The sequence below is a fragment of the Prosopis cineraria genome, unplaced genomic scaffold (genome assembly GCF_029017545.1).
Source record: "Prosopis cineraria cultivar Desert tree isolate PC_DT_omini unplaced genomic scaffold, ASM2901754v1 PC12, whole genome shotgun sequence".
NCBI lineage: Eukaryota > Viridiplantae > Streptophyta > Magnoliopsida > Fabales > Fabaceae > Prosopis > Prosopis cineraria.
Genome location: NW_026555343.1, coordinates 36,231,265 through 36,519,549, shown reverse-complemented (window position 1 = coordinate 36,519,549; position 288,285 = coordinate 36,231,265). Strand labels below are relative to the sequence as shown.

The window sequence follows — 288,285 nt, the reverse complement described above, 5'->3', positions numbered from 1 at the left end:
GGAAAGTTCCTTGTATTATGATTTATGAGTATGAACAAGTCAGACGAAGATACTCTGTACAAAGAAGAAATATGGGAGGTCAAGGTCAAACATCTTACAATTCTGCAAAAACATTGGACAGAAAATTAAAAAGGTGCGATAAATAAATAAAAGATAAATGAGTAAATGAGCAGTTAAATCATATATTCAAAAATTTTGATGTCTTAAACTCATTTTTTAAGTAATATGCTTTTTTAACTTTTAAAAACAATATAATTTAATTCATATCATTAAAAAAATTAATTTTAATTATTAATTGACTTAAAAACAGAAGAAAAGGATATTAAAAAATACAGAAAATAATTAAAAAAATTTTCTTAATCTTTTTTATATAATTTTTTAGTCATTATCGATATTTTTTAAATTTTTTATTATAATTTTTAGTATGTTTTAAAATTTTTTATGTCATTCTCTATCATTTTTAAATAAATTAATAATTAAAATTAATTTTTATTAATAACAGAAATTAAATTATGTTATTTTCAAAATTTAAAAAAAACATATTATATATAAAATGAATTTAAAATTTAAAAATTTTTAAATCTATAATTTAACAGTCAATTTATTCATTTACTTGTGGATAAATAATAAGGTGGGTCCGGGGGTATTATATCAGGCGGCTATGCGCATGCCTCAACCGAAACCCAGTCCAATTTACTTATAATTTAATCAAATGAAACTCCAGCGGCCCCATTTTATAATATGTTTTTTTGAAGTAAAATGTGAATATCAATAAAAAAATAATTAAATACAATTTAGAAACTTAATTCTTTTGTTATAAAAAAATAGAAACTTAATTATTTTTTTAAAATATAGATTTTTAAAATATCTTTCATTTGGTAGTGGGGGAGAAATGAGATTTTTAAAGAGTGAAATAAGAAGAAATAATTTTAAAATAAGTTTCTTTAATAAAAATTTTTTTAACAAAACATCTTATATTATCAAATATTAACTCACTAAAGAAAAACATCTTATAAATTTTTTAAAGAACATTAAAAGGTGAGAAATAAATAAATGATATAGGGGCATATTATATTAGATGACTTCACGCACCTTAACAGATAAAACGAGTTCTATTTACTATAATTAATGAAATTGGTACTAGTACCCAATAATTACTTCTTTTTGACAGAGCATTGACCACTCAATCCAATTTCTATTTCTATTTTTTAATGAAATCCAATTTCTGTTAAGTTTGGTATATTTATAAATCAAGCCCTTTCTTATTGACTATACTCCCTCTGATACTTTTTATAATGCATACAAAGGGGAAAAATTATCCTTTTTACAAAGGCATCACATGAAATATTTATTATATTTTTATACATTGACATTATTCAATAGTCATTCATTTTATTAAAATTACATCATCTAGGTTTAAATTATAACAAAAAAATTATACAAAGTTAATGAATTATGAATCTTTTCTTAATCATACGAGAAAGCCCATTGCGGTCAAATGTCACGTGAGGAGCAGAAAATAGTATGGTTTTTGTTTGATACTGCACTTGTATTATTTCGCCCGGGCGTCTAACATATGAATATCATGTTTCAGAGTGCTAATATCTTTTTTTTTTTTTGTTCTTCTTCTTCTTCTATAACTGTCCGATGCATTGAATTTTCAGAGTCTCCCTTTGAATTCCCGGACTGGTCATAAGACCCGTGCTAAATAGTTTATTATCCTTCTTTCTTTAAAAAAAAAAATTAATGAGTTCCCTTAATTAATCTGTTCTAGAGCATTTGAATGACTCATAAGAGAGATTGGTAATTTATGGTATTCTTGTTTCATATTATTCTTGTTTTAAGAAATGTGAGGTGTTGTTAACTGAAATTCACTCCAATAAAGTAATTAATTGTTGTCAAACTAATACCATTTTTTTATATTTATTCTTATTTAATAAAATATTTTATTCTAAAATAAATATAAAGTAATTTATTTACTATGAATATTTTAAAAAAACACATTAATTACCTCTTAAAATACTAAAAAATGTTTTTGTAAACATTCACCCCTTAAAAAAATGCTTCTCAAAACAGAAGAAGTATAACTTTATGACTATAACGATGAATATATATCTACCCAAACAAAAAGATGCATGCATTAAAAGGAAAATGAAGAGTTTGCTCCGCAAATGAAATAATGTTGTTGCGTGGCCATTCATTTTTTGTACAAACAACCATGTGGGTTAAAAGACAAAAATATTTATGAATTTTTTCTCCAAGTGCATTCAATATCAATAAGTGAAGAAGGACGCAAAAGTAACCTTAACATTAATTTAAGAGATACAACTATCCCAAAATTTTTAATGTTAATCATTTAATTGACATATAAGCAAATGGCTGACTAATTTTGTTGATGTGGAGTGAATAAGTTGACCAAGCTTATCCTTATTGGTGTTTATTTTGTTGAGTCACACTTTCTCTTCCTCCACCTACACTTTCACTCTCTCTAAACGACTAAATCCTAACTCTTAACACCCCTCCCTCTCCCACCTCCCTCCTTGCATCACAATCTCTACCATCTCAAGCGGTGGCAACAAACCAAGTATAACTCAAAGCATAAGAATCTTCATTTCTTGACAGCAAGCCCTTTTCAAACATCAAGAACTAATTGGCAAGCTCCTTGTAGTGATCACAAGTAGGGCTGCACAATGACCGAGCTAAAATGAGTTGAGTATCAACCTAGAGTCTGGTCTAAAAACATTTTTGACTATAATTTGTTGTCCAAGGTTTGGTCTAGCCTAAATCAAACCCAATGCCAGAACAAATCGGGCCTAGTCTCCCAGGTTAGGAGACTAGTCTACCAGACCAATAATTTTTTCCAAATAAATAAATAAACCTTGAACAAGCTTCCTAAACCAATAAAAAATTCTACAGAAAAGGGGAAACAAAGTAAAGCAAACTAGATCTATCACCAAAAAAATGAAAATTAGAACAAAATGAGTACAAACTAAAAAATGATTAGGACATACTCAAACAACAGGAATGAATAAGCTCAAATCTAACTCTCAAGCCTAAGTACAAACAAAGATCAATGAAAAACGTAAATTGATGACAATAATCATGCTTGAATTACAAACGAAGAGGAGCAATATAAGGAGACATTGAAGGTATAATTCTCACATTAACATTACCAAGACAACACTCTAACACGTTATTGTGATAATTTGGATTAATTAAAATTTCAAGAAAAAGTTATCACAACTAAGGGTTTAAAAGTAATGAGTTTAAAATAATGAGATCCCACGAAAATCTTTTTCAAAAGTTGTTTGAGCTCAAACTATAGTTTTGACTAAATCATACGCAATAACAGAAGCATGAAAACACAAATCAGTACTTAAAAACACAAAAAGGCAATCTGAAAAATTCTAATATTTTCACCATCCCCCACGCCGTAGGCCACAGCCGTCGCAGTGAATAGCACAGAGAGAAGAGTCCCTCAGTATGAATTGCACAATGGCACAACAACATGCAGCAAGCTCCTGCTGTCATGACAGCACTTTGAACTTCTAAAGCACCGTTTCACTACCTAACGTCCTATTTAAGCGATTCAAGTGTCCACACAAAACTCTTCGAGCCCTCTAACTAGTGGCACTGGTCTCACACCTAAATTCTTAACCATCAAAAACTTAGACATCTAAACCTGAAATGATCTATTTTCACCTTAAAATACATTCAAAGGTGTCTATTTCACACCACCTAGTGCTATTAGCTCTAAAATCACTCGGACTAATTCAAATGGACCACACATAACATATTAGGCTAATCATATCTTACAAATAACCATGCATACACTAAATGACCACCCAACCCCCAAATCTTAATAATGCAAAGGTGTGGATAAAATTCAACAAAAACATCATTTTGGTCATTTCAACACATAATTATCGTAATGAATCACTTGCACTAATATCTTGGCCATTCACATACATTTAATCATAAGCACCTTTAATCTAAGCCAAGATACACACTTATTTCATAAATTCTCACACAAGTGATTGCACAACAAAATGGAATGCTCCTAAGATGGCACAAAATATAAAATATTTGTTACAAAACTAAAATGATAAGGGCAAAGAGCTTATACAAACAAGCTCTTCACTCTTTAGCCATCCCTTTCTTCCCTTTGCCCCTACCGGAGCCCTCACCTGTAAAATATAATCACGGGTGAGATAAACATCTTAATAACAGAATAATTCACTACTATCAATTAACATGCACAACTATAAAGCAGCAATGCTAATATATGCAAAAAAACACACTTTTAACATAGTTTATGATAATCTTATATGTAATCAATATTCATTTTCCCCCTAGTATGATCATTCTACTATCTAAGCTTGCATATCACCTCGACTAAAATCATAGGCTCTTAGACCAAATGCACATCCACAATGGTTCGAGCTCACCTTCAATGTTAGGATCACCAGCCAAAGGTGTCCTATCCTACTTCTGGACTATGCTCTCCCCCTATTGCATATGAATCGAGGTGTTATTACTCCAACACTGTATCACTGATGCTAAGTAGCCTCAATCTCCAACGCTGTACCCTACTTGGATACTAAGAAGACAATCTCCAATACTATACCTTACTAGGCACTAAAGAAATATATGCCATATAAACATTCACTACTCCTTCCTACGGGTGAACCCCCCACCCTTTATCATGATCATGCTCACATATCTCATACATAACATATATTCTTATCTAATTTCTTATTAAATTCATATAAGACCTTCATAATCATCATCATCATTTGGAAATCGTTTCACATGTACAAAATCATAGTTCATAATATGTATTGCTTTCAAATTACAAGAAGAAAATTTATATATCTACTCATAAACAGTTAAGCAATATAATCAAATAGTGTAAATTATTCTGTTATCTCAATATTTTTGTCACAAAAAAGGTTACTGTGGCTTAACGTTAGCTCCACACATTTCTACTCACATAATAACACACAAACAACCCTTAATCTACACAATTAAGCAATAATTATTAATTATCACTCCGATTAAATCACTAGATTTCAAGTGTTCATGACACCTAAACTCCTCTTTCAACAACATTAACTCTTCCAATCCATTCCGTCAATCCTATTTAATATCCAAACACTCTAGCATAATCAATCATATATCCACATTGTCCTAAAATTACCAATTTTCATATAAGGTTCGTTCAAACCCTAATTAAAAATTACAAATCACCATAAAACCCATAAATTTAGGATTAGAGGCTTGATGATATAGAGAGGGAGAGATGAAGGAAGCTTACTTAATGATGATTCAAGCTTGCAATATCTTCAAAATGACCTTAGGATCATGCCCTAGCAATCCCAAGAGCCTCCTCCTTCACTCTCTCATTTTCTTTCTTTCTTCCTTTAGGTTTCCATTTGATCACATATCTAATATATGCAAATTTTTGCATGTCGCGGCGCATTAGCTCGTCCGTCATGGCACATGGCATAGAAAGCCTTACACGGCATAGAAAGCCTCACACTCAGATTGAACTTCTCTCCATACTATGGCCCACTCAATCTTTGATCTAGCCCTCCTTTAAAGCTGTTCAAGAATCCAAAAACTATATTAATCTTCTATAAACGTCATTAATCAAAAATTCATTTGAAATTATCATTCTACCCTTATAATCACTTAAAATTCCTAGATTGAAGACTTAAGATGTTACAGAAGGAAGGAGAGGCAATCTTATAACAAAGCAGAGGAGATATAGGACAGGGAATAGTTGCATTTGCATAGGAAATGATACTTGAAATTGGGAAAGGAGAGATGAAGGAGATGTAGGGGAAAGGGACAATTGACGGCAATGAATTGAAGGGAATGCATAATTAACTTAGGCTTAGGCTCGAAAGCACATATATATTTTTAAAATACAAAAAATATATACATAAATATATGTAAGTAGTAAGCCAAACTGGGTTTATTGGTCTTAAAGCTTAATCTGAGGTTTGATCTAACCTTACCTATCAACAGAGTCTGCTCTGTTCGAATTAGTCTTTAGGTAAATTTTTTCCTTACGATTAGACCGAGTCAAGTTTATTGAGTTTTAGGTTAGCTTATGCAGCCCTAATCACAAAACCCAATAAGTAAACCCTTAGACTAGTTCAAAAGTGCCACCAAGAGATTCCTATCTAAAACCTCCCGTGCTAAGTCCTTGCAAATTTAGATCTAGCGAAAGCTTTTTCTCTCCTATGTCAGAAATAGAGCCCTCATCAACCTTGGATACTGGATCGGTAGCTCTCTTATAACAGATCGAAGCGAGATCAAATTATCTCCTTTAACTTGCCGCTAACAGAAAATACAAAAGAAACTGTGAGAAGGAATCAATGAAATCAAGTACAAATCAATAGAAAATCTAGCAACTTGAAGACTAAATCAAAAGAAGAAATCCACCTTTGCTCCATGCTTCAGTTTTGTATTTCATAGATATGTAACCATCACCCCTGTGTTGAAATGTGATTAAGTAAGGAATAGGCACATACCTAGAAGCTTTAGCAAAAGGCACCATTGAGGTCGGGCACTATATCATCCCCTTATTTCGAAGCTATAGAAGTGCCTTGATCTCCTTCAAGGATGTAAGAGAAGTGATTAAGAAAATGAGCAGAAGGGAGCAGCTTTTCAAGTTCGTGCAGTCCACATCAAAGGCTTTAGTTTTTGTGAATGTAAACACATGGCGATTAATGTGAAGGAATATAATGGATGTTTAGTTTCTTGAACGGGATTTTAGGATGATTGCACCCATTAAATTAATATTATGGGTATTTTTACACTCTCATTCATTTAAGAATATTGGATGCTCCGGAAAAAAAAAATTGTAAGTATTTTTCTCCTTCAACCCTTTATAATATAAAGAAACTAAAATAACAGACAAATGTTAGGTTAATCCTGCGTTGTCCTTCATATAATTCATCAATATATAGCTATTTTAATTATAATATTAAAAAAGAAAGAAACGACAGGTTGGGTTAATCATTCTTCGTCATCATTCATAGTTGATCACCCGCTATTTTTTGAGATATATAATGCGGGGGGAAAAAAAACGTAAGTTGGGTCTGCTAAAAATATTTATAAATTTTTCTATATGGTTGATATTGTTAAGGATTGAAAGAGCCTCAAACACCGCTGGTCAAAGAAGAAGAAGAAAGAAAGAAAGAAAGAGCCTCAAACACTGGCAAATTTTGTTGGGTCTTTCTATTAAATTTTGAAATAAAAATATGCAGGCTTAACCCTGTCTCCTTATTTAAAAACACCAGGCTCATAACATTTTCCACGCTTGTGGTATATCATTCCAATTCTATCCGCTTATTATTGCTAAAAAAATTTATAGGAAAATTACTTTTGGCTCAAACTTAAGGTTGCGGTAATTAAAAGGTAATTTTTTTTAGCTCTTTGTAACTATTTATCAATTTATTTTAAATTTTTAAAAATTTATAAATAATGATTCCTAATAATATATAGACTCTTTTTATTTTTAAAATTTAATATCTTCTTTTTAATAATACATATAATAAATATATATACTAATAAAATTCATGTTATTTTTCATTACACATCCAAACATGCTTTTAAATTATATCATTAAAATAAGTTATAGTATGTTAAACTTACTTTTAAAAAAAATGTGCAGACATCAATCACATTACACAAATTACTTTTAGGGAAAATGATCAAAAAATTCATTTAAATTATATAAATAATAAATTAATCTCACAAAATAGCATAATTCTCCTGGAATCTCAAGAGATATTTCTATCATTAGGGAATTATAAAAAATGATACTTTTATCCTATATTCATATTAAAAAAATTCACAACTTTTTAATCACAATTTTTATTCATATATTAATAACTTTTATTTTTAAATTCACAACAATTTGATAACTATTCGCAAGTCCTAATCTACAACTCCTGATATACATCAAGTGTTGAAAGTTTACAATTTTTCAATCACAACTTTTATTCATATATTAATAACTTTTATTTTTAAATTCACAACAATTTAATAGCTATTCACAAGTACTAATTTATAGGTTCTGATATACATCAGGTGTTGAAATTTCATAATTTTTCATTCACAATTTTTTTCTATATTAACAACTTTTATTTATAAATTTATAACAATTTAATAATCATTCACAACTCTATATCTACAGGTCTTAATATACATTAGGTGTTAAAAATTCATAATTTTTTATTTACAATTTTTTTTCTAAATTCATAATAATTCAATAGTCATTTGCAACTCTACATATACAAGTCCTGATATACATCAGGTGTTGAAAATTCGTAACTTTTCATTTATAATTTTTGTTCTCATATTAATAATTTTTGTTTCTAAATTTGTAATAATTTAATAGTCATTTACAACTTCAGAAATTTTTATTTTATTTGAGAGCAATTTAATCATTTTTTTAATTCTCTAATGACAAAAAAAATTCATGGGACTTCAAGAAAATTATATCATTTTGTGAGACAGATTTATTATTTACATAATTTAAATAAATTTTTCCTTCATTTTCCCTTACTTTTATCCTAATTTTAATTTGTAAACTCTAATTAAAGACATTTTCATTTTTACAAATTTTAATTCAAACACGCACTCAATGACGATACAGCATGTATAAAAGCAACGTCAGTTACTTTATTTTATTTTTGGTTCAACGGCTGCGCCTTTTTTTTTTTTTATTTGGATAAAAGAAGGTATAAGCCATTTGTTTAATATTAAAAAAAATAATTTTTAAATAGTTTAGAAATTTTATAAAAAATTTTATATTTTGTAGAGATTTTATAAAAAACATATATTATTTTATGTTTAGTTACAATAATAAAAATATAATTATTAGTTAGTTATCTTTTAAATTTTGTGATATTTTTCTTGATTTTTGTTTTACAAAAATGATATTTTCATATACCTCATCTCTTTAAAATACTCTATCTCATTTATGGCATTAGAGTATTTTCAAAAATTAATCAAAGTAGCTTTCTAAAATAATCAGGAATTTATTTTTTATTCTGATTATTTTTAAAAATTTAATTAAATATTATAAAAAATTACAAAATAAATTTAAAAAAAAAATAAGCACTTTTTTTTAATGAAACAAGTTAAAACAAACGGCTATATTCATGAATGAAAACAGCAAGGCTCAATGTGTTTATCTCTGTCCAGCTGCCCATTTGAAACTCGTGACTTGATTGGTGAAATTAAGACGCTCTCAACAAGCATCATGCCAAAACTAAATAAAGCTGCATCTCTATTTTTTTTTCTTTTTTTATTTTTTGCTTTCGAAATCTTTTTTCTTTTTAGACACGCACACACGATAGGAATCTTTCTTTTTCCCTGAAAATTTGCACCTGAATCGGATAGAGTGGATAATGATACGACCATAAGACCCAAGTTGTCGTATCTTTAAGTGACATAATCAATGATATCATGAACTATTGAGTTTAATATGATTAGATTTAACATAAGCAATAGTAAAAAAATTAAGATTTTAAAAAAAATACTTACATTTAAACTTAGTTTGAATGGACAAAAATATAAAAAAATAAAAAAAAAAGATAAACTTAAGAGAAAAAAATATAAAAAAATAATAAATAAAAATTTACTATAGCTTGATTGTTTGCTCTCATATTATTATTTCCTTCTTACTTTTCTCTTCATCCAAATTAAGAGTTAGTATATAATTGTATTTTAAACATTATTATCTTTATAGTTATGTGGTGCACAATATAATCAAAAAAATAAACTACTGGATTTGAGTGGGACCTTTAGCATCGCCATTGAGTGTTTTAGCGAATGACATTTTCTTGCCAACCAAGCAACCATGCGAGTAATAGCTAATCTTTGAGGTTAGCAAGCAAAGAATAAATTAAATGAAAATTGTTATATTTGCTCATTAGAGGTATTCTTTAGCAACAACATACATATGCTCAATGCGTTTAAAAATATAAATTATTTTTAATTAAATCTCACATTTTAATAAAGTAATTATTTGTCTTCAAACTAACATCATTTTTTTTATATTTATCCCTATTTACTATAGTATTTTACTATAAAATAAATATAAAGTGATTTATTCATTACAGACACTTTTAAAAAAAGAATAATAATTATACCCTGAAAGATAAAAAATATCATATATTTTTTAATATTTAATTTCTTAAAAAATACCTTACATTTTTTGGATGAATAGAGTAAATATAATAAATTTTTTAAAGGTTTAATGTTGGGTAAAGTACAAATAAGTCCGGTAGAGTAAACTTATTCACAAATAAGTCTCATAAAATTTGAAAACTACAACCATGTCTCTTGAGATCTAAGTACAATTTAAAATTAGGATGCAAAGACCTCCTATTAAACATGCATTATATCACTTTACAACTGTTTTATCAACAATTTATAACTATAATTTTAACTTTTTATAACTATAACTTCACGTATTCAATAGTTAGACAATCATATGTTACTAATAAAGTTTAATATTAATTATTTACAACTACTTCACCAGTAATTTATAACTATAATTTTAACTTTTTTATAACTATAACTTTACATATTCAATAATTAAATTAATTAATTTAATTTAATTATTAAATATATGAAATTATAGTAGTAAAAAGTTGAAGTTTTAGTTGTAAATTCTTGATAAAGTAATTGTAAGTTAATTATTTGATTGATGTAATGTATGTTGAATAGGGGTATTATTATTTTTACAGTATAATTTTAAATTATACTCAAGCTCCAATAACCTAACTATAGCTTCTGAATTTTGCAAACTTATAAATAAATCAGCTTCATAGGACCTACATGTAATTTTTGCTTAATTTTTGTGGGTGTACCGCATATTCAGTTTTGTACTACAAGATATATTAAATTATATAATTTGTTACTTTAAATATATATTATTGTTAGTTATTTTTCAAAAAAGTGATGTAAATACATTATTGATAGTAGTAACAAAACATAATTTAATTGAGTTTGTGGCTGATTAAATTAGATAGGAGTTCAATTAAAATTTAAAAAATCTACAATTCTGTTAAAATATTTTTCAATCACGCAATTTGTGTAATTGAAAAAATAGAAATTATAGTTTTCATTACATATTTATTCATGCAAATTGCAAAGTTAAAAAGGAATTAAATTGTACGTAGTGATGACGTCTATGGAATTAGAAAAACATGAAAAATTTGAAGTAGTTAACATAGTTTGAATTAAATATTTTTTTGGCCCAGAAAAAAAAAACATAGGTTCCGTGGCGATTTTGTTTGTATTGATTAAATATAAATATGATATTAGGTGCTAGTAATCCATTTCCAAAAGTCAAAACAAAAGGAGATTGAAAATAAGTTAATAAAAGAGAAAATAATATTTTTCAAATATCCTCACTTAAGCAAGTTCATTAACAAATCCTAAACAATGGGGTAGTGAAAATTTCCACTCTTACCAGGTCACGTTATGTCGTATTCATGTCGTTGGCTTCCCATATCCCAGTTAAACAAATAAAGAAATTTTGACTTATCCGTGTTTGTTACGCATATTTTTTTATTTTTCCATTAAAAATCTATTAAAAAAATTGCCATGGCTGGACATATTATACAAATTTTGTAGAAAATCTTACGGTTTTTAAATCATAAATAGAACAATTCCTTTCAGACTAACATAATTTTTTTTTTTTGGTTGCTTACAAAGTCACAGTTATCATCTTATTAGAGGCAATGCAATTCCAGACTTATATGTATTGTTTTTCAAATTAAAAAATATTTAGTATGTTAATTGTTAGTATTTTGTCCCACAAAAACTATTGTTTTACCTATGGACAATTTGACATCTACTTTTATTGTAGCAACTATTATCTGAAAAATAGATTAAAAATTTTTAAAAATCAATTACAAAAAAAAACATAAAAAGTCTAAAAATCTTGTTCACATTTTTTAATATTTAAAATCTTCCAACAACGAAAGAAGGAAAGTTGAATAAAAATTTTAAAAATACATTACAATATGTACTCATAATTAAAAACTAAAAAATACTACTCCCTTTGTGAAATATCTTCTCTACTAAATACCATTGACAATTTAAATCCATAATAATTAAGAGATTAATCCTTTAAGAAGATTACCAAGTTTTAAATTCAAATCAAAGAATCTCAAGTTTTTATAAGTTGGAATGAGTTAAATCTAACAATAATCTCTTTAATCAGAGTAAAAACAAATTAGGAAAGTATAGGATACTTTAAAAGAATGAAAAGAAGTGAAAACAATTGAAAAATATCAAATATGCTAAAAAATAGAGCAGTGCGCTACACCTTGTGCACATCGTGCTACTGCTAAAGAGCTAATGCGCCGCAGCTTGTTGCATGAATTTGGCAATAGTTTGTATTGTTATTTGACAACAGAATCGAGTAATTTTCAATGTACCCTATTTTTTCATCTACCATTCGAATGACATGATCTAAGTGTTTACAAAAAGCTCTTTTCGTAAACTAGCTAATGGCATGGGTTTCACTTTTAAAACATATCACACAAAGAAGTTGAACACCCAAACCTATTTTTACCACTTTTTACAATTTTTCTCAATAAAAGGGTGTCCAAAATCCAAAACAAGTGTCAGAAGCCCTTCCTAACAACCAAACCCTACTCATTGGATCTAGAACTACTAGTACAATAAATCATATGCACTCAATTACCAATATAACTTAAAACCACTCATCAGCCCTTTTAATACCAAAAACAGAAATGGGAGGTAATTTCATTGCATTGCCTCATAAATCAATCATATTATATTCAAAACAATGTTTTTACACTTGCACTAGTATTTTGACCTTATCAACATATATAACTTATCATATACAATTACTCAAGGCATAAAATACAACCCATACATTGAAATAAATTATATAGTGCAAGTGTAACAAAAATGCAATCTAGAACTGACAATAATATTTTTTTTACACAAAATACATAAAACTAGAGGCATACAAAAAGGAATGTGCAAATTCCTAAGCCTTAGGAGCTTTGTCCCTCTCAGCACTAGAGCTATAGCCTATAAAATATTAAATGAAAGGGGTGAGTCTAGTCACTCAGTAACTAAGGTAAAACTTATCCTATGCAGTTATCTATTAGTTATAATAAACACAAGAGTATGGGAATAAACTTTATAAAACATATCACCACACTTAGTTCACATGCATCATAACACATACTTTCTCAATTAATTCATTTCCATTTTACCACTTGGTACATAGTCACAAGACACTCAAACATGTAACCATGACCCATTATATTAACTCAACTTGCCACAACTCGATCATGTAACACGTCATACAGTCACATAGGCAATGACCAATAACATTATATTCTCTTCATTTCTCCCAATTGAAATTGTGAGTTATAACATTGTATAGGGTTCCGTCCTTGTAACTAGATTATCCAAGCTCACCAATTGTGAGATATGACCCGACCAAAGATCACATGACTCGCTCTCGAACCATGATTTCACCCACTCTTAAATCTTTAGGGTATCATATATATAAGCTATTCTTCTTGATAAACTGATGGAGAAAACTAGGTTCTAGTCCTTCAACAAACTATGTGACAGTCTCTCGACAAACTGTGGGATAAGGTTATATCCCCTACACCGGAGGGTAATCGAAATACCATATAGATCTTCTCTACTCCTAATTCCTTAGCAAACTCTCGCTTATTGATCATGCCTTATACAATGCTCACTCTTTATTTTTAAATTTCATTTTCAAAATCAACACATTGAGCTCACAATTATGTGTTACTCAAGCGAGCATCAAATCTCATTTCACATTAACACATATATTCCCATTTTCAATTATAGCACATTCATCATTATTATCATCATCATCAATCAATACCAACTACTCAATTAACCTTCACCATGGAATTCAAAAACTCATTTTGCATTCACTATGCATTTTTATTCCAATCAAGACAAATATATAATCACACAAGCTCATAGCTTGTTACACACATTCATAAAACACAATTTACATTCCAAACATTTTTTTAAAACCATAATACAATTTATATATAACTACCTAAAGTAATGTTTTTCCCAGTTACCCTAAATTTTTGAGATGTTAAAAGTTTACTCCTCAATATTATAGCTTCCAAGCTTGAGTTCCTAAGCCAAATTGGTGTTTTAAGAACTCAATCTACAATTATCAATTTTTTAACTCGTCAACATTGCCAAACATACACATTCAACTCTCATTTCTCACTTTTAAATTTTTCAATGCCCACATTGTTTATGTTTGGGTCTACCTATTGGTGTTTATTAATTCTCTTTAGTCTTCAATAACATTAATGGATCATTAAACTCTCATTTATGGCACCACAACTCTCCCAACAACTATCATTAATGAAATTTTTGGATATTTATGAGGTTAACTAACCAAAATTCCCAAAACTCATTATTTCTAAATTTAGATACTTAAATCTACTCTCATTAACCCCATTTAAATTAATGAGTTCAGACCCATAATTTATATAGACTGAAAATCATCTCTCACTATTATACCTTAACTAAAAACTTCATAAATGTGGAAGAGAATGGGAGAAATAGAGTATAGGATACTTACCTTTAAGTGTTTATAATTTCCAAAATGTCCCAAATATCCTCCTAATATGGACACCGACACAACTTCTTGTTGGTTCTTCGTCTCCTCTTCCCTTTTCTCTATTTTTTTTGCTTCATTCCATAATTATTAATTTGTAGAAATTTTTATGCATCGCAGTGGACGCTGCAAATACCACAGCGCATGGCACAAAGATGTTTCCTCTCATTTCAATATTCATCGGTGCACCATAACGGACGTGATTCACACTGTGGCGTGTGGCACAGCAATATTCAATCTTTATTTTCTTCTTCTTTTGATGCTCAGTTGGCCCAACTCCATACCGAACTCATAATTAGGGCTAAAACACGACCCAAAGTTAGTCATAAAACCTCTTTAGTTACACATCACGTCAATTTACTTAATTATCATAATTAAGCTTAGATAATTCAGGGATTAAAATTTAAAATGTTACATTTCGGTTCAAAATATACGCATTGTGCCTTAGCTAATATTAGTTCAAACTATAAACAACCTAACAGAAGTAAAAACAATTTTTTCCATTGATAAATGCACATATTTATCTATTTTTGATGACTTTATTAATATACGAATTTCTTTTAAAAACTGTTTATATTTTTAATTGAAAAAATATTAATGTAGTGCTTTTTTTATATAAATTTTATGTATAAATGCACTCAATATTCATAAATGCATGATGTTGGACAGGCGTGATGCTTCCCTTTTTAATGCCTGATTTTATTGTTCAGGGCGTTAGTCTGGACAGGTGTGATGCTTCCTTCTCGACGTGCTAAGATATTACTCCTAGTGCCTCCTTTTATATATATATATATATATATATACAAATTCCAAGCCACATTAAATACTAGTAGCACTAGAATGTGTATTTTTTTTTAATGAAAGACTATGTATTAATTTAACTGTCAAATTAAAACCAATAACTATATATTATTTTAATTTATAAAATATTTTTAAATAAAATAACCCACATAAATAAAAATTATTAAATATATTTTATAATATTATTTTTTAAAATAAAAGTATAAATTTTAAAAATGATTTTTATGTGAAAGAATAGTAAAAAAAATAAAATGAAAAGATAATATTAAAAAATATTATAGAAAAACTTTTTCATTACATTTTAAATTATTAATGGGGACAGAGAGCGCGTTTAAAAGTGTCGCGATCAACTCAAGGCATCTAGAAGCCTTATTTTATAATTTATTCAAAGGAGTTTCGACTTTTGACAAAAGTGTTTTTTTTTTTTTTTTTCCGGTGGGGAATGCATCTTCTAGAAGACTGTGATAGGGGCGCGGGCGTGATTTGAGAGGAACGTAAAGTCCGGCCTCCGGAGGTGTGACGGAAACCAGATTCCAAAATATGAGGCACCACATTTGTGGGACCGTTGACTAACCACTGACCAAATGACCTCTTCCCGGCTTTCTCCTATTTTCCAGATGCACGCAACTTTGATTCCTTCCTTCTCAAGCTATGCTCATTGACCCCACTCAGGGCTTTTCCCCTAAATATCATCGCAACCCTCCATGACTTGGCAAAGACTGTTCTCTTCTGTTGCATTCAATTCCTAAATCACGGTGAAAAGGATTTCATTTATTTAATATTACAAAATATTTTTAATTAAATTTTGTTTTATAAATTTATTAATTATCTTTAAAATTATATACTTTTTCATGTTTATTTTTATTTTATATGATATCTCAATTATAAAATTTTATTGATTATTCTCTTCAAATTATAATGCAGAGTATTTTATACAAACCTGACTTGATGCAAAATATAAGGCATTATGTAGGTTTTATATATGTTTTAAATTATATTTTTACTTTATTATTTTTCATTCAAGTAATTAATGATGATATTTTGAATTAATAAGGTAAATTTTATATTTATTCTATTCAATGATGCAATTAAAAATATGAAAAAAAATTTGTAAAAATAAATGTTTTAATTAACTTTTCATGAAAAATATAAATTAGTTAACAATCATTTATATGATAATTTGAGGGTACTACACCCTTAATTAAGGGTTTTTTCTTTCAAGAAAAAAGTATTAATTACACTTTCAAACACCCAAAATAAAGAAATTTTGTTAACATGGTACTTCAAAGAATGTCTTATAATACTAAATAAAGAGAGTATGTATTAATCTAAAACCTTGGATATTTAATCTAAAATTTCAACCATAATTAGATATATTAGTCTTTTCACTTCCAGAAGATCAGTGACAGGGTATAAATCTAGAGGATCATTGGCTGAGGCCTTCTTATTTAGTGGAGTTAACCACATACATTAGCCCAAAACATTAAGGCATAGGTGTATGATTTTTTTCTTTTTTAACACACACATGTATATTTTCAACTCAGCCTCCGAAACAGGCCATGAAATCATCACATATAAGAAAGGGTGAAGATATGAGAAAATCTGATCTTTTTCAATTACTTGAACTTTGATGATGACCCTATGCTGTTGCTGGCCTCATTTTAGTCAGCATAATTTAATTTTGAAAAAAAAAAAGTATCTCCCTCTTCTTCTTTTTTTATGCAATTATTCATTATTCATACGATGTCAATACTCTTAGGATATATTTAATCATATAGCTTTTCCAATGAGTTTTTAATACAGCTGCATGCTTAAGACTCAAACTTGAAACAAATAAAAAAAAAACCTCACTAAATGATAATAATATATAGTTATCAAACATATTTTTATTGATTATTTTTTTAAATATATATATATATATATATAGACAATGATTTCATTAATCTTTTATAGGTTAAATAGCAAATTGATCCATAAACTATACGTCGAGAAGCATTTGGGACTTTAAATTTATTTTTTGTACAATATTCTCTTTAACTTTTGAAAATAGTGCAAACTAACCCATATTGTTAAAAAAAATAATTTTATCTATTAGTTGACTTGATTTCAAAAATGATAGAAAATAACTAGAAAATTTTAATAAAGGACCCAAAAGTTACAAATAAGGATCTTAAAAAATTACAAAATTGATCAAGAAAATTTTATTGGTCTTTTCATGTAAAAATTAACTTTTATTGATGGCATAGGTCAAATTGCACTATTTTTAAAAATTAAAAGATAGCATTACATTGAAAATGAGTGTAGAGTCTCAATCACTATTGAATTTATAGTTTAAAGGCTAATTTGCTCTTTTATTCATATTTGAGGTCTTTCTTTTAATATTATTTTCATTCAAGTTATTATCTAGAATGGTCCTCCGCATGGAATATATTGATCCTATATACTTTCTTTTGGTTCTCTTTATAAATTATTTATACCAATCTCACCAACACTAATGCAAAAAAAAAAAAAGAGAGAAATAAAAGTATGTAAAATTTTAAATATATCCTTATATAACAAATTTAAAAACTAACGTCATATTATTTTTTCTTAATAATTTTAAAAATACCTTTCAAATACTATATAAAAAGCACCACTATAATTTATAAATGAGACTAAATGAACCTTTTAAAACATGTATTATAAATGAAATTAGAGGGAGTATAGATTTGTGTTTAAAGCTTATATACGTATAGTATAGCATAGATATTTAAAACAATTGAAATTTTTAATTGAGGCTAATAATTTTTAATATATATTAATAATTATTAAATATTCATCAAAAAAGTGAACTTGTCCCAAGAAAAATTCATAACGCTTGCAAGTGTGAAGGTAGAGTTTATAAGTATGATATGAGGGCGGTGAATTTAATTAAAATGTATATGTAATACAAAATTTCTTAAATTTTAGAGGGTTGAAAATAAATTATACTTATATAACGCTGACCATTGTTAGTGTGAACAATTGAGATTTGGAGCATCTTGGTCAGTAGCATTTGACTATTTGTGTTCACATTTTCATGCATGCATGCATACACAAAATGAAATGTCAAAACCTCGCCAATAATATTTGACGCTTTAAATTAAATTAAAATATTTAAATTTCATGTATAATCAGCGTGAGCTCTAAACTAAATGCTCTTTGATATATAAATCGTTTTTCAACTTATTATTATTTTTTTGTTGGTATAGATGTGGTCAATGAGGGTATTGAATATACTTGCTGAACTGACACAGTGATTTATTAAGAATGATTCAATTTTTTTTTATAAAAAAAGTGAGATTCAATTAAAATAAAGGAAAATTGCACACAAGGATAGTTGAAATATATAATTTGTAGATAAAAATTAATAACAATTCACCATTCCAAAAAAAAACATGTCTCTATTCCCATGTTAACAATAAGCAATTTTTTTATTAATCTTTGTTTGTGAATAACATTTTTTAGTGGCACTTGTGTACGATGTTCCCTAAAAGAATACTCCATTCATTTTTATTTGTTCGAGAAAGTGTCAATTTTGATTTGTTTTTTATAAATAAAATTCAATATTTTAATAAGTATTTATTATAAATTTTTTAAATTACTCTTCACAATTTATATTAATGAAAAATAATTAACACATATTTATGTTGATTACAGCATTATACTTTAGTTCAATTTCTTTATTTTCAAACATAATTATTATAATTAATTAATTTTTTTAAATTTTGTGATATGACATTTTTTTTATATATAAAAATGGAAGAAGTAATTCTCTTGCAGTTAATTATTCCAGTTAATTTATTAAATGATTGTGCTAATAACATCCACGGTCGAAATTATTAATGATTTAATATTCGTTTTCTTTTTTGAATTGGATTACTAATATACCCATATTTTCCTCACGAACTATAGGAGTTTGACATTAAAGAAAATAAAGTTCCTCCTCATAACGTCTCTGTTTTTTTTTTTAAAAAAAAATGGAAAATGACATTTGTTAATATTTTTTTTTGGAGTGAAACAGTTATTAATATTTATAGGCAAGGATATGCGACTTCCATCATGGTTCTAAACTTTAATGCTATGCTTAGTAGGAAAGAAAAGTGGGGAGAAAATAATATTTTTTTCTGCCTGGCTATGAAGATAAATGTGAAAGGGAGAGAAAAGTGAAAGAAAAATAACATTAAACTCACGTGTTTTTACTTTTAACTTTTCTCCCCAAATATGTGAAGACTTTGAGTGAAAATTTTATTTTTAAATTTACTCACTAATTTTTTTATCACCACCTCTTGCTTTCTTCTATTTTATCATAATACTTGTAGCGCAGTTACATTTTGACTATGAACTTTTATTAAACAAGCAATATATTTAATTTTTAAACAAATTAGACAAATGCTAATTCTAAATTTTTAGGTTAATTTTCAATTAAATACCTTATATTTAATAATTTAATAAATAAAATTTTAAAATTGGATAAAATATTTTTTGTTAGTATTGGATAAAATAACTTTTAATTATGCTTTTGTTCAGTCAATAATATCTGATAAAAATTATTATATATAATATGTTAAAATATTAAATTTTATTATATAAATATTTTTATAAATAATAAAATTATTATTATCCATATAAATTTAACAACTTTTTTTTCTTTAGTTTTCTCTTACTCAACTAAGTACAATGATAGAAAATTACATCTCTCCACTTTTCTCTCTTCTCTCATTTTCTCCCTTTTTTATTTTTCTTTGTGAGTCAAGCACAATATAAAAGAGAATGAAAGTCAAGGACTCATATACAGTTATAACTCTGTAAAAGAGATAATTAAATATTTATGATGTACTCATACTCTTTAAAGCTATGACAAGTTATTTTAAAAAGGTAAAACATAATTTTTGACCCATATCATTTTATTGGATTTCGCTTTTAATTTCAGCAATTTTTTTCTAATATGTCAATCCCTATAGTTTTTGAAAAAAAGGTTATGTTTGTTTTTAGGTTTCTATAGTTTCAGTTTTTTTTTAGTAAGGACTGAAGATATTAAAAAAATTATAAGGATTAAAAGCAAAATTAGATGAAACTATAAAGATTAAAAATTATAATTTTTTATTTAAAAATTATGTTTGAAAATTGAAAAATTATATTTTTACCAAGTGAAAACTAAGTTATTTCAAACTTAATTTTTAAGTTATCATTATACCCTGTAAAGCTTTGACAACTGATTTTACTAATGTTTTTAGAGAAACTTCAATTTTTTTATATCCTTAATATCGTCATTAATATTAGTTATCTTTTTTAATTATTACTTTTCAAAGTTCAAATGGAACGGGTCTAACTTTGCATGTACGATTCCTTCCCAGTCCCACTTGCATACGTTTATTTTTATTTTTTTCATTTTATTTAATTTATAATTTTTGTTATAAAATTATAACATAAACAAGAATTTACATTTATTTAGTTATAAAATTTTTATGTGCTAAATTATATTTTTTTCCTTAAAATTATTCTCGAAAGAGTTATAAGCACCCTAAGCAAATTATAGAACAATGCAATACATAATATATACTCATTGTTTAAAACCATAGAAACGTTGTCATTGTTTTTGACGATAGGCAACGTTACTGTAGTTGAGGAAACTTTTTAAAACTAAAGATATTGACTTAATATCGACTGCTTAAAAAGAATAGAGTAAAATACTCTTATATACAAACTTTCTCTCTATTTAAAAACATACTTCTTCTGTTCAAAAATTTTTAATTAAATCTTATTTTTTAATAAAGTAATTATCTATTTTTAAATTAATTTTATTTTTTTATATTTACTCCTATTAAATATCCTACAATAAATATAAAATGATTATCAATAGGGACACTTTTGAAAAGAAAACAATAATTACACCTCAAAAAACTAAAAATACCTTATATTTTTTAACATCTAACTCCTTAAAAAATGTTTTACATTTTTGAATAGAGGGAGTACAATTTAGTTCAATTTCTTACCTCTTTTAAAAATATTTTAGAATATTTTAAAAATTTATATTAAAATAAATTTTATTTACTAATTTATCCCTCACCGTAATAAATCCCAAATTATAGTATTTTAACGGTTACATAATTTTATTATAAAAACATATTTATAAATTTTAAATTTAAATTATTTATATAATCTCTCAAATGCATGCCATGTGATGAATAAAAATATGTGTTTGAAATATGTTTTTAACAATTTTAAAAAAACATAAGTAAATAAGTTTCAATAAATTTGATATAAATTAAAATTTTATAGCATGGTAAAAATTAATGAATTTTATAATATAATAATAATTTCAAAATATATTCATTATATTTTTTTAGTACATACAAAAAAATATTTTTTTTGAAAATATAAATTTTTAGATAATTCTTGAGTTAAAGAAAGTATTTTGGTCAAATCAAAGTTTAAAAGTTAAACTTAAAGGTAAACTAATAATTGGATAGATGGAAATAGAATCTCAAATATATGAGGGAGATTTATGTAACATATATTTTAACTTTAAGAGAGATTTATATGAGTTTTTAAAATAAAAAAGGAATTTATATAATTAAAGTATAATACAAGGATGATCAGTATATTTTACTAAAAAAAATAATATTGCACTAGTTTTGAAGATTTGGAATTACATTACTTCATAACTTTCTCAAAGTTTCTTCTCCCTAAATACTTTGGAGATAAAAATATATTTTAGACCTTAAACAATAGTATCCGTTAGGATTTCTATGGTCAAGGCTCAAGCAAGAATTCCATATCAAAGTATCGTTAAAATCAGCCGATGGTTTATTTCCGTCTTATATATTAAAAAAAAAAATCAACCAATGGTTGCCAAATTTGAAGCTAATATAAAGTTATTTATTATTTTATTCTCTGAAAAGGAGTAATAAATATAATAATAATAGGCTGCTTCGTCTGACGAAATTTTTTTGAAAAATGTGGGGTGGCTGCTACTAATTCTTTGAACGTCGTTCGGTCTTTATGCTTAACTAACAGTCTTGTTATTATTCAATGTGTGACAGGTAAATGTAATGTGTCGTTATCTTGTCTATACTATGTAAGACAACTTATGTGGTTAGATAACAAATTTCAAGGTACTGAAAATCGAACCGATCATTGAACCGGTCAAACTCAAGAGTCAGGGGTCATGGGTTCAACCGAAGGTTAAACCGGAGTCAGACCGGTCATAATAAAATAATATAATTTAAATAAAAAATATATTAATTCTCAATACGTTCATAAATATTCAAGTCTTAATATTTCATATAACATATAACAATAATTCTAACAATAATAAAGTATAACAACATTTCTATATTTTTTTAAAATAAGGTTAATTAAATGATAAAAAAATTTCAATGAGTTAAAATAATAGAAATAAAAATTTATTTTAAAATAAAAGATAATAAATGAAAGTGATATTTTATTTTTAATTAAATAATTCAAATTAATAATATAATATATATTCAATGATTAAAAAATAGATTTATAATATAATATAAAGTGATATATTTTATTATTTAATTAAATAATTCAAATTTAATATGATTTCTTTTTGCTTCTTTCATCCCTTCATCTGACATAAGTATATTTTTTTTACCCTATGACTCCTATTGACCTATCATTAATCATTATCATGTCAAAAATAAATATACATCTTGGTTAATCATTATCAATTTTTTTTTAAATTTCAACCCGCCCAACCCGCTTGAACCGAGGGGTTGGGCGGGTTAATCCGGGTTAATCCCGGGTCACCCGGGTTAACTTAAAACACAATAAAAAGAAAACCGGACTGGACACATGGCCGGGTCATCGGTTCACCGGTTGAACCGTCCGATCCGATCCGGTTTTAAAAACAATGACAAATTTATATCAAAGTTATAATTGAATTCTAAATATCTTCCCTTCATTTTCTTAAAAAGAAAAAGAGATATGGTTGTGTAAAACTATCAAAATGGTTTTCCATGGTATAAATAATCTCATAATAGCCCATCTGTCCTCCTCTCCAACATGTTATCTTACTCAAAGAACTTGACGCAATTGTTTTAGGAGATATCAAATCAAAAAATATTTGCTGGCCCATAAGAAATTTCTTAAAAAGATTAATTGAGAAATATAGATCATTGAAAAATGTTTTGAATCAGATTTTAATTTCTCTTTTTAATTCACAGTTAGATTATTGTTTTTATATTAAGATCTACATTTTCAAAAATTAAAAAAAAATATACATGATGAAAATCCCTCAAACTAAATTGGTCAATAAAAATTCAGCTTACTTAATAAATCTCTTGCTCCAAAATAAAATTATGCTTTATTCTGGGGTCTTAAGATACAAGAATATAAATTATTCGTACAAAGTAATCTAGGGAAAATATTCGTTAAGGATCCCTATAGTTTTTTAATAGCGAAAAAAAGATCATATAACTATGAAATATCACAACACTTCTTAGGACTTCACTGAAAATAAGATTTAGAGGAAAAAGACCTGATTTCCTTTGTTACGTGAATAGAAAATATAACTGAATGGATATTCACTTGTTACTAATATATGATTACTTGCCAATACTTGAATGATTGCTTATTTATTCAAAACTAATGTTTATATAATTAAACATGTTCTATTAGCTTTTATAAATTATGTTGTTCAAGAAGAATGAGCAATGCTTGCTACTTTTGTATGATTATTTGTCAAAATATGAATGATTGCTTGTTTATTCATAACCAATATTTATACAATTAAATTTATTTTACCGTTATTAACAAGCAATCATTCCATTCAAGTATTGACAAATAACTACATGTAAGTAACAAGCAACTATTTGTTAATGAGCAATTTAAAAAAAATTATAGAATATGTTTAACTGTACAAATATACGTCTTGAATAGACAAGCAACCCTTCAAGTTTTGACTTTGAAAGTTGAAGACTTTTACAAAAAAGTCAAAGATGAATGCAAAAACACTACTAGAAAAATGGAATTTAGCGAGGGACGAATCTCTCGCTAAATGCCATTTTTCGTAGGGAAATTGTATTTTAATTAAGAATTTTATTCCTTGTTAAATTCATAGTTAAAAAAAAGCTCGTTAAATTTAGTGAGGAATTATATTTCCCTCGCTAATTAGTAAAGAATTTAGCGAGGGATTCAATACCTCGCTAAAATTAATTAAGGACTGAATTCTTCGCTAATCCCTCTCTAATACTATTCAAAATTTGATAATTTTAGTGAGGAATTAATCCCTCGCTAAATATGCTTATATTTAAAAATAATTATGCCACATTATCTGTCATGTGTGATGTCAACTTGTGACATGTCATCAATAATCTCATGCTTTGTCAATCACTATATCACCTACCATCTCGTATCCTATTACCCACCACATGTGTGACAACTAATGACATGTCATTGTCTACCTTGCGCCATGTCACTTGCTCCTTACCATATCATCTATTCATCATGTTTATGCCAAAGCTAAGGTTTAAACTCTTGACCTCATATGTTTCAAGCTTTATGCTCTCCTTTTTTGTTAGTTGAACTGAAAAGTACCTACAAGCATTATATGAGAAATTAATTAAGTATGTATATATATATTATTTAACTATATAAATATATCAAATAATATATTATAAAAATATACACATATACATATTAAATTTTATTTTCAATTATTAATATGTTAAAAATATTTATATTTTATTTAAATTATTCTTTATATTATATTTTTAATAAAATATTATTTTATTAATGAAAATCAACTTAAAATAAAGAAAATATTAAATAATTTTATTATTAATATTTTAGTTAATTTTTAAATTTAATTATTATTTTTAAATGAAAATAATTAAATGTATAATTAAAAGTTATTGTCAAAAGTTAATTTTTTTTTTGTAGTAATTAGCTAGAAATAAAATTTCTCGCTAAGTTCCTCGCTAATTATCTTATTTCAAAGAGGGATTGATAGTCCCTTGCTATTTTCCTCATTAATTCTCTTATTTTAGAGAGGGATTGACAGTCTCTCATTATTTTTTTCACTAATTCTTTTATTTTAAAAAGAGATTGATAGTTTCTCGCTATTTTTCTCGTTAATTCTCTTATTTTAGAGAGAGATTGATAGTCCCTCACTAATTTTCTCATTAATTTTAAGTCAAGCTACGAAATCAATATCTCTCACTAATTTCCTTGCTAACTTTGTATTTTGGAGAGGAATAGATGATCTCTTGCTAAATTTTCTCGCTAATTTGCATTTTTTTAGTAGTGAGAAGACAATGAGGGCAACAACAACAACAGCAATAACTCCAACAAAATCATCTCTAAATCCAAAATAACTTCAAAGAAACTCATTCACTGCTACACCTCCCTCAATGGTTGTCATCACATCTCCATATTGCGAAGCCAATAATCCATACAAAGTTCACGCTACTGGACATGCTCAATAGTACTATCTCCACCATACTGGAATCCCCTGTTTTATTTCATGCTCATTCATTAGCATTTGACAAATGAGTTGCATTGTTTATAATACGGCTTATTAGAGTGTTTATATAATATATATATATATATATATTTATATATTATACTTACTATTCTTGGGATGAGGAACCCTGAAAAGAGATTCCACACTGCATAAAATGCAACAACAACAATGGCAGCAACATGATAATTTGGAGTGACAACCACAGTTATCATGCCATAAAAGGTGAAGTATAGGAATGTAAAGTACATAAAGAAGAGATACCAAAAGAATTTTGCTACGGTCCAATCAAATCCCATCATGGCATATACTATCACACCATACGTTACAACTTGTGCCAGAATATAAGGTAGCTCTATTGTAACCTGACAACACAAAACACAAGATTTCATACCTTAACAATAATATACAGTCCGATCATACTACATGAAAATTGCATCTTTATTAGGATTGTTGTGTAATCATTGATCATTACTTGTGCAAATGCACAGGGGAATGCTGAGTGCATTCCTACAGCTTTTTCTCTATAAAGTACAGTTCGTTCAATGGCCACTACTGGTTGCATTGAAGATGCATTTTGTATCCCTAGGAAGAGCACAGCATTATACATTGAACCCATGGGATTATATAAATCTTGTTTCTTCTTTCTACAAGATTTAAAAAGGAAGGATAAGATTGAACATTGGCATGAAGAAGAAGGATGTAGTGCAGTTCAAAGAGGTTTGTGAAATGGAGCTTACATTTTGAATCCAAGATCCCAAAACATTATTCCAAAGATCAAAGCTATGAAAGTCGTGAACAAGTGCCTCATTACAGTATATGAAGGGTTTCTCCAGTAGGACCAGTGTTACTTCCACAAGCAAGCCATGCATTGCACCAGAAATGATTATACATATTGTGTAGCAAAATAGAGCTATTTTGAACTATTAATAGGCTTGCTCAATTCTGCTGAGTTCTTTGTTCCTCCTAAAGTAAGCCATATACATGATGCTTTTAAAATAGTCTCGTTTACTGAATAGTTAATTTATATTAAGCTAGGAAAATACTAATATGGTGCCTTTTTATATAAATTTTATGCATAAAAGCACTGATAATATTCATAAATGCATAATGTTTCCGTGTTTCATCAGTCAATGCCTGGTTTTATTGTTCTGGGCGTTAGTCTGGACAGGCGTGATGCTTCTCTACCGGTGCTAAGAAATTACTCTCAGTGCCTCCTTTTTATATTATATATAAAAAAATACACTGATAATACTCATAAATGCATAATGTTGGTGTATTTCCGTACAAATTCAAAGCGACAATATATATTAATAGTAATAGAATATGTATTTTTTATGAAAGACTATGTATTAATTTAACTGTCAATTTAAAATCAATAAGTATATATTATTGTTTTAATTTATTAGGAATTTTTAAATAAAATAATGCATATCAATAAAAATTATTAAATATATTTTATAATATTATTTTTAAAAAAATAAAAAATAAATTTTAAAAAATATCTTCATTTAAAAGAATATTAGAGGGAAAATACAATGAAAAGAAAATATTAAGAAAATATTAAGAAAACATTTTTAATATTTTATTAATGGGGACAGAGAGCGCATTTAAAAGTGTCGCTTTCGTGATCAACTCATGGCATCTAGAAGCCTTATTTTATTTAAAGGAGTTTTGACTTTTGACAAAAAGTGTTTTTTTCTTTTTTTTCTTTTTTCTTCTTTTTTTGGGTGGGGAATGCATCTTCTGGAAGACTGTGATACGGGCACGGGGCACGGGTGGGATTCTCTTTGTGGGATTTGTGGACAAACAAGTAACCAATTAACTCTTCCGGGCATTCTCCCATTTTCCAGATGCAGGCCGCTTTGCTCCCTTCCTTCTCAAGCCATATTCATTCACCACACTCATGGCTTTTCACCTAAATATCATCACAACCCTCCATAACTTGACAAAAATAAAAAAGTTGCTCTCCTCTGTCGCATTCAATTCCTAAATCACAGTGAAAAGTATTCCACTCATTTAGTATTATAAAATATTTTTAATTAAATTTTATTCTATTAATTAATTAATTACATTTAAAATTATATATATTTTTATATTTATTTGTATTTATGTGACGTTTTAATTATCATATTTTATTAATTATTCTCTTCAAATTATAATTACTCCCTCCATTCAGAAATATAAAATATTTTTTTAAAAGTTAGATGTTAAAAAATGTAAGGTATTTTTATTAATTTTTTGAGGTGTAATCATTATTTTTTTTAAAAAAAAAGTGTCCCTATTGATGAATGACTTTATATTTATTGTAGGGTGTTTAATAGAGATAAATATAGAAAGATAATGTTAGTTTAAAAGTAGGTAACTATTTTATTGAGGGTGAGATTCTATTAAAAATACCTTACATTTTTAAACGAAGAGAGTAGGATAATTTTTCCAAGTTTTGCTTGATGCAAATATAGGATATTAAATAGGGTTTATATATTTTTCAATTATATTTTTATTTTATTATATTTCACTCAAGTAATTAATAATGATATGTTGAATTAATAAGTTAAATTTTTTTTATTCCATTCAAGGATACAATTGAAAATATGAAAAAAAATTTAGAAAATAAATGATTTAATCAAATTTTCATAAAAAATATAATTTAATTAATAAAAATTTATATTATAGTTCAAGGGGACTACACTCCTAATTAAGGGCTTTTTAAAAAAAATTATTAATTACACTTTCAAAGACCCAAAATAAAGAATACTTTTTTAACTTGATTCTTCAAAAAAATGTCTTATAATACTAAACAGAGGGGGTATATATTAATCTAAAACCTTGAATATTTAATCTACAATTTTAACCATAATTAGATATATTAATCTTTTCACTTCCAGAAGATCAGTGATAGAGTATAAATCTAAGGGATCATTGCCCGAGGCCTTCTTATTTAGTGTAGTCAACCACATATATTAGCCCAAAACATTTTATGACTTTGTTTTTTTTTTTTCCTTTTTTAACACACAGATGTATATTTTAAACTCGGTCTCCAACGCAGATCATGAAATCATCGAATATAAGAAAGGGTGAAGATATGAGAAAATCTTATCTTCAATTATTTGAAAACGACCATATGCTGTTGCTCGTCTCATTTTAGTCAGCATAATTTAATTTTGAAAAAAAGTATCTCTCTAAATGATAACAATATATAGTTATCAAACAGATTTTTGTCACTAATTACACACACACACAATGATTTCATTAATCTTTGATAGGTTAAATGATAAATTAGCTCATAAACTATAAGTTTGGAAGCATTTAGGGTTCAATACTTATTTTTTACACAGTGTTCTCTTCAACTTTTAAAAATAGTGTAATCTAACTCATATCATTAAAAAAAGTTTACTTGTTTTGTTGACCAGAAAATGATCTTAAAAATTATAAAAATGATTAAAAAATTATAGTAAACGACTCAAAAATTATAGAAAAGGATCAAAAAAATTTTGGTGGTCTTTTTTTTTTTGTATGTGTAATTGTTGAGGTTATTTTCTAGTCAATTAACGGTTAAAATTAATTTTTGTTAATAGCATGGGTTAAATTGCACCATTTTTTAAAGTTCAAAGATAACATTATATTAAAAATGAGTTTAAAATCTCAAACATCAATCTATAATTTAGGGCTTAATTTGCTCTTTTATCCATCGTTGACCCAGGAGCAAAGTCAAGAATTTTTATTAAGGAAGGTTAGATGACAAAGTATATATAATAATTATAAAAAAATTAAATATATATATATATATATATAGACACACACATGTGTTAACTTTTGGTCATTGATTTTCATAATATAAAAATTATTAATTATTATGTCTACAACAAATGTTTTAGCAAATTTTTTCTCGATTAAATTATTATTAAATTGGTAAAAATTTTATCATGCCTATAAATATTAAATGATTTAAATACATCATTGAAATTTAAAGTTCTGTTTAATTTAATAAGCTCCATTACTTGTTTATTAAATTTATTATTTAATTCTTTTGATTGATAATAATAGTAAATAAACATATCAACACAGTAATAATGCTTAACTGTCATAAAATCTTTATGTTGATGAGATCAAATTATATCAGAATAAAAATTATTTATATCATAAATTTCTTTCAGTATATCAAGCACATCAATACTTTTGAATAATTGATTTTATGGCAGACATCAAGTATGTAGCATTCAATATATTTTAGGACTTTTGTTGTAATGCTTAACAAAATTTGTTAATAATAATTCTCATATTTTCTTTCATCAAGTATAAAATAAAAGTAAAATAAAATGACAATAATATTTTAAAAGCATGTATAACATTATCTTGTTGAAAATAAGTAGATCATATAAAATTTATATCTTTAAGTTACTGAAATAGTCACTATATGCATACATAAAAGACCACATATATAGTTGAAATGAGAATTACATCTAGTGTTTTATCACTTCTATAATGTACTAATTTAGAAGAGTAAAAAATATATAACTCCTACATTTTACTAAAAAAAATTAAAAAGTTAGGGGATCGTGGCCTTTGCCTTTTTTCCTTGTTTACACCCCTGCTTTGACCTATATCTTTTAATATTATTTTCATTCAATTTATTATTTAGAATGGTCCTCCTTATGGAATATATTGATCTTATATACAGATTTGTTTTGAAAACTTATACCCATATAGTATAGCATAGATATTTAAAACAGTCGGAACTTTAATTAAGCTAATAATTTTTAAAATATATTAATAATAAGAGTAAACATAACTTTTAATTTCTATACTTTACTCGCATTTTGCTTTTGATTCCTATATTTTTTTTTTAGTATTTTAGGTTTCTATACTTTTATTTTTCATTATTTTGGATCCTTCTAAGGTCCTTTTACTTTGCTCATAGAGAAATAAAAAATAATAAAAAATAAAAGTATAGGAAATTAAAATACTGAAAAAAAAGATAAAAACTAAAAGTAAAATATGATATGTTTACCCTAATAATAGTTAATCATTACTAACTATTCAGCAACAAAGTGAACTCTAATTTATCCCAAGAAAAATCCATAACGCTTACAACGCGTGAAGCCAGAGTCTATAAGTATGATATGAGGGCGGTGAATTTAATTAAAATAATGTGTATATAATACAAAATTTCTTAAATTTTAGAGGGTTGAAAATAAATAATACTTATATAGTATAACGCTTACCATTGATAGTGTGAATAATTGAGATTTAGAGCATCTTGATTAGCAGCATTTGACTATTTGCGTTCACATTTTCATGCATGCATTCACAAAATGAATGTGAAAACCTCGCCAATAATATTTGACGCTTTAAAATATTAAAATTTCATGTGCAATCAGTGTGATCTCTAAACTAAATGCTCTCTGATATATAAATCGTTTTTCAACTTTTTTTTTTTTGGGTTTGTATAGATGCGGTCAATAACGGTATTAAATATACTTGCTGAACTGAGACATTGATTTATTAAGAATGATTCAATTAAAAAAAGGCGAGATTCAATTAAAATAAAGAGAAAATTACACACAAGGACAGTTGAAATATATAATTTGTAGATAAAGATTAATAACACATTATCATTAAAAAAAAGTCTTTATTTTTATTTTAACAACAATTAATTTTTCATTGGTTTTTGTCTGCAGATAACTATAGAGGAGTGGAGGAGAAGTACATTAATTCCTATTTATAAAAATAAAGGAAACATTCAGAATTGTACTAACTATAGAGGGATTAAACTCATGAGTCACACAATGAAATTGTGGGAGAAAGTAATTGAGCACAGGTTGAGATTGGAGACAAGTATTTGTGAGAATCAGTTTGGTTTTATGCCAGGTAAATCAACTATCGAGGCGATTTATCTACTAAGGGGATTAATGAAAAAGTATCGTTATAAAGATAAAGATCTACACATGGTTTTTATTGATTTGGAAAAAGCTTATGACCGTATACCAAGAGAAGTGCTTTGGAAAGCGTTGGAAAAAAAGGGAATATGGATTGCTTATATTAAAGCCATATAAGATATGTATGAGGGGGTAAAAACTAGTATAAGAACGCCTAGTGGTCAAACAAAGAATTTTTCTATAAAGATTGGACTACATCAGGGATCATCTCTGAGTCCTTATTTGTTCAACTTGATCTCAAATATTTTGACGGAACATATTCAAGGGGAAATTCTGAAATGTATGCTCTTCGCGGATGATATAGTTCTTATAGCAGAGACAAGAGAAGAGGCTAATTGCAAACTTGAGTTATGGAGGAAGACACTGGAGTCGAAAGGTTTTCGTCTGAGTAGAAGTAAGACGGAATATTTATATTATAAATTTGGTAAAGGACTATTCAACAATAATTTAGAAGTAAAATTGGGAGATCAAATTATACCTCAAGTGAAAAAGTTTAGATATTTGGGAGCCATTATTCAAAATGATGGCAAAATCAGTGGAGATATTTTACATAGAATTCAAGCTGGGTGGTTTAATTGAAGAAAAGCTAAAGGAGTTATTTGCGACCGTAAGGTGCCTAATAAACTTAAAGGAAAGTTTTATCGCACTACTATTAGACCGGTAATGTTATATAGTAGTGAATGCTGGGCTCTAACGGGACAGCAAGAGCATAAAGTTAAAGTAGCAGAGATGAGAATGTTACGATGGATGTGCGGACATACACGTAAAGATAAAATTCGAAATGAGCACATACGCGAAAAAGTGAGGGTGACACCTATTGAGAAAAAAATGGTAGAAAATCGGTTGAGATGGTTTGGGCATGTACAAAGAAGATCAAGGGAGACACCGGTGAGAAGAATGAACATATAACTTTGAGTCCGATTAAGAGAGGTAGAGGAAAGCCGAAGAGAACACTCTTGAAAGTTATTGAACGCGATCTCTTAATTAATAATATTCCTAAAAGCTTGATAAATGATAGAGCATAATGACGTCTTGCAATCCATGTAACCGACCCCACCTAATGGGATAAAGGCTTGTTGTTGTTGTTGTTGTTGTCTGCAGATAACATTTTTCAACAGTTCGTGTACAATTTTTCCTAAAATAATACTTCCTTCATTTTTATTTGTTAGAGAAATTGTCACTTTTAATTTTCTTTATAAACAAAATCATATATCTCAAAAAACATTTATTAAGAATTTTTAAATTACCCTTCATGATTTATATTAATAAGAAAAAGTTAATACATACTTATATTGATTAACACAAGGTGTTTTAGTCTAATTTTTTTTATTTTCAAACATAATTATTATAATTAATTAATTTTTTTAAACTATGTGATATAGCTTTTTTTTATTTTATATGTATAGAAATGGATGGAGTAACTCTCTTGCAGATAATCATTCCAGTTAATTTATTAAAGGTCTGTGCTAACAACATCCACGGTCAAAATTATTAATGATTCAATATTCATTTTTTATTCGAATTACTAATATACCCATATTTTCCTTGCGAGCTATAGGAATTTGACATTAAAGAAAATAAAGTTCCATTTACCAAAAAAGAAAATAACGTTCTTCCTCATAACGTCTCTCTCTTTTTTTTAAATGGAAAATGACATTTATTAATATTTTTTTCAGTGAAACAGTTATTAATATTTACAGGCAAGGACATGCAACTTCCATCATGGTTCTAAACTTTAAAAGAAAATGAAAGTCAAGGACTTATATATGGTCATAAATATGTAAAAGAGATAATTAAATATTTATGATGTACTCATATTCTGTAAAGCTATGACAAGTTATTTTAAAAATTATGTTTGAAAATTGAAAAATTATGTTTTACCGAGTGAAAACTAAGTTATTTTAAACTTAATTTTAAAGTTATCACCATACCCTGTAAAGTAATGACAACTGATTTTAATAATGTTTTTAGACAAACTTTGATTTTTTTAATCCTTAATATTGCCATTAATATGAATTATCTTTTTTAATTATTACCTTTCAAAGTTCAAATAGAACGGGTCTCACTTTGCACGTACGATTCCTTCCCAGGCCCACTTGCATACGTTTTTTTTTTAATCATTTTATTTAATTTATAATTTTATAATCAAGAATTTACATGTATTTAGTTATAAAATTTTTATGTGCTAAATTATTTTTTTTCCTTGAAATTATTCTCGAAAGAGTTATAAGAACCCTAAACAAATTATAGAACAATGCAATACATAATATATTTTGTTTAAAACCATAGAAACGTTGTCATTGCTTTTAACAGTAGTCAACGTTACTGTCGTTCGGGAAACTTTAATATGGATTATCTAAAAAAGAATAGAGTAAAATACTATCAGTCTCATATACAAACTCTCTCTCTCTCTCTCTCTCTCTCTCTCTATTTGAAAACATATAATTTAGTCCAATTTATTAACCCTGTTAGAAATATTTTAAAAAAATTTAAAAATTTATTTTAAAATTAAAATTTATATTGAAATAAATTTTATTTATTAATTTACCCCTCACTCTAATGAATCCTAAATTATATTATTTTAAAGGTTATATAATTTTATTGTAAAAAACATGTTTATAAATTTAAAATTTAAAATTTAAATTTTTTATATAATCTCTCAAACTTTTGTTATGCTGTGAACTAACATATGTGTTTGAAATATGTTTTTAACAATTTTAAAAAACATATATAAATAAGTTTGATATAAATTAAAATTTTATAACAGGACAAAAATTAATAAATTTTATAATATAATAAAAATTTCAAAATGTATTCATTATATTTGTTTACTTTATACAAAAAATTTTTTTAGCAAATATATATTTTTAAATAATTCTTGTGTTAAAGGGAGTATTTTGGTCAAATTAAAAGTTTTAAAGTCAAATTTAAAGGTTAATTAATAGTTGGATGGATAGAAATAAAATATCAAATATATAAGGGAGGTTTATGTAACTTATATTTTAATTTTAAGGGAAGTTTATATGAGTTTTTAAAAGAGAAGAGGGGTTTATGTAATTATAGTATAATACAAGAGTGATTAGTATATTTACTAAAAAAATAATATTGCATTATTTTTGAAGATTTGGAATTATATTATTTCATACTCTTTCTTTTAAAAATGTAAGATATTTTTTGAAAAGTTAAGTGATAAAAAATATAAGGCATTTTTTATTTTTTAAGATATAAATGTTATCTTTTTTAAAATATTTTTATTGAATAAATTATTTTATAATCATTTTAGGGTGAAATACCCTATCAAAAAAGGATAAATATAAAAAGATAAGATTAATTTAAAGATAAGTAATTATTTTATTGAAAGATAAAATTCAATTAAAAATACTCTATATGTTTTCAATGGAGGGATTAACTTTCTTAAAGTTTCTTCTCCCTAAATACTTTGGAAATAAAAATATATTACAAACCTTAAATAAGACTCAAGCAAGAGTTCCATATCACAGCATCATTAAAATCAACCGATGGTTTATTTCCGTCTTATAGGGAATATATATATATATATATATATATATATTTATTATTTTATTGTCTGAACAGGAGTAATAAATATAATAATAATAGGCTGCTCCGTCTGACGAATTTTTTTTGAAAAATATGGGATGGCTGCTACTAATTCTTTGAACGTTGTTCTGTCTTTATGCTTAACTAACAGTCTTGTTATTATTCAATGTGTGACAGGTAAATGTAATGTGTAGTTATCTTGTCTATATTATGTAAGACAACTTATGTTGTTAGATAACAAATTCATGCCAAAGTTATAATAATTGAATTCCAAATATCTTCCTTTCATTTTCTTAAAAAGAAAAAGAGATATGATTGTGTAAAACTATCAAAATGCGTTCCCCTTTGTAGAATCTCATAATAGCCCATCAATCCTCCTCTCCAACATGTTATCTTACCCAAAGAACTAGACGCACAGTTGACTTATTGTTCTAGGAGATATCAAATCAAAAATTATTTGCTGGCCCATAAGAAATTTCTTAAAAAATATTAATTGAGAAATATAGATAATTGAAAAATGTTTTGAATCAGATTTTAATTTCTTTTTTTAATTCATAGTTAGAATATTGTTTTTATTTTAAGATCTACATTTTCAAAAATTAAAAAAAATATACATGATGAAAATCCCTCAAACTAAATTGGTCAATAAAAATTCAGTTCACTTAATAAATCTCGTGCTCCAAAATAAAATTATGCTTTATTCTGGGGTCTTAAGATACAAGAATATAAAGTATTCGTACAAAGTAATCTAGGGAAAATATTAGTTAAGGATCCCTATGGTTTTTTAATAGCAAAAAAAGATCATATAATTATGAAATATCACTACACTTCTTTGGACTTCACTGAAAATAAGATTTAGAGGAAAAAGACCTGATTTCCTTTGTTAAGTGAATAGAAAACGTAGCTGAATGAATATTCACTTGTTAGTGATATATGGTTACTTGTCAATACTTGAATGGTTGCTTGTTTATTCAAAACTAATGCTTATATAATTAAATATGTTCTATTAGCTTTTCTAAATCACGTTGTTCAAGAATGAATGAGTAGTGTTTGTTACTTTTGTATGGTTATTTGTCAAAATTTGAATGGTTGCTTGTTTATCTATAACCAACACTTATACAATTGAACTTGTTTTATCATTATTAATAAGCAATCATTCCATTCAAGTATTGACAAACAACTATATGCAAGTAACAAGCAACTATTTGTTAATGAGCAATTTAAAAAAAAATAATAAAATATGTTTAACTATACAAATATCCATCTTTAATATATAAGCAACCTTTCAAGTTTCAACAAATAACCATGTATTAATAACAAGCACCCACTGGTTTATGAACAACTTAGAAAAACTGACAAGACATGTAATAATCATATAAGTATTAGTCATGAATAAACAAGCAATCATTCAGTTATTGACAAATAACCATACATTAGTAACAAATGGACATTCGTTTAGAGTTATGTTTCTTGTTCACTTAGCAGGGGCAATCAAGTCTTTCCCCCCTAAATCTTATTTTCAGTAAGTCTCAGGGGGTGCAGTGATATTTTAGAGTTATAGGGTCCTTCTTTGCTATTAAAAAGCTACAGGGGTCTAGGCGATATTTTCCTAATAATCTAATTAATTATTGTAGAGCTTGTGAATGAATCTTGACCCCTTTCTTTGTATATAGGGCAATAAGATAAAATGATCTAAATTATAATCGTAGAGATGAGTTATATAATGCTGTGTGTTTGCGTGGGGTGTGATGTGATTAAATTTGAAAGTTGAAATTGAAATGCCTATCAAGCTATGCTATCTTCCAGAAGGCAAAGGAGATATTTCACTCAAGTTTTACATTATGGTAGGTAGGTAGGATGTTGAAGTCTCATGGCATTAACATCAAGTTTAAAATGTCAAAGATTTGAATCGTCTCAAATGATATATATAACTAAGCACATCATATCTATTAAATATAATATAAATTATTTATAGAATTGTAAGACCTATTTAACTAACCTTTATAAGTACCTTTAAATTATATTTGGAGTGTGTTTTTATTAAATTCAAAAAATAGTTAAATCTCTCAAATATATTTTTACAAGATATAAATTGAAATTTAAATGAGCACGGTCAATTCGAAGGAGGGAAAATGTCCAATCTTCACTTCTCAATCATAATTGGTTGATCTTTTTTTTTTTTAAAAAAAAATACTATACTTAATCATGGGCTGAGAAGCCCAATTGACTTGATAAATTGGGCTTCAAGAAAAGCCTTGCACAATAAATTAGCTCACTTTTTTAAACATATTTCAATTTCGAGTTTTTGAATATTAGAACTCGTGGAACGGGGACCTCTCAAAAAACTTGTGCCATGCATTGACGCTATATTTGCTATTCGGTACAAAGTACGAATGAGAATGAGAATAAAAACAGGAATAAACATGAGAGAGAAGCTTTCTTAAAAGCTTATTTTTCCAGTACCACCAATTTTTAACATGCTAGACAGATATATTTAATTTTCCCTCTTCCCTTTCTATTATAGAAAGGACTTCTTCTATATTTGCTAAATGTAACCTAAGAGTGTTGATAACGTACAGAATTTCCAGCAACAATACTTCAATTTGGAGGAACGAAACCATGGATGCATTTCTCAAAGTCTTCACTTGAAGAAGACGATGAAAAGCTTCTGAAATTGGCTGCAGTTGAACACTTTTCCTTCTTCCAATTGTTTGAATAAAAACCTCATCAATCATGTCACCTTAATTTATAGATTGATGTAAAATCCATTTCTCTAATATTGGATTGCAAAAAAGACTGAGATTGATCATTTTGTTCAGGTAAAAATTAAAAATCTATTGATAGAGAAATAAAATAAAAGTATACTTTTCCTAACTAAATTTGTTTATGGAATGGGCCGAAGCCTACAATGAAGCAAAGACTAACAAAAAAGGTAATACTGGGTGTTGAGTTTAATGAAATAAATTAAGCTCCCATAACATTGCAAATTAAAATTTAAATTCTCACCAGCTATAAATATTTGTGCCCAACCATATCTTGAATACTATTACTTTCAAGATAAATTTTTAGATAGACCCATTGTGTCATATTATTTATAGTTTATCCAATAAAATACATGACATTCATATGTTATTAAATATAAATTATTTTTCACATTAATAATAGTGAAGAGAGAAAATATAGAACATTAAATACAAATTTTATTATAAAAATAAATTCATTAAAACTAATGAAACATAATATTTTATTTGATTAATAGTGAATTTTTTTTGAATGAATCATGAATGACATTAGGTTCATTTAAAAATTTCTCTTGCCTTCAATATAAGGACACCAAAGAATGATTTTTCAGAGGTTCATATTTATATACATATTTGGTAAGACACCACTCTATATTACTTTGATATTTTTTCTTTGACAACTCTGACCAATCTCTTGAACAATTTTTGCCTTTTATAATCCAATATTAGAGAGATCAATTTCACTAACCTGGCAAAAACGACTGGAACTATATATATATATATATATATGAAGATTGAGAAGTGGAGGCTCGTTTCAAAAGCTTTTCATAATCTCGCGTACACGTGAAGTCCTTGAGAAAATGTGCATGAGTTTAATCCTCCAAATTCAAGAGCTGCTTCCTCTTTGGGGATTGAGAGAAATTGATGTAACAGATCAAATAAATAGCAAGGAAACTTGAACATATTAACTCTTTGGAAAGGTGTGAACCATGTGATGTAGCTAAACAAAGGGAAATATTAATAATATGACTCTTTTTTGTTTTTTAAAAAATATTAATGAATAATGAAAGAGTATTTTGTAATTTGCCCTATAAGTAAAATCAGTTGGATCATTTTATTTTATTCTTTGGACAGCTCGAAATGGGTTTGGCGTCCTCTTGGATTAGAAGTCCAAACACGTGAATGTAGAAAAAACTTTCATAAGCCCACTTCAAGAGCCCAAAAAAAGGTTCGGGATGTAGAACAAAATTGACAAAAGTAACAAATAAAAATAAATTTCAATAATAAATATGGAAGTCAATGAAGACGATTTAATTTTTTTTTTGTTTTGTTTCCTCTTGTATTTTCCTGATATTGAATTCAATCAATTTTTCTTTTAAAGTCCAACAACTGTCTATTGATTTTTAATTATTAAAAATTCAATATTATGTGTTGTGGTTATTTTTACTTTATGCAAAAAAAATTTTACATATATAAATTTAAAATGTAAATTTTAAAAAATTCATATTTAAAATTGATCCATCCAAACACTATTTTACTATCTTTAAAACTATATTAATTAATTATAAATTGGCTATTTGATAGGACAGAATTCATTTTCACATGTATCCTACCTTTATTAATTTTGATAGAATTTGATTTCATGTCTATACTCATATAAGTAAGATGAGTTCTTTGAAACTGAAAATTTCATGTCTATACTTCAAAGTTATAAATTTTATTGATAACATTATTTTTTGCTTTAAATCAAAACAAGCCTTACCTGCACGGTAAAATCCCACTCCTTTATTGCCTTTAAAACTGTATTAATTGACTATGAGGCTAAAAAAACTCAAAAATACAATTGGATGACACTGTGAATAATATTGATTAAAATTTAAAGTTTATCGCCTCTGAAAGTTGAAGACTTTTATAGAAAAGGCAAAGATGAATGCAAAGAAGACAGTGAAGGCAACAACAACAACAGCAACAACTCCAACAAAATCATCTTTAAATCCAAAATAACTTTGAAGAAACTCATTTACTGCTACACCTCCCTCAATGGTCGACGTCACATCTCCATATTGCGAAGCCAATAATCCATACAAAGTCCACGCTACTGGACATGCCCAATAGTACCATCTCCACCACACCGGAATCCCCTGTTTCATTTCATGCTCATTCATTAGCATTTGACAAATGAGTCGCATTGTTTATAATATGGCTTATTAGAGTGTTTATATAATATATATATATATATATTGTACTTACGATTCTTGGGATGAGGAATCCTGAAAAGAGATTCCACACTGCATAAAATGCAGCAGCAACAATGGCAGCAACATGATGATTTGGAGTGACAGCTACAGTCATCATGCCATAAAATGTGAAGTATAGGAATGTGAAGTACATAAAGAAGAGATACCAAAAGAATTTTGCTACAGTCCAATCAAATCCCATCATGGCATATACTATCACACCATATGTTACAGCTTGTGCCAGAATATAAGGTAGCTCTATTGTAACCTGACAACACAAAACACAAGATTTCATACCTTAATAATAATATACAGTTCGATCATGCTACATAAAAATTGCATCTTTATTAAGATTGTTGTGTAGTCATTGATCAATTACTTGTGCAAATGCATAGGGAAATGCTGAGTACATTCCTGCAGCTTTTTCTCTATAAAATACAGTTCGTTCAATAGCCACCACTGGTTGCACTGAAGATGCATTTTGTATCCCAAGGAAGAGCACAGCATTGTACATTGAACCCATGGCATTATATAAATCTTGTTTCTTCTTTCTACAAGATTTAAAAAGGAAGGATAAGATTGAACATTGGCATGAAGAAGAAGGATGTAGTGCAGTTCAAAGAGGTTTGTGAAATGGAGCTTACATTTTGGATCCAAGATCCCAGAACATTGTTCCAAAGATCAAAGCTATAAAAGTCGTGAACAAGTGCCTTACTGCAGTATATGGAGGGTTTCTCCAGTATGACCAGTGTTGTTTCCATAAGCAAGCCATGCATTGCACCAAAAATGGTTGTGCATATTGTGTAGCAAAATAGAGCTCTTTTGAACCAGGAATAGGCTTGCTCAATTCTGCTATGAGTTCTTTATTCCTCCTAAAGTAAGCCATATAAATGATGCTTTTAGAATAGTCTCGCTTATTGAATAGTTAATTTATATTAAGCTAGGAATATGATTTACCTGTATAGTTCAGATTTTTTGTATAGATCTGAAAAATCAACACCTAAAACCATTTCTTGTGCTTGAGTTGTAACTTCTAACATCCAAGTTGCTGGGTTGTACCCATCTTTAATTTTATTAATCCCTTCAATCCCCTGGATATACAACCAAAGGTATAAATATTGCAGTATTAGTAAACAAGAAATATAATTTTTAATTGAAAGATTAAACTTAAAGGATGAGTGTACTTTTGCAGGTTTTGATGTTTAATGATGGGCTTAGTTTTAAGTGACAATTCTTTTTGAGTCAAATTTTAAAGTGTACTTATAGTAAAGCTTAATTTTAATATCTTATCGAGAAACTAATATGCATGATTTCAATGCAAGCTAAACTTGTCATAGCCCAAGAATAAGAACAAACACATTTTACCTCAAAATACTTGATGAGATGACGAGAATAACGACCTAATGGCCCAACATAAATTTCTTGTCCTCCTCGCTTCAATAATAAAAGCTGAAATAACATTTTTAATTTGTTAACATGAACCAAACATTATCAGTATAATTGATGATGAAACAAATTATGCATGGTGCATAATCTTTTTCTATCTTAGTCATTTTCTCACCTCATCAAAAGCTTCAAATATGTCAATGCTTGGTTGGTGAATGGTACAAACTACTGTTCTTCCTGTATCTACTGTATTTCTAACTGTTCTCATAACAATTGCAGCAGCTCTTGCATCTAATCCTGAAGTAGGCTCATCCATAAAAATTATTGATGGATTAGCCACTAGCTCAACAGCTATGGTTAGTCTTTTGCGCTGTTCAGTAGAGAGACCACTTTCACCAGGTAAACCAACCAAAGATCTCCTTAATGGGTTCAATTCCACTAGTTCCATCACTTCCTCAATAAACATCTGTAAAGATTTATAAGAACCAAGAAAAAACATTATCAACCTTGAGCTCCAAACTAAACATACTGACACATTAAACTTTAAGTATTCAAATGCAAACCTTTCTACTTTTGGAATCAACTTCATGTGACAAACGAAGCCATGCTGAGTAAAGTAAGGATTCATAAACTGTGACATGAGGAGAGTGAATATCATTCTGCTCACAATAACCTGAGATTCGAGCAAAAGTTTCTTGCTTTTTGGGATATCCTGAAATAGTTATGTTGCCTTCAATATATCCACCAGTTTTCCTACCCGCTAGAACATCCATTAAAGTTGTTTTTCCTGCTCCACTCACACCCATCAGAGCTGTGAGAACACCTGGCCTAAATGCTCCACTAACACCTCTTAGAAGCACTAGTTTGTCCTCAACTACACCTTGCATCTTCATCTCCTGCAAGTTTAAATAAATAGAGTAAGTGTCTTTTCAACCAGGACAATATATTATTTATCTCCATTAATGTAGTTCTCATGTCAATAAAAAGTTAACAAAAATCACTAGTTACCTGAGGCATGTCAACAGAGTAAGTAATTTCATCAAAGGTGATTGAATGTGGTTCAAATGGAAGAACCATTCCTCTTTTCCTATTTTGGCTTGAATTAACCATTCCTTCTGACATTACTGATGTAGACCTTGAAGAGGCACTCTCTTTATCATCCATGCTACCTGTAATATGGTCATAATATATAATACTCAAGAACATTTACAATAACTAAACTCCAATCCATGCTTACAATATAGCTTTTTTATTCATTATTATCAAAAGGCATAATATAGCTTTTGAAAGCAGAACACATATGCCAATTTTGTTTGGTGCACCTTGTCTACTTGTTAACTCAATACTTTCTTGATCTTTGTCAGGAGATTCTTCAGGTATTACAGCTTGTGGCTTCTCAAATGCTGCTCATTTACATGTTTACATGTCAATAGTACAATTCAAAGCATCATCATAAGAACAATTGCAAAGATAGATACTCACGACTGAGAAATGTGAGTGCTAGAGTGAAAGTAATATTGAGTAAAAGTATAAATCCAATCAATGCTCCAACACCTATCCAGTACCAATATGCATGTGTGAAGAACCCACGAGACTTGAGAATTACAACTCCCAGTGGCTCAGATGAACCTGAGACGACCTTTCATTGCAAACATAGAAAATTTATCAATTTATTAGGGACTATAGTAAGGCTTTCATTTAAAAGAAAAGAAAATTTTTTATTGATGGGTGATGGAAGAAATTACATGGTTCCAACTATGCCCAAGGAACTCATTAACCATTATAGCATTCTGGCCATACATCATAGGTGAAATCCAATAACCCCATATCCACCATTTCTTGATATCCTCTGTTGGAGAGGAAACCAAAGAAAGAAGCATTATGCAATGTCCAAATTCAATCACTTGGAGTTTCAAGATCTTGTAATATATATTTTAATCTATAAATTATTCATATCCTACCTCTTGACAAGATGAAGCCTCCCAATGTTAGAAGAGTGACTATTGCAAATGCTCCAAATGTATTTGCAATTATCATGTTTCTACTTGTTGCTGCAATTGTTCTGAACATTGCAGAAGCTAATTGTCCAAGTACAAATAGTAGAAAGCATTGCTTGAAAAACCTACATGAACACCAAGTTTCTATTATTTCAACAATCATTTTAAATAAAATTCTCAATATTATCACACTAATTCACCTTTAGCCCCTAAAAGTTGATGGGTGCTTAAGTTATTTAAGCAACCAAGAAACAATAAAAGGGTTAACTTTTTACCTGCCAGCATTCGAGTCAAATCCAATAACATAATAGGTTAGGCCAACCCAAACAATAGCTTCAACCAGTAATTGGGATCTTGAGGATCCAACCAGGAATAGCATATGCCCATGCAGGATAGAAAAAGAGGTCTCGTTGCTTGTAGAAAACAGGAAGCTTCCCAATAGTCATAGACATCTCAGACATCCCATTGAACATTAACATTACAATAGCAAAAAACAAAGCTCCAACATAAAATCCTCCTTGGTCCACTGAATCCTTGTGCATCTCAGTTCGTAGGAATACTGTCATTGCTATTATTGCCATTATTGAAAGCTAAAAGCCAAAAAAAGGAGGAATCAAACCCCAATTCACATGATTGTATATTTCGTTTTGTCTAAATTGATGTGTAGGAATTGAAAGAGTGAATGAGTTGAACATAGCTGCTTACCTGGCATAGCTTGAATATGTAGACAAATGAGTTCCTTTTCATAAGCAAGAACTCTCTTGAGAAATTAACTTTGAGCAATTCCATCTTGCTAATACCATATTTCTTGGTTGTTAAAGCAGCTGGATGGTTCTTGGCCTTATCAAATGGAACAGAAAGCTCATCTCCAATTTTTCTACCCACATGAAATGATTGAAATGCCTCAGCAAATTCAGTCACTGTCACAAAACTGTATGGCTCATCTCTATGCATCCAATACTGCTCTTGATCCTTCTTTGAAGTAACCTACAAAAACAAATAAATATGATTTGAAAATATGAGTTATATTTAGTTTCATGGATCAAAGGTAAAGAGTGGCTTACTTCTTGAAGGAAGTCAGCAACACCTTTCCTCTCAGGACATTTAAAACCCATATGCTCAAAAAACTCAAGGACATGTTCACGTGGTCCTTGGTACACAATTTGGCCATCAGAGAGAAGAATAATGTCATCAAAAAGCTCATAAGCCTCAGGTGCAGGCTGTAGCAAAGAGATAAGTGCAGTTCCATTCATAATGTGAACAATTTGCCTTAGACATTTCACAATTTGAAAAGTTGTAGAACTATCTAAGCCTGTGGATATTTCGTCCATGAACATTGCATTTGCTGGTCCAACCATCATCTCTCCTGTATCCATATCAACAATAATGCAATTTACAAATCTTAGGTTTTGATTTAGAAAATCATAATATAATCATAATATACACACGTTATTTCAAGGTTGAGCTTTCTCTTCAAGTTTTATGGTCTTTTAAGTATCCAGATGAACATAAAGAAGGCCTACTTTGTATACACTACTTCGCATGTACCTGAACGGGCCAGGACCATTATTCCATCTGAAGAGAATCCAAACTTGTTATTATGATGCTAAATCAAAACATTTATGGTGTACACGACAATTTCTTGTGCTAGTTACAGGTTTAAGGTTTGATCAAAAAATGAGGTCAGGTTTAAGGTTTGGGACAAGGAAATTGAATAATTTGACCTGTAGTAACACGTTTCCGTTGTCCGCCAGAGATGCCACGTAACATTTGATCTCCAACCATAGTATCAGCACAAATTTCCAGCCCCAAAATCTACAAAATTATTATAAAGTAAATACCTTGTTTTGCTAATTGCTATTTATCGAGGACATTAATATTCAAATTAAACTTTCTGTAAAACAATAACACTTCGTTGGTATTGTACCTTAAGTACATACTCAGTCATCATCTCGTTTGCCTCCTGGCCTTTAGAGGCAGTTGCCTGGCATATTAGGACTTAGAATTATTTTAGTGACTATGTAATTGAAAGAGAGAATATATGTAAAATATTAAAAGTTCTAAGCTAAATATAGTTGAGTCAACAATATACATACATCACGTAAGATGCATTATTATACATCAGTAGGTCCCATCAAATTAATGTTCATATTTATTGGCATAGATATAATAATGGTAGGTACCACATACCTTTATTGAGTTTGAAAAGAACAGAGAGAGAAATGTATCTAAAATCTCAAAGGTTAGACTTATTTGCAAAAGTTGAGGTTATGGGAAATTTTAAGAAAGTCAGAGGTAAATTTTAGAAAATTTACTGTAATTAATGAGAAGAAAAGAGATGAGATAAGTTTTATCAATATGAGATGAAACGAACAGAGACAAAATAAGACTGATCCATACATTATTTAATATATTTATTATCGATAACGATATTTTAACATGTGGGTCCCATAGAGATAATTTTTTCCCTTGAAAAATTATATCTCCTAATCAACCTGGGGTAGATTAGTGACGTCAACAAAACGATATGCCTGCGTTGCACAAACCATTATTTTTTATTTATTTGGAAAAGCATTAATAAGCTCTTACTGTAACATTGAGATTACTTTTGTGCATAGTACAAACTATAAAATCCATTCTTAACATATATATATATATATATATAGATGTATATATACACATAAAAATTAAAAGTTTTAGGACTTGACCTTCATGTAGATATCAATATCTGGATCAGGCTTAATATTTGCTTCTATCTCTCTTCTTGATAGCTCAGCAAGCAAGTCTGTAACATTATAATAATGCCAATTTGTGAAGAAGCAAGATTAAATCCTTAATTAGTAGATTAAGAACAAGAAATTAAAAGAGAAAGCGATATATATATATATATATATAACCCAGAAAGAAAAAGACATAAAAAAAGGGCAAAAAGCTATTAATTGACTAACCATAACGTGATCCTACCCCTTGGCACTTGCAGAAAAAGCCAAGGTTTCTCTTACTGTCATTTCTCCAATATGTACATCGTTTTGACTTATATAAGCTGCTGTTCTTTGAGCTACAAACTCATTCATTTCATGTCCATTATAACTCACTTTCCCTGAAACCTACAGGATTCATATTAAATCTAAATTATTGATTAATAATTAATTAAGATGATCTGATTAAATCAGTTACATAGTTTTTACCTCAAGGTCCGGATCCAGTTTTCCCGCAAGAGCCAAAAGGAGTGTGGTTTTTCCAGAACTTGGAGGACCCAAAAGTAGTGTCATCCTTAAAAAAACATAAAGAGGGAAATCTCAATTATTACGAGACACACAAATATGAATAAAATAACATGAAATAATAACTTTGGAGCCTGCCTAATTCTCAGTTCTCACCTACGTGGTCTCACAATTCCATTAACTTTTTTAAGGATATTCATATGCTTCTTTTTGCTTGGAAGAATATGGAGACAATTCAAGCAATTCTGGATGATCAAAAGATACAAGTTTTCAGAATAATTATAATATTATATATATATATATATATATATCAAACACCTCCACCAACCCCAAAATATTAAAACATTTACATGTATGTGTAAATTTACCTCAAATATATTGATCACGAAGTTGAAGAATGTCGGCATCGCTCTACTTCCAACATAAGCCTCTGCCTCGACGTTCAAAAGCTCAAACCGAACTTCGATTGTCGGAATCTCAATCCCAACTCTTCAGAAAACAAAAATAAATAAATCTGTAAGAAATAATAAATAATTTAAACTGGAAGAGAAGATTAATTATTACCGATCAATTCTTTCCCTGAGTTTCAACAAAAACTTCTCATTGTCTTCTTCAGCAACCTTAACCAATCTCTCGAGCAGTTTCTTTCTTTCTTGTAATCCAATATCAGAGACATCGATTTCATTGATCTCTCCGTGTGAAGAGGTCAACAAGCCTTTCCTTAAACGACTATAAGTAGGAAGCCTCTCAAGTGCAGCCCATTTGAGAGCCTCTTCGTCGTCGTCGTCGTCGTCTACTCTGTGCGAAGACCTCGAAAAAGCGTCCATGGACGTGTTCCTCCATGCTGAAGAACTGCTTGCTCGTAACAAACTGCTACTGGCTTTGTAAATATCACCACCCTCCATTATTATTATTATTATTGTAGCTAGCCAGCCAAACAAGTCTCAACTATTCCAGTGAAACAGAAGATGGTGTGTGTATGTGTAAATATAGAAAATTTATGGAACTGAACAGCTAAGAAAGCTGAAACAAACTCTTGTGATGAGAAAGGTTTTCTTTATTTTTTTTGCTACAAGGGAGTAAAAACCTCGAATTTTCATGAGATTTGAAAAGTGGAGAGTTTTAAGGATAAGATGACAGAGAAGGCAAGACAGGATTTGGTAAGGTTCACACAAATTTGTGGACCCTATGATGATGGCTAAATATAGGTTCTTGCATTAGCAGGAGTTATGACTCTTTTTCGTACACAAAGAAGATGAATATAAGCTTTTGCAGCTGAACTATGTATGTATATGTGTATGTATTTGTTATGATTCATGCTGCTATTTACAAGTTGACCTTGTCCTCCTATAAAATAAAAGAGAAAATGTGACGAATATGCTCATAATCCTCAAGTTCAGTAATCAACTAATGGAGGAAAAAAGTGAATAATAATAAAAAAATTGTGGAAAGAGATTATTCACGGAGATATGAAATCTATCTATAAATTATCTCCCAGATTATTTATATAGTATAGATTAATTGTTATGAATATTGATTATTATTGATTATTATCGCCTATCGCCGCCATGTAACATTTTCGTTAAAAATTATTATTATTATTATTATTCGTTACAATTTTATTTTAATTTCATCTATCTTGTAATAATTATTAATTCTAAAATTAATTTAATGATGATTAATTAGTGGTCAAGAATGAGATTGAGATGTTTTACAATTTATTAAGGCTTTTTCAAAAGATATATAGATAATAATATTAGGAAAGGTTTAAAATTATTGAAGTGAATTGGTTTGTTTTTAGGGCGAATAAATTGGTCAGTTGTTATATTAAATGTGAAAGGTATATAAATCGGCTACATACGAAAAAATTGAGTGCTACACTATACAATTTATATAAAAATTAAGATTAATTCATACATATGATGCGACACGTATTTTTTACAAAAAAGAAAAAGTAATTTCCCCCTTTGTGTACACAAGACTAAGAATTGGTGTATTAGTTATTTAATAAAATTTTAAGATGCTTTTCTTGTTTTGTTTTAACGGGAACAAAAAAAGGTTCAATGGATAAATAGTGATCATGATTCATGAATCATGACATGATGGACTGACTAACGATGATTAAATATAATTAAGAACTCTTTTAAAGCAATTTAATAGTGATCCCATTTTTCTATCTGTGCATTTAATTATGGGAGAATTTCAACTGTCCAGTATTTTACGTTTAGAAAAAATATAATGAAAAAAGAAATGTATATAAATATATTTTACCTAATTTTATCTATATTTTTTCTAATATTGATTGATTCTCTCTTAGCATGACTCACGTTTTTTCCCCCTAAAACGATCTGTTGTCAAAACAAGGATTCTGGTTTAGGATTAATGTTGGACCAAATTGTGAATATAATGAGCAACACATAAAAAGTGATGCAAGAATGAAATGTTTCAACCTTTTGGGTTGGTCATGGAGGGCATGGCAAGAAAATTTTGTTTGGATGAGTTGTGTGTCAAAAGCTTACTAGAGTTAGGGTATGGCTCTAGATATATGAAGTATTTATAAATTATCTACCAATAAGATCAGTAATGGACTTTAAATTTATGACTTTATAAATTATTTGCCAACAAGATCGGCAATGGACTTTAAATTCATGACTTTATAAATTATCAATTAAATTTTTACTAATTGGATCAATCTTTATTACTTGACTATGTAAATGCATTTTACTCTCACAATATTCCCCCAATCTTTGTCTACTCTTCGACCAAAAAAAAAATTCTTTGTTTGCTCATTTCCATTCTTCTATACTCCACCTCGTTGACAATATTTAAAGATTATGAATTTATTGACTTTCAAGTTTTGTATATAGGATTCGTTTTAATTATATATATCAAGCATGGTTTAGTTGGACTAAATGATAATATTTGAACATTTTATACTAAGATCTCCCTCATATAATTGCATCGATGAAAGCTTTGTGGTAGTTGAATATTATAGCAAAATTAATCTAGAGACTTTTTTTTAATATTCTGACTTTTTTTAATTTCAATACATTTTTTATGTTTTGGTTGAACTTTTAATAACTTTTATGTTATGTATGGATGCATGTGGATTTGAATTTGAACCAAATACATTATTTGGGTAATTAAAAATGTGTGAATTTAGATTTAACTCAAATTTAAATTCCAATCCTACCTTAATTTCTTTGTAATTTCAAATCCTTTCTAACCCTCTGTTATTTCAAATTTTCATGTAAGCCTCTCTCTTCCTTTGTGTTTGTTTGTTGACTTCGATAACTTCTTGACTCTAACATCGCTGCCTCTGGTTGGCTTCCACTGGGATCATATTGTTAGCATCGATTGAGACTAGATGACTAGCTTCAACATAGACCAAACCATAGTCGACAACCAAGACTAGAATGTTAATGCCAAGTGGGACTAGATTGCCGGCATCAACTAGGACCTAACGATCGATGCTAACAGGGACCAGACTATTGGCATCGATTGAGATTGGACTGCTGGAGCCTACCATGACCTGACCACTAGCAATGATCAAGACCAAACAATTGACACCAACTAAGACTTAACCACAACACCAATTGAGATCGAACGGAAGACTTTGACTTAGACCTGATTGCCAATGTCGACTGAGACCAAACGGCCAACTTTAACTAAGATCAGACCATTAACATCAATCAAGTTTAGGAGTTTCAAACTTCAATAAACTTTCAACAACCCTCCTCAACTACTTAATGCCAGCTTTTTACTGTCATCGTCATTCAAAGTCAATCCAGTGCTGTAATCTAGTATCGGTTTGCTACCATCATTTGGTGCTAGTCTGTCGCATCCAATTGGTGTTGCTCTATTGTTGCTGTCTCATTCAAGATTGGTCTATGACCACTATCTTCAATCTGTCCGCCTTCATTGTCCGATGTCAAATGCTGTTGTTAATATGAAATGGTCTGATGTCATCATCCAGGTATAATCCGCAACCCTCAGACTATTGTAATCATCTTGTGCTAAAATATAGGCGTTGTTTGGGATTGGACTATTGATATTGACCAAGACTGGACTGTCATTGGTGATTGAGATTGGACCACTGATGCAGTCCAGGTTAAGATAGCTGGAGTTAATCAAGACTAGATCAATAACTTTTATTAATATCGAGCCGCCAACATTGTCCAAGTTGCCTTTAAATTCAAGCATAAAATTTGAAATTTGAAATTTTTTTATTTAAGATCCAAATAAAGGGTTTTAATATTATAATTTGAAATTTTTTATGTTATATAAATAAAGAATTTAGAACTTATAAATTTCAAATGTAAGATTTCAAATCCAAATTCTCAAGCATTAATAAGCATTGATTTTGGTAGGAGGAATCATGATAACTCAAGCATGAAGTCTTATGTTCAAATTCATATAGATGCAAACCTATTTTAGAGAATTATTCTTATATTTGGATTAAAATTCCACTATGGATATAAATTAAAGTTGTTGTTTGAGACATTAGACAACCTGCCTTAAGTTTACATTATGTTTGGATGCATATGAATTTGAATTTGAGTTAAATTCATTGTTTGGGTAATCAAAAATTTGTCCATTTAGATTTGACCCAAATCCAAACCTACCTCAATCTCTTTGTAATTAAAAATTCTTTTCAAATTCTTATTATTTCAAATTTCTATTTTAGTATCTTTCTTCCTTCACGTTCGTTTATCGACTTCATTACCTTCTCGACTTTGACTTCGTTGCCTCCAGCTGACTTTCACTGAGAACCAACTAGCATTGGACGACCGGCTTTGACTAAGATTGGATAACTGACTTCTATTAAGACCAAATCATCGACATTGACTAAGATCAAACAACTGACTTCCACAGGATAGGAAAGAAAACTTCAACTAGGATTAGATGACTGATGCCAATTGAGACCACACAACCAACTTCCATCGGGATCAAATGACAAACTTTGACTGGGATTAGTTCGTTAGTGCTGACTAGGATCAGATGACTAACTATATAAGGACTAGATTGACAGCATCGATTGGGACCAAGTGCCTACACCAACCAAGACTAGAAGGTTGATTTTCACTAGGACTAGACCGCCGATACCAACTGAGACAAAATGACCAATTACAACCAAGATTGAACCGTTAACGCCAATTAGGATTAGACTAGAGAATTAGACTAGGATAAGATCACTGGCATCAATTAAGGCTAGATGGCCAACTTTCATTGGGATCGAACCATTAGTATTGATTAGGACTAGACGGCCAACTGCAATTGGGATCGAATTGTTAGTGTTGATTGAGAGTAGATTGGTGAATTTAACTAGGATCGAATTGGTTAGGACTGAACAGTTAACTTCAATCGAGACCAGACCATCAACACCAATGATCCAAGCCTAGTAAGTGTTGACAGTCCCATCTCAATGGTAGTCCATCATCTAGTCTCGGTTGGTGCCTTTAGTTTGGGCCAAGTGGAAGCCAACCATTTGATCTAGGTTAGCGTTCATGGTCAGGTCCCAGTTGAAGCTAGCAATTCGGTTCCTATCGTCCAAACATAAAATTTAAAATTTAGAATTTTACTTAAAATTTAAATAAAGAATTTTAATATTATAATATAAAATTTTTTATATCATCCAAACAAAGAATTTATAATTTATGAATTTCAAATATGAAAATTCAAATTTAAATTCTCCAACCCAAATCCTCCCATCCAAACATGAACTTAGATTATTTTAACATAGAATCAAATTAACCATAAGTCAAGTTGTTATTATTATTATCTTGGATGTTAATGCTCTTCTACATTTATTTCTAGCTATTATTATTATTTTTGTAAGTTTAGTTCGTTTTTACTATGAATAAGTCAAGTCAATGATAAAGTACTATAATTAATTAATAATTTCTTAATTTTAATTAAGATTTTGAATGCATGTATTCAAATTTATACTCATGAGTACAATTATGCCTACGTAAGTACAACAATTAGTCATATATATGGTTTTATTCCCCTCCTTCTTGTAGTCATAGAAAACATGAGAGTTAGAAATTAGTGTCACCACGTAAGTCAAATGCTATTATATCATCCCTTGTCTTAGTTAAGATGTGATATGCTATGACCCTTTAATCTCATTGGTGTCATATTCATCTCCTTTCTTTTCTTTTTTCCCCTTACAATTATTATATTTGATGTTTGATAATACTAGGTCGAATCTAAATATTGTTAGCCACAATATTTGGTATTTTATAGTCATCTCCCAATATAATTAATCGATTTGTTCTGCACAAATTTCAAATCTTTAACTTTATATATAAATAACTAAGTTCATTATACTCAATGCAATTACCATTATTATAGATTTTTATTTCTCTACTAATGTTGATCGTTCACAACATTGATATCATGTTTTTGTAAATTTTCAGTGTAACAATAAATCACTACCAACAAAAAGCTTTTTTTTAACTCCGGTTAATAATGACTTTCACACCTATTATAGAACTAGTGTGCAGAATCAACCCATGTATCCACTTTTGACACTATTAATAAATTTATTCACATAGGTGTGAAATGTATATATACTTTTCACACCAACTGTAACTATAACTGAAATGAAAAGTGTACATTTCACGCTAGTTACAAAGAAAATTGGTATGGATAGTTAGTCATTTTTAAAAAAAAAATTATGGGATCAGTTTTTACACCGGGTGCAAAGACATCGGCGCAAATTTTTTTTTTTTCACATTAGATCCTTACCTAACCGGTGTAGAATGTCAATTGAATTCTCTAGTATTTATTAAAATGTCATCATCTCTTCTTTCTACAATACTGTGTTTTTTTAACTCTTTAAAACATAGATGTAAAAACATATATATTTATGGTAGTGAATTATATATAAATTTATTTTATAATATAAAAAATCATACTATAATTTAAAGATGTGGTTGATTATTTTAATAACTATAATAATAATTCATTTCCATATTTATTTCAATTAATGACTTTTAATTTTTAAATCGTTAACTACTAATACTATAAAATATGAGTCTAGCTATACGTATATTCTTTCTGGCAAGGTTTCGTGTTAGACTACTTCACTATGACAAATTAAAGTTTTTGCTTTAAGCGAAAAATGCAAATGGGACGTGTTCAAGTATGAAAACCAATAGAAAAGTTAGATTAACTAAAACTCTGACAATCAGAGTCAAGAAAATCGTGCAAGACAAAACAAAGCGATGATCTCATCCAAAGATAAATATAAGACCATCTTACAATAATGTGATGCAGTTGTTTAAGTCATTTTCTTTGAAATTTTCTGAAACTCTTCAACATGCAACCAGTGATCATATCCTCTTGATAAATAAATTTAAACTAACATGTTACATTACACTAGAAAAAAAAATTCAATAACCAATTCAAGTTAACATGAGTTGCAGGAATTCTCATCATTAAAATAAATGGTTGAAATTCATATTAGTAATTAATTGAAAGAGATCTATCATTTGCCCTCAGTCTATAACAAATAAAAATATCAATTGGTGTTTATTCTAGTGAAAAGACTATAACCCTTGAAGCACAAAATCTTGAGTTGTGCTTCTGTGAATATAGAAAACACCTTTGAAAAGTTATCCTTAGTTGGACCCAACAGTGCATCAATGTCACTTAGTCTCTGATAATTATATAAAAAATTAAAACAAAATAAGTAACTTGCTAGGATGTCTCTAGAACATATAATATTGGTTTTTTTTTGTTATAATTATTCAATATCTAGTACTATCAAATCTAATTAGATATATTGTACGTTAAACTCAATTAAAGGTAACTCTTCCAAGTTTCATCATAATTACATATTTTTATCCACAGGATTGGAACATTAACTTAATTAAAATCGAACCATGATCCCTTTCACATAACTTAACTATAATATTCACTCTAATAATATCATGTTATCAAGTATCAACTTTTTGCCGAGATGGAGTTGAAACTTGAAAATATAACAGGTACTCCAATGAATTATTATGAACAGGTAAATGTATACATGTATATACATGTGATCTGGTGGTTTAGACATATAAGTGTAATATTATGAGGTTGTTAACGTATACGTGTACCTAATTCTTCACACACACATATTGTGATTCTAGAAGCTATTTTATTCAGATTCAAATTTGAGAAAAATTAAGTGGTTGGGGAAAAAAAAACGATGGTGATAGAATCGAATTAAGAGAGGAAAACCATTACGTGTCAGAATTGAAAATTGACGTAATACAGAAACTGGCCGGTGTCACATGCATTTGATTGGCTACCCAGAAAACCACATGAATTTCAATATCTTTTCAACAAATTGATAAGAAAGGTTTGAAATTTTATTTTCCGCAAGAAGAAAACGGCTGAAAATGACTAAAAGCTATATGTATGTATATGTGGCTAGCTAGGAACATACGCCTTTGTCTCCTGGACCATGCATGTGTGATGTGATTAGAAAACAATGACAATAAATAAAATAGTAATTTAATTGAGGAGTACTTAATTTGAATTAAAGCATTCCTCATTTGTAGCTCATTTAGGTAAGTACTTAAAAATATTTAATTATTTATCTTAAAAAAATAAAAAAAATACTTATTTTATTGAAATATAATTAAAATCATCCCCTTACATAAACAAGATTATGTTGGTTTCATCTGGCGCTCAACATGGTGAAGAGATATGGACCATCAGATTTTAATATGGATTGTCCAAACTTAAAAAATTAATTTTATATTTTTAAATAAAAATTTCAAAAAATTATAAAAAAAAATTAATAAATATTTTCATGACTAATCTAGTTTAGATTTAATATGAGGGTCAAATTTAATATTAAAATTTTTATATTTTTTTATATATTAACTATCCAGATATATCTGCATAGTCTAAACTTAATATTAAATTTTTTATAAATTTTATAAATTTTTATTTTCATAAATGCAATATTAAAAATTAAAATTATAATCTCCTAACTATAACTTTTTTAAGGTCTTGATTTATCATTAATTTCTTATAAGGTCTTTAATTATTATTCTCCCTACAATTTTATTTGTTAACTAATTTAAAAACGTTGCGTAATGATGGAAGGAAAAATCCCGCATTTCGAGTGAATAAGTAAAAAATCACTCTTGCATTAAATTATAAACCACAGTTTTAAAGGCCCAAATTGAAAAATGGGTCTATATATAGATAGTCATGCTCTCTCCATACTTTGTTGTTGGGCCTATTCAAGTTCAAATATCCACAAATGTTGTTTAGGCCAGACAATGTCCACAAAAGTTGAGACAGAGAATATTACATGCCCATGGATTGACCAAAAATAACATCATGTACAGATGTCATTGAGGCTGCTTCTTCATCACCTTTTTTTTTTTTTTTTGAGACCATTTCATCACCCAAATTAGGAATAACAAAATAAAAAAAATTAGGTTGATTCTTATTGTTGGTGCCCCGCAAACAAGAGGAATTCAAACTTGAAAAAGAAAGAAAGTGACCAGAGATATTACGAATATTTGCCTTATAGCTTTACCCCACTAATAATGATCAATCAAGCAACAAAAAGTTACCGTCAATCAAATCTGAGTCTGAGTAATATCCAAATTTTGTAGATCCATGGGACACCAACCTTACAAATTTAGATTTCCCTTTTTAGGTGTACTTTGAACTAAAAGGAGCTTTTTAATGCCCTTTTTTTGGGGGGGGGGGGGCTGTGACCCTAAAATTTTGCTTCATAATTTGTCTCCCACATCATTTTCTATGTTTGTTTTTTGACCTCAAACTTGACATTATCTACCTAATACCCTACACTTTAACTTTCTTTAATCATAGTTATTTTTCTTTACTTTTTCTTATTGTCAATTTAGCTTCTGTTTGAATCAATTTCACCGCCCCTCAATCGTTTCAATTGTTAGGTATCTTTTTGAAATTAAATAATTCATTGCCTAAACTATTTTGATGATGCTTCCAATCTGTAAATAATATCATTATTTCCAAAATTAAATCAAATAACTAAACTTCTAGACAATACAAAAAAAAATTGCATCTTTAAATATTTTCGGGGTCGAAGATATTTTTTTAAAATTCTTAAAAAGTAAATTTAGTGCAAAATCTGATCTGGGCGTAATCATGGTCACTGAACACTTTTTATCAACATATTTATTATTTATTTGTTTTTTCAATTTAAGTGGGCCCTGTGGGGTCACATATCCTCCATCCCTTGTAGCCGTTACCCAGCTTGAGCATGACACTCCCGTCTTTCGCTTTGAATCTGTTAATTGCTTTGATTGAAAACCATTTCAAATTAATTCAACTCGACCGTTAGTTCTTCGTCAACAAAACACGCTCTCCTCCAATTCACACTCTCTGCGTCTCTCAACCACAACTACGTTACAGATCGACAAGCACCACCGAGACGATGGCCGACGATTATGTGTTCACGCCAGAGGAAATGGCCGTCAACGAGAACCTTGGGTACCCAAAAGCCTACGCTCAGCTCTGCCGTGATCAGTGTGTCAGTCCCTACAGCCATGGCCCTCCGTTCATCTTCACACCATACGCTCTGGAAGAAGACGAGGTAAGAAAATTGATTTCATTTGTGGATCAGCATCAGATATATGTGTGTGTGTATATATATATATATATTCTGTATGATTGTAATGTAATCTTGCTCTTTGAGATGATAATTAGGCTGCGAGGGCTAGGGATTTAGATATGATGTTCCCAATAATTGACCCGAAAGCGAAGCCAACTGCGAAGCCAAAGATTTTTATCAGCATTTTATGGAAGCAGCTCAGCCATTTGGGGTAAGATCTGTAACTTAGCTTTCTCCTGAGCATGAAAGGGAATTTAGGGTTTCAATTGGTGACTCTGAAAGTTTGTAAATTTGCAAAATCTCAGGAATGCTGGGTTTGATCCTGCTGTAATTCGAGTGGATCCTTATGGCAATGTCCTGTATTATCATGCTGATTCAGCCTCTCCTCTTGCTTGGGAAATCGATCACTGGTTTCCTTGTTCAAGTAATCTCTCTCTCTCTCTCTGAGAACGTGCGTAAAAGGGGCAATATCTTAATTTTGATTTGCTGGGTTAAACGAATATGCAGGGGGAGGATTGACTGTTTTGAGCAATCTGAGGATATTGCAGAGGCAAGCCTGCAAGAAGAAGAAGAATAAGCTGGAATTCTTAATTCCATGGTGGGATTTCCAGTTGGGTCTTTCTGTGAATCAATTCCTCTCCATTTTTGCTTCTTCAAATTCAGACTTCAGGTAGGTAATTCATTTCTTTTAATTGTCCGTCTTTATTGTAATGTGCTTAAATTATTATGAATTTCACTCCATTTTAATTTGTTCTCTCTGTTTTAAAGAGGCTTGTAACTAGATTCATGTAATACTAAGATGATCTTTAATCTGTTGCTTGTCATTAAGCTTTCATTAGTCTAGTTCATTAGTTCTTTATGCTTTAATTCATTAGTTTGCTGCTAGGTAGATGATTGAGTAAAAATCACTTGTGTTTGTGATTTTAGTTTCTATAGTATGAACTGTGCATATTCGAAACTTTGAAATGACAGATCAGATAATTGACCAAGTCAATGTAGTTAATGACCCTAAAGAAAATTTTAATCATAACAAGGATCACAGGGCACAATTTTTTTAGACTCTAGACAAATTTTAAACTATAAAACTAGAATGAGACTATATAATAGCCAACAAAACCATTTAACCTTCTAGTTATTAATAAAATCAGGAAATTAAATGGTGGTAAGTGACAATATCTCTATTTTCAAACCACAGGCACAGGGCATTCTCATATTTATTCTCTGATGGAGAAAATGAAGAACTGAATGCTTCTCAAATAGTGGATTCTCATTCTTTTCCGCAGCATTTCATTGGATTGAAAGAAGAAATTGGGCTTGCCCCAGCTGCAATAGTGGAATCTCGAAGGGAATCTTTTGATAAATTTGCTTTGAAGCAACTGGATTATAACCGAAAGCCAAGGCCTATGTCTCCTGCAATTGGTTAGTGCATGATTATCGAGCCCATTTATATACATCCTTTTATGGCTTCCCGTTCCATTCCGTTTTGTTTTCTTATTTTCGCTACCATGAAGGGTTCTTAACAGTAGGAAGAAGTATCTATAAAAAGAAAGAAAAATATGCTCAAATCAGAAGAAATATCTACAATAGTTGGTTTGGTTAATGTTTAATGCTCTCCTTCAACGACTAGTCTTTCATTTTGAATTGTTTCTTAAATTCACTGAACTTGACTCTACCAAGTGGTTTAATGAGAGTATATTTGCTATTTGAACTTCACATGCTTAATGCGTGAGATTCTCCAATAGTGTAAGATAGCAGAACAATGTGGCTTCACTAAATAATCCGCTTCCTAAAGCAAGTCTTCAATCAATTTCATCAACAAACTAATTTCTTGTGCTGCTGAAGCTACTGTTCTATATTACACTAGATTAAACATGTTAGTTGGATGTAAGATAGCATTTGCAAAAAGCAAACCGTTAACTTAATCAGAATAATGATAACCTCAAGGTATTGAAAATGTTTAAGATTACAAGTAGGAGGGTAAAATTCACACTTTTATTTAATCTTGGCCATAATGTAGATGGGGGCTTTATAGCTGAACATTCTCTGCTTGCATTGCTTTGATATTTTATCAGTGGCTGCAAGAAAAGGCAAGTGCAAACTCCTAAAAGAAAATGAAGACCCAGATTTTGCTAAGAACCCATACCAGGCCATTGTGATGGCCAGAGATTCCCTGAAGCAAAGAGAAGAAGCTACAAGAATGCAGGCTGAATTTCAGAAGCTGGATGATGAAGTGAGTGAGACGAGACTCAAGAATGAGGAGGAGAAGCTCGTAATTCAAGACCTGGAATTGGCACTCATAAAAAGCAGGAGGAAGGCAGAAAAGTGCAGGCGGTTAGCTGAGGCTCAATCTTCTTACAGAACCATGCTGGAGAAGATGATCAGGGACGCCATGCACCAGTAAGTTCCTTCTCTGCATTATCACAAATTACCTGAAAAGAACATCAATGTGAAGATTCATTCAAAACTATTTGAGAATGTGGTCAATACTTTAATTTGTAAGCGTTTGACAATTACCTTATGAAAATTGTTTGTTGCAGGAGTGTCATCTATAAGGAACAGGTCAGATTGAACCTGGCTGCAACTAATGCACTTATGGCTAGGTTAGAAGCTCAAAGGGCAATTTGTGATAATGCAGAGAAAGAACTTCACCGCAGGCATAAACAAAGAGATGAAATAGAGAAGCAGATAAGGCCTGAATGGGATCAAGGAAGGAAGAGAATAAGAATAGATGATGATTCCATCTTTGATGGAGAGAGAGAGAGTAAACCTGTTCTTTGCTTACCTGCAATCAGGCCAAGGACACCTTTGCACAAGGAGCTTAGAGTATTTTTGGAGGAGGAACAAAGAGCATCTGAAGCTGGTTTATCTGCAAATGAAGAACAAAATCAAGAAGAAAAGAATCAGGAATTGAAAATACCAACTGAGAAGCTTGAGGAGCCTAAAAGATCAAGTGTTGCCTTGGGGGAGGAAATCTCAATTGAGCAAAAACTTCAGAAGCTAAAAATCAAGGAAGGTAAGGAAAGTTGTGAGAGTTCATTTCCAGTTCTTCAAGAAACAGAAACTGAGGAAAATGAACATATCAGGCAGGAACGTGGCAAAGGGAATGTGGAGAAGTGGCTTCAAATTCTTTTAGAGAATAGCCAAGACATGGATCCATTAGAAACTCATGGAAATGAAACTACTGGGACTGAGGAAATAATCAGAGAAATAAATCAGAGGTACCCACAACAGGAGCTGAAAACCCCAAGAGTTTCAGAATATGAAAATAAAGAACAGCAACAGCAAGTTCCTCAAGACAAGAATGGTTGGGCAGATAAAGAAGATAGAATAGAAAGTGAAGCTGGTACAAATGTTATTCACACAGCAAACACTGAAGAAGAAGCTTGTGTAAGTGAAGAAAATGGCAATAAAAGTTTTGAGGAAATGGAAAGAAGGGAATGCAATAATAGAAAGGGAAAAAAGCTTGCAAGGTCGGAGAGTGCCAGAGCCTTTAGGCGAATCCCATCTTCTCCATCCTTGCTTCTAGGGATTAGAAAAGGCAAGGATTGCATTGGCAAGAGGCTGAATGTGAGTAGTGATGATGAGAATCATCACTCTGCAGCAAACAGCTTTATCAAGAAAGCAGCGAAAATTTGATTGACTACATGGAAAGCCGAAGAGAACATTCATGAAAATTGTTGATCAAGACCTTTTAGTTAACAACATTCTAAAAGCTTGGTAAATGATAGAGCACAGTAACATCGTGCAATTTATGTGGCCAACCTCACCTAATAGGATAAAACTTGTTGTTGTTATAAACTTGGCTTTATCTTTTATAAATTTTCTAGAAATTGAGAGTGATGCTAGTTGAATAAATTATTGTGTTGTAAAAAATTTAAGGAAAAAAAAACGAGAATAAGTGTGTAAAATGGAGGCATTCAATTGTTTGATTTGCGTATAACTGTTTCATGTTTAGTGTCAAATGTGTAAAAACAGCTTGTTTCTCTTTATTTCTACTTTCCTGCTTTGTTGCGTTGGCCCTTATATAGAAGCATATCAAAAAAGGTGGCATTAAGAATTATCTATTCATTTCTACATGCATTTGCCTTCAAACTCTTCTATTACAAGTAGAATTGATGAGACCCGACTATACGAAAACAATAAACCTATATGACGGTTTTTCTACCAATATATGATAAACACTAAAAGAAATTATCAAAATGTTACACTATGGAAAGTATTTATTCAAATACTACACCAAAAATCATTCAAGCCGAAAATGACTTCATGGCTATGACGAACTCGTTTAGGCCAAGAACAATTTTGTAATTGGAAATTGTTTTTTTTCATTCAATGCTTTTTTTTTATTAACATGACATTTTATTCATTATCAATTGCAAGAATATTTAGTTTCTTTTCTTGCTTTGCTTTTCCTGCATGATTCATTCAAGTATGGAATAGATGGTCACTTACAATTATTAATACTCCTCTAGCACTTGATGAGTTTAATAGAACATTTGAGTACATGCAATGGTATTGGAGACATACCCAACAATAGATCCATCGTATTAGTAGTGATACTAGATATGCAGAAAGTTTTTCACATTCTTCTACTAGTACTATCTTTTTTTCTTTACAAAAAAAGTGTTATAATAATGTCTATTTTTATTTTAGGCTGATATAGCAGATGAATTATATAGGCTAACAATTGATTCTCATTCAAAGTGCTCTCATTGCATTAATTATCAAGATAAGGTTGCTCAAAACCAATGCAATATCTTACTTGCAATTAAAGAATAATGATTTAACAAAGACCCTCAACTTGCTCCTGCTCTATCAAGAGTTAAGTTATCTCGTCCATAAATTTCTCAAGACAGACCAAGCAAACAATATGGTAGCTACTTGTTTACCCAACTACCAATTGAAAATGAAAATGTAAAGGAATAAGAACCTTAAAATTTTAGTCAATCTCATTACATGCTAGCCTTATCATTGTTATCACCCCTTTCGCCTCTCCCTATCCTATTTAGTTCAAGTCTCATTACATGTCACCCTTATCATCATCCCTTTTCAACTCACCTACTCCTACTCATTGCAACCCTTCTCATTACATACGTTGGTCTTGAGCAACCCTATCTCGGTAATCAATCCAATGTGAGCATTTTGAACTAGAATTAATCATTAGCCTGTATAACTCGTTTGCTATGTTAGCCTAAAATAAACAATAAGACATTAATTTATAGCACTTTTTTTATAAAGAAAAAAGATGGTACTAGTAGAAAAAGGTAAAAAACTTACCACATATCTAGTATCATTACTAATATGATGGATCTATCATCAGATATGTCTTCAATACCATTGTATGTACTTAGGTGTTCTATCAAACTCATTGAGTGTCGGAGGAGCATTAATAATAGTAAGTAGCTATCTATTTCATGCTTAAATGAATTACGTGAGAAAATCAAAGCAAGAAAGGAAAGTAAATATTCTCGCAATTAACAGTAAATAAAATGTTACATCAATTAAAAAAGATGAAATCATTCACCTATAAAAAGTGAACGATTTTACTTTCCATTGAACAAAAAATAATTTACAACTGTAAAACTGTTCTTGGCCTTAATGAGTGTTTCACAACCACAAAGTCGTTTTCAACTTGAACAATTTTTGGTGTAGTATTTAGGTAAGTAATTTTCATAGTGTAGCATTTTGATAGTTTATTTTATTGTTTATCGTATATTGATAAAAAAAACCCCATATGACATGCTGGTACTAAATTTCCCGAGTGTACTCAATTACCAAGGAAAAAGTGACACAATTCACTCTGCAGAAGAATGAACATTCATGCTGATTCAAGATATGTTTGGTGAACCAATATATTTCATTGAATGGCTATATAAGTGACACGCTGATACAAGATATGTTAATATTTTGAATAAATTTTAGTCGTTGTATATGGTAAACATGGACATCTTTAATCTTCTGCATATAAGAATAATCATACACCACCTATATAACTTGAGATATTAAACTACACTGCATTTTCTAAATAAATTTCCTCAGTGAAACCCCACAAATCTATTCTTGTAAAAATGCAGGGTACAAGTAATTTCAGATCTGTAGATTGATCAAAAAGAAGCGGGGGGGAGATCTGAAGAATTTTCCCCACGCGGTATGTTAAATATCTGATAGAGTTGAATTAATAAATCCTTATTGCGATCAAAAAAATATCCTTATTGATATAAATTTGGTGTGTGTGTGTGGCCGAAAAAGAAGTGTTAGAATGTTAAAAAAAATATAATTTTGAAATATGTTCTAATCAATGAATTATTATTTTTCTTAAAATATTTTACATAATGGATCATCAAATAATTTCTAAAAAATGTCATATAAATGGGGCAGAGAATACTAATTAATTAGGGATAAGAATAGGGAAGAATTACAAACAAGTCTCACAATGTGTTGTTATTCTTCTAAGCTCAGTTATCAATGAAGTTAGAATTAATTAATTATGTTAAGTGAGACTTTAGAACAATTCTCCCTAAGAATAAATAGATCAGTAGCAATGACTAATGGGTAATATGGCTGTGCCTGTTCATGGTAGTTAGAGGACTTTTTAGACACTCTGGGTGTACCAGCACATTTCTAACTTGTTGAATCATAATATATATTGGCTCATGTCAATTTAATATAAATTCTTTATATTCTTAAATGGGTTAAAGAGAAAAAATACCCAACAACATTTTTTTCAAAATCACCCAATATTCTTAAGTGAATAAATGTACATGAATATCCATAAACATGTTATAATGGGTACAACAATCTTCTCCAGTAAACTTGACTAATATCTTATGATATTTTAAAGTCAACAATGGTGCATGTGTAACCATTAGTTTTATAAAACAGGCCATTCTTTCCCAATTCATTACGTTTTATTTTTAAAATTTCATGATCGACGTTAAATAATTTTAATAGCTTGGGAAAAGTTAAAGATTGTAATTATTTCGGGTCAAACCCGATAGGCCAGCCTAAATATGTCTAAAAAAGTCTTAGAACTAACTTGGAAGTTTAGAAAATAATTTTTATTTCAAGCTTATTCAAGCGATTCGAATAAATTTGAAGAAATTTAGGCCAAGCCCAAATTTGAATGGGCTTAGCTCAAATACCATATTCATTTCATTATTAATAAAATAAAATAAAATAAAATTATATAAAAATTGAATATCATTATTTGTTAAGATAAAAAATGAAATTGACTGAAAAATAAAAAATTAAACTAAATAATATTTGACAATTCAAGTATTCAAATTAATCTAAATAAACCCAAAAGCTTAAATTGTTAGGGTTGAATTTGACTATATGACCTCTTTTGTAAAGTTAATAGGTATCAATGTACCATTATTAACTTAAGGATATTAAAAATTTCTAGAGAAAAGGTTCCTAGTATTTTTGCACTCTATGTTTGCCTCATTTTTTTAACGATTAATGTTAACAAATGTTAGTCAAATTTAATGAAATGGAGATTATTGCACTCATTATAACTAATATACCCCAACTCCAGAGGTTTGATTGTAGTTTAATAACCAAAGTATTCGTGTCATACCTTGACAAGAATAGTGATATATGTTATCCGAAAGCAACAATTATCAATTAAGAGAGAGAAAATGAGATAATAAATTGAAGCACTTAAAATAAATCAACAAAAAGAACTACATGGAGATTCACTTAATAATAAAGCGTTAGGGGTATGGTTCATCTATCAAGATGCCTTACTCTAACTCATTAAAACTAGTCCTGCTCAGTTAAAGTTACAACTGTTATAAGAGTGACTTAATTACCTTCTAGTATATTAAAATGTATTTCATTTTAATTAAATTAGCTTTCACTAATTCTAACCTTCTAATTGAACCAATAAACTATGGTTAAAGCTGCTATAAATTCTTAAATTATTCATAATCTAATTATTTATGATTACTTTTTTAGGTCTAAATTCACTCTTTTTCTTTTAGAATATCAAACAACCCCAGGAACAGAGAGTATATTGGCCACATACAAAATTTGAAATAAGCGCAAGGAAAACAAATATAATTGATTAAAATACTTAGATAGAGTTGTAAAACAATGGAGTTCGAGCAACAAGAATAAAAGATAAAGCAAGTAAAGAGTATAAACATTCTAGTCAAGCTACTCTCAATCTTTACTGGAAACTTAGAAGCCAAACATGTAAACAGCTACAACTATTTTTCGTTCAAAAAAAACAAAAAACAGCTATAACTATTTCCAAATCCTTCAAACAACAAGTATAGAGTAGAGAAGGATTATAGGAAATCACTCCCAGTTTAGATAAATCGCGCTCCCAAGCTTCGTGCTTAGCTATTTTATACGGATTGGCTCCAAGAGAATAAATGTCCCCTCTAAGTGTTTCTTAGTCTTCCTAATGTAATTTCAAATCCCAATGAGCCCGAAGCTGAAGCTTTGCATTTTGCCAAGTCAAATCCAACAGTTCACATTAATTTGAGTGAAATATGGACCCCCCACTTGTTTCTAAGCTTTTGACTACGGACGGCCATCCTCAGTATATTCTGGACTCGGTTTCGGTGTTCAGCACGGCAGTGTTTTTTTTTTTTTTTTAAATCACAAATTTATTATTAATTTATTATAATAATAAATAATTATTATAAAATTATTATTTTAATATTTAATAAACTAATAAATGTTAAGATGATAAAATTAAACTTGAATAGTTTATAAAAAATTTTTGATTTGAACATTAAGAATTATATTAAAAAAATAAAAATATTTAAATAATTTTAAATAAGAGTTAAATCTAATAAAATGAGCCAGTTCTTAAATGGATGTTTGAATTTTTATTAAAAAAATACTTATATTTAATACCTGACTATGTCTTGAATAATATTATTTCTCATAGATAAACAACTGTGCAAAATTAATAAAATAAAAAAATATTTTTAGTTATAATTTTAATTTTTTCAATACAGTTTTAAACTGTTCAAATTAAAATTTATATATAAGCTGTTCAAATCAAATTTTAATGAGCTAATCTGTTCATATTTAATGTTAACATCTTTTTATATTTATTTATTTATTAAATATTAAAATAATAATTTTATAATATTTATTTATTATTATAATAATAATTTTGTGGTTAAAAAAATAAAAAAAAAAAAACACACTGCCAAGCGGCAGTGTTTTGGTGCTTATCCTCGACAACAGGCGGTCGAGAGACGAGCAAGGCTTCTTTCCTTTCCTTCAATCCTAGGCGTCACCAACTTCTCCTTTGCCTTTTTTTTTTTTTTTTTGGACCTCGTTGACGGTGTTGCACCAGCGGGGACCTTCATACTCTCAACTGCGGGCAGTTGAGCACTTATAGGCCAAATATTGGGCCTTGATCCGAATCTTCTCATTTGCAACCCCCCCCCCCTATTTTTTTTTGGGTTTTCCCTTCCCATTCCTTAAATTTGCCCCATAAAACAGTCAGTGAGATATAGGATGAATCACTTTCTCCTTATTGTCATCAGTTAATTAGTAATTTTAGTCCTAAAAATCGTCCAAGAACCACGTAAATTATGGGTCATCAATAACAAGTTCATGAATATCTTGCACCTTTTTATTCACTTTAGAATATTCGACGCTTTTGGAAAAAAAGTTGTTGGATAATTTTTTTTCCCATTAACCTTTCTTTAATATACCAACTCTTGCTAATTTGAGCTAATGGTTTAATGTATACTTTTAGTCCTTTAATTTTATATAATATTTTACTTTAATCTCTTAATTTTATAAAGTATCTTTTTAATCATTTAACTTTAACACTGTTAGTTTTAAATAATTATTTTTGTACCAATAATTGTTATTTAGAAAAATTAAACTTAACATGTCAATATTTAAAAATATTTTATTAATATTTAAAGGTTGAATATAAAAAAAATTTGTGTATCAAACTAACAGTGTGAGACTTAAAAGACTAAAAAAAATACTTTACAATATTAAATGACTAAATTGAAACTTTATATAAAATTAAATAACTAAAAGTGCACTTTAACCTCCATTATATGTTATAATTTCTCTCCCATATAGTACCACCTCACATTAACTAATTACTTAATTTTTAGTATTTTAATATATTATTTTAAAATAAATTAATTATGACTGTCGTGTTTCTCATAGCTAGCTAGTTTCTCTCCTCCAGATTCCCCACTTTCCTTCATCAATTGATCAAACTTACTGTGTGTTTGTTTTCCCTGTTGAGTCAAGAAGAAATAATAAGCAAACTCTTTTCTTCTTTCTTTCTTTCTTCTCTTTCCCCCCTTTGCAATAAGAACAAGCATTTATGGTTACTTCCTTTATCAAAAATATGCACTTCAATTAAGAACTTGCATTGTACTTTCCCATTTAATTTGCATCTCCTGCAATTGATACAATGGAGATCACATCACCAGAAAGAGGGAATCACTTATCTTGGACCAAAACAAAATTCTTCTCATGATCTTATTTCTAAGTTGACATCAATCAGGAAGTCTAACACCAAACAAAATAAACTTACATATAATATATATATATATATATATATATATAGACTAGCTAGCTCACAACAAAAACAAAAAAGAAATCCGAAGTAATGCAAGCAGTTTTTATTCTCTCAGAGGCTGTGTTAATGTTTCAAGACATAGATTTCCTCCACTTGTGAGGAGTCCGAGGTTTGACGGACGATGATCTGGTTTTGATGTCCAAAGGAGTCTGTCTAATCTCAAACCCATCATCATCATGATCTTCTGCACGTTGAATGTTCTTGTCCACGGAATTAGAAGCCATCACATTCACAGTCTTACCAAACCCAGCAATCCCTAACTTCTTCCATGATCTGAACAAACCCTTATTCTTGTTCTTGTCCATCATCATCCTCTCCATCTGCACCTGCATCACACTGCACTGACTCTGAAGCCTATACACGTCTTCCTTCAGCTTCCTTATCTCCATCTGCTGCGCCTGCATCTCCCTCTTCGAGAATGACCTCACCGGCAAATCCCCGCCGTTCGGGCTTCTCATGCCGAAGGAGCCGCTCCAGTCCACGTGACGGGTCAGCTTTGTCTGCTCCGAGAACAGCACTTGGATCACAGCTCTCACAGGCAAGCGTTCGTTCTGAGCTGCGTGTAGTGACGCTTCTGGGGTTAGTTTCCTGCAATCTATTAGCTTGCACAGACCTTTCCTTTCTTGTTTCGATACCCTTGGATGTGCCTGTATACATATATGATCACACCACACAAATCATTCTCAGGATATAGAGATAGATATATCAGGGAATTGATACATTCACGAATCACTGCATCACTTTTCTGTGAATTGAACAAGATAACATGTTATCTTTTACTACTTTCTCTTTTTGTTACTCCTGCACGTGACGTTATACAATACTTCAAAGGGTGTCCATTAAATTGGTTTTAGTGCTAAGATTATCTGCTATGTTGGTAAGGCATGACAAAATTTTCAGTCATTTTTAAGTTTTTCTCAATTAACAATTTGATTCTTGAATTTAATATTCAACAATCAAGCCTTTAAAATTTAATTTATAACAATATAGAATTGATCTTTAACATTTAAAAAAAACTAATTATGTATCCTTATAAAACTTTAAGAATTTGATTGACAAATAATAAATTGGATAACATGAATTTACTTAACCTTATATATTTAATATATTTATATCCAATCAAATTATAACAGATAGATCTTAACATGTTAACAAAATTAATGATAAGAATTTATTGAATTGATAATTAAAATAAATTTAAATAATTAAAAGTTACATTATCCCTACTTATTATACATATAAATGGATATAAATACATTTAAGTCCAATTCCATGCATGATTATAGAAGTAATTCTCTCAATGTAATGTTATTTCATTTATTAGGTATAAAGGAGAAGTAAGTCCACTCAACTAAATCATCATGGAAGTCATCAAAAGGGTTAAGCCCTAAATATAAATAATAAGTAATGAAAATCGGAAAAGTAGTACTTAGCTAGCATGAAGGTAACATGGGATTGAGTTTCTATATGAATAAAACAGTAGCACCAACTTTTAGCTTTATCAAGGTGAGGACGAGGACGAGGACGAAGGAAAAGCCAATATGACAGGTTGTTCTATGATATCCCCACAGACATATAAATGACATTCATATTCATACCCTTGTGGTTATTAATTCTCCCTCTGTTTCGTACTCCATTTTCTACTCCAGAAATTCTTCTCTGATCAAGAGCAAGAATCTCGTGGTGGTGACAACACAAGTTACCTATATTCTTAATTATCTTTATTTTAATCAAAATATAAACAGTCCACCGCAAAAAAAAAAATGCCATTCTTTAATAAAACATTGCGTGAAGTTCAGTTTATTTGACCAAATTAAAATATATTCATATTTACAAAAATTTTAAAAGTTTTTTTTTCTAATTTAGTGAAAGTATAAAACTTATAAGACCTGTTTAACAAAAATAGTTATTTTTAAGAAACAATTTATTTATAAAAATTTAATAAAAAAATAGAAATGCACATTGATCCTTTAACTTTAATTTTATAAAGTATCTTTTTAATTCTCTAATCTTAACATCATTAATGTCAAATGATGATTTTTATGTTATATTTTAAAAAATTAATTTAATATGTTAGCATTTAAAATATTTTATTAATATTTAAAAGTTTAATGTTGGTATTTTTTTTTGGGGTTAATGAAACTTATAGCATTAAAGTTAGAAGACTAAAAAATATTTTATAAAATGAGGAGAAAAAAATGAAACTTAGTATGAAATTAAAGCACAAAATGTGTACTTTTGCTTTAAAAATAAAATTACAGTTATTATAAATATACTAAAAATATGCTTCATGAAGTTATTCATATGGAAGATTAAAATTAAAGTGATGATAAAACATACTTTAAGATAAGTGTCAATGGCTCTGTACAAGCCATCGTCTGTAGCTCTGGAATGTGGAGGGAGAGCTCCGGCGAGCGCAGCGAATTCCGACAAGCTTAGATTCGCATCCACGGCAGTTTCCGCCAGGTACGCATCCACTAATTTGGCTACCTTCATCAGAGCCACCCCACTCTTCCCTCCGTCAACGTCTAATCCCACAAATCTCTTCACCAACCTTATCACAAGCTCCACATCTAACAGCGTCTCACACGTGTGACTGAACGACGGTATCATTATCTCCTTCAAAGACGCCTGATCTAGCTGCCACGATATCCTCTTCTCCAGCTCTGATTTGTAATTCAGCTCCACGCCGACCATATTCGCCGTTCTCAGAAGTCGAAGCAGGAAATTGCAGGGGATTGAGTCCTTCTCCGGAGGTAGAACTCCGACGAGCGTTTCGACGAAGAATCGCTTCTTCATCCACGAGGCCGTCACGCTTTCCGGCGATTCTTGGAATTGAGTGAGGGAGGGTTTGTTGGAGACGACGTCGATGTTGCCGTCGGAGAGTTCGGGAAGCCATTTGGAGGCGTAGTGGATGATGATGGAGCCGATTAGGTCTGCACGCACGCCTTTTGCTTTAATGCCTGAGAGGGTTTTGACGAAGTAGTCCATGTCCAATATGCATGCGTCGTCGAACCAGCATTCCGACGAGAAATGTGACGGCGATTTTGCTATCATGGGCTGTTCAGGCTGAGACTGCTTGTTCCTTTCACTGAACATGGCGGAGCAGAGTCGTCACTCTCTCTGGTTCTTAGTTGTTGTTCTGCTTTTTGTGAGCGTCGTGTACATATATAACTATACTTCGCTGTTCTCAATGTAAGGGAATGTAAACGTCATTAAAAGTATCCTATTGGGGGCCAAAAAAAAAAAAAAAAAGCTCAAAACTCAAATGTGTTTAGGTGAAATAATTAGTGAGAAATGAGAAATGTTTTCTCAAAAATAAAGGCAACGTAACAATGGGATAACCAATGAATGTTGGTTGAATTGGTGAGAATCCAACTCATTATAGTCCTTTTTCCTTTTAGGTTTATTCCTTTTATTCTATTTACAAGGTAAAAATAGAATATTTGTTTTGATCTTATTTATAAGACAGTTCAATACTATATTTTTAATAGAGATAAAATTAAAAAATTAAAAATTTATTAATTTTATAGATAAAGTTAATGAAATTTAAAATTTTTTTTAATTTCAGTGAAAATACTCGAAGTTACTTATATAAAATATTTTTAATTAATTTACACCTTTCCATACGTTAGCTCATATTATTTAAAATTATATATTATTTTTATATTTATCTTTATTTAATGATATGTCTCAATTAAAGGCACCTTTTTTAAAAAAAATTATTAATTACACCTTAAAAAATCTAATACTTTTAAAATGATAGTTTAGAAAAAGGGTGAATATTACTTTTTAACCAAATGATAGAAATTGTGTGAAAATTAGTTAAACTAGTTATTACTAATAAATGAGTTAATTTTTTCAACAGTGAAATATATGTGTCAATATTATGTGTTTAATATAAAATTGTGCGTAACATTTAATGTGATATCTTAACTAATAAATGACCTGTTGAAGAGAATGATATATACTACTTCTTGTCTTATTTATAGATAACTTTCAATATTTTGCTAGAATTAAAACATGTTAAACCTCATTAATTGCCTAAAAAATCAACAAGTTTTAAATTTTACCTTTAATAAATATACGTACTTCAAATACCTTAAAATTTTTAACATTTAATAGGGACAAAATGATAAAGATGAATGTAATAATTATTGATGTGCTTTATAAATAAATTAAAACAAATATTATCTCTCTCTATATCCTATAAATCGGACCAAAGTAGTAGATTGATATACAAAAATGTAATTGAAAATTAATTTCCATTTAATAGGAAAAAGTGAGCATTAATTAAAGATTTTTTTAGTGGGAATAAATTAAATGTTGATTGAAAGTATTAGTTCAAATCTACTTCCACTGTGAAGATCTCATTAGTATATAATAATATGTAAATACTTTGTAAATGATGATGATTGAATGGTGAGGCCTTTTTTATTTTTATGAGTTATTAGGACTCAAAAACAAAAGTAAATGAATGTGGGAACAATTTGGAGAGAGGGCCACATACTTTGTATGAAGAAGCCAAAATTGCTCACATATATAATATATACCATCCCCATGAAGAAGAACAAAATTAACAATTAATGACACATAGCAACATGAAAATGACTAGGAAACACACACACCTTTCTTCTCTCCTTATCTCATGCATTGCGTAAAGGAATTGGATTTTTTCTGTTTGCTTCTTCATATTACCATTCCAAGCCATCCAAATAGGATAAAACTTACTGTTTTTCTATCCGTTACTTTGTTCCCATCCCTGTATTAATTATTACACAACGTATATATATATATATAGAGAGAGAGAGAGAGAGCTTGGAGATGAATTCTTGTTGTTTGGTAACAGTAAAAGTTTCTGAAGTGGGAATAAAAAAAAAACAGAGAAGAGACGATTTTAATTTTAATGTCATATGAAATGCCAAAATGAGGGCGCTGCATGTGTGACAATTGACCACCATGCGCTCTCGGGAACATGCCCATCATTTGTTCGTTTTGAAACAGACGACTGCTTCTCTTAGCACAGTGGGCCCACTGCATTTATTAAAATATTCTATCCAGCCCACTATGTTGTTCAGGCCGAAAGCGATTGGGAATCATTCCACTGGGCTACATGGGCCAAGTAAGATTTTATTTGGGCTTCGTTTTGTCATGGTTCCTAGGGATGTCCTGTCATGACAGCCCAGGCCTAAAGAAGAATTTGGTTATTCAGCCCAACTCAGGAGAAACTTGGAATCATCCACGTAGAAAAGTTCGTTAGTAAGTTTTGTTTCCAATATTCAACAGGGAGAGTCGTTATCACATTGTCTGTTCACAGACAATGGCTCCCAGATATCTCAGCTGTGTCTTTCGTGATTTAATTTAACACGATTACATATTTCGTAACTCAAATTTGAGATTTTATATTCCTTAACAAATTTTCATTTTGTTTTCTTTTAAGAAATAATTTTAAAAATTGTATTACAAAATAACTTTTTAAAACAAGAAAATGGGAACACGACACAATCAAACAGGCCCAAAAACTCATCACTTTGCATAAATGAATAAAAATTTGATGCAGCCCTTTTACGTCTCCAATTGAAAGACATGCACAGCAGGAGTAAATTTTTTTTCTTTTTGTTCTTTTTTAAGTACAAAACCATTTCATTTGGTGAATCCAAGGGAGATTAGGACGAGCTTGTTTTACCTTGCAAACCCTCAAAGGGTTAATGTCACTGCATAAACACAGCAGAATAAATCAGATATGGATGCAAATTCTTCCTTTGACTAAGAATAATTGTGACTCCACAAAACAGGATAAGCCGACTTATACATGTGAGGCAAAAAAATTTAAAGCGCTCCGAAGAGTCAACAAACTAACTTATTCTATAAGCATAGTATCAACCTACAATAAATAAATAGTTTTAACCTAAACTGATCAAAGTTCTTCCTCTTCTTTCTGCTTCACATTTTTGCAGAAAGGAATGTATCTAAATGTTGCGAGTAGTTGGTGTTTCAGATGGAATGCTCGCTGAGTCGCTCAGTGGCTGCGATCCGCTTCCAAGAGAACCATTCCCGGATTCATTTTCAGCCACCACTGGTATCTTAACTGCTGCCCTTTCCATCTCTTTCTCGAGCTCTTCCTCACGGCGCAATGCAGTGAACTGCGCATCCAAGGACTTGGCTGCTCCTAACCAGGCAAGAACAATCACAAGAAGCACCCCTCCCAGATATGGAGTCGAATTTGCAAGGGACCCGAAAGTCAAGATCATAAATTGCTGAATCAGTGCACCCCCAGATTTCCCCAAGGGATTGCAAACAACATCAATGGCTGCCTTTCCTTTAACCTACAGCAATGAGCAAGCATGTCAAGACCAACAAGAAGAAGAAGTCTTATCAAGCATGTCAGGACCAATGAAGATAAATTCAGATTAAGTGCATGCTGGATTTCAACATGATCAAAATATTATCCAATTGCCATCAGATAACACTGCACATATTTACAGCAGTACATGACTTCTTTCCACTTCAATCTCAGGAAGGCAAAATTCAGTTAAGTTCCTTGAATTTAGGTATGCTTTACCATGTGAACACTTTTTACAGCTCAACATCACATTCTTGATTCTTCCAAAGGAAATTATGCCATGTGATATGCTTTCATTAAAAAAGCTAAAAGTAAACAACAAAGAATTGAACCTAAGTGTTTCCTTATCAGGCACTGCAGCTTGAAAAAAGTTCATTTGTATTTGGTTTTAAGAATGATTTAGAAGAAGAGAGAGAGGTCCAAACCTTGGTATCCTCATCCAAGGGTATGTAGGCCATTTCCTTGCAGGGATCAAATAAGCTGTACTTGGCACTCTTGCTGAAAATGTTCTGCATAGCACCAACATACACAGCTGCAAGAAGAGGAGTCATTCCGAATTGTGCAAGGGCTGGCGCAAGTGGAGCCCCAAAGAGTATGAGAGAAAAGAATCCAACTCCTGTCAGAAGCAGGACTGTGGGTGTGATCTTTGCAGCCACTCCCCATCCATATTTGTTGAAGATAAATTGGCTAAGAAGCATCATCGTGAATGTCATGATTCCCGTCGCGGTTGAGAAGTCACCCATAAAAGAAGAGTATTCATTTGGACTAGGGAACTGCAGAATTTTTGAAGGGAAGAGAAAGAAATGGCATGGTCAAATTGTCAGTTATAAACAAAAGACAAGACAAAAATAAATCATTTGACATTGGAAAATCTTTAAGTTCCTCATGTGTTTGCCGCAAATTTTCAGATAGTATCATGACTTGAGAAAAAACTCTCCTTGTCATTCTTTTATTTGATATCCTGATAGCAAACATCCAAAAAGACATTGCACTGAAGTCTTGTCCTTTGATATTTACCTGGGCTTTGAGCTTTGATTTCCATGTAACCTCAACAAGGTTAATGCTGATTCCATAAGCAACCACCAAGGTTGCAAGATCTCTAACGTATTTTGAAGACACCAAGAACTTCAAGCTCTCCATTGTCCCCATTCTGACCTTCTCCTGTATTGATAAAATGTAGGGGGAAGCTTCAGTTAACTTATTTCAGATCAAGTAATATGTTTCATGATTTATATAAAACCAAAAGGAGACAGAGAAGTATAAACCAAACACCCACGATTCAACCACCAAGGGCATGCAAATAACTAAAAGAAATTGCGTCTGTGCATGCTTGCGATTGTGTACGTGTGTATATGAGAGGTTTTTTTTTTTTTTTTTTTTTGTTGCACCAATTTAACAGCGAAGGATAGATAGATAACAAGCGTATTGCCATCTAATTTTTCTTTATAAGACTAAAGTGAATAAAAATAACAATATTGCAGCCTTATATAAAAGTACCTTCTTCTTCTTGCTTCTTGTAGGAAGAGGAACATATCTATTCACCCACCAGTACAAGAGACAAATTGCACCACCCAGAAGCACCACAATGCTCATCATCCCTTTTAAAGATATGGCCCAACCATCAACTCCAGGACCTAAGTTCTGCCTCAGATTAGAGAAGTATTTCACTGTCCGACCAGAGAATATAAGGGCAACATTAGCTCCTAATCCAAACAAAGGATAGAAACGTTTTGCTTCCTCAACGGTAGTTATCTGCAGAAACAGCCACGTTCACTTACATTATCCAATCAGCAAAACCAGGTACAAACCCCCAACAACAACAATTCTTATCCCACAAGTTGCTGTATGGATTGCACGATGTTGTTGTATTCTATCATCAACCAAGCTCTTAGGAATGTTGTTAACCAGGTACAAACCCCCAAGATAGACAAAAAAATTAGCAATGAAGATATGTAGGATTTGAAAAACTGACATGTTAACTACTGGCAAGATTGGCCAAAACAACACAACTAGCAAGAAAAATCTAACGTGAGTACTGTTCTTGCTAAAAGATTCAAGACAAGTCATCTGACAATCTTTTCATTCAGCTAAGAAGTTGATAGATGTAACACATGAGAAAAGAAAAACCAGAACTCAAAGCTACCACAAAGTCCCATACCATTTTTTCTCTATATTGAAATGTCACTTATAATGCTTGTTTTCCATTTATACTTTCAGGTTGAAAAAGGCACTATAGTCCTTGGTGAAGAAGACAAAATATGAATTGATGTTAAAATAAGGAATCATCTTTACAATAAATACCCATATTTCAGCAGCCAAAAGGAGGGGGCTTAAAATTTATGGCACAATATATAAGGCATAAATTAAATAGTTTGATTAGGGAGGATGATATATATTTTGAAAATAATAAAACACCTTGCACAAAGATTGGCCAACTTCAATGCAGCAACATGTAGCTAAGTTTTTCTTCATATGCTCTGTCAAGTCTTAACAAACAATAGAAATTTGAATAATGTTAACTCTATGATAGGAACCAGAACATCCTTTAAGAAACACAAAATCATCCTTAAAAGAACAAAACTGACCCTGAAAACTGTGTAACAGATAAGGATCGCTGCTAGGAAAGTAGAGAACTGTTCAAAGATATTATAAAATAAATCACCGTATAAGACAATCCACAGAATCTGACCAGCCAGCGCAGGAAAGCTGATTTAACTAAATGAACATTCAAACAAGAAGAAAATAAATTAAAATTAAAAATGTGGACAGATGCCAAAAGGAATCGACAAAAAGTAAAACGATTCATTTAGCCAATGATGATGGCAAACTTCGTCAACAGTTCAGCCAACCAGTTTCATTGAAGAGAAGTCTAGTTCAAAACAGCAGGAAGCAGAATATGCTGAGGTGGGATATCATACATAACCAGAAACTAAATCATAATTTGATACCAAATATGCTGTTTTTAGACAATCAAGATAAAACACCAATACACAAAGTCAGTTAAAGAGATGAATATACCTGATTGGCAAACCCCCAAAAGAGCACTGAAATCACCACACTCCCCCATAATTCAGCCATGACATAGAACAAACAAAAGCTCCAGATTCTCATAATAGCAAGCGGACCAAGGAACCTAGGTCCAAGGATGTTAAGAAGCTTATCTGCGAATGCTTGAGGATGGATATAGTTGCTAAGAGGGTATAGAACGAATCCAAACGCCCCAAAGAAGGCGATGAAGGGGAGAATAACGGAGTAGAACAGAGCTTGTTTGGGCAGAACATCAGCCAATTTTGTGTATAACAACATAAACCCAACAGCCATAGGGAGATTTACCCAAGTTTTCAGGAAAGGTATAATCTCTGCACTACTTCCTCTGGCTGTCACAACCAGCACGTCCTTTGTATCTCTGAGGATTGTGTAGTTGAAGAGGATACAAAAGAACATCATCCCAAGCGGTATAATCTTCTTGAGGGTAGCAACCTCAATACCCAAGAATTTTGGCTTATCAATTTCGATTTCGCCGTATAGGGGCTGCCCATCAGCAGCAGCAGCAGCTTCAGCCTTGCAGATGAACAAATTTCTATCCTTTTGGATAAAGCCATTAGGTTTTGAGGAAAAGCCATGAAATTTCTGGAACCCATTGGTTGACAGAGAAGACCCACCAAGGATTTTGGGTTTTGGAGAGAAAAATCTTTGCCTTAAGCCCTGTGATGGCTGTAGAACCCTATTTCTGGGGTTGGTAGGCAGAGAGAGAAGCCCTCTCGTCTGAAGAACAGCGTCCATGTCTCCCTCTTAGGTCCCTTGAAGAAAAACCAATAATATGGTACTTCAAGAAGAGAGCATGAAGAGAGACACGGATAAGAAGGGTAAGAAGAGAAGGAAAGATAAGATGCCTGAATGGAGATTGGAGACGATGGTTTTCTCAAAGGAAGGAAGGAAATCAGCAAATATCGATCCCTTTATACCCGGGTTTGGCACAAAATAACAAATAGTGAAATATCAATTTTTTTGTAAAAGAGCCGCAACAGCGGCTAGGTTAAACTCGATCTGTTGACCACAGCACGGACAAATTTTCTCTCATATGAAATTCATTCCCCAAAGCAAGGCTCTGAATGAGAGCGAAATGCTAAACCAAGTGAAAGTATACTATACTTTGCTATAATTAGTTCCTCATTATCATATTTGTTTCTGGAAATGATGAGTCATGAATGTATGGATGAAACATCCCATGCCAGAAACGGCGATTATTAAAAAGAGCATCGTGTGGTGATTACGAAATCATACGGTGATTAAGAAATCTAAAATGATAGAATCGGTCCAAATTAAATAAAAACAAGGAGGGAGAGTTGGGGGTCATGAAAAGAGCATCCCGAAGGATCTCTGTTTCCCAAAATCTCCTTGACAAAGATCCAATTCCCAAATGCCACTTGAGATTTTTTTTTTTTTTTTTGAAACTCGCGATCACAAGATTCACAGCACAGCCTTGAAAGGTACATTTGCGATTGAAAACCTTGGAACGTGAACATATATAAACTCTTGGCTGTATGATCAAATACCTTGGCTGGCCCAACTAGAAAGGCAGGAATGCACTTTGCAAATTGCAAGCACAATTTGTCAACTCCCACTACAGTCCTTGTTCGCTGCAAAACTTGATAATTTATCTTTAAATTAATAATAGTTTGTAAATATTGGTTAGATAATTACAAATAAAAATTTAGTTACAGAATTACATTTAAAACTTAAGTACTTATATATAATTAAAACTTTTGAATTTACAGTTATATGAATTGATATTTTTGACTCATTTTAAAAAAAAAATTGTCAGGCGTGGATTAAGCTGAGTTCACCAATTGAGCCAAGTACTCCTCAATTTTTTATGAAGAATCTAATTGATATCAATTCAATATTTTAGGATCTAATTATTATTTTTTCTCTATTTTTAATTAGATCATTTTTGTCAAGAATTTTACCTTATTTCTCTAAATTTAAAAAAATTATTCAACTGCTGTTTATTTCCAGACAAAATTATTCAAATGTTTGTTTCTCTCTAGCACTGTGAAATCAAGAGGCTTCATAAAATAAGTGTTGACATATCTGGGTTATTTAATTTTAATAGCCTCAGATTAATTTAAATTTCCTTGTTGCTATACTATTTTACCATGGCTTATCATGTTTTGAAAATAAGAGATGTAGATTGAGTTGTCCGAGAGAAGGAAGCAACGTAACTGGGTGATTTTTGTAAGGAATTAAACTTAAACATGATGAAATTCAGAAATAAATTAAAAAATGGAAGTCATTGAGATAGATTTGATAAAAGTAAGAGATGAAAATAAAATAAAAAATAAATTTGACAAAATAATCATTTCATGAAGTATATTGTAATGGAACAAAATTAATAATTAATAAATAAAAATATGGAATTTTTTTTACCGATAAATAAAAATATAGACTGAAGCACAATGAAATAAAAAAATAAAAATAATCAACATCACCATAAAGTATAGACAGTACAGGTAGTCCGATTCTCTACCTATAAATAGTACTGTGATATATTTTGGATTTCACGCGACATGTTCTAATTTGTGTAGAGTAAATATATTATAATAAAATATAGAAGGATTCACAGTCAAATTACTAGGATTTGTTATTTATTTAAACTTTTACAAGTCCTGCAAGGCATTGATGTAGTGATAAAAATAAAATTTATTTTGTTGTATTCCATTGAGATTTGAGAATATAAGGGGAAAAAAATTCTATGTGCATTGGCGGCTTTTCAATCAATTAATTAATTGTGGGTGTGAGGCCAAATTGCTAAGTAGACCAATAAAAACGTGTGCTTTGTTAGGTTTGAATGGGAGAAAAACGTGTGTTCCTAATTGGTCGTCACCTAAATAAGCTACTTTTTTTGCTTCTTCTTCTTCTTGGAATTTTCCTTCACATTTCTGCAATTCTCGTCAAAGAATTCCTATCTTTCGATCATGAAAATGGCGTTATATTTTTTTCCAATTTCTTAATGTAGAATAAAACAGCAGAAAACAAATACCACAGCTAATTATTTTATTTTTAAAGACTATTTAATCGGATCATATTTAAACATAGTCGATTTTTAATTGGGGATAACTGGCCCACGAATGCTTTTTACTAGGGTTATATAAAAGTCCTTCAGTCTTGTCTAACCCAGTTTGACCCATGACAGTCCAATCCTATTTGGTCTGTATAAATACTAGTCCTTCAGGATTAAAAAGATCAGACTATTTCTTCAATTTGGACTGGATAGGAGATTGGGCATCTGAATTACTTGATCCAATTCGGTCCTATTAATTTATTTAATATGATTGTAATTAATTTATTTTTGACAAACATTTCAAGTGTAATTGATGCTAAGGAGATGATTGCATAAAGATTTATTGAGTTTGTTTCTAAATTGTTGTTGTAATGTAGTGTTGTTGAAATCTGTTGAATGTTATTTTTGTTTAAGTTATAAATTTAAATTATTTAGACTATAATTGAAATATTTTTTTCTTCTTATTAAAAATTATTATGGATTTGTTATAATTATGAGTGTTTTTATTATCTTAATTGAATTTATTAAATTGAAATGAATTATTGCCTCTCGCAAAAAAAAAAAGAACAAAGAAGCTAAGTGAATACTAGACTAACAGGACCAGTGTTAACCTCTAGAAGTTCATGTTATTTCATCATATTTTTCTTAGATTCTAGTCCATTTTAGTTTATTTGTATATGTTTTTATTGCCCAATTTAAGAAAATGTGCATTTTGTTTTAGGCTTGTGTTCTTGGCTTTAATTTGATATTTTTAGCCTAATTTCATGTTATTTTGATTGAAGTTTTGATTAGAAGCATTTTTGGAGCTTTGTGGATGTCTTTGGAAGGCTTTTGGATGAAGAAATTAAGAGCAAAATGAATGATTTTCGTTAGCTGTAAAAACAGTGCAAAACTGCTAAAGTCGTCCCAAAGTCGTGACTTTCGTTCGCGACTTTCACTGCTGTCAGAAAAATGCTGCGTTTCATTTATCAGAAATTAGTTGGCTAGGATACATATAAGCTGAGAGCTCGACCCAGAACGGATTATTCAGACTTTTAGACACTTTTGAAGCTTGGTTGTGCTAGGGTTTGGGCATTAGAAGAGTTGAGATCAAGAGATTGAAGTTTTGAAGACATTTGGAGCTCATTTTCTTTGGTTTTTCTATTCCTCTTCCCTTTCCTCTCTTGTAATCTGAAATGGGTCCACTTATTTTGTATATTTGTAGCTTGTGAATGATTATGAGTAGCTAAACCCTTTGTTCTAGGATTATTTGGAACCCTTGTATGGATTAACACTATATTTCTCCTCTCTTTTTGTGATTAATGATATATATGTGTTTATTTTACTCTTTCCTTAATGCTTCTACTTTATTGGCCACCATTTAGATGTTGGGTTCACTTAATTGATGCTTGAGAGGGCTAGGTTGAGTGTAGAATTTGGGTAAAATTGTGTAAGAACTTGATATTTGCATGTTGAATGAATGGTTTTGCTAGGAAGATAGAGATATACTTGCTAACCTTACATAGCCACATCAGGGTTGGTGTTTAAAATTGAGTTTTATTAATTGTAACAAGAGATTGTGCAATCAATTTAACTAAACACTTGTTCATGACTTGAGAGAGCTTGTCCAAGTATTTTTTGAACCCTAAGTTAGCACTTATTTTCATTAAAAGCATTTATGAGAGAAGGTAATTTTGGTGTTATGAAATGTAAGGGGGACAATTAATCCTAGGTCCTAAATTGTGTTGGAAGTTTGTGAATCGCTCACTTTTCTTTATTTTCTAGAGTTAATTTTATTTGCAAAATCACTTTCACCTAACTTTATGTAGCTCAACTTGATTAAATTTACTTAGTCTTTTCCTCCATCATTGTTTTTGAACAAATCCTCGAGGGAACGATACTTTACTTTCATTATATTACTTGCTACGATCCGTACATTTGCGGTGAGCAACAACCAGTCTTCCAATCCTATGAACCAAGTTCAATTCTGCTAAAATTTGAGTTATCACTAGACAAGATTGAATTATAGGTTGCCTAACCTAATCTTTTTCATGAAGGAGATGGAACTTTCAATTAGGTTGAAATTCAGTGTCGTTCAGTCCTTTGTGTAGCCCTACTTTTTACATTCATATGGATTTATTGAATTTAAGATCTTATATTTAAGTTGTCAATGTCTCTTAAATCAAACCGCATATTCATATTTGGCTGATCAAGTGTGTGTTTGGTTTTCAATTTATTAAAAGTCAATTTGCTGAAAGTTCATGTGGTAAAATCAGTCTAGTAAAAGTCAATTATTATAACGGAATTTATATTTGAATATATTTTTTAAAAAGTCAATTTGATAAATTAAAAGTTTTTTGGATTATAATAATAAAATATATTTTTGAATGCATAATTATTAAAAAGGATATTGATTTATGATGACTTATAATTTTTTGTTATATAATGTAATATATTAGAGAGTTCAAAAAATGTAATAACAATTTTAAATAATATAAAATTTAACATCCTAAATAATAATAATATAAATTTAGATATATTGAAAAATATTATTATTATGTTATAACCATATTTAAAATTCCCCACAAAAATTTTGCCAATTAATTTTTATATGCAAAAGTAATTTTTATAAAGAAAAATTGATCTTTTAGTTCTCCAACTTTTAATTTATTTAGAACTCAGTCCCTCAACTATGACTTGCTGTAACTCAGTCCCTCAGCTATGACTCGTCTATGACTCAGTCCCTCAACTTTTAAATCACTTATAAATTAGTCCCTGAACTTTTATTAATTTTCTTTTCATGTTAACTTATATCTCACATTAATGAGCAAGAGGAGAGTATTTTAGAATAATATATGAATATTTTTTATCTCTCTTACTTGATAAGAAATTTTTTTAAAAATAAAAAAATAAGGACTGAATTATAGGTGAATCAAAAGTTGAAAGACTGAATCACGGTGAGTTATAGTTGAAGGATTGAGTCATAATGAGTCATAGTTAAAGGACTGAGTTACAAGTAAGTTAAAAGTTGAAGGATTAAAAGATTAATTTTTTTTATAAATATTTCTTATCAAACTCTTTAAAAAAAATGGTAATTCAAAGCGTCTCCTCCTTATCTAGAATTATTTTTCTTTTTCACATATGTATTTAAAAGCCACGTAAACCACCCATCATATGCCACAAGTGTTATGCCATTAATATTTCAAAAGCTTTCAGTTGGCAAGTTCTCAAATCCACTTTAATGAGTTATTAAATATTTATTTAAAAAGTTAATTTAGTTAAGCATAAAATTTTCAACCAATGTTTGATATTTTAAAAATAAAAATGTGCTTTTCAAAAGTCAAAAAATAATGTACCCAAATGGACCCCGAATTGCACACAGTTGAATGGTCAAATGAACGTTGTTTTTTTAAGTGAAAAACGTGACTCTTTCCTCCTTGGCCTCGTTGATGTGGAATCTAAGATTCTACATCTCAGTGTGTGTAGGCGCGTGTGTTTATTGGTCAATCCCATGAATAAGAAAATTAATAAATATATACCATGTAATCTCCTCATAAGATACAAAATTATGATAGTCAAGTTTAAAAAACAAAATAATGATGAACGTGTATGTAAACAAAATAACATTTTATATTTGGTGAAATTATATGGGATACATCTTTTTTTTAATATTCTTGATTATCCTAATAATTATATTATTATATATATTTTTTGTGAGAAAATTAATTTCCAACTTATAAATTAAATTATTTTGTTCATTAATGAAATCTAAATTTATTATTATTATAACAATGATGAAGAAAATATCCCTAATATAATATTTAATGGATAAAATGAAATAAAATTTTAAATTTAATTTTTCTTATAAAAATATTAAGCAAAGTTAAGTTTGTTAAACTACTACAAAAATTAATATAATTTGGTGAACGAAGTAAAATTGCGTACGGCAAACGGAAAACCTATTTCTACATGAATACGAGAGACTCTGCCATGTGAAGAAGAAATCCGCAGAGACAGGGCATCGAACTGTGAAAATTTTCTAAATAATTTTAATTTTATTAATATTTTATCATTATTAAAAAATTGTATATAATATTGTTCATAGAGGGAAGAAAAAGTTACAAAAAATATATAGTTGTGAGAGAATTCTTAAGTTTTTTTAACATCACGTTATCTATATCATTTGAAACAAAAAAGAATTTATGTGAGCTAGATCCAAGTAATTTTGCTTGGTCAAATCAAGTTTTATAGTCAAATTAGAATGCTTATAAGAAATACTTGTATATTACTAAATATTATGAAATTTGAATGAAAGATGTCATAATTTTGATAATTGGATCAGCTTTTGCTAACAGAGAATACTTAACCTTATTAGTAAATAGATTAACTTGAGAGAAGTGTTATAAGAACCAGATTAAATCAGCCAATATGATCAGTTGAATTGAGAATCAATTTCAAGTTCAATCCAATTACAACAAAAAAATTGTCCAATTTGAGAGTCAATCAAAGTCGATACAACTAACAAATAAATTGGTTAAGTTGATCTTGTTTTTCCCCTTAAATTTTAGTTTATATTCTGAACTACAATTTATACATATCTATTAATATCAATAAGCATCGAGAAATGAAGTAAAATGAACAAAGATGCCATATACATTTTTAAAGTTTTAAATTATGAAATAAATATATATTGTGAATACCGTATTTTGTCCGGATTTTTTTTAATAATAAATAATCAAAAATATAATAAATATAAAAATAAAATTTAATTTTTTTAGGATTATATTTTCAAAAAAATATCTTGCTTAAATTTTTTTAAAAAAATCTCTTTCAAATTATCCGAACCATTCAAAGATATTGGGAATCAATTTTGAAACTCAACTATTTTTAAATTTCTCTCCTTAAATCTTACTATTTTTTATTTTAAAAATATATATATTACAAAATTAAATTTTTCTCTCTCCTCTAATCTGAAAAAAGGGGGACAAAAGAGGCATAAAAGAAAGAAAGAGAGAAATGGGGCGGGTGAAAATCTTCACCCAACCCAAATTTGCTTTCAGCTGCTGGCAGAGAAAGGAAAAGCAGTGGGAAAAGGGCATTTACTCGGTGCATCAGAAGGAAGAAAGAACACAACCAGACGCAGACATGCACGCACATATACTTCGATCATGCAGCAGAAATAGGAACATGAAACACTAGCAAAGCAACATGCGTGGCAGGAAAAAATAGAGCAAAAAAAACATAGTCAAACACACTGAAGAAGTACACAAGAAACACAGAAGTGGAACCCGACAAGCCAGCTGATGCATACAGAGGAAAATTGCACAAAACAGAAATACAGCCACATGAAAACGAAAAAAAAGGATAGAGCATAAAAGAGAGAACAGAGCCAGAGACGAGGGGGACGAAAAAACTGGAAGGAAAACAGAGACAGAGGAGAAAGAGGAATGGTATTGTGAAAACAAACAAATGATGGCTTGTTTTGTCTGCTACTTAGGGTTTCTCCTTTTTTAGTTCCATTAATTCCCTCCCATGTCTGCTTGATCTTCTTGTTTGTGAAAGCACCGTATATAGTTTGACGGGATGATGGCGGTGAGCTCGGCTTGCAAAGATATGAGCAAGTTAGGAATGGATAACGGCAAGTACGTGTGGTACACACCGGAGCAGGTGGAGGCTCTGGAGAGGCTATATTACGAGTGCCCCAAACCCAATTCCATCCCTCCTGCTCATCTGGCTGCTGCATTTTCACAAGGGGATGGAGTATGATTCTCTCAACAGATACTGAGTCTTCAACGTCCACCTTCTACTGATGTTCATGGGTTATATCTTCATGTCTGGTCAAGCAATAAGGGGGCACCATATGATACCGAGCGAGAGGTCAACCCAGAGGTTCATGCACCATTGCTTCACTTGATTGCTTTTGTGCTGGGAATCGTTGGTTTCTGCAATTGCATTCAAAGAGCGTTGATTTTCAGCCTGTACTCCGAAGGTTGCAGTCTGAATTGATGTCACATGAGTGCTGGATGTTTTACAAGCAATAAAGAATCAAAAACACATTCAATTCTTGAGGTTGAGGCAATGAAAGCGTTGTCTTGAGAGGAAGAAGAATGCAAACCTAGAATCACAAGTTACTCAGGTAATATTTAAATCATATCATCTCCCTTAATCTGAATTCATTGATGAACATATATGTATATTGATAGATATTATGAGTGTGAACTGATCTAGATGTATGTTTAGGCATAAAAAAATTAAAAATTTAAATTTAAATATTTTTTATGTAGAATTTAGAATATATTTGAGAGGTGTTTGATAAAATAAAAAAAAAAGAGAGATCTTATGAGAATATTGTTGATAATTTGTGAGGTGATTGTAGTTTGAAGTCGCATCTATCATGGCTATGATCTTGTTAAAAGTTTATGTTAAATCTGAATTTTTTTAGAATATATTCTCAAGTCAAAAGAATAGTAAATTGTCAAAATATTTTATTTCTCTATTCTTTCCTTGGCCTTTATTGCATGAATTATTTAGCTACCCACAATATTATACACTGACTGTAGATACAAATATTTTAGCTATTTATTTGTCATGTGAGATTTTAAGAATCTTTATAGGCACTTAAAATGATTTCATATCGTGTAAATCAATAAGATTTTGTAGGTATGAGAATCAATCTTATAATAAATATTTAAGTTTCACATAAGATTTTAAGAATCTTCATAGAGAATTAAATTAATTACTTTATCGTGTAGGATAATAAATCCTCACAATATCGTGATTCACAATTTGTATATATTACATAAACAAATTTTTATAAATAAAATAATAAATATTTTTATAATATTAATTAATTAAGTTAATAATTATATTGTCTAATTAGATCTTATGGTCATGTGAGATTTTTGAAACTCCGTAGACCTTTAAGATAATCGTACTACCATGTGAGTCAATAAGGTTTCGCAGATATAACGATTAAGATTTTTATACGCGTTGTATAATTACGCATTAAAATATATTCAGAGTGAATTATTTAATCCTTTTATCGTGTGAGACTTTGAATCTCTGTAGATATTTAGGATAATCTTGTATCATGTAAATTAATAAGATTTTACAGATATGAGAGTAAAACTTATATATTAAAATTAACTCTCTTTTTATAATCTAAATTAATAATTTATTTAAGTTCCATGTGAGATTTCAAAAATCTTCGTAGGGACCAAAATTAATCACATTATCGTGTGGGATAATAAGTCCTCACAGATATAGTGATTTTCAATTTTTATAATAAATAAGTGATTTTAGTAAATAATCATACAATATATAATTTAAGAAACTTAATTAACCAAATTAATATATTTAAATTGTAACCATATTTACTGATTATATCTTTTAGTCATGTAAAATTTTTGAATCTCTATAAACTTCTAAGATCATCGTATTATCATATGAGTCAATAAAACTCTGCAGATATAACGATTTAATTTTTTTTAAAAAAAATATATATATACATATATATTATATAATTAATTAAATTAATTAATTAAATTTAATTCCTTTATCGTGTGAGATTTTAGAATCTTCGCAGATATTTAGGATAAATCATATTACTGTATAAGCCAATAAGACTATACGGGTATGATAATTAAAATTCTTTAAAAATATATATACATGCTTAAGCAAACTATTATTAACACTTAAAAATAAATAAATTAAATTGCTAAATTCTTTTATCATGTGAGGTTTTAGAATCTCTGCAGATATTTAAAATAATTGCATTACTGTATGAACCAATAAGGCTCTGCAGGTATAGCAGTTAAAATTCTCAATCATAAAACATAAAAAAATAATTTTAAACCCTTTTCTTTCTTTATTCCAAAAATTTGAAATAAAGAAAATGATTAAAATTAAATTATCTTTTGTAATTTAAAACATACATATCAAAATTTCAAAAATTGTTTTATTTGCAAAATGGTGAATTATTTCTAATTAATTTATATTAAAAAAATATTTTTACCAACAAACTTTTAAGCCCGAATTATGCATACTTTGATCCCCATCACAGGGTACGTAGGTCTCAAAGTTAAATTCTGAGTCAAATTCGCCCTCCCTCCTAAATAAATAAATATTTCTCACTTAATTATCATCATTTTTATATCAAACACATGAATATAAAAGGAATAATTAAAATAATTTTAAAACCATATTAATAGAGCACAACAAACTTCAGGCAACCGTTCTGACGAATGGGTATTGTGGGGTGCCTAACACCTTCCCCACACTCAACCGACTCCCGAACCTATTCTCTGATTTTGCAAACCACCATTATCCTCCTTTTCATCAGTTTCCTGAGATTTACCTCAAAATCTCGGTGGTGACTTCTCGTTAATGGGGTTCTAGCCGCGAAGGCTGGGACCTCTGCTCGCGTGTCGTCTGCATTGCATTTTTCCAAGTGCAACATATATTGGATTAAAATCATGGAATATTATTGGATATTACCTTTTTTATTTTATATTATCTTGTTTTAAATTTAAAAATTCATTTTCATTTTTTTATAATTATTTATTTTTATTTTAAGTATATATATTGTTTAAAATATATTAATTTATATATTCATAGTTGTTTGGACCGTGGTCCAACTATTAAACCGTGAACTTATATCTTGATTATTTTAAGAGAAAGTTAATATTTTAGTCCTTCAATTGTTAACTCATTTGTAACTCAATTTGTTAACTATAATTTACTGTAACTCAATCGTTTAACTTTTAACTCGCCTATAATTTAATTTCTCAACTTTTGACGCATATATGACTCAATCCACTCAATTTTTGTTAGTTTTCTCATTCCATATTAATTTATATCCTACATCAAAGAGTAACATGGGATATTTTAAAATAAGATATGAACATTTTTTTATCTTTCTTTTTTCACAAGGATAATTTTTTAAAAAAAATTAAAAAATAAGGACTGAGTTATAAATAAATAAAAAGTTAAAAGATAGAGTCACTATGAGTTATAGTTAAGAGATTAAGTTATAAGTGAAATAAAAGTGAAAAAAATAAAATATTAATTTTTCCTTAATTTAATGACCTATGGTTTTCCTAGCATTGCTGAGAGTTTTGTATGGTTATTAAACAAAATACACACAACAGGGCAATATGAACTCATGAGAAGGAGTATATATAAGTACGGAAGGAGAGATTGGTTATTCTAATGCGACTTGGCTTGCGAAGTTGGAGGCTGATGAGCTTCCAAGTGCACAAATTGGTACTCTCCAAGTGAGTGAACGATAATATATACTGCGTCTGATATTTTTCAAAAATAATTTTTAGTTTAAAATACAAAACACTTTATAATAATTAAATTACTTTTTTTAATTTTATCTTTTCTTGATTAGTGTGGAAGTATTTCATGCAGTTATATTATTATTTAAAATTAAGGATAACAATAAAAGTACCTCTCACTCTTTTATGATATAAAAAAAAATTAATATACATGAAATGGTTAAAAGTATTATATTATAAATTTAAGAAGAAGTATATATATTCTTTCTTTTCTTATTCATAAAATATGTTGAAGGACAAATTTTTTATCCGTTTTATAGGGCACCATATGAGTAAAAACGGATTTTTGGAGGCTAATTACCCCATACTTCCTATTTTTGTTGTTATTATTTAAATTTTGTAAAAGAATGATAAAACTGATTCTCAACAGCAATATTTTATATGATTTGAAACTTTGCCCCCATACACGGGAGGCTAGTTCCGTCCCCACACATGGAACGCTTCCTTCTTCCTACGGTCTTAAATATGAAAGCTAATTTAATAAGCAAAGGTAATTCAAACAACTCGAAGACCGATTATTTTTAAAAAATAAATAAATAAAGATGATTGGTGAATGTGAGGAAGCTAGGAAAATGTAGTGTGCCTGCGCATATGGAAGAGTTTGAATTCCTTACACCATTCAATGTGGGACCGAGACGTACTTTAGAGGCTTTTTGTTTCTGTTTTTATTTTTTTATTTAGCCAATGATGATGGGCAACTTCGGCAACAGTTCAGCCAACCAGTTTCATTGAAGAGAAGTCTAGTTTAAAACAGCAGGGAGTGAAAATTAAAAAGAGAAAATATATTGAATTTAAAATGAGTGACATGATTTCTCTTAATTTTTTAAAGGCTTTTTTACTTTTACAAATATGATAATTTACATTTTTGAGATAAACTATTTTATGTCTCTTACAAACAACTAAACATAAATGAGATGAGAATTAAGACATGATTATCATTCTATAGCTAAGATTCCTATAACCAAACGGGATCTAAATTCTAAATCTAGGATGAAGAAACTTCAATCATACTTGAGATGCATAACTACAATATCTAAGAATATGAAGAATACTTTTCACTTCTCTTGACACCAATCACACAAAGGTGAACATTGAGACCAGTGACTCATTCAAGTAATTGTTGGTAATTTGTTATGAAAAACTATCCAAATGAAGACTCTGATTCTTTTAGTGCTTCTCCACTTGCAAATGGATCGATATGCATGGTTATAATTAAGGATAAATATAAAAATATAAATATAAAAAAATAACATTAGTTTAAAGATAAATAATTATTTTATTATGAAATGGATGGAGTAAAAGTTATCCAATATTTTATATTTTTGTTCAAGCAAGATTTTTAAAAAATACCTTATATTATAGCCTGAAGGAAGTGTGAACATATACAAACTTTATTATTTTAAAATGGATCAAGTATCTTTGATTTTAAAGATATTATTTGTTTATAATTTTACAAAATGTCTGAAATTTGAATTGTTAAAGTTTAAAACTTGACCAAAGACACCCCAAACTTCCAAGCTTAATCATCTAAATAACTTTCTTATCTTCCCACAATGACTCCGTTGTTTTTCACTATCGAATAATAATACATTTCTTACCGTGTAATTTTTGTAAAATTTATTTTTATGCAAGTAATCCCTTTTAAGCTTTTTGAGATATGTGTAAACAATCTTTAAAATTTTAACTCGTACTTATAAACACGAAATTAGGTTACTTTTCATTAAATAATAGTCAAATTAATGAAAGGGGGTTATTTAATTACATTAATGTAAAATTTTTGGAGTTTATTTCACAATATCAAAATTAAGGAAAGTTGTCAATATACATATAACCCAAAATTCAACTAACAAAATTTGGCAGAGTTGACAAATAGCAAGATCTCTCAAGTATGCTGTAAGTAGTTCGAATCTAGCCACTATTTTTTTTGGGGGGGTGGGGGAATACTTCAAGCAGGGAAAAAATTTAAAACAATTATATATATAACCATGGCAAAATCACTTTGTGATTTTTCCAATTCGTATGATAACTTTAAATTATACTTCATGGTTGAAGATTTTTTTTTTTAAGAACTAAGGTTTTTGATAGATATAAACATATAGGAAAAAAATTGGTTCTTATATATTACTGTTCGTGTATTTTTATTGCATTTTCATGCTCTAGTGCTATAGTTATCAATCATCAATTATACCATTCATAACTTATAAATCATTTTTTAATAAAACATAAATTTAGCTTACAAATGTTTACCCCAGGCCACAGTTGATTCAGGATAAAATATGTGTTTATTCGTTTAGCTTAAAACAAACTATATTAAATTAAACAAAATCAAAATAAAATTCAAAAATTGAAGGTTCAGGTAAAATAAAGCGAAATCAAGTAACAATATTCAAAAGCAAAACTTCAAATAAAAAATGAATCAAAATACACTTTTTCTGTTCCTGACAAGAGTTTTTTTGTGCCACTTTTCTTTCACACCAATGAACTAAAAAAAAAAAACAAAGAAAGAAAAAGTGAAAAGGAATTTGATCCGTTCAAGTTCATTTAAAAAAGAGAGAAAAGTTTTGACATATGAGTATTTTTTTGACCAGATCGTTTTGATAATTGAAGAGAGAAAGCATTTGGATCTTATTTAATATCGCGTCAACCCCAAGATATGATTGGAGAATCAAGATTAGTAGAGAATAAATAAATAAAACGATGAGACGTGAATATGAAAGTGTATCAACATGGACCGCAGATATAATATTAAAATAAAGCGTTTTAAAAATGACAAACAGGCAATGAGAGGAAAGACTAAAAAGAAAACAAATTGAAAGAATGAAGTGCATGCATGAGAGAGATTTGGACTTAATACTCATTATTGTATTGCATATAATGATCAGTTTGTGGAAGCTTTATAGCCTTTCATGCATGTCCTTGAACCAGAAAAAATAAAGATGAATGTAAGCCGTTCAAATTGATGAAGATTGTTACACTTTCTAGTTTCTGGTAAAAGAAGATCCCTATGGTACAAATATTTTTAGTGAACGAAGGAAGATAGATTTAAATCGAACGAATTCAAATTGCTTTGCAAAATCCCTAATCCATAATTGTTTGGTCATTTGAAGATTGAAGCATTCTTTCCTTCGCTGCAGGAGCACTGTTGCATGGAGATCTTCCTTCTCGCTTTTAACGTCCGTTATCTCTTCCGTTTATCTTTCAATGCACTGCACTTTCTGATTTGTAGGGCCCAAAAAAGCTCACCAAGGAAAGTTGAAAAATCGAAGAAAAAGTGTTGGTCAAAAAAAATAAGGGGGGATCGAATAAAAAGTAAATGTACGTACCCAATTAAAATCAAGAAAGAGTATAAGTACCAACAAAAACAGCTTTCTCAAAAAAAAAAAAAACAAGAAGAAGAAGAAAAGCAAGAATGACTTTCAAGAGGTTAAATTAATAGTAATTAGGTACTTGATAAAATTTTTATAAAAATAAATTATAAATATTAATTTAAATAATTATAAATAAAAATACTTATTATAATATAAAAATTATATTTTATATTTAAATATTTATTTATGATTAAAACTTCTGAATTTATAATTATCTAGATTGAAATTTTTAAATTATATTTCAAAAATTTTTATCAAGAATTCAATTGTTATTAATTTAATATTTTGAAACTTAATCATTCTCCCAAAAAACAAAACAAAACATTTACTGTTTTGTAAAGCTAATAATTTGGACAAGCGGGCTTATTTAAGGCTGTCTTATAAAAGAAATCAATATAGTTAAGTTAGGCCTTAATGCCCTTGGGCTTTAAATTTATTTGAGTCAACTCAAATATTTAAATTAATAATTTTTTTAAAAAAAATTAATTTAAAATTAATTATTTAAGTTATTATAAAAAATATAAAATATACTTTTTATATATGCTTTTTTAAAAAAATTGAAAGTGTTATTTGAGAACATAAAAAATATGTTCTTTTTACTAAGGATAATCCTAATTTTTTTTGAACTTACTCAAGTTAGCACAAATTATCCTTTATTTTTCTTGTTCCTATTATACTCCCTCTATTTCTATATATAAGAGAAAGTATTAGTTGTTTTGTTTTTTGATAAGTAAAAGTACATATCTCAATAAGTATCTATTATAATTTTTTTAAGTTACCCTTCAAAAACTCATAATTTTTATTCATGAGAAACATTTAATACATTCTTATTTTGATTAAATACATGAATATTTTGATCTAGTTTTTTTTTTTGTTTTCAAACACAATTATTATAGTTAACTACATAAATAGAAAACACGAAAGTATAGTTAATAGATTTTATTAAAATGTGTAATATAATTATTTTTTATATATAGAAATGGATGAATTACATAAGAGATAGTTTAGAAGTTATTGTGTTATATGCATGACATGACATTAATAAGGGGAGAATTTTATGCGTATTAAAAGTATTAACATCATTGACTTGGGTTGTAAAGAATTTTAAAGGGTTGAATTTTCACTTTTGAAAGTTTGAATTTTTATTGATGTGTTTGTAACAATTTAATTAGATATAATTTACTATTTATTTGCAATATTAAAAAATAAACTCTCTCCATTAAAAATATAAAGCATTTTTAAGGGGTTAAATGTTAAAAATATAAGGTATTTTTAATATTTTAAAGTATAATCATTTTATTTTTTTAAAAAGTGCTTCTAACAAATAAATAACTTTATATTTATTTTAGAGTGAAACACCCTATTAAATAAAGATAAATATAAAAAAATAATACTAATGTGAAAACAAGTAACAATTTTATTTAAAGATGAGATTCAATTAAAAATTTTATATTTTTAAATGAAGAGAGTAGTTTGTTTCAAACTATCAACAAAATACTTAAACTCCTTACACCTTATCAAAAAATAAAAATCAAAAGAAACAAAACTACTATATAGTGGGATTTATCTCTTGAATCTTGAATCATATATTAAAAAAATGACAATAAAGTCTTTAATAGCTCAAAGAATACATGTTACTCATGAACAATATTCTTATTGTAATATCTCATTTACTAATCATAATTAACCAATCAAACTCATAATAATCAAGAGATTAACCCATATAAAAGATTATCAAGTTTTAATTTCAAAATAAGGGATCCAAATTTTTATAATTAAAATGAGTTTAAACCATTCATAAACTCTTATATCAAAATAAAAAAAATTAAAAAAGTATGAGATACCTCAGAGGAGTAAAAGAAAGCAAAAGCAGTTGAAAAACATCAAGTTTTTTGAAAAACAGAGCCATATGCCGCGGCTTATGCATACCATGCCACAACGTGTTGTTCTTTGTGCCATGCACTGCGGCTCAAGCACCAATGTGCCACGGTGTGTTGCACATTTTATTGATAGCTAATTCTGCTGTCATTTGATAGCAAAATAAGGAAAAATTTTGACGTGCCATAATTCTCCGTCTGATGTCTGAATGATATAAATTAGGTATTTATGAAAAGCTCTTCTCACGAATAAGCTAATGGCATAAGTTTTACTCTTAAAATAAGTCACATTAGGAAGTTGGACACCTAAGTTCATTTTTATCATTTTTCACAATTTTTCACAACAAAAGGGTGTCCAAAAACCAAAACAAGTGCCAAAAGTATTTCCTAACACCCAAACTGTATTCATTGGACCTAGAACTATTAGTTCAACACATCATATGTACTTATTTACTAGTATAATATAAAATCACTCCTCAATCCCTTTTTTACCAAAAATAGAAGGGGGAGGTAATTTGACTTACATTACATGAAAATTAATCATAACACATTTGAAACATCATTTTTACACTTTCACTAGTATTTTGACCCTATTAATATATATAACTTATCACATACAATTTTTCAGGGCCCAAAATACAATCCAAACATTTAAATACCCATATGGCATAAGTAAAACCACAAATGCAATCTAAAATTGACAACAATATTTTATTATACAAAATGAACATAAACTAAAGGCATACAGTAGGAATGTACTAATTCCTAAACCTCCTAAGCTTTCTTCCTTTCAACATTAGAGTTAGATCCTATAAAATGTTAGATGAAAGGGGTGAGTTGAGCCACTTAGTAATTAAGGTAAAACTAACCCTATACAGTTTTATATTAATTATAATTAAACACATGCATATGAGATTAAGTTCTTAAAACATACTTGTACACATATCATAACTCATCATTTCACATTTAACTCATTTTCATCTCACATACACTAGGTACATTGTCATAAGACACTTAGACATGTGACCATGACCCGATATCAACGCAACTTGTCACATCTCAATCATATGACACATCATATAATTTCATAGACAATGATCATCTAACCTTTTATCCTTTTTATTTCCTTCGATTGAAACCGTAGGCTATAATATCGAATAAAGCTCCATTCATGTGACTAGACTACTTAAGCTCACCAATTGTGAGGTGTGACAGAGCCAAAGATTATATGACTCTCTCTTGAGCCACGACTTCCCCTATTCTTGAATTTCTGAGGTGTTATATGTATAAACTGGTGAAAATAGCTAGATTATAATTTCTCAACAAACTATGAAACAGTTTCTCAACAAATTGTAGGATAAAGCTATACTCCCATACACCATAGGACAACCTAAATACCATATAAATTTTTTCTACTCCTAATCCCTAGATAAACTCTTACTCACTAATCATGCCATATATGATGCTCATTTCCTATCTACATTCTCATTTATTCATTATCATAATTATCATGTTGAGCTCATGACCATGCGCTACCTAAGTGAGTACCAATACTCATTTTCACATACATTCACTATCTTCAAAGTCAACGCATACATCTTTGTCAAGATTCATTATCAGCTACTTACTTTCACAACGTTTTGCAAATTGCCACTCAATTCAAAATCACTTTTACACTTTAAAGTTCATTTCACAATCAAGGAAATTATGCAAACACATAGTCTCATAGCATGTTACACAAATTCACAAGTCATAATTTGGATGTTAAATACAAAATTCACCTTATATTAACATACAACTACCTAAAGTAGGATTCTCCCAGTTATCTCAAACCTTTAAGAGGTTAAAAATTTATCCCTTAATATTATAGCTTCCAAGCTTGAAATCCCAAGTTAAATTAGTATTCAAGAGCTTAATCTACAATTATCAATTTTTTTAACCCATCAACATTGCCAAACACACATATTTCAACTCTCATCTTCCAATTTTAGATTACCCAATACCCATTTTGTTTAAGTTTAGGCCTACCCATTAGGTTTATTAACTCTGTTTAGTCTCCAAAAACAATAATGAGTCAATTAAACTCCCATTAATGGCATTACACTCTTCCAACAACCTTCATTAATGTCATTCTCGTATAATAGTGAGACTTAACCACTAAAAGTGCCAAAACTTAATATATTTAGATTTAGAGTAATATATTCTCATTAACTCCATTTGAGTTAATAGATTCTGACCCATAACCTATATGGACTGAAAAATCATCTTCTATTATCAAACCCTAACCAAAAACTCATAAATATGGAAGAGATTAGAAGGAATAGAGTTTAAGGCATTTACCTTAAATGTTTCTAACTTCAAAATATTCTCAATGTTGTCCAAAAATAAACCTTAGTAGAGTTAGGTTGCTAGTTCTTGGTTGCTATCTCCTTCTCTCTAATTTTTGACTTAATTTGCAACTAATATTTTACAGAAATTAGCAATGTGTCGAGAGCATGGCACAGAGATGTCTCCTCTCATTCCAGTATTGGTCTATGTGCCACGGCATGTGGCACAACAACACTTCATCTTTTTTTCTTTTCCTTTTGATGCACGACTGGCCCGACTTCATACCAAACCCACAACTAAGGCTGAAATAAAATCAAAACTAGTTATTAGGCCTATCTAACCACACACCATTACAATTTACTTAATTATTATAATTAAGCTTAGTTAATTATATGTTAAAATTTAGGATGTTACACTTGCATTAGCAACAAAATTTGAACTCACAATCTTATGAATTATAAGTTAAATCCTTACCAACTACATTAACATTTGTTAGTTGTTATTAACTCTTTATTGAAGACTTTGTCATTCTCCTAATAATATATCCAATTATGCTAAGCATTTACCTTAACAAAAAAATAAAAGTAAAAAACAGCTCATTAATTATAATATTTGTGTATGTGTTTAGCATTACTAGACATTTTTCTCGTGCCTTATCCAAAAAACGAAAAATAAAGGAAGAATGGCATATAAGGCTCCCAAATCAAAGAAATTAGCACTTAAGGTTAATACATTGTAAATTTATTTTGCAAGTCTAAACCTTACATGCAAATATGTTTTTGATAAAAAGACTCATTTGCCCCTCATTTAGAAAAATAATATTGTGCATAAAATATTGTGTTATTAATATAATGGACCTTGTCATATTATATATGGATACTTTATTATTCAACTAAATCACACAAACTATGTATAATAAACAAATATTATGCTGTTAATGTATGGATCTTATCATATTATATATGTATATTGTGTTTTTCATACAAGCAACACTCTATTTCTTCAAACCAAATTATTTCCAAAACATATTAACTAACACCAACTTTTGCTTTTTAAAGCACATTCTTTATAAAAAAGTATCTATCATAATAGAAAAGATAAAAGATATTTCTCAAATCCTACCGTAGTAATAAATGGTTCACCACAATAAAAAGAACTAAAGTTGTTATTTCAAAATCATACCATGGTAAAAAGAAGTCCACCATAGAAAATTATTGACCAAATTAGCATAAAAAAACCTTACCATAATAGAAAGGATTTTCCATAACACTAAATTTATTTTTAAAGCCAATTACCATGGTAGGAAAGGATCAACCATGGTGGAAAGGATTAAACATAATGATTTAGACCTCCATGATGATTTAAAAGAAACTAAATTAATTAAATGTGTACAATACCAAATGAGATCCCCTGCAAAACAAGTGTTCAAAACCCAAATTAATGATATAAATCATGAATAGTAGTGAAGCATGGTTCCTAAAGGCTAAATTGTCTAAAAATAAGTTTATATAAAGGTAAAAGTGTCAAAAGGACTGCTTTAGAAAAGAAATAAGTTGAAAGGACATTTTTGGAAATTGTTCGTCATCCACCTTAACCAATGCTAATGCAAAGAAGCTGTTCATAAGAAGCATGCACTGTGGCCAAGGAGACATGCATCAATGCACATTCCACTTATTTGCTCTAACCAGGATGAACAATAAATTAAAACTTTGAATATTCACAACTTTTAACACACATATGTGATATAAGTGATTTAAGTGTCCATATGAAACTTATCACAAAATCAAGCTAATGGCTTTGGTTTGACACAAAAATTATTCTATATGAAAATCTTATCCATAAAAACCCATTAAGGGTCAAAAGCCCACTTTTCCAAACATTTCTCCATACAAAACCAATACCAAAGCTAATGACCATGTGTGAACAACTTGACCACATTAACAACATTTCAAGCAATATTTTCCAACTCAACAATTGATTATACAAATTGAATTCTCATAGTTGAATTACAGCCAGCTAACATAATAAAATCAAATAATTGACATAAATAGTCATCAAGCATTCTCATACTCAAATCATACTTTAATTATAATAAATGAGACCATGAGAATTTAAAAAAAAAAGTCTCATGGCTAACTTGTACAAGTTTGTTCAAAGCATAGAATCACATGCTCAACATATAAAAATATGTTCTAGATTGGCAAATATACATGACTAACAAAGTGAGGCCAACAAATGAAGGTTAGATGTCCCATGCACCAACCTAAGTTTTTTGTGCTTCTCCGATTGAATCCTTTCATATAAAAATGTTAATCATGAGAAATGGGATACAAAGGTCTCAATAACCAATGCTAATATGCCATAATACATATTATGCAATTTATCATATGATTGCTAAGTGAGAAAAATAAAACAATTTTCACAATTATTCTAAACAAGTTCCAAACAAAATCAAACAAGAATACATGTCCAATTGTGGGCATGTCACGTGGCATAAATTTATATCCACACAATAACCTCCCACTTTCCATTCCAAACAAGAATAAATTATGCATATAAGATTTCCAAGCAAATGAAATTTCCAAACAACTAAATATGCTTCCAAACATAATAGTTTCATATCAAACATAATCATATATATAATTTTTCATCCTGTTGATAATACATTTTTCCAAATTGTAAGTATATATATTTTTCAAATACACATAACCAATTACATACATACATCATAATATAGTAGTAGATGTTACCTTTGCTCTTTGGAAACAAACTTCGCCTTACAAGTATTCCCTCACTTTTAACAATGCTAACATCACAATCTATATAATATATAATACTAAACATAATTTATATCTATGATTATAAACTAATCACACCCTAATCTTAGAGTTAGGTTAATTAACTTCATACCCCAAACACTTTTCTATACAACTACCTATCAAACTTAGTCTTTTTCATCATCATTAGACTTAAAAATTACTTATTTAACCCTTAAATAATTAATTAATATTGTCATTAGCTCAAACTCATGAAAAACAACTCCAGCTTAATCTCATCAAAACCACATAAACAACACTCCTATAACAACAAAACAACCTTAGGATTTGTACCCATTGGCTAGAACCTTGGTTTATTACAAACCCTAACATTCTTAGCTTAAACTAGCTCAAGAGGAGGATTAGAGGGTGTGAGAAAGATTAGATGGGTTACCTTAATGATTTAGTGTCCCAAGCACGTTTAGGACTAGTACCTCTAGCAAACCCTAATAGAGGCCTTCAAAATTGCACTAAACCCTTTTGTTCTTCTCCCCACGCGTTTTGTTTCGCAACAGACAATAAATCAAATTTTAATGTCATGTGCCATAACATATAGGATTAAATTTGAACTCCTACTTAAGGCCATATTGTTGGGCCCAAACGCTACTTTTGGACTCCAATAATCCTCATACATGATCTCAGGTCCAATTTACATTATAATCATCATTAATTATTAAACCCCAATAATCATCATATTAACATAATTTCATAGTTAAATCCCCAATTAAACCTCAATTATATTTTCAAATAAAAATCAAGATGTTACAATACACTTAAAAACTTGTGTATTATTATTCAATTAAATCATACGGACTATATATAATAGACGAAAATTATATTATTAATGTATAAACTTTGTTATATTATAAATGGACATTCTATTGCATAAACACCTTAGAAACTTGTATATTTCAAACGAGGGGCACATGAATTTTTTTACTAGAAAATATATTGCATATAAAGCCTCTGGGCCTGCAAAATAAATTCAAAATATACTGGGTCTTGTTGCAATTTTTTTTATTTGGGGGCCTTAGGTGCCATTTTCCCAAAAATAAACCAAAACTACCAAAGTGAATTCAAAGTGTAACTTGTCTCTTTGAAATATTCATTTTAATCCTTATTATAAGTTAACAATAAGTAATTCATAAGAATTAAAAAAAGTTTGTTACATAATTGAAATTGTTTAACAATTACTTTGATTTCCATTTTCACCTATAAAAAATACCATAAATCTTAAAAACAAATATTCTTTATCTCCTCAATAGAAATTGAGAAAAATTGGCATATTTGAAATAAAGCAATTAATGCTATATAAATTCTTGCAAACTAACTTATATTTAGAATCACAAAATTTTTTTAAAGTGTGACTTATATATAGAACCTGAAGAAGTGTTGTGTTTTTGTACGTGTAAAATTCTTCTGGGTCTTGTGATCTTGTCTCAACTACTTTTTTTTTTTTTTTGAGCAAATTGTCTTAACTATTCTTGAGTCTTGAAATCTTTGCTACTACGCTGCGTGGGCGCAAGACTTGAACTCAAAATCTTGCAGCTCAAGAGAAAAAATTAAATAATATGCGTTTTGTTTTAGGCTTTGGGAAATTTAGGACATATTTATTTTAACTTATTTTATGGAAAAAAATTACTTTTTTAAAAAATCTATTTTGTTAACTTTTGTAATATTTATTTAAAAATTACTTATTTTTTTAATTTTAAATAAATGGGGCCTTAAATTATAAATTCTTTTTCTTCAGTTTTTATTCAAATCAATTATCGTTAGATTGTTAGTAAATTGTTAATTATTTATTAATGTTGTGCGTAGTTCAAGAATCATCGCAGTTTGAAAAGAATCCAAATAAAAACATTTGGGGAATGATGAAATAATAAGGCAACAAAAGTCAGTTATCATCATCCAGATGTCAGACCTGCACGCAATTGGGCTTTTGCCCATCACTTGCCGTCCGCATCATAGACTTGTACTGGCCCAAACATGCCGCCAGTTCTGCTTTTATTTGTGTAAAAGATATTCACCTATTTAATTCTTATCATGTTTTTAAATTAAAATTAATTAGTGGGTCATAATTAAAATAAAAATATTTTTTCAAATAATGATATAATAATTGTTTTTTGGAAAAGAGAACCGATATGTTTTGTTCCCTATTTGAAAGGGGATTGGTTTCTCACCATTTTCTCCTCACGTATCTACAAGAAAGGATAAAAATTGAGTCACGTTTGATTGAATAAAGTTGGAAGGAAAACGGCAACTTTAGCAAGAAAATTTTAATTTTAAAATAAGGGAAATAAAACTTTCTCAACAAATCATATTTTTTTAGTTCAAAAAATTTTATTTCTAACACAGTCATTTTTCAAAAGAGAGACACATACAAACATGTTAACACAACTTTTTATTGTCAAAATCATATTTAATAGTTAATATAACCAAATACCTAACATTTCAAATTTGAGATCAATGGTTAAGTTAACCTATCTCCAAACTAATTGAGCAATGCATTTGTTGGTTTATAGTCTAATTATTATTGATTGAAGGATTTTGTTAGCTAAACTATAAATACATCTATAAACTTGGTTTTACATTAGAAATTATTGAAGCTAAAGTTATAGTCACACATTTTCTATCAAAACTATGGTTTCAGTGATTTTAATATGAAACTAAAACCAAATATACTTTTATTTAAATGTGTGTTTGCTTTTCAGTTTCTAAAAGTAGATTTGCAAGGCTAAAAACGCTACAAATAATTCAGGGTTGCGTTTAGGAAATGAGCTTTTAGCATATGAAAGCTTGTTTGTGAAATGGATTTCTTGATCTCAAAAGAAAATACTCGAACAACATTAACCAAAAACTTATTTCATGAAAGGATTGTAGGATTCTCAAGATTTCAAACCAAACATGCCCTGAACTACAAGACTTTGGCGGAAGTTTGGAACTAGTTATTAATAAAAGAAGAAGAAGGAAAACGACGATAATAGTATGATGAACGACCTCGGTACTTGAAAGCACGGAACTCGATAGACGATACGCAAATGTGTTGATGTAGGGTAGGCAAGGGCGGAGGACAAAACGACAATTCGTTCAAAGACGTCACCTTATGGAACAAGGAATCTGTCGCTTTTCAAACCCTCATACCGTAATCTAATTTCCAATGCATTAGCCTTCAATTCAATGTTGCGACATTCCGAGATGGAGTGCCCAACTCAAACGTGTAAATACAGAGTCTTGTTTCATATTGTTTTCTCAGCTTTGGATGCTTTCCGAGTCCGCCTTCACTTCAATTCTCACACATAATTTTTCATTATTGTGAGTTTATTTCTTCTTGATTTTAGTTTCATGGGCCTAAGAAGAGAGTTCAACTATTTTTGTTGAGTCTTTTGTTCCATTTTGAGCACTGTTTTTATTTGCCCAAGTGTGTCTTATTTTCACCACAAATTTGTTGTCATATCTTTTATTAAAAAAAAAAAAAAGCAAATGTGCTATTGCTGTTTGAAAACTAAACCCACACACTTACTGTAATGAGGCTTCTGGTCAACATTGGGCTCATGGATTCAGGCCCAACTCACAGGGGCACTACAACTACTATTCACTACACTGATTTTTCTGTGATCTTCACAACGAAGATGGGCCCAAAACAAATCTTCACAACGAAGAGTTCCATCATTTTTTCGTGTTCAATGAATTGTAGTACTTTAATTTTGTTAAAATTATACATAATTTTCTAAAAAAAATTAAATTACTCAAATTTATTTTTTAAAATTATGCACATTTCTTGCTATATTCTTACTCCCTCCAGTTTAAAATACAAAAATTTCTCCTCAACTAATATTGATTCAAAGCATAAACAACTTAATATATGTAAAAAAAAAAATCTCATTGTTCCTTCTATTTATTAACTTTGATATGTGTATAAATATAACTCTCATTCGTCATAGAGGGCATTGATAATTAGGACTAAAGATGAAAAAAAAATAATATATATTTTTATAAAAATAAAGACTTTATTACTATGTTTATCTTTTTTATAAAAAAAATATTTATATTTTGAACCGGATGGATGGAGAATTACTCAACAATAAAGGAGGGGTTTATAAAAGCTTGTTTGTTGCTAAAACATGTTATCTGATATGAACAATTTTTAAATAGATTAAATATATGACGTTATTTATAATTCATCCAACTAGAATGTGCTAAGTCATCATATTTTAATTATAATAAGTGGTTACTTAATTTTCCTTATTTTATTTATAAAATATAATACTTGAAATAATAATTTATTTTAATTAAATTTACTAATAGTTAATTCTCTCAACCCAGAACCTTTTCCCATAGCGGTCAAGGAAAAGAAATTGCAGAAAATTGCGAATCACATGAAAGTTTTCAACTGTAGGGTTTTCATAATCTGAGGGAAGATTATCCCACAGGCATCAATTACAGAGAGTGTGGAAAGCTCAAAAGCTTTATTCAATAAACCCGTTTCAAGATTTGAATTCAATGACTGTATTTATTTAATACAAATATTGAGTACCTGTATTATTTAAATTATTAAAATTTAGATCAATGATTATGAATTAATATTTCACTTGAAATTAATAAATGAGTAAATTTATTTGAATCGTTAATTTATATTTTAATAATTCAAATGATACAGACATTCAATATTTATATTAAATACAGTTACTAAATTTAAATCCAAACCCTTCATCCTCCTGTCGAACAATGCCTTGCCGCTGCGAGCATTCCTATTTTAGAGGCTCCTCATGTTTTACTTTCTTGGAGAATTACATCTAATCCCCTTCTAAGAGAATTAATTACAATAAAAAGTAACAACAAGTTTTATTTTAAAAAAATAAATTATATTTTTATTTTAACAATAATTTATTTCGTATTATTTTTTATTTGTAATTAATTTTTTTAAAAAAATTGGATGTGATTTTCGCTACTTTCTTCTACCCATTATTCTACACATGAGCAGGAGGGTTCGATGAAAACCTGATAGGATCATATAAATTTATTACTTTAAATATTATATTTTAAAAATAAAATAAGGGGAATTAAGTAACTGTCAACTATGCCTGCTAGGATTAAAATAGAATAATTTAGCGAACAAACCATAGATGATCTGGGCATTCTGTTTATCTAAGAATTTATTGATATGATATTATCATAACAAATTCAAGCTTATTGAGCTCATCTAGAAGGTAGTGTATAATCTTAACAAAATTTAAAAGGAATGCGTCGACCGTAATATTTATTTTTAAGGAAAATTTATGCAAATTTGAATGATCACCGGACAATTTAATTTTTACAAGTTTAGAAAATTTATTTTGAAAAAATCACAATCAAAGATCATTGGACATAATTAATTACTCTATAGGATTAAATAATATTAATATTACTTTGCTAGACTAAAATATTTAAATATAATTAAAATTTATTGTGAAAAGATAAAACTATTCCTAATATATATTTGTTGTGATGAGAGAATTGATTGTTATTAAAATAAAAATAAGACTTTTTTTTAAATGAAGACTTGTTTACTAAATTACAACAATTCATCTCTACTAAGTTAAGATTTTGGAGTTGTTAATGAAAGAATTGAGTGTTGTTAAAATAAAAATGTAACTTTTTTTCTAAATAGGGACTTATTTATCAAATTATAATACTTGTTCCTCCCTATTGCTAAATTAAATTTTTAAGGTTTTTAATAAAAAAATTAATTCTTATTAAAATGAAAATTAAACTTATTTTTTTTATAATTAGAAGTTGTTGTTAAAAGAGTGTGGGGGGAGAGGGGGAGAGAGAGAGAGAGAGAGAGTGTGTGTGTGTGTGAGGGATGATTTTATTTTTTTATAATAAATTTTAATTTTATTTATATTTTTTAATTTTGTAGAGTAATATTTTGTAAAATAATTAATTGCGTTCACTAATTCTTAATTGTAATTTTTTCCATTTATTTTATTTATTAGGGTAGGTAAGCATGTGTCGTGCAAAAGCATGACAGGCCCAACCCATATTCATGCTTTATCTCGTAGGGCAGCCTGTACTCGTTAAAGAGCCATGTTGGTCCTTCCTTTGTTATTATCTCCATTTCTTTCCCTGCTAATTTTACCTATAACTCATAAGATTAGGTTCAACCTTCGTCGTACACGTGAGGATTTAATTGGTAAGTAACTTGTAAGTATTTTTATAAGAATTATTTTTTTTCTTTAGCAAAATAAAAAATTTATAAATATTCTTTAAATTTAAAAATATGTTCTGAACTTGATCTTAGTGAGTTTTCAAAACCTAATTTGAAAAAAATTCTTCAGACAATTAATCATCTAGTCCACATCAATCTTCTGCTTATAGAAAGAGATAAAAATTTCAACTATATAAGTGTCTCATTTATGTTTCTTTGTATAAGCAAAAAAACTTGTTGGTAAAAAAAAAAACAAAAAAAATCAATGGTTTGCTGACTTTTTTCTTCTTCTTGTCATTCTTTGTTTTATTTTTATTTGTTCGACTTTCTATTATTAATATTATCATTTGATATTTTTACCCAAAAAAAAAAACCATCTAGTCCACATATTTTACCCAAATTTTTTATTCAACCCATAATTTAAATCTTTTAAAATTAATCCCTATATTTTACAAGTGTGGAAGAGTTAATCCTTAGTGATTCAGCTTGACACATGGCATAACTGGATCCAAATTGTGCTGACTCACGACTAACAGAAAGCTAACTGGGCATGCGCCATATAAACTGATTTAACCTAATTAAATCAGCAAGAGCTAAGTTAAACTGATTTAAACTGTGGGGACTGAATTATAATTTTTCTCAAAATATTTCTTTTTTAAACACAAGTTATTAACATCAATGATTTGAATAAACACGAATCCAAACAACCATATAACACCGACCTTAACAACAACAAAATCAATCCAAAAGACAACAGGCTTGAATAATCAACTAACTCAACCACAATAATCTCTCTCCTTCACCAAGTAATTTACATATAAGCCTTATCTTATTTTTAGAAAGTGACATTTTTTAACCGTAGGGAAGTTAATTAAAACCTAATTAGATCTGATTAAACTAAAACAGGCTCGTAATGCAACTAGGGGTGTGTTCATAGCCTTGCCCTGAACATGAATAGAAGCTGGTACAGCTTAGGGTTATGATAAGGACAATACAGAGAGTAAGGTGAATCAATGTTTGATAGGTATACGGGGAAGGTTGGAGTTGGCTTTGGAATTATTTTATTGGATTTGCATTTAAAGAAGGACACCATGATGAAGAATAGAATTCAATAATATAATCAGTTCACTGCACAAAACTCCAAATGGTAGGGTTACTTAGAAACCTAGAGACCTGCTTTGCTGGGGAATATGATATCACACCATGTTAGGGGCTTTAGGGCTTGGTTTGGATGGAAGGAAAATCGAAAAGAAAATAGGATGAGAGAAAAACTATGAATTTTTTTTTTTTTTGCAAAAATGATAGTAACTTTTTAAAATATTTTTTAGAAATTTTATTTTTTAATTTTCCTTCCTCTCTATTTTTTTTTCTATCCAAACAATGAGAAAAGAATCAGACCATACAAACACAGACTCATTTGATAATATCTATGCAATCTTAAATGTATGAACTAGTTAAATAATTTACATAAATTAAAAATAGGTAAATTAGCTATTTGTAAAAACTTTGTGTTAGTTTTTCTAAAATAACTCTCCTTTTAATTTTTTACCTTGAAAATCATTTATATTGGTTGTAAATATTAAATTTGTGCAATCAAATTGAGAAAAATAATAAATAAAGGAAACAAATGAGGTTGGCGTCTCATATTTAAGAACAAAACAAACTTTTCAATTAACTCCTGCATCTAGAACATACAGAAAAAAAAATTACATGTCCACTTTATAATTTTGATATTAAAGTAAGTTTAGAGAGTGTTTGCTCCCATTCTTATCTCTTAACTTTTCTTTATTAATAAAAATAGAGCCTAATAAAGGTCCTTAATCCTCTTTGTGATAATTTCAATATGACAAGCATCTTTGTTCACCACAAATTTAGGGTTTGGTATATGAGTACATGATTGGGGGAACTTCATAGATATTTGTTAAGTGAACACACTTTGAGACCATACACAACCTTGCTCTATACCTAATATAATTTCTCTAAGTTATTCCAAACTCGTATCATGATATGGGCTAATTTGATTATTTTCACGTAAAGTAAAACAAATAATATTTTTTTGGCAATCAAAATAAAATACATATATTTATCGTGTTTTTATTATATAGAATTATTATGTAAGAATACAAGTATTATTTTTAATGCAAACATTTCTAATTCTATTTTATTTTTGCATATCAAAGGATTGGTTAGGCTAATATTTGATATACTTTTTATCCTGAACATCATCAGATCAGCGTCTTTAATTGAATCTATGAAAGATGATTTTACTTTAAATTAGCGGTGCATATAAGAAAGAAGACTGATTTTTGGGTCCATATTTCTTGATCACATAATTTTCATATTGACAATGAAATAGCCCAACAATATGGTCAACTAAACAATTTATTTATGCTAAGAATCTAATTATCATCATCATTACTTAATTTAAAGGCAAACTTTGCGTGGCTACATCATATGAAATCAAATCAAACAGCATAAAACATCACTATCAAATGACCCTATTAAGTAATTCCAGTCCCAATTTAATAATTAAGGGAAAATCACAAATAAGGACTTGCCGAAATAAATAATAAACGAATAATAGCCATAAAAAAACCATAAAATCTTAAAATTGAATTTAAACATCAGAGTTTTTTTTTTAGTTTACAAATTATTATTATGATTAAAATATCCGGAAAAGTAAGTGATTAAATGTGCTTTTCAAACAGAGGTATTTTAGTTAAAATATAAATTTTTTAAAACTGCAAAAAAGAATCATGGTCTTGAAATTCAATTTCAACATTTTGTAATCTAAATGGTTATTACTTGTCTTGGTAGGTACTTATTTCACTTTAATTAACCCACAATTATTTAGTTAATTAATTTTTTTTTCTTGAAAAAAAGAGTCAATAATTGTGGGTGAAGGACAAGAAGAGGTTGGGACTTGTGGGTCTGGGTCCGGACATGTAAAAGTAAAAAAGGACAAAGAGGAAGAGGGAGGGAGATTCCCAGGTTTCCTGAATAGTGCCAAGGAGGAAGGAGAGAGAGAGAGAGAGAGAGAGAGAGAGGGATTCTGAAAACTGAGTCAACTGAAAACCTGTGAAGAGGTGAGATCATGTTGTAAAGGAAAGGCAAGAGTACTGTGAGATCATCAAAAGACACAGAGGAGCAATCCTACATTTGCCAAACACTTATGGTTGCATTGTTGGAATATTGCCCCTTCTGTCCCCCTTGTTTTCCTCCTCGGTTTTAGCCTATTCCCTCTTTTATCCAAACATTCTCTTCATCCAATCGATCAATAACATTATTATTATTATTACAAATTACTCCTTCTAGTCTTATGTACAACTCGTTTTTAACTAACTTACCAAGAATAAGACAAGTTAGTTAAAGTGATAAAATTGTCTTGAAATTATATCAATTTCTATTTTTGCCCCTAAATTTAAAAAGAGTGATTTCATATGAAGAGTTTTTATAAAAAATTAAAATATTGTATTTCTTTTCAGAATTTGTTAAGAGGTTATTTTTGAAATTGCACATTAATTGAGAGAGAGAGAGAGAGAGAGAGAGAGACTCTTACATAAAGAATCAAAAAAATCTTTTGGAATGTGATTGATAAATAAGATTAGAGGGAGTATAAAATTTACATCCATCCTATTTTTTTTTTTTGTTACATACACATGTTCCCCTCTTATTATATCAGACATAACCTTATTTGATATACGATTGAGTATTAAATGTGAGCACTACTCTATCAACAAGAATTTGAACCTTCATTCGCCATATTTTGAGGCACTAGCTTCTTTCACTAAAGTTAATAAGAAAATTATTTTTTTAATAGTAAACTATTCAATGTTTGAAATCTAAGCTTTGACTAATTTAGATTGAACAAGGTTAAGATCATTTCAAGTAAAAGTTCTACCACCAAACGATGTTGCATTTTAAGGACTCAAACCCAAAACCTTTAATTAAATTGGTACAATTTCCTTATTAGTTGAATCTCGCCCTTCTTGGTTGAGCAATACAATTATTTTTTAGCTCCCTGTAATTCTTTTAACCTTGGACATGTATTTTGTTAGGTTTCGTTGTGTAATTTTAATTTGGGAAACGACATAATTTGTTGCTAATGTTTGAAATTTTACACAAATGTCATCAAAAATAAAGAGTTCTGTCAAGTTTGATTAGGCGAAACAAGAAGGCAGAAGCACATGGGGCAGATACTAAGTGGAAGTGCAAAGGGTTGAGTGAGCCCCAGGCAAACAAGGTTGTACTGAGTACTATGATACTTCATTTTGTGCTCGAAGTGTGGCCCAATTTTAGAACATGGGAATCTCACTTGCCCCATTTTCTTCCTGGCACAGAATTAAAGTCACAAACTTGCTGCTCAAGCCCGTGACTTTCACATCAATTTGAATTACTATGTCAAAAAAAAGCATCTAGTTGATCTTGCTATGAATCACGCAATTTTCATATTTTGACACAGAAGTGACCTAACAATAAGGTCAGCTGAACATTCTATTTGTGCTAAGAATCCAAGTACCATCATTAATCTCCACGATAAAAGAAGGGGCTGAAAAAAAAGAAAAATTACTTATAAATTTTAAATGAAAAACTTTTTCACACTCAAGTCCCTTAAATTTGTTAAAATACTTTCAAATCCTTTCAAATTTTGTTATAATTAATTTTGATTGTCATATGTCGCACATACCCTTGCCTCTGACTAGTAAACAAAAATTATTAGAATATGGATATTTTAGTATGTTTACAAGTAAATTTTCTGGATTTATAATTGAAATGTCAACCTATTATAATTAGTATTTACTTATAAATATTGAAAAGTTACTTGTAAAACTGTGATACTTGAATTATAAATATTAAAGTATCATTATTTTAAAAGAAAACAAAAAGTTGAATCCCTACATTTTACTGGTGTTTTGCTTTTAGATCGTGCATTTTTTTTAATGTTTTAGATCTCTACACTTTTTTTTTGTGTTTTAGATCCTTTTAAGGTCCCTTTGCTTTGTTTATGGAAAAACCTAAAATACTGAAAAATAAAAATATTAAGACCTAAAACATACAAAAAAAGTGCAGGAATCAATAATAAAATATAAGAATTTAAGGTTATGTTTTTCCTTATTATTCAAATATCACAGTTTTACAAGTAATATGGATAATTGACTGATGAATGGCTGTCAAGAGGCTATCAATGCCGATCAACTTCAATCAAAGGGGGTATCCAAGGATATTTAGGTCATTTCACAGGGGAGATAAATTACAACTAAATCTTAAAAAAAAAATTGAAAGTATTTTCACAAATTTATAAGATTTTTTTTTTTTGAAAAAAAAATGGACCTACATTGAGTCACAGCATCATATCAGTATATCAGATCAAATTTAACAGAGAAAACGACCTTATTAAATAGTTTCTTTTTGCAATGAATATATGCTGCATGTGGTCTGAGATTCAATAAAAGACCCACACCAGAACTGAAATGACTCCATTAATTTTTGACCCACCATTGTTGAGTTAATTAAAAGAGAGAGAGAGAATCAATAATTGTGGGTGGAGGACGACAAGCTGTAACTTGTGAGGCCATGTAAAAGGACGAGAGAGAGAGAGAGAGAGAGAGAGAGAGAGAGAGATTCCCAGATTTCCAGAATAATGCCAAGGAAGAAGAAGATGAGAGGGAAAAGGAAAAGAGATTCTCAAAGACTGAGGCGAACTGAGGGACTGTGAAATGGGTTAGATCATATTGTGTTGGAAGCACGCAAAAGCAAAAGAAAGCAGGAAAGGATGACGATCATGTCGTCGAAGGATAAGGGTATGGACAAAGGTTAAATCATGCATTTTCAAACATGTCGTTGGAGAAGACATCGCTGCCTTGTACAGTCTATATCTCATAAGTAAATAAAGGAAAAATATATATAATTATTAATCAATATACTTTTAACATGTTTTAATATTACTTTTATACTTCAATATTGTATACATAATTCCGCAAATTCTATCACTAAATTAGTAAAATTATGATGGGTTTGATTGTGTGTGAGCAAAATGACCTAATTATTTGCTCTACCTATTATGTCTTCTTCCTTCTAGTGCAAATTGAGTTGCCCCACTTGTTTCTTTCAAGTTTCGGTAGTTTTAGCCTCATCTTTTTCGTCTAATATTCTCTCCAAACAAAAACTAATTTAGGCATAATTTTATTAGATATTGTTAATCACCTACCTCTAATTTTCAAATGAGACTTCATATGTTAGAAATAGAGGATATGCTTGCACAATTTTTTAAAAAAAAAATCATAAAATTATTTTAGTAATTTTAAAAATTATGACCTAATGGGTTTGATTGTGTGTGAGCAAAATGACCTAATTATTTGCTCTAACTATTATGTCTTCTTCCTTCTAGTGCAAATTGAGTTGCCCCACTTGTTTCTTTCAAGTTTCGGTAGTTTTAGCCTCATCTTTTTTGGTCTAATATTCTCTCCAAACAAAAACTAACTTAGGCATAATTTTATTAGATATTGTTAATCACCTACCTCTAATTTTCAACTGAGACTTCATATGTTAGAAATAGAGGATATGCTTGCACAATTTTTTTAAAAAAATCATAAAATTATTTTAGTAATTTTAAAAATAAAAAATAGATGTACATCAATGCAACAAAATTGAAAAGCATTGGTATAACTAAATTTAAATTTCATTAACCATGTTTTAAAATTCAATAAGTTCAAAACTTTAATCCTATTAAATATATATACACTAAAAATAAAATACTTTTAATATGGATAAAAATAAAAATAATTGAGATGCCCTATCAAGATAATACCCTCTCAATCATATGAATAGGATTAGAGATTATACACATAGAGAGATAGGGAGCATGGTGGTCAAAGGTATATTCTTTTGGAGTGATTTAAAAATGATTTGAAATGGGATGGTATGCAACTAAAATTTGACATCATTTTGTGTGAAAAGAAAAACAAGCAAGATCTGTGCACTCAGGAAGCACATGGGAGAGATACAAGCAACTGCTGCAAAAGGTAGAGAAGAACATCATGACATCCGAAATTTGGTTGCACAAACCAATCAATCTCCCTTGTTTCAGTCCATATTGATTGATGTAAGGCGCTATAAAGATTTTCACCGGGTAATATAATTTTTTTTAAATAAAGAAAAAAATTACATTAAACCACAGCTAATTCTAATTGACTCGAGTCAAATTAAATAGAGGTAAAATTTTTCTAATAACAATTTTTTCTACGCATGAGACTTAAACTTAACAATATCTTTTTTAAAAAAAATATATTCTCTTCAATCTTTTTTATAAGCATCTGTTAACAATTTTATGTAAATTAGAAAAGTTACTTGAAATTAGTTCATTCTTATAAATTTTCAATATTACCATCAATAAAATTCTTTAACTAGAAAAGACTATTTAGTTAATTAGAAACTATTAAATCAAAAGATACTTAAAGTAAAAATTAATGCTTCAGAGAAAAGTTTATAGGAAAATTTTCAATTTAATCCTAAATACTCACTACCTTTAAAAATATAAAATATTTTTAATCGAATCTCACTTCTCAATAAAGTAGTTATCTACTTTTCAACTAACCCTATCTTTTTATATTTACTCCTATTAAATACCCTATAATAAATATAAAATTATTATTAATAGAGGTATTTTTAAAATAAAGGCAATAATTACACCTTGAAATATTAAAAATATTTTATATTTTTAAATATATAATTTCTGAAAAAATATTTTATATTTTTTGAATGGACGAAGTAAATAATTGGTTATTTTTAAGTTATTTATTAGTCAAACTTTAATATTTACAATTAATTACCTAAGACTTATGAGTAATTAATTTGAGGGTGAGGCAAGCAAGATTGTACCGTGTGCCATGGTACTTGCTTTTGCACAAAGTGTGACATAAAGGGAATCCTACATATGCACATAGACTCAATTTTTAAGGTCTGTGAATTGTTGCAGGCACTCCCATTTTCTCTTTTTGGGCTTCTTTCTTCTCTCTTTTGCTTTGTCTCTTTTCCCTCACATTCTCTTTTCATCCTTTGGGGTTTGCAAATTTGGACCATCACGTCATTCGCCATCAGTCAATCATCACTTATCTCACTTTCACAATGGTCTTTAATTACTGGAGTGGTGACATCAAAATGTCTTTGGTTAATTAATTACTCTCACTATCTTTTCAAACATGAAATTAAATAATCAACTCACACTACTTAAAATAATTAGCTAAGTGTAATAATTATATTTAAAATTAAATTATTTCTGTAACGAATGAAATAAATTTTTCAAATAAAAATAAATATTAATTTTTAAGAAGAACATTTTAAACAAATGTAATAAATATTTTTTGAAATTTATAATTTTACTTATGAATACAAACAAAAAAAATACACAGTAATTTCTTTAATATTCAACGACATGATGAGTGCCTTTTCATCTCAAGAGATTCAAAATGACAATAAAATAAAGGATGCTGGCCATGTTGTCCTTGATAACTTGATTATTGAAGATTTCTTAAGGTTTGGAAAATCTTCGACCATTTGAAAAGATTCAACAATAAGATTCTCACCATACCAATATGAAATTCAAATCTATGCACTTGGGTTCAAACCCAAATTTTATATGTTTGTTGTCACTCACCTTTTTTCCATATATGCTATGAATAATCACTAGAATATGGAGAGGTAGAGAGAGTCTTCAACTAAAATACTTCTTTCGGCCTAATTATAGGGCAAAAATTTAGAGCTAATTTTTTTTCAACATTATTCTTTATTAATTACACCACTTACTATATAGAGCAATCCCTAGACATATTTTATTGTGATAATTAATTTTAGTGGATGATAAAATTAGAGAGTTAAGTGTTTTTTTAATTTAACGATATCAAGTATCATTCTTTGAAAACTGTCAAATTAAGTAACTTTATCTTGTAATGAGAGTATTTGTTCATTGATTTGTGTTATATTTACTCCCTTTTGTCTTAAATAACAGAAAATTATTTCAATTATACCATTAATTAAAATAGAAGTGGCCTTTTCTATGTATATTTCTTATAAGAAAAATATCATCTAAGAACCATAGAAGTAATTTAATATCAAACAAGAATCAAAAGATTATAAAATATCACTGCTAGAGTAGAGTACTGATTTGAAAAGAATTTTATATGGGAAAACACTTGATGCCCCTATTTTTATTTTATTTTTTAAAACTTGTTAGCTAGCAAATAATTTTTTGCTAAATGCAGATAGATATTCTCTCCGTTAAAAAATGTAAGGTATTTTTTAAGGATTGATTATTCAAAAATGTAAGACATTTTTAATCTTTCAAAGTGTAATCATTGCCTTTTTTTTTAAAAATACTCGTATTAATAATGACTTTATATTTATTATAGGGTATTTAATAGAGATAAATATGAAAAGATAGGGTTAGTTTGAAGGTAGATAAATACTTTATTGGGGTGAATTTGATTAAAAATACCTTATATTTTTAAATGAAAGAAGTACTTATTAATTAATGAACGACTAATTGTTGAAACATATTCCATGCTCGTCTATTCTCACAGCCAAGTTCTACAAAATTATCGAACTTGTCAATCAATGAATTATTTTTTGTTAAATGCAAATTGATATTTTTTAATTAATGAATGACTGTTTGTTGAAGCATAATATACGCTTGTCATTTCCTACAATCAAGTTACTTCATATTATTGAACTTATTAATTAGTAAATGACTACTTGTTAAATGTGAATAGGCATTTGTTAATTAATGAATGATTATTTGTTGAAACATAATCTACAACTATATCTTTCCACAACAAAGTTCTTTCAGGTTCATGAATTTGCTAATTAGTGAATGATTTTTTATTAAATATGAACAGATATTTGTTAATTTACGAATAACTACTTATCAATTAGAACAAAATAAAGACAGTGGTATTATATTTTTATATAAAATTATTTTTAAATCAATCCCCTAATCTTATAGTGATATTTTAAAATTTTTTAATTCTTAATTAATATTAAATACTTTTAGTGATCCTTAAATAATATTTCTTCATATCTTTATTAAAAAATACTTTCAACTATTTTATATATAATTTTTTTAGTATTATAAAAAATGAAACATGCTCTCATTTTATCCTTTACTTTAAATTACGATAAAATTGTATTAAATATTTCACATTAGTAAAAATAAAAAAATTATTTAATTATTATAAAATATTATATATTTAAAATAAAAATTATTTTTTAAAAATATTTTATAAATAAAAAGGGATGAAGTAATTTTCCCTTCCTGTATTTTTTAAGATAGCTTCTAGGTTCTAGCTTGTAGGGAGCACGTGAAGGGCATGACCAAAGCATATGGCCCTGAAAACAATATGCAGCTCCCCACATGTACAGGCTGACTTCCCCGCATGAAGCTCCGAGCAACGAGCCAATCACTTTAATTATTATTAATATAAAACAAATAAATGATGAATAAGACAAATTATGTTTACATTACATAAAATACATGAAACTCAAAAAGCAAAAAATATAAAATCTGATGGTGTTGTTGGAATTGATTAAGAAAAAAATTAATTATTAGAATGTGATGATGTTTGTATAAAATTTAAAGAATTGATTATGATATTAATTTTTTAAAATGAAACAAAAATCTGCTTCACTAAAATGAAGTTTGGGAAGTTAAATAAAATTTTGAAAACGCGAGGTATTTAGGTAAAAATTATAAAAGTTATGATTTTGTGACTAAAATTAATTTTTCAGGTGTTTCCAAACAGGCTCTTGAATAGGCTTGACAGTAAAAAGTTGCGATTTCTTTAAATCCGGTCTTAATATTTTTTAGAAACCATTGAGGCTGGTTTCACGAGCAACATGGCTTACAAAGTTAAATATCATTTTATTGGCAAAAAAAAAAGAAAATAAATGTCATTTTATAAAACTAAAAGGAAGGGAAAATCTTAATTAAAAAACGAAAGGGAAAATCAGAAAATCAGAACGCGCATGCTGCCGTGCGAAAAAGTAAAAGGCGTACCTGAACCTGAGCCGAAGAGATCGTGATTTGAACCTTCCAACGTGGTCTCCAATATTAACATTACTTTATTATTGTTAAATCAACGCTTCTTCTTCCATATCAACACAGCCTCAAAACAAAAACAATATACATTCTCATTTTCTTTTACAATGTCACTTTGAATGTTGTATGCTACTTTCACTGATAATTTAACATTAAAGCCATGTATAATGATCAGGTCAGAAGTTACACACATACACACTCCATCTCCATGTATTGCATGAGATTGTTCAATTTTTTTTAAAAAAATATAATTTTAAAAGGGTTTTTCTACACACAACCTATATCATAAAATCAAATAAAAAAAATAGTCTATTATTTTTTAAATTTTAAAAATAATCTCTTTTAATATTTAGTTGATATTTAATTTATAAAATTATCATTTTTAAAATTAAAACACTATACTTTTTTTACAAACACTAGAAGAAACTCAACGAGAAAAATTAGGCGAACGAAAGAGACAAACATAAGATATAGTCATGGTGGAAGAAACAACTTGAAGATGGAAGAAAGCAATACAGTGTGAGCAAGCCACATTCATGACTATGAGAGACATCGACAGTATGAAATGGAGCACGCCAGCAGGGAAATGAAGCTATAAATTCATAATTTTTTATTTTATTTGTTTATGTATTTGATTCTTTGTAATAAGTTAAGAGTGCAAATGTTTTTGTGAATTGTGTTTGATATGTTTTGTATAAATAATTATGTATTTTTTCGTGTTACTGATTTACATTATTGATATACAGCTGTATATCAATGATAAATAAATTTATGTCTTATTGTCTAATTATGTTAATTTATGATTATATATCAATGATATATAAGCTATCAATGAAACTTACCAACTTGTTGATCATTGATACACAATCATATATCAATGATATAGTATTACAGATTAAAAATACGAAAAACACATAATTATTTATCTAAAATAGACCAAAAAGAGTTTGCAAAAAATTTGATATTATCAAGAGATGCAAAAATGATGAAAATTTGATGACAGATAATAAATTCCAGCCTGATCTTCTATTTTTAGAAATGAGAAGTCAAATTAACTTCAACCAGATACCAGATAATAAACAACAATTTTTGACAATGTAGAATTTTAAAAAATTTCCTTTAAATTGTTATTGTTATCTAAAAAATATGCAGGATTTTTTTTTTCTATTTTGGATATATAATACTGAAAATTTTATATTTGTTAAGGGAAGTTTTGTTGGGCAAAAAAAAAACTAAAATCAAATTCTAACTAAATTTGTGAAAGGTCGCGCTCCAAATTTTTATAAACTTTGTTGAGAATTTTTGGGGCCTATATATTTTAAGGTCATTGTACAAATTTTCTCAATTTTAAAAAGTATCCAACTTTATATATTTAAATTATGTCATTTTAAAAAAGATTCCGACTATATTTCCAATAATAAAACACCTAGGAGCAGTTAAAAAATGTCACTTCAGTGAGGAAACTTCAATTACAGTCAAAACTTATTTTTATAATATATATTTTTGAAAAAATCATTTGGAAAAAAGTAATTAGATAATAAATAAAGTTTTATTTTTATATTAACATGAACTTTTGCAAAGCGAAAGGAATTCTTTTTTTTTTTTAAAAAAAAAAGGACCGTTGTGGACCAGGAGACAAGGACAGAGTAAATTCGAGCCTGAAGGACAAATTATACATTAGATGATGATCGGAATAATATTTCAAAGAATAAAATGGCCAAAAAATTACAATCATATAGATGTATAGCTAAGCTGAATTTGTGATTTTAATGAAAAAAAATAAAGATTAAAATATACAAAACTTTCCCAAAATTTGAGGTAATTGTACATAACCTCCTCGCTTTTTAAAGTAACCTTCATCATATTTTTTTTTTAAACCACAAACTCTCAAATTATTTTTTTGAATTATCTTACCAGTACATCTTATTAAAAAAAAAACACCTAATAGTTTAGGCGGCATTCACTGGAAGTTCTTTTTTGTTATTATTATTAGTTTATAAAAATTCTAATTTTTGTGTTATTATTATTAATTCATATCAAATGTCACATAAGTTCTTTTTTCAACATTTAATAATAGTAGGAGAGTCTGTGATTTAAAAAAAATAAAAGTTAATTTTAAACTTTTAAATATGAGAATTTTCCTAGCAACTATATCAAAATTAAGAAAAGTTTTATATATTTTAACCAAAAATAAATATAGTCAAGTTAGATTTAATGGAAGTAGCTAAGTTTGAAATAAAAACAACTCAAATTTCTTTAATTAAACGTCTGACAAAAGCTAGGTATAATATAATATATCAGATAATAATTCACATATGATATATCATGCAGAAGTGGAGTCATCTTTCTTACTTACTAAGCCCAAAAAATGGAAGGTTTGTCCATTTGCACAGGACAATGCTAGTTCTGTAGGATATATCAACCGATCACGCACATTACAATTATAATTTGTAAATGCACATAATCAATAATTCCTTTACTCCATTTTATAAGAAATTTTAAATAAAATTATGAATATCAATAAATCAATTAAATATGATTTGGAATCTTAATTTTTTTATAAATGTTTTAAAAATATTCTTCATTTGATAAGAAAGATAGAAAGATATATTTAATGGAGAATGGCAAATAAATTTCAAGAGGATCAATTAATTTAAATTAAGTCTAAACTAATTTCAACGTATTAAACCTTAAAAAATTTTCAAGTTTAACTCTTCATTTAATAACTTTGTTATAATAAATTTACAATTTTTATTTCAAATTTGAACAGGAAAAAATTATTTATTTTTTAATAATGTTAAAATTTTAAAACAAGTAATAAATTCATTATAACAAAGTTATAAAATTAAAAGTCAAATTTATAAATTCCTAAAGCTTGCCACTTTAAAATTTGTTGGGACCTAATTTAAATTGATTAATCCCAAGTTCTCCTTTTTTTTAACGGATGAAATAAAAAAATTAAAATAAATAACAATAAATCTCATCCCACTATGTGTGATAGGCAAAAAAAAAAATTAAAAAAAATGTTATTCATAAATTGATAGTATTTATCAATAGCATTTGATCTAGTCCAAATATCTAATTTTTTATAACATAACAAATTATTTTTTTATTTTTTGTTGAAAAAAATTTATATATTTAATATTTAACTGTATTTTAGCCAGTGTATTTTAAGAAGATTTAATGTGGGACCCATAAGGAGGTGGCTTCCGCCGATAATGGACTCAGCTTCTCTCCTTTGAGAGAAGCATCCTTTGCCTCTCTTTTGAGGCAGAGGTTTAATCCGGATAGCTCAAATTTAATATTTATATTTTTTATTTTTTATTTATATTTTTAAAATAAAAAATATATAAAATTATAAATTTTTTAATAAATATACTTATTAATCTAATAGTTTAGATTTAATATAGATAATTTAAATTTAATATTAAATTTTTTTAATAAATTTACTGTTCTATTCATAATTGTCTAGAATATATTTCAAAAGTCAATTTAAATTTTTTATATTAAATTTAAATCATCTATATTAAATTTATATTTATTAAAAAATTTACAATTTATATATATATATATATATTTTAAAAAATATAAATAAAAAATCAAAAAATAAAATATATTAAATTTAAACCGTTTAAATTTTTTTCTATCTTAAAAAAGAAGTAGAGGAAGCTTCTCTTTTTTTGGACAGTTCAGGTTTTTCTCCGGAGGCTTCTCTCAAGTCCATTGCATGGAAAATTTCTTGGAATTCGGTGTTGTTTTCTGCAGACGGGATTCAATGTTTTTGTTTGACTTTGAATACCGGATTCTCATTCACTCCTATTTATTTTAATTTATTTTATATAAAAAATTATATGATTTCAACCATGTGACCTGCCCAAGCCAAAGTAGAGATTATAATTTGAAAAAACTTGTATTACATATTACTATAATCCTTATCTTTACCTGCTCTAAAATTTGAAAGCATGTTACTATAATTCTCATAATTTGAAAATTACAGTAAATGATTAAAAAATTATACAAAAAGACTAAAAAAGTTACAAAAAAGGATAAAAGGCATTTTTTTGAATTTTTTATGTCATTCTTTACTACTATTTTCTGATTAACTAATAATTAAAGTTAACTTTCATTAATGAAATGGATGATATTTTATCATTTTTAAAAATTAGAATGAAACATTGGACAAAAAATGATGTAGGATTTTATATGCTTTAAGCATATAATTTAGAGGCAATTTAATTTACGATTTAATCCTTATTAGAATTTCAACATTTTCGAAGTCTACTGTTTATGGTGTTCAAAGTTGAAACCGTACGAATGGCATATTGAAATAATTTTGTACAAACACTTTTTTATTCCCAATTGATTTGTATGTGTGTAGAAAAATTAAAGCAAATAATGAAAGGTTCTAGATGGTATAATTCCGTGTTGATCCCGTGTTTCCTTTGTTTGAGCCAGTCATCTTGCTTAGTGTGGTGAAGCATGCTAAATACTTAAGTTATATGTTAATTATTAAACTTTAATAATAATGCAATTTTGTCTCAAAGCTTTCCTTCTCTCGCTATCAACTCTGGCATTTTGCAATAATACTTATTATTGAACTTTAATAATGTGATTTTGTCCTTAAGACTTCCCTTCTCTTCATCAACTTTGACTTTGTGCAATAATTAATTTTTTTATGTTTACATTTTCGTGTTTAATTTTTTTTTGAAGGAACAAATTAATCTCATGTCCCAATTGTAAAGAATCATAAAAATATATAACATGAATCATGAAAAATACATAATATTCCACTATACTATTCTTCTACTTACAAGCACAGTCAAGTAATTTGAGGTAATGGGCAAGATCAAACTCGTCACGTCTCATTTATAATAGAGTTATCATATCAAAATGTTATTTTACTATACTCACCAGAATTAAGGTGAGTCAGTTAAAATAATAAAAATATCTTGAAAATAATTTACTCTGGCCTCCAAATTTTAAAAAACTTAAAATATTGCACTTCTTTTAATAATTTTTTAAAGCACATTTTTTGAATATACATCAAAGGTTATGAAAAATAAAAAAAGTGACTTATATAAAAATTAAAAAAATCACTAATAAAAACAAACAGGAGGGAATATTATTTAACATTACTTGTATGCTAACAAATTCATGGAAATATAAAATTCTAAGTTGTGATTAAGATTTTTTTTTTTATCGATGTGATTGAGAAAGATTGTTAGACTATTTCAAACTTCTACTTGTCTTGTCTTTTTTTTTTTTACAAATAGTTTTTTTTTGCCAACTTTAAAAAAATATTTTTGAATGCTTCTAAAGTTTACTATTTTTTTTTCTCTAGTCCAAGAGGTTTACTAATGTGACTTTAACATATAATGACGACGATGATTAGTGTTTTTCTTTAAGATATGATGATTAGTTTTTGGTCGCCCAGTGCTTAACATGCGTGAATAAAAGTTTTTAAATGATAATTAGGACGAATTCTGGGCTCAAGATGAACTTTGAACTCCTAAATTTATTAAAATAATAATAGTGGACGACTCTGAAAAATAAAATAAAATAAAAGAGCAGAGGAGACCCACGACTATTTTATTAATTATTATTAAAAGTTAAATATTCTTCATGTGATTTTATTAAGATATCTTGCGTGGTTGCAGACAATGATTCATGTCATTTCTTTTGTACGAAACTTTAAATAAATAGCTTGGCAAAAAAAAAAAAACAAATTAAATAAATACAAGTTGGTGGCCGAAAAAAAATAAAAGGCAAGTAGCCTCAATGTCATGTGTCAATTTTTTTTTAAATAACTTTGTACCGCAACAAAGATTTCCAATTCTTGAGATCTTTTATAAACAAAAATAATTCAGATAACTTTTGTTACATTTCAGAAAATTCAAAGAATAAATATCACTATTCAAGATTTCCTATATTGAAAAATTTTGTATGCTATGGTTCAATTTTGCATGCATCATTCAAAAAATATTAATATTAATATTAATATGAATTATCAGGCCTAAAAAATATTAATGTGTTCTGCATTTTAAGTATTGAATTGTGAAATATTGCTAATTCAAAACTTTTTCAGCTAATAAAATTTTTATAAAATAAATATTTATATAAGTTAAGTGCAAAAATTCATCAAAATTAAGGCAGGTTATTAAAAATTCAAAATCAAATAAAAAATTGAAATATAAGCAAAGGGACTAATTTTTTTTTTTAACCTTGAAAAGCAAAGGGACTATTGACGTAATTAAAAAAACACAAAACATACCTACGAAGTTTTTTTAAAACAATTGACTTCATTTGTTGGCCCGACAACTGACTTCATCATTTGTGACAGAATAAAAAATGTTTTCTGGGTGCAAAAGCCCAAAATTGTTCGTGATTCTTGGTTAACGGACACCAAATATTTGATTAATTTAATTCGATTTAAATTAATTTACTAATGGCAACATGGTTCTCTGTTTTCAAATTTTTAATATTATTCATAAAAAAATGAAAAATGAAAAATAAAATACAGAGACCAAAGAAACCAACTAGGAGCACGCACAGAGGAGGAAGACAGAAAGAAAGGAAGAGAAAACGAGAAAGAAAGAGGTTGGAGGAGAAAGGCAGAGATTTCAAACCTTTTGAAAATCTCAAAGACTGCTTTGATCCTTCAACAAAGTCTTTCTGTAACCCTAGTTCACTTCCATCTTCCGCAGCATTCTTCGCCTCTTCACGGGCAATCATTTCTCCAACGTTCAACTTCCTATTCTTCTGCTCGCCGGAAATGTCAGATGAGCCTCTGACGGAGAACACTACGTTGTTACTAGTTAGGGTTTTTGTTGCCTGTTGAGGCCTTACCATCATAGATCTCTGTCTGATTAATCAATTGGGAAAATAAACGATCATAACCGCCTCGTCAGCACGTGTTGCGATCGCCGGAGTTTTCTTGGTTTACTTAATTATGGCGAAGGGAGGGCAATGCTTCGAGAAGGTTCGGAGGGGCATTTGGACGCTGTTCTTCATGGTGGCAATGATAACGTCCTTGCTGGTTACATCGTTGCCGGTGCTCGTGGCGGTGGTTGATGTGTTGGTACCTTGTGTTTTGATCTCCAGCTTTACGTGCGTGAGGTGTTACGGTTTTAGAGAACATTTGCGTCGATACACATTCAGAAGTTCCTTGACAGACATTCCTCTCGTTTCTATCATAAGATCTCTCATCATTATATGTATGATTATCTTCTGTATTTTTTCCCCTTCTTTATGGTACTTTGCTCACCTTTTTGGGGCATCATGATCCCTCTGGGGCTGGTATTTGCAGGAATGTGAAAGTAATGCTATACTTCTAAATTAGAAGAATTGAATTGCTTTTCCTTTTCGTCGTGGGGGATACATTGCTTAACTTCTTTACCCAACCATTCGTTTGTTCGATGATTGAGTTGTGGAAATAAGGAGATAAGTTTCGAAATCATTTCTCATATGCTGTTGACATGTTGAAAGAAACTTATAAAGTAATTTTATATTTTTTCCCGGATACTCATCTTCAAGTTAATCACAAATCTCAAGCTCAATTGTTTCTTCTTTTTCTTACTTTTTGATAGTAGCTACGTGATAGAATATGGGAGTAATCTTACTTCCGTATTGATGGAAGCGACAGTATTTCATCGGTTTTATCCTCTCTCACTAAAATTTTGTTAGCGCTATACACATTGCATAATGAATTTTATATTTCTCACTTTATATCCTTTATGTGTGGAATTAGATGTGCTGAATATGTCGAGGGAAACGAGTGGATCCGATCTATAATTTTGTTCGTGTTATTTCCAGCCTAATCTTTTCATTCTTTCATATTTGCAGGTGTGTATAGCATTTGCGACGGCCCTGCTTTATCACACGGTCCTTACCTTGGAACTGTGTCTCTGAGTTCCTTTCTCTCAGTTGCTCTTCTTTCAGTAAAAGCTTGTGTTTTCACTTTAAATTCTCACATCGAAGCTGAAGCTTCAGCTTCTCTCTCAAAGCAGAGACTTCATTTGAAGAAGTCATGGGGAATGCCTGTACTCTTTCTTTCATCAGTTGTTTTTGCCCTTGGACACACTGTGGTAGCTTATCGAACCAGCTGCAGAGCGCGGAGAAAGCTGTTGTTTCACCGGGTTGATCCAGAAGCTGTAAGTCTGTGATAGCTATCTTTCTCCCTTTTAATTTGAGGTTATGCTTAGTAAATTGTTTCTGTAGTTTTGGTTTTCTGGAGGTAAGAGGTTCTGATAGTGTGCTTGGTGCACCACCTTTATGCCAAATTAAGCAGGTACTTTCATGCAAAGTTTTCTCCTGCTACCAGAAGGTCCCACGATCTCCTACTCCTTGTGGAGTGAAAACCCCAAAAAGTGACGGTGAAATGAGACGGAGACCTTTTGGGACAACTTGTGATGAAGAACTGCCGCTCAAATTACTTGCAGACTCTGACAGTTTATTCATTAAATGTCAAGGACTTACTGTCCATTACAAAGTCAGCTTGCCTGGTTCGCTGTCACATACCTTGTCGTCTGCATCCATCATTGAACCAAATTCTTGCTGCAGCACTTCATCAACGGCTGGGGGATTTGCTAAACTTAATAGGCATTTGACAAGTATATCTCCAAACATCCAGAGGCAACTCCAAAGGAGCTATAGCAATCAGTTCCATTGCTCATCTCTGCATACTCCACTTTTGGATGGTCCTATGACTTCTCCTGCTATTTCTGAAGACATACCTGCTTTGTGCCTAGAAAAAATACATGAAGAAACTAATAAATTTGATCCTATGTATTTGGATAAAAAATTGGATGGCACCACTACTGGAGAATTAGGTGTTGTTCTAGTGCATGGGTTTGGTGGAGGCGTCTTCTCTTGGAGGCATGTTATGGGATCCATTGCTCGACAAAGTAATTGCGCAGTTGCTGCATTTGACAGGCCTGGCTGGGGACTAACATCAAGGCCTCGTCGAACGGAGTGGGAGGAAAATGATTTACCTAATCCATATAAGCTTGATAGTCAGGTGATCAGCCCTTATCATTATTATTGTGATGAATGCATTCTTTTCTTCCTCATGGGCTTGACAAAATAACTAAGATGTTGGCCAAGCTCATTATTCATAGTATGATCAGAATGGTTCCCTTTTAGAATGGAGAATCTACTTTTGGCTTCCTAGGCTAATAGCTTAGTGTGTGTAGCTATTATTTTTTTCTTGTTCTTAACAGTGCATTAGTGCTTTTTTATCCAAAAAAAAAGGATGTTGTTTTGGAGTGTTGAATGCTGAAACTGGTGAAGGAGTAAAGTGTTGTTGAATGAGACAGGGGGGCTAGCAGTAGATATGCAGTAGTGAAGCTGTTTGCCTTTTGTTCATGGTATATTGACCTGTAGATGTTGTATTGTTATTGTCATTTTCATTTGCTACTTTTGCATCTGTGCTAGATTTCATCTGAAATTAGATTTTATATGATTTGGCATTTTCAGGTTGACCTGCTTTTATCATTTTGTTCTGAGATTGGTTTCTCTTCTGTGGTGCTTATTGGTCATGACGATGGAGGGCTGCTTGCTTTGAAGGCTGCACAAAGAGTTCAATCATCAATGAATTCTTCTAATGTGAGATTACTTCTTACTCTTCTGTAATAGGTAGATAACACAATAAATTTGGTTATTTTTTTGGTGTGTGGAGATGAAACGCAGCTTTGATTTTACCTAGATGTAAAGTTGCTCAAGTTGCCTGTAAGGCAGGCCTGATTTCCTATTTAATCACACAATTATTTGATTTGTAAGAATGATAAGAAATAGGAAATTCAGCAACAGCATCTGTTTAAATTCGCAGTAGCTTGTAATAATGTGAATTCTGTGCTTTACTTGTCTTGTTTGTGATGGATTAGAATGGCTATTAGTGGCTGACAGATTAAATTGTATGATAAATGATGAGTTCTAAGTCAGAAAATTAGAATGGCTATTAGTGGCAATTTTTTTGCTATGCTTGGGGCGTCATTTTTTTTTTTTGCTATGCTAGTGGCATTTTATTTGTGTTCTAAAGGAGAGATGGTTGACATCTCCCCTGACAGGGATGGGAACAACCTTTGGGCTTTTCCTGTTATCACACATACAGTTAAGGCTGCCCAATTTGGTGGATCCCTAAACCAATTTCCCCACTTAGTGGCATATGGCTTGCTGCTGCTGCTGCTGGTTGTGGCATCATCATATTTGGAGAGAAAAGGAGATTTCAAGGTCTGAGGCCTTTGACTCGTCCACTGTTTTTTGGGCATCATCACATTGCTTAGTGTTAATTCATGACAATTTTTCTGGCCTGGTCACATTTACCAAACTGTTTATTTCCTGTATGGTTAATAATTGGTTAATAATCGCTAGTTCTGTAGCATGTGGATTGGCATGCATGCACACTAACAAAATGTCGACACACACAGACATATCAACTATTACAGTTGCATTTATGCACCAGAGACTCTTGGGTCTAGTGGTACCAAGTTGTGCGTTTGTGGAACTAGGTTCCGGGTTCACACCCGTGGCTCTTCAAGTGCAACGCCCGCCTTAAAATTCAAAATGCATTTAGGCTACAAAACAAAAGGCATAAAACTGGATTATGTGGATGAAGAATTACTTAACCATGATAACTTGGGTGCATTATTCTTTATGTATTACTTGCTATTGGTTACGCTGTTTTTGTCCATATATGATGCCCAGTGAAGTTGTCCTGTGCAAGCTGAGTATTAATTGCACGTGAATTTTACGTTTTGCAGTGAGTGCCTATTATGCATATGATGGAGTCTAAGTTCGTTTCTGTATAATTCAGGTTATCATCAAAGGGGTTGTATTGCTAAATGTTAACTTGTCAAGAGAAGTGGTTCCTTCGTTTGCAAGGATCCTTCTGCATACATCACTTGGAAAGAAGCACTTAGTTCGCCCTTTATTGAGAATAGAAATCACTCAAGTAGTGAATCGGCGTGCTTGGTATGATTCTACCAAGCTGACAACAGAAGTTTTGAGCCTCTACAAGGTACTTAATTCCTTCTTCTGATACGAAAAGGAAGTTCTCAGTCTTCTTGTAAGTTTCAAGCAACAAAGATAATTATTACATAGAATGACCAGAAATTGTTCCTTGATAATTGGTTGAACTTATTTTTCAATCTACAGATAAATGCTATATTATGATCTCAGAAACTTATATTGTCTTGGAACGAACATTTTGCTTCGAAACATATGTTTTCTGCTTTGTTGTATGGAGTTTGTTATAGTAAATGTATATCTTCGTTTGCAGGTTCTTTTTACCTTCTACATTTTTCCTGAGGGAGTGTAATGGAGGGTTCGAAATCATTTTGCTTTTCTTGTTTATTTAGTCATTGAATCTCCTTTTGCAACTGTTGTATGTGATATCTGTCTGTCTTCTGATTGCTTGTTTAGTCATGTTATAATGATGCATTCACTTCCAGGTTCTTTTGACGCTTGTTTGCTGTATATATGTATATAACTGTTCTTTGCTATTTTAGGCTCCACTATATGTAGAAGGATGGGATGAAGCTCTTCATGAGATTGGAAAATTGTCATCTGAAACCATACATTCAGCAAAAGACACAGAATCATTGTTACAGGCCGTGGGAGATGTGCCAGTGTTGGTGATTGCTGGTGCTGAAGATTCCCTTGTCTCTCTCAGCTCTTGCCAAACTATGGCCTCAAAACTTGTAAATTCTGTGAGTATCCCTCTTTGACCATATTTTCATATATTCTGAACAATTTTCAGTGTACCAAGGGAGTGCATCATAAATGGCATTAATTAGAAAGTGATAAAAGAAGAATGTATCTCAACAATATTGTATCGCGTCCAAGTAATCATGATATTATTCCTAGCACTAGCAACTACACCCTTCATTAATGATTATTGAAATAGAATGCTAGTAGGTTCATTAGATTTTAATTAGGGAGGATGGCAATTAAGTTCTAAAAGAGGGAATTAATAACAATTAGGTCTCCAATAAAATTTTTTGAAAATTAAATTGCAAATATTGATTTAAATAATTATAAATTCAAGAGTTTTGATTACTGATAAGACATTAAATTGTAAATGTAACTTAGTTTGTAATTGGAGTTCTTATTTGCAACTTTCTGAATCAATATTTTTAACTCATTTTTTAGAAAATTTTGTCAGAACTTAACTGTTATTAATTTGGTCTTGTGGGACTTTATTGTTATTTTTCCTTTAATTATTCTAGCATTTAGCATGCAACATAATTTCTGCCTTGTCTCTGTGATCTGTTGTCCTAAATCCTGATGCCCAATCAACATGCAGAGACTGGTTGCCATATCTGGATGTGGCCATCTACCGCATGAAGAATGTCCAAAGGCGTTGCTTGCAGCTATATCCCCTTTCATCAGCAGATTGTCTACATCAGACTCGCCAAACTAAGATGCATAGGGTTGTCAACGTTAGAGGTCAACGTTAGTAAGGACTAGGGTATCGATCTCCTTTTCGTTTTCTTTCCTTCTCTCATTAGCATCATTACTTCAAGAGAAAGAGAGCAAAGGCGTCTCTTTTTCCCTCCCTCCATTTCCTCGGTTTTTAATTTTTGCAGTCCTAGCTTTTTGGGTTTTGACCTGTACGGGAATGCCCCCCCTTTTCTTCTTCTTCTTCTTCTTCTTCTTCTTTTTGCCCCTATTTTTTCTCCGTCTTGTTCAATTGTAAATGTTTGTTTGTCTGAAGTATTCCCTGCTGAAAAGGTAGTGGGAATGAATGAACATACATTTGTAAATTGCTAGATGAGAAATGGATATGTTTCCTCTGGTCTCCGAAAGCTTTGTACGTTCGTTCCATTTTTATGAATCCTCTTTTTGCATTTGTTCATACTTATGGACGTTATTTTTTTCCATTTATATGAATTCAATAGGTCCTAGTTCCCTTTGACTGCCCGTTAGACAGGTAAGGCAGGACCTAAATAAATGAGAGGGCCTCTTAAAGTTTCATACTCCATGCCCATGATCATCAACCAAGCAAATGAGTGACGACCCCCCCCGGGGGCGGGGGGGCAGGGGAACTAAAGAATCAATTTATTTCAAGGAGAACAAGTAAATTCAATATAAATGGCTAAATGATAAGAGTACGAGATAATTATTTTGAAGTTTTTAAGAACTTAACTGACATAATTTTTTTCCAAAATTATTGTGACCCTATGAAAAATCAAAGGAAAAAATTAGTTGTCATTTGCTATGCAATTTGAGTCATTTCTCTATTTGAAGTAGTTGCTAATTAGTGACAAACCCTTACACTTGACTAATATAAAAAGTTGCATGAAGTTAATTGTCATGTGGTACTTAATTTTAGTCATTTTTTTATCTAAAGTAGTCATTTCCGCATCTGAAATTGTCATTGACAACTTCAGATCCGAAATTGACTACTTCAATAAGGCCATTGGCTAAAATTAAGTAGCAAGTGAAAACTAATTTTCTGCAACTTTATTGTACCACTAGTCAAATGTGGGGGTCTATAGGTCACTGGTTACTTTGAATGTGAAAATGCATAGGGAAATTATTAAAATTAAGCATCAAGTGACAAATAGCTTACTTTATATTGTTTTACAGAAGGATAAAAACGTAATTTCACAAAAAAATTTATGTCAAATAAGTTCCCAAAAACTTCAAAATAATTATCTCACTTTGTGGTACTCTTTTTCATTTGTTTATTTGGCAGGATTCATTTATCATCCTCCCTATATATAAAATGAAAATATCTTATTAGTACTTATTTATTATTTATTTGACATTAGTATGAAATCAAGTATTCTCTTATTGTTTATTCATTATTTATTAAAGTAATATTTTAAAATGCTTGGATATTATATATTTGTATATTTACATATTTCTTTAAAAATTACATATTATTTTTTGCACGGAATTTTTTTTTAAATATTATGAGGGTTCCAATTATTGAACTCCACACCCCATCTTTAGTTCTTTATTAAGTTAACCTCCCATAAAAAAGATAAATTAAACCAATTGTATTCTTGTTAGGAAAAAGAGACTCTTAACTTATAAAATTAAATGTGTTAGCTCAGGTGACATCAAAGAGGTATAGTGTGGGTAGCAACAAAAGATTCAAAATCTTTCTCAGTAATTATTAAAACAAATTATCATCATCATTATTATTTTTTTCAAATTAGAGTGATGTCTTTATCCAAAAATTGATAATCAATCTTAAATTAAATATTCCTATAATATTGAGAATATTACATTCAGTGGTGGAACTACCTTATACTTGGAGGGGGCCATGGCCCCGCCAAGTTCCACCACTCAATATATATATATATATATATATATATATATATCTATAAAGGAAATTGCAATGATATTCTATCAGAGATAATAATTTTGAGGTTTCTCTTCTCCCATTCACATGTAGTACTATGTAATCATGCAACATCTGATGTTTGATGTGCCGTTGCAAATGTAATAAGGTATCTTAATTTTAGAATAAGAATTAAAAACTACAAATTTTTAATAAGAGTATTACCTATCATATTTTTTTATGATTAGTTAACACATTTCTTATAATCCCATTTATAACGTTAAAAATAGAAGAGTTTTTTATTTGTATTTATAAGGCATATTATAGACTTTTTATTATAAGTTTATCTTTTTATCCTTATTAAATGTCAGTGAAAGAAAATATTTATCAAAATATGTATATTTAATAAGAGTAAAATTTAAAATTTATTAAATTGTTATACAGAGTCATTAAATTTTATAATTTTCATATATTTTGATATAATATATTAAAAATGATTTATAAATTGAATTTTAAGAAGTTTCTAACTTCACTTTATATTTTTTTTAATTTTTTTCTTATATCATTTAATTATATGTACTTTATTTTTTATTAAAAATATTAGCCCTAAAATTGATGCTGGTTCTGCCCTGATTATAATAACTTAATAAAATATCAATATTATTTTGCTTTAACGATTTTTAATATATCCGTACTTTCCCGCCAGCGAAATGCAACTCCAAACCTCATCCACAATACAATTTCTTTTTTCGTTATTTTAGAGATGCTACGTGGTCCCTCAGATACCATTACATCACTACCCTGCGCCAACTTTTCTACTCTACGCCATGGCTGCAAATCTCAGCGGCAGTTGGAAATTCATGGCTCCTTTCCCTGCAACTCAAACCCGATTCAACTCCCTGCGCACGTTAGAACCAACCCTCTCAATTTACTTCTTTCTTTCTATGTACATTTCTTCCAAAGGCGCGAAACAAACTAAACTACCTTATGCGTTTCTTGTCTCTTTCTCTTCCTGTTTGCTTGGCTCAGTGCACCAACACTTCTATGGCGTCCGGTTCGGCTTCTCTAATGTGGTTCCGAAAGGGTCTTAGGATCCATGACAACCCGGCTCTGGATTTCGCCCGCCAGGGGTCGGATCGTCTTTACCCGGTCTTCGTTATCGACCCGCATTACATGGAGCCCGATCCCGGCGCATTTTCCCCCGGGTCTACGCGAGCTGGTCTGAACCGGATTAAGTTCTTGCTTGAAAGCCTTGTGGACCTTGATGTGAACCTTAAGAAGCTCGGATCACGATTGCTGATTCTTAAGGGTGAGCCAGGGCAGGTTCTGATTCATTGCTTGAAGGAGGTATTCTGGTTGATTCCTCTCTCATTATGACACTCTAATTTCTTTTAACTGTCGCTGTTCTTAAAGATTATTTTAAACATTCTGAGTATTGGTTCATTGTTTTCACGGTTATATCATATATGACTTGGGTATTTTAATTTGTGATTTCCGTTTCTTCTTTCCAACGATGCAGTGGAACATCAGAAAGCTTTGCTTTGAGTATGACACTGATCCATATTATCGGGCTTTAGACACTAGAGTTAAGGTAATTTTAGTAGAGGATTTAGATATTTTAAAAGACCAAGTTCTTGTTGTCAAAAGTCAATAGTAGTAGGGAATGGCTGGTGAACGAGCTTCTTTTTAAATACAATTATTGTTGCTTGTGACAGAACTATACGATGGCCTCTGGAGTTGAGGTTTTTTCTCCTGTGAGTCACACGCTCTTCAATCCAGCGGATATTATACAGAAGGTAAGACTGAAGTTTAAATTGAACAATTTATCTGCAATTGGATGCTAATCATTTTCTGTCGTTAAAATTTGTTATAAAACTCAATATGAATGGTTTTTTTCTCTCTTCTCAGCGCTCAATAAAATTCTTAGGTGATCTATTATTAAAATAATGTAATGACACTAATAATTTGTCCATTTGGTTTTGCCAATGCCTAAAAAGAATGGAGGGAAGCCACCCCTCAGTTATCAATCGTTTGTGAAGATTGCTGGGCAACTGACAATTCCTCTATCAAATACGGTTTCCTCACTTCCTCCCGTCGGACATCTCGGAAATTGTGAGATTTCTGAAGTTCCAACAATTGAAGAACTCGGATACGGAAACGTCAAACAGGTGAGAAGATATAATCCTTTCCTATTGAATTCTTTATGAGTTCTTACTAAGGAGAAGTTGTGTGCAGGAAGAATTCTCTCCTTTCAAAGGTGGTGAATCAGAAGGATTGAAGAGGCTGACAGAATGCATGAAAGAAAAGGTACTTTCTATCATTTAAATAATTACTTCCTAAGACTAACTGCATGTACATGTAGGTGGTGATGAAAGATCCGTCATTGCAGATTTTTTACTTGGATAGTATGTGATAGTTTCTTCTTTCTTTTTATTGTAGGAGTTCGTGGCCACCTTTGAGAAACCCAAGGGTAATCCATCTGCTTTTCTGAGGCCAGAAACAACTGTTCTATCACCTTATTTGAAAGTGAGTCAGGCTCAGTAGCAATTGAATTGTGTAACATGTTTCGTTTTTTGTGAATGGATTATAAATCAAAATGGAATCTTGTGCACTTTTCCATATTTCTATTTTTCTCATTGTTCACCCGGTCACTCCTTGGCAGTTTGGTTGTTTATCCTCCAGATATTTCTACCATCAGATTCAAGATGTATATAAAACTATGCCAAAGCATACGTCACCACCTGTTTCTCTTCTAGGACAGGTCAGTCTATCTCTAAAAGCCAGTGATGTTTGTTTTTCCAGTTCTAGCATTGGGAAGCTCAAGCTACAGCATATCTTTTTTCATGCGTAGTTGTTATGGCGAGACTTTTTCTACACCACGGCATTTGGGACTCCAAATTTTGATAGGATGAGAGGTAATAGAATATGCAAGCAGGTAAGGACAAATTATCACTAATGATAGTTGTTTTATCTGCATTTGGCCGATATTTGACATTGATTTATGAGGAATATGCAAAATGGAAAAGGAAGACAAATATTTTGAAATATATTGTCAAATGTCAGATCCCTTGGAAGGATGATGACAAACTTCTGGAAGCTTGGAGGGAGGCTAGGACCGGATTTCCTTGGATTGATGCCATCATGGTTCAGGTGAGAGGTTTGACATCCTTATTCTAAGGAACAATAACTTGCCACTTCGAAGCTCTATCTTTCATTCAGCCAATGAATTCGAATCTTTCGTCTGCTGTTGTAGCTACGCCAATGGGGTTGGATGCACCATCTAGCACGACATTCTGTTGCATGTTTTCTTACTCGTGGTGACCTGGTATCGGATGCTACCCTAAACTATTTAATTTTCTTTACTCTAATGTCTTTAACAATTTTGTTTGTTTATTCTGACAGTTTGTTCATTGGGAGAAAGGGCGTGATGTCTTTGAGAGGCTTCTTATTGATTCAGATTGGGCAATTAATAATGGAAACTGGCTTTGGCTCTCTTGTTCATCCTTCTTTTATCAGGTATCAGATATAACGCATTACTTGTACTAAATTCAGTGAGAACAAACTTTTCTGCCACAAAAATACAAATATGACCTTTATGGAATGTGTGACTTAAGGTCTACATTGCTCCTGATGCTTGATATCTTTAGTTATGTGATAACCTAAGCTGTAACCTCTAAGCTTCTCAATTTTTTTTTAATGTAATTAAAATACAGTTGTGGTATTCACATTGGCTGTCTTTTTTACATTGTTTTCATTCGGGTTTGATTGTTTTGCTTTGAGTGGATTGATTGTAAAATTTGAGAACTTGAATCCATTATTTTCCTCTGACCCTTTTCACGTTTATTTTGTCATCATGATCAGTATAATCGTATTTATTCCCCAATCTCATTTGGTAAGAAGTATGACCCTAAAGGAGATTACATCAGGCATTTTCTCCCTGTCTTAAAAGGTAAGTTAGAGTTCTTTGAATTCCATTGTGCTCTATTATCCAGTCAATGTTCACCTGGATAAGTTCTAATAATGAATATTTGTGACCAGATATGCCCAAGGAATACATTTATGAACCATGGACTGCTCCTCTCAGCGTTCAGAAGAAAGCAAATTGCATTATAGGCAAAGACTACCCCTTGCCAGGTCAGTTCTGTCACCATAAGGTTTCTATCTTCCCCACATCGTTATTTTAGTTTGCATGTTTGTCTGCTAAACTGCTAAAGGAATATTCAATTCCCTTCATAAGAACTTTGTCTTTTTGAGTCCATATTTGTCATCTATGTTTCTTTCTGTTCCATGTTAGCCTATTCCTAACTTAGGCTCTGTAAGTTGTGTTTCAGTTGTTTCTCATGATTATGCGAGCAATGAGTGCCGAAGAAAAATGGCTGAGGCATATGCGTTGAACAAAGAATTGAATGATTCAATAAGCGAAGAAGATCTGAAAAATTTGAGGAGGAAACTAGAGGAAGGTCCACAAGAGCAAGAGACTAAACATAAAAGATATAGACAGAAGCTGATCGGGTGATTGAAAAACTTAGCTGGGTTTTGCTCTTGCATGCCTTGAATTACAGTTGGGAATATCGTTTTGCATCATTAAAATACGTATATTGCAGTGCAAATGTTCATACAGTAGAGGACAAAATCCAACGGATGGATTTTCTGGAGTAAGTTTAGGTGATAATCTGCAGTTTCTTTTATGCCTCATCACTAATCAATGCCTTGCAGTTTAAAAAATTACTAGCACAAGTGAATACTCTTTCGCTTAAAAAATTGTGATGTAACCTTTCATTTGTAAGTTGTAACTTTAATGTTAGTCCAAAAAATAAGTGTTAGTCCAAAAATAAACTTAATTGTAGTGTTAGTCCAAAAATAAGTATACTCTTTAACAAGTATTTGATTGATTGCTACTTTAATGTTAGTCCAAAAAATAAGTGTAATGTCATTGTTTAAAAGTTGGCATATTTATTTAAAATTTACTATTAGAGTTAATGAGTAAATAGAGTTTTGAACTCTTGCTCGAAAATCATCCTGAACCCTGAACTCTTAAAATATGTAAAATAAATCTTAAATTTTTAAATTCATAGTAAAATAAACCTTGATCGTTAACTTTTTTAATACTGTTATTGTTCATGAGTGTACTATAATAATCAGGGTTAAATTTATAGAAAAATAAATCATAAACAATACCTGTGTGTATAGTAACGGTGAAAAGTTAACGGTTAAGATTTATTTTGCATATTTTAAAAATTTAAGATCCAGAGCAATTTTCGAGTAATAGTTCAGAATCTTATTTACTTATTAATCCTTAATATTATTAACTTATGTTTTCATTAAAACAACTTGTGAAAATGCGTTTAGATAAATTAGAATTAAACCTTGTGGTTAAATAGTTCTTTTTACCAGGACCGACAACTCTTGCTAAAATATTATATGTAAATTGATTGATAATATTACAAAGACATAATTTTTTTTATAACATTTAGTATTTTATTTAAATATGTAAATGATTATAAACCTTTTATTGCTGATGCTGAGTTTTAGCTTTGATATCTCTCTGGATCATGATATAAGGTATTGATAACTATTTTATCGTTCTAAAAAAAATTAGTTGAACACTTAATTGTTTATTTTTTTTACATATTTCTAATTATACTTTCATTTCATAAATATCCTACTTAAGTGCTTTAATAATACTAATTGAAATTCTAATGTATGATTTTACACGAATAAGTATGTGAAAGTACATAACAAGCATACAAATGGCATTGAGGGAAAAGAGCAGGAGTAGTTGAAATTTTTAAATAGCATCAAATGCTACAATGTATTAATTTTAATTATATACTCTTTTCATTTAAAAATATAAGGTATTTTTTAAGAAGTTAGATGTTCAAAAATATAAGGCATTTTTAATTTTTTAAGTTATAATCATTATTTTTTTTTCTGAAAGTGTCCATATTGATAATGATTTTATATTTATTGTAGTGTATTTAATAGGAATAAATATGAAATGATAAGATTGGTTTGAAAATAGATAACTACTTTATTGAAAAATAAGATTCGATTAAAAATACTTTCTATTTTTTAATAGAGGGAATACTTCATATGCATAGGTAATTTTTGCTTCCTGTCCAATTTTGGTTAGAACTCAACAGAATTAAATATATTTCATTTATTAAAAATATAAAATATTTTTTAAAGGATTGGATGTTTAAAAATATAAAAAAATTAATCTTTTATAATTTAATTTTTACCTATTAAATAATCACTTTATATTTATTTTAAGATAAAAAAATTATTAAATTGAAGTAAATATAAAAAAAAGATTAGTTTGAAGATAAATAATTACTTTATTAAGATGTGAGATTTAATAAAAAATGACTTTTATTTTAAAATAGAGGGAGTATGTTCTTTTTATTTTTAAAAATTTTATCATTAACCTAACTTTTCTCCTTATAAATCTACGATCTATTTGAAATAAGAAAAGTGATATTGTCATTATGGTAGAAATAATTTCGCCATATGAACTTGTATTTAGCAAAATTATTTTTATTTTTTAATTATAGGAAAAATATTTTTCTTATTTTATAAAGAGGAACAAGAAAATATCACCTAGAAGATATTTCACATCTAGGGAGCCACCAAAATTTGCCTATTTATCAACAATTCAACATCCTTAAAAAAGTGCACTTCAAGATCCCAAGGAGCTCAACCCCAACAAACTTCACTCCTAACTTCTTCTGAACTGCCTCCAACGTCCACGTCCTCACCTTGTCAGCCTTATCCGCTTTTCAGTTCCCCTGCTGCACCATCCACAATACCCTTTCTTTCACACATTGACACTTGTCTTTTTATTCCTAGATTACCCTTCATTTCCTGTCCAATGCAATCCAATCCCCTCGCTCTCCCAACACGTTGAAGCATCAAGCGCATTCTTTTCAAAGATCCTGCCACACCTGATTTCTCCTCCCTCACCCACCGCTCAATTACCTTTCTCGCAAAGTTCTCCCAATCCTCAATTAATCGGCGCGCAAACGGTGGTTGCTCTTCCAACGTTTGACAAACTTGGACATCTATTTCTTTATTTATTGTTTTTTTTTTTTTTCAAGATTACAAGGGGATTTCAGTCAGATTGTTTTATGAATAAAATTTGGTCCTTAAATTTGTCATTGCTCTTGGTAGCCATTTCCATTTTAAAAAGGAATTCTCTAGCAATTTTCTCTAATTTTTTAGTAACATGTACTATTTAATAAACATGTAAACGATTTCAAACATTTCACGTTTACCTGTAATACGTAAAACAACTCCAAGAAAAAAAAAAGTTACATGACTTCTTTCTGGTTTATATAAGATATGCTCCTTCAATTAAAAAATGAAAGGTATTTTTAATCTAATCTCACTTTTCAATAAAAGAGTTACCTATTTTTTAACTAACTCTATCTCTTCATATTTGTCCCTATTAAATACTCTATAATAAATATAAAATTATTATCAATACGGGCACTTTTGACAAAAAGGCAATGATTATATCTCAAAAAACTAAAAATACGTTACATTTTTAACATTTAATTTCTTAAAAAATGCATTACATTTTTAAACGAGGGAAGTATTTAACTAATTTAAGGGGAACTAAAGAGATGAGATTAAATTGTTAACTTTATTTAAAAAGATAATCCGTATTTAAATGATTTTTTAAAATTTGCATTACACTCTTTCTTTTCTTATAATTAATAAATTTAAATAAAAATAATATTAAAAAAATATTTTATAATATGGATAACTCCGATGTGGGAGTATTGAATATGTGAAAGTACATATTATCTAACAACTAACAAGCACGTAAATAGCCTCAAGGGAAAAGGGTAGGAGTAGTTGGAATTTTTAAATAGCATAAAATGCAGTAATGTATCCTTGGTACGCACGAGGTTATTTTTCCTTCCGGTCTAATTTAGGTTAGAAGTTAACGTACTTAAATCAAAGTTAATTCAGATGGCCAAATTTTTTTACTTTTTATTATAGGAAAAATATTTTTCTTATTTTTATAATTATTATTTGTAATTGTAATTTACCAAACAGAAGGAACAACAAAATATCATCCAGGAGACATTTCACATCTAGGGAGCCACTAAATTTTGCCTCTTTATCAGCAATTCAACATCCTTGAAAAAGTGCACTTAAAGACCCCCAAAAAAGTGCCTCCAAAATCCACGTCCTCGCCTAGTCACCCTTATCCTCTTTTCAGTTCCCCTGCTGCACCATCCGCCATACCCTTTCTTCCGTACATTGATGATTGTACTTTCATTCCTAAATTACCCTTCATTTCCTGTCAAATACCATCAAATCCCTCACTTCCAAACCTTTGAAGCATCAAGCGCATTATCTTCAAATAATCCCGCCGCACCTGATTCCTCCCCCTCCCCCACCTCCCTGCGCTTTTGAGTTTTTATTAACTTCCTCGCAAAGTTCTCCCTCTGATTTCTGAAACGACCTTCATCTTCTCCAATGGCGACCGCTTCTCTCACGGTTTTCCGACCCCGCCATCCGATCTTCGATCAAACCCGAACCAAGCAACCGGAAACAGGTTGCTACGAACTGGTGGGCTCCGTTGTTCGGAATGTCGTCGGAACCGGACTACATCGATGGCACGGCCAGATCGCAGGCCGTTGAAGCCTTGGGGTCCAATAACGAACCCGTCCGTCCCAGATCCAAGTTCGCCCCGGATGCTTCACTGAGGAAAAGGCCAAACAGCTCCGGATGAAGACCATGGAAACGACAACGTTCCACGACATCATGTACCACTCCGCGATTGCATCCAGGCTCGCATCCGACGTTTCGAAACGGTTCGACAAATAAGAACTGCCGTCGCTGGTGGTCCGGTAAGTCCCAAGCCGCTGGTATCCGTCGGACTTGGGTCCGATTCTATTCCTTATTTGTCGATATGAAATATCTTGAAAAAAAGAAGATCTGTGTGTCATCTGAAGACCGTTGGATCGTATGTCTGTATGATTTGGGACACTGATGCTATTGACTATTGTGTTATGAATCATATTATGTCTATGAATATGAATCTCTATGTGTTCTTTTAATTTCTTATTTAAAAAAACTAATCTTTTAATTTTTGATTTTAAGTCGCGTACAATTCAATGTTTAATTATGATTAATTATGACTCATTATAATTTAATGTTTTAATTTTTAATTCACTTATAATTCAATCTTATTCTCATTAAATAAGAAGGATAAAAAAATATTTGTCCCTTACTTTAAAATATTCTATTCTTGCTCTTTGACGTGGATCTAAACTAATATAAAAAAGAGAATTAATAAAAGTTGAGAGATTGAATTATAAAAGAGTCAAAAGTTAAAAGACTGAATTATAAATGAGTAAAAAATTGAGAAATTGAATCATAATGAGTCATAATGAAGAACTGAGCTATGAGTTAAAAATTAAATAATCCAAAAATTAATTTTTTTAATTTTATTTCTTTTTAATTTTCATTTTTGGTTGCGGTCTAAAAGTTGAGTAAAATGATATATAATTTTTAAATGAAGGTAACTAGTTGGATTTCCTTTTTCAGGTGGAGTGAAAATATGAAACTAGTTGCAAATTTGGTGGAGTGGAGGGATATTGTGATATTACTTATTAAGTTTTAATTTTATTACAAAAATTATAAAATTAACCTATAGGTTCAAATTCAATAGTCAATACATACATGTACGGGCTCATATTCAGTGCTTATTATAGCAACGTCTCGACATCCAGATTAAATCTAAATTTAAAGTATATTATATATTTTTATTTTATATTTATTAAATAAAAATTATAAAATAATTTTTTATTTTCATTTTGATTTAAATTTAATTTGGAATGTTCAATTTAATATTAATTTTTTATAATTATTATATATTGATTATTCAAATGTAATCTTTACAATTCTGATTTAATCTGCTGTTAATTTGGATTGTGTATAATACATCTGGATAATTAATATATATCAATTATAAAAATTTTAATATTAAATTAAATTTTATAAATTAACTCTAGACTATATTGAAAATAAAAAAATTTATTAAATTATTTTATAATTTATTAAATTTTTTATTTTGACAAATATAAAATAAAATAATATTTTAAATCAATCTAGATGATTCAAATCTCATGACACTGATGAGCACCACTGAAGTTCAATCCCAATACATGCGAGTGGTTTTAGTATTTTTGGGTCACTTGATAAAATAAAATAATACTTTAAATCAATTTAAATGGTCCAAATCTTATCACATTGATAAATATTATTGAAGTTCAATCCCAATACATATGAGTGATTTTAGTATTTTTTGGTTACTTGATAAAAAAAGAGTTTGATGTGCAATAAATTTTGATATTTTTGGAGACAAATAATTGGCTTAGTTGGTGATATGTAAAAGAATGTTAAATGAAGTGGACAATAGAAGATTTGAAGGACCAGATTTTTATGCATGTTTTCAGTGAATAAAGAAATTCTCTCTAGAGCGGCAATCGACCCAACTCCAAGAGACTCGTGGCCAAGATAATAGTCATTCTTTTTAGAATTATAAAGTAGTTTTAATTAAATTACATTCTTTAATAAATTAGTTAATCATTTTTAAAATTACACACTTTTTTTATGATTATCTTTATTTAATAGAGTCACTCAATTAAAAAATCTTCTTAATCACTCCTTTTAGCCTAATAATGCTCATTAAATTTATTTTACAACCTTATATTTTCAAAAGAACTTTTAAAAAACCATTCATTTAATATTTCATTTGTAAAAAAAAATATTAAAAAGAGAGAGTATAATAAAAAGGATAATATTAAAAAGACATCATTAATGTATTCTTATTCTTATCAAAATATTTTATATTTGGAGATGTTGATTTTTTTTAAAAATGTTTTATAATTTAAGATGGAGTAGTATGTCCTAATAAATGATGTTTTTGGAAAAGTCTTATTAATCCCTGACACATTATTTTGAAGCAAAATTTCTTATAGTATTAAAATGAGGGAGAAGAAACATTAACACTCATTAAACAGACTGGGAACGTGATAAAGAAACTTGTAGCCTTGGCTTGTCATTGCGCATAACTATGCCAATAGTTATCTTCGTTTTTTTTTTTTTGGGTAAAAGTAGTTATCTTCATTTTGTCATGTTGTGGGGATCTAAACTTATCAAGCCGAAGAAGATTTGAATAGAATCAATCAGAAATGAACCAAATCGACACAGAATGAGGTCCAATTTTGACCCCCCCCAAAAAAAGGGGAGAAAATATTAATCAAGAATTGTTAGAAAAAATTTATATTAATTAAAAATTATTTATTATTAAAATTTGAATAGACACTTATCAATTTATTTAATTTTTTATTAACAAGTATTCATTTAGATTTTAACAATAACTTATTTTAAATTAATAATAGTTCATTTGAGTTTTTTTCATTCAATTTTAGGAATAACTAACCCGTAATTGATATAATTTTTTTTTAATGTTCCCTCATCGCTATTTTTTCAAAAAAAAAAAAAGGGAATAAGGCCTGGTTTGGTTTATGACTTTATGTATGAGTTTTGAAGTGATTAAATTGGTTTTTTTTTTTTGGATAGATTTGAATTCATTAATTAGGTTTCAACCAAACAAAACCAATAGCCACACTTTAAATACAGAATGATCTTTCATACATGATCTTTTAGGCCCAATTCAAATCTAAGTTTTACTTTTGCCCCCTTCTTTAAATTTATTTAATCAATTTATGTTTTTTAGTGAACAATTCTACAAATAATTTAACATAATCAATAACTTGATTTACAAAGGAGCTTTAAAAAATAAAATGAAATTTTACCTATTGATCGAAAACGAAATAATAATAATTCCATGTAACTGGTCATCCGTTCAGATCCATTGCTTGAATCTAAAGCCTCATCCTTAATTGCCAAAGCAGCACATGTGATTGTGTTCGTAATTGCTTCCAAATAATCTAACCAAAAAAAAATTATATTATTACCATTGCGCCTCATTCAATGTCATGTTCTTGATACCAATGCCATTAATCTATAATTCTCTCTCTCTCTCTCTCTCTCTCTCTCTCTCTCTATATATATATATATATATGAATATAATCAACTAATCGTGTAAGAAGCGATATGATTCATTTGGTTTGCAAATAGTATTATGATTTGAAATAGCTGTCAAATAATGGAATTTAGTTTTTTTGCCAACAAGTAGCATATAATAAGGTGTGTGCTTTGCTGTTGTGTGACATAATGTTTCAATTTCTTTATTTTCAAAATTAGTTTGTCTCAATTATTAGATGATTGTATCACAGAAGTCTTTACATAACGTATAGGACAAAATTTTAGTTTATAATTATTGCCATCAATAACATTAGCATAATAAGATATGATTTTGGGAATAGTGATGTGATTTGTGGTACTTGTCCTTTATCAGGACACATTGTTTTGTTTTTGTAGTATACAAGCTATTCAGCATTGCATAATATTTGCAAGAAACCAGTGGTTTATAAATAACAGTGATATGATTTAAAAAATATAGCTTGCCTTGAGTTTCATTATTTGTTTGCTAATAATAGATACTTAATTGGTAATTCAACATTTGATTACATTTGAGCATCATTAAAATAATATATTTATATAGGTAATAAATTTAGTTTTTTTTTTGGGCCAACATCGGGCATATTATTTCATAAAGGCATCCACCAACCGGGAAAAAGCAAAAGCAAATAACAAATCCAACACACAAGGAAAATAATAATAATAATAATAATAATAATAATAATAATAATAATACAAGCAAGACATATCGGCCAATACCACGCTTAGGAAGAGGTGGCTCGCATCCATTCAAAGACGCTTCAAAGTTCATGGCATCTTGGCCTAGAAACAAAGACAAAAAGCTCATGTGAATTTCATTTAGGTATAATTAATTATAAAAATAATTAATTAATATGATTAATTTTAATTATAATTGATTATGTTATAATGCAATATGTTTGAATATTATTTTTTTAAAATTAATTTTAATGGAATAATCAATGCTTTAACAGTAAAATCGATTCATATAATCAATCTGAGGTCAGTTATTTGAAAATGTAATTATGCTTCAATAATCAATTATCTCAATTTTCTATTTGGATAATTTTGATTGCAATCAATTACTTAGCCAAATAATTGATTACTTTCTCAATCCAAACATGTTGAAAGGAGGTGATACATCCTATCAAATTTACATCCTTAAAAGTTGCAATAAAATCAGTTACAAGATTGCCTTTGCATGGAACAAAGGCAATAGAGAACCTACCCTTAGTGGCCATAAGATTGATAATATCTTGGAGAACATTTCCACACCTCCAATCTCCTAACTCAGGTTGATATTTCTAGACACAATTTATGAGAGTCAAACAATCACTTTCAAATATCACTTTATCATATCTTAAATTAAGAACCAATAGCAGTGCTCTCTTTAGAGCGAGGGCTTCCATCATAAAGGAAGAAATTTATTTCACCTTATCAGCAAAAGCTCACATAAATTCACCATACTTATTTCTATAGATTATACCAACAGAAGCTTCATTTGTGTCCCTGATAAAAGCCCCATCACAATTAACTTTAAAGTACCTGAGTGGTGGGTTAATAAATTTAGTTTTGAAACCATTTGTTTGTTATAATATAACAGTGACTTATTAGTTGTTGAATGGCAGTTGTTATTGTATTAATATTACTTGTTAATATGATATAGTCTGGTAAAAATTGGAGGGTTTAAAAATTAATTATCAATTAAACTAAATTCATATATTTTAAATGTCAATTTATAAATAAAAACTTGTAAAATACATGATTTATTTTTTTTAAATTGAATTGCATTTTGGGGTCAGTTTGGATAACTCCCAAAAGCATATTCAAATCACATTTGACATATATGTTTTTATCAAATCAAACAAATAGTTAAATCTCAAATGAACTTTTGCCAAATATATAAACTGAATACTAAACATACATTAGCCTAGTGGCTAGGTGGTGGTGGTGGTGGGTTGACTTTTTTTTTTTTTTTAGAAAAAAAGGGCAAGGATATTATAATTATTTGATACTCACAATTATTTACACTTGGTCCAGTAGAGAATTCAAGTTCTTTTGGTCTTCACCCCCACCCCCATAAAGTGTCTTCGAAGGTCCTGCAGTGATGTTTCCCCTTTATTTTATTTAATTTCTTTGAAACGCAGCCTTCATAATTTTCATTGCAATTGTTAATCACCTAGTGCCTCTTTAGATATGGCCCTGAAATCACTTAATTGAACTAAAACTATGATTTTGATTAAAAAAAAACACCTAAACAGTAAACACTCCTACTTTCTCATAATCAAAATAAATTATTTAAACCAAAATCACTTTTTTTTCTTAAGTTGAGAGAAGTAGCTTTTGAATTTCAATTATAACCTTAGACGCATTTACTATTGGTAAAAAATTTCACTTTTAAAAACTGGCTTGAGGACTATGGTTTAATTAGTGTTAGGTTGTTTAGGTATAAGTGAAATTAAATTAACATGGGAAATCCTATATTCATATAAAGTTGAATTAAATAATTAATATTTTTTCGGTCTCTATTATAAAGCACATTTTAAAAAATTTCTTTGGTCCTTTATATAATTTTCATTTTATAATATCATTTTTCAATTTTATATCTATTTTAAATTTAATTTTATATCTCAATGTTTATTGTATATATTTCTCTTCTTATTTTTAATAGGTGAAAAAGTTGATTTTTTTTCATTTAAAGACATATTTAATGAATCAATTGTCATTTATAAAAATTTTCTCTTCCTATTATTTGATGAAGTAGCTCAAGTTTTTTTTTTAATAATAAGCACCATGAGATGTATAAGATATACTCTCTCTAGTCCAAAATATGAGTAGTTTTTAGGAAAAATTCACATACTAATATAAGTCATCATTCCCATAAAAATATACTCCCTCCGTTTAACAAATGTAAGGTATTTTTTGAAAACTTGAATATTCAAAAATATGAAGTATTTTTAATCTTTTGAGGTGTAATTATTACCTTTTTTTAAAAGTGCCTCCATTGATAATAACTTTATATTTATTATAAGGTGTTTAATAGGGTAAATATAAAAAGATAGAGTTAGTTTGAAAGTAGGTAACTACTTTATTGAAGATGAGATTCGGTTAAAAATGCTTTTACATTTTTGTATGGAAGGAATATATTATTTTTTTATTCCTAGTCCTAATTATGAAGCTTCTCATAATGAGTGATAGATACATATATACAAAGATCTAAGTTAATAAATATAAAGAGTAAAATGAGAAAAAAAAATTACATGTACTAAATTGCTTATGTTTTGAATCAAGATTAATGGAAGGAAAATGTTTATATTTTAAATTCAAGAGAGAGTACATATCAATATACGGAGGGGTGGCCCTGTCATTTTGATCCAACAAAGTTAGACCAATCATGACCTTCTTAGAAAGATCCTTGCATCATCATCTCCAACTCGAAGCCATGTGTGAGAAACAGCATTTGGCAATGGTCGTTGATTACATATATTGTGCTGAGATCTGTTTGCAATTTTTATATTAACATCTCTTCCACAACAACAATTGAGGATCCTTCCAGTGGCATTCTCATAGTTTCATCTCATTCTCAGTGGCATTTCCAGATTCTAACTCAGATATAAACCATCGCCCCTCTCACCCATGGATCTCATTCTCCTTCCCTCTCTCCTTTTCTCTTTGTGGACCTTTCATTCTTTGTTCAATTTGTGCTTCAGAATGCAGAAGCTTGAATTTCTCTTGCTTCTATTCCTAGCAATCTGCCACACCACTTTTTCCATTCGTGATGGTAATAACCTCTTTATATATATATATATATATATATATTATATGTGATCAATGATAAACTCAAGTTTACTACGTTTTTGACAAATTACCTCAGTGAAGACCACTCACTATTTTTGTGCTACATGCTTAAAAAATTTTCAGGTTTGCTTCCCAATGGCGACTTCGAGCTTGGCCCTGAACCATCGCAGATGAAAGGAACAGAAGTCATAGCTCGCAATGCCATACCCAAATGGTCCATTTCTGGGTTCGTTGAATACATAAAAGCGGGCCAGAAACAAGGTGACATGCTGCTTCTTGTACCTGAGGGATCCACTGCTATTAGGCTGGGAAATGAAGCTTCCATTAAGCAGAAACTAAAGCTTGTGAAGGGAATGTTCTACGCCATAACATTCAGTGCAGGTCGCACTTGTGCACAGGATGAGAAGATCAATGTGACTGTGAGACCCACAAGTGAGAAGAGTGACTGGGGTGTGTTTCCTATTCAGACAGTGTATAGCAGCAAGGGATGGGACTATTATGCTTGTGGGTTCAGAGCAGATTACCCAGAAGCCGAGATTGTGATCCATAATCCTGGTGCAGAGGAAGATCCTGCTTGCGGACCCGTTATTGACTCTGTTGCCATCAAGGCCTTGTACCCACCTAGAAGAACAAATGGTAAATTCTGTCTCTAAGAACTCAGCATCATATATACATATTTATTTGCATAAAAACAATTTCATAAGAAACATTTAAACTTAGTGATCTAAGTACGATGTAGTTCAAATCTGGACTGAAGAGTTTGAACCCTTCACTAAAACCACCCCATACCATATGCATACACATGTTTTTAATAAACAAACTAGTTAATTGAATTGCTTGTTTTGCATTGAACGTTTCAGATAATTTGCTGAAAAATGGAAACTTTGAGGAAGGTCCATATGTTTTACCAAAGGCAGATGGTGGGGTTCTGCTGCCACCTAACATTGAGGATGCTCACAGCCCATTACCAGGATGGATGATAGAGTCTCTCAAGGCTGTGAAGTACATAGACTCTGATCACTTCTCTGTGCCAAGGGGCAAAAGAGCCATTGAACTTGTTGCAGGGAGAGAAAGTGCCATTGCCCAAGTGGTCAGAACACAGATTGGCAAGACCTATGTGCTGTCATTTGCTGTGGGGGATGCTCACAACGCTTGTGAAGGTTCCATGACTGTGGAGGCATTTGCAGGCAGAGAAACTATGAAGGTTTCTTATGATTCTAAAGGCAAAGGAGGGTTCACTAGAGGGAAGCTTCAGTTTAAGGCTGTGTCTTCTCGCACTCGCATCTCGTTCTTTAGCACATTCTATAGCATGAAGACTGATGGCTCTCTTTGTGGACCTGTTCTAGATGATGTTAAATTAGTTGGTGTTCGTTTTTTTAGACATGCTTGATTGGAATTTTGAGTTTGTGCATTGTTAAGACACATCCATCACATCACCAAATTTGAATTTGGAAGCCATTTGTACCTCCAACATTTGATTCGTTTATTCCATTATAAATTTTCTGCTTATTAGTTGTCACCAGCCCGTGAGCTGAGAATTACATGTTGTAACATTTGGTGTATAGATAATCCATTGAAATTTTATTTTTGATTTCCCTTCTTTTTTTTTCAATTTCATGAATTCATTTATTCATACTGTCTGTTTCTTTACCCAGTTGCGAAAAAAATTTGTCCACTCAAACAAACTTTTCAATTTATAACAGGATAACCGTATATGAACGAAAAAATGCCAATATTTTCTTAATTTATCCATACAAATGGAATTAATAGAAAAGAAGAAAAATATATATATCTTCATATAGTTCATACACAGATCATATCTTTTTCTTTTTATACATACATACATACATACATATACATACATATATATATATATATATATATTGTATGTCCACTTGGGCACGTGCTATTGTTCCATTATCGATCTTGATTATAGAATCTTTCCGGTTTACTTTCACGGGAATCGCTATGGTGCAGAACGCGCTGAACGATCTTGTAGGGAATACATATACGAGGAAATCTTTGACGCGACAGATCAGTTGCATGAAGAATTCATATATATATATATATATATATATAGCTGCGATATTACCCTTGTACTATGACTGAGATAATGAGCATAAGAGAAGGTCTAAAGCTCAATTAAAAGAAAGATTAAACTGTTTTCACAGTCAGGGAAATCCATTGAGAACATTTAAAAAAAAAAAAAGTAAGATAAGTTAAAACCTGCTTTCAGAGTCTGAGAAGATATTGGGAAAAGCTCATGAATTGGGAGCTATGGTAGGATTATGTGTTTAGGGAAGCAAGTAACTGTACCGATTAGCTTCTCTATGAGGCTGAAATTGTTACTAATGTAATAGCTTTTATTTTGACGGACATTAGGAACATCATAAATACTTATACTATACTACCTCTGTCCCTCTTGAATACAGGACATTTCTAATTATTTTATCAAAATTAAGAAGAATTAGTTGTCTCATTAAAATGCAAGTAATCTTTGATGAAATATTTTTAATAGTGTTAAAGATTGGATTGCAGTGTTGATTTTAAAAATAAAAAGGTTGAGGTTCCTGAAAAGACTTTCTATTCTTGCTAAAATAGAATGTTACTGCTATGTTTATATAGGATATAAACTAAAGGTTGACTGTTTGGGTGGTCAATGTAACATCCTAAATTTTAATTTTTGAATTTAATTAATTAGTCAAGGGTAAATAGGTAAAATTGAGAGTCATTTGATTTAAGGGTAGTTAAAGACAACTAAAAGGTCTATTGGCTTCATTTTCAGCCTTTTAATCAAGTCCAGAAGGGAACCGAGCCATCTAGGCCTAAGTGGAGGACCGAAACCACCACAGCCCTCTTTGTATCAAATTTTAAATAAATCGAGTTATTACAGCTTGCGCACCAAAAAAGGGAAGGAGAAGAGAAATAGAGGAAGGGTGATGATAAAGGCTTGTAGGTCTGTTAAGGTATCAAAATTGGAGCATTTTGAACGTGTTTCTAGATTAGATAAGTCTTCCCTTTGCACAATTTCGAGTTAGATTTTGGAGTTAGGAGAGCAAGACTTTTGGCCCAAAAACATTGAGTCCAGACCCATTGGTTCTAATGGGATTAATGAGAGTTATTTAGCTTAACTAAACCTAATTTTAAAAATTTTACAAAGTTATGAGTTTGGGTCTACGTTTTGGACAAACCTTTGCCACTTTAAATGAGATCTTGAGTGTTATATTAGTTGTTATTTAAGCTAACGTGAGTTAGTAAACTTATTGGCTATGAATTTGGACTTGTAGTTGGCAAGTTGAGGTTATAAAAGGGGGAGTTTGGGACTTGCGAGTGGTATATAAGTTGATGTTTAGTGATGTGGTTATTGTTAGCTATAAATTAACCTTGTCACACATTGTTTGAACTCATTTCAAGCTCAAGAAGCAAGTGGTTTAGGATGATCTTTGAGTTCTTAAATGTTTGAGATAATTAAAAAAATTATGTTTGATGCCATTACTTGTTAGATTAATTATGATTAATTTTGAACTTGTGAGAAATGTTTTGTAACTTATCTAATTTAAATTATTGTTTTATTAAACCACATGCAAGTGTGGCTTGTTTTATACAGATGAAAAAGAACTCAAATTTTACATGTAAACTATAATGAAATGGAGATTTTTAATATTATGATAACCTATAAGAAATTGTGGTATTGTATACATGCTTGTGACAATTGATTTATGCTATGTGAGATGGTATGCATAATGATGCCATGAAATACCTTGCATGATCATTGACTGGGGGGGAGAATACTTAGGAGGGGTTAGCATTCTATTTTTCACGTGGAATATAAACAACACCATAAGTGGCCTTAGTGTTTAGTTCTTCGATCGATTTTTCCTAGGTTTCACCTAAAACTAAGTGTGAGCATAGATTGCCTAGACCTTGTCCTTAACCTCACCTTGGATTGGGTGAATGATAGGACATGTGACACTTCAATGGATTTAAGAATTGAGAAAACTCATAGTTCAAGAGTGAGTGTAGTATCTTTGGCTATGTAGTTCTTCACAATTAATGAGCTTGGGCTAATCCATTTATACAGACTTAGTCTTATTAATTTGTCAGTTCACGAATTTGTTTAGCAGCATATGGAGAAGATAAGTAATAATTGATCATGCATTTGTAATATCATGTGTTATAATATAATGATACTTCTTTGATTGATTTTAACATACCTACTTCACATACCTTAATTAATTTGATTTGCTTGTGCAGGATTTAGAGTTTTCTTAATTATTGAGTAGTTATACCAATTTTTATTTTACATATTATAGCCTTTAGCTTTAGGAAGGCTAGGGAGAAGGTACATGAGGCATAGGAATATGTGATTCCTAAAGCATGCCCCTTTCTTTTGGTTCACATGTGTTAGTTGTGATGATTAATTGCTAATTAGGATAATTGTTTTGGCTTACTTGCACAAATGCATGTTATTTATGAAGATTGATTGTATTTAGTGTCCTACTATTGTTGTAGGTACTGTTAATGTTAAATAGGGCATAAATATTAGTGCAAATAAATTTATCATTATTTTTTTAGTTGTTGTATACAATGAAAAAAATGATGAGTTTATGTTATTTTGCCTCCCCTATGGTTTTTGTTGAAATCGAGGTTGAGTAGTAAAAATAAAGTATGAGTAGATTATCTATAATGTGGTGTGTTGGACAAGTTCTCCTAAGACTTGGGGACTTAATCTAAGTGGTTGCTTAGGCCTTTGGCACATGGTTTGGATTTTATATACTTTAGAAGTGTTTATTATGAAAAAGGAGTGATTTTGATTTCAAGTGTTCAACTTTTTCATGGGATGCAATTTTGAAATAAAGCTAACATCATTAGCTAGTTCATTGAACATCAAACAGAGGCTTGGGACTCATCGAAAATTCACTTTTAGTGTTGTGCATTTGATAACAAAAATGGTTGCCATCTTTGTGCAATGTGCTACAGTGCACAGTGCAAAGAGGGTCTCGTCTTAGTGGAGGTACCGAAATTTTGTAAAAAGACATTTTCAAACCTTTTTACTCCTGTTTTCCAACCCAAAGGGTATCATATATTTTCAAATGCTTTTAAACTTTGATTTGTGATTAAATGGGCCTTGTTATGCTTGAAATTTTTAATGAATTGGGATCTCAATGATTTGGTTATTTATTTTGATTGTTTACAAAAGGGTCAATTCTTTTCTATTATATTTGTAGCTTTTCAAAAATGATTTTAACCTTGTCTGCCATGGTAGAATCTCTTCATGGTAGAACTATTTTTTATTATATATTTAAAATTATAGAATTTTATGTTAACTCTTTTAATCTCTTTCGTATGGGTCTTTTCTTTTTTTTATTATAGTTAGTTTTTATTAATTACAGTTAATTTTTTTTATCACAGTAAGGTGGTTAGAGTGGTTAGTTCCCAATTATTATGATAACGTATAGTATTATAGTTAAGTTATAGAGATAATTAGACAATATTATAGTCAAACCTCAAATTGAATTTTAAAAACTCATTGAGAAGCTTGAAAGGATGTTTGGATTTTTTTTTAAAAAAAAAAACAGTTAATAGGGCTTTTGGTTCAGAAGCCCATCTATATAGAAGCTGAAAATGTGTAGTTTTGGAGTAGGTAAAAATGACTTGTAAAAAAATTTTAAACATAAATCATATTATAATCACTAATAATTTTATTCTAACTTTAATTTGACAACTTCTAATCCAAACATATAGGCGAAAGTGCCAGACAATAATAATATTTCCCTTTAACATTTATAATTGCATTGGAATCTTAAAAATACTTATAATATGCTAAAAAAAAAATTTTAACATGGATAGACTAATATAATAAAACACAGGAAGTATTAATTTTATGGAACGCAACGAATCTTCCATTCAAACTGGCTGCTTCAATATAAAGCCACGTACACACACAAAAACATCACATGTGCTTGTGTTCCTAATTGCTTCCTTATAATCTTACAAAATTGAAATTATAGTAATTAATGTTGCGCTTCATTTAGTATCGTGTTCTTGATACCAATGCCATTTAATTCATACATCTACATAATCTATAAATTTAATTTAATATGAAACTAATTTGACATCGTTGGCTTGTGAATATCAATCAATCAAAATATATATATATATATATATATATACTTTAAGATATTCTGGCTTGTATTTGGGTGTAAATTTTATAGAATTAAGTTTAGTTAATTTCATAACTAGGGGTTCAACATTCAACAAGATAATTTTGTCACAAATATTTGTACGAAAGGATTTCTATGTCATGATTAATGCCAACAAGTACAAAAGAAAAGGAAGATATATATATATATACATATATATACATATATATATATATACATATATATATATATATATACATATATATATATATATATATAATAACAAATTTGCCACTGTTTAGGAGGCAGAAGGAAGACACACTCAACCGAATTCCAGAGTTACACATGGGCTTTTTAAGAAAGAATCTTGTGGATACATTTTTTTATGTTTCAATTATAGGATTTGATTGCTTCTCTCATTCCATAATTCATTAAACTACACACATTGATTTGGATTTATTAACTCTTATTATTATACTAATTCAATCCTAATTATAAGACAAACTTAATCGAAGATATTTAAAGAATAATAATATCATTAAACTTGTAAAAAATATTTAATTTTTCAATTTTATCTTTTATTATTAAACCCTAATTTATTCAATATGAGATTAAAAACCCACTCACACTTGGACAATCTCTCCTAAGCTAATTCAGTAATCAGAAGGCCAATAAGGATGAGTAATGGAAGGACATTACATGTTAATTAAAAATTTTAAAACTCAAATTTATGGATATTTTTTTATTAATATTAATTATTAAATTCAGTTTTATCTAACATGAGATTTCTCATATAAGTTAAGTTCATTCAGACATATGCAACTTAACAAAGATAACATTGAGAAAAATATCTATTGCATATTGAAGATTAAATATGACTTTAAAATTTTATTCTGTAATTAAGATAGCCAATATATATCAAATTCCATGTAAGTCAGGGGTGGTCCTGTCATTTTGATCCAACAAAGTTGGACCTATCCCAGCCTTCCCAGAAAGATCCTATTGTATCACCATCACACCAAATCGAAGCAAGCACCAATATTTCGCATTGGTTCTTGATGATACTATATATTATATATATACATATATCTTTTTGGGATCTGTTTGGAATTATTATATTAACTTCTCTTCCACCCAACGCCACATGTTCCGGGGAATCAATTGCCAGTTTTCCATCTTACATAACAAATAAGGATCCTTCCAGTGGCATTCTCATAGTTTTGTCACATTCTCAGTGGCATTTTCATCAACTCGCTCAAATATAAACCATTGTCATCCTCACCCATTCATCTCCACAACTCCTCCCGCTCTCTCTCTCTCTCTCTCTCGTCAATTTGTGCTTCACAATGCAGAAGCTTGAATTTCTGTTGCTGCTAGTTCTTGCAACCTGCTGCACTACTTTTTCCATTCGTGATGGTAATAAAATAACCTCTATATCCATATTATGTATATTCGTGATCAGTGAAAATCTGGAGATTACTATTTGATGAATTACCCCAATGAAGACTACTCATTACTTTATATGTTACATTCTTAAAATTATTTCAGGTTTACTTCCCAATGGTAACTTTGAGCTTGGCCCTGAACCATCGCAGATGAAGGGCACAGAAGTCATGGCTCGCAATGCCATACCCAAATGGACAATTTCTGGTTTCGTTGAGTACATAAAAGCAGGCCAGAAACAAGGTGACATGATGCTCCTTGTGCCTGAAGGATCCACTGCTGTGAGGCTTGGGAATGAAGCTTCCGTCAAGCAAAAGTTGAAGCTTGTGAAGGGAATGTTCTACGCCATAACTTTCAGTGCAGGTCGTACATGTGCACAAGAGGAGAAGATCAATGTGTCTGTTACACCCACAAGTGAGAAGAGTGATTGGGGTGCGTTTCCAATCCAGACAGTGTATAGCAGCAAGGGATGGGACTATTATGCTTGTGGGTTCAGAGCAGATTACCCAGAAGTTGAGATTATGATCCATAATCCTGGTGTGGAGGAAGATCCTGCTTGTGGACCCATTATTGACTCTGTTGCCATCAAGGCCTTGAATCCTCCAAGAAGAACAAATGGTAAATTCTCTCACCAAAAGCAAAACAAGCTTCATACTCGCATGTTTGCATTAAAACATTTTGATCACAAACATTGAAACAACCTGGTAACTTCTCAGTTATCTGATATCTGTTGTTTTATGTAACTAAACTCTCCCATATAGACTTCCCCAGCTCAAATTTGAGTTCACTGAATAACTTGTGTTGCACTGTTCATTTCAGTAAACCTGCTGAAAAATGGTAACTTTGAGGAAGGTCCATATGTATTGCCAAAGGCAGATGTTGGGGTTCTGTTGCCACCCAATATTGAGGATGCTCACAGCCCATTACCAGGATGGATAATAGAGTCTCTCAAGTCTGTGAAGTACATAGACTCTGATCACTTCTTTGTGCCTAAGGGCAAAAGAGCCATTGAACTTGTTGCAGGGAGAGAGAGTGCCATCGCGCAAGTGGTCAGAACACAGATTGGCAAGACTTATGTGCTGTCATTTGCTGTGGGTGATGCTAACAACGCTTGTGAAGGTTCCATGACAGTGGAGGCATTTGCAGGCAAAGAAACTGTGAAGGTTTCTTATGATTCTAAAGGCAAAGGAGGGTTCACAAGAGGGAAGCTTCGGTTCAAGGCTGTATCATCTCGCACTCGCATTACCTTCTTTAGCACATTTTATAGTGTGAAGACTGATGGCTCTCTCTGTGGACCTGTTCTTGATGATGTCACATTGTTGGGTGTTCGTTATCCTTGATTGGATTGATTGTGAATTATGCTGAGATTGTGCATTGTAATTGCAAATCCACCACATCACCAAATTAATTCAAATTAGGAAGCCATGTGTAACTTCAAAAGTTGATTGGTCATACAATTATCCATTTCTTTACTTTAAATTTATCTTAAATTATAAGGCATTTTTAAAAAGTGTTTAAAATATAAAATATTTTAATAAAAATAAAATTTTATTAATAATATTTTTTAATATTACATTTTTTATATATTCTCTCTCTTTAATGTTATTTAACAAATAAAGTATTAAATGAAAAGTCTTTGAAAATTTATATTTTTATCTTAAAAAAAATAAAATTGTAAAGTACATTTAATAAACTTTATTAGTATGTGTAATTTTGTCTGAAAACATTTTATAATTTGAAATGAAGAGAGTATTCTATAAACTTGTAAAAGCAAAATTCTAAAAGATAATTTTCGAGAGCTTATTGTAATACTTCATGAATAATATAACTCTTAATTCTTAAACTCTCTTTTAATTATCAATTTAATTTTAAATTTTAACTTAGTATAAACTCAATCCTTATTATTCATTAAGTTAAGTAATTAAAAACACTGATTTAACTAACAAAAGTTGTTCATATAAAAATTAAACCAACTAAAGTTGAAGTGAGTAGTAAAGTCATTACTTAAGTAAGTGATTGAGAATTTACACTGCAACCCTTGTGGATATAACAATTTAGTTGAAAGATGTTTGTATATTGCTCTCGGTATCTTAAGAGAGATATTCTCTACACTCACCAAAACTTTTTCCTTATATTTATTAGGAAACTACTGAGTTATAAAATTAAAAAATTATAAGGATTAAGTTATTTCTAGTAAATAAATAAGAGAGAATGAGTTATTATGAGTTAAATTTCAAATACTGAATTAATAATTGAGGCAAATTTCAATAACTAAAAGTTATTTTTTTCAGTATCTTTTAACAACTTCCTTATGTGTCTATTGAATGTTGTGTATCATTAAAATCTAAATAAAAGTTCAATATAATGGGATAAAAATTAAATAAACGAAGATACTACACAGTACTTATTCAATCTGTCTTATTAGAAGGAACAATAACAGTTAAGGAGCTTGTAAAGATATTAATGATAATTGAAGGTATTAAAATATTAAAATGCTAGAAAAGGACCATGATTTTTATTTGTAATTAAAATATTTCTAATTATTGAAATAACAATAGAAAGTCACTCATGAATTTAAGGAGAATAGATTGTGAATTTAAGAAAGATCACTTGTAAATAAATGGAAAATCAATTGTAAATAGATAGATAGTTTCATGTACATCATCAGTTCATCACTAGTAAATTTAAGGAGAACCACTTGTTAATTTTTAAAAAATTACATATAGATTTATAAAAAGTCAGCTATGAATGAATATTCTCATATTTCAAAACATGAGAAGGTCCTTAAATCGCTGATTTATAATTGACATTATCCATATCCATTCACAATTGATGCTTCATATATTAACAAGTAATATTCCTTAAATTCACAACTGGCTCTCTGAGTCACAAGTGATGTATAAATTCATGAGACTATTTATTCATTTTTACAACTGAATTTTTATAAATTTATTATTGACCTTCCTAAAATTCAATAGTGACTATTATTAAATTCATAAGTGACAATATATAAATGGAAAAATATTATTCAAAAACCACTGAGGATATTTAAAATTAAATAAGAATAAAAAAATTATGAAATATTATTGCAAGATTAAGGGATTGATTTGAAAATAATTTTAGATGAGAAAAGATTACCCTTGCTTTTCTTTTCTTTTTTTAAACAAAAAAATCTCTCCATCATTATCAGTCGTTAGATTGCCACTGACTAGAGCCCCATTGTCACCAGCGAACATCACTGAAGCTCCTTGTCTACCAAAAGGTTATAGAGCCACCAAGCCATTGAGGCCCCTTTATTATATATAGCAAAATTTAATATAAGTTGCCGTCTAAATTTTTTAGTTTTCAAACTATATATTTGTTTTAACAAGTATCCATTTATTAATTAACAAAGATCCATACATATTTAACAAGAAGCTATTCACTAATTGACAAGATCAAAAATATAAAAGAGCTTGGTTTTGAAAAAGGACAAGTATATATCATGTTTCAATAAGTAGTCATTTGTTAATTAACAAGTACCTATTTACATTTAACAATAAGTCATTTGCTATTTAACAAGTTCAAAAATTTAAAAAAGTTTGGTGATGAGAAGGGATAAGTGTAGATTATGTCTCAACAAGTAATTATTTATTAATTAACAAGCACCCGTGCGCATTTAATAAAAAACCATTTGTTAATTGACAAGTTAAAAAATATAAAATAGATTGTATTTTGGAAGGGACAAGTGTAGGTCAATTAGCGAATAATTTTTTGTTAAATGCATATGAGTAATTGTTAATTAAAGAATGACTTCTTATTTTACCATGATCTACACTTGTTCTTTCCCATAACCAATTTTTCATATTTTTAAACTTGTCAATTAGTGAATGGCTTATCTTATTAAATACACATGGATATTTGTTAATAACAAATGATTATTTATTAAAACATGATCTATACTTATTCTTTCCTATAACCAAACTCTTTTAAATGTTTAAACTTGTCAATTAGTGAATGACTTCTTATTAAAAATACATGGACACTTGTTAATTAATGAATGACTAATTACTTGCTGAAACATGATTTACAATTGTCTTTTTTAACAACTAAACTCTGTTAGATTTTTGAACTTATCAATGACTGAATGAATTATTAAATACTCATGAATATTTATTAATTAATGAATGGATACTTGTTTAAATAAATATATGGTTTGGAAACTGAAAAATTCAGAAGACATCACAAATTAAATTTTGCCACATTTAACTAAAGGTTTTTCAACCTTTGGGTGACTAAGGCGTCTTGAGATCAAAACCCTTCTTGTCTACTAAGAGGATTTAATTGGTTGTTGATGCCAAAGCTCTGGCAACCATCCAGCCAGTGATGGTGGCGCTTCAATCACCGACAACAATAGAGAGGTTAAAAAAACATGGGTATCATAATCTTTTTTCTTATAAAATTATTTTTAAATTTGTCTCCTAATCTTGTAGTGATATATCAAAATCTTTTAATCCTTATTTGCTATTAAATGTCTTCAACGGTTCTTGATTGATATTTTTTCTATATAAATTTATAAAAATATCTATTCATTTACAATTGACATTCTATTAATTAACAAGTAATATTATTTAACTTCATGAATCACATTTCAATAGTTTTTTTAATTTTAAAATAGTGCTTATAATCCTTCCATGACATTTTAATAATTTAAGACTTTCGATGGTCATTAATGTCTTTACAAGGTTTGTAATTGTCACTTTTCCTATTAAAAACCTTAATAAAAAGGGACAAACCCATAAGAATCAGGCCTTTTTGTTTACTGGCTCGATTTTAGAGGCACAATAGTCTTTTTAATATTTTTGGCTTTCTTCTCCATACTCATTTTACAAAATAAAAAAAAATCAAATCAAGATTAATTAGGATTTTCCAATTACCATATATGCTTTTGAAAGCAATTTGTTTCTGTTTTTCAATTTCATTTTCTTTTCCTTTTTAATTTCAGTTTCATGATCATAAGTGCTTCCAACAAATCAAACAAGGCATTAACTAGCCAAACTGTTAGATACAAACGGGGAAAACAGCACAGCATCATTTCTTTAGTTTCTCTGTGACATGATCACTTTATGTTCATGAATTGTATTTTAGTATTACGTTGATGCCTACTTTTTTTTTAAATAAAATTTACAAGTATAACTTCTGAAATTTTCTAGGGTCACTCTTACTTTCACAAGTCAATTTGTATAGTTGTTCTTTTATATATGATCCTTCAGGGGGATCATCGGCTCAAGGATTGAAGGCCCTTGTTCCATTCAACTACTAAACTACGAGAAGGCCGCCCATGTTTGGGCCCATTCCATTGATATATCATCATTTGAAATTTTGATTAAAGATCATTTTTATTCATTAACTTATTCAGTTAGAAGCGTGTAGTACTTTAAATTTATAAATGATGTAATTTTATTATTTAATATTTAAAAATAATATATTGAGTACCCTGTCATTAAAACTTTTAACTTTAATCGTTAGTTGATTAAAAAAATTTTAAAAAATATCTCAAAAATTATAAAAAAAATAGCTCATAAAGTTTCACATAAATACATTATAAGAAAATTAATATAAATTAAGTCCTTTAAGTTACATATAAATAATAAGATACAAATGTTATTTCTTACCCATGTAAAAAGTCAAAATACAATTTTGATCAACAATTATTTTAGAAACTTAATTTTTACTAATTTTCTCATTGAGTATTTGTTTGCAATTTTATAAATCCTTTTATGTAATCTTTCAATCAACTAACAGTTAAAATTAACTTTTTTAATTACAGAATGTCCAGTGCATTATTTTTAAATGTTTAAGGATAAAATTGCAAGACATGTAAATTTAGAATATCAAAAACTTCTAAACAAATAATGGGGGGGGGAATGATCTTTAACCCTTGAAATTTCATTATTCTCATGCTAAAAAAAATATGTTCATACTTTCCGCCAGCAAAAAATGTTCATACAACAATGTTAAACAATAATTTGCAAAACTTAATTGGTGATGAATGAAATGATCAATTTTGATTTATCCATAAAAAAAAGTTGGTAAAAAGAAAAATAAATTCTCCTTGCATATTTGAGTACTCATTTTTGTGCAGTGTAATATCCAAGGTGGTTGGAAAAAAATATAAAAAGTATTAAAAATTGAACTAGTCAATATAGTTATTCAAGAGTTAATGATCCAATCGAATTTAAATCAAGATCAACCCAATTTTAATTAAAATAATATAATATAATTTATTTATATAAATAGTTATACATAAGCCTAACAACTAAAAAGAGGACTGTTTAACTAAAAAAATTAATCCGCAAGTAAATAGAATATTCATGTATAGAGAGACTGAAACCAGCAAGGCCATGTATTAGTATTCCTGACACGAGAGACCTTTGTTCCAAACACGAACAAGAGAAGAAAGCTAAGCGATGCGAATTATCACTAGAGAGATTGGGCTCAAGGATGCAATGGAGTACTGTATCCTTGTCGCAAGTATAGATATGTATAATCCAACCGAACATAGTTATTAAAGTATAAATCTAATGTATGTGCTGATATATATATATATATATATATATTTTATCTTTTAACTTAAAACGATGTCATTTCAAGTTTATATTTAAAATGGAGAAAAAATATGGAAAATTTAACTCAATTGACTTGTCCAAAACTCTCGACTAAACCAACTTGGGACTCATTCACTGGTTCGTGGCCACGCTAAATTGAATTTTTTTTTTATTTCATCACTTGATATTCTAGAAAACTTGGGATTATTATCACCTCCTAGCGAGACTAATCTAAAAGGATTGTTATTATCAATGATCGCTTCACAAGCATCTCAAAAATGCTTTTAACATATTTATTTAACATGATTGTATATCTTGAAACTTAAACTCGAGACTCCAAAATAAGTTGATTCAATTCTCATGATTAATTGAACTAGGCACCTTGGTTGAAATGAATTTTAATATCATAGTAAGATCCACCTTAAAATACAGTGTAATAAGAAAAAAGTGGATGTAGTGTAAGGGCATGTTTGATTTGTGTTGTCATTTTTATTTTTAAAAACTGTTTTGTAATACAATTTTTAAAATTATTTTTAAGAACAAAATAAAATAAAAATTCATTTGGTTATGTTAATTTAAAAACAAATTTAAAATTAAAAAAGTAGACTGATAATGATGGTTATATGTAATTAATGATTGTGATTTATGATAAAAATTGATCAAATTAATTGTAATTTTAATAATCAAATATAGTATGTTTTAAAAAATAAAATAAAAACAACTTAAAACTTACTTATTTAAAACAAAATATAACATGGAACTTCAAGTCATCGTATGCTCATTGTTTGAATCTAAAGCCACATACACAAGTATCGCATGTGAATTTATCCATAATTGCTTCCTAATGTTCGTACAAAAACGAAGCTATATCGTTGATATTACGCCTAATTTAATGTCATATTCTTGATAACAATGCCATAAAGTTTATATTTATTGCCGACACTATTATTATAATTAGTCAAAAAATTAAATATAGAATTAAAAATCAGCAACTGTAAGAAAACACATGGACTACTGTACTTTATAAATAAATCTTATGGGCAGTCGGGCACTTCGCTGCCTTTCATTTCTTTGCATTATCTAACAAGAAGGTAATACGAAACAGCCTCGCATTGTCCGTTGGCCACACACACTTTCATCTTTAGATTCATTTAGTCTTATTTTACTTTTTTTTTTTTTGTTCTTATTTTACTTTGTTATTACATATTCTTTCATTCCTTATAATAAGGAAACTTTTAAATAATAGATTGGTGATCAGTCAATAAGAAAAAGAGATTGGTGATCCTCAATACTCCGGAGAAGTATTAATTAATTTTTCATTCTAATTTTCTAACTTTATTTCTATTTAAACTCATCAATTATAAGAGAGATTAATGAAATGTAAATTTAATTTTTTTTTTCTAAATATTGGTAAAATTAAAAATTTATTGTTATTTTTAAATAGAGTTAATGATTTAACGACATCTATCTCCTTAATTCTTACAAAATATACTTCCTCCATGCAGTGTTATAAGACACTTATCTTTTTGAATATCATGTAAATCATTTTAGATTTTTTAAAGTATAATTAATATTTTTTTAATTGAAATGCTCTATTAAATAAGAATAAATATGGAAAGAGTGTGTAATTTTAAAAATAATTAACTAACTCATTGATAATTTGATTCAATTGAAACTTAAAATGTCTTATAATTTTGATTAGTTGGACCGATAGGGTGAGTTATTTTGAATTTTTTGAGATATAATTAATAATTTTTTTAAAAAATGCCCTTAATTAGTGGAGGTAATTAATGAGGTTTTTTTAATTGAGATATTAAATTAAATAATGGCAAACATACAAAAAATATATAATCTTAAATGTCATTAACTACTAATTAATTTATTAGAAACATAAATTAGTCAAAAATGCACTATAATTATGAAAAAATTTAGTATATTAAAAATTAGAAATCAAACTCCAAAACAATAAATAAATCGCACTGATTATAAATCTTGTGAATAACATGGTTTATTTTTGTGCACGTATCAAAGAGAAAAATTTGTTAATATCCAAAACTTCTTCAAGGGAATTGCCAATTTTCCATCTTGCACATAAAAAATTAAGAACCCTTCCAGTGGCATTCTCATAATTTCATTTCAAAGTCAGTGGCATTTTCATCTCCTAACTCAAATATAAACCATTGTCGCCCTCACCCCTTGATCTCCCCCACAACATTTCAATCTCTCTCTCTCCCTCTCTCTCTGCACTTTCATTAATTCAAGCCTGCTCATCATCAGTTTGATAAGCATCAGAATGCGGAAGCTTGAACTTCTATTGCTGCTATTCCTAGCAACGTGCCACACCATTTTTTCCATCCCTGACGGTAATTACCTCTAAATTCGATATTTATATACATGTTTCTGATCAAGGAGAAGCTCCCATGTTTCCCATGTGCTTGACAAATTACCGCAATGAAAGACTAATCGCTATTTTTCTCTATCTTCTTCCTGCTACTTTCAGGTTTACTTCCCAATGGCAACTTCGAGCTTGGCCCTAAGCCATCACAACTGAAGGGCACTGTAGTCACAGCTCGCGACGCCATACCTGAATGGACCATTTCTGGTTTCGTTGAGTACATAAAAGCAGGAAAGAAACAAGATGACATGGTGCTGCTTGTGCCCGAGGGAGCCTCTGCTGTTAGGCTTGGGAACGAAGCCTCCATAATGCAGAAGGTGAAGCTTGTCAAGGGAATGTTCTATTCCATAACGTTCAGTGCAGGTCGTACATGTGCACAAGAAGAGAAGATCAATGTGTCCGTGACTCCCACATATGAAAAGAGGAACTGGGGTGTGTTTCCGATTCAGACAGTGCATAGTAGCCATGGATGGGATTTTTATGCCTGTGGGTTCAGAGCAGATAACTCAGATGTGGAGATTGTGATTCATAATACTGGTGCGGAGGAACATCCTGCTTGTGGACCCATTGTTGATTCTGTTGCCTTGGCGGTCTTGAACCATTCTAAGAGAACAAATGGTAAATTCTTTAACCAAAAAACTTAAGAATATATCATGCATGCTTGCATCTGATCTTCATCATCAAGAATTTTATACAAAACTTTAAAAATTAGAGTTGTAACTTGTTGGTGGGCTTTTGAGTTTCATTTTTATGGTACTGCTTTGATCCTTTAAAAGATTTTTTTTTTAAAAAAGGAAAAATAGAAATCAAGGGATTGCTGGCAAACAAAAACCAATTATTGTCAAAACCCGAATAAAAAACAAGCTTGAATATATTTTTTGTTAATTTAGAATGAATTTTTGTAAAATCTGAATGAATACTTGTTGATGAAAGGCTAATTTAAATCAACGAGTATCTATTCAGATTTTGATAATATGTAATTCTTGACTAATATAAATTTACATGAGCGATCCTTGGTTGATATTTTTTCCAAAAAATTATGTCAATGCATGTGTTATATTTTATCAAGTACAAAAATTGAGGGAGAATTTAATTGTTAGGATAGATCTGTAAAGTAAGGGAGAGAAGGAAGGGGAAGAATCCAAAGAAAAAGAGAGAGGGAAGCAAAGTGGTTAATTTCTCAGGACCTTATGCATATATATAATAACTTTCTTCCAAGGTCGTGAAGAAATTTAAGATCCAAACAGTTAAAAAAAATTCAGTGAACCTATGTTTATTGTCAAGTTTTACAATAAATGAAAAAAGAAAAGGAAAAGACTTTTGACCTTCTTATGTATCCCACTGTCATGTTTTCATTTAGAAGAGATCACAATAAATATTTAAAAGTTAGTTACATCACAGCGATTTTCTCATTTTCCTTTTTTTTTTAAAAATGATAACAAACACCCAAACACTTAAAATAACTTCTCGATTTAATTCTTCCACCACTGATTTTCTAATTAAGTTTAATTCATATAACTGATCCTATCTAATGGGATAAAACTTGTTATTGTATAATACACCGGTTTTTAACAATAGTTAACTGAATTGCTTGTTCTGTATTGTGTGTTCCAGAGAATTTGCTGAAAAATGGAGACTTTGAGGACGGTCCATATGTGTTCCCAAACGTTACAAATTGTGGGGTCTTGATCCCACCCAACATGGATGATCCTCACAGCCCATTACCAGGATGGATAATAGAGTCTCTCAAGTCTGTGAAGTACATAGACTCTGATCACTTCTTTGTGCCTAAGGGCAAAAGAGCCATTGAACTTGTTGCAGGGAAAGAGAGTGCCATTGCTCAAGTGGTCAGAACACAGACTGGCTGGATTTATGATCTGTCATTTGCTGTGGGTGATGCTAACAACGCTTGTGAAGGTTCCATGACAGTGGAGGCATTTGCAGGCAAAGAAACCGTGAAGGTTTCTTATGATTCTAAGGGAAAAGGAGGGTTTGTAAGAGGGAAGCTTCGGTTCAAGGCCGCGTCGTCTCGCACTCGCATCACATTCTTTAGCACATTCTATAGCATGAAGACTGATGGCTCGCTTTGTGGACCTGTTCTAGATGATGTCAAATTGTTGAGTGCTCATTATTTTAGACATCGTTGATTGAATTGATTCTGAGAATATAGTGAGCTTGTGCACTTTTAAAGGCTTATCAAATAGCTTGTTATAAATACATTAGTTACAGTCTTGACAGAGATAATCTTGTAATAATAGAGCCAAGAGAAGCGTTACTTTTGTGTGAATTTTAAGTTTTATGTGCATTCATGTAATAAATGCATTACAGATGGTGGGGTTTTTCATAAGCAAATTTGTTCGGAAAGTTTTTCCCTTCTATGACTTGTTTATTTTTTTTATATTGTACTACTTAGTCATGTTATAAAAGTTACATTAAATTTTTTAAAAAATTAGTCATTCAATCTCTATAGTTTTGATTCAATTATAATTTGACTCCTAAATTTTGACTCACTGTAACTTACTTCCTCCGTCCTTATATATAAGATGTTTTTAACCAAATCACGTAAACTAATAAAAGTTGATTATCTAGTTAAAAACACAACAATATTTTAATTTTGCTCCTAATTATTGTAAATAAAAAATAAATCTTTTTTTAAAATAAATTAATGGGAGTACTTTTTTTCTCTTTCTAATTTAATAAAAATATAAAGGTCCATTCATTAAAAAATATGTTAACAACTGTTTATATAAAAAATGTTTTAGAAGACTTTTTATATATAGGAGTGGAGAGAGTAGTTTTTATAGTTTTAATTCGATTGTAACTCAATTCTTGAACATTACATTTTGCAATTCAATTCCTTTAGTTTCAATTACTTAAATATTAATTCTTATAATTTAAAAAATAAAATTATAGAGATTAAATATATTTTAAATTTTTAATATTTATAAAGATTAAAAGGGTTTAATAATTTAAAATATTATTGATAAATTTTAACATAATTATAATCTTTATAATTTTATTACTAACATTATAAATATTAAAAGTTCAAGATATTTTAAAATATTATGATTTTAATTTTTTAATCTCTAAATATTATGAACATTTAAATTTTAAAATATTTTTAATTTTTATAATTTTATTTTTTAAAATATAGAGATTAATATTTAATTAAATTAAAATATAGGGACTAAATTATAAGAAAATACTAAATTATAATCGAGTTAAAATTATAAAACTAAGTTATAATGAATCAAAATTTAAGAATAAAGTTATAATTATGTTAAGATTACAAAAATTAATTTTTCCTAAATTTCCACAAATTATAATCTAATTGGAGATAATCAGAGAAGCGAGGATTATATTTTTTATATTAAGAATTAATGTTTAAGAATAGATTATTTTATCAAAATAACTTAAGTCTAGATATATCTTAAGATTTTTGTATTCATGATTCATCTTTTAATTTTTTTTATATGAGACTTTTGTTATTTTTAATAATGACAACTAGCTGACAAGATTTTATCTTATTTATACACTTAAAGTTCAAACCCAAAATAACTTACTGGGTTTATATTGTCTACTATCAGCAGCGGCTATAAGCTATACGCTCATTGGTAATTAAGTTCTGGCGTGCTTTTCGATACGAAAAAATTACAGGGGAAAAAATATTGGATGGTGAATTTATATATATATAGTCATGCGAGGACTCAAAATTGTTCCAACCGATGGTACCTTATATGAAGATATAATGAATTTAATCCCTTTAATTTTTGTTATAAGACAACTCTAACTATCTCATTCTAATTAAGAAGAGACAGTTAAATTATTAAATTTGTCTGGAAAATAAATTTATAATTTATCTCTATTTAAAAATAAAAATTTTCAAGTTTACATTATATTGTTTATGAGTTTAAACGGAAGTAATATTAAAAATATATAATTAATATCTCATAAGTAACTAAATTAAAGAATTCTAAAATACGCGATATTACCGAAGGGAGTGTATACTAGCGCTTAATATAAGTTACATTCTAAAAAGCCTTTTTACTCCTCTATAAATAACTTTATTTACTTTTTTCTCCAATACTCTTATTAATTATGTTGTAGAAATAAACATGCAACGAATAAATTATTAATAATTAAAATAAATTGATTCTAATTAGAAAATAATATTAAAAAGTATGGTAATATTTTTAACAATTTTAAATATTTTAATTATTATTTTTTAGTTGATGTGAAATAGTTAAAAGTGTATTTGAAAGGTAAAAGGGAGTTGATCACTGTTACCTACCTCATTAAAATTAAGAATAACAGTTAAAACAATTAAACTCGTTAAATTGTTATACGCCACAATTAAATGGGTAAACTTCTGCAATTAATTCAATAATCCTTAAGGTCATGTTTGATTACGAGAAAGAAATAGAATGGAATGGATTAAAAAAATAAAAGTAAAAATAAGATAACCAAAAGAAATAGTAAACTAAATTTATAAAGGAGAGAAATAATTTAGTTCATGAGGTTAAAAATTATGATTTATAAAATTTTTAAAGGGTGTGATGATTCTCATATTTATAGTATATATTAACAAGTTTTTATCATACTTACTATTACTATAAGGAGGAGAGATGATTTAGTTTATTTTTGTGTTGATATTTTTAATTCATTCTATTCCATTCCTTTTTAATAATTAAATGGGACCTAATTAACTTCAATAATCTCTCTAGGTGCGGGTGATGAAACTTATGTAGCATATTTATTAAAGGGCATGAGTGAAAACAATACTAGTAATTTAATTTTTTATACATTCAGATCAATGGTTCATAATTTGGACCATTACAATTCTCTCTCAAGCTAAGTGCAGCATATTTTTTAATTTTTAATGAAAAGAGACACATTAATTAAATAAAAAAATACACAAAGTGCTTCAATACAAATACAAAAGATCTTTTCCTCTCATCATCCACCACACCTCTACAATAAGGCAGGGTTGATAAAAATTGGTTTCCCTAGACATAAAAATGAAGCGAAGCATAATCACTTCATACAAAAGTAATCTCACCTAATCAACAGTGCTATAACTAGCTAAAAAATGAACGCAAAAAGTGCCATATATTTGAGATCAAGTATTTTGACCCTTGAGTCTTGAAATCATTAAGATAAGAACCGTTTCAGTATAGACATAATTTATGTTAAGTGATTTAACTAATGGTAGATTCCTTAGTGTAATACATTTTTAGTATTAGCAGTGACCGTATTTGTATATTTTTTATGGCGATCAGTGATTATTGATCAAGGAATATTACGTGCATATCCCATTTTGAATGATATGCTCTGCCTATGTCCAATTGCCTCATAAGTTTAGTTTCATGGCCCTTCATATGATGCAAAAGATAGACCAGGAGGAGTGTAAAAAAATAATAAATTACAAGAGGAGAGAAAAATATTTAAGAATAATAATTAAAAACACTCAATATTCTCGCTTACCGTATTCCCTTTAGTACTTCACGGACTTGGATATATATGTTTCTCCATTAGTGTCATATAATTTTTATCAATCTTCTCCTCTTACGCCACGAAGGCACAAACCATGGAAAATGTCATTTGTTAAAAAAGAATATGCATATGAAGGAAGATTGATCACATTTCATTTTTAAAGTTACGTTGTACGAATAAATTAAGAAAGATAATGAATACTTAACTTTTATTAAAATTTACTGTGTAATTCACTAAAATTCTCTCATATATAATAGTGTTTTAAATTAAACACATCTTATTTATTATATAATTGAAGGGTAAAATGGCCAAAAAAACTCTTGAAAACTTCAAGTGACAATTATTGTTAACTAAGGGTGTAAATTTTAATCTTGAGAAAGAGGATCTATTTGAGACACTACTACAAGTCATAGTTGGGACTATGGTGTTGAATAATGGTAGAAAATGAAGAAGGTTATGTTTTATTTGGAGAGGGGTATTTTTGAATTATCAAAATGTAGTAGGACAACAAAACTATACTCCTTCCTTCAATATCCCTACTTTAAGAAAGATGTGATAAATTTTCAAAGGAGGTTAAGAAATGCAAGGGTAAAATCAAAAAAGAAATTTAAAAATAATAAATTTTTTATATTTTAAATTAAGATTAACTAACAAAAAATTTGTTTCTTGTTTGGATACGAGAGTAAAGAAAAAACTAATTTTTAAATAAATAAATAAACTGATTAAATTCACACATGAAGTCAACGACTCTCACGTGCGAGTCAACGCCAGAGCCGAGCCCAACTCGAGAGCTCACACATGTACCCACGCTACTACCCTTCGATTCCAGGGAGGATCGTCGCCGCCATTTTTTCCCCAAACGTAGTTGCTCCTCCATTTCTGAACTGTCTTCAATCTCCGTCTTCCAACCACTCCGCAGGGCGTGACCTGAGATCAGAAACCCTAAATCAGGGTACTTCAATAATTACATCTAAACCATGTGGCGGAGACTTGTCTCTTCTCACCTCAAATCCCTAGCTACACTCTCTGCTCCTCCTTCCCGATCTGCTCCCATCGCTGCCCGATTCACTCTCCACAATTCTTCCTGTCTTTCTCCATCGTCCTATTTCCTCAGCCGCCACTTCAGCACCGAGTCTGGTGGGCACTCTCTCTCTCTCTCTCTCTCTCTTTAATTTTTCGAATGGGCGTTTCTCCTTTTCTTTATTCCTTCTTTGCGTGATTTGACATTCTTGGATTAGTAGGGGATAATGTGGTTAAAAAGAAGGTTGAGGATGTAATGCCTATTGCTACTGGGCATGAGCGCGAGGAGCTTGAGGCCGAGCTTGAGGTGACTCCCTTCCTGTCTCTTTCCCATTGTTTCAAAAGACGTCACTGTTTATGGTTTGGTTGCTCTGTACTCAGAAAATGGTTCAAACATTGGTTGTAACTTATAATTTCATGGGGCGGTTTTGTGTCCCTGGATTTGTTAACAGATTTTTTTTTCCTGTTTTCGTTGGTAATTCGATATTGAGTTATCTGTAGAATTACTTTTTGTTTTTAAACTTTTGAGCAATGATTCTCTCCTTTTATCTGTCTGTTTTGTTTAGGGAAAGAAGCTTCTTGATATAGACTATCCCGAGGGTCCTTTTGGGACAAAGGTTAGTATTCAGTATTTATTGTGAACCGCTAATTCTGGTTTTATTGTAGCTTGTTGCCATGCCACTGACTTTGCACCCAAAAAGAAATTATGAAAACAATACTATGAATTCTTATAACTTTGTGTATTGAATCTTCAAATTTGTAATTTCCTATATATTTAGACGAATGAGTTATTTAGGTTTTAAATTTCCGTTTTTTATATTACCAAAAAATCTGTTTTTATTTTCTCCTTCCAACTATTTCCTCACAACTAGTCTAAATTAATTGTTGCACCTTGAAAATGCATGTGATGTTTGTATTACTGAACCTTTCTAATGAGATGCATTAAATTTCAATTAAAAAGCCTATGGTTTTAGTGTCTATTGATTCTCCAAGACGTTAGGTGGTAATCCAATGGTTGATTCTTTCTGGATAGCTATATAGCTGCACTTTAGTCTCTGAAGCCAGTATTGCACCTTCCTCAGCTAGGAGAATCCCTAAACGTAACATTTTAATCTTCTATTTCCATGCAATTTAAGACACCCCTAACTGGAATTTCAATGGCCCAGCTATTTATAAAATTATTTAATCTATGCATATTGTAATTTGTTTTTGCCCCTATGATGACATATAGTTATTTTTTTTTTTATTAATGTATGATTAATGTACACGATTGTAGCAAGGTATTATGGAACCATTGATGCATGCATTTAGGTATAAATATTTCTTGAACGTGTCAATTCTGAATAAATTCAATTTACTAACTTTGAATAGTCATTTATCATTGGAAATGATATATAGCTACTTATATGTTTATGGATATGTGCTTAAGAGTACAAATGGCAGCAAGGTATTGTGAAACCGTTGTTGCATGTATTTAGATATAAATTCTTTTTGAGCTGATCCAATCTTCACAAATTCAATTAACTAACTTTGGTTAATCCTTTATCATTGGAAATGCTGATGTAGAATGATGGGAAGAATATGTATGGATGGATATTTTTATATGTCTTAAATCTAGGTGTTAACAACTGACATCATGATCTTCATGGCATGTAATGAGCATGATGATGTTTATGCTGTACTTGTATCATAGCTTTCCATGGTTGTCATAGGAATTATGACCAAGTCTATTTGATAAACGGTAATGCTGTATCACTTCTATATGCTCTATTGCAAAGAGAAAGGTTAAGCACAAGGCTGGAATGCTAATCAAGTGTTATAAACTGACCATAGAATTGTCTCTTTGCAGCATAAACTTAGGAACGAAAAATTCCTCTTGACCTCTCTTACAAAGGGTTTGATGCCCGCCCTTATTTCATTGCCTATCAGATAGGTTCTGACTTCTGAGATTATCCAGGCTTCCTCTAGATTAATTGGCATATTAGGCTGCTAATCCTTTTCCTTTTCCATTTTTTTTTTTGACAAACGGAGATGTCTCTTGTGAAATTCCTGTTTGTTGTTTCTTTCTTTCTTTGCTAAAAGTGGAAATATTACTTTCAGTTTTGTTTGACTTGTTAAATATAATGATTTGAAATATGTTTCATCAATATCTATTTTCATCATTTGCTTTGTTTCATAGGAAGCACCTGCTGTTGTAAAGTCTTACTATGACAAGAGAATAGTTGGATGCCCAGGAGGTGAAGGTGGTAGGTGCTTCTTATCTTCATGTCTCCTTTCACTAGTTGATAAAAAATAGTATTATCTGGTGATAGCATTGAGGTGAACAACTTGTTTGACTGCAGAGGATGAGCATGATGTAGTCTGGTTTTGGCTGGAGAAAGACAAGCCTCATGAATGTCCAGTTTGCTCTCAGTATTTTGTGGTAAGCTGGATTGACATATAATATATCTTCTAATATTATCCTTGATGACGTTTTGGAGTTAAGTATAGATTAAAAGATGCCTATTTATTAGCAAACTTGCTTGCACTTGTGCACATTTAGTGCATTCAACGGAATGAGATTGGATTTTTTTTTTAAGAAAGGGGAATTTGTAGATGACAAAAGTATTCTTTGCCCCTTAAAAATTTCATAAAAAGAGACGGTTGCTGTTAAGTAATGGTAATAGTAGTCATTTTGGTAAAAGGGACAAGCCTGATAAGGGAATCTATTTTCTTCTACAAAATGGCTCCCTGAGGCCTGAGTGTCAAGTGCCAAGTGCCGCTGCTTACCTTGAGGTTAATAAACTTAGACTGCTTCTGTAATGTCTTTAGGGACTGTGAGTCCCTTTGACAGTTTCTGCAGGATCTGCTTGCCTTGCTTGGACTAGTAGTGTATCAGTCAAGTTCTTTTTCTTTTACGTTGATGACCCCTTGGTACTCATGTGGGTTTCGGTTTTGGTCACCGTAGATGATGAGGCAAAAGTCAACAACTTTCTGGCCTCATGTCGTACCGTATGGTAATAGCATCAACCTGATTTGAATTTGAATCAAATTTGTATTTAGCTTAAGACCAGCTCAAACCATATCTACTTATGCACTAACTGTGAAACAAGCCCATGAACCGTAAAGTTCACAAGTTAGGCTAAGCTTCGTAATCGATTAAAGTTCTTCCTGAATATGATATCTCTAATCCACTGCTTCTGTCGTTAATGACTTGAAGTATCAATTAGTTGGTGTCTAGTTCTGAGACATGATATTTGCCCACATTAAATACAATTATATTTACTGTACATAATAGCACCATCTAGTGGATTAACTTTTTGTACGTATACAATAAGGCGTTTGTGGTACAAGATTCCCTTTAAATGGTGAATTTATAACATCTCGTCTTATTAATATTATGGTTGCTTAGAGATTGGCGGAGGGTGTGACCTTAAAAATTGCTGCCAGCGGGCATTGGCCCTGTTGTCATGGGTCCAAATTTTGCTGTAAAGAACTTTTTACTTGAAGACCTCTTAAGAGAATAATACAATTCAGAATAAACTTTAACTAGAATTGTGTTGTCAGTTTTTTCAAAGAAAAAATTGTATGGTCGGTTTAGAATTCTAATAGGATTATCAATCCAGTGTTTTCAACGGGGTTCAGCTACACAATGACACTGATTATTCTACTTCGTACTTAAACAGCTTGAAGTGGTGGGACCTGGTGGACCACCTGATGGTCATGGCGATGATGAAGACGAACACCATTGATATCGTCGTGCAAATTTCGCTGTGGAATAAATTCTGGAACGATGGAGACACAATGTTTAGCATACTTGGAAAGCCTTTAAAAATCTTGAGGCTTTCATGTTTTTTGTTTGTTTGTTTTTTATTGGTCTATACCCTCTGTGATCTGTCAACTTTTGAGAGAGAGGCTTTCTGTGATTATTCAGACACAGGCTGGTGCTATCAGGTCGTATTAGATGATCATTTGTGCGGTGCCAAATAATTGATAGCAACTCAATTCCATTTGAATTTTCGAACCTTCAGCTGCTTGTCACCTAAATTACGAAAGGAGCGAGAGGGAATCATTTTCAAGTGAAGCTGTCAGCGTAAGTTATCAATTTTTTTCAATATAAAAAAAGGAATTATTGATTCGGATTTATGTTTTTTAATTAGGACCTGTAATGTTTACATTATTTTTGTGGATGAATAATAAAATAGTTTTGGAGTGGTAAGTTCTTTCAGCAGAACTCGGCTCGTTGAAATAACTTGGGTTCACGAATTGGGCCCGCTTAAGAAATGTTGGTAAGTTGACTGGGCTGTTTGTTATCTGTTAAGAGCTGGTCTTTAGAAGATTGTGTCAAGCATTTTGTTACAACTCAATTCAATTGCTTTATTCAATAGGTCGCTCTGGTGAAAGTACTAATTCAGCTACATCAACTTGATGATGCACATGTAAATTCCAGGTTATATGTGTATGAAGTATTGACCAAAAAAAAAAAAACTACTATCAATTATTTTTGACCGAATCATTAATAGTTGATTTATCGTTGTATACAAGAAGATTCCACTATTTTCGGCTATTTTATGTTCAACTCTGTGCTTCAGATATCAGAGGCTTACATGAAATTAAACTTGGGGGGGTGGGGTTGTGAAAGTGGTACACGAAGGTTGTTAATGTGGGTTATGGGAATGGCAGCAGTTTTCATCCACATCATATTAAAAACCTTTTCGCATCAATTTATATGGCTTTTTATCCTTAAAAATAGAATTTACAATTTCATGAATTGAATAACTTTTTAAATATTATCGCTTAAAAATTTAAAATAGAAATATAATTTAGCAGAACCTGAGTTTCACTGTCTATTAATGGTAAGACAAAAAAATCTTGTGCAAGCAATATAAGATGGAAACTCACTAAGTGGGTGACCATTATATAACTTTCTGAGAAACTTCTAACACGGGTATAATAATCCCAAACAAGACAGGCGATGTTGACAAAAAGATAAGTTATTAAAATGACAATGAAAATGCTTTATTGAAAAAAAAACTAGTTGATGGGACGGAATTTATTTCATATGAAAATATATAGAAAATTAAAAAGGGGTAAACAGATACGTGTACACACATGAATTTTCTCCTCCTGTCCAGAAAAAGAATAGGCAAAGGAAGAATAAAAAAGTCTCCAGCCTCACATTCTTTTCTCCAAAAGAAGGAACAAAATGAAATGTTAAAAAAAAATAATGCATTGAAATATGCTGAAGCTGAAATGACAAGTGTATATATATAGATACATTCATATTCTCAGCTCCATTTCTGAACCCTTGAAATGCAATATGCATGACACTAATGAAATCTAAATCAAGCAAAGGGAATCAGAATAGAATAGATTCAAAGAGAACATGTCCCAATCTTTCTAATATCGAAATTACAGAATTTTAAAAGATAGCAGCTTTCACTCTTTTTCAGATTGAAGGAATAGAGAAAGACAAATGTAAACCAAAAAGAGAAAAAAGATTAAGCGAATTTCAACACAACCCCTTACCAACCAATATTCCTTCTACATGAATCCCATTTTCTTCCATACATATTTAATTTGCCTTTTCATGTATGCATGTATTTGGTGTATTCTTGCTTAGGTTTAATCATATTAAATCCTAACTCTAGTTGACAAGTCAAACCAATACCGATGAGGCCATGAATCAGTCTCCCAAGCAGTCCCATCAAGAGCTTTGGACAGAATTGGTCATATTGAATTTTATTTTCCTTTTCTCTCATTGTTAAATCTGAAACCATATCGTTGAGTTTTTTTAAAAATAATAGTCTGTTGAATTACTGCTTTAGTAACTCTATTTTGTTGAATTAGGTGTGGTTTATATATGAATATTCCATTTACTTATGGATTAATATCTTTTTTATTTAAATATTACTCTTCTCGGGGGTAATATTACTAACTCGCTGAATTTGGAGTTCAATGTACAGGAAAATAGGATTTAAAAATTTTGAAGGTCCAATTAGAATAATCTAGAAACCTAGAGACTTTTAATGACAGTGTGAATCCCATTGTCTCGTAATCTGGCAAGAATTTTTTTTTTTTTTTGGGTCTTGTAAGATAACAGTGTCACCTCCATGATAATAATTTCTTTTCTTTGGAAAAATTCAAAAGAGGAAAATAACCAAAAAAATTATTCAAGATGCATAGGTAGTTTTTTCGATCCTATTCATAAGTTATTTCTACTAACTTTATCAATATTCGATGAAAGTATAAGGAATAAGAGTAAATGAAATTTTAAATATAATCCTCAAATAAAAAGTAAAAGTAAATCAATCATCTAATATTATTTTTTATCTTTATCTCTCTTACTTTTTTAAAGTAATTTAAAAATTTTAAACTGAAATAAAATAATCTTATCAACAAATGACTTATAAAATGAATCAAATTATAATTTTTAAAAATAATTTATATATTGAATTGGAGGAGTAAGGGTTAAGATAGAAGTTTTTCAAAATGCTGTGTATTAGATAATCTTCTGTCGAGTTCTGGATATATGTCAAATTGATATAATTAATTAAGAGAATATGACTATTAAGGGGATTTGACTAGACGAGTACCTTATAATGCAAGGGTTGAAAAATATAGGAAGATTAAAAAGAAATAATAATGAAAATCTTGATTCCTCACGTTTAATTCAATTATTAATTTAATTTTTAAAATTTAATCTTTATTAATTAATTTTTTAAAACATAACCATATGCTATTAGTGTTTATTGTGTGGCTTATGATTTCCAAAGAATTTTATTTTATATATTTATAAATCATGCAATTTTTTTATAGATTTTATTTTATTGTGCACATATGTCTTCCTAGTTCCTACTACAAATAATCATTTTCAAGATACAATTATATTTCTTGGTTCGTCACATTGTAAATGATTAGTTCTTCTTATTAGACTTAATTTCATTAATTTAAAATTCATATATATTAAAAAACTCCTCTAAAGAGATGTTTTCATTTAACTTTTTTTTTTTAACTTTTAAATCATCTACAATCCTATGACAAATTCGGGCATAAACTGGGAGTCCTAATGAAAAGTCAAAACATTATTTGCCTACCAAATAGTTAAATTTTAGGGGGGGAAAAACAGCCACTCTCAAGCTGGTATTCAAATCTTTTTCTTCCTTTTAGAATTAATTCACAACAAATGTTGCCTCATAAATACTTTAGAAAAGTCAACATCAATATAATTATAATCCATCCATTTTTCCAAATAGAGCATCCAGAGAAATAAATGTTGAAGTGTTTCAAGTTGAAACAGATCCTCAGTATAGCTAAGTAATATAGCCTATGGGAAGCCAATCAAGTGATTAACATTGTATAATTATTATTTATCACCTTTTTTTTTCGGTCATTAGAATGTGATGAGTAAACATAAAAGTACAATATATACATGAGTTCAAAGGGGATCATCATTTGTGTTTGACTTTAAATGATGAGTTTAAAGAGGTTGCTTTAGTAAATTGTTGTAATGATCGATAGATCAACTCTAACATCAAAACAATTTTGAAACTTTGGTAGCAATAATCAAATTAACTCTGCTTTTTAGCAACTGGCTCAACTCATCATGATTGGATCATTTTTCTTTTTCTCTTTACTTTTACTTCAAAAGAAGGTTGCTCTTAATAATTATTGTCGCATTCATAAAGTTTCAATAATTATTGTCGTATTCATAAAGCTTCATTAATTTGAATTTTTAGGATTGTGCTGTTCTTCCTAGAGTCTTTATATTCATTTATATATAAGTTAATTTTTAGAAGCAATTGATGATCTTTTTTTTTTATAAGTAATTATTAGATAAAAAGATACTCTATTAATTACTTTCTTCTAATTTTACACTTTTCCAATTTTTCATGAGTATATTAAAAGTTTATATATGAGTAAAAAGTGAATATGATACATTTAACAAAAGTAAATTATTTTTTCTCATTTTTAGACTATATCAATAATTTAATTATCTCTTTTTAATCTGGATAAGGTGGTTGCAAGTTGTTTATTATTTATGGAAGTAGAAGGTTAAGAAAAAGTTGCCGGTTAAGAGTAAATGAGCAAAAATATTTAAAAAACTGTCAGTTATAAATATTTAATAGTTTAAAGTGAGAAAAAAGTACATGAGTGTTTATGAAATTAGTTTTTTAATGTATTTGTAATTAAATTATTAAAAGTCAATGATGTTGATTGTTAAGCTATGAATATGAAATTTAACAATTTGATCATAAATATATTAAAAAAATAACTTTATTAACATTCATACATTTTTCCTTACTTTAAGTTACTATATATAATCTGATGAATGTACTTATCATATTTTTGCCCAAGTCGGCATTTCCCCTGAAACCTATTATAAAAAGAAAATATGTCTTGTCAATGTTACTAAAATTGGCGGTGGGGCGGGGGAGGAATGTGTCCCATCAAAATTTGATCTCAATATTTTTATAGTTAATATTATGATGGATTTCATGACATGAATAATATAGCGTTAATGACAACGAAGCTTGAGGATGGTAATCATGAGTGTGGTGACATAAAAGGAGCTCAAAGTGAGGAGCGAGGAGCCCAATACTTTCAATCCAATATGCCTAAAGACCTTTTATAATATATTAGAGATCCAATGACAAGAGCCCGAACTAAAGTTATAAAGCAAGCTTATTTAGTCTTGTGCAAGAAGTTCAAGAATTTGGAGGGCATTGGGGCACTCGTCTTAAGCCTAAAGGAGAGCATCTATATGTGTATAATATGCTTAAGATCCAATCTATGAAGAGTCAAACCCAAGAGATGTAAACCTTAGCCTAATGTAAAGAAAATTACAAGTTGAGCCTCTTGCAAGCAATGAGGCATGAATCCCTAGTGAAGAAGTCAAGGATAGCATGATTTTAAATCCTTTATGATCCCTTGATTGTCTCCTAAATTGTTTCCTATTTTAATGGTCCTTGGATTTGACTTCCTTTCTTAAGGAGCAAGATTAGTCTTAATTTTCTATTTTAAGTCTAGTCAAAGATTAAGATTAATTATATTATTAATTTTTAAGTTTTGTAATCTCATAATTTTAGGATCACATCTCCTAAATTATGTGGCTGAATATTTTCTCATTATTTTATATTATTTCTCCTTTTAGTATTAGGAAATTAGGGTTTTAATTTTAAGAAATAATCTGCTCTATGAGCCTATATAAATTAGATATGCTCTCTTTTGTAAACGAAAGAGAAGTTGAATGAAATTATTCATTTTAGAGTTTATAACTCTTGTGAGCCTCAGTGCTTTGTGGTGGCATCCCGTGTAAGAAATAAACGTGATTAAGAGCATGATCAACTCTTGTGGTGTCTTCGAAGGTTGAGGTTTCTAGAGGTAGGTGCTCTAGAGAATCTTATTCTTAATCATTATCCCATTTTTTATTTCTTTTCTTTCTTTATATTTGTCATAAATTTCATCCCTTTCTTTTTGTTCTTGTGTTTTTATTGTGTTTCAGGGTTTTGTCCTTAAACTAGCACGATGTTGCTTCCGCATCCCCTATCATATTACCTATTACTTGTTCTTTTCATTTTTTTAAAAGCAATTACTTGTTTTTTAAAGGCAAATGCTCCAAATTAAAACTATTAACCGATTTAGTTCCTTAATTAAGATTTAAGAGTGACATTTTGGCTCAAAAGTGTTGTGTGTGTGTGTGTGTGTGTGTTAGACACACAAAAGATTAAGGATGAAGGTAAATAATTCCCTAGCAATTGTAAAATTTTCTTTTTTTCTTTTGCCCTGCGATGGCACTCCAATATTACTTATTTGTACAATGACATGGATATTGAAATTTAGAAAAGTTTTTTTCCTCCCCATGCTCACTCTTCCACATAAGCTAATACGATAAATAAAGAGCAAAATGTTCCAAAAACACTTATTTTATTTTTTATTTATTATATTAATATATCAATGATAGTTTGATAGCTAAATGGAGAGTTACATACTTGTATGAATTAGGCACAAAATTGTTGCTTTAATGTGAAAAATATTCTTTTTGCTGTGAACAATTTGGACAAAAACAGTGAAAAGATATCATATTTTAATTTAAAAATTTAAAATTCAAGTTTATAGATTTTTTTGTTTTATTATATATATATATTAGTTCAATTTCATCGAAAGTAAAACTTTTCACATTGGTTTAGATATACACTTAACTTAATAATCTTAATAATGAAAAACCTTTTCCCGTTCTACCAAGAGTGTCTTCAACAATAAAAATTAATCTCAATAAACCATTCTTAATTAAGTTTTCTCTCTCTCTCTCTATAAGAATTTGAAAACAGTAATATATATATATATATATTCGTAGTCATCACAAGGGGGCTAAAATTGAAAGACATGTAATAAAGTTTGCATAAATTTCTTAAGAGTGAAAACATATAAAAAAGAATTTGAAAACTCATGGGAGAGGGTCATGGCCAACCTCCACTGCTACATAAAGTTTGTGAATCGAACCCTACTTCTCGATCGCATCACTCACATCAGCTAGAGTTTTAGCGACTAGCAACTTAAAGATTCTCATGGCTAGATTTCAGCTTTTTGATGTGAATTAATATTAATATCGATTAATCAAATAGTTGATTATGTGGATTCATATCACTGTGTAATATAAAATTCACAGGAGGATGAATGGCTTTTATAATTTAAAAGCATTAGATGGTTTTCCTTCAACCTAAACCGTTTCATTATTAACTGACGTTAATATCAAACATTTCTTGATTTATATGTACTCTGATAAAAAAAATATAAGGTATTTTTTAAGGGGTTAGATGTTAAAACAATATTTTTAGTATTTCAATACATGATCATTACTTTTTTTTTTTTCAAAAGTGCTTCTAATAAATAAACCACGTTATATTTACTTTAGAATAAAATAACTTATTAAATAAAACACCTTATTAAGAGGGTAATATTCGATTAAAAATACTTCATATTTTTAAATGGAATGAGTATATTATCACATACATGCAAGGACAGAATTAAAAAATTTTGTTTCGAGGGGCCAAAATAACAAAGTATATATAATAATCAAAAGAAAATTAAATCTATATATATCACTAACATAACATAAATATTTTAACCTATATATTTATACTCAATTTTACATATAATATATATATATATATATATATATTCATTTTTAAAGTTTTGTTCATTAATTTTTCATGGCATAAGAATAATTAATTATCATGTTTATGATAAAATTTTTAAAATTTCCTTCTCAATATAAACTATAATTAAATTGATGAATATTTTATCTTCCCCATAAGTATTAAATAATTTAAATGCATTATTAAAATTTTAAGTTTTATTTAATATAAAAAACTCTATTACTTATTTATTGAATTTATTATTTAATTCTTTCAATTGATATGTTCTTCATTTAATATATTTTGAGATTTTTGTTGCAATGCTTTATGAAGTTTGTTAGTAATGATTCTTATACTTTCTTTTATCAAATATAAAATAAAAATAAAATAAAATAATATCAATACTTTAAGAGCAACCGTAATATTATCTTGTTAAAAATAAATAAATTTTATGACAATTGTATTTTCAAACTACTACAATAATTGGACAATATATGTGTAAAAGACTACTGTAAAATTGAAATGAAAATTTCATTTAGTATTTCAAGATTTTTTATAATATGTCAACTTAAAAGGTCAAAAATATATAATCCTACATTTAATTAAGAAAAAATTAAAAAGTTAGAAGACCATAATCCTTGCTAGACCCTACCTCCAACCCTATGCACGTGCACGCAACTGATATAAGTGATTTTTATACATAAAAAACTTACTGATTTTAAGAATAATCTCAATCTTACATTGATATAAAATAAAGCAACTTGAGTTGATATTAAATTTAATTGGGAATGTACTAAATTACAATAAATTATATAATTTGGTACTAAAATTCATGTAACATATGAGAAACTCACCCTCCTAAAACAAAAATGCAAATAATACGTTTGCTTGCTTGTTTAACTTAAAACATTTTAAAGCATTCGATGTGATATATAATTCGATGTGTCTAATTTTCTTTTCTAATTTATCTATTTTAATTAATCTCCACTTAACTATTAATTTTTTTTTCTTTCTTCTTTTCCCCAAAAAGGGATATATAGTGCTAAAAGCATACGTTGTCTGCTCGTAAATAAACGCACCAATTTGTATCTATGCAATGGTGTGACTTGGAGAGCTATATACATTCTTTCTCTATACATATTGATTGTGGAGCGCATCAAAGCAGTCGACAAACAAAACCATAAAGTTTCCCTAACTTCTCCTTAATTTTCGGACCTTAATTAGAGCTTAATCACTATTAACTAGTCAACCAATCAAAACTCGCCAAGTCACCCACATGTCTCAAGTTTAAGTCAACCGGATAATAATAATGTCCATGCTGCTTTTGTTTTGCTTCCTATAGCACTGTCTGTCTTATTATAAAACTAAACCCTAAATTCTTACATCTTTTAATGCAAGAAGATCTCCTTCCTAAGATCTTGAAATCTCCCAAAAATCTTTACTCTTAAAAGAACCATCCTTTTTCAACTTTCCCATTTATTTATTGTTAATCTCACATTAATCTATGTTTCGATATCAATGAGTTTGTAATATTAAGATTTCATCTAATCATCAAAAGCTTCAAAACATCATGCTTTTCTCTGGTTTCCAAATAGGACCTATTACAATAATCATGGCAATGCTTTTTAAGGTTTCAAACACAGCATTATTAAAGCATATCATTTGCGAGAATAATCAGAAGAAAGTAAATAATAATTGAGAATCAAAGTTATTTACTTTACTTCAAATGGGACCTTTCTCATGTTCTAGTCTTAAATATGATCATTCACTGAACCACTTAACAGGGGGGGGGACCATCAAAACTACATACATACATACACATATATAAGTCATCATCCATAAGAAGAGAAAACAGATAAACTCGTGAAACCATTTTGAAGTTTCCAAGCAATCTGCAATAAATGGTTCAGCTGATGTACAGATGGACTCATTCCCTTTATTTCAGTGATTCTGAATTATCTGAAACTGTTTTTTTCCCTCTTTTGAATTTTATCTTGTTGAGGCTGCTACGTGGGATGTAGGCCTTTTCACTTTTATCATAAAAATTAGAGAATGGCTATTATACTGTGAGAATCAAAGCTGCGAATGTCTGCACAACTTGGGGACTCTAAAATAGGGAAATTTTATTATAAATCAAATAAAGAGAAGATGGGCAGTGGGATATATTCAAGTTGGAGTCCACTAAAGCTATATCTAGCACACACCAGAAAAGGTGTGCAGCTATCTGCTAATAAATTACAATGCTGATTTGATAAATATTGGACTTTGGTTATGCTTAAAAAGATTCCAAAATATGGAAAATAATAATAATATTTAGCCGTTATGTTTCACAAGCATTGGGTTTAAACTTTAAAAGGTTTTTCCTTTTTTTCTTGTCCCTATGCTTAGGAGGAGAGGTCTAGCATTTGTACTTATATGAAGTTTCTCACGAGTATGAACAAACAAAACTTTTCACATAGTGGGGTTTGAGCAATGAGCTAAGTGGCAAGCAAGAAAGCAAGAGAGAGGAAAGTTAGAGTGAAAAGCTCACACGCTTTCTTCTTGTCAATTCTAAATTGGAAATCCAGGTTACTGAGAGCTTAATTGTTATCAACTTATCATCCATCAAAGTAGAGAAATAAGGAGGAAATTCCTAGAAGAAGCATACTTTCGCTTTCCAAACAATCACAAGTTTAATTTATTTTGCTCTGGTTTTCCCTTTTGTCCTATAAAACTTTTTTCTTTTTTATGTCTGAGGCTAATGGGCATCCATCAATCATGCAGAAATTATAAACAAATGATTGTAGGAAAAATATATATATATGCATAAATATTTTCATTTATCGCAAACTGAGGTTATTCTTTCTTGTTTTCAGTAATATTCTTCGGTTGCTGTTTCTGGGGTTTGCTTTATGTTCTGGCCACTGCCCTCAGCATAGATTCCTGTGTGTGTGTGTGTGTGTGTGTGTGTGTCTGAGAGAGAGGAGGGGGGGGAGACCTCTCTCCTAGCTGGGAAGCTTGTGAGCGGATGAATGTGCTCTTCTCTGCTAGGATTCCCTCAAAAAGGCTTTCTGCTTTTGTCTCTATCCTTACCTTTCCTTTTCACAGATGCTCTTCTAGGCGGTTTTAGGTGCAGTATCCATACACGCTATTCATACACACAGCTTCCTTATTCACACGTTCTGTATAAAGGGACATCACCATTCTGCATCTTCTTCATTGCAATATTGCAATAACTAGGTGGAGTGCTTCCAAGTTCCAACACTTCGCAACAGGGAAAATGAGCTATGCACATTCTCAAATGGGCTCTGGTTGGTTCTATACTTCACTGTCTTCTACCTGTTTGTGCTATGTCCTGTGTTATACAATCTTTTCCTCTGTTTTTGTGAGCCGCACGGCGGATCTTCTTAAACTGTACAAGCTATCTTTAAAATTCACACATGTAATTGAGTTTTAGCTTTTCTGGCTTGAAAATTGCAGGTAGTAGAACTGCTGGAAGAAGTTTTGAGTTTGGGAAGACACATGTGGTGAGGCCCAAAGGAAAACACCAAGCTACTATTGTTTGGCTGCATGGTCTTGGTGATAATGGTTTGAGGTATGGAACTATGTCTTCACTTTTGTTATATGCCTTCCTCACGTTGCCATGACTATTAGTCACTCATTCTCCTTAACGTTGTTTATTGACGTTCCTGTACTCCTCGGGGTCTATTTATTTCTCAATCATTTGTTTTTGTTGTATTTTGTATTCTTTAATTTGTTATCCTTCGTATTCATGTTCACCATGGTATGTGAGGGATCAAGAAGTTGATAGCTTTGAGATAAGTAAATTCAATTAGTAATATTCGGTTAGAGATGAAAATAAATTTATGCTCTACATCTAGAACTCACTTCTTTTATTCCAATAAAAAAGTTGATTATATTCTTGTTCTTGTTGTGTATTGCCTCTTTCTTTGAATCAAGTACATCACTCGTACATGGATGATAAAACTTTTGTGACTCTGAAAATTTTTTGACAAGTCGTTCCAAACTTGGGCTTCCTTATGCTTAATGATTTGTCTCTTCCTGCTCAGATTCTAGATGGAACAAATCCTGTAGGACAAAGTTGTGGAATATATTGTGAACTGGTATAATATGATTTTAATTGCTGGATGTTCGACTTCTAGGAGCATGCACTAAGTTCTCAGTTGGGGACCACTTGCTCATATGCTTCTCTGCCCCACTGAGAAACTAGGCATGACTTTTTTGCTGAAGAACCTCAGCAACATTTACGTTCCAGAAGTATGCTATTAATTTACTGTGATCACAAAAAACAGATTGAATTTGAACATTTTAGTGTATGGTTTAGTTATGCTGGACAACTTTAACCAGTACACTTGTGGTTTCATGCTAGCTGTCTTCTTTAGAAATAGATCCTTGTAACGTCTCATATAAAACATTCAGAAAAGCTAAAATTGCTTCTTCTTCTTCTTTTGGAATAGTGATGATCTTTTCAAGCGCTTGGTAAATGGCAGAAGATTTACAAGTAGCCTGAGATTCTGATTTTGAGCTTTGTTTCTTTGCAGTTCATCTCAACTGCTGGAATCCCTTCCACTGCCAAACGTAAGAATTTTCATGCCTTGACTTAGTTTGAGCTTGTCTGGCTTGATGATTCTACACAAACATTCTCATCTTCAGCTAATAATATTTTTGACAAGTCTTAGATGCTATCATATGAAGTTTCTTATGATCTGATATGATGCAGATAAAATGGATTTGCCCCACCGCTCCTACGCGTCCCGTGGCAATACTTGGCGGTTTTCCTTGCACTGCATGTAATACCAAACCCTTCTTATCTACCTATTCATATTGCTTAAATCAGCACTATGTAGCTAGTACTTTATCAATGATGAGATGATCAAATCTGTAAGTTTAATATTTATTAGGGTTTGATGTTGGAGAACTCTCAGAGGAAGGTCCAGATGATTGGGAGGGCCTAGATGCCTCAGCTGCACATATTGCCAACTTGTTGTCAACAGAGCCAGCTAATGGTACTTTCTGGGATAACTACTTATCAGTTACCTTCATAGTTTTACATTTTCGCAAAATATATCCTACCTTGTCTATTACCATCTTTCTGTGTAAAGAAATAGGATGGGGAAAAAAGTAATCAAACCACATAGATCAAGTTACATAACCCTTTCAGCCTGTCTCTTATAGGATTCAGATTTGACATCAGTTTTTTGTGACAGTGAAAGTTGGGATTGGAGGCTTCAGCATGGGTGCAGCAACAGCCTTATATTCTGCGACTTGTTTTGCTATGGGAAGGTATTCAAATGGCATTCCATATCCTCTCAACATAAGAGCAATTGTTGGACTAAGTGGCTGGCTTCCAGGATCAAGGTATGATATGGCATTCAGATTGTATGTTCTTTTAGGTTCTTTTTTCTCATCATTTTTTACGACCATCATTAGCCAAATTTTGTCATTAAGTCCATCTTGCTGAACATTGGTTATCATGTAGGAGCTTAAGGAACAGGATTGAAGTGTCACATGAAGCCAGAAGGCGAGCTGCTTCATTGCCCGTTTTTCTGTGCCATGGAAATAGTATGTATCTGCATAATTCTTTTTATCTTGTTCATCTTCATTACAGAGTAGTAAAATTATAACTCAACAAGCCTAAGAGATTCAGTTAGTTGTGAAGTTCCAAAATCCTTCCTACCACCTCATCAATTCAGGCCTAACTTCAATTGACTTTTGCAGATGATGATGTAGTCCTTTATAAATATGGAGAGAAATCAGCCCAATCCCTAAGTTCAGCAGGATTTCAATACATTACATTCAAGTGCTATGAGGGGTAACTCGTCTTCTTTTTCAGAACAAATCATCATCAAATTTGAACTGATCAGTTAAAACAATAGTCTCACTAATTTGGTTTGGCATCTGTGCAGTCTCGGTCATTACACAGTTCCTAGAGAGATGGATGAGGTCTGTAATTGGCTTAACTCGAGGCTTGGGCTCGATGGAACCTCATGAATGGCATGATCTGTATCAGTTGGGACATGGGGGGACAACAAAATGAGAGAGGGAAGAGAGACACATGATAAGCGAGTAGTTAGATTCATCAGTGCAGGAAGGGTTCATGGGTAAATAGGGTATAGGAGATTTAATTTTCTGAATGTGTTTTTGGCGTATTATTCTACCATATTATATTTTTATTGGTTACCTTGAGACTCAGCTGGTTGTACTATTAGAATGTTCTTTTTTATTTCCTTCAAGTTTTGATTGCTGTAACAATACAGAGGCTTGGCCTCCTTAATCTATGAGGTTACTTTGGTGGGAGTAAATAAAGTTTCTGGCTTATCAAACAGTTCTTCTCTTACCTACCTTTTTAAGCATTTGTTTACTTATATATTGGCTTTGATAATGCTTTGTCATTGGCAATACGTAATTAATGAGGTACAAGAAGATATATGTTAACCCTTTTGAGACTATAAAATCAATACACATTGTAATATAGACTTGTTATTTTAATCTCTAAACTTCAATTTTTTCTATCTCTCTGGTAAGCATTGACTTAAAATGGTCCTAAGATTGTATAACTATCTGTTCTATTTTCAAAATAAAATATGTATAAATCTCTCTTAGAATAAAAGATCACTATATTATGATTTTATTTACCTGAATGGGTAGGGTCTCTTGTATGAAATATGTACAAAATCCCTTAAAACAACATTCTCTTGATTAAAATACCGTTGGCAATGGGTTTGACAACTTCACTTTGCATTTCATAATTAGATTTGATCACATGCGTTCAAGAATTTGCTGGGATTAGCATTCTATGATATCCCAAATAGCTCTCTTGAAGCACTAATGATTGATTGTAAGCATATTTTTCAAGTGAAATGAAACAAAGAAGTCCTTGGCAAAGACAAATCTGCAAAGAGGAATTGACACAACTCATACAACAAACAATATTACAACACGGTTGAAACTGAATTGAAAAAGCATTACGACATTACATACGAGGAAACAAAAGAGTTCAACAACAACAACAAAATTAAAAGAAGTAGCTTTTATTTATGAGAGAGTGAAATGTCAGTCTAGTAATTTCTGCGGTTGTAAGTAGGATAGCTTCATCTTCATCATGGTGGGCCATACCGAATGTGTTCTTGACAGTTTCAGTAGCACTTTGTGCCATGTCCTTCACTCTCTCTCCTGTCTGCTGCAGGAACCCTGCACTGTTGTCCTTCCCAGATTGGGCCGTCTCCCTGGTGGACTGGCCCATCTCTGAGGCCCTCTCATTTGCCGCTCCACCCTTCTCTTGGGCCTTCTCACGAACATTGTGGGCCGCGTTCTGGGCCTTATCCTTTACCGCCTGGGCCGTCCCTGCAGCCTTCTCCTTGGCCTGTTGGCCCTTCTCTCCAATATTGCCCATCGCCTGGTTGGCCTTTTCCTTACCCACACCAACACGCCGAGGTGAGTGTCAGTCACATAATTTAGTTTACAAGCTCTGTTAATAAAGTAAACTCGGAAATAAGTGACAGTTTATGACAAAATTAGAGATTACCTGAGTTCGGCCTTTGGTTTCACCAGCTCTGAAGCTCTGCTCATGGGACGACATTGTTTGGATCTGGAAATGGAATGTGTTTGAATCTGTTTGATATTAGAAGGTCTCTGTTCGGAGGGATCAAGGAGGATTGGTTCTGTCTGTGAGGAGGTTGGAGCTGTGTTGCGGGGCGTACTTATATAGTGTTTCATGGTTTTGTGGGTGACAAACACGTGTCCAGCTTCAAGACACGTTTGAGGACACGTGTCGCGCTTGGAGAAGGTGATCCTTCGAAAGGATTTGATTGAGGAAGAAACCTCAACATGTTAGCCACGTCGCATGGCAGACACCAATGGTGAAAATCTTATCATTTGAGGTGCAATAATATCATTGTACGTGTGTAAGTTAAAATTATTCCATTATTTCAATCCGGCCAGCATAATTGGTGTATTCAAATACACACGCTGTATATAATTCTAATAATAAACCCACGAGTACCCATGCTTAGCTTCTTTTTTATAATAAACAAAAAATATATTAACGATAAAAAATCACAATACAATGTTGGAGTTTCGAAGTCCAAGGTGAAAATTCAAATTCAAAATAAAGAAAATCTCCCTGAAGTAAAAAGACATAAAAAATTAGAAATAAGCTAAGTAAGGAGAACGTGTGCCCATGCTTGGTAGGTAGTTCGTATGAATTACTTTAATTTGTTGATAATTTATAAATTAATGATAGAAGTTATTACATATATATATATATATATATAGATTTTTTATAATATGTAGATAATCCTATATAATCTATGTAGATAATCCTATCTCTATAATCTATATAGAAATATATCATATAACATAAATAAGTTCAGTGGGGATAGTAAAGATGATGTACTGTAACAGAGTTACATTAAGTTGAAAGTGCAAATGCACCCCATCGCTTGCTCTGGGGAATACTAGAAATTTGGTATATAAAATTTAATATTTTACATTCATGTCTACTTTGAAATTTTGAACCACTTTTCTTTGAATTTTAATATTAGTCTTGGTTCTATCACTAGATGTATAAAGTGATCAGTGTGTATGAACAAGAGAGATAATGCTTATGGAGAGGAGATGGGAAGATCATAAACGAAGCAAATTTAAATTTGAATTTCTTTTGGTGAAAAAGTAGGATAATGCTTGTAATTGTTTGGATTTTTTAAAAAATAAATTAATTTTTGAAAATTGTGAAAAAAGAAAAGAAATAATTCAAGTTGTAGCGTCTGTCTGAATAAGCAAACCTAAAATCCAAAGTGTTAGAAATAGATTTGATGTTAAAGATTTTTTTTTTTAAGTTTGCCCAAATTAAACCTCTTCAAATTATGAACTACTAAGTACTAACTACGCTAGTTAAAAGTTAAAACAAGAAAAATATAAAAACGAATATATTGAATAGGAAATAAAGTAACAAATAATTCATTTGGACTTTGGTGCCCTATTAAAGGACCAAAATTCTCACCAAACGTTTTATTTTATAAATAAGACTCCAGTACACATTTTCAAAAGTTTTATGTCCCAGTTTATATGCATTTTATTTCATAAAATGTTAAAAATAATTGATGTGTTCATCTCAAAATTCTTTTAACAACTAAAAGACTACCTGATTCTATTCTGTTGATTTTATTTGTCCCTCAACAACGATATTTAGTTAAGACTTGAATTGAATATATTTAAAAATTTTAAAATATTGTAAAAATACTAACTAATTGTAGTGGCACGTGTGAGGCAGGTAAAACAAGGGAATAACTGTTTACCCGCCGCACAGGTGGTGTTACTACTTAATAGTCCTACAAATCGCGTGTTTTTTGACCATTGCCTACAAATTGCGTGTTACTGTTATTGTCACTGTTCAAAGAAATTATAGACGATCGAGAAAAATATAGAAAATAGAGTAGAATAATCATCGCCCGGAAAGGAGCCGTAATGGCCTGTTTACGGACTGCTGGGGTTTCTCCGACGTGTTTCAGGCTCAGTCTTGGTCTCGCTTCTTCGGAGAAAAAGGAACAGATATCGAAAATGTCTCTCACCGGCGTGAAAATGTCGGAAGACGTTTGGTTAACTTGTGTTACTCATGCATTGTCCACTGAGACTGAAGAGATCATGGGCCTTCTCCTGGGCGATATCGAGGTCATTCATGTTTCAATTTCCACTATTTTCTTTGATCGGTAATCATTTTGAGCTCAATGGGCATTGATCTATGCATCAATTTTTCGATGCTTCTTAGTGGCTTTTGGGTATTTCTTGTTGGGGGTACTGGGATTCGCTTGTTCTCTTGAATTTAAACTTCAAACTCTGATAGAATTGTTCGTTTTAGGGGGGATTAGCGTTTTTTTTTTTTTGGGCATTTCTAGGCGGGGAAATAGAAGTAGTTTCTTTTGTTCATTTTTCGTTCAATGAAGTGAAATAGAGGGTAATTTTTAGCGAGTTAAGTTCAATGTTTCGAGAAGACTAATATCAAATGGAGCTCTAGAAGATTTAATAGGAGTTTGCTCCTGACTCAAGTGGGTTAGTAAGATATATGCTGTGGAACCGAAGGCCGGAAGGGTTCTTACAGTTACTCTAATTTAATGAGATGGAGTTCATTTTTTATTCCTGATCATCTATCTGACTTCCCATGAGCCAGATGTTTGCTTGCATTATGGATATGGATTATAACTTTGCCATTTCTAGGACATTGAAAAGTCTGATACCAAGGAAGAAGCATAAGATATTAGTTTGTCTAACATTTTTCTTCACGGCACACAAAGTTGTGATTTGTACACCCTTCACGTCCAATATTCTGTCTAATAATAATAATAATAATAATAATGCATGAGCTTGATTCTTGAAGATATCCTTCAGTTTTCTCTTATGATGCCGATGTCTCTCAAGATCTACTGTATATGCATTTTTGCTTTTCTTTCTAAGCGCCATACTCAAGCCATCCATATCTCTCTTTAACAGACTTCTATTACCTTGTTTCTTCTCTCAAACATGTGATAAGCATGTTGATTCACGAGTTTTTGTGAATCATAAATCATTAATCATCGTGGTAAACCCAATGCTTTCCTACAGTGCACCCCTTATCATGTTATTAAGATCTACTATATGCTTAAAGTAAGTGATCAGCCTGTGGTCACTTTTGTCTCTATTCATTTTCTAGCATTTTCAAGTTGGGGGTATTGCTCCTTTGGCAATTTGATTGTTCTTGTTGATCCGTTTTCATTAGCTAGAGCTCCTTTTTTTTTGGGTATGTTTTTGTTGTTTTTTTTAATATATGAAGTGCTAATAATAGCATTAAATCATTTTTCTTAAGAACAACAGAGTATTCTGCTCGTTGACGTAATGCCTGATACCTTTGAATTATTACTGAATGATGACAAGGAGGGAGCACAGTCATTATGACTTGTAAGACAGTTGCATTCTTGATATATCTGTTCAATAACAATGAATTTATATAATTATTTCTTGTGTCTAGTTACTTGAAGGTCTGAACCTAGTGTATATCTTTCTCATCTGTGCAAATATGTTACTGCTTCATCAATCTTTGGTTTGCACAAATTGAGTAAGCCTTGAAGATTTATTTGAAGTAACGGGATTGATTAGTTCTCTTTTTGTACCCAGTAACTTTCCTGTTTACCAGTATTTTTTTTCTGCCTGTGTTTTAATTTATAGTTTTGTGGATCCAGCATTCAAAAAATGGGAATGTGACAGCGTTAATATGGGGAGCATCTCCACAAACAAGGTCTGATCGACGAAAGGACCGAGTAGAGACTAACCCTGAACAGTTGGCTGCTGCATCTGCTCTAGCTGAGATATCCTGATTCATACCTGTTATTTATGTGCATATTTTAGTTAATTTCAATTTGGTTTTAATTTCCACATTTTGTCATCCTGAGACTGTTGCTTTTATTCTTTGTCCATCCTGACAATTCAATTAGCTTTAAAAAATCTCACTCCAGTGACCTTTCAACTTTCTGATGATCATGAATGGCAATCCCTTCTTGGTTGGTTTTTTTTTTTAAAAAAAAAAAATTTAAGTTTTCTGGTTTGTTGTATCATTAACTTTATCACACAGAATGACCATATCAACTGGTAGAACAACGAGGGTGATTGGTTGGTACCATTCACATCCTCATATCACGGTTCTTCCTTCCCATGTTGGTAAGTGCTGGGCGATCAAACTACTTCAAATTCCTCTCTTTTCATCAATTTGATAAATCTTCAATAGTCGTGAAGATCATCAACATCTAATGGACATAATTAACTCAAAGGATTTTGAGATTACGTTGTTCATGTTTCATACTTCATGATATGCCATTGAGCACAATTTTAACCCAAGTACGGAATGACAATTTTGTTTAAGTGGTAAGATGTGATTAATCTGTTTTAACAGAGATTGGGTGACAATTTTAGACATGAAGGGGCACATGTAACTTAAGCACTGCATGCTTGCCATATTTTGGAATCGTATTATTTTCTATTTTAAGTTGAACTGAAGAATTAAGTTTATAGTTAGCATAATTACTAGCATGAGCATGCGACACAAATCAGAATTACATTTGATTTCTTTATGGATAAGTATGACTGTGTGACTTTTAGTTGTACATACAAGTAGAGTGATGAAAAAATTCTATCACCAGGCAAGATATTGAAGTCAAGTGGAGGGTTACATCAACAATCGATGTAAAAAGGATACAAAGACAATATATATGCCATTTACATTTCTAATCCTTTCCCTTCTCATTTGTAATATTTACCAGAGGTTACTATTGCCTTCTAAGGAACTTCTTTGTTTTTATTTTTTCCCTTACTGCCTATATTATTTTTGTGCACAAAGACTGTGTGTATCTTGTCTTCACTATTGCAGATGTGCGAACTCAGGGGATGTATCAACTTCTTGATTCTGGGTTTATTGGATTGATATTTTCTTGTTACAGTGAAGATGCAAGCAAGGTTTGTCTTGAATGCGTGATTACTGTGAAGCATCTTTCATGCTATAATTATTCATTAAATCTAACGTGAAGTAAATTTCAACATGCTATATTTATTCATTAAATCTAACGTGAAGTAAATTTCAACTGTACATAGGTTGGAAGAATTCAAGTAATTGCTTTCCAGTCATCTGACGGGAAGCAGAGTCAAATTTCAAGGCCTATACCTGCATCTCCTGTGAATAGAAGCTCTGTTATTGATCTTGATCCATCTCCAAGTTCCTCTGAGAATGTGTCAATAAAATCTGGTTCCTTCAAGGCAGAGAGTCCAGATCAGGATACTGGTGATTCAAAGATTACTGGAGCTAATAAGGTACAAATATAGAGTATTCTTGGCCATACAACCACAAAATCTGATGTGATAAAGGCTTTTAATCTTCCTCTAGCTCTCTGTTCTTTTTAATATATTTTTGGTTGTGGTGGAGGAACTGTGACTTAGATTTGTGGTTAAATATTTGACTCATTTCTTTGCTGAAGCACAATCTTGTTCTCTACGGAGTGCTTCTGTGTGTTAATCATGCTTACTGGATATCAGGCCAGCTATGCTCAGTGTTTGATTTGAGGAGTCCCTTTATTCTAACTCAATGTTAGTGAAAGGATGTATTTCTAGCAGGAAATTGATGGTTGTGGGGTCCTGCGTATTGGATATAACTCTGCTGGTAAGAGGGGTAATAGAGAATGCATAGCAATTTTTTTTGGGTAGAAATTACTCAAACAAAACTACAAACTTTTTCAGGTGATGCCTTGGGCGTTTTAGTCTGAGTTTATCTTTAATGTTTGAGCTGTTAATTTTATTTTGCTCAGATAGATTTTTATTGCTTAGTTACTTGAGAGCCTAGGTCATGCTCATCTCTGTTTTTTTTTTTTAAATTGCTGTCCAATAAAAAAAAGCTTAGATTTAAACCCTGAATTTCTCACATGGAATCAGTTGTTATGGCCTGAGCATCTCAAATGACTGAATGGGTCATGCAATGATGACAGATAGAGAACACGATAATTTTTTCTGCAAACTGGCTACCACAAACAGCCATGGGTGAGAAAAACAACTCCAATCCTGATCATCGTAGGACAAACCATGACATCAAACTCCTACTGAAATTCTTAACCAATTTTGGAGTTAGTGAAACTATCCTGACTCATATTGCACAAAGGTGATTTGAAGATACCCAAAAACCTTAACCATCACTACAAAGTTGGCCAGTGGGGTGAGGCTAACCATAACCAAGACCCTCACATCAAATTGAGCTGCAGAAGAGGGAAAAAATAGTATATTACACCTTGGTACAAGGTAGGGTGAAAAGAAATGCATCTCACTGAGGTGAGGAAGCCAAAAAACCCCCCTCACAGTTTAGAAGGATGAGAAGATAACACAAACCTACGCTTTGCAGCAAAGTGATGTGAGGTGGGAAAAAGAAAAACAGAACCATAGCAAGGAATAAAGAAGACAAAGACTCAGGCGTTTTTTGTATAGGTTTATCTCTATATTTTAGCCATGTGTTTTATTTTAGTTGGGTAGGCTTTATCTCTGATATAAATGTATTTCATCGCTATTCTATAAAATAAGTTTGTAGGAAAATTAAACCGTAATTTCTGCAAATGTTTTTGGGTATATGGTAACTATTGCATAAAGGAAGTGTTTTTGGTGCTTTTATTTATTTTCTTTTTATTGGTATGGTAAAGTATGGCTGTGAGCTGAAACGCTCGAGGTTGATGGTATGAGAGATGGATATTCCTACCAGTACCAGTAAAGATTATACTTGATATATGTATTATTGCTTTACGGGATACAAATACTTCTGATGCCTTTATTTCTTCTGACCATATATGCTTACTTGGCTAGGGTGGGGGAAGATCTTCGGACTTGGGGAATTTCTTTGCTAATGCTGATGCTGCCAGTTATCAAGGGAGAGAAAAAAGTGGAGGAAACTACAATTCCAACATTTTGGACAACGCCACTGTTGATGTCGATCCTATGGATATGTCAGAAAGTATGCAGGAAGCCATGCATCGTTCAATTTGGATATGAGGTACAGATGAGTATGTACTCAACCAATAATGTCATGTTAATTATTATTAGTTGTAGTTTGGGATTTTCGGATTTCAGCTCTCCAAATCCTGGTTATGAGGATGAAGATCAAAGTTCGAGATGGATGTTTACTATTGGGAACAAAAATATGTTCTTTTGAATTTGGATTACCATGTTTTGAATAAACCCTTGTAAGTAACTGTAATGCTCTGCAAAGTGATCATTCTCAAGCACTGAGATTTCCACTGCTTAATCAGCCCCAACTTGGAAAATAGCTTGATGGAATATTCAACTGTCATTTTTGCACATTCCATGTGTCCCATGACCTGCTATTAGAGGACAGGCTAGCTGATTTGTGCAGCTAATTTTCACGTAGTCTCTATGATTTACGTCTTTATAATATGTTATACACTGTAATTTTCATAGTGAGAAGTACAATCAGGTAGTTCATGGGGATAAGCATTCTGGTGTATGCTTGTCATTATCTCTATTGCTAAGAGTTAACCTTATTTGTTAAAACTCTAGTTCTGGATTATTAGAGAGAACGTAGGTAAATAATGATAAATGTAAAGATGGTCTGATACTGATCTTTCCGTCTTAATTAATGTTCTATGAAAATGCATGTCCATGGGTCAATTATGGTTTACCTTTGAAGAGCTTGACGAAAGGCAGCTCTTGATATTGAGACCTCAAATGGTTTTTGTTTGATAACAGTGGTGCAGAATATGTAAGAAAAGAAATCCCTCTTTATGTTTTGCCGACTACATCCCTTACAAACATTGATTCCCCACTATCATCATATACGGAACTGCAACATGTACTATTTGAAGAGGAGCGTACTGCATATAACCAGGCCATTTTACAAAACATGAGGTGATGATTTTATGCAAAATATGCTATTATCAAATACATGTATGAAAGATTTACTGAAGAATTCTATTGTTAATGTTAACTTCCTTACCTTGGTGACTGTAATTTTCTTTATCTCAGGGATGGGAAGGTGCATCCTCTTACTTTCATACACCACACTTCTACGTACCAGGCTTCATTGTGCAAGTTGATTGAATATTGGTCGGAATAAAAAAGATCTCTCTCTTTTCTTTTTATTTTTGTATTTTCCATTTTTATTATTTTTTTCCCCTAATAATTTCATCTTTTTTGCAGTCTAAGCCCTGCAATGCAAGCACTACAAGATCGATTGAGAGAAAATGAAATTCGGTATATACTGATTTCTTAACTTCTATGTCAAGGTAGAAACATTCTCTAGTTTTTGGGGGATTTGGATGTATACAGTCCCTTTCCCTTTTTCTCATGAACTTTTCCAACTCTTTGTCTGACCATTGCTTGCTGTTCAACGTTTCTTGAGCTATCAATTCAAGCTAGGCCTTCTAATCGAGGGAGGATTTTCTTTCCCATAGTGGAAGCCCTCCTATGGGAGAAAGAGGAGCTATGGGGCCCACAAGGGTGGATCTTACCAGGTCCAACATGCCCCTCCCTCTTTCACATATCCTCTTTGGCGCGGAAGAGGATCCTCCGTCTCTAATAAACTCGTTCAACCCTGTGAAGCAATGTAGGGCTGGATTGATTGAATGGCATAATATTTTTGGCAGTGGTTTTCATAGCTTAGAATGGGCTTGGTTTCATATTGGAAACCACCAAACATAACAATGATCATGGTCTTGATAGTTTTTTTTTTTTTAAACTGCACGCAGGAATCTTCTTCTGTTTGAGACACTTGATAGCTTTTAACATATAACCGAACACGTACTTGGGCTTCTCATCTAGAGTTCAATTCAACTGAAGCCAGTTCATTGTCGCCCAAACGCCTTAGAATAAAAATTGATTTTTTTTTTAAACTTTTTTTTAGCAAGGATTATTGTGGCTTATTTTGTAATCGTACAAGTGCATTGCAAAACTTACATACTTTTAGGGACAGCCATAATTTCCCACATAGGCTGACCCAAATCACCTAGAGAGTCGGGCTGGGCCAACCCATGTTGATTGCCTGTTAAATCAAGTCAATCATGTTCATTCTGACAATGTGTGGCACATTTATTGTTGGCGTGACAGTTAGGAGTTCTGAGCGATGAGGCCAAAAGTCTGGAAGGGAGGCATTTAGAGAGGGTGAAGCAGGTTCAGGATCTCCGCGTCAAGTTCTATCTCATATTGCTAGGAATGTATCCAGTCCTGGAAGCCGCATCAGGAGAGGGTTTTAATATGAAGTCTTCCTTCAAAAGTTCTGCTTCAATTCATATGAACAACGACGGTGATTGGGGCTGGGCCAACCCATGTTGATTGCCTGTAAATCAAGTCAATCATGTTCATTCTGACAATGTGTGGCACATTTATTGTTGGCGTGACAGTTAGGAGTTCTGAGCGATGAGGCCAAAAGTCTGGAAGGGGAGGCATTTAGAGAGGGTGAAGCAGGTTCAGGATCTCCGCGTCAAGTTCTATCTCATATTGCTAGGAATGTATCCAGTCCTGGAAGCCGCATCAGGAGAGGGTTTTAATATGAAGTCTTCCTTCAAAAGTTCTGCTTCAATTCATATGAACAACGACGGTGATTGGCATTAGTTTTGGTACCTGTAATTTGGAATATACACATTATATAGAATGTATGAGAAGATAGTATTGAGTTGCAAAGAAGTGTTGACTAATGACTCCTGCCAGTGTATAAATGTTGTTTCGAATATTTCGTTCACGTCTGACGACAAAAGAAAAGCATTTTATTCAATGTTTCTTGTTTGAAATTGCATGCACCTGTATTGTCCATCCTGGTGCCATTCAGCTTCTTATTTCAAGTCTCAAAGCTTTGAGAATAGAAAAAGTTAGTTACTGCCGAGGGAGTTTTACTTTCATGGTTTGTGTTTTTTTTACACTGTTCCTCAACTGCAAATTTATATAAATTTTAATGATATAAATTAATCTATACTTTTAAAAAATCATCAAACTTAATTTAACGGTATTGCAGTGTTTTTTGTACTGTACTAGAGGGAAACCGACTCTGAAATGGACAAAGGGACAGGGAAAGTTGGCCACCAAAAAGATGTTCATGTTGGTGTCGGGGGGGCACCACTGTAGTTCACAGTCATTGTTGTAATGTTTAGTCTTATTCATGTGCTACCGCCCTGACTTGTCATATTCTTTCCTATTCTTCTATGCAAAAACCCCTACCCCCCACTTTCAATTATCTTTCCCATGTTTTTATCCAAAAAATCTTGAAATTGACAGCCTGTCTGTATATTTTGCTATAATAAATTAAAACTCACTCACTGTTTATTGATATTTATGATCGTATAGGGAAAATTTTTATTGTAATTTAATTGGAAAAATAAATAATAAAATTTTTTAAATATATAATAATAATTTAATTTTTTTAAAATATCATAATTTTTTAAAAATCTTTTGATATTTTTTTATTATTAATGATTTTTATACATTATTAAATTTCTTTGTTAAAAAAATGATATTATAAATTTTGTTTAAATATCATCACAACTTTTCTTTTTATATTTGCAACAATGTAATAGCAAATAAAGAATTTAATATGCGAAATTATGATTTACTGTTACATATTACTAATATAAAAAAGTTATAAATATTTAAACAAAACTTGTGAATTAATAAAAAAATTTTAAAGGACTCCAAGAGAATTATAATATTTTAAATAATCAACTTGTCATTTCTATATTTTAAAAGAATTTTATTATCATTTTTTTAATCTAATCTATCATACATTTTTTTTTAAAAATACACATAACAATATTAATATATGAATATTTTTTTTATTGCAATATATGAATAGTTTTTGTTTGTTCTTAGTTTATTTTACCTATTAAATGCACCCATCCGAACTCGAATTGTCACTGGATTCATGCACTTTTGTCGCCTCCTCATCTAGCCTAGTGTGATAGTCACAGCCAACTTCCCCACGCATACATTTAATGAATGAGCCCCCACCTCTTTTCTTTTCTTCTTTCTAAACATTTCAGTTTCTCCCATAGTTTTTTTTTTTAAAGAAATCATAAAAGTCTTTACATCTAAATTCATGTTTTACTATAAGTTTTCTTAAAATGAAATTCTCTTTATATTTTAGTTATTTAAAATTTCACAACTTCAATTTTCTTATTTTCTTTGTATTTTTATTGTTGTGTTTTTGTTATCCACACATCTTCTTTCATCTATTATTCATTCTCATTTTTTATTGATTGACAAATAAGAGTAAATTATCACTCCAATCTTATCGTTTTGCTTCATATCTCAGCTGGTCTCCGTTTTCTTTGAAATTTGTTTACACTGTTCAAACAACGAATTTTAATGCCTGAATTTTAAATAAGATTTTAAACGTAAGATTTTAAGACTTTAGAAGTAGGCCCGGCTTCATAAGGCAACATTATTGATTTCATCACGGGTCGGTTCTTTACAGAATCGTTGGTTCAATCAGATTCTTAGCTCTCCACTACTACTGAATCATATTGAAACATGGTTGGATTTAATTGGACTCATGATCCGTAAAAACTACTGAACATTATTCAAATCTTGTTTAAGAAAAATCTGAGTCCTTTCTCGGGTTTTTAAACAAACTCATCGTTTATACTAGATATTATGAGCTGAATGATTGGAATCCACCACCAATGTATAGTCTACCTACTATTTAAACCACATCAACTTGTTAAATACTAAGAATCAAAACTAGGAACCAATAAGAGGGTACCAACAAACAAGGGATCCAGCCAAAAACAAAAAAAATCAATTACCATCCACGAGCCATTTATTACAGTTGCTAGCATCATCGACCTAATAGATAATTCAACACCTGATCTAATCATGAAAAAGCGTTCCTTCGTATCCCATCTTAGCCATCTATAAATACTCCAAGTAGACCATCTGAATTCAAACCAAACCAAACTCTCTCTTGCATTATTCCACCATGAGTGATTTGAGTCATCATAGCCATATTAAGAGGCCTCACAGAGCCAACCAGCCTGCTTGGCGAGCGATAAAGCAGCTCTGCTCAGAGCACGGCCAAGTCAGACTGGACCACTTGCACCTCCTGCGACGCCTTGGCTCCGGCGACATCGGTAACGTGTTCCTCTGTGAGATCAAGCACACCATGATGAACAACCTTCAGGACGGTGGCGGTGGTTGTTACTATGCCTTGAAGGTTGTCGATAGAGAGTGTCTCCGAATGAAGAAGAAGCTCAAGCGAGCTGAGGTTGAGAAACAAGTGTTGAGTGTTCTTGATCACCCTTTTCTTCCAACGCTTTATGCCAAATTCGATGCTTATCATTACTCATGTCTGCTCATGGATTTTGCCATGGCGGTGACTTATTCAGGCTTCAACAAAACCAGCCCAATCTTCGTTTTAGCGTGTCAACAGCTAAGTAAGTTCCCATACTTCACTTATCATCTCAATCTTGTTATATATCTGAAGTGTTCTTTGGAAGAATGATTTTTATATTTCATACATGTGACAGATTCTATGCAGCTGAGGTGCTTCTGGCTCTTGAATATCTGCACATGATGGGGATAATTTACAGAGACCTAAAGCCAGAGAATGTGCTCATTCGAGAAGATGGCCACGTCATGCTCTCAGACTCGATCTCTCACTTCACTGCGAGGCTCATCCGAAGCTTCCAAAACGAAGACTCCAACACAACACTAATCACAGCAAGACTGCCACAACGAAGAAGACGAAGAAGACGAAGAAGAAGAATGTGACCTTGTGCTGTGAAAACTCAGCGGAGGATGGTGTGATAATAATGAGGAAGAGGAAGTCGTCGATAGCTGATGACGTGGAATTATCAGCAGAACCAACGAACGCTAGATCCAAGTCATTTGTTGGGACCCACGAGTACTTAGCACCGGAGGTGATATTAGGGTCAGGCCACGGGGGTGGAGTGGATTGGTGGGCATATGGAGTGTTTCTTTACGAGCTGTTGTATGGGATCACGCCTTTCAAAGACAAAACAACGAGAAGACAATGAGGAACATTATAGGGAAGTCGTCGGTGAGGTTTCCGACAAGTGAGTTGAGAGACAAGAGAGAGGACGATGATATAGCGAAGGCTCAAGACCTGATAAGAAAGCTTCTGGTGAAGAATCCAATGAAGAGACTGGGATGTACGAGAGGTTCATGCGAGATAAAGAGACATCAATTCTTCAAAGGGACGAACTGGGCCTTAATACGATCGAGTAAACCACCTATTGTCCCTAAAGAAGAAGCAATAATGGTGGCATCAGTTATTGCAGACTTGGATATCAGGAAGAAACTACCGTACAGACCCCTCAGAAGATTGATTTCTTCTGAAACAGAACTTGGGAGTTATTCGGAATATCTGCCCCTTGTTTACCATGTGAATTCTTGTAAAATTGTGCTATCCTGTATAGATGTGTGTACATACTATAATTATGAAAGTCATATATATATATATATATATATACATATATATATATATTCGACTACAATATTAGTCCTTATTAATTAATATGTGTTTATTAAAAGTAATTGGTTAAAATCTTGATTTTTTTTAACAATTTTGACATATGACTAATCATGCCTTTAATGTAATAAGTATAACATTTGATTTATTTATAACCTTCATTTAATTACTTAATAAAGCAAGGGTGTAATTGAAGAAAATATATAACATCTACCAAATGATCTATATTTTAGATTAAGTAAAATTCTAAAAAATCACATACATCATAGACTTGAGGGAGTATGAACTTAGCGTGGGAGTTCAATTTGGCATTAGTTGGAATGAGTGTTAAATTTCAGATAAATATTCATTATATTTATTGAAATATGAATAATAATATTCCCTGAAATATTTTTAGGAAGAATTACTGTGGAATCCTAATCAATTAATTCAATTACCCCAAGTCCTGTGAAATACATAAATTGCTACTTATTCTGAAATCCTCATAGAATTACAAAAATACACTTACATTATTTTTTTAAGAAAAAATATATCATTCAACTACCATTGTAGCTTTGGCTACCAAGCTAGCCTTTGCTAGAGACCTCTTGGCCACCACTGTTAGTCGTCAGAACATCTACCAATGCTTGAACTTTAGCAACTAGTGATAGGAATTTTTTTTTTTTTTTTAAGGGTGGTCTTAGGAGGATTAGAACCTTGGACCACAAGGATCTCAAAATATTTGGTAACTATTAGGCCACTTACATTTATTAATATAATAATGTAAAATCTTATATGTATTTTGGGCAAAGAAAATTGACAGCTTGATAAAGAAAAATAACAACTTGGCAAGATGAATGACAACTTAAATGTCAAAAAAATAATAATTTTGAATATGGAATTCCCAAACACCCAAATCATGACCATCCTTTGCCAAGTTGTCAGTTTAGTATGCCAAAGGTTGTTATATTTTTTCTTTGCCAAATTGTTATTTCATATCCTAGTTGTTATTTGCTAATGCCCAAGTTGATTTATGTATACCCAAATTGTTATTTTCCTTTGCCAGGTTCATATCCTTAGTTGATTTTTTTTACCCCCAAGTTGTCATTCTCCTTTATTAAGCTATTATTTTCGTATGCTCGAATGTGTTATATTCCTTTGCCAATTTATCATTTGTATATATTCAAATTTTCTTTTATTAATCTGAAGTTGTTATTTTTTTTATACTGGAATTGTCATTTTCCTTTGTCAAGTGGTCAATTTCTATATATGCTTATGTTGACACCAATTATATATATATATATATATATATATAATTTTCTATTGCTATGCTTAAGTAGCTCAATGGTTACCAAACATTTTGGGAACCTTTCTATTCTTCCCAAGACCACCCTTGCCCAAAAAAAAAACCCTTGAATGATATTTTAAAAAAACATAATGTAAGGATATTTTTGTAATTGCACAAAAAATGGGATATATGCTTATGTTGACACCAATTTTATATATATATATATAGATATATATAATTTTCTATTGCTATGCTTAAGTAGCTCAATGGTTACCAAACATTTTGGGAACCTTTCTATTCTTCCCAAGACCACCCCTTGCCCAAAAAAAAAAACCCTTGAATGATATTTTAAAAAAACATAATGTAAGGATATTTTTGTAATTGCACAAAAATTGGGACTTGGTGACAATTTTATATATAAATATTGTTATGCAAGTCTCTTTTTCATGTTTTGTCTATTTTAACGGGACGTCTTGATCTCATCTCAATTCCAAATATGATGAGATGACATTTTGGGTGGGGTGAGACATGAGACAAAAATTTAATTCTATTTATTTTTTAGGAGGGACACGGGATAGGAATGTCTTGGTCTTATCCTGGTTCATGAACACCCCTAATCCTTAATTAAGAGTGAAAAGATTGAACAACAATTGTTGATATGATTGACTCTCAAATCTAATAGCAAAATTTTATGCAGTATCTCTATCCTTTAATTAATTAAAAAGAATCCTGTCGTTCTTAATAATAAATTGTATACGGATGTAGTCCGCATATGGATGAATAATGTACATGCGTTCTTAATATAAAAGACCAAATTGACAAAATTTAAAACATCCAAGAGTGAGTGAGAAGGATAGGCTTAGTACTACACCATGCACTTTTAGTCTATTTGTCTTAGTCTAAAGCTACACACACATATCGCAATAACACATTTTATAAGGTTATATCCTACATTAATTTTTTTTTTTTTGTGAAACCTACATTAAAATTTTAGTCTAATAATTATCCTTCGTTATTTAATTTTTTATTAGTCTAAAGTCATCAATATTATATATATATATATATATATATATGTCTTAGTGTCTTTATCTCAGTCTAAGCGCTCTAAAGTTTATTCCAATATTAACAAAAACTGAAATTCCAAATATATTGCAGTTCACGTAACTGTATTTTTTGTCTCTGTATGCAACTATTTTAAACATAACATAACACAATATAGTAGTCGATCTGACTTCTACTTTTCTTGTCTTTATTAGATATATATATATATATATATCAAATTAAAAACTTTAGAAAAAGAACACTTCACAATCTGGCATGGGTACTCCACATCCAATTCATAAAATAGAGAGATGAATTGTTTTAGTTTTATTTATAGGATATTTCATATTATTTTTATTTTTATTCTTTTGTCACTATTAAATGTCAAGAATATTATTAAATGTTAGATTATTTTATTTTTAAAATATATATATTTAATATGAATAAAGTTAAAAAATTATTAAATTTTTAGATAAATCAATAAGATTTAAGGTTTTTTATAGTTTTGATAAAAATATTAAAATTTAAAGTGACTTATAAATAAAATTAAATGAAGTATTTTAGCAAAATATTGTATAAAATTGTGATGTTTTGGAAGAGACATTGAAACTTTACAAATAGGAACATAAGTATCTGAGGGGAATGCAAGATATTTTCCACACATATGTGAGATATTTTGCTACAAAATAAATGGTCTGCAAATATCTTGAAGGAACGAGAGGGAACAATGTCAATTAATGCATGTCCAAAACAATAATAGTATCTAAAACTAACGTTTTAGTTATACAAAACCACCAAAAACAAAACCAAGGCGCAGTAGTGCTACATCTGCTTTCACTATTATAACTACAATTAATTAAAAGGTACTTTGAGCAGGCGCGCGCGCGCACACACACTCATAAAGATATAGACAAAAAGAGAGTCAATACAAAGGAGCATGAAGCCAATGTGTCAGTTTTTGTATGTTAGGTTATTCTATTCTAGCCTACATTTTACCTAATAACGACAAAGACATTCATAGAAAAATTTGCCTATAAAACAATGCATGCGTAATAGTGGCAGCACAAGTCTATCCAAAAAAAAAAACAAAGAAAAATGGGGAAATTAACTACTTACTAGCAATATTTTATTTATCATCATGATAGTATTTTTAAATTTAATTTTTACAATTACATATATTTTCAATATGTCATCACTTAAGTAATATATATATATATATATATTATTCAAATTCAAGTTCTAATATTAGGACATTGTTAAACATTATTACAGATTCAACCCACCTTGAATTATATTGATCATTGCTTTTAATTAATTAGTATGCCTTATTAGAGCTTAAGTTTTTATTTTCATATTGATGATTAGTTTTTACTTTTTTGTTCCAACAAAGATTACCATATTGATGATTAGTTTTTTACTTTTTTGTTCCAACAAAGATTACCTAGATGAAGATAGACAAGGATATTATAAATTTTAAAAGTAAGTAGATAATAAATTTTTTTTTCATGGATTGAGATACAAGAATACATTAAAAAATCTAAAAATCACAAAATAAATTTTGTAATAAATATCTATGCAATAAATCAATTTTTCTAAAATTATAAATTATTTAAAATCACTATTTTTTTTAAGTTTGAGAACTTGATCCTAAGAAATTTAATATTCCACAAAAGGCAAAGATTCATGTGTAGCCACCTATGCAAGGGCCATGGATAATTTATAACTCATCAAGTCATGAAAACTTGCCCTGATTTAATAACTCTCTCGAAACTCAATTTAAATTTTCAAAATATATAGTTTATAATCACTCAGTTATATCATATAACCCAACGTTTTTTATAAAAAAAAGTGCAACTATATTATAATTCTTATCTAATATTAAAAGCATTTAAGTCTAATATGTCCCCTAGGTAAGACATATTGGTTGTCTTGTTATTAAATTATGTCGACAAATTGTGCATTGTAAAAAATGAAAAATGGTCCCTCCCAAATTTACAGTAAAACTGATGTTGAGTTGTTGTCACACTTTTTCAAGTGTCATCTATATCTGTATGTCTTATCTCTCTTCCTTTCTTCATAATTTCACTTGACCATAGATGTTGACACTTTCTAATTTTATGCATATTAACTTACATCACCTTTTATATTTTGCCCCATATCATTTGGTTCAAAAAATTGCTCAACAACTGGATTATAGGTCAAATCATTATCAAATGGACTAATCTTTCTTGATTATTTTTTTTAGTACTTTTGATTGTTACTATTTGATGTGTTTGAATTTTTGAAATATTTCTTTATTGATTCCACATATATTTTTTTATTAGAAGTAATCATGTTAAAAACACGTCGAGCAGTAAATGTAAGTACCTCTTTTAATAAAGATTTAAATATTAATTTATCAAGTTGTGAGATATTAATTCCTTCAACTAAACTCAACCTTGATCAATTTTTTTTAGACGATGACATGCAGGTATGAAGATCTCAGCTTTGTGGAAAATGGACCTTTCCTTTAGTTGATCCAAGGCCCAATTTTAATTGGAAGCCCAAGTCTTGCTTTTGCATTAGAGTGGGTCTTCTTATCTTGTACAGAGTTCAAAAATAAGCCGTTCTATTATTTATTTTATTTGCTAACAAGTTGTATTACCTGTACCTTTTAAACATACGGAAACTCCCTATATGATTTTTTATTATTTCATATTGATTTTTGTAAACGATAAGATGATAAGATGCTGATCATTATAAGTTCTCCCTACTAGTTACAGACATTAGTTTCCAGTTCACTTAATTATTATGTTCATTCATTGTGTATGATTTTTTTAGATTGTAGATATAATAAAGGAGCTCTTCAAGCCTTTTAGTTTTGAGGATTTGATGGTTTTGAACCTATTTTCATCTCTCCTTGTGCCTATTTGAAGAGAGAAATAGAAATTTATGGGTCACACATCTTAATTGGAGTTTATTAAAATGTATCTTTCTCTCTCTCTTCACCTATATCTCTTTGTCCAGAGAGAACTAGAATTGGGGATATTTGTTTAGGCCTCTTTTTATAGGATTGAGGTTTGAAAATTAGGGTATTTCCAAGCTCGATTCATTTAAATTTGAAAAAAAAAAGAAATTGAACTCAAACTACTTGTTTAAGTCCACATTTATTATATAACCCCTAAAAATTAAATTATTTCATATATTTGTATTGTCATTCTCTTAAAGTCAATTATCAATAAACCTGTGAGTAATTAATTATATTGAATAGGACCTTAAATTAATTCTTCCTTTATAATACGTGTAGGATTTGTATTACTTATTTTACGTTTTAAAAACATTTTAGTTTATACTTTAAAGTAGGGCTGTGCAAAAGTCTCGTGGTCTCGTTCGGTCTGGTCCGACCCATGAAAATCCAATCCTGTCCAGTCCTGTAAAATGCTGGTCCTATAGGACCAAAAAGACAAGACTGATTTTTTGGATAAGACCAGACTAGAGACCAAACATTTGGACTAAGTGGTCCGGTTTGGTCCTATATAATTACTTTAATATAATTAAAATTAATTTATAAATTATTAATTAATAAGCCTTAGAAAAAAAAAAAGTCTTAATCCTGCCTTGCACTTTGCACTCTGATCGAAAAAAAAACCTCAACACTGTTACTCAACAGCACTTAGCGTCTCAGTCACTTACTTAACTTTGCTCTCATTCTCAATTTCTTCAGTGCGCCAAAGCCCTAGCCCCTGCCTTGCACTTTGCACTTTAATCTTGATCTGTTCGAACTTTGAAGGAACATGTCTGTGGGCTGATTTTTATTACTTCTGTTCTTACTGATTTTTTTCCTCTGGTCTATTTTCGATCTTTCCTCTGATTTTTTATTGAAGTTATGTATTTAAATCATTTAGAGTTTGGACTGTAACTAAAATATTATTTTCTTGGTGTTAGAAATTATTATGGATTTATTATGATTATAAGTATTTTTATTATCTTAATTGAGTTTGTTAAGTTAAAATAGATTATTGGTCATCATAGAGAAAAAAAAGAAAAAAAAAGGCCAAGTGAGTATCGGACTAACAAGACCAGTCTCCCAGTCCTATGGACCAAGTCCAGTCTTGTTAATTTTTAGGTTTTCACAGGACTAGATTGGACTACGGGATACCTAACCCAGTCCTTTTTATGAAAAGGACCAGACTCCGGGTTAAATTAAAGTTCAGTTCTGTCCAGTCTTTTGTGTAGCCCTACTTTAAAGCATGAATATGAAATATTATAATGTTAAAATTAATTTTATTTTATTTTTAAAATAAGAAAAGCTTTTAGGTCCGGTTTTAAGTCTAATTAATAAAGTACAGGCTTAAAAAATGGTCAGTTTTAAGATAAAAGAACTTTTAGGCCCCAATGCCCAACCCAAGAGAGAATCATCTTCGGATCTTTATGAAGCACAATGTCTACAATAATAGTGTGTTTTGAAAAATGATTTAACACAGAAAATAAATTAGATGCCCATTTAGTTAATAATAAACTTATTCAAACAAATAGGTTGTTCATTCGAATAAAATTGTTTCAGAAGAATACCTTTTAGAGAAAATATTATTATTCATTAAATATTATATTATTATTTGAACAAACTTATAACTTAGTTTATCATTTAATTTTACTCTCTAATTTTCTTTCCTTCCATGTTTTTTTTTTCTTCTATTTCCTTTACTTTCAAGTTTTCTTCTCATCCAAATGAGGGTTAAATCTAACATTATTTCCTTAAAGAAAGATGAAACTACTGTAATCATTTAGGAAAATGTAACAAAGACAAAAATAAACGAAATGATAATTGCCACACACAAAAATTCCAAAGATAACGATACCTAAGGTCTACTTCCTAGCTATAAAAACATGACCAACAATTTGTAATAATATAAGTAAAATCGAATTATATGACTAATTATCAGCAGTGACTAAAAAAGTCCAAAAATTTTGGATATTTTTTACAATCATATAACAAAATTATTCTCCTTTTTTTTAAAAAAAAAAGATTGGAAATAGAATACAACTATTTAATATTGAAGATTTCTCAGCTATCCATTTTGTCCCTCCACTTATAAGTCAAACATATGCTTGTCAATTGAAACCAATGCTTAACCACTAAGTTATGTTTTAAAAAGAACAAAAAACTAGAGAAGGAGAGAAATCAGAGACTGAGAGAGATGATTTTTATACAGTGAACACCATATATAAATGAAGGATCGAAAAGAAGGAAAAAGAAATCTATATCTATTATTACAAAATACTAAAAGAAAGCAAACCAAGGCAGGATATTTACAGTAAGGAATAAGCAGTAATGAGGGGGGGGGGGTGTCTGTATATATGGTTGTGAAAAGTAGGCACATAAAGAGGAAGAGAGAGAGAGAGAGGGGTTGCATGGAAGCGATTCTCAAGGGGAATCGAATCAGCTGGCCACTTCCCATATTATGATCACTTTATTCTTCTTTACAGTTTGCCTCTCCTTCTCTTTACCCTTCCCCAAGAGAATGGAGGCCACCAGACTCTCTCACTCTCTCATATTACTACACCACTCTCTCACACATTCACACAAAAAGATGGTCAAAATCACTCCTCCAACACTTGTTATTCCTTCATCATCGCCTTCTCTTCCTCTTTATTGAAACTCACCATCCTTTTCTTTTCTCTTTTCCCATTTTCTATATCTTTCTCTCCTCTTTCATTATCTGTTATTTCTCCTTCTTAATTTACCCCTACAGTAACCCTAATTCAGTTCAACTGTTGCTCAAGATCTCAACTCAGCGTTGATAATCAGTTCAGTCTCGGTTCTTTCCATAGCTTGATGACTCTATCTTTTTCTGGAATTAAAAAAATGGAAAGCAGCGACTATTTTCTTGAGCATTTTGACTGTCAAATCTCTGTGGATTCCAACGAGGTGGTAATTGAAAGAGACTTGAATTGAATTATCCCCTCTTTTGTTCTTGTTATTTGGGATATATAGCTCGTGGCCCTATCTAGTTTATATATGATTTTAATGGTACGAATATTCATCAATTTACATGGCAGCAATCCATTGCTGAGTCGGATTCCACATTGTCCAATACCAGACAGACACCTTTATTTTTCTTCTAGCCTTTAGTTTTTCTTTTACTTCTTTATTCTGGGATAGATTCTGCATGTGGGGCTTCGGCAATTCGAATTCAACCGTATCGCCGAATGATATGGTCAAAGGAACTTTCTAGGGTTCATGGCGGATTTGATCTTGATAAGATGTTTGGGACTATTTCTGTTGTGCCATTACGTTACACAAATAATATGTGCTCGTTTTTTGTGTCTCTTTGAGTTTTTGACTTGGGTCTTGCTTGCTAGACCTATGATTTCGTGCTCTTCTTTGTTTATTTTTCTTTTCATAAATAGTTAAAAACTTTGTTATATAATTAAAACAGCACATGCACATAATTTTTTTTGTTCGGTTGGCCTGAACAAATGCACATATATAGAATTACAGATAATGATTTTAATAATTATAGAGAGAGATGAGACGAGGTACACATGAGAGTGAATTGAGAACAAATTAACATGTTGATCCTTATCCAATGAACACTTTGGCATCCAGAACCGTACAGCTATAAACCTAAACAATCCACAAAGTTAGTAGCTAGCCCACAATACTGATGCACAATTAAAGTAAAATCTGTTCAAAATTCAAAGTATTTAATTCTCTCTTTGGAATTGTGGCTCTCTCGCAAGAATAATTTTGCCTTTTTCTCTTTTTCCTCCTTTAGAATTCCATTTATCAAGGTTCTTGCCCTTCCATGAACACTCAATTTTTATTTTTTTTTTTTAAAGTACTTCCCGACCCTCCATTTATTCTCTTTCCATATTAATCATCTCTCCACGGTATATATAAACCTTCCCTCTCTCCACTTCCCTCATCATTCACTCTCTGTTCTCACTGCCTCAACTCTCTCACATTAATATCTCAAGGTCTGTCTGTCTCATTACTATACTCTTCTCTTCACCATTATATATATATATATATATATATATATATGTAGACTCTATCCGAAGCATTGTTACATGTATCTGTGTGCTGTAATGGAACAGTGATTTGCAGGAGAATTAGGAGAGTGAGGATCGAAATGAGCAGGCCAGGAGACTGGACGTGCAGGTCATGCCAGCATCTGAATTTTCAGAGGAGGGACATGTGTCAGAGATGTGGAGATTCCAAGTATGGAGATTTTGGGTATGGAGGAGTAAGAATGACAACGACGACGATGGGGTCTTCATCATTTGGGTTTAACAGTACTGCAAGTACTGGTTCTGATGTTCGTCCCGGTGACTGGTACTGTTCTGCTGGAAGCTGTGGAGCACATAACTTTGCTAGCCGATCAAGCTGCTTCAAGTGTGGTGCTTTCAAAGATGACTTTGCTTCTGCCTTCTCCACCAATGATTTCTCTTGTTCTAGACCTTTTGGTGCTGCCTCTTCTAGACCTTCATGGAAATCTGGCGACTGGATATGCAACAGGTCATTATTCTTATAAAAAAAAAAAAAAACACAAACACACACACATCATACGCTGACATACGTATATATATATATATATACTGTGCACATATATAAATATGATTCCAGAGAGAAATATAAAACGCAGACAAGACAGAATCTGAGATGTCGCTGTCATGTTTTGGATATGTTGTGTTTGTATGACAGCACAGAAATATATGTCTTCTTTTGTTTTTTGTTTTTGGATTGCTTTTAGGGGTTTAGGTGCAAACTCCAGTACTTGCTGTTCTTATCGTAGAGAATTAATGTTTGGATTATGACAGAAACTTGGTAGCATAGTAGTATGGGATATTAACTAGTCTGACATTGAGTAGTATGAAATATTTAATGGAATATTTAAATGAGTTAGTTCTTCCACTTTAATAGCTAACTTCTGGACTAGAGTTCCCTATTCCACTTAATTAGTTATAAATTGGTACTAGAGTCTTCTTGTTAGCGTTTTTTAAGAGAACTACCCACAAAAGATTGTAACTAGTAAAAAGCTGAGTTAATTAAGTATTATAAAATGTAGTAGTCACGACGCCGGCTTTTCATGGGAGCCAATAGAGGGAGACTGGGTGGTATAGGCCGGATACCAAGTCCCATATCAAATAGCTAATATGAGATACTTAATATAGAATATTTAAATGTTTTTTTTTCCCGCTTATGATTGATGATTTTTGTTGGAAATACAGGTCAGGGTGCAATGAGCACAACTTTGCTAGCAGAATGGAATGCTTTAAATGCAGTGCCCCAAGGGACACGTACTAGAAAACGAGATTATCCTTATTTGGGTATGCCCCACCATAATCATTCAAACTCTGCTTAATTATATATATTACTGGTTAATTATGGGTTTTATTGTTTAATTACTTGCAGGGACTTCATGGATTGTCATCAAGCAAGAGAGAAAGAGAGAGATGTAGTGGTCAGACTATTTCTTGATTTGTTCAGAAGATAACTGATGTGAAGCATGCAATTGTGAGGACCACTGTGTTAAAGATGGAAGCTGCATTTATCGTTCTCTCATGGGCTTGGCACATTTTCTCAGAATTATTGTTGCCAATAGCAATGAATTAATGTTTTTTGATGCTTTAATTAAACAAATTAATCGTTTTCTTTTTTGTAATCCTACTACGTATGGCGTGGTTTTCCTTAATGAAGATGGTTATTCTCTCTTTTCCTTCTATAACTTCCTAAATGGTTTCGTGTGCCTCTAAAATCAAAATGGAACTCAACAAAATTATATAGTATAGCAAGTGGCAATTGATACTTGCTATATATATATATATATATATATATATATTGCGGAGGCTTTCACACAACGAACAAGTTAATTATCATTATGAGAGACAAAAGTCTACACGTATATATGTGTGTGAGATAATGTATTCAAGAAATTAAAATTAACTTGAGCTAATCAATACATTATGTATATGCATACATTTATGTATGTATGTATTGGAAAGACTGATTTGGCATTGGATTCCATTCACTGACTTAAAGTATATGCCTTTAAAAAGGGATGTAGATTGTGGATTCAAAAGATGACTTTAGAACTCTACATATTAATTAAATAATAATTTGCTCTGCTTTTAATTTATGCATATATTTTTTTCTTCTTTTTTGGTCTTCCTTTCAGCCAAGCTTTATTATCCTACTCATGGGTCTTAAAAAAACATGTTTTAATTCAATTATCTGCGTTTAAAGTTACCTTGACCTAACAGCTGTAGGTCCCTAGATGTTATCATAATTGGATTAATTAGGCGATGGTCCTATTATCTAGTAAAAGGGATATAGAATATTGTATGTTATTAAGTATTTCTGTGTACATTTCGTTTACAATGCCCTAAATCATAATCTAACCTTTAAGATGATTTTTGTTTTAATTAGGTTCTTTAAAACTTTAATTTTATTGTACAATAATTATCACTCTAAATTTCAATTAGACATTATAATATTTTTTGTTATTTTTTTTTTGGTGAATGTGGTTGTTATTTAAGATTTTATTTTTTTATTGCAATTAATATTTAATATTTTATTAACTCTTGACCTTATGGAATGAGAGAATATTAAGAGATAGATAAAAAATTCATATGAATATTATTTTACTGAAATGCAATTAATTTTTTTTTAAAAAAATTAAACTATTAAATATTAATATTGATCCATTATCATATATAAAAGTTATTTTGGAAGGGAAGGAGTGCTAAAATAGTTTGTTTAGAGGAGGAGGAAGAAAAAATTTGAAGGGGTAAAACTTAGACAATGAATTGAATTTGTTGGGCCTCAACAATTTTTTTTTTACTGTGGTTGGGCCTCAACATTATGATTAACTAAGAATTGGTCACTACATTTAGGGTTGCCATAGTGGAATCCAAATGAGCCCAGGTCCAATTCAATATTGTAAAAAAAAAAAATTGGGCCAAACAATGTCATTTTAGAACTTTTTGGTTAAGTTGGAATTATTATTTATTTCGACATTTCATATTTCAAAGAATTACATTAAAATTTCATATAAAAAAATTAAATACTGTAAGATTCATTAACAATTGAACTAAGACAATTGACAATTAATTATATTGTCAATAACCGTAATTTAACTATCAATGGATCTTGTAGTAATTAATTTTCTTATATAATTGTCCCTTCATATTTCAGCTGTTTTTGGAAAAAGATTGAAGTAATTTTAAAATAGAAAATTAATTAATTAATCATTATAATTTATAGTAATTTCAAAATATATTCACATGATTTAACAAAATTTACAGTGATCCTTAAACACTTTACATGTGAGTCCTACAAAGTCAAAATCGTTTTCAATCCTCTTCTCATGTCAACATGTCAGAACTAAGAGATCATGAGTCAAACATTTGTGAGATGTGCGGCATATTACTTTTTTATATTATTATTATTATAACATTTTTTTGTCTTGAAATGTTTAGGTGAGTTGGGTCCAAGAAGCTTATTAGAGTTAAGACATGCCTTTAGACTCAAAAAATATTTACAAATATACTTATAAATTACTCACTAACAATGTCATCACATTAGTAGTGGAATGTGATCTCATAACCTTGCATGTTATAGACCAAATCCTTACCAACCAAACCAACCTTTGTTAGTTTGGGTATTGTTATAACATTTCTCCCAAAAAAATGTTTATAGTTTATTATGTAAAATTAGGCAAACAACGCCCAAAAAAGGAGATAAATGTCCTTAATGGATAACCTGTTATTGCAAATGATTTTAAAGCAAACATAAAATGTGGTGGGCCTATTGATTTCAAAGGTAAAAATCTTTATAAAAAAAAGGGGGAGCTAGAAGCACAGATGATTAGATCTAGAATAATCAAGAAAAAATAGTAACTTATGAAAAGTCACTTGATACTACCAATATTTCAATTCCAAAAGAAACTTATGTATCTGAAATATGCAAAAATAATGAGATCTCAATAAATTATGCTATGAATGGAATACAATGAAACCAAAATGAAGTCAACGTTGATGATATTTTTGCATATAATGTAGCTTGATGTAATAAATGATAATGAGGATCATGAACCAAAGTGCACTAAAGAATGTAAACAAAGAAAGGATTAGTTAAAATAGAAAGACGCAATTGAGGCAAAATTAAAGTCACTTGAAAAGCTAAAAGTCTTTAGACCTATAGTCCATCCTTCAGATGTCAAACTGGCTGGATATAAATGGGTTTTTGTATGGAAAAAAAAGAAAATGTTGAAATTATAAGGTATAAGGCATGGCTTATGACTTAAGGATTTACACAAAATCTTGGAATTGATTTTGTTACAACATACTCACCAATGGTGGATGCAATTACTTTTTTATATTAATTAGTCCAACAAAAAGTAAAGGACTCAATTTGTGTATAATGGATGTTGTTACAGCCTCTTTTGTATAGCTCACTCGATAGTGACATTTACATAAAAATCCCTGAAGGATTCAAATTGCTAGAAGCAAACTATTCAAGTTCTCAAGAAAATTATTCTATCAAGTTAAATAATTCTTTAAATGGATTGAAACAATCAATGCATATGTGGTATAATCATCTTAGTGAATATCTATTGAAAGAAGGATATAAAAATGATCTAATTTACCCTTGTATTTTTATAAAATGATCTAAAAAGAGTTTGTTATAATTGTTGTTTATGTTGATGGAAAAAATATTATTGGAATGCCTGAAGAGCTTTCAAAAATTATAAATTCCTTAAAGAAATAATTTAAAATGAAAGATTTGGAAAGAACAAAATTTTACCTTAGATTACAAGTCAAATATGTGAATAATGAAATTTTTCTATATTAAGAAACTTATACAAGAAAGGTCTTGAAATGATTTTATATACATAAATCACATCCATTATCTACTCTAATGGTTGTAAGATCATTGAAGGTATATAAATATCCTTTTAGACCTTGAAATGAAAGATTACTTAGTCTAGAAGTACCATATCTTAATGCAATCAGAACATTAATATGTCTTGCTAGTTACACGCGGCCTAATATTTCATTTGCCATTAACTTATTAGAGAGATATAGTTCTTCACCAACATGCAGGCATCATAATGGAGTTAAGCGCATTTTCATTATCTTAAGGGTATTATAGATATGAGATTATTTTATTTCAAAACACTTAAAGCTGACCTTATTGGTTATGCAGATGTTGGATTATTTTTGTCTAATCCTCATGTTGGTAGATTATAGATAGGCTATTTGTTCACATGTGGTGGTACAACCATTTCATAGCGATCTATAAAACAAACAATATCAGCCACATCATCTAATCATGCAAAAATTCTAAATGTACATGAAGCAAGTCGAGAATATGCATGGTTAAAATCATTAATCCATCACATATGAACTACTTGTGGTCTATCTTCAAACCTCTCGACTGATGCACATAAACACCAATAGACACTGCAAGTGTACTAATCACAATTGTAGCTAATGGCAAATCAAGGTCAATCTCATAGAGAATTAAATAAATTGGCAAATAGGTATTAAATTCTCAATCTCATTCACATTAAGCAAGAAAATTATAGTGGTAAATGATTCAAATTAAAAATAAAAAAATGTAAAGTAGGCAACTAAGAATTTGAAGCGTTCTAAAGTCAAGAAATGATAAGGAAAGCACTATAGAATTCTAATCCTTTATTTGCTCCATTGCATACAATTTACCAATTAAATTGATTTTAATTTTGGTTTTAAGGGTTAAGACACTAGAATTAGTCTTGAATATCTTTTGATTACCCAAAATCTTTCTTAATTCTAACCCAACAATTCCTTATCAAAATATAATTAAGAGTATTAAGTTCAAATCCTTTCTAACCACTTAGGTCCTTTAGGTACATTTATGTCCTAAAGGCAAATCGACTATAGTTAATCTTAAGCATTCAATTTCAATGGTTTAAAAAGAAATTCCTTTCACAAGTTCATTCTATTCCTCTAAATTATCACTTAATGGTGGTGAATCATCAAGCAACACAAATATAAACTGAAATTAAAACATAAAACATTCATTAATCATAAAGTAATTAGTAAATCAACGTACAACTAAAGCAAATGAGTTCATAAGACTCTAGAGCATCAAGATTCAACCACATATAGCCAAGTACAGTCTTAAAATAGCAAAGTAATGGGACAAAATCATATACATAAGAGAAAGAAAGAGAAAAGTGAAGAAAAACTCAATGAAAATGTAGATGGTGATGAGTTATTTTATTCCAAAATAGTCCCAAGCTCTCCACAATTGCCCCTGGACCTTAAGAGAACATAAAAAAATGAAATCTCTATCGAAAAACTCTAATTTCACTCTTTTATCAAACAAAAAAACTAAAATTATGAGTTCTAGTGCGAAATCCTTTGTAGCCCATTGTAGTGGGTTTTGTTTCTATTTCAAAATTTGCCTTATAACATTAACCTGCTATAATTTGCCTTATTTGCTTTATAAGACTGACCTACTATAATAGCTACTATAGCAGTTGATCATTAAAATTTAATTTCTTTATAAAAATTATTATATTTTCCTTCCTTCACATCTTTCAAGCTTTTACAAAGGTTCCTAAAATTAAAATGACTCAAATTAACAAAAGAAAGTATTGTAAAATAAAACAAAATATAATATTTACAAGACAAGCTAATTTACACTAAAATAAACACTAAACACAATACAAACAAACAAAAATGAGTAGATGACTCTCCAATTGACCAATAAAACTTCTAAAAATATATAAAAATATACAGTCATTACCAATGATCATATACAGAGATAACATTAGTTGTATCATCTAATTGAAAGAAGGGTATATTAAATGAGATAAAATGAAACATATTTCACTAAATTTTTTTCACTCATGATCTTCAAAAGAATGGTGAAATTAATACCCAACAAATTTGTTCTAAAGAAAATCTACCTGATATGTGCCCCAAATCACTTCTTGCTAAAATCAAGCTTGTTCATAATATTGTACTTCGTAAACTTAGATATATCAATTGATACTGTCAAGAAAGGGAGTTAATATGCATTGTATTTTTTTTTCCTTGTCTAAGGTTTTTTACCATTAAGTTTTCTAGTAACGTTTTTAATGAGGTAGCATTAAATAACATATACATAAATAATGCATTATTTTCTTCTACTAGGTTTTTTCATAGGGTTTTTCCTAATTGAAGTTTTTAATAAGACACATTTTTATATAATGAATATCTAAGAGGAAGTGTTATAAATATTAAAAAGATAATAGATGTCTATCTTTCTCACTTCTTCATCTTTATCTTCATCTTCTCTTATGAAAATCTCATGCTTTTATTATTTGTGTAACATTTAATATGTAAGATCATATATATAAATAAGGCATGTTATGTGTATTAAAAGATATAATAATATATAAGAAATTTTTTCATTCTCTTCACTCTACTTTTTCTCTCAATATTTTTATTTTAGTTTCTTAATTTGATAACAACGCTTATATTGCAGTTGAAATAATATTAACATTTGAAAAATGAAAAACAATGTAGTTAAATATATTTAGTGAAATATTAGGTTAATTGAAGAATTCATTAAGAACTTACATTAAACTTTTCCTATATAAAAACACAAAAAGAACTAATTTTGAAGACGATGGGATGGGACCAATTGATCCAAATCGAGTCCAGCTGTGAAATGAAATGCATACTGTATACCCTTTCGTGCGTTCATTAAAATTTCAATTTTCAAGGTAGCAATATTGGTTGAGCGGTTGTGGTTTTAACGGCCGTGCTTGCTTCTTCTTCTTTCTTCTCTTGGCTACCGGAATTGGCAGTGGCAGGCGCTTCCCCTATCGTGAGCTTTTGGTTGAGTCTTCAAATTCTCTTCTCGAACCTTCTTCACCTGCTTCTGAGACTCAGAATCGCTTACTCTTAGCACGATTCTTTATCCCCTTGCTCTGCCGGTCGAATTTCAATGGCTTCATGTGAGTCTTTTTTTCTTGCTTTCCTTTTTCATTCTTCTCTTATTGGTGACGACAAAGTGATTCCATTATTTCGATTAAAAGTTTGCAATTGCTAACTCGGGTCAGAAATTAATCCTTCCTCCCTTCTTTCTGCCTTTCCTCTACTTTTTTTCTCAATTTCTGTGAGTAAGGGGTTGGGACATCATCCTGGTTTTTATGGGAATGTGGAACTCAATCTTTATGCTAATATTCTATTCTCTTCTGGATTTGTTGAACCCAAGCTTTATGCTTTCACTGCATTTCTGCTTTAATATCGTGAACAATTAGAGGCAGAAGTGTAAGTTGCCCTCTTTTAGAGATATGGAAGTCTTCAGGAAACAACCACCTTCAGCTATAATGAAGGGTGGAAGAATTTCTACTTGTATATAGAAGAGGAGCTTACTAAGTGAATTGGGTTAACCTAAATTATTTTATTAAAAAGCATCAATTGTTGGATTTTACAGTCTCTGAGTATGAAGATAGTGACCATGCAATGTAATATAGGGTTGTCTGAGACTCGGTACTAAAAACATTTACAGAAAAAGTGTGGTAGTATGATGTGTTCGGATTTGATATTAATAGGATGTGAATTTGACAATTTCTTGTGTACTTGCCTCTACTCTTTTATCCACCAAGAAAATATGATGCAAAATTGAAGAGCCGCCTAGCAATTAATGAAGCTTGAGTAGAAAGAAAGTAGGTTTTCAGGTCAAGGCCTTACAACAACAACAAATCTTATCCCATTAGGTGGGGTTGGCTGCGTGAATTGTACAATGCCATTATATTCTATTTCTATCATTTATCAAATTTTTAGAAATGTTGTTAACTAAAATGTCTCAATCAATAACTTCTATAAATGTTCTTTTTGGCCTTCCTCTATCATGTCAAGGCCTTAACTGCAGATTTAAAAAAAAAAAAAAATCTTGGTCAAGTAACATCAGGGTCTAATGTACCATCCTTACGTTTTAATTATAAAAGAATCAGACTGTTGTCAAATACACAGCAGGCAATACGAATCACAGGTATACTATTGTTGCCCATCAATATCAGAGGCATCAATTTTGATGTATTTCCATCATGTTTTTCAATTAAACCTTTGACAGCTTAACGAGTAATTGGTCCAGTAGATATTGTTCTGTTATTCAAGCTTAATTTGTATGTCTTTCTCGATAAGTTAGTTAGGATAATGTCCATTGTTTAACTAATGGTGTGGCTGAAAGAATACAGGACTTACTTCGTATTGAAACTAAACTGTTGTTTTGTTAGTAGGTAGCATCCTTAGAAGAGAAAAGGACATTGTTTTCTATGATTTGTGTTACAGTTTAAATGAACAATGTAAGGTTTCTGCATTTCTCTTTCCATTGATGTTTGAGGCTTCTCAGCAGTAATTCACTGGCTTAATCTTTGCCCTCATCTATTAAAGCCACTACTGATGCTGCATTATAACCACTTTATCCTTTTACTAGATGTAGCACATATTCCTGTTGTGCTTTAGTTTTTGTTCTACTTGACATAGTGTTGGAGTGACTGGCAGATGGCCTTGCTATTATAAACCTAGAAAATAGACAGCAAGCAGAAGGAGAAACTAGCATGGCTGTAATTGCGTTGTGATAAATGGTTGCAAAGAATATATGTCCACCTTCAAAATTTTGAAGCTAACTATGATAAACTGATGAGTGCTGAAATTGAATTTTTCAGCCCCAAGATCATTTCTAGTGCACTCACTTTGTTTATTCCTTTTCTTCTTTGATTTTTATATTTAACGTTACAAAACAATTTCAGTCCTCACTTTGTATACTGAAGATCAATGAGTCCTCTGAATTCTATCCATTAGTTAAACTATATATCGGCCAAATACTACTCTTCCTTTGAAAATAATTTTGTTGTGATAATATCTAGGTATTGACCATGCCCATGGTGGGAGATTTATGTTTCTTGAATTGTATTGCAGGTAGCTTAGGAACGTCAAATATTAAATTGTTCAACTTAGGTACAGGTAGTAAAAGAGTCGGAATATCACAACAGTATGCTATAAGAAGTTGGACCGGCAGAAAGTCACTACAAAACACCCACTTGATCTCATCAGAACGATCAGTTAAATTTTTAACTGCATGCAGAGGTCCATCATTAACAAGCCAGTGTAAGTATGCTTCTTTGTTTAACAGTAGTTTTCCTTCACGATTATATAAATTTCTCTAGCCAGTATGAAATTTTCTAATATCATTAGTTGATTTGGTTTATTTCTATTTTAGTTAGAGGTTGGGAAGTGATCGTCCGTTAAACTTTTCTGTTTTTGGAAGAATCTATAACATACAGTTAAATTTGGGTCCGCATCTCGTATTATGGTATGTTCGTGTGATAGTTTAAACAGAGTATAAAATTAGTTACATATGTTGGCTTGGTATAAGAAAGCGCCTTAAATTAAGTTATACAATGAATTGAGTTATATTATACATATAATAGTGAAATGAAGTCAGTCATTTAGCATTAAAAAGTTTCAAAGATAATATATGTGGAAGCATAACAATAAATCACATCCCTTTGGATAGAAATATTTTACACTGAATAGTACATGCTTAACATTGGGCAAATGTTAAATACCTTAATTCATCTCTTTTGTTTTCTGGCAACCAGAAAGACAAAAACTAAAAACGTAAAAGAGCAAAGCAACAAGCAAACTAGCCTGCGCATGGAATAGGATAATCTCAAAATACTATCTTTATGCCGAAAATTGTTCAAAGTGCATAATCTCAAATTTTATTTAAGAATTACATTTTTAAGAGTGAAAAATCTTTCTTTTAATTTGAATTGTTTGGTGCAAAAAAAAAGTTGTAAGTTAGTTCAATGATGAGCTTAAGATTGAAATATTGATCTAAACTTTAATATATAATCTGTAAGAACCACTATTTATGAAGTTCATCTCAATTTTTCATGATACAATTGGAAACTGACGTTGTCACACAGTACCAGGAAAAACTACGCTTAGAACAAGTTCTAGAAACCTAAATTCTCAAATGCTTCTCCTAGTTTGACAGAAAGATGGTGAAGATTGGAAACTGCTTTTTGCTATGTTGGATGATTTTCACAACTCATTTTTAAAGTAGTAGACATATTCTGATTCATAGTCTCAAGGGAATGTTTAAGTGAAGCTATTTAAAATAGTCAAATCTTACAAAGCAATTCAAGCACTGGATATTGTGAAGTCCATTAACTTGAAAGTAATACAATATTCTAGCTTCCATCACAACCCTTTATTGGTTATTTAACAGCTGCTGCAAGTTCAGAAGATGGCTCTGAAGAGGTTAAGTCTTCAGGTCCAACAAGTGAACTTATTCCCAATATAAATGAGGTTAGTACATAGTTTTTTAATCATCTTCATTACTCTTACATGCCAAATTATACAAGACAACCTACTTTATAATGACATAATTATTATGCAATCTGTATATTGCTGATTATGCTTGTGTCACTACTATTTTGGATAAAGATGTTGCATTAATATGTGCCCTACTGTTATCTTTCTTCTATGCGGGGATTTGGTGCTGACTGTAATATGATTTTTTCTAAATATCACTCATTAGCTTTGTTAAGATGGTCATTTGGACTACCTAGTACCAACTACACTTGTGAGTTTCAAACATTGTTTGAACTCAATATATAGGCTTCTTCAGTATATATTTGTGCCTACTTGCTTGATCTAGTCTCTCAGTAATTAAATTATACAGCTCTAGTAATCGTCATTGTGTGTTCATATAAAGTCTATCGTATATACATCTTAACCCAGTTTATGTGGTGATCTAAAGCTGGTCATCATCTTGCTTGAAATCTTACACTATGTATTCAGTTCTGTACCTTGAGCTCTTTCAGGCCATGCTAGCAAAGCGTCAGAGATGAATGTGGTTTCAAGCAAATATGCCTACCCGTTATATTTTCAACTCCATGTGATTTAAGCTGATCAGGCTTATGCATTTATCTTTGATGTAAAATATTTTGTAGTCCTTGGTTCGGAAATTTTAGCATGCTGAAAAACCTTTTTGTATAGTCTTGCAAGAGAGGCTTGAGTCGATTTTCTACATTGTGAGATATAAGCATTTCATTTATTTTGTCTTCAAATATCCTATTGCTGAACATGGAGCAATCAAGATTCATGGCGAACATGTCCTGTGACATGCCTGTGTACTTTCTCACTCTAAAATGTTATATTTTACATCAACATCTTGGCAGGTGCAATTTTTGCTCAATGAATTGTGTGACACAAAAAGTCAGTTCAGGAACTAGAATTGAAGGTAAGAAAAATGAAGTTGAACAGAGTTTCAGTATCTTCAAAAGCTAATGTTATTCATTTCTCTCTGTCATCGGATATTAGGATATTATTTTCTAAAGCTCTTTTTTTTCTTATTGAGTTTTCCTTTCTTCACCCCCAACTGCCTAATTCCCTGGTGTTATCAAATCAGCTTGCTGGATTTCACCTGCATGTGGTGCGGGGTTTTACCGAGAAAAGTATAGCAGTACCTCCTCCAGCACCCCCTGCTGTTAGTGCAAACACTGTCACAGAATCATCTGATTTGAATGGATCAGTTTCCGCATCATCTTTGGCTATCTCTAAGCCAGAAGCTTCTTCGGAGGGTAAGGGATTTCTGGATAAAGCTGCAGACGAAGGCTTGGTGATAATTACATCCCCGAGGGTAAGAACATATCTTTTATATTATTTATATTCCTTATAAGTTACAACATAAACTCAAACCATTTAGCAGGTGGGTTTCTTTAGGACATCTCGAACGATAAAGGAAAGCGTGCTCCACCATCATGTAAAGAGGTAATGTCATTCCTTTCTTGTTCTCTTCTCGCTCTCTCTTATTCCATTTAGTTTTGTTAGATGGTCAAGGATAATGTTACTTATTTACATGCAGGGAGCTTGTGTAGATGTGAATAATTCTTTCCTTTGTGAATTTTATCTATATTTGATTTTCCTCTCTCTCGAATCAGAAACTAAATTTTATAGCGAAAGTTTTCCATCTTCAGGAAATTGCACCAATCACTGAAAGACTGGTTATCAGCTTTTATATTTCACGTGCACATACGCACCCATATGTCATCTATTAATTTCTTGAAGTTAACAAGATTGACATGCTAGATTATGAATTTATGATTAACAACCATTCATACCTGGAATTGACAGAAGCAAATAGTTAAGGAGGGCCAAGCGATATGTTACGTAGAACAGCTTGGTGGTGAACTGCCAATCGAGGTTTGGGTCATAGACTTGAAATGTTTTCATACTCTTGTGTTGATCATGACAAGTATAATAACCCTTGCAATATTTGATAATTTGTTCATGTCTGTTTCCAGTCTGATGTATCGGGGGAGATTGTCAAGATTCTCAGAGAGGATGGAGGTTAGTTTAGTCAACTCAAACTTAACTTGGGAATATGTTAAACTAATAGTGTGTTGATGTCGTGTCACATATCTTCATAATTTGCTGGTCTTGTCTCCTTCACAGAGCCTGTTGGATATGGTGATGCACTCATAGCAGTCTTGCCGTCATTTCCTGGAATAAAGCTTCAGTAGACCTCATGGTGGTTTTTTTGTAATGCTATTTGAATCACGTAATAAATTGGGGTTTGGGTATACAGAAGAACAAAATGATCCAATATGCTGTTTCATCCTTTGTTGTCTGTTACTGTGATAGCTGTTAGCAAATTCTTTTCCGTTATTCTTTGTCTGTTGGAGAAGGGAGAAACACATAACCAGAGAACTAGTTCGATTTCTTTGAGTAATATATCTATTGCATTTGGCTGTCAACAGTATGAGAATGCATTAGTAATTTTATCTATTTATTTGTCAAAATTTTTAATTTCATGTCAATGCCAATTCTTTCAATTAGGGTGATGAAGATTGATGATATCTTGTTACATGCTACTCTGGACCTTAATGTAGTTCATTTTTAATTACTTTACACATATTTAAAAATTGACTAAAAAGTTGGTCAAATTATTAAATTAAAAAAATCAAATATTTTTCACCGTTGTCCTTGTTAATTGTATTAAATTCAAAAATCAAGTCGTCACCTCTTAATTGAAGATAGAGAGAGGGCTTGAATGGAAAAAAAGATAGTACAAGCCTTTTCTATAATGTCTTGTATTTAGGGCAATAAAAGTACTCCTAGAGTGTTGCTAATATTAAGAATTAGGAGTATAAATTACTCTCATATTCAGTATTATATATAAATATTTTAATTAAATCATACTGTTCAATGTATTAGTTAATTGTCTTTAAAATTATATATTTATTTTATCTTTATTTTTATTTAATAGGGTATCTCAATTAGAAAATTTTATTAAATACACTTTCTAATTAAAGAATATTTTTGAAAAAAATTTATTAATTATACATTGAAAAATTCAAAATATATTGTATTTTTACATATGATATTTATAAAAAAATACTTTATAACGTTAAAATGAGGGAGTAGTGTTTGGCCAATCTTTATGATTACAATAAATTAAATAGGACTAATTCACATGGATGTTTCATTGCCTAGTACTGCTAATTTAATGTTTGTAGCCATAACACACCATAATTTGTAGGAATGTAATTGGTGACCTTAGTAAGAGCAATTAAAATGGGTTGGAATAGGTGGGATAGTTTATTTAAACTACCAATAATACCGGCTTGGTTGATATTTTTTAGGATAATAATACGCAAGTCTCTCACACACAACACATTTAAATATCATCAGATTTATTGACAACTCAACAAAGAGAAATGACAATTACTTTTTTAAGAAAAATGACAACTATTTTACTTTTTTTTAACTAATTTGTGAATGAACCTTGTGATATTTAAATATATTGTGGGGATTTTGAAGCGACTTTCCTTATTTCTTTTGCATACTTTAGTTGGATTAAATAAAGTCAACTTATTTAGTTACAGAATTAACATGCCACAAATTAGGTAGTGTTAATTATTTTCTTTAAAAAATATTATTTTTAATATTTATTAAATTATGTTAGAGGTAAAAAATTTAAAATTAAATACTAACAAGGCATAAAACATAAAATTATAATGACCTGTAAAACGGAACTGTCATTGTGTCCGTAAGACTTTGAGGTCTGCATTCATATAGAAGCTTCCAATTATTTAATACTAACAGATTACATTGTGTGTGCGCGTTAACATTATAATGTAGTACATTTTCCTAAATCCAAGAATCATTTTTGTGTCTTTGTACATGTAAATGCTTAATAACAACTTAGGTTCATGGATGAGAGAGGAAGATAAGATATGATGATTTATGAAAACAATAATTAGGTCCTTTGAACCTTGAAGAGTTATTGAAATTCACAAAATAAATATCTCCCAAATTAATGTAGCATAATAATTCACAACTAGATTAATTGCCCATATGATGCATGAGATATTTTAATTTTTAAAAGAAAAAATAAATAAAAATAAGGAAGATTAAAAAATTATTTATTTTAGTTTACTTATAATTGTTTATTTATTTAAATTAAACTTAAATAACAATTTATTTTATTTTAAATTTTATTTTGCATATGTATATTAAAATATAAATAATAATTTATTCTATTTTAAGTATATTGTCTTGGAGATGAATATGCTGGTCTCCCATAACTGTGCTCATCTTTCGATTTAATATGAGGAAAATTTTGAAATCAAGTTAAAAAATAAATTTATTATTAAATTCTACCCCGCATAATTAATTAAAGAATAAAATTTATCTTTAATAAATATCATTAAATTTATTATTTATTACTCTTACAAATTTATCCTGATGAATATTTAATTTTTTACTTTTTTTTATTATCAATATCAGGAAAAATTAATATTTAAATGTTAATTTTTATTAAATAGATTAAAGATGACGTGGTGTATAGATACATCAAGAATTTTTCAACAATCAGATTTTTTTTTTAATTGAGGAATTAATTTTCAGCGTCCTTGTCTCAACCTTTTCATTTCGGACACAAAAGGCCTTCGTAGGTCGTCGCAAGAAGGACGAACAGTCCAAGCTTTTAAGGCTATTATCGTCTTTTCATCGAAATTTTGCCACCGATTTCGCGGCTCGTTGTTGATGCCGACGCTCACGAGTGTTATATATAACGGGATTCGGCAATTCTGCTTCTTCTCTGAATCATGCGTTCCACGATGTCACCTTCTTCAGAACATTGAAGAATCGTTCCTCTTCTTCGTTGCTTAGGTACTGTTAGCGTGACCCTCCATCTTCTTGTTTTGGTTTCTCTTCCCCTCTTCATATCATTTATTTCATTCGTCAAACCAATATTTTCTTAGTTTCTTCCCATCCCCAAGAATCAATGCATCATCTTCATCAGATGACAAATGGGTTTTTCTCGGATATGAGTACGAGAGCTTCCTCAATTTCTGCGCCACCAAATAGATTGATACGCAATAACAACTTCACAGCCATGAGTAGCGCTTCTTCTTCCGCTTGTAAATTTGATGGTAATCAGAAGTCCCCTGCTTCGTTTGAATTTGAATACGAATACCCATCGTTCAAGAAGCCCGCGAATCCATCGACAGTCCCAAATTCGAGGGCACAGGTTCTGAACGAGGCGAAGGCCCGCTATTTCAAGACTCAACTCTGCAGAAGGTTTAGACAAGGAATTTGTACGCTTGGGTCCGATTGTACCTTTGCTCATTGCGTTGGAGAGCTTCGAAGGCAAGAAATTGGTAATGACGATAGAACATTTCAGGAACCCAGACTATGCAGAATGTTCTATCAAGGGCAACAATGCTCCTATGGAAACGCCTGCCGTTTCCTTCATACAAGACCTGGCAGTGTCAATTCTAGAGACGCTACAACAGCAGAAGTGATTCCTACTGGACATGGTAAAAGAAAAAATGATCAATTAGAATGTAAGAGTGGTTTTGATGAGAGTTCTGATGCTGAAGTGAATCCGAAGAGAGTGCAGCTGAAAACAAAGCTGTGCATCAAGTGGGAGATGAAGAGGAATTGCCCGCATGGACGTATGTGTCGCTTTGCTCATGGGCAAGCAGGTAAAATATTGACGATTTTCATTTCCTTTCTGTTTAATGTTTCTAGATATCCCTTAATTTGGTCCATGAAATATGCATGGAAAACCATGATCCTTGATTTTCTGTCATTAATTGGTTGCTAAAGAGAAGGAAATTAGAACACCAATTTGAGCATGCTTGCTATTGGTTCTCTCCGTTAAGAGTTGCGACTTCATAAGTGTGCAAAACTTATGGAGAACATTGAAGTTTATAGTTTATTTTTTGTGGAACCTGATTTCATGTCGTTCAGCTCATATACCATGGAATTAGACAGTCCATAGAGATAGAAAAAAAAAAGTCAGGTACATAATTTAACCTTCTCGAGTGGAGGACATGCAAGGGATTTTCATATAATGTCAATATTACAACAAATTGAACTGGTTTTGGACCTTCATTCTGCCTTTAGTTTCTGGTTCTATAAAATAGTGGAGATTCAAATAATGTCAATATTACATTTGCCGTTTTGTCAGCAGCAACTTTGATAAAAAGGGAAATATATTTTTATCTAAGAAAACAAATATATATATATATATATATTTTTGGCTGGAGGAAATACAGAAACTTCTTCACTGATAACGAATTTTGAGGCTGGTAATCTTTACTCTCTTTTTTTGTTTTGTTTAAGTATTTGATGTTTCTTAAAAAATTATAGATTGGCCTGATCCATATATCATATACATTTTTAAACCAGAAATATCTCTTAAATGCTTGCTCATCTAGTCATGATGTTATTGATTCATAGTAAACTAATTTTACTTCAAAATCTCTCCATATTCATTCAATTTTAATTAATTTGCACAGCATGCTGTTGCTAACATATATCTTTTCCCCCCTGTCTGTTGAGGACCCTAGTTAGCAGAGCCATAGAGATTATCTACTTCAAGAAACTCAGATTCCTCTTTTCAATGCAGAATTAGGGAAACTTGATGGCCACTCAACTGCTGAATGCGGAGTAGAGCTAACTTCAACTGCTGCTGCTACAAATGAATCAAGTGGTGTAGTGTCAACGGGCACTTTGCTTGAAAAGCTGAATAAATCATTTGCTTTAAGGAGAAACGAAGTACACAGGATCAGTCGCATCTATGCTGATTGGATTTAAAAATATGTTGCTTCCTTGTGCTTTTAGGAGATTTACTTCGTTTAGTCTGAACAGAAATTTGAGGAATATGATTCCCTCTTTGCATAGTCGCTGACAAATTTATGACTCTTTATGATGTTATGGTAACCTTTTCAAAACAATATCCTTCCAAATAATAATAGCACTGTGGAAGAAATTAGAATCCTTCGACGCTCATATTCACCCTGCAACTTCTGGAGCAAATATCCGGTCTTTAATTCTGCAGATAGAACCCTTGTTGGCAAAAACAGAACACTATAACAAAACATTAAGTCTGTCAGAGATTTAAAACTATGTTTTCTTTTATAGTCTTTAAAATTTTTCCCATGTCCTTGAATTAACAACAAACAGGATTGCAGCGTAATTAAAAAAACAGAGCATTTGAGCACCCAGAATATCATACCCTCCTGCCAGTTTTAACTTTCAAGATTTTCTTAGAAGATCTGAAACTACAATAAGATATTCAACCACTAAATTCGTCGTAAGGATTATTGACAAGTTAAGCTAACATTTTCAGTGTGGGAGAATCTAATGTAGCGTTTGAGGACTTGATTTTTTATTTTGAAGGCATGGGGGTCTACTTGCAAATCACCCCAAGTTTAAAGAAGGTTTAACATATTACTATACATAAAGAATACGATTTTTAAGTTCATTCTAACAAGAAACGGGCGATCATCAATATAACAGAAGACTGAAAATACGTGAACCGGTCGAGCACTTCCCATTTTCCTATGCTTTTTCTGCAGAAGATTTTACCCATTTGATAGTTGACCGAGCCAGGGCGTCCATGGGATCGATACATTTCTTAAGAAGAGGATCATCTTGGGGCAAGAGATCCCACATGTCATGAGAGGCAAGGACAATTAAGCTCACTGCCCTAACCAGAAGAACTTGAAGAGCAATTCTCAATAGATTGCATGCACCTTCCATGTCCTTTCTTTTCAAAGCTTCAATTGCAGGTATCACTGTATGTTCCATAGTTGCTTTATCTGGCAGCACAACCTCAAACCCCTACATACAAGTAAATAAGATGAACAAAACTATTAGTAATCTTCTGCATGTCTCTATTTATAAGGTACACAGATGTAGCTGTGGTTGAATAGCAATGTACTTTACCACATAGATTGTAAACCAATGAAACTAATCCCAGAAGAAAGAACAAAACAGTGTTCAAGAAAAGTAGACAAATTCTATTATGGCTGTGTAGAGAAGTTCTTGAGTGGAAGTTCCATTAAACTATCTAGGTCTCATTGGATCATAATGCTTTGGATTACAAAAGGAACAATCAAATTATTTCAACTTATCTACTTAGAGATTTGTTTGTGCTTCAACTGCCATCAGAATCAAAACAATACCAATCTACCTATGCACATGACCTTCAAGAACTAGAGGTTAAAGATCTTGTCTTTCAAGGTTCAAATTCTTCAGTTTATTAGACACAAGAAACAGGCATAAGGATAACCGAACATGTTGATACTAAAAGCTCTCGGAAAAATGGTTACTTGGAACATAAAAATATAACCAAATATAAGATCCTGACGAGGCACAGAAGGCATGAAAATTGAAATTTTATATGCAAAACAATTGGTAAAACACGAAAATAGACATTTCCTGTTTGATATAGCTTCAAACGCCCCTTGCTTAACAGACCCCTAAGGCAATTCCTCAAGCTATTGCTTCTTCTGTTGGACCGTAATCTAATACATATTTTCAAGTATCTTGAGACTCAATACGGTGTGTTAAAATTTGATGACTGCATAGGAATTTTAAAGTAAGTTTCTGAAGATATGCGGCCCTGCATCAGAGTGTTCTAACAGCCAGACTGTTTTAAAGAATGACTTTTATCATGGGGACAAGTTAGAGAAAACTATTTCAACATGTGATGCCGTTAAATAATATAAATGATTCTCAGATTTTGAGCATCAAGTTATTAAAATAATATTGACAGATATAATATGCAGAGAATAAATACTTGATTCTGAAGTTTCTCCTGATAAAATCCAGCTGCTAGAGTCGCATTGGTTGCAAGCAATCCAATCCGCAGGGGACTACCAGCTTCAAGTGGCTTTAATTTAGCTTCCTTGAGCTCACTAGCAACACATTCTCCCATGTGAAGAAAAGGGACAGAACATTCCTGAGATACTTCTGGATAACAGGAATGTGATATGTGACAAGGCATCACTATGCAAGAAGCCCCGGATTTCTCCAGAAAACTCCTTTTATTCCTAAGATTATGCACAACTGAAGAAGTATCCAAGTTCAAACTTTCGGCTTTGCTTCTGCCAGAGTAAAAGTGACTCTTCTCATAGGACATCAGCTCCTTATTTAACAAAGGATCAGAACAGACTGCAAAAGGAAGGGAATTTATTCCATCTTCTTCTGATGAACTCAACTCCACAAGTTTTCTCAAAAATTTCAGGGTAGCATCAACAGATACCCCTCCAATTATACCCACACTACTCGATTCGCTGATCAGAGGAGTAGCGGATTCAACCCTTCTGGAAGTAAGATTTGAGCCATAAACCTTCTTATTGTCAGAAAATTTCCCACTTTCATCTGCACTCAGGATAACTGATGATGGAGGTATAGCTTGAACTTGATAAGACCTTGCGTTGTACTTGTTTCTAGGTGTATTAGCATAACAAAATGTCTGGGATGGATAATTCAGTGTTTGGAAAGACATCGTCAGGATCACATCCAACATCCCCAACATCAAAGCCAACAAGACAAATTAAAAGCTCTTAAATTTTACTAAAAATGAAGAGGAAGTAGCTTACAGGACATTGTAATCACAATCCAACATGCTACAAGGATTCACCTCCAACAAAGCTCCAGATATTTAAAATGCTCAATTCCTAGAACCACCCCATTTGCGTTCCAGAGTCACAGCTTCGATGAGCAAGAACCATCCAAATTTACTTATGCAGACGCCTTAAACAGAATACCCACGAGTCTCTCTCAAGAGTAAACCCCACAGTAAAACGGGAGCAAGAAATAACCCAATAATGCAATCCCTCTAGTAAAATCAATGTTCAGGAGAAAACGTAAGTCGCAATTAAAATGGTAAGAATGAAGTAATTTTAGCAAGTAAAATCCTCACTATAATGTCCTAATTATGAGGGTTATCAGTTTTCACTTTTCACCGATAGCAATTATTCAAAAATGGACGACAGAAGCAAGTGGGAAGAAAGAAATGAACAGTCTTGCTGCCATGCGTGTCATTCACCTCCTGGGCCATGATTACGTCCCGACCTACCACTTGTGAAAGCTAAGCTTACTGAACCAATGGAAAGGTTGCAAGAGAGCCAAATTTCTCCCTTGTCTTCTGCTGAAAAGGCCCCACTCAAGCCATGTTGAACCAAAGCGGGGTTGGAATTGCAGTAATAACAACAATAATAACAATAATGCTTTTCAGGTTTTAACTTCAAGCAAAGCATTAGTTGGCCAGATTCTCTTATTTCACTTTTGGTTAAATTCCATATATTAGGAATCTGATGCATTTTGCTAATTCATGAACTTTGGTTGGCATAGTGAAGTAATCCCATAATCTTCATTACATCCCATTACAACAGATCATATAGGGATCAAGTTTGCGTAAATAAAATTTGCACAAATTACAGTTTGCAAACTGAAATTAAATTAGAAGTCAATTATTATAATATGATTTATATTTGAATATTTTCTTATAAAAATAAATTTAATAAATTAAAAATTGTTTGGATAATATAATTAAAAAACAAGTTTAGATGTATAACAATTGAAAAGGATGTAAATTTTAGAAAGAATTATGTCAAAATCCAACACAAAAAAATTACTTATTATAAGATCCATCAACAAGTAAACTATGGTCTTACTTCAATTGTTAATTAATCTTATAATAATTAATTTTTTTTGTGTGAGACCTGTATATAATTCTTGCTAAATTTTATGTCACACACAATATATATTATAAATATGAAATTTGATATATTCAAGAAAAAAATTATAATTATAATTATAAAAATAAAAAATAGTTAATATATTATTGTAAAAAAATTATTTTTAAATACTTAAAAATTAACTAGATCTATTTAAAGAATAAAAATATATATTACAGATAATAAAAATGTCAAATTTCAAATGGAAATAGAAGGATAAATGGGTTGTTCAATAATTTCTAAAGTGCATTAAATACAATCAATGGTTAGATCCCAACTTAACTAATGTAGAAGCTTCAAAACTTAACTTTTGGCCTAATTATAGTTGAGAAAAAAAAAGCTCATATTTAAAGTCGGGAATAAAGATCAGGCTTAATAGGCCACCCCTTTAGACTCATTTTTATAATATTCGAGCTTTGAAACCCAACCTTGATAAGTCTTAAAAAAACATAGTCAAACGGCCCTTTTAAACCCTTTTTTATTTTAACTCAAAAAATAAAATGTTTTTATTTTTAAATTAAATTTAAACTTTAAAATATACATTTATACTTTAGGATTTGATTTTTTTTATTATTTATTTTTAATTTTTCAATATTATAATTTTTATTTTAAAAATATATGATGTTATAATTAAAATTTTTAATTTTAATAATAATAATAATAATAATAATAAAGGACTTATGGCCTAATCCTAAACCCTTTAAATAAGAGTCAGACTTCAAAAATTAGATAGTTTTTGAAAAACTAAGCTTAAGAGCTTTACTCTTATGGGTTCAGGCTCATAAGAGTAGAGCCCAAATGGGCCCGACCTATCCATTTTTTATTTCTACCTGTACCAATTAAATTTATCCTAACATATTTATTTTATTTTTAACTACCTTTTCATTATACAAATTACAGTTTGAGCCAACCAAATGGAATCACAAACAAGCACATGCATAATCATAGTTACTCATATAGCTTAATAAAATCAGAGCATATAAGCCTAACTACTCTTAGAGCACTAACAAAGATATACATATTACTCAATCAGGTTTTCATGTTAATAAATGAATTCAATTACATATACACACACTCTTATAGGATATGAATGGCTTTTTTTCTCAAGTAGATCAATCTTTGTTGCCAATATTAAAATTTGTTTATGTAAAAAGCTTGCGTATCGTCTTCTTGTCACCAATGTTATGAGCTACTTTAGCTTGAAAATCACATTTTAACGTAAAAGTTAACTCTTCTTCTCTAAATTTAGCATTTTGTATTCATCTTTAGACAAATATTAATTGGAAGGATATCATACAACCATTAAACAAATCAAATGATGTACTATACTCATTAATTAGGGAGATTATTGTAGTCAAGGCTAACAATAATATCTTACCCCACCACAACTTATCTATCAGCAAATGAGAAGGAACCGCTACAACGATAAAAGGAGACTTAATTATGATGATGATGAATAAGAACAAAAATTAATCTCAGAAACACACCCATGATGATAAGAACAAAAATCAATCTCAAACACAGGAAACGATCAATGATATAGAAGAATACATATGAATATGATGATAAGAACAAAGATTAATCTCGCCTTGTTGATCACTAAAAGTCTAAAACTAATCTCAAACGCACAAGCACGCGTGCACAGAGAAGTTGTTGGCTTTCTTTTGCATTTTTTATTTTTTTTTAACTTACATGTGAACCTTAATAATATAATCTTCATAATATTTTTTATTTGGAATAAAATGCCCTTTATTCTCTTAATTATTCAGTAAAAGGAAAATATATATAATATAGGGAGTACCATGCACAAATGCTTCCTGATAAATGCGCGACTTACCTAATTAAGGATATTGGTGGCCACGAAAAAAAATTAGGCCGGTTATCTTTTTATGTACCAAAAGTAGAATTATATTAAAAGAAAATATCGTAAATATCCTTAATTATATATAAGTCTAACAGAATATGCATAGTGAAGATAAATGATTTAAAAGATTTTATAAAATTTTACTTTTTTTTAACATTTAGATCATGTTGAAATGTGTAAGAAAATGTTAAAGATCAAAGATAAAAGTTACAGAGTCCAATGAAATGTGTGTAGAGAGCTAAAAAAATTCATAAGTTATATGGTTTATATATTTATAAATTGCATGGAATCTAATTTTATTCTCTCAAAAGATAAGCACGTGTATACATATATATATATATATATATATATATATATAATTTGTTCACCACACTATAAACAATATAAGCAGCACCAAGGAAACAAATCACTAAAGGCTAAAGCTGTAACACCCTCAAATTTACAAACTGATTTTTCGCAAATTATTAAAACCATTATCATGGTAGAAAATTTTCTTACCATGATACATTCAAGACAACATAATCCTCTTGGTCAAATAAATACTTTTAATAAAAAGGATTAGAGTTTACATGCTTCACAAAGAAGATATGTCCTAAGTTGGCACAAGATACATTGTATAATCTAAAATAAGAGGCAACGTAAAAGATGGTGTTTCATACACCATAGTTACACCTCTGGTGCTTTCTCGGCCGGACTCGCTCCTGTAAAAATATTAACCACGGGGAATGAGACTTAAAAGTCCCAGTAACCAAAAATTAATATGTAATGATGCATGCGGATGTAACTAATCATGCGATTGCTAAGTGGGCACACAAAACATTTAACCGAACAATACTTTCAAACAAACCGAACAAGTATTTAATTTGCATGATTACACCTTATATCCTCCTTTCGCCATGCTCGGACGCCAAATCACCCGGCTAAAGGTGAGTTGGACCAAGCGACACGCCACTCATTGGGTCCAATGAGGGCTTACCACGTGGTAATAATTAACGGAACAGAAATTCCCATTAACACCATACATTAAAATACCCTGACAAGTCATGCATCATTCAAATATCCAAACAGAAATATATCCGAACAATAATATCTCATCATGATAAACAAAAATAAATTTTTAACCCACTTGGCAATGATTTCACGAAAGTATATAACAGTATTTATTTTCAATAATTCATAATTTTTCCAAACAACAAAACAACACATAACCATTCACAAACACACCCATCACAACACATTAATAATGGTTACCTTGTGTCTTGAATAACAAGTTCCCCTTCACAACTCCTCTTTCACCACTATCTTTGTCAACACAATCTACATAGTTATTTCATAATACTATATATTAATTTTACATTAAAATAAATAACTCTAATTTTAAGAGTTAGAAAGTCTTAGATCTATAATTCATATTAACACTAATTTAAGATTTATGCCTCATTTAACTTTTCAAATTCTTTTTTTTTAAATTCTCGTACCCTAATAAACTTTTTTTTTATCCTCAAATCACTTCTAGTATCACAATTTCATCTTTCTATATTCTAAAAATTCGTCCAAAAATAAATTAAATTTTTAAAATTATCCTGAAGCCTCAAATTACCTTTCTATAACCTCAAAAATACCTATTCAAACTTAAATAAATATTTAATAATCATAGGTTTATCCCTACGTCTCAGATTCCACCTAAATTCAACCATATAGATCTAGATTTTAACTCAAAAATTCTTAAACATGAGTTTCAACCTCAAGAAAGTATTCTATAATATTTATTATATCCCTAAGAGTTTTAAACTATATTTTTAATCCATCATATCATCAGATTAACTATCCTATAGAAAAAAATCCTAATCAGAATATTTACTCTATCCTATAAAATAATCATATCACTAGAAAGCTAATATTATTTAGAAAATAACTATAAAATTAATTTTATAATTAAATAAATTTTTAAATACTAATCTAAACAGGAAAGTTAAAACATACCTGAAGAAAAAGAAAATAATCTTCCCTTACGAGAAAACGCCGAGCAACGTGAGAGGAAGAGAGAAAAATAATATAAAAATAGGATTGTGAGTCCCAAAATTATATTAAAAAAAAAACTATAGGTTCGAATTTAATTATTCAAACCTTTAGGCTAAAAGTTGCAATTTTCTCTAAATTGCATCTTAGCCTCTCATGCTTACTAATGCACACACCCCCTCCTTTTTATACATGAAGGCACCTCTTCTCTTTCCTCATCTAACCAATGTGGGACTTAGAAACAATAACCTTCCACCCCCCCTTTTTTTGTTCCTTCTACCTTCTCTTTTTTTTTAACACACAATAAAAAATTATTTATGTATTATATCTTAACTAAATATTGCTTATGTGATTTTAAATTTAAATTTTTAAATTTATAATTAAATACCTAACCATAATATCATTTTTAAATAACCTCAAATAATATAAATTCCTATTATTATCATTTTTTTTCCTCAAAACCTAAATTCCACAATTTCTTTATTATATTAAAATCAGGATGTTACAAAAGCTTCTAGGTAGTTGGCAAAATTAACAAGCAATAGCTTTTTTGTTATATTTTGTGTGAGTTTACTCTATATAAACTCTAATTTTTAGGGTATTAGTGTTGTGAAATCTTCTTTTCATATAACAGCATAACTTCATTTTTAGTCTATTTGTGTTTGACTGGCATGACTTATTCTTACAACTTTTCCTACCAAAAAATGCAAATTAATTACAGTGACAATTCTTTGGTGGCAATTAAAAATTGTAATTTAAGAGAATTCTCTGTTAATTATTTATATTAAATTATTAAATATGCTTAAAGATAATCTACTTTATTCATAAAATAGTTTAAATTATTTGGTTAAAGACATCTCAAGTTTTACATTTTCTTAATTTATTTTTTAATTATTAGATGTGAGATTTCTTTATATATTTTTAACATTCTTCCTATTACTTTTTTTAATTTTTTTTTCTTTTTGTGTGCACTTGTATTTTTTTCTTTAGTCTCATTAAGTCCATAATTTTCATTCTCTCTTTCACTTCTTTTAATCTTTTTTTCTCTTCTTTTTGATGGTTTTTTTATTTTTTTGTTTTCTTTTATTATCTCTTTTTTCTTTTTGTTTCCTTAGACCAAATAGCTCTTAATACCATATTAAATTCTTTAGTTAGACAAATTTCAAACCTTATATATTTTTAATATATTTTCTAATTATTAAATATAGGGCTTCTTTATTTCTAATATTCTCAATATTACTAGCGGTTTGGGAGAATCTCTAGCATTGCTGGCAGTTTAACATTGTTGGTGATTAAAAATTGAACTATCGCTAAATAATTAATTAATTAAAGCATGCTTTAGTGGTGGATAAATGTAGAACCGTCATTGAAGAACCATTCTTTTTTATTTTTAAATAAAAGTTTGCTGATTGTGATTATTCCTAACCGTGAGGTTTATAAAATGACACATATTGACAAGGCTATATAATAACCATTAAAGTTGATAAATCATATTCTACAAAAAAAAAAGTAATAGATACTTTAATATCAATTCCAATTAACCATTTTGCATGGGTTCCACGGAGGCTAAAACCATTACAAAAGCATAAAAAAAACCTATAGCGCAATATTTTTGGAGTGCTTTAATTTAGATATAACGTGCACGTGGCATACATATGCATGTGCTCCCTGGTGGAGATATAAGAATTTTTTTTCTATTTACAAACCATATCATTATTTTTTTATTATAATGTTTTTTACTTTACCTTCTATTAAATATTAGTAATACAAATATTTTTACATAAAATTATTAAATTTTAAGGCTTTTTATTTTAATAAAATATATTAAAAGTAACTTATAAACATAATTAGAGCTTAAAGCAATATATTATCACCAATGGCATAGATTAGAAAGGAGGTTTTGTGTAATTGAAAAAAGATATATGCAAATGATAAATCTGCTTATTGGGCAACAAACCTACCCGTATTTATTTATTCTTACTTATTAGTAGGTGCATAGTGGTGGATTGCATGGAATCTCTAATTTGAAATTATTATTATTATTAAATTTTATTGTAAATAATTTGTATAATTAAAACTACTAGTTTCCTCCCTCATTATCATTTTTCTCTCCATTAATCATCTTCGTTCTCCTCATGATTTCTAATTATGAAAAAATTTATCGTAGATAATCTTTTAATTAACATTTCTTTAAAATAATTTGTTTTTTCCAAAAGTTAAGTGCTTATTTAGACTAGTGTTCCCAAAACTAAAATTTCTATAAACTACAGTTTGAAAAAGTAAAGTTAAAGCAAAACTTCATTTATTATTAGTTTTTTTTGTCTTAAAATTTTAATTTTTGCATTATAATATAACATATTCTTTTTCTAAAATATAAATTATAATATTCAAAAATTAAAAATTTATACATTTTAATTTTAAAGTATAAATATATATTCTAAATTTTAAATTTAATTTAAAAATTAATTTTTTTAGAGATAAAATAAAAAAGAATCCAAATGAGTAGAGCTTTTTTTACATGATTTAATTTAAAATAGGTCAAATTTAAAAGCTTGTCTACATTAAAATTTATTGACTTTTAAGTTAAAACAAAAAACAAAAACTCAGACGGCTAGGTGGCACTCAAATCCACCATTATTCAAATAAATTTAGCTTTGTTTCTTGGTGGCTTTTCTTGCAGGAGCCTCCGTTGCACTTGCACCCCAACCAAAACTTAGACGATCTAAATTTAATTTTAACTGTCCAAATTTGATATTTTATTTTTTATAAAATTTTTTAATAAATCCTGTTATCAATCTGAATAGTATAAATTTAATATTAATTGTCCAAAGTTAATATTTAATTTTTTTATAAGTTAATTATTCAGATGTACAATTTGATGTAAAATATTTAACTTATTATTTTTTAAATTTTTTTGCACTGTCCATAAGATATATAGATAATTAATTTATAAAAATTTTTAATTTTAAATTTGAACCATTTATAGTAAATTTGCATAGTTCAAATTTCATAGTATATCTATTTAAATAATCAATTTATAAAAAAATTAAATATTAAATTTAAACCAATAGTATTAAATTTAAAATTATCCAAATTGATAACAAAATTTATTTAAAAAATTATAATTTTATAATTTTTTATTTTAATAAAAATAAAATATTAAATTTGAATCGTTTAAATTTTGATTAAGATGTAGCAGAGGTTTCTAAAAAAAAAAAAAAAGCTTAAAAGGAACAAAGTCAAGCCAGTTAAAATAATGGTGGATTTGAATGCCGCTTGTCCGTTTATTTATTTTATTTTATTTTATTTTATTTTATTTGCCGAGTCCTATTCAAACAAGCATTTGGATGTTCGTCCTATCACTCTCACCATAAAGCACAAACGGTACAGCATTAAATGCTAGAACGTGAAAAAAAAAAAAAATCATGGATCAGCACAACGTTCATTCAAAACAAATAAAACAAAGAAGAGTACAACTCACTCACTAGTTTCGTTTTGGTTTGCATTTCCTGCAGCTTCACTGCCTGCCTTCTGCAATCGTTGACCCCATCAACCTCCTTCCTCCTTTGTTCCTTTTCTTTTCTTTAATTAGAAGGAAGACACTCATAACCTCAGTTATAAGTAGAGGATTAAACCAAAAACCTTCTGCTTACCAAAAAAAAAAAAAAGAAATTACATGTCACTGTGCTACAAAGCCATTCATCCCTCACTCTTTTCATTACATATGATAAGACCAACTTTGGAAAACCAAAATTCAAATTAATGCTTATAATTTATTTTTAAATTTAATTAATATATACTTAATATGGTTTGTTTCAGGTTAATTATATTATTCTACTTGTACCTGTGTGTGTGTGTGTGTTAACAGCTCGATCAATCAAAATCAAATGATTAATGACGGCTATGGTTTTCCTCTTATCTTAGCTTTTTCCCTTTTACACTTAAAAGAATGTGGCACTTGCGTCCCAAATTGGTCAGGTTTCCATTTTCAAACATGATTCGTAGGGTACACCAAAATATCATCACTATCTTCAAATTAAAGCTATCATTTTAGCGTGCAACCATCAACCTCATCACTTTATATATCTTTCACAATATTTGTGTTAATAGCCCTGAAATCATATGTATCGTCATATTATAGTTCAAATATGGCTTTCATCATAACCTGGCCTCTCCAACTCTTAATTCTTCATCATCATCATTTTCTTCATATTCTAAACCTTACAAACCGTTGATAATTATATTAATGCCAAATATAAAGCCATACGCATCATCATTTGCCATTAAAAGCAGTTTTGAAAAAGCCAAGCAAGGCGGTAAGTTTTCTCTCGCCCTTTGGACGCCTCTAAGAGGAACAAGCATCTATTGCTATTCTTTACTATTTTTTTTCTCTGGTTAACAAGGTAAAGCCGGAAAGTATACCAAAGAAAGGGGGAAACGGATATGAAAATATCAACAAAGATAAATTTATTTGAAAAGAATATTTTCTCATATTATTTATAAGTCACTTTCAACATATTTAATTGAAGTCAAGAAAAATCTTAAAATATTTTATTTTAAATATTTAATAAGTTTTTAACTTTGTTTCCTTTAAATATACATGCTCCCTTCAATTGTTATTATAAGATACCTTTTAGAAGAATTATTTGATCATTAATATAAGACATTTAATAGGATACTAATTATATTTTCAAAATACTACCCCTATTTAAACTCATTCATTATGAATGGGAATACAATGCAAATCTAAAAAAAATTCATTTAAATAGGGATTAAATTAAAATTTATTCTATTTTTAAATAAAATTAATTATTTAATCACCTTTATTTAATTTTGATGAGGCTGTTAGAGAGGTGCCTTATAATAAAGACAGGAGGAAGTACTTTAATAATACATTTTTTTATCAATATTTAATGGAATAACTTATAATAAAAAGTTAATAATATGCCTTATAAATTTGATAAAAAAATTCATTCTCTCCTCCTTGTAACTTACAAAGCATTTTTTAAGACTTCACTCTTTTGATCCTCTCTTTCAAATAAGATTGGTTTGGGGTCCTTTATGCCAATTTTCCCCCAAGGAAGAGGTTAACGGGGATAAAAAGGACAACGTCCCATGTGAGTGAGAGAACTCATCGGATGACAGAGTGGGTCACACATCCCTATGTACAATCAATCATTCACCTCCAATAATTGCAAACCGAATACCATCAGATATGTGCAAACCAAAAGACATCATCTTGAAGCTCGTTTCACTGTTACAGCATCTATGTGGAGCAAGCTTCCCTTCGATGTTTTAGCCAACATCTTCTCCTTTCTCTCCCCAGATTCTCTAGCCAGAGCTAGATCTGCCTGCAAGAATTGGCACATATGTTCTAAAACTTATTACTCCTTCAACTTCTTATCATCCTCATCATCACACTCTAATCATGAGCCATGGTTCTTAGGTCTGCCACTAAGGAACCAGAAGTCATGTTGCTATGCTCACAACCCAGTCCTGAACAATTGGCACGAGCTATCACTAGAGTTCTTACCAGTCCCAATGAAACCTGTTTCTCCTATTGGGAGCCTCCTCCTACTGAAAATCTCTCATTCTACAACTCTCCAACTTGCTATCTGCAATCCTTTTTCAAGGCAGTTTGGTTACCTTCCTGTATTGAACATTTCAAGAACAAACCCAGCCGTGGGAGTTGTAGTTTTGAACCATGGAGTTCAATTCCCTTCCTTCAGAATCTACGTCGCCGGAGGGATGTCTGAGGCGGCTCAAGGCGGCGGTGCCACCTATGAACCCACAACAGAGATGTACGACTCACAGCTTGACAAGTGGCAGACTGTGGGAGCCATGCCGGTGGAATTTGCAGTCAGGCTTACAGTTTGGACCCCATATGAGAGTGTGCGCATTGAGAATGTCCTGTACTGGATCACTTCCGCGAGGGTTTATAGTGTAATTGGGTTTGACATTTTCACAAAACATGGAAGGAGCTAACTGTGCCCATGGCAGAGAGGCTAGAATTTGCCACACTGGTTCAGAGGAATGGGGTTTTGGGTTTGGTTGGAGGGACAAGTGGTGGCAATGCTTGTGTTTGGGAGATGAAGGAAGGGGGTGTCTGGGTTTTGAAAGATAAGGTACCAAGTGAATTAGGGTTGAGATTGTTGGGAGGGAACAAGAAGAGGAATTGGGATAGCACAAGGTGTGTGGGTAATGATGAGGCTATTTGTTTGTACAGAGACCTTGGTTCAGGAATGGTGGTCTGGAGAAAGGTTAGAGATGAGGATAGTGAGTGGGAGTGGAATTGGGTTGAAGGGTGTGGTTGCATCAAGGGTAAAAAAGTCCACAATTGCTCAATAAGGGGAGTCCTAATTCACCCAACTCTCGCTTCTTCTTGCGTCTTTTAATTCAGGAACATTTGTCATTTCTTTCTCACAACACACAGCTAGTTGCATGATTTTGTGAGCAATAAGTTGACAATGTAGAGTAAGAGCAATAATCAATATTAGTAATAATTCTTAAGAATCTCTTAAACGTTATATCTTCCAATAAAAAGAGCATTCGTGTATATGGGTAAAAGAACTCTTCCCTATGACTATGATATCTCATCTCTTGACTGAACTCTACATTTCTAGTTTTTTATACTTTAAAATCTTTCAATCTTAACTTCCAATCATGTTTTAGGAGATAAAATGTGTAACCTTATCCTCCAAGACCATTCGGTTTAAACATCCTTGAAATCTTCTTGAAACACTTTACTGAGAAAAAGGTAAGAACACACGTGCCGCAGTGGCCCAAAAAACAAAAGCAAAAAGGGTCAGAATTGACTCCTCTCATTACATGTAATCTTCCTAATCATGCGCATGTGCTCAAAGCTACATCAAGGACCATTTCATGGAACATTATTAATGATAATACATCTTTAAAGGGGAAAAAAATGATATAATGACTTGGAATTTCACACAATGTTCACTGATTTTCTAATTTCTTATTATCTACATTACTTTAATGTATAAAAAAACATTAAAATGACAAGCTTATCATGTCAACCTGTGAGCTCCTCCATCAACCCCTGTGATGAAAATGTAAAAGTCAGATGGCAATTCACTGAAATTTTGCAACAGGAATTTGAAGCAGACAACTAACCCGTGAGATAAATTGCTCCGCGTCAGTTCGCTTCAGGAAATGCATTGAATGGAGGGCAAAATTGGCGGTCTTGTCATCACTAAGCACAATCCCATCACCAATATCATCGAGGACCCTCACTTGAATGTAGGGATCTTTTGGCGGCACCATATCCTGTAAAATGCAGATTCAGCAAGGACAATTTAGTTATTTGCACCCAGATTGTCTTTTCCTTCTGCTATCTAAAACTGTTGGGTTTAGCATGTTCATCCTTGATAGATCAAGCACCCAAGCCCATACTTGATGGGAGCTGTCTGCATATAAATGAGATGCTGGGTCCTTTAGTGCAGTGTTCCTCCTTTTATTTGAAAAAGTGTGGGAATGATTTTATTACCGGCTTGCACGTTCGGAAACCACAAAGGAGAAATTTGCGGGAGTTATATGCAAGAGGCTGTGGCGAAACCGTGGTCCCCCTTCTCATTCTAGACATTTACAAAAGCATATAGAAAAACCCTCTTTCCTTCTCTCGTATTTGCCGTGAACCAAGAATCGGGTTCGAGTAATTTCGTTCATTCTCGTAGAAGTATTATCTAGTGCAAGTATCTTTCTCTAACTCACAAAAACAATAAATAGCATTATATAAATCCAATCTTTCCTGACCGTCAGCCTATTTGCTTTATCGTTTCTCTTATAGTGAAATTACGATGTGAGACAAATCAAGAAGCGAGAAGAACGAAATAAAGTAACATCGTATAACGAATTAACGATGGATGATTGCCAATTACGACACGCATCACCATTTTTAAAGAACGTGTATTCGAGCTGTCCATGGCAATAGAGCTCAAGGTACATTAACACAAGCATCAGCATTACTTATTTTAAGAGATAACATTCAATTTGGCTTCCCTTGCAGATGCTTAACCGGAAAAAATACATCCCCCAGCATTACAAGGAAACTTCAAAGTATATAAGACAAGAGAGGCAAAGGGTTAATATCATAAGGTCAGTGGTCAATCAAGTGGCATGACAACTAGGAATCATCAAGGATAATATAACTGGAAGCACGGAATAGTTTAAAAATCAAGTCCCTGGACCCACATCCAATATGAGTTCAACAATATATAACCCTCGTTATCAGAAATCGTGACCAAATGCTCTAGACAAGGTCTGAATATAAGTATCAGTGATGCAGGTTTATGTGTCTGTGCATGTAATAAAGAGAGAACAACGAGATGGGGGAAGGAGAAAGGGAGAGAAGAAATTACCACAGTCAGATCCAGTTGCACTTTTGACATGTATGATTTCAAAGCCGCGGAATGCTTCTTAAAATACTCTACCTCCGTATGACAAAGCTTCTCCTCAATTTCTTGAGGAAGTACATGTCCAATTTTCCATAACAAACCCTGTATAGCCTCTGCTCGATTATAACTGCGTCAAGACAAGTTACAGAATATATAAGAACAAATTAAAAGCCTACGCCTGGCAAGGAAAAAGGAAAGATATTTAGAGGAGGCACTCACACATAGGCCATTAGGCAGCGTTTATTGCGAACTAAAGAAAGATGGTGGATAAGTGCGCCATGGTGTTCTGCATTTCTAGTTGTTTGGACATCCAACCCTTCTTCCTGCATCTTTCTGTTGCAGCAAGGGGCACATATTCATGTGAATCGCAAAGAACAATGGTGATGGAATTACAGGTGTAGTGAAACATTTGTCAACAATAAAGATGAAAATTTTCAAGTATATGCTCATCGGAAAATTAATTGTTTGACCTTGAAGTTGATGCTAATAAGTTACCTATTTTAAAAATCCATGTAATCAGAGTTCACAGAAGAATGTATGGAGATATAAAAAACAAAGTAGTCATCTAATTAGATACATATTTTTGGCAAATTGCATAATGTTTAGGAAACGAATCACACTGTTTATAGTTTATAAATACTGCTCCATGCAACAAATTTTATATTTTTTATTAATTTGCCTCTAAAAGAAAAATTGAAACTATGCTATCCCACCATAATAAATCAAATTCATGCCCGTATAAAGAAGATTGTTCCAATAAAATGTGGAATTCTCCAGGACAAGGCGTATTCAAGAATCCGTATAATTTTTACCTTATCAATGACTGAAGCTCAAGGTGATGTTGGGTGCATTCTGCAACTACTTGTTCGAACAGATCACTCTGTAAGGTTATAAAAAACCATCAAGCCAAGGCTAGCATAATACAACGCACAGCTGAAGAGCGGAAAATAAGCCTATTATCATAGTACGGAAAGAGGTAGTGAATTGTGGTTCTGTTTGGATTATCAATTTATGATGTTGATGGATGAAGATTAATGAGAAAAGAAGGTCAGATGAAGAAGGTTAAATTCCCAAGATATTTTATTTCCAGGGGCCGGTTGTTCTAGCACTAGTACTTCATGCCATTTCCTGAAAAGTTTTTATTATTTTCTACTTTCTGGGCCAAGTATTTGACATGTTTTCGTTCGGCCTATGTATGAAATTAGTAGAGTTAAAAAAAAAAAAAAAAGCTGGACGGAAACCAAGAGAGAGCTAGCAAGCTAACCAGACCAGGCTTGTAAGAAAGAATTCAAAAATAAAACTGCTGGACAAACCATGATTACAAAGGATGGTAACTTGGCACTCAATTGCTAACGTTTTGTTGTAGAATGTTTATAGACCTATGAATCGAAGGAGAATTTATTATTAGTTAAATCAATCCCAACATAGCTTTGAAGTGGTAAACATCAAAGCTGATTTTTTTTTTTAATTAAATAGATTCACATGTAGCATTAATATCTGAAGCCCATCAGCAGTAATCCATATCACAACACATAATAACTAAAACCATATCATACCACCTAGCAACCAAAAACAGATGTAGTTCAAGTGAAGGAGCGACTAAGGGCCAAAACCTAGGTATAAGCTTTCTCCTTTGAGCATACTAGAGGTTAGGATGTTAGTCTCAGAAATATTTTCATTACAAACAACTACAAAAGATTGAACTCATACAACATTGATTCCACTAGAAACTAGCAGCACTTGATGTGGACAAGTCACGCGAGTTGACAATAATTAACAGTTTTTGCGGCAAAAAATAGTCTATGTAACCCCTAACAAACAAAAAGGCTAACAGCAACCTTACTATCCAAGATCAATTTTTTTTTTTTTTGCATTAACAAAAGTGTGCATTAGACATTCACTTGATGTGCATAACGAGTGAAACTTCGTGTGCTTGACAAAAAAATCATTTGCCAAATCTGAAACCCAAAAACTCAGGCTTCCCATTTTTTGCAAAATAAGTCTTGTAATTAAAGAATAACGACTCTGGTTTCAAATTTTCCCCTCTTCCCCTTTTGTCCTGTGACCTCGGAGGGCTCTTGTGCAGTGCTGAAATTTCTGGCAGTAATTGAGCATAGCAGCCTCTGGAGACTTCTGACCCGCCCAATCATATGAATTTTGTAAAACAGGATAATGCTTACGGAATCCAATTTCAAGGAAGGCGCGAGTTAAAATAGCTCACTGAAAACCAAGACGAGGCCTTACATTGAATGGCGTCAACTGGCCTTTTTCTCCACTTGCTAACTCCCTAACAAGCTGGCACGCTTTTCTCCCGTACATGTTGCAATTTCAAAATGTATAACCTTCACAAACAGCCTCAGTGAATGCGAGATTCGACCGAATAGATTGTGCGCATCAAGAAAACTGATAACAGCTGCGGAGTAAACGATGAGAAGAGTTCAGATTTATAGACAAGTACATGCCAGCATTAAGTTGAAGTGTTGAGATCAGAATAGAGGAGTTGAGAGAGAGATTGAGAATGAGAAGCTAACCTGGATGAGAGACCGGTGCTGCTTGGCCTTGATGCAGTGAGTCTACTGTGACAGTTGAGAAGTTGAAAAGGGAAATTGGGAGGAGAGAGAGAAGATAGGAAGGCTAAAGGGGGAAACGGAGGCTTGAATGAAGAAAAGCGAGATCTCTGTATTTCAGTTGTGGCGGGGCTTTTGGTTAGAAATTCAAAATTAACCGCTAAAATTGTGTCCTTCGCTAATCACTAGTCGCTACTACTGTCTTCCGGAGCCTCGACAGTCGTCGATGCGGATCACGGGCCAGGAAAGGACAAGTGGAGGCCAAAGAGTAGGGGTGCGAATAGGCATGCTTAAAGACCTACAGTTTAATTTATTTGAAAATTAATTTAACCTATTTATTAAATAAATTTAAATCCAACTCAAACTTTTTTAAAACCTAATCTATGAATTCAATAAATCAACTTATATATATATATATATATATTATGTATTATATTACAAACACATTAATTTTATCATATAATTTTTAATTAATTTATTTTTTATTATTTTTAATTATATTTTTAATCATATTTAACTTATATATTAATGTTAATATTATCATTTTATTGTTATCTTACATTATAGTTAGTAAATCCTTTTAATTCTTATATATTATAATTAATAAATTAAATTATATATGATATATTATAATAGTCATAAAGTATATTTTAAAACATTTAAAATTAAAATGTGAGCTTACTTAAAAGATTTTACTTTTAAGTAAGCTTTTAAATAGGATTGCAGGTTAGGTTAAATTTTAAGTAGACTTAAGCCCGAATTATAAAAAAAGTCTCATATAAATTTTAGATTAGACTTAAATTTTTAATTTATCACAGATGTTCAAGCTTATTTGGCCAAACTCAGAGTCCAGTTTGGTCCAATTTATTTTTACCCTTATCAAAGAAGGACAATTCAAGCGCACCGTTTCACTGTGATTCATTCGATCATTTCTCGGTTCTTTTCTTTTACGGGATTGGTGAATGACCCAGCGACGGTGATTAGTGAAGGGCCAACGTGAAGCTGAGGACGTCGTGCGAAGCGAGCGAGCGAGCAAAGAGTAAGTTTGTTTGTTTGTTTTGTTTTGTTTTTCTTTTTTCTTTTTTTTTTTTTGCCACAGAGCAAGGAGGAGATGAAACAATTAGGCATTTGCAATAAAACAGGCCAACCGCGGCCCAAACAAGCTGACTCTTTCTTTTTAGCGGACCTAAAATTTTCATTTTTGCAATTCCATGTGCAACCTTTTTTCTTTTTTTGGCAACCTTTTTCTTTATACACTGAAAATGAGAAAGATTATGGAGATTGATTATAATTGGAGGAGGCTTTATGTGTCTAGAAGTATATATAAAATTCCTTGTAGATTATGGCCAACAAAACTTGTCATATTAAGCGTGCGTTTGGATTTCACTACGTTTACATTCCAAAAGTAAGTTTTAACTTTTTGAATGTAAAATGTTGTTTGGCTTTTTTTTCTCAGACAAAATGCACTTTTTAAACTGACTTTTAAATACGTTTGAAATGAAAAAATTTGCAAAGCTACTCCCACTTGCTTTCAAAACATGATCAGTTGGATGGACATTTATTGCTGGTACCTAATTTGTTTATTGACCATGATGCCCCTCACTTTTGCAGCTGATACATATCACGCATACTCTCCTCTCGTGGTCCTCATTTGTGCAGCTGATATATCAGTGTTCTTCGTCCTTTGCTACTGCTCTGTGTCCGCCGATCGTCCGCCACTCGTCCGTCGCTAGTCCACCGTTTGGCCATCTCTTCTCCTTCTCTCCTTCGCCTCTCCTCCACCATCACAGATCCGGATCTCTTCCTTCCCTAAGCTTCTCCTTCCTTCATCAACGGTGGCTGCATTTCACTGTTAATTTCTCCCCATCTCTTTCACGGATCAAGCTCATTTTGGGACTTGGGCGGCATTTCAGAGCTGAGAGAACTCCGACCAGCAGCTTTTGCAACCTGTGGAGTGCAAAGGTGAACATTCCGACCAGCTCGTGGAACTCCAATCCTCTTCTCCGATCTGCTCTTCGATCTGCAAGGTATGATAGCCTCCAAGCTTTTTTTGTCAGATCTGGAAATGGTGCTGCTTTGTTCTGCTCTTCGATGTGATCTGTTGCTTTTCTTGTTCGGACCACCGTGAAGCTCTGTTCTGATCTGTTTCTTTTCTTTTTTGGACCACCGTGAAGCCACTGTTTCGGTCTGTTTCTTTCATTTTTCAGACCATCGTGAAGCATTTCGGTCTGTTTCTTTCATTTTTCAGACCACCGTGAAAGCATTCCGGTCTGTTTCTTTCATTTTTCAGACCACCGTGAAAGCATTCCGGTCTGTTTCTTTTCTTTTTCAGACTGGTGTGAATTTTTTTTAATTGCCTTGTTTTGATCACATAACAAGAAAATATAAGCAAGCAAGAAGATTAATTATGACTGCATATTGTAATTATTCTGTTCCGGTTTGTTTCTTTCGTTTTTCAGACCACCATGAAGCATTCTGGTATGTTTTTTTTATTTTTCAGACTGGTGTGATTTTTTTTAATTGCCTTCTTTTGATAGCTTCACATAACAAGAAAAAATAAGCAAGCAAGAACATTATTTATGACTGCATTTTGTAATTATTCTGTTGATTTGCTGATGTTCTAAAATATGACACGGTGTTTTGGAAATATATTCTGGTGACTGATCTATTGATTATTCTATGTTGCTTTGTTTTTTTTTAATTTCATTTTGATAAGAATTTGAGCTAATTTATTTTTTGAAAATTGATGAAGGGATGAGAAAGGCTACAAATTTCTGGTCAAACTTGCTTATTTTAATACATACTGTTGAATTATATGATTTGAATTTTTGAGTGAGTACAGAAATTATCTTATGGCTGCTTTTGAATAACTGCCTCTTTCGACAAGTATATGTGGCTAAGATAACAAGTGGTTAATTAACTATGATCGAATAATCTTTTTCTCTTTTTGTTTCCAAAAAAAGGATAGTAAAATTTTTAAGAAGGATAAAAAAGGATAGTAAAATTTTTAATATTTTAACTCTAACTCAATTATGGATTTTTACTCCTCAAATTTCATTTGTATTGAGAATGTGATATTTTGATAGTAAAAATGAGTAAAGAGAAGGCACTATGGACTACCGAAAAAACCGAATTGTTCATTAAATTAGCTCTCCAGCAAGTTAAGAAAAATGAGCGTAAAGGCTCTACCTTATCAAAGGAGGGTTGGGAGGCGCTAATGCAACAGTTCAATGCTTTGAGTTCAAGAAGTTATGATAAGAAGCAGTTGAAGAATAAATGGGACAATTTGAGGAAAGATTGGAATATATGGGACAAGCTATTAAACAAAGAGACCGGTTTGGGATGGGATAGTGAAAAGAATACTGTTTCAGCACCAGAGGAGTGGTGGAGTCAAAAGATTAAGGTATACAATTATACATGGCATGCTAAACATTTCATATTTTATTTTATAGATATACTAGACTCAATTCTTGTAAATGTGCAGGAGAATCCTGAGTATAGGAAATTCAGGCATAGACCACTTCCATATGCACAAGAATTGACACAGTTGTTCCAGCCAGTTGCAGCACAGGGCACTTACATGTGGACACCTGCGGCTGATGATCCACAAGATGTGTACAGGCCTCAATTGGATTTGACCGAAGGATCAGGAGACAGTGATGATATAAGAAACATTAATGGAGGAGCTCTCCCAGGAATTGGGCAGGTTAACTTGAATAATGCATACAGTGGTGGTACTAATTCAGGGAGCAAGCGAAAGAGAGGTGAAAGTGGTCAAAACAAAAAGGGAAAACGTCTTGCAACGGTGATGGTTGATTCAGTGAGTCGATTGGTGTCCACACAAGAGGATAGGGTTTCAACATTGAAGTCAATTCTTAATTCCATAGAGGGTGGAACAAAACCAGTTGACCAAAATATGTTGGAGGTTGCAAAGGAACTTTATGGAATCGAGGAGATTGCTTATGATGAGGTGCTTCTTGGACAGTGTGCTGTGGCCTTGCTAGATAAGACCGCAAGGGACATGTATATTGGGCTTAGGGACAACAGAAGAGCATTAGTGGCCTATTTGAGGTGCTTGGGCAAAAAATGAAATTAGATCATCTTAGCTTGCCTTCTAATGTTTTAAAATTTAGCTAGTGTCGTTCATGTTGTTAATTTGTTTTGAAACTGACTGTGTTATTTGACTCTTGTGCTATGTGTTTCTTACGTTAAGTCATGGACAAATAGTGTAATGGTTGTTTAATTATGCTATGCAGTTTTTATGGATGACAATACGCAATCTCGCTTATTACAATTACTTGTACATGCAGAAGACGATGAGATTGAGGCTATTACTGCAATAATATCCAATTACTCAACAACTTTATTGAAAGAGCCTTGTAGAACCAGTTCGCAATCAGGTCATGCATGGGTGCAAGAAATTTTGCAAGGGCATCCTCACGTTGTTATGATATGTTTCGTATGGAAAAAGATATTTTTCTTCAACTTTGTGACGAACTAGTGCAACATGGCCTACGTCCAACCAGAAGAACAGGGATTCATGAAATGGTCGGTATGTTCCTAAATATTGTTGGACATGGAGTGGGGAATAGGATGGCACAAGAACGATTTCAACATTCAGCAGAGACTGTTCACAGGCATTTTAGAAATGTATTACATGCTTGTGAGAAGCTAGCAAAGGAATATATCCAACCAAAAGATCACACTTTTCAAGATATTCATCCAAAAATTTTAGGTGATCCGCGATATTGGCCATTCTTTAAAGATGCCATAGGAGCAATTGATGGTACACATATCCCGTGTGTGGTTAGTGTTGAAGAGCAAGGGAAATATATTGGAAGGAAAAGTATTCCAACACAAAATATAATAGCCGCATGTGATTGGGATATGTGCTTCACTTATGTCATGGCTGGATGGGAAGGGACTGCTCATGATGCTCGTTTGTTTGACTATGCTCTCACAAGGCCAGACATGAAATTTCCACATCCACCCCAAGGTATATTTCATATTTATCTAATTTAAACAATTATTTTAATATTTTTTGGGATCTTATAATTTCTATTTTTTTATTGGTAGGTAAATATTATTTGTTAGATGCTGGCTATCCAACTCCACGTGGATATTTAGGTCCTTATAGATCTCATAGGTACCACCTCCCCGATTTCAGGCGTTCATCTGGATTTGCAAATAATAATGAGATTTTTAATTATTATCATTCAAGCTTAAGGACCACGATTGAAAGGACTTTCGGGGTTTGGAAAAATAGATTCGCAATCTTACGACATATGCCTAGCTATCCATTTGTGCAGCAAGTTCGTATTGTTGGTGCAACAATGGCTATACATAATTTTATTAGAAGAAAATCTGTAACTGATTCTGACTTCAGGCATTTTGAGGACGAAAATATAGTTAACACTATTGATGATACTGATGAGCCTGCATTTTCATCAACAATTCCAAGTGCAATTTCAAGCATAGCTTCTGATAGAGAAATGAATAGGGTTCGAGATTCTATTAGAGATCAGATTGTATATTATAGATCGAACCATTAATCATGTAACTATTCAATATTAATGAATGTTTAACTATTTATTACATAATTTTTTTCCAAAATTAAATTTTATTTTTTTAATTCTTAATATTTAACATTTTAAATTTTATGTCATTTTAAATTTGATTCACCTTTTTTTAATATATTACATTTGTATAATAAAAATTATAAATTATCATAAATCAATGTCCTTTTTTGTCATTACATATTAAAAAGTACATTTGAAAAGCATAAATTTTTATAAATCCAAACAACTTTCAGTTTGCCAAACTGACTTTTAAAAAATATATCCAAACACAAATTTCGTTACAACAACTGACTTTTACGAAACTGACTTTTGCCAAATAAACTTTTATCAAACTGACTTTTGACAAACTAAAAACCAAACGCACACTAAATGTAATGTTCAAATCTACACCTGGCATGGTCATGGTGGGCAATTTTTTGTCTTAGGCCCAGCAAATTTTAATGCATGACATCACAATCTTTTAAAAGTTGAATGGAATGTTAAACTAGAAAGGTTAGCACTTAGCATGTCTTAATTTTTATGGTCCAACTAAATAGGTTGACAGTCATACAAATAATTTAATAATTAAATAAAAATAATATTAAATACATATATAATAAATAAATTCACAATATGTTTACATGTTAATAGAATAATACAATAGGGTCATAAATTGATAATATCGTAGATTATAGTTTTATAATTTGTCATATATTGATGGATATTGATTAAATAAGATATAAATATGTTAAAAAATATTTGCATTTGTATTTATGATGGTCACCAAGACTATATGTGTTAGTAGGCCATCAAGGCAGTGGCCTTGTGCCTCAAAAATTATTTACTTATACTTCATTATTTTTTCTCATTAAGCATTAATGTTAATTATATATTTTAATTAAAAAGTTTATTAATAGTTTATATCTGTATAACTAGTCATTATCTTTCTCAAGCATTAATATTAATTATATCTTTTCATTGAAAATGCATTGCCTCACATTCCTGCGTACTTATCACCCCTATTTTCAATATCAATTAATCATTGCAAATATATATATTACTTATAGAATATTATTCACAATAGCAATGGCAATTGAAAAAAGTTCTTCGAAATCAAAATTACATAAATCTTATTTAAATATCAATCATGTTATAAAATAAATTATTTATATTATTCATTGAAAGTAAAATACTAGAATGATTTAATTACAAAAATTTAATATCTGTGCAGCTCAAAAAATTAAAAAAGTTATGTGAAGACAGATACATGATAATATATTAAGCTTTTAAAATAACTTTCACTTCAAGCTAAAAAACATTCACATGGCTCTAGCTATCAACATCTTTCTGAAAAAATTAGGCCAGCTCACACACACATGTGTATGTATGTACGTATGTAAAGGGTAAAAAAAGTGAATTTGGTTTTTTAAGTAGGCATAATTTTTAAATCTTTCTCATTTTTATGAAAAAAATGGTTTAGACGAGTCTGATTTTTTAGAAATTATTTTGGTCTCTTATTCAACTCAGATTTCTTGCTCAATGGTGACTTTACTCTAGTATAATCGGGATTAATCGTGAAAAAAAAATTTAAAAATATAAACCAAGCCATTAGTAATTCTGGTCCAACTGATCTCAACCAAGTTGTTGACAAATTATGATGACTCTCTAAGCAAATTCATTGTTTTGGCCGCCGACTCGTTAGCAACGAATATGATTGTGATTATGTGAATCAGACATTGGGACCCACGTTTGATTATCAATGCCATACGAATTAATGCACCGACGTCAATTATTAATAAGATAATGCGCCCATTGTAAAATTGATGACAGCAGATTTTTTTTTTTTTAAAAAAGAATTACGTTGAAGATAAAGTTGATGATACGGTGATGACGAATACTACAAAAGCTGATAGCGCTGGAAATTTTTTATTTGGAAAGAGTTTGTCTCTATCATTTTCCATTGAAAATTTTGCAATTCCTTCCCTTCTAATTTCTTTCTTTGCCTCCATCACAAGGCAGCTTACCAATTCTCAAGAGCTCAATGTCGGAGGCCAAACTAAATTTTACTTATGTTGCCCAAAAAAATAAATTCTACTTATATTATCAATTATATCATTATGGTTTTGTCTCATTTTTCTTAGAGGTGCCAGCAAACTGACATGGGAAAACTTGGGGATCTTTTTGACTGCATTCACCCTGAAAACATCTATAGAACCCGGCTGCCAATTTTGAAATTTAATGGCATACCTTCCCATGCATTTAACCACTTTGAAAATGCAGGCAAAAAAAAAAAAAATCCACTTTGAAAAGGCATGTATTTCAGCTAGTTAGTTCTTCACTTTTTTTTAAAAAAAGAGAGAGATAAGCAAAATACAAGGCTAAGAAACCCTACCCCAAACAAAAAGAAACCAAAAGACAGCATAAAAAAAAAAAAAAACCAGCCAATAATATCAACCCGAATCAAACATCCAATCTATTCCTTCTCTAGGGCTACACAAAGGACAAGATGATACTGAATTTCACCCTAACCTAAAATCCGGTCTCTTTCATAAAAAAGATTAGAACTTGATCCATAAGATTAGGAGATTGGTTTTGTTAGTCCATTACTTACTTAACTATTTTTTTTTCTTTTTCCTCTATGAGAGGCAATAATTCATTTTAACCTAAACTCAATTAAGATGGTAAAAACACTTATAATAATAATAATAATAATAAATCCATAATAATTTCTAATAATAAGAAAAAATATTTTTGTTATAGCCCAAATGATTTAAATTTATAACTTTAACAAAACAGTACTTAACAAACTTCAACAATATTACATTACAACAATAATTTATAAATAAATTCAATAAATTTTCATACAATCATCTCCTTAGTATTAATTACACTTGAAGTATTTGTCAAAAATAAATTAATTATAATTATAATAAATAAATTAATAAGAATGGACTAGACGAAGTGATCTAGATGCCTAATCTCTTGTCCAGTCCAATCTAAAAAAATAGTTTGGTCTTTTTAGTCTTCTGGGTCCTAAATGACCAATGTCTATACAAAATGAACAAAACAAGGATTGGACTGAATCAAATAAGATTGAAGGACTTTTGCATAGCCCTACCTTCTCCAACTAAACCAACTCTTCAAGCCACCCCACGTCTCAAACCAAACCCGCTTAGATATTTACAAAACAAGACTCACTTTAGCAAGTCGATCCACATACTCATTTCTAGATTGAGAGATTTGCTTCAGACAAACCTCCCAACAACGTCCTAACATCTTATCAACTTCCCTCACACAGTGCTCACAATCCTTACCAACCTTCATCTTCCTTTTTGAGTGACTTACAATCATCAATGAGTCCAATTCCACCTCTACTTTTCGAATCCAAACATCCCAAGCCAGCAAAAGGCCTTTTTGCCACCCTTACCATTTCATCTCTATAGTCGAGCACCACCCTATGTCCTCCATAAACCCCAAGATCTAGTCACCCTTATAGCTCTACAAAACCCCTCCATAGCAATCTTGACTAGGGCCCCTTATGCTGACCCTATTAATATTAAGCTTGTACCATCCCTCCATCAGTCTCTTTAAAATTTTGTCCTTCCTCCTACCTTTAAAGACCTCAGATCTCACAACCAATCTCTTTACCTTTATTATCTCCTTTGCAGAACCAACAATACATCATGACTGCACACTTTATTTGCTAAATCTAGATTATGTATCTGCATTAAAAGATTTCCATACCTCCTTAACCACTCTACAATCCCTTACCACATGTATACTTAATTCCACTTCCCTATATACATCACAACACCCATCAACCCCCCAACTCATATGTCTAATCTCATTAGCGTGCAATCTATCATGCATCAATTGCCATAAGAAAAGACTAATCCTTTCACAGTCCATTTTTATAAGACATCCCATTTTGCTTCTTTCACCCCCAAATTGTATTATCATAGTCCTTAAATGGAAACTTAACTGAAGATATATATGTAATTAAGGTTTAATCAAGTTTGAGAGAATTAATGAGAAAATAAGTGTATTTAAGGATTGAATGAAGGACTTAAGTTACACATGGTTTGTTGATAGTAAGAAATTAATTAGGCTTGCAATTATGATTAAATTGAGCCTAGAATCATATACGAGTGTTAATTGGGATCCAAAATTGGTATTGAGCTAGATTGGGCTCACAATTATGGGCTTAAGTGAGATTTGCCCATTCTACCATTGACCGTGTAGATGAGCATTACACAGGGCACGACTACTCGCAAACATTGATAGAGATAGAGGCTATTTTAATTTGGGTTCTTTGTACACAGACAAGTTTAACACTATCATGATTGTGCGTGGGCAAACGTTTTTAAATTAGTCCCTATTTTGTGTTTTAGAACAAAACATGTGAAATTGAGAGGAAAAATAGAGAGAGACATGATTTTGCTCTGCTAGGGTATAGATTCTTGGACGCTTATAGGTGTTTTGAGCTTGGAGATACTTTGGGTAAATTTCTTGCCTCCCCTTTTCTCATTCTACCTAATTTTTTCTTGGATTTGATTATGATTTTTTTGTTAGGGCTTTCATGGGGGGTTTGAGATATAAATTTATGATGATTGTATCTAGTTACTGAGGTTGATAGGAGGGTAATATATGCTCTAGAACATTATTTTTATGATGAAATTTAAATTTGATGATTATGAGCAAAACCTTAACTACTATCATTAATATTTTGCTAAATTCAATTTTTAAAGGTGATTTAATTATAAGTTTATTTAGGTATAGAAACATGTTTATAAGGTTGTGAAATGATGATTTAAGGCTTGTGAACAAATTTGAGATTTGTAGGTATTTCTATGCAAATTTAAAGAATGAAAAGGATAAAATATTGATATTTGAAGTGATTTAGGAGTTAGTTATAATTTATTGGTGTTTGAGGATTGCAGAAAGAGGTGGTAGAACTTTGGTTAATGTACTAACATTAAATGAGTGTTGATGATGGGTTTAGAGACTTAGACTTTGTAACGTCCTAGAGAAATTAATCCCTAATTAGTTGAGTAGATAAAGTTAATTGAGTAAATTAATATGGTATGTGTTTATAGAGAGCTAATAGGTGCTATGAGTTGTGATTTCAACCTTAAGATTGAGTTCGAGCAAAGTTGGGCCACTTAGACATCAAAAAGTGAGGAAATAAAAGAAAAATAGCTCTATATTACATGCTGCAGCGCGTGCACGAGATGCCATAACACGCGAGCTATCAGAACATAGGAATCCCTTCTTTATACCACATGCCATGATACACGGTAACGAATCTACAGAAATAAGAGCGTATCATATGCAAAAAACAAAGAGGAAACAAAAGAGAAACTAAGAAAAAAAATGAAAGAGTTCTGTTGGGGCTTGCAAAACTAAAAGGTTAGGAGTAATCCTAAACAACGAAACATTGAGGTAAGGTTCTTAAACTCTTTCCCTCTCTTTCTCTTGCATTTTCTAAAATTTAAAAGGTAGGATTTAGTTGAAAAAAAATGATTTTAGACCCATAAAGACTATAGGTCTAAATCCATTGACTTAAAAAAAGTCAATGGCAATTGTCTAGATTATTTAAACTAACATTTATTGCTCTATGCATGTTTTAGTGGTTAAGGGCCATAAATACACAAAAATCCTCCATAAATGAGGAAAATGTAGTAACATATGTAACGTCCCAAATTTTAATCTCTTGATTAACTAAACTTAATTATAATAATTAAGTAAATTAATGTGATGTATGGTTAGAGAGATTTAATAACTAGTTTTGATTGTGTTTCAGCCCTAATTTTGGGTCTGGTGAGAAGTCGAGCCACCTAGGTATTGAAAAAAGAAGAAAACAAGGAAAGAGTATTTCTATGCTATATGCTGTGGCATAGAGTGTGTTCATCATGGCATAGTGTGCATCCTCTACAACACACAAACATAACTAATGCGAGAATGGGACATTTTTGTGTGACATTTCTTCTTCACCATAACATGACTGTAAAATTTTGCCCTATATTTAAGATCGGGGAGAGTATATATATGGCAAAAAGGGGATTTTATACTATGTTCTCTCTGTCCCAAATTATAATGTATTTTTATTACAAAATATTATATATCAATTAAAACTCATTAAATATACTTAACAATTTTATTTTTTTAAAATAAAAATATAAACTTTTAAGAATATCTCTCATTTAATATATTAAAAAGAGATGAGAATGGAAATCAAATAGAGAGAGAAATAATAATGTTAGAATTAGCTTATTTAATAAAATTTTAATTTTTTAAAGTATTTTATATTTTAAGTTGTAAAATCTCTTTCAAAAATATTTTATAATTTTGGAATAGACGGAGTATCATAATAGCGGCAACATCAATAATAGCATTTACGATGGAATTTTCAACCACAATACTCGCTCCTGTCCTAAATGTAAAAATTAGTTGGATATTTGTTTTTATGGCGGATAGCCCTTTATTTCTCATATTTATTATTTTTTTCCAAACTACTTCTATTGTTTTCTTGTATAATATACATATCCAAAATGAAAAACTAAAACTTATATATTTAGCTCTATATATTTAAAATACTTATTTTCAATTAAATAAAGGCATGTATATCTTTTATATATTATTTATTATATAAAAATTATTATTATTATTATTATTATTATTATTAACACATTAAAATTTATGTATCTTAATCTGATTTGATAAAAATATATTAAGTTTATAAAACTAAGTAGGTGAGTCTTGTCTATTACTGACTTATATAACATAATAATGATCTAAGTTACTAAAAGAAACTCAAGGGATCTGCAAGGTTTTATAGTGCTCATCGACCACATTTTAAAACAGGGGAACAGGATCCAACAAGAGAGAATAAACAAAAAATCTATGGTCAAGTTTTTTCCCTCTTTCTTTTAGTGCGGAGATAGAAAATAATATTTCAATTAGATAAATATTTGACTTTTTGTCTTGTTCGTATTTTGAAAGTTAAGATAGTACAAATACTAATTTGAAGAAGAACTTATTCCAACAAAATTCTTTATTCTTTTAAACTTTAATGAACAGGCTCTCAACAAATTTTAATGTTCGTATGATTTATTTATTTTTTTGATCCCCTTTTTCACTTTGACAACGCTCATTTTATCAATTCATTTGTTGGATATAATCAAACACATCTGATCTAACTGGAGAAAAAGAATACTAGAAAGAACAATTCAAACATGAATCAATATGTTCAATTATAGATTATCGTTGAGGATAAAATTGAACTGGATTCATCAATTTGAGCAGAAACTTGTTGAATTAGCCATGACTTTATTTATTTACCCTTGAAATTGGTTATTAGATCGATTGAGCATAAAATACTCATATAATACGATCTAATATTAATATATTATTAACGCCGGACAATTGTGTATACATTTATTTAAAGAACATTGCGGACCGTTGACAAAATAAAGGAATAGATCAGACTTCTAATATTAACTGAGTGGAAATTAAAATTAAATGTGCAAGATTCCTTCCACTTCTCATTGAAATAGTCTCGTATGAATTTAAATTCTTTAATTATATATGGATTCAGATGTAAAGCATGAGTGTTTGACATGGGAAAAGTTATGAGTAAACGTATATATATGATTGAAGTATGAATAGCAAAAAGTGTTGAAAAATGTTATTTTTTATTCCATCGTCTGGTATCCTGAAAAATATAGAGGTATTACCACATTTAGCATACACTAATATCCGAACTATTGTTGTGTGAAATTGTTATTATCATGCGTGTGCATATATATTTGCATGCATATTTATTTAATCTGAATATAAATTTTAAAACTCAAATTCAAGACTTCAATATAATTTGATTCAATTCTTTTGACCAAATGAATGAAGAGCACCTGGTATGGCTTACGATTATTGAGCATGATAAAGACATGCATGAATTGGTGCATTTTCTTGCGTTTATATTAATTGATGATGGTAAGGTCACAAGAAGTGGACAATTTCGTGGTGGACCTAACCCTCTTGCGCGTTCTTCCTTACCTGCTCTCAACTCCTCATCATTATCAATGTAATTATCTTTTAATTAGACTGGGTTAAATTATTAAAAAAACAATTTCTTTAATTTTTTATTTAATTACACATTATTCACGGATCGAGTCGAATAGGATTATATTAGTGATAAAATTCTCCTAATAAGTATTTAATATAAATGCATATTCAAGATTCGAATTTGAAATCATCAAGTTTAAGCTAGCACAACCTTTTATTGATTAAACCACTTGCTCGTTGATTAAAAAAAAAAGGTTATTCAACACTTTAAATTGAATAGTATTTTTACCAATTATGTGTTGTTTTAATATACATTATTCCAGTTAAGTCACCCAAATTATTCAACTCGTGTCACATAAATGGCATTTATAGAAATTTATTTTATTCTATTTATTACGACATATAACATATGCACATACTAATGAGAAGTATCTGTATATTAAGATAGGGCAAAATTAGTTATGTTGGTGGAATTTATTCTTATATAATGAGAATTTATCAAATAAGAACAAAATCTTTTTTAAAACAATTATAGGAATTTCAATTGCAAAAATGTTGAATATATTAGTTAAATTAGGATTGAGTGAACATATAATATAACTAAAGTGAGCGTAAGTGTAACGACAATCTTATTACTTGAATAAGTAGTTAGAGATTTAAATCAACTTTTGTGTATGTAGCAATTTAATTAAAAATAATATTTTATATTCCATCATTTGGTCGAGCATATTTATGTACTGCAATTACATATCCTTTTAGCTTAACCGAGTGTAAGATTCTGTCTTTTTCTAAAAGTAAGAAAATTATTGAGGAAAATTTTCCTTTAACCTTTGATTTTTGATGTTAGTCAAATTAATCAATATCAAACCGACATCAACTTGAAACTTCGGAATCATGATTTTCGTTTATTAATTAATTGAATTGAATATTTTTGAATGAATGTTATACAAGTAAGTGTGTGTGTGCGTGTGTGCTGTGGAAATATTTGTGAGATTGCTTGGTTGAATAGAATGGGTAGCTATGGAGGAGTATGATTAAAGATTTAATTATGATAAGATAGAAAAGGCCAGAATGGATTACCTGGTTTGGATCATTATCCCCACAATATCTCAATTCTTTTTGTTGGATTTATTATTTTCTTGAATTTTTTTCTTAATTCAATATACATAGGCATACAAATTTCTGTGTAGTTTCACACGTGGCATTCAGCGCTTGTCACGCCATGAAATTGCGCAGCTCTTATGAGGAGGAACTCTAAATCCACGTTTTTGCCATGTACATTCTCTGTTAAAAAAATATAAAATATTTTTAATTAAATTTATTTTAATAAAATAATTATTACTTTTTAATCATATCTTTTATATTTATTCTAATTAAACAGCTTATAATAAATATAAAATTATTATTAATAGAAGTACTTTTGAAAAAATGTCAATGATTATATATCAAGAAATTAAAAATGTCATATATTTTTTAAACATCTAACTCCTCAAAAAATATTTTATATTTTTAAATAGAGGGGTATTATTTTACTGATTATTTTTTTTTATATTAAATTGTCAGCTAAATTTTTTTACCTAAACTAAAAATGTCTGAATCCCAGCCTTTACACACACATATAAATGTAGCAATTTAATTAAAAAAATTAACTTTTTACTTTGTCCTCAATATTTCAAGAGATAACATTTACTATCAACAAAGTTTATTTTTTATGCTATAAAATTTTTATCTTGGAACATAAGATACAATTTTATAAACGATGACCAATGTTTTTTTCTTTTTGGCAATGTTTGAGATTATTGATTATTCTAGTAATATAAATAATTTAAAAAATTAATCAAAACAAATAGCTTAAATAATATATAAGCCGCTAATGCAACCAAAAATAAATTATAATAGAAGAAACAATCCCTTAAAGATGCTGACTAGAGGTTGGCGTGATGACATTTCCTCCTTATATTGTCACTATAAGTTTATTATATTTATTATAGAATATTGTAAGTAGAAATCATAAAAGTCATACATGCACACAGTGATATATTCGCATAACTACTTTATATATATACATATATAGAGTATTAGATATAGAAAGATCCAGAGAGAGAGAGAGAGAGAGCCATGGCTGGTCTTCAAAGATCTGCGGTATCATTCAGAAGGCAAGGTTCATCTGGGCTTGTTTGGGACGACAAATTCTTATCAGGCGAATTGAACCAAGTGAACCAGAAGGAGGATAATAATGATCAAGACCATCACAAGTCTGAAATTAAAGACCTTAAAGTAGCCGTCGACAGATCATCCAAGACCATCCAGAGAAGCCGTTCAAACGGTGGCTACCGCACCGGAAAGGTGGCTCCGGCTATCGAGCCGCCGTCTCCCAAGCTCTCTGCATGTGGGTTTTGCAGCGCGTTTGGAAAGTCCGGCGGGGATAGGGGTCAACGGAAGAGGAGAAAGCCAGCGAAACCGAGATCAAGGTAATTATGATTACATATTTTCTGGATTTACCGGCGGCCGGAGGTGGGATATTCCGTCGGAGTGAGAAAAACAAGTACGAATGTTATGTTTAGTTTAGTGATTTTCTCTTTCTAAGTTAATAGTTAGAAGGTAGAAGTGGTTTTGTTTGATCGATGTTGGTTGGACTTGGACGTATGTGATTATATTATATGTTAATATTTTTGGGGTTGAAGAATTTTTATTTTAATTTTTGTACAGAGAGAAAAAAAAATTCTCAAAATGGAATATTTCTCATGATTATGCTTGCCTTTGATGGATTTTTACTGATTGCCGTCTGAGTTTTTCTGTGCAGCTTCATACGATTATGTTTGCTTTTAAGGTTGTTTTGGGGATAATCATAACAGTTACCGAATGAATTTTTTGTTTCTACTAATGGTTATTTAACGCTATTTAACTTTTCAAAAAACAACTGATGTGATGATTCTGTAACAACGCATTGTAACAATGACAATTTAAGACCTTATAAAAAAAAAAAGGTGTAAATGAAGACTTTGAGTTATAAATTCTTGATATTTTAATTATAAAAGGTTTCTGATATTTTTTAAGGAACTTTATTTGTCATTTTCCTTATATTTATGGGGCGTTATATATGATTTATTTACCACGATGCCATGACAATAAAAAGGACATGGGATTGAAACTCGAAAGCCAATAAAAGAAGTTGCAATAATTTGAATTCTAATTAAAGGCTTTGTTATGATATTTTAATTTATACAATTAAAAATTAGTTGGGATATTTATTCACCAAACATTAACCAGGGAAGATTGTAAGACAATTAAAACACGGAATAAGAATATGGAATCTTCCAGATTGGATTCGAAACAGGTTCTTCGTTGATTATTGTTTAAATTCTCGTCACCTCCTCTTTTATTTTAATTTTGCATTAAAATTATTAAATATTTTAAATTATGAAAAACAATCTAAATGTAATTAAATGTGTGCATAAGTTACATTTGTTACTCACAGCACGATGAATTATGGTCCGAATCTGCGTGAGAAGAGAATATATACGTTTCTAGCGTGTTTGATAATAAAAACATACTACTTTCATTTCAATTTATAAAATATTTTTAAACAAATGTATCAATAAAGCTTCTTATATATAATTTATAATTTTAGTTTTTTAAAATAAAAACATGAATTTTAAAAATACCTTTTCTTTAACACTCCATTTAAAAAAAATATTAAAGAGAAAGAAAATATGAAAAAGATAATATTAAAAAAATATCATTAATAAAATTTTATTTTTATTAAAATATCTTATGTTTTATATCAAATCTCCTCTAAAATATTTTATAATTTAAAATGAATATAATATTTTTTATAATGAAAATGAGATATGTACTTAAAAAATGGGATAAATGTATTTCTCATTTTTTTTTAAAATTTTTTTTCACCAACCAAACATTACTTTAGTATCTAATTATATCTAGAAAATAATTCCTTTTAACAGGAGAAAACATATATTGTTGATGGAAAAAAAAATTGGGGGAGGAGGTGACTCTCCATATACGTAAGTAAAAAAATATATTTTTATGCTATGTTTGAATGTATAAAATTTAAATTTGAATTAAATGTCTCTCGTTTGGATATTTAAATGTTTATGAATTTGAATTTAGTCTAAATTCAAATATATATTTTATTATAATTTTTAAATAGTTTTAAATTCTTTGAAGATGTAAGTTATTTGAAATTTGAGCTACACTAACCTTTTTGTTTCTTTCCGCGTATTTACTATGGATACTTTTATTATTTTTGTATTTACTTTCAAATTTTAGCTGTTTTTTCTCTTTTTTTACTTTTAAAATTTTTTACACTATCCAAACAAAAACTTTGGGAGAACCTTACTTAGGGCTCCATAACACATAATTTTACATTTAAACTCAATATAATTTAAAAACTCTCTGCAGACCCATAAATAAAAATATGTTTTAACCAAAAAAAAAAAGATGAGTTAGCCCTTAGACATTTTAATGTCAATTATAAGATATTATGTTGTGCATTCATGAATATTTTGTCGTTCATTCATTTTGTTCAACTTGTAGTCTTGTACATTTCAAGTAAAATAATTTTCACCAGACCAATTATACATTACAAGGCATTGTATTATGCATTCATGGACATATATTGTTTTTTCATTCTATGCAACATGTAAATTTCAAGTTAAACTATTTTTACTAGACCAATAGCATATTACAGGATATTATCTTGAGAATTTATGAACATTATATTATGCATTTATCGAGAGAGAGGAAAAATATATTTTTTATTAAAACATATTTTCACTTAATGCCTTTGAGCTTGCATAGATTTTTCAGATTGTATTATGCCCTAAATGTAAATTTTTGTGTTTTGGGACCTTATGTGAGATTCTCCCAAAAAAATTTTAAATCTATGATTTTTAAATCTAAAATTTAAATTCAAATCCATCGTCTCAAACATTCCCTTATGTATTTTATTTTAAATATAATAGATTGGTAAAAAAAAAATGTAAGATTTAGGTACTTAAGTCTTATATATTTAATATACTTTTATTTAATCAAATCAAAATAAATGAATTTTAATGTATTAATAATATTAGCAAAAAAATTGTTATAAAATAAATAATATATAAAAATTTTAACAAACACCTTAAATATATATACATATATATATATAAAGAGGTTGAAACAGATAGAGGTTGGTCAATAAATTTGTTCGTAAAGTATTCGCCAAAAAAAACAAAAGAAGATTGATAAATTAAAAGAATTTGTGGGCCATGTTGTCTCGCATGCCGCAAAATTGGACCACCGGCCTTCTCCTTCCATTTAATTAAAGCCCATCGTTGTTATTGGAAAATATATAAAAAAAAAGTTTTTTTTAAACTTTTCCGTACGTTGATTATAAAAAATTCAGTCAAACTCCTGTATCATTAAAAAAAAACGGAAATATTTTTGTGAAAGAATGACACAAAAGGACCATTGAAAAAAGATTGATCATTTTAAAGGATAGTAAATTTTTCAAACAGCAGAGAATGACCAAAATTTAAAAAAAGAAATAAACAGACGAGAGTACCCTTACGCACATATAGCTCAATTGCATATTGAGGATGAGTTGCCAGCTTAAAAAGTTAAGTTATGTATCTTGGAAGAACAGTTGCAAATGATTCATAAATTATGAAAGAATTGTAAATCTTGAAAGTTCAATTATAAATAGCGAAAGCTTAGTTATAAATTCGAGTGCTTGTAAATTATAAAAGTTTCTTAATTCCCAACAGTTCAATTGTAAAAGAAAAATCCAAAGGTCTCCGTGGCTTTCAAGATTCTCAAAATTTATAACTTATTCACAACTGAATTCGATGTCAAGTGCATTACGGTATTTTGGTTCATTTACTTAAAAAATCAGTCCTTCGATGTAATTTGAACATTCATAATATTTTAAAGGTAATTAATTTATTTTGATAGATCTTATGTATTATTCTCTTTAATTTAATTTATTATTGTAAAAAACTTGTGGGATAATTATTTGGAACTTTTTTTGGGCTAGTATTTGGAACTTACGTTAAGCACACATAAAATGTTCTTTAATACCTATACGCACAAGCCTCAGGCTTTTATTTTTTTTTTTGGCACACAAAACAAGGCTTAGTCTTTAGATATTATGGTTTGTACATGCATTATTATTTATTAATTCATTAATTACTACGATTAATTATAGTTGAAAAATGTCCTAGCCACCACTCAATCACTTAAAAAATAAGTCTCAATAAATAATTAACATAAAATATAAAAATCTATAAAAAATCACACCATTCATAAGTCTTATACGGTACAGTTTATTTTCATCTCTGTCTACAATTTTTACACATTTATTCAAAATTTTTAATGCAAGATAAATATATCTAGTTATAGTTAGGACCCATTCTTACCCCTAACCTACTCAAAACTGCATTATTTTTTTGTTGATAAAAGGATTATAAAAGAAAATTCCAGAAACTATGCTAGAAGCCCCATTAATCATCAAAGAAATCTTACCTTTCATCACAAGTTTGAGAAAGGCTCTTGTTACCAAAAACACTAAAATTTAGAAGAAAGGTTGTAATCATTTGGGTCCATTTAAATTTCAGATCGATAAGCATCCATTTGCTTTTGTAATCCTTATCTTCTGACTTATCATTTGCAACTAACTTTCTTTAATATTATTATTGATCTTTAAAAAAAAAAAAGATAAGCTTCCATTTGCTAGAGCTGAGATTTCAGTTTGAGCTTTCAAACAACTTTTTGCGACTTGGAAGAGCAATAATCATACCATATGATAAAGCTGTCAATTATGATCAGCTCTGGAGTGGATTGGTCTTATTAAACCCGATTACATCTTAATACTGTACTTTGGCCAACTCAGCCCTGGCCTTCAAGAGTTTGATTTGGGTGCTCATCACAGTGATGAGCACCATGGTACTCATCACTGTGATGACATCTGAACCATCCAGATTTTGATCTGGATAGTCCATATTTAAAGAATTATTATATATTTTTATTTTTTATTTATTAAAATAAAAATATATAAAAATTATAAAATAATTTTAATAAATTTTTTATTTTTAATATGGTCTAGATTTAATTTAGAGGGTCCAATTTAATATTAAAATTTTTATAATTGATATATATTGACTATCCAGATGTACTCTGCACAGGCTAAATTAATTGTTAATCTGGCCTGTGCATAGTACATCTAGATAGTCAATATATATCAATTATAAAAAATTTTAGTATTAAATTGGACCCTCTAAATTAAATCTAGACCATATTAAAAGTAAAAAATTTATTAAATTTATTTTATAATTTTTATATATTTTTATTTTAATAAATATAATGTATAATAATGTTTGAAATCTGGACCATCCAAATCAAAATTTGGATGGTCCAGATCTCACCACAATGATGAGCACCCAAACTCGTTCCGGCCTTCAACCTCAACCCTATTTTTTTTGTTTTTTTTAATTTAAAAATTTTAAAAATATATTTAAAATCACAAAAAAGTTATTACATGTACCATTAAATTTTAAAAAATAAATTTAAGACAATCCACACAACAATAAATTTAAGTCTAATAAAAAAAATATCAACATTACAAAATCAACAACAATAACAATTAAATTTTGTTAGCATTATTGTCATTAATATTAATATAATTTAATTCTTCTTCTTAAGTTGAAGCCTCGAGGATCGATTGAAAGGAAAATGAATGATAACATGATAGTCAAATGACATGAAACTAGGGTTTTATACTTTTAATGGTATTTAATTTTTTCTTATTAAAATTAAAAAAATATATGTATAAGGGCTTAGAGCTGGCCCTTTTCTTTTAAGCCTAATTTATCATTTTATACATAAAAATAATAGCTTGACTCTCTTTTTTCGGGATTAAAAGGGCCACTCTTGCTTTACCATTTGGCGTTACTTAAAACTATATCATCTTGAAGCAAATAGATATATTCATATGTTTACTCACCAGATATCCAGCTACAATTACAATTTTACAATCGTCAATTATCTATTTCAAAGATACTTAAATCTCATAAATTATGACATGACATATTCTTCTTTATCTTTTTGCATGATTGTTCGTAGAGCTTTGAATTGAAAAGAACTAATATTATCCACATATGCTCTCTTCTCAAGAATAAAGCATCACTATCTTTAAATCGTGATGATCTTAACTACATCGACCTCTTGAATCTTGATGAGCTAAGTAACCATATAGTGAACCAATAAGGAAGGCGAAAGAGTGTTTGGGAGAATGTAACTTGTATTACGCAATTTCTCAACTATTCAATGTTTACCAACGAGAAGAGTTGGAGGAATTTATAAATCTTCAAGACTCTATAACCTTCCTATCTCTTCATGGATGCTAGAATTTTCTCCTAATATATTTATAAATAATTTCTCTAAATATTTATGCCGACTCTTCTGGAAGGTAATATCCCTAAAATTCTCTTTAGTTTTTTGTTATAAAAAAAATTATCCCTAACTTAGGGCTTTTTCATAAAAACGGAAACACACGCCTATGCACACATTCATTGATTGCTCATTCTGAAATTCAAAACCACAAAGTCGATCTCCTTTTAATAAAGAAGTGTTTTGATACCATTAGGCCAAGAGGCCTTCGACTATGGAATTCTCTTTCCTCATTATTAAACGTTTCCCAAATGTTGCATCTCTATCCCTTCTTCTTTTGTATTCCTTTTTCTCATTCCCATTTATACCAAAATCATATTTTCTTCATCTCCATCTTCATTATTCTATTAAAATTATTTCCTCTATACCAAACAGGGCCTTTTATTTGTGTTGTGTTGCGTGTAAGGACGGTAGCTTGGTTGAATTAAAGATCAGTTGAATGAATTAGAGGAATGAGTCAAAGAAGAAGTGGGTGGATACTCATTTATGAAACAAAAGAAAAGGGCAAATTATAGGAAAATGTAACCTCCTTCTAACAACAATATTAATAACACCACCACCTAATCCAAAAAAAAAAATTCCATATAATTAATTAAAAATAAAATTGCCCAATCCCTTCGTATTCCCAAACAACATGTGCATGCATATCCTCTAATTTTAATACAAAGCCATGACCATGATCTTTTCTTTAATATCAATAATTTATTTTTTCTGTCCAAGTATCCATAAGTACAAACCAGGTACAAAAGTAATAACTAGGATGGGGAAACCCCTTTATTTTGTTTCGCCTTAATCAACCCATGTATTTTTCAGACATAGAAGCCTAAAAAATGCAATGTGATAATGTATATAATTAGTGGGCAGGAGAAAGATTAGGAGAAAATTACTCTTCCCCAATTTTTTTTTAAAAATTCCATCAGTTAGTATCTTGGAAAACTAGGGAGCATTACCACCTCCTCTATCCAGATTAATTCGAACTCTCACCATGTGAGATTGTTATTATCAATGGTAGCCTTATAGGTATCTTGATGCTTTTGGCATATTCATTTAACATGATTGAATATCTTAAAATTTGAACTTGAGATTTTAGAATAAATTGATTCAACTTTCTCAACTAGTTGAACCAAGTGTCTCTCAGTACTCTACCTAAGTCAATATTATCAAAAACTCTATCTACCCAGGCCCAATTAATATTGCCCCCAACGTCCTTCATGTCACATACACACATGGAAATCTATTTTCACTTTAGATATGAGAATTTTTTTAATATAGTTATTTGATTGAGTTAGATTTGACTATTGTCAAGCTAATTTGGAGGTAACTTTTTCAAAAACATTTTTTACATTCATAAGGATTAAAACCCAAGGTCTTGTGTTTAAGCGGCCATAGCCTACATATCTAGTTATCTACCACTAAGATCAATGCCTGATGATTAATTAGATATGAGAAATTTGATTGCGATCACTGTCCTATAAAATTACTATATATGAAATAAGTGAAGTTTTATTACAGTGTACAGATATGGCTTATTCAACCACCTGAAAGCCATGCAAAACAGCAAAATATATAGAACTTAACGAAGATGGTCTTCAGATCAAATGCTGATGCCATGAAAACAACAAACTAGAACAGAAAGGGAAAGAACGCAAGATTAGGAAGTGATCAATATGATCAAGTCTCTACTTCAATCAGTGCTCAATCACTTGACACGCACATACAAGACAAAAAAATCATCATCAAAGAAAGAAAAGATAAATAAATGAAACACAAAAGCGTTTCTCGCGCTCTTTACCAAATGTATGGGTTTTCTCTATACTGTACACTTTCCATCCACTTTATTTTTCTTTAAACTGCTCTTGCCTTGGCAAATGACATCACCCATGGTTTTGTTTCTTTTCAGGAACCAACATCGTCGTTATCCTGTTCCAATGGAAGTTTAGCAAAAATGTGCCTTCAGAATGTGAAATGATGAACTGTTATAACCACAAGCAAGCATTTATTTAAAAATCGTTCTATATTTCTCCTAGTATGATATTCTAGCTAGGTCTGTATGTCTTCTCAGAGAGAAATGAGTCATAATGTGAGATTTTGTTCATCTTCAACCCTTATTCTTCTCTTCGTACTCGTGATTATTCCAAACTTTTCTTACACAGAGGGATCTAAAAGGGTTCTTTCTGTTGTTGATTATGGTGCAAAAGGAGATGGTCAACATGATGATACCAAGGTACGCCATGTCTAGCTGCTACCTATATAAGCTTCGTTGACTTCTTGTTCTAATATGGTTTCAGGGAAATAAGAAACACTAAAAGCAAGAATACAAAAACAAACCAGAATAATCAAATATATATTCTTCAGTTTATCATCATGTGATGGTGTAGGCATTTCAAGAAGCTTGGAAAATAGCTTGTTCGCTGAATGGAGGAGCAGTGATTTTCTTTCCTTATGGAAAAACATTTTTGGTGTATCCACTCGACATTGTGGGACCATGTCGATCCAAGGTCACTTTGTTGGTAAGCATTAAAAGGAATATATAGAAGAAATTGATTAATGAGGTGTCTGAGTCAGTATTTGCATGCAGCTGCTGAATTGTATTAACACATTCTTGCATGGTGATAGAAATATAGAATGAATTTGAATGGGATTTGTGGGATATTATTACTGAGTTTAGAGATTGTGACGGATCAGATCTTAGGAGAAATAGTGGCACCAGAAGATCCAGAGGCGTGGAATGGTTTCGATCGGCAAAAATGGCTTTCGATCCGGTGGGTGAGTCATCTTACTGTAGAAGGTGGTGGCAGTGGGACCATCAATGGAATGGGCCACAAATGGTGGTCCAGATCCTGCAAGACGACCCAAAATCATGTATATTCTTTGTACCTCTTGCGTCTTAGTATCTAAATTTCGATCATTTTTTACCCATCCAAAAACTTGTTTATTAAGTATTTTTGAAAATAAAGTTTACCCATAAACTTATTTTCATATAAATTTGTACTAAATTGCGCCATTTATAAATTATGAATAGGAGAATTTGTTTTCTTGACTCTGATAATTAATATAAAGAATTAGAGTATTTGCAAACGTGCATAGGTATAAAAAGAAATTTTAAAAATTGTTTATACGGATTCCAAAAGAATGTTATGAAATTAAGTGTAAGAAATTCTAATAGAGAAGGTGGTCACTCACAAAATGTGACAAATTTTTTTATTGGAGAGACGCTCACATATAGTGTTAATATTTTGAATAATATTGCCTCCGATAAAAAAACACATGGATGGAATGTTTTTGTTTTGAATTTGTGCTAAATAAATAATCAATAGGCTAAGGTTTACCTATTTGTTTTAACTTGAGTGTTAAATTAGCCACCAACCGTTAAGAATAAAAATTTACACTCAGGGGTGGAGTTAAAAGTTAAGAATAAGGGAGGTTAAGATTAAAAAAACATATATACTATAAAGTTTTTATAAATTTTAGGGGGATCAAAAATATATAATACCTATATAACATAAAGAAAAGTTTAAAAAATTAGGAGGGCCGTGGTTCTTACAAATCCCTCCTCCCTCCACCACTATTTACGTTAACATATATAAATTTAGATATCCAACACAAAAAATCTTGGATTGAACTATGTGACAACTCGCAAGACACATCTGACAATACGTACCAATTCAATTTCTTCTAAATTTTGAAGGTTTTGTTGAGCTGAGTATTGGACTAAAACTGACTTTTGATGTGTTTTGGCAGGCCTGTGGAGTGGCTCCAACGGTTAGAAATGGATGCTTTAGTTTCACTTTCACAGATCTTATAATTACTCTCTCCCATTATCATTAAAGCTGAATGCAGAGCCACAATTCCACTGTGCAGGCCATCAATTTCCATAGATGCTACCATCTCAAAGTGAAGAACCTCAAGTTGCTCAATAGCCAACAAATACACGTCGCCATCACTAATTCCAGGAACGTCGTCACGTCCAATCTCCGAGTGCTAGCCCCTGCCTTCAGCCCCAACACTGATGGGATCCATATCGGTGCATCGAAGGGTGTTGAGGTCAATGATTGCATAATCCAAACAGGTCTGTTACTTCATCCTCAAGTCATCTTATTTTCTCTTAGCCTCCTAGGTTAATTACTGTTTGGCAATGAGTTTCTCATGCTGATATCAAAATTTGAGACAAAAATTCTGTTTTGGTTGTTCATCCTCAAGAACTGCAAGACAACATGCCTCAATGAACTCTTTGTGCCACTTCAGGGGATGATTGTATTTCTATAGTCAGCAATTCCTCAAAAATCAGGATTAGAAACTTATCTTGTGGCCCAGGGCATGGCATCAGGTAAAAGTAACTCTTGCTTTAATTTTAATGTTTAGATTGAGGATAGCAAATAATTAAAAACTAAATAAAGAAAATTAAAAATTGAATTTTGCTATCCTTTGCTTCCCTTCCCAAAGATATTTCCATTAGCAAAAAATGATATTGAGGTGTAGCATAAACCATTCTTCAGTATCGGTAGCTTGGGAAAATTCAACTCATGGGAGAAGGTGCATGATGTAACAGTTGATGGAGCTTTTCTTTCAAGAACTGGCAATGGGGTGAGAATCAAAACATGGCAGGTAATCTCTAGAAAATTGTAGTGTTCTCAGCCCTCTTTTTCTCTTTTCTTTTTGTATTGAGACAAAGTTCAAGAAAAGTTCTTCAAATGTTTAGCATTGATTCTTCAATAATGATACAATGCGGTACTGAGAGCTTGTTCCAGAGAGCTAATATGATGAAAACTGTTAAGAAGTGTTTTCTTTAAGATGGAAAGACTCAGAACTAATCGGCTTGGCTTCCATGTGAATTCATAGGGTGGTGGTGGTTTTGCCTCTGACATCACATTCAGAAATATATTGATGGATCAAGTATCTAATCCAATAACAGTAGATCAATATTACTGCGATTCCTCCATGGCATGTCAGAATCAGGTATATATGAAATTTTTATTCCTCTAATCTCTGAGGAAGATGGTTCTAGTTCTAGATGTGGTAACATCCACTTTCATAAGAGAAAAATGCAGAGTTCTGCTGTGAAAGTGAGGCATATATCCTTCATCAATATCAGAGGAACATCTGCCTCAGAGAATGCTATAAAATTTGCATGCAGCGATGCCTCTCCTTGCGAAGATTTACTCCTTGAAAACATTTTTCTCGCTCCTCGCCGTGGAGGATTGGTGAGATCTTATTGTTGGGAAGCTCATGGCTTCATTAGGGGTCCAGTGCAGCCTTCTGCTTGCCCCCCAGTTTGCCAGAATTTCATTGGACCGGAAGAATGGTCAGACTCAGACTCTCTTATTCATTTCATCTGAAATACTAGTATTTACTACTAGTCTTTTTTGAATTTAGATATCTAGTCAAACTTTATATAAAGTCTTATTGGGATTAATAATTTGTTTGTAACTGCAGCCAACTTGCTAATCCTCAAATGGGAACAAATGACCTGGTGGAAGGTAAGCATGGTATATAGCTGAATATAGCTACCCTAAATTCAGGTGTTGTTTATGGAGAGCTCAACCTCCATGCTAGGAGGTGAAGTTGTCCTTCACCTATAGCTTTCTTTCTTTAATACATATATGGACGTGTTTGGATTAATAGAGATTTAGGATTAGATCAAATCTTTCGTTTGGATGCACAAAAATTCATGGATTTGGATTTAGATCAAATTCAAATACATTTTTTATTATAATTTCTTTGTAATTTCAAACTTTTTCTACAACTCAGTCATTTAAAATTTTTATGACTTCAAACCTCTTGTTCTCTTTGAATTTTCACTATTAATACCTTTATAATTTTTATATCCTTTCTCATATCTTATTTTCATCTCTTGTTTAAAATAGAGGTAATCCCATCCCTTCCAATTTTCCCTTTTCATTTCGAAACTCAACTCATTTTGTGATTTAAGTACATGAAATTTAAATGAGATTTGAAATGTGAGAATTTAAATTTAAAATCTAAATTTACCAATCCAAACATTACCTTAAAAAATTACATCTGATTAGATTAAATTGAACAAATCTTTGGAAAGATAGATTTCTGAAAGTGAAAGCTTGCATTTGAGGAGATTACTGATTCTCTCCAGTGACAGTACCTTCTAAATTCATCTCTTTCTTTGCTGATTCAATTGGTTTTCCTCTTCTTTGCTAAGCCTCCACAGGGCAACCTGCATTGAAGAAAATCACCAGAGCCGGACTCAACCAGACTGTGGAAGCAAATTCACCATAGGAGAAGCATATCACTATGTATGATATCCTCTAGAAACGATACTTATATATATATATATATATATATGCATAGTTATTTCGCTTTGGTGCTTTGATTGTACCCTTACAATCTCAGGCAAGTAAAAAGGTTGATGAAAATACCATTGAGGGCCCAAAAGAGGGGGAAAAAGGAATATGTGTAGCGTGTAGGTTTTGATTTACAACAATAATTTTTAGTTACTGCGCTTACAGGCCCCACGTGTATGAAGCAAACCAGAGCCACTTTCCTACGTTTTTCTTTCACAGAAATTCATTTGAGGGGTAGCAGCCATTGGGGATATGCGTCTATAAGAGCTTTCATAATCACAAGAATCCGCTCACAGAGATTTCTGGGGCTTAGAGAATGGCTGGCACTATATACCTAATATCCTTATATGCTCACACAGATATAGATTTGAGTAAAGTTATCATATAAAACCACCTGGAATTGGCAGCATTTTAATGAGCTTTAAATTATGATTCTAGCATGGAACGGATGCATTGCTTGTTAAATGGTACTGAATTTCACAATTTTGAGAATACTAATACACTGTAAAGTATACAGTATATTAGTATAAATAGATCTAGCAATATGCATCACTGGCTGGTCGGCTTTACATGAGGTTCCATACACACACACGCACACAGAGGACATCTTCTAGAATGGTGTTATAGTCCTTAACATATGAAGGCACATGGAAAGTTATTAATTTTATATTTAATGAGTTAACTGTCATTTCTTAATTTTAATAAAGTAGTTGAAAGTATCTTATAATAAATACGATGAGTATTTATATATAGCATTAGTGAATAGGGGATATGCCATGAACCAGCTCTTTGATGCTTAGGATAGAATCCAATTCTCTTTGTATAAGGATTGTTTGTATTTGTTATTCCAGATCAATATAGAGATGCTTCTGTTTCTGTACCGCACAAATAAAATCATTTTTTTATTTATTTTGAAGCTTGTTAAATTCATGCTTCCCATTCTCAATTATAAACTATTGAGGGCTTCCAACTATCTATCTATGTACAGAGCAACTTCTAATATCACACCCTTTTGTCTGCCACCAAATTTCCCAGTTTTCAGCTGCTTTATATTCCTTTCATTTCAATTTAAAAGACCTTTTTTTAATAATTTCATCTTTCATAATATAAGATATTTTTGAGGAAATAATAATTTATTAATAACCTTATTCCAAAACCCTCCATTAATTATGAGTTAATTTGTTTTGGCCAAATTATGAGTTAACTAGGAGCTAGTGTTAAATGGAGGATATTATTAAAAATTTTATACTTTTTTTAAATAAAATTTATAGCTGTATTTAATGAAGTTTATTGGTTTTCACAATTTACTCTAAAAACATCAAATAAATTGAATAGGAGGGATGCATTATTTTTTGGCAATAGATTGTATTTGCAGTGCATGTGAGTGCCAAAGATACAATATACCCAGCTCCTAAATCAAATAGTGAGTTCTTAAGGTCTTTTATTATAATTTTTTCAAATGGAAGTGCTTAAAAATAAAAGAAATGAAATAAACAAGGAGTAGAATGGAAGAATTGCATGATAAGAGCAAACATAATATTAAAAATTATATAAAAGAAATTGCAAGAAATATAGGATAGAAAACTAGAAAAAAAGTGCTGGAGTGTTGTGGCTACTATTTTCTTGGGAGTTAATGCTCTATTAGCTCTATTAATTGCTAGAGAATTCATGAATGTATACTCATCTAATTAGATAACTATGTTGAATTTGCCGAAAGAGGAGGTGCCTAGTTTCATCAAACTAAGTGTTGAATTGATTGGGGTATTGTTGAGTTGATTGGAATTGGAGTTGTTGAACAAATTGAAGAGATCTTGTGTATGTGGCTTGCTTCTTCTTTTATAGGCATAAAGTAACAATTTTTTAATTTTTCCTATGATCTAATGCTTCACATTTTTAGAACCATTATCTACTTTTTCCTTCATATTCCTCTACTTTCTCCATTTGAGGAAGAGGTGCATTGCTTAACCAACTCTTCTTACAATTATCTCTTTTCTAGAAGACTTAAGCGGACCTGAGCTAAAATTATTATTTTAGTTCAATAATTGGACTTGAAACTAAATTTATATTTTAGCACAAACAAACATATTCATATTATTTTTTTCCATATTTGATTGGGATGTTTAGGGCCCATTTAATTTAAATAAAATAAAAATCTTATAATTTTTCTATCTCCCAAATATGAAACAACTACAAAAAGAATGATAAAGAACGGTGGAAATGAAAATAGAAGTTTCATAAAGTTGCTTTTTATTGGCATATGTAATTAGTGAATCATAAAACACAATGAAATTATTAATTGTAATTAAAATGTTAGTCTTGCTTTTCTTTTTGGCATTTTCCGGGAGACAGCCCCATGTGTCATACCCTAAAACCATGAATGCCAACGTATTATATAGGTATCAAGTATCAACCTTTATCCACAGCCAATGCCTTAATGCGATGTACTTATCTCCACCAACCACATTGTTTAAGAATTTAGGCCTATGTGCGAGATTCCTCATTAGTTTTTATCATTCAAATTAAAATTTACATTACATCAATATTAATGTACCAGATCTTATCAAAACTTATAATATAAATAGTTATTGGATGGAGTGACAGAGACTTGATTTATCTTAAATTAAGTTAAAGATCTAAACCTTATAAGTAAAAAAAATTTACTAACTGACTAACGGGAGCAATGTTTGATGAAAGGATTGGAGCTCATTCATCATAATATGGCACATTAATGTTGAATAGAATATCTCTAATAAGAAGTCATATGTGTGAAAAAAATGTATTAGGAGAGTTGTTATTTTGTATTCCTTCCACTCAATATTTTTAAAAATGGCTTATAATATTGAGCCGAAGGAGTATAAAATAATAAAACTTTGTAATAAGATTTTTCAAAATACTCTTAAGGTTGTAAATAATAAAACTTTTTTCTATATAGATCACACCAATAAATGTGTGTAAACATAAAAAGAGCGTGCAGTTTTAAAAATAATTAATTAATTTATTAAAGTATAATTTGATTAAAAATATTTTGTAACATTAATTTTAAAGAGAGGGTGTGTGTATCGTAGTTGACAAAAACACAGCAAATGGTTGGATAGTATACAAAATAATTGCATCAAGCTTGACCCGGAAAACTTGGCTTTTGAGAGCCTTATTTTCCGGCAGCAATCCTTACCTTAAGCTCACCATTATTCATTAATTGCACGTGCCACCGTTCTCTCAGATTGTGGGCACACAAGTCATTAGATTCAAACTTGTAATTTCAATTTTCAAAGTCAGCCAAATCGGTCATCTTGTTTTGTTGCATTATTATTGAACAAACTCAAATTGAGGAGGGTTATTTATTCCTTTTTAACTTCTCCTTTACAAACTTTGAATATTCTTTGTCTACATTGTTCTTTACTGGTGAAATATTTTTACCTTCTCGTACTTATCATGATCCAACAATACATAGGGGAAATTAAAAAAAAAAAGAAGGAAAAATAATCAAACAAGTTGTGCATATTCACATAAAAGCAAAGGATGATTCCAATTTTCTACTTGAGACAAGTCAAGTAATTACTTCCTTTGTAGGAATTAACCAAACCTTGCCATCATAAACAATGATTTTTCATATAACAAAACTTGTCATAAAAGACAGAATCTGCATTGTTAATTACTACGCTTCTATACCTGCATAAGAAGCATGTTATTTTTTAATTATTTACTCAACATCTTCAACTTTGTTTGAAAAGGAAGGGACCTAGAAGAAATAAGTTGGGGGCTGCAGGGTCAAAAGTTGAGACAAAAAGATTGAAAAGAAAAATTCAATATGCCCTCTGAAGTTGAAACTAGAGTAATTAATCCACACGTCTCCTTCCTAGGCATGGCTCTGTGCGTGCGTGTGTCTATATATATAGGCAGCACATGAGGCTCATTCAGCATCTGCATCCATATTCAGGTCCATTAATTGCAAGAGAAGCTTTGAGTCTCTGGTGAGATAAGATATTGCAGAAGAGATCGAAGCAAAGAGAGAGAAAATAATGATGAAGAAGAGCCACCATGTCCATAACCAGAAAGCAAGCAAGGAAGAAGGAGGAAGCAGCCATGGGAGATCAGAGAAGAGAAACCCTGAAGGAGCTGAAGGTAATAAGAAGCTTGAGAGACAGACCACAGAAGACATAAACGAAAGTGCAGAAGCTTTCATCAAGAACTTCAGGCAACATCTCATGATTCAGAGGCTTCAATCTTTGGAGAATTATGAACAGATGCTCGCTAGAGGCCTCTAGACATCATCATCATCATCATCAGTTCATCATCCACATAACCTAATGCTTATCCTTTAACTTCCGCATAAAATGGTTTATGTTATCCATATAATGTGTTTAGTGTCATCAATATTGGGTCTATCACGGCTATATGATTGATTTGTTGTTTCTTCTTTTAATTTTTATCTTCTTTCAAGAACTTGCAGATGTAAGGAATAATGAATGACCAGCTTGTATGACAAATAATTGATGAAATTGTGACTTGTACTGATTAGTATTTCTTTACATGTTTTTGTCTGTTTGATCATCATCTATTTTGAAATCATAGAAGTGGAAGATGATGAGAGAGAGTAACTTGCGTTTTGTTTTTTAGGTTTCTGTACCTTCTGTTTATTTTAATAGCAATCCAGTATCATTCAAAAAAGTATTTTTTTTTATATGTCAATTTTTTTAATTGTTTGCATATCCGGAATCCTAAGTCTTCCCCATATCAAATAATGCAGACCTAACATTGTTGCTTTTTCAAATTTATTATTAGTTGATCCAGGTACGTAGTGGTTTAATAATAAGTTAATGGTTTTTTTTTGGGTAAGATTTGAAGTCCATGTGCGGAAAATGGAGAACTTAGATGGAATTTATTTGAAAAGATATTTTTTTCCAAAAGATTTTATTTTTGTTAACAGAAATAAGTAAAATCTCTCTCCAAATATACCATGCGTCAATTTCCTCGGACTCGGTTTCGGAGCACCACGGTCCTCAACACCAGTACACTGCCGTTTGGGAGTGTTATTTTTTTTCTTTTTTTAACTACAAATTTATTACAATAATAAATAAATATTATAAAATTATTATTTTAATATTTAATAAAGAAATAAATATTAAGATGTTAAAATTGAATCTAAATAGTTTAACTCATTAAATTTTAACTTGAATAGTTCATATATAAATTTTGGTCTGAATAGTTCAGAACTGTATGAAAAAAAAATAGAATTTTAACTAAAAATATTTTATAAAATATTTTTTATTTTATTAATTTTATATAATTGTCTATTTATGAGAGTAGTGTCATTCAAGATATGGTCGGATATTAAATATAGATATTTATCTTAACAAGAATTCAAACATTGATTTGTTATAGTATAAAAAACTAATTCATTTTATTAATCTCAACCTCTATTTTAAACTCTTCAGATCATTTTTTATTTTTTTAATATAATTCTAAACTGTTCAAACTAAAATTTTTATTTAAACTATTCATATTTAATTTTAACATCTTAATATTTATTTATTAAATATTAAAATAATAATTTTAAATATTTATTTATTATTATTATAATAAATATGTGGTTTGTAAAGCAAAAAAAAAATTTAAAACTATTAAACAGCAGTGTTTTGGTGTTGAGCACGTGGTGCTCATCTAAACCAAATCTTTGGATGGGAGATGATACGTAATAATAGTGATGTTTCCATCCTACATCAGAATTTGCGCTTTATTTAGCCCACAATTGAGATAGGCCCATATGCCAGATCATGAGGGCCGATCTACATACTTATGCATCCATCTCTCAAATTCACAATTTACTAAAAAAACAAAATCACAACTTGAGTATAGTTTTTAAATTTATTTTGTTATGTCCTTTAATTAAAAAAATTAACCAATTCATCAATTGAATTTAAGATAAATTTCACTGTTCATGATTTATAAATAATATAAATTTTATCATATTACATACATACATACATACATACATATATATATATATATATATACATATTGAAAATGAATTGGCTATTGTTTCTTACGCCATATACCTTCAAATTAACAAGGACCAGAACATGGGGACTAGTTGAAGTGTTAAGCCTCCTAAGCTTCTAATATTAGAAAGAAAGAAAGAAAGAATCTTTTCAATATTTTAATTGAAACTCTAAGCAGTTCTTTGAAAAATAAAAAAGAACAGCAATAATGCTACAAAGATTAGCATACAACACAGTGATCTTCTTTTGTCATAGCTCGAGATGGGCTAAGAAACAAAAGAGGGGTTGGTGCTTTAAAACAGATAATAAAAAAATTCTAAAATTAAAAATTAAACGAAAATGTGTAAACCAATGCATTTATGGATTTGATAATGGTTTGCAATTATAGTAATCCCTCCCAACCTAAAATAGCAGCTAAATAATTAATTTATATAAATTAAAGAAATTAATTAAGTTAATTATTTGTAAGATAATACTCTCCCTGTTTTTATTTATAGGAAAAACTATCACTTTTTATGTGTTTTTTTTATATAAGTAAAAGTACTTATTTCAATAAACATTTATTACATATTTTTTAAATCATCCTTCATAATTTATATTAACGAGGAATAATTAATGCATACTTATGTTGATTAATATAGGGTATTTTAGTTTAATTTTTTTATTTTTAAATATAATTATTATAGTTAACTAATTTTTTTAAATTGCACGATGCAATTTTTTTCTTATACATAAAAACGGAGAGAGTATGTGTTAGTTTTCTTAAAATATAATTCCTTTTGACTATTTACATTGAAAACTATCTATATTAATGTGTGTAATTATTAGAGGTAGTTCGTAGCAAAAATTAAATATGGGAGATAAATGAAATTGGCTTCTTACATTTAGATTTAAAAACAAACCTTTTAATTAATCAACTCTTATATTTAGAACAGGAAGGAATAGCTTTTATACATGATTATTTAGAAATGTTTACAAGGAAAAATATAATCATTGATCTCTATAATTTTATTATATTTTGTTTTTAGTTGATATAATTTTTTCAATATTTAAAAACTGAAAGCATTGAAAATAATGAAATTAGAGATACCCGAGGAACAAACATCAACAATCATATTGAAACTATAAGCATTAAAAATATTAAAAAAATTATACAGATTAAAAGTAAAATTTAATAAAATTATATGGTTTAATAATTATGTTTTCCCATGTTTATATGATAAAGAAAAAGAAAGAACAAGAGTAAAAGAGACGGTAGCATAATTCAAATCAAGATTCATCCGTTATCCCATGTGGGATTCTAATCACGAGTAGAAAATAAATTCCAAAACAATTACTAATGTTGAACTTTTTGAAAATACTGTAATCTAATGCATTATTTCATAACTGATTTTACTTGAATTTATCTCCTCATCCTAATAAAATTCACTTGATTGATGCATATACAACCAATAATGAAAGGATTTGCTTTATCCCCCAACCAAATTCTTATTTGGAAGTAAACAAATTTTCAACACCTTTCCTAGATTTTCATATCAACGCGCATCAAATTTTTCTTTCTTTTTTCTTTTTAATGAAAAAAACACTTCAAATTTTTCTTACTAATGAATGAAAGTGAAAGAAATAAAAGTTCAATTCCCTCACTTGTTGACAAACCAATCATTCTCTAAAACACTCCTACTTGTCTTTCATATTTTACTCCCTTCCGTTTTCAAATATAAAAAAAATAACTAATTCATATAGTTTAAGAAAGTTAATTAAGTATAATAATTATATTTAAAATTAAAAAATTTAGATTAAATTATTCCTGTAATTAATGAAATAAATTTGTCTAATGAAAATAAACATTAATTTTATGAAGGACAATTTAAAAAAAATAATATGATAATTGCTTCTTAAAATTGGTAATTTTAACAAAGAGTACTATCTTAGGACCTATTTATATAGAAATAAATTGTAGTCAAATTTTAACTATAAAGTATTTTTAATATAAGCAGGGTCAACTATCATATATTTGTCATAAATAGTACATGAAGTGGTATTTTAATTGAATTATATGTTATAAACCAACAAGAGTCTTGGAGCAATAAAATTAATAAGCTACATTCGAATTGATGAATTTAAATTTAGATTTAAAATACCATATTTCAATTTCTATATTTAAAAATTTATATATCTAAAATTTTTAGTTTAGGTAGTTTAAAATATATTTTAAAGATAGAAGATATACAAATTAAGATTCAAAACAAAAATAAAAACAAAAATTGAGTAAAAAGGTAACTCTTATTTTTCAATCAATGAGAGATGGGACATAAGTGAAGATGCGAGATGATAGTTATAAAAACAATAAAAACGTGAGAAGAATTAGACATTTGAAATAACTAAAATTTTAAATAACTAATAAGAAGTGAAGAAGATTTAAAATTACAACCGTAAATTTGAATTTGAATCAAATCTTTAATATTTTTATCTAAATAAAAAATTTGATCTAAATTCAAATTCTCATTAACCTAAACAATGTAACTCTAAACCTATTGAGTAATTAGTCAGTCAAATGACTCAACCAAAGTCATACAGCACTACTAAAAGTTTCTTTTGCCAAAGTCCTGATTGTGCATTGATTCTTTGAGACGACGGATCATAATTCTCCATGGAGACAAAAGCAATCAAAATTCGATTTCTCATCCTTCTTCACAATAAATTTATATCTTTAATACAAAATCCTAGGATCAGTATTTTGTATATAATTATATATCTAGCATTTAGTGCTATCAATTAATCAAAAATTGAACATTTTTGAAGCTAAATAAAATAAGGGATTGTTGCTAAAAAGAAAAAAGAAGCTAAATAAGGGATAATTTTCCCCAAGGGCATATAAATTAATTAAACCTGGCTCAATTCTCATATTTTTTCATATGATAAATTATTTCATAAATAATTACCTCTCTCGTTAAAAAATATAAGGTATTTTGAGTCTTTTAAGGTGCAATCATTATTTTTAAAAAAAAATATTTCTATTGAATAAATTACTTTATTTTTTTTAATGTGAAATACTTTATTAAATAGGAGTAAATATGAAAAGATATGATTTGTTTAAAGATGAGTAACTATTTTATTGAGTAAGATTATATTAAAAATATTTTATATTTTTTAATGGAGAAAGTATATAAAAGCTTTTTTTAGTATGAACAGAATGTACATTAACAATTATATACAGATTACTAAGAATTTCTGCACAGTTAGCTTTCATCAAATATAAAAAGAGAAATGAATCTCATATTTTATACAGATTTTACAAAAATATTTATAAATTATCATTAATACAACCTTCCCAATAACGAGACTCAAACCCTTAAAAAAATATACGATGCTAGCATTTGTGAAGTTATCAATCAATGTGGCAAAAGTAATAATGCGAATAATTAGTAGCAAAAATATAATATTACACCCTCGATCGATATAAAATAATGCACTTGGCAGTGACAAATTAAAGCTAGATTCTATAATTAGAGGGACACAAAAGATGTGTATATTTACTGAACTTAACATTTTAAGAGGTGTGGCATCCAACACTTAAAAGCTTACGAGGTTTGAGAAGGACATCTACCTACCCTCTCCACCTCTGCTCCATTTAAATGGCCTATATTGACCTTTTCTATTCGCCGCTTACTTCATCATCTCTCTCGCACACGTTTTTTAAAATTGTTATTTGTCAACTTCATGTGCTTCTGTGAACAAATTGTTACCCATCATGAACGTTTGCCAAACCAAATATTCTTTAAACCCTTAAAATATGTGTTTCTCTCTAGATTTGGATCCAATGTTGCATGAGTATACTTACTTAATAAGTGTTTTACATAACACAATAACAACCATTCAATTTGTAAAAAACTTTATCATATAATATTCACAAAGACAGAATTTTAAATTTTTGGAGGAAACAACATATACGATGAGTACTTTGACTATGAAAATTATTAAAAAGAAATGTATCTTCATAATTTTCAAGTATATTGATGAAATGTGATAGATATAATTGACACATTCATTAAGTGAATAAATTTAAGTCACTCACATAATTTAAATCTTCTCTCTCAATGAAAATTTAAATTTATGAGTGATTAACATCTTCTATTAGACCAGTTGACTCTTCATTATCTTTATCCATTATACTAATCAATAAGTATAATCAACGTCACCATATTTGTGTCTCTACCTAATTTCGAGCATCTTATTTAACTAACAACACTTTCTTTGCCTAATATTTTTGCTGTGCTGTCTTTTTACTCTAATTTAGCTGTGATCCGGACTAAGTGCGCACGCGCACACATATATATTTAAATTCATGTTGATTTTGGTTGATCAAAGTAATTAATGTGAGAATGAATTCACGTACAAAGGTTGCAAAATCACTTTTGCAATGGAAAACAAGCATGCATTAATTTATCGCCTGGTTGTTTCTGCAGTGACTATAGCTATTTCTAAGAACATGTGATTTTCACGGATCCCACGGCAAAAACAAACATGTCCTATGCATTATTTAGTAGATCATCCATTTTTCATTGATCACGTAAAATATGATATTATATAATTTATATATC

The 288,285-nt window shown here is 30.4% G+C and overlaps 22 protein-coding genes, 1 long non-coding RNA gene, 1 other non-coding gene and 3 pseudogenes across 35 annotated transcripts; 19 read left to right on the top strand and 8 right to left on the bottom strand.

Annotated features, from left to right (window-relative positions):
• Positions 1-25,688: 25,688 nt before the first annotated feature.
• On the bottom strand, positions 25,689-27,923 carry LOC129289296 (pleiotropic drug resistance protein 1-like; annotated as a pseudogene).
• Positions 27,924-40,091: 12,168 nt separating this feature from the next.
• LOC129288267 (pleiotropic drug resistance protein 1-like) lies at positions 40,092-48,325 on the bottom strand. Its single transcript, XM_054924773.1, is given in 26 exon segments — positions 40,092-40,394; positions 40,504-40,758; positions 40,870-41,041; positions 41,135-41,362; positions 41,448-41,581; positions 41,856-41,939; positions 42,052-42,342; positions 42,440-42,772; positions 42,885-43,045; positions 43,199-43,279; positions 43,359-43,515; positions 43,622-43,725; positions 43,838-43,998; positions 44,149-44,214; positions 44,216-44,463; positions 44,579-44,860; positions 44,938-45,239; positions 45,598-45,688; positions 45,801-45,857; positions 46,582-46,658; positions 46,822-46,845; positions 46,848-46,980; positions 47,062-47,146; positions 47,254-47,342; positions 47,466-47,586; positions 47,662-48,325. Coding segments are annotated over 26 exon segments (4,335 nt in total). The 5' UTR covers positions 48,003-48,325; the 3' UTR covers positions 40,092-40,136.
• Positions 48,326-57,427: 9,102 nt separating this feature from the next.
• Positions 57,428-61,740, top strand: LOC129288686 (uncharacterized). The gene is made up of 7 exons (XM_054925400.1): positions 57,428-57,691; positions 57,805-57,920; positions 58,015-58,133; positions 58,217-58,379; positions 58,905-59,128; positions 59,782-60,106; positions 60,247-61,740. Exons 1-7 carry the CDS (start codon positions 57,533-57,535, stop codon positions 61,343-61,345), a joined length of 2,205 nt encoding a protein of 734 aa, XP_054781375.1. The 5' UTR covers positions 57,428-57,532; the 3' UTR covers positions 61,346-61,740.
• A 6,305-nt stretch (positions 61,741-68,045) lies between these two features.
• Positions 68,046-71,454, bottom strand: LOC129288671 (root phototropism protein 3). Its single transcript, XM_054925378.1, has 2 exons — positions 70,632-71,454; positions 68,046-68,938 (listed from the first exon to the last, which is right to left on the bottom strand). The coding sequence occupies exons 1-2, from the start codon at positions 71,388-71,390 to the stop codon at positions 68,363-68,365; spliced, it is 1,335 nt and encodes a 444-aa protein (XP_054781353.1). The 5' UTR covers positions 71,391-71,454; the 3' UTR covers positions 68,046-68,362.
• A 2,581-nt stretch (positions 71,455-74,035) lies between these two features.
• On the bottom strand, positions 74,036-78,631 carry LOC129288383 (plastidic ATP/ADP-transporter-like). Its single transcript, XM_054924919.1, has 5 exons — positions 77,653-78,631; positions 76,132-76,386; positions 75,652-75,795; positions 75,060-75,407; positions 74,036-74,617 (listed from the first exon to the last, which is right to left on the bottom strand). The coding sequence occupies exons 1-5, from the start codon at positions 78,415-78,417 to the stop codon at positions 74,261-74,263; spliced, it is 1,869 nt and encodes a 622-aa protein (XP_054780894.1). The 5' UTR covers positions 78,418-78,631; the 3' UTR covers positions 74,036-74,260.
• Positions 78,632-124,227: 45,596 nt separating this feature from the next.
• Positions 124,228-130,486, top strand: LOC129288929 (uncharacterized). 2 transcript variants are annotated; one of them, XM_054925745.1, is made up of 7 exons: positions 124,228-124,897; positions 125,526-125,833; positions 125,971-126,699; positions 127,158-127,286; positions 128,494-128,697; positions 129,188-129,388; positions 129,985-130,486. In XM_054925745.1, the coding sequence occupies exons 1-7, from the start codon at positions 124,633-124,635 to the stop codon at positions 130,099-130,101; spliced, it is 1,953 nt and encodes a 650-aa protein (XP_054781720.1). In that variant the 5' UTR covers positions 124,228-124,632; the 3' UTR covers positions 130,102-130,486. The 2 variants fall into 2 exon arrangements, with proteins under 2 accessions (XP_054781720.1, XP_054781719.1); XM_054925744.1 differs by having other exon boundaries at positions 125,968-126,699.
• Positions 127,709-127,829, top strand: LOC129289730 (U6atac minor spliceosomal RNA). The gene has a single exon (XR_008588218.1). It is a non-coding gene; the product is annotated as a U6atac minor spliceosomal RNA (small nuclear RNA).
• A 2,437-nt stretch (positions 130,487-132,923) lies between the features above and the next one.
• Positions 132,924-136,849, top strand: LOC129288654 ((6-4)DNA photolyase). Of its 2 annotated transcripts, none has more exons than XM_054925334.1 (14): positions 132,924-133,320; positions 133,493-133,564; positions 133,689-133,769; positions 133,971-134,141; positions 134,209-134,280; positions 134,413-134,499; positions 134,633-134,734; positions 134,825-134,908; positions 135,037-135,123; positions 135,227-135,298; positions 135,376-135,489; positions 135,835-135,922; positions 136,012-136,107; positions 136,305-136,849. In XM_054925334.1, exons 1-14 carry the CDS (start codon positions 132,961-132,963, stop codon positions 136,487-136,489), a joined length of 1,671 nt encoding a protein of 556 aa, XP_054781309.1. In that variant the 5' UTR covers positions 132,924-132,960; the 3' UTR covers positions 136,490-136,849. The 2 variants fall into 2 exon arrangements, with proteins under 2 accessions (XP_054781309.1, XP_054781311.1); XM_054925336.1 differs by having other exon boundaries at positions 132,925-133,320; positions 134,636-134,734.
• A 3,594-nt stretch (positions 136,850-140,443) lies between these two features.
• Positions 140,444-141,047, top strand: LOC129289295 (uncharacterized; the record flags this gene model as incomplete). Its single annotated transcript, XM_054926071.1, is given in 2 exon segments — positions 140,444-140,677; positions 140,680-141,047. Coding segments are annotated over 2 exon segments (369 nt in total), but the record flags the coding sequence as incomplete, so codon positions are not given.
• A 6,636-nt stretch (positions 141,048-147,683) lies between these two features.
• On the top strand, positions 147,684-149,449 carry LOC129288995 (protein DUF642 L-GALACTONO-1,4-LACTONE-RESPONSIVE GENE 2-like). The gene is made up of 3 exons (XM_054925826.1): positions 147,684-147,841; positions 147,982-148,494; positions 148,719-149,449. Exons 1-3 carry the CDS (start codon positions 147,697-147,699, stop codon positions 149,246-149,248), a joined length of 1,188 nt encoding a protein of 395 aa, XP_054781801.1. The 5' UTR covers positions 147,684-147,696; the 3' UTR covers positions 149,249-149,449.
• Positions 149,450-155,304: 5,855 nt separating this feature from the next.
• Positions 155,305-156,923, top strand: LOC129289545 (protein DUF642 L-GALACTONO-1,4-LACTONE-RESPONSIVE GENE 2-like). The gene is made up of 3 exons (XM_054926322.1): positions 155,305-155,417; positions 155,550-156,062; positions 156,264-156,923. Exons 1-3 carry the CDS (start codon positions 155,348-155,350, stop codon positions 156,782-156,784), a joined length of 1,104 nt encoding a protein of 367 aa, XP_054782297.1. The 5' UTR covers positions 155,305-155,347; the 3' UTR covers positions 156,785-156,923.
• A 7,312-nt stretch (positions 156,924-164,235) lies between these two features.
• On the top strand, positions 164,236-166,790 carry LOC129288888 (protein DUF642 L-GALACTONO-1,4-LACTONE-RESPONSIVE GENE 2-like). Its single transcript, XM_054925691.1, has 3 exons — positions 164,236-164,394; positions 164,532-165,044; positions 166,041-166,790. The coding sequence occupies exons 1-3, from the start codon at positions 164,325-164,327 to the stop codon at positions 166,571-166,573; spliced, it is 1,116 nt and encodes a 371-aa protein (XP_054781666.1). The 5' UTR covers positions 164,236-164,324; the 3' UTR covers positions 166,574-166,790.
• Positions 166,791-170,733: 3,943 nt separating this feature from the next.
• Positions 170,734-175,060, top strand: LOC129288889 (cytochrome c oxidase subunit 5b-1, mitochondrial-like). 2 transcript variants are annotated; one of them, XM_054925692.1, is made up of 6 exons: positions 170,734-171,056; positions 171,158-171,246; positions 171,506-171,556; positions 173,119-173,185; positions 173,282-173,361; positions 174,605-175,060. In XM_054925692.1, the coding sequence occupies exons 1-6, from the start codon at positions 170,897-170,899 to the stop codon at positions 174,668-174,670; spliced, it is 513 nt and encodes a 170-aa protein (XP_054781667.1). In that variant the 5' UTR covers positions 170,734-170,896; the 3' UTR covers positions 174,671-175,060. The 2 variants fall into 2 exon arrangements, with proteins under 2 accessions (XP_054781667.1, XP_054781668.1); XM_054925693.1 differs by having other exon boundaries at positions 170,737-171,056; positions 171,161-171,246.
• Positions 175,061-184,960: 9,900 nt separating this feature from the next.
• On the top strand, positions 184,961-188,381 carry LOC129287707 (uncharacterized). The gene is made up of 10 exons (XM_054923932.1): positions 184,961-185,165; positions 185,276-185,346; positions 185,516-185,630; positions 186,598-186,634; positions 186,777-186,846; positions 186,958-187,062; positions 187,264-187,414; positions 187,536-187,618; positions 187,775-187,868; positions 187,963-188,381. The coding sequence occupies exons 1-10, from the start codon at positions 185,068-185,070 to the stop codon at positions 188,045-188,047; spliced, it is 909 nt and encodes a 302-aa protein (XP_054779907.1). The 5' UTR covers positions 184,961-185,067; the 3' UTR covers positions 188,048-188,381.
• Positions 188,382-188,947: 566 nt separating this feature from the next.
• On the bottom strand, positions 188,948-189,741 carry LOC129287708 (late embryogenesis abundant protein 2-like). Its single transcript, XM_054923933.1, has 2 exons — positions 189,582-189,741; positions 188,948-189,467 (listed from the first exon to the last, which is right to left on the bottom strand). The coding sequence occupies exons 1-2, from the start codon at positions 189,633-189,635 to the stop codon at positions 189,072-189,074; spliced, it is 450 nt and encodes a 149-aa protein (XP_054779908.1). The 5' UTR covers positions 189,636-189,741; the 3' UTR covers positions 188,948-189,071.
• A 1,710-nt stretch (positions 189,742-191,451) lies between these two features.
• Positions 191,452-197,834, top strand: LOC129288629 (uncharacterized). Its single transcript, XM_054925300.1, is given in 9 exon segments — positions 191,452-191,725; positions 193,267-193,393; positions 193,655-193,741; positions 194,448-194,533; positions 194,669-194,884; positions 196,412-196,580; positions 197,266-197,470; positions 197,588-197,668; positions 197,762-197,834. Coding segments are annotated over 9 exon segments (1,248 nt in total). The 5' UTR covers positions 191,452-191,521.
• A 3,615-nt stretch (positions 197,835-201,449) lies between these two features.
• On the top strand, positions 201,450-211,662 carry LOC129289294 (protein kinase PINOID 2-like; annotated as a pseudogene).
• Positions 211,663-212,274: 612 nt separating this feature from the next.
• On the top strand, positions 212,275-214,045 carry LOC129289695 (uncharacterized). Of its 2 annotated transcripts, none has more exons than XM_054926508.1 (4): positions 212,275-212,307; positions 212,438-212,848; positions 213,562-213,660; positions 213,746-214,045. In XM_054926508.1, exons 2-3 carry the CDS (start codon positions 212,463-212,465, stop codon positions 213,635-213,637), a joined length of 462 nt encoding a protein of 153 aa, XP_054782483.1. In that variant the 5' UTR covers positions 212,275-212,307; positions 212,438-212,462; the 3' UTR covers positions 213,638-213,660; positions 213,746-214,045. The 2 variants fall into 2 exon arrangements, with proteins under 2 accessions (XP_054782483.1, XP_054782482.1); XM_054926507.1 differs by having other exon boundaries at positions 212,428-212,848.
• Positions 214,046-220,026: 5,981 nt separating this feature from the next.
• On the top strand, positions 220,027-226,148 carry LOC129287917 (uncharacterized). Its single transcript, XM_054924199.1, is given in 11 exon segments — positions 220,027-220,328; positions 222,298-222,486; positions 223,616-223,695; positions 224,571-224,603; positions 224,606-224,632; positions 224,801-225,031; positions 225,101-225,125; positions 225,128-225,162; positions 225,526-225,594; positions 225,696-225,741; positions 225,847-226,148. Coding segments are annotated over 11 exon segments (813 nt in total). The 5' UTR covers positions 220,027-220,318; the 3' UTR covers positions 225,915-226,148.
• Positions 226,149-228,485: 2,337 nt separating this feature from the next.
• Positions 228,486-230,600, top strand: LOC129288651 (zinc finger CCCH domain-containing protein 39-like). 2 transcript variants are annotated; one of them, XM_054925332.1, is made up of 2 exons: positions 228,486-229,385; positions 230,256-230,600. In XM_054925332.1, the coding sequence occupies exons 1-2, from the start codon at positions 228,683-228,685 to the stop codon at positions 230,318-230,320; spliced, it is 768 nt and encodes a 255-aa protein (XP_054781307.1). In that variant the 5' UTR covers positions 228,486-228,682; the 3' UTR covers positions 230,321-230,600. The 2 variants fall into 2 exon arrangements, with proteins under 2 accessions (XP_054781307.1, XP_054781306.1); XM_054925331.1 differs by having other exon boundaries at positions 228,487-229,385; positions 230,315-230,600.
• A 454-nt stretch (positions 230,601-231,054) lies between these two features.
• LOC129288650 (uncharacterized) lies at positions 231,055-233,567 on the bottom strand. Its single transcript, XM_054925330.1, has 2 exons — positions 232,493-233,567; positions 231,055-231,531 (listed from the first exon to the last, which is right to left on the bottom strand). The coding sequence occupies exons 1-2, from the start codon at positions 233,231-233,233 to the stop codon at positions 231,250-231,252; spliced, it is 1,023 nt and encodes a 340-aa protein (XP_054781305.1). The 5' UTR covers positions 233,234-233,567; the 3' UTR covers positions 231,055-231,249.
• A 3,265-nt stretch (positions 233,568-236,832) lies between these two features.
• On the bottom strand, positions 236,833-238,448 carry LOC129288652 (uncharacterized). The gene is made up of 3 exons (XR_008588042.1): positions 238,285-238,448; positions 237,553-237,618; positions 236,833-237,002 (listed from the first exon to the last, which is right to left on the bottom strand). It is a non-coding gene; the product is annotated as an uncharacterized LOC129288652 (long non-coding RNA).
• Positions 238,449-243,446: 4,998 nt separating this feature from the next.
• Positions 243,447-244,903, top strand: LOC129287792 (F-box only protein 6-like; annotated as a pseudogene).
• A 139-nt stretch (positions 244,904-245,042) lies between these two features.
• Positions 245,043-249,528, bottom strand: LOC129287793 (uncharacterized). The gene is made up of 7 exons (XM_054924039.1): positions 249,266-249,528; positions 248,979-249,147; positions 247,547-247,614; positions 246,954-247,067; positions 246,699-246,861; positions 245,455-245,607; positions 245,043-245,380 (listed from the first exon to the last, which is right to left on the bottom strand). Exons 2-7 carry the CDS (start codon positions 249,051-249,053, stop codon positions 245,354-245,356), a joined length of 600 nt encoding a protein of 199 aa, XP_054780014.1. The 5' UTR covers positions 249,054-249,147; positions 249,266-249,528; the 3' UTR covers positions 245,043-245,353.
• A 1,533-nt stretch (positions 249,529-251,061) lies between these two features.
• Positions 251,062-253,441, top strand: LOC129287785 (uncharacterized). Its single transcript, XM_054924031.1, has 3 exons — positions 251,062-251,328; positions 252,451-252,704; positions 252,786-253,441. The coding sequence occupies exons 2-3, from the start codon at positions 252,519-252,521 to the stop codon at positions 253,389-253,391; spliced, it is 792 nt and encodes a 263-aa protein (XP_054780006.1). The 5' UTR covers positions 251,062-251,328; positions 252,451-252,518; the 3' UTR covers positions 253,392-253,441.
• An 11,577-nt stretch (positions 253,442-265,018) lies between these two features.
• LOC129289521 (MAPK kinase substrate protein At1g80180-like) lies at positions 265,019-265,682 on the top strand. Its single transcript, XM_054926299.1, has one exon. It carries the CDS (start codon positions 265,042-265,044, stop codon positions 265,396-265,398), a length of 357 nt encoding a protein of 118 aa, XP_054782274.1. The 5' UTR covers positions 265,019-265,041; the 3' UTR covers positions 265,399-265,682.
• Positions 265,683-273,187: 7,505 nt separating this feature from the next.
• LOC129289413 (probable polygalacturonase At1g80170) lies at positions 273,188-278,559 on the top strand. Of its 7 annotated transcripts, none has more exons than XM_054926178.1 (12): positions 273,188-273,595; positions 273,750-273,881; positions 274,057-274,233; positions 275,113-275,133; positions 275,212-275,440; positions 275,617-275,698; positions 275,868-275,976; positions 276,211-276,327; positions 276,408-276,673; positions 276,805-276,848; positions 277,553-277,637; positions 277,851-278,559. In XM_054926178.1, the coding sequence occupies exons 1-11, from the start codon at positions 273,422-273,424 to the stop codon at positions 277,618-277,620; spliced, it is 1,419 nt and encodes a 472-aa protein (XP_054782153.1). In that variant the 5' UTR covers positions 273,188-273,421; the 3' UTR covers positions 277,621-277,637; positions 277,851-278,559. The 7 variants fall into 7 exon arrangements, with proteins under 7 accessions (XP_054782153.1, XP_054782151.1, XP_054782156.1 ...); XM_054926176.1 differs by having other exon boundaries at positions 277,544-277,637; XM_054926181.1 differs by having other exon boundaries at positions 275,233-275,440; positions 276,420-276,673; positions 277,544-278,559.
• Positions 278,560-288,285: the final 9,726 nt, after the last annotated feature.

Excerpts from the sequence above, each read along its gene's own strand:
- LOC129288889 (XM_054925692.1), top strand. The coding sequence starts at position 170,897 with ATGTGGCGGAGACTTGTCTCTTCTCACCTCAAATCCCTAGCTACACTC. Across the intron at positions 171,057-171,157 it reads CCACTTCAGCACCGAGTCTG|TAGGGGATAATGTGGTTAAA; the intron begins GTGGGCACTCTC and ends TTCTTGGATTAG. Across the intron at positions 171,557-173,118 it reads AGGGTCCTTTTGGGACAAAG|GAAGCACCTGCTGTTGTAAA; the intron begins GTTAGTATTCAG and ends TTTGTTTCATAG.
- LOC129289695 (XM_054926508.1), top strand. The coding sequence starts at position 212,463 with ATGAGCAGGCCAGGAGACTGGACGTGCAGGTCATGCCAGCATCTGAAT. Across the intron at positions 212,849-213,561 it reads GGCGACTGGATATGCAACAG|GTCAGGGTGCAATGAGCACA; the intron begins GTCATTATTCTT and ends TTGGAAATACAG.
- LOC129288671 (XM_054925378.1), bottom strand. The coding sequence starts at position 71,390 with ATGTTCAGTGAAAGGAACAAGCAGTCTCAGCCTGAACAGCCCATGATA. Across the intron at positions 68,939-70,631 it reads CCATTGACACTTATCTTAAA|GCACATCCAAGGGTATCGAA; the intron begins GTATGTTTTATC and ends ATATGTATACAG.
- LOC129288995 (XM_054925826.1), top strand. The coding sequence starts at position 147,697 with ATGGATCTCATTCTCCTTCCCTCTCTCCTTTTCTCTTTGTGGACCTTT. Across the intron at positions 147,842-147,981 it reads CACTTTTTCCATTCGTGATG|GTTTGCTTCCCAATGGCGAC; the intron begins GTAATAACCTCT and ends AAAAATTTTCAG. Across the intron at positions 148,495-148,718 it reads CCCACCTAGAAGAACAAATG|ATAATTTGCTGAAAAATGGA; the intron begins GTAAATTCTGTC and ends TGAACGTTTCAG.
- LOC129287785 (XM_054924031.1), top strand. The coding sequence starts at position 252,519 with ATGCAACAGTTCAATGCTTTGAGTTCAAGAAGTTATGATAAGAAGCAG. Across the intron at positions 252,705-252,785 it reads GGTGGAGTCAAAAGATTAAG|GAGAATCCTGAGTATAGGAA; the intron begins GTATACAATTAT and ends GTAAATGTGCAG.
- LOC129288686 (XM_054925400.1), top strand. The coding sequence starts at position 57,533 with ATGGCCGACGATTATGTGTTCACGCCAGAGGAAATGGCCGTCAACGAG. Across the intron at positions 57,921-58,014 it reads AAGCAGCTCAGCCATTTGGG|GAATGCTGGGTTTGATCCTG; the intron begins GTAAGATCTGTA and ends GCAAAATCTCAG. Across the intron at positions 59,129-59,781 it reads GCCTATGTCTCCTGCAATTG|TGGCTGCAAGAAAAGGCAAG; the intron begins GTTAGTGCATGA and ends ATATTTTATCAG.
- LOC129288651 (XM_054925331.1), top strand. The coding sequence starts at position 228,683 with ATGCATCATCTTCATCAGATGACAAATGGGTTTTTCTCGGATATGAGT. Across the intron at positions 229,386-230,314 it reads CTTTGCTCATGGGCAAGCAG|AATTAGGGAAACTTGATGGC; the intron begins GTAAAATATTGA and ends TTTTCAATGCAG.
- LOC129289413 (XM_054926176.1), top strand. The coding sequence starts at position 273,422 with ATGTCTTCTCAGAGAGAAATGAGTCATAATGTGAGATTTTGTTCATCT. Across the intron at positions 273,596-273,749 it reads GTCAACATGATGATACCAAG|GCATTTCAAGAAGCTTGGAA; the intron begins GTACGCCATGTC and ends GTGATGGTGTAG. Across the intron at positions 276,849-277,543 it reads AACAAATGACCTGGTGGAAG|CCTCCACAGGGCAACCTGCA; the intron begins GTAAGCATGGTA and ends TTCTTTGCTAAG.
- LOC129289521 (XM_054926299.1), top strand. The coding sequence starts at position 265,042 with ATGGCTGGTCTTCAAAGATCTGCGGTATCATTCAGAAGGCAAGGTTCA.
- LOC129287707 (XM_054923932.1), top strand. The coding sequence starts at position 185,068 with ATGTGCTCTTCTCTGCTAGGATTCCCTCAAAAAGGCTTTCTGCTTTTG. Across the intron at positions 185,166-185,275 it reads GCTCTTCTAGGCGGTTTTAG|GTGGAGTGCTTCCAAGTTCC; the intron begins GTGCAGTATCCA and ends TGCAATAACTAG. Across the intron at positions 187,063-187,263 it reads GTCAACAGAGCCAGCTAATG|TGAAAGTTGGGATTGGAGGC; the intron begins GTACTTTCTGGG and ends TTTTTGTGACAG.
- LOC129288654 (XM_054925334.1), top strand. The coding sequence starts at position 132,961 with ATGCGTTTCTTGTCTCTTTCTCTTCCTGTTTGCTTGGCTCAGTGCACC. Across the intron at positions 134,909-135,036 it reads GTAATAGAATATGCAAGCAG|ATCCCTTGGAAGGATGATGA; the intron begins GTAAGGACAAAT and ends GTCAAATGTCAG. Across the intron at positions 135,490-135,834 it reads GTTCATCCTTCTTTTATCAG|TATAATCGTATTTATTCCCC; the intron begins GTATCAGATATA and ends CATCATGATCAG.
- LOC129288929 (XM_054925744.1), top strand. The coding sequence starts at position 124,633 with ATGGCGAAGGGAGGGCAATGCTTCGAGAAGGTTCGGAGGGGCATTTGG. Across the intron at positions 128,698-129,187 it reads AAGTTTTGAGCCTCTACAAG|GCTCCACTATATGTAGAAGG; the intron begins GTACTTAATTCC and ends TTGCTATTTTAG. Across the intron at positions 129,389-129,984 it reads CCTCAAAACTTGTAAATTCT|AGACTGGTTGCCATATCTGG; the intron begins GTGAGTATCCCT and ends ATCAACATGCAG.
- LOC129288888 (XM_054925691.1), top strand. The coding sequence starts at position 164,325 with ATGCGGAAGCTTGAACTTCTATTGCTGCTATTCCTAGCAACGTGCCAC. Across the intron at positions 164,395-164,531 it reads CATTTTTTCCATCCCTGACG|GTTTACTTCCCAATGGCAAC; the intron begins GTAATTACCTCT and ends TGCTACTTTCAG. Across the intron at positions 165,045-166,040 it reads CCATTCTAAGAGAACAAATG|AGAATTTGCTGAAAAATGGA; the intron begins GTAAATTCTTTA and ends TGTGTGTTCCAG.
- LOC129287708 (XM_054923933.1), bottom strand. The coding sequence starts at position 189,635 with ATGTCGTCCCATGAGCAGAGCTTCAGAGCTGGTGAAACCAAAGGCCGA. Across the intron at positions 189,468-189,581 it reads AAACCAAAGGCCGAACTCAG|GAAAAGGCCAACCAGGCGAT; the intron begins GTAATCTCTAAT and ends GGTGTGGGTAAG.
- LOC129289545 (XM_054926322.1), top strand. The coding sequence starts at position 155,348 with ATGCAGAAGCTTGAATTTCTGTTGCTGCTAGTTCTTGCAACCTGCTGC. Across the intron at positions 155,418-155,549 it reads TACTTTTTCCATTCGTGATG|GTTTACTTCCCAATGGTAAC; the intron begins GTAATAAAATAA and ends AAATTATTTCAG. Across the intron at positions 156,063-156,263 it reads TCCTCCAAGAAGAACAAATG|TAAACCTGCTGAAAAATGGT; the intron begins GTAAATTCTCTC and ends TGTTCATTTCAG.
- LOC129287793 (XM_054924039.1), bottom strand. The coding sequence starts at position 249,053 with ATGTACGGGAGAAAAGCGTGCCAGCTTGTTAGGGAGTTAGCAAGTGGA. Across the intron at positions 245,608-246,698 it reads TGCAACTGGATCTGACTGTG|GATATGGTGCCGCCAAAAGA; the intron begins GTAATTTCTTCT and ends TGCATTTTACAG. Across the intron at positions 245,381-245,454 it reads CGGAGCAATTTATCTCACGG|GGGTTGATGGAGGAGCTCAC; the intron begins GTTAGTTGTCTG and ends TTTTCATCACAG.
- LOC129288383 (XM_054924919.1), bottom strand. The coding sequence starts at position 78,417 with ATGGACGCTGTTCTTCAGACGAGAGGGCTTCTCTCTCTGCCTACCAAC. Across the intron at positions 75,796-76,131 it reads CAAGAAGCAAGAAGAAGAAG|GAGAAGGTCAGAATGGGGAC; the intron begins GTACTTTTATAT and ends TTATCAATACAG. Across the intron at positions 74,618-75,059 it reads CCTTGGATGAGGATACCAAG|GTTAAAGGAAAGGCAGCCAT; the intron begins GTTTGGACCTCT and ends TCATTGCTGTAG.
- LOC129288650 (XM_054925330.1), bottom strand. The coding sequence starts at position 233,233 with ATGTTGGGGATGTTGGATGTGATCCTGACGATGTCTTTCCAAACACTG. Across the intron at positions 231,532-232,492 it reads AGGAGAAACTTCAGAATCAA|GGGTTTGAGGTTGTGCTGCC; the intron begins GTATTTATTCTC and ends ACTTGTATGTAG.